The 287526-nt window shown below is 49.1% G+C and overlaps 1 protein-coding gene across 1 annotated transcript; it reads left to right on the top strand.

The window, feature by feature from the left end:
* The first annotated feature begins 53510 nt into the window (after positions 1 to 53510).
* On the top strand, positions 53511 to 260019 carry Pdzrn3 (PDZ domain containing ring finger 3). Its single transcript, XM_027931940.2, has 10 exons — positions 53511 to 54233; positions 69555 to 69641; positions 75826 to 75933; positions 245020 to 245267; positions 247047 to 247134; positions 253257 to 253355; positions 254346 to 254408; positions 255767 to 255868; positions 256972 to 257088; positions 257677 to 260019. The coding sequence occupies exons 1-10, from the start codon at positions 53511 to 53513 to the stop codon at positions 259156 to 259158; spliced, it is 3117 nt and encodes a 1038-aa protein (XP_027787741.2). The 3' UTR covers positions 259159 to 260019.
* The last annotated feature ends 27507 nt before the right edge of the window (positions 260020 to 287526 follow it).

Below are 287526 nucleotides of genomic sequence, written 5' to 3'. Positions count from 1 at the left end.
CACTGCAAGTAACCTGCCCCTAGGTAGGCAACTGAGTTACTTGGACCTGATTGGCAGCTGGGGATTGTGGCAAACACACTGACTTTACCTAGTGTGTTGACGTGGGGTGGCTCTGAGCATGGTAAAGGGGTGGTATACCCAGGTGCTACCCAGGCAGGAACGTGGACTGGTGTCTTTAGAAGCCTAAAGATAGCAAAGGGAACTGTCTTTGTAATTGTTTTCCATTAAACCTGAAACTACTTTAAAATGAACTTGACTTACAAAAAAAAATACATACATTTCTTAGGAAGGAAAATCGAGGGTAGCAAACAGTGGACAAATGGAGGGCAAGAAAGGAGGCTGGGAGTGGCAGCTCAAGATCCTGCTCTGTGTGGGGGCCCTTTGCTGATTGGTGCAATGACAACCTCTTAGCATCTCAGTTCTACATATTTATCATCATGCAGTTAGCATTTCAGTAAAATTCATGAGATTGAGAACCCGGACTGTCTTACGGCTGCATCTACCGAGTCAAGAGCAGTTGAAGCACATCATGAATATTCAGTAACTGCTGAGTGAATGGACGAGGATGGAGGCTTTCAGGCTTCAAATTTGGAGTTTGTGGCCCTCTGGGTAACACAGCCAGCAGCATAGGATCTACAGAGGACAGTTCTTTCCGTCTCACAGCTGGACTGCCACGGCTGAGAGAAGTTACATTTCTTGCCCATATGCAACCAGAAAGCAGCCCAAGCAAGGTTCAAACCAAACAGGGCCCAGAGCCCACATACCCATCCTGTGCCCCCAAGTGCCCCAAATCTCTGCAAAGAATTACAAAGTGGAGGGAATTTGCAGGTTCTCAAATATCCCACACAGCACTGCATCTGTGCTCTGTGGAGTCCCTTCTAAGGTGCCAGCGACTTACAGCAGATCTTCTCTGCCAAGATTCCCGAGTGCAGCTCCAGTTCTATGTGCCCCCACCCCAAACCACTTATCTCTGTCCTTACTTTGGTTAAAAGCACCTCATTTATAATTTGTCTTTCTCCAGATCCTGCAGGGGACACAAAGAGACAAAGATAAATGTGTGACCTCCGTGTGCATTTTTAGGCTAGTAGCGTCTTGTCCTGACGCACACAGGCCTGGAACTACTCAAATGGTTCAAGAGGACAGAGTGACAAGGTGGGGGAAGGGGACAGAGGGAGGAGAGAGGAGTGATATGCAAGAAAACAGAGACCTTTCCCTTTAAAACGCCCTGGAGATACAAAGCAGCTCAGTCCAGCATCCGAAAAGCCTAAGTGAGATCCCTGGGTTGCAGTTTCTGGACCTAGTTGCTGTTTTACCTCCAAGTTCAGACGTAATTGTAAGATAATGACTTTAGGGTAGCATAAAACTCAGGGAGAATAGTAGACTGCAGAGGAGAAAGCTTTTATTCAAATTAAACATCTTTGATGCTAAGGAAAAAAAATTCCATAGGGCAGATGTCAATTGCTATTTTACAGCAATCATCTAATTGCTAAATTCTTCCTTATGCACAGAGCAATTTTTTTTCCAAGAGACGAGAGCAAAAGCAAGCTCTCCGCAGCAACTCTAAGCCCAAGTAATCTCTCGCGTTTTGAAACAAGCCAACGTTTTAGTACAAAATTGGGCTTTAAATATGGTCCTCGAGATAAAAGCTCACGTTCTGTGCTGTGTACTCTGCAACTGCCATTTGAGTTTTTTTCTAATGCTTTTGCAATTTTTAGAGCCATTGTGAGCTCCATACATTTTTTTCCCCTAATAAAAGAGGGGGAGATGTTTGCAAGTCGGAATATTTCTATAAATGGCTCCAAATTTATGGTTGCATTATAAACTCTATGAGGAGATCCAAAAGCTAGCTTCTTTCACCCATGCTTTCCGAGTCTATAAATTAGAGAGTTCAGCCATGGTAAACAGTCAACGGACAGTCACGGAATTGCTTGGGACAAGATGCACACATGAACTCTCCAGAACAGCTCATGGCTCTTTGCTTCCAGGCATTTTAAAATAAATCATCGGTGGAAGAAAGTCAAGACCCTGCTGCTCAGAAGGCACCCGGCAGGCGAGTGGACTCTGATGCCACATTCCAAGCAAGTGACAAGGACAACAATGGAGACCCATGTGGTGGAGGAGGTTTGTCACGAGACAGCTGCATCGTCCCTAAGAGAGCACGCCTTTCCACAAGAACTCTTCATCCCGGACCCAAGGCCATCTCGTGGAAATAGCTGAACAGTTATAATAATATGTCGTTTCTGCTGTTATTGCTCTTAAGGGTCCAGAAACTGGGCTAAGTGTTGGAGGCCACCCTGAGCAGGAGCTGAGCATACCTCTTTAAGGCTGGAGTAAAGGGGTACTGGACTGGCCTTGCACCCTCTGCAATGCATGTGGACTTGCCCTGCTCGGCAAGAGAGGGGCAGCTCTGGAAGTGGGCGTTACCCAATGAGATGGACGTAGCCTTCCAAGATGTCAGTCAATCTGCTGACCACAACATCGCAAAGCTAGACTCAACTCCCCGGAACCTGACTCCCTTGCCTCATTGGGGTGGAACTTTCTCAAGTGTCTTCCCCTCAATAAAAAGGGGTTTCAGAATGTCCTCCCTCTCTTTTCTGCCTTCCTTGTGGGAGATGGAGCAGAGGGGCTGTCGCTGAAGAACCCCAAGAAAAAGGTATTTTCTCTGTCTCGGTGTGGTTATGTCATGCCAACCCAAGTTCACCTGGAGTGACCCTGAATGACTCAGTCGGATGTAAGCTAAACACTAAAGATACAACCTCCTCCTTTCACACAGCCCCGTGTGGGTCATTGCACGGGGAAACTGGGGCTCAGAAAGGTTAGTTTCTAGAATTACCTGGTCCCAGATAAAATAGCTTCTTTTTTCTGCACCCAAAGCCAAACCATTACCCACTTCAAAAAGTTTAATTTCTAGACAGAACATAACCCTCTGGACCTAAGCAGATAACAAAAGTTCTCAAATCACCATTATGCATTTTCTCACTGTGAATTCAGTTCAGCCAAAATCAGAGTGAACAGTAAGAATGAGAAAGAGCCGGAGGTGGAGCCGTCCGTTAATTGAATACTTACTATCTGCCAGACTCCGTGCTAAGGCACCATACACAGAAGTGTGCTTTCTTTTCCATGTGCTTTCTGTCCAACCCTCAGAGGTAGATCCCACCAGCCCTGCGTCTTGCAGATGGGAAATCTCATGATTAGGATGGAGACGATTTCCTGGATGTTGTGACCAATAGGTGGCAGGGCTGACTTGAGCCCACGTGAGACTGGCCATGAGACCCATTCCCTCTTGGTGGCATCAGGTTGGCAGAGCCAGCTTTACACATGACAGGATCAGGAGCTGAAAGCTTTCTCTGGTGAATTCTAAACCTAAGTTCTCCTTCAGCTCTTAAACATGCTGTGCATGGTATTGCAGGGCCAGGGAGCCCCGTGTTCTGGGCAAACCTTTGCCACCCTGGTGGACATTCCCGCTCCCCCAAACCATCAGGAGGATGATCCAAGTCCAAGTTTGGGGCAGATCTGCCCTTTTGTTCACTTAGAGCCCACTGCCTGGTTATTTGATTTTGTTTGTTGCTTTAAATGCAGATTGAAATCTCATCTTCTAAACAGCCTGTGATAAAAATGTCCCTTGCCCATTCTCTCTTGTCTTGCTGGGCACACATCTGTCACCTCTGCCTCTCCGTCATCCCTTCCCCCTAGTTCTGCAGAATAACCCTGGCCCACCTCTCAGTCCAGGTCTCAGGAAGCAAAAGAGATGTCTGACAGCTTCCTTCTAGAACGTGTAAGCCGCCTCGCTTGGAAAAAAAAAATTGCTTAACTTTGGTGCCAAGGGAGCCCATAAGCCCCCCTCTTTGGCTTGGGCCAGTGTGATTTGGGGTCTGCAGCATGGTCTCAAGGACTCTCCAGTCACGATTTCAACTGGAAGCTTGAAATAACTCTGTGTGTACCCACATCTTGTGAAAAGGGTCCTCTTCAGCACTTCTAAGCTGAAAGCACAAGAGTGACCGTGTTCCTCCAGGGGACTCCGTTCATTGAGTTTGGCAGACCTTCTGCAGGACCACGGCCACAGCTCACTCCACAACAGGCCCCCGGAGCCCCAATCACCCCCATTGATTTTCCACTTCCTAGTGGTGGGAACCGGCTCCTTTGGACCTGGAGGCACCTCCAACCCCGCTGTTGTTTTGAGGACTAAGGGTTGATGTGCAGAGCATGTTCATAACCCTGATTACCATCAGTGCTGTGCTCCAATGTTGGAAGGACTGCCGAGGAAGGGGGACGGGGCAGTAACTTCATGATGCAAGACAAAGACTAATAGAGGAAAGTCAGGAAACAGGTAGAACTGTCTCACAAAGGCAGCAGTTAGGTTTTAAATAGACTCCAGGTGATTTTGAAGTATAGAAAACCGTGCAATGCAGAAGACCCAAGAATGCCCTGTCTGAGGGAAGGACTCATGAGGAAACCTCATGCCTGAGTGAACGAATCAATGCTAAAGAATATTATGGAGCCCCACAGGGTGGTGCACACCTGTGACCCCAGGAAACTGGGAGGCTGAAGCAGGAGGATCGCAAGTTTGAGGCCAGTCTCAGCAACTTACTGAGGCCCTAAGCAATTTAGCAAGACCCTGTGTCAAGAGAAAAAAACTAAAAAGGGCTGGGACTGTAGCTGGGTGGTAGAGCACCCCTGGCTTCAGTCCCCAGTCAAAAATAAGAAAAGAAAAAAGAATATCACGGAAATCTGAACCATCTCCCCCGTGCTAATGCCTCCCAAGTCACATCACCAGGTCACAATTCTCCTGCTCCCAGTTGCCTAAATGACATTTGAAGAAGCATCAAACAGAAACCTTGGCAGTTTATTCACACCCCGTTGTCTTCCCCGAATGGCATAAAGATCACCGTTGTTCACTGGGTGCTTGGGCCCCAAACTTAAAGCCCAGGTATTTCACTCTGCCCCTTCCCTTACACCCGTAGGCCATCCTGCACCACGTTCTCCACCGTACCTCTCAAGTTTCTGCCTCGCCAGCCACTCCTCACCCTTTATTCCAGCTCCTCTAGTCCAAAACACCCTCCTGTCTCCATCTTCCCAAATATTCCCCTTCCATCTCCTGCCTCCTAAAATCCATCGTGCACCCAGAAAGCCAAGTTACCTGTGCAAAATGCCAACATGGTCATCTCTCTCAGGCTTGTAACTTTTCGTTGGCTTTCCATCACATGCCCAGAATGAAACCCAAAGGTCTTCACTTGGTCTGCGTAGACATAATGTGTCCTGCCTGCTTCTGTTCATCCTCATTCCAGAGAGAATCATTAGAGCTCAGCATTACAGGGGAGTGAGCGGGCCAAGCCCCTTCCCTGTAGGACCTCACGGATTCTCAGAAGCAGGCAGAGCAGGAGGGAATCCTCACGGTCCCCTGTTAGTGATGAGGAAACTTAAGATTCCAAAGGAGTGTCTGGTCCAAGGCCTAGGAGGTGAAGATCAGAAATGAGTCCCAGTGTCCTGGCCAAGCTGCCCGGCTGTCTTTCTTTGCTGTGCCTTGACCCTAATATGCTCACTAGGCTTTTCAAAGAAGAAAAAAAAAATAGACAACCAACCAAACCAAACGGGCCATCCCCCATTTCTTTGAAGCTCCCAACATGTTTTATTAGCTTGCCAATGAAGACATGCCAAAAGAGAGTGAGAAGATGGTGGGATATTTGACCTTAACTGTTAGCTCGAAGTTACCCGAGAAACCACAGGCAGCCTCAGAGTACGATTTACAAGGTGATAATAGGACCGTTAAAAATAAAGTGGGAATCAGCAACTGTTGGGAGGGAGGATCAGTTATGAGAACAAGAAGTGTCACCTTTTTTAATCACATGGCTTTTCAACCCTGGCTGGCCTCTTTCAGTGATCTGAGATGCCTGGCCACTGGAAAGTCTAGCCACACAGTCTTCCTGTCATCAGCACCTCAACTTGTGATAGTCCCTGACTGTGGGTCAATAAGAAGGCCAAGGCCATAATCTCATTCTTCTTTGTGGCTGGGAAAGGCTCCAGTGTGTATATCCACATTTTCTTTGTTCTCTCATCTGTTGAAGGGCCCCTGGGCTGGTTCCGTATCTTGGTTCCATATCTTGGCTACTGTGAATTGCGCGCTATAAACACTGGTGAACCTGCATCACCACAGCATGATGATTTTAGATCTTTGGGGTAAATATTCCAAGAGTGGGATAGCTGGGTCTTAGGGTGGTTCCATCCCTTGTTGTTTTGAGGAACTGGAGAGCAACCTACCATGTGAAATAAGGGAGACTCAGAAAACCACGGGCTGAACATTCTCTATCATATACAGAAGCTAGAGCAAAGTAAGGGGAGAGCCGAGGAGGACGTCAGATTTCATAAAGACAGAGGGAAGATCATCGGAGCAGACGGAGATTGACGGCGAGGGAGGAGAGATGGGAAAGGGGAGGAAAGCAGAGTAAATGTGACAGATTACTCCATGGGCATGGATAAATACACCCCAGAGAATTCTACCTTCGTCCATCTATAAGGTGCCAATTAATAATATGTGAATGAAAGGCAGGCAGACTACCCAGGCAGAAGAAGTGGAGAGGGGGCAGGGACGGGGAGGAGAGAGGAGGCAAACTGAGCACGGAAAAGGAGCAAATTACCTTTCGTGGATGTGTGATGGTATCAAATGAACCCACTATTATGTACCACTCGAATGCACCAACCAAAGCACAATAAAATAAGTCCATGGCACCTGAAATGGAACCAGAAGGCTCCAGACAGAACCGGCCACCCAGGTCAGAATCCCCTTCGGGCATCAGAGTACCTGCACAGAACAAATCTGGGGACAGACACCAGGACAAAGGGGTTCATTTTTCTGAGTTCACGCTTGTCAATCACGTAGCCAAGCCCCAGTGACCACAGCTGATTCAGACTTTGGCCGCACCCAAGCCTTCTGCACTGGGGAATTGCTAGGAGAACGAGGCTTTAAGGTTTTCCTTCAAGATGACTCATGACAATTCCTAGGAGTGTCCCTGTCAGACCACAGTGGGGCTCAGCCACTCTGGTTAAGGTGCTTTGATGTCCTTTAAGCTGTGGCGGTGCTTTTTTTTTTTTGATTTGCACATAGAGAAAGAAACCTCCTTTACTTCTTCCCAACAGTTGTTTGAGGGTGTAATTAAAATAATGGAGGTAAAGGTGTCTCCCGAGTGGTGAAGTGAGTCGAGAGTGTATGATTGGGGAGTGGGGCAGAGGGTTTGTTACAAGTGCCCTTCCTCTTCCTCCATTTCCTACTGCAGAACGATGCCTATTCAGACTACAGACAAACCCAAAGAATGGACATTCTTACCTCACCCACCACAGAAAAACAGATGCCAGATAAAATAATAAAATCGAAAAGTGTAGGCTCCTCTTAGTTGTGGCAGTGTAACCAGATGTTTGAAAGGCAAACTCTGAACTCCAAAGCATTTTGAAGTAGGGAAGTCCCTGCCCCCACCAAGTGAATCTAAAATTTTAATCAAGATGCCGCTTTCCATCAGAAGGTTACAGTAAAATAGAGGTTGTTTTCAGAATGCATTTGATAAAATGGTCATACTAATCAGGAGAAAAACTAAACAGCCAAGCAGAGCAGACACACGCTCTTACCCCAAGCGAGACCTGCCCATCAGCCAGCGTAGAGTCCCGCCAGCAAACCTGGTGTTATCTCCAGGGAAGTAAAAATGTCTTGAACCACGTTTGACTCTCCTCATGGAAGAAGAAAGAGCAGCAAGCAGGAAACGGATCGAATGCAAAGCTTTGGCCATCTGCTTGATTTGGGGGAATCTAACTGCTCTGCACTTGTGTGGAGACAATCACATTTTGGGTTGCTGTCACTTAGTATTTTCAATTAGTGGAAGAGTAGACAATTTCAGCTGCTTAGAGTTCTCTGCTCAATAAAAGCAATTCACAGTTACATTATTTTTTTAATTGATCTTCATTCATTAGTGCCAAACGAGAGAAATAATTGGGCTCTAATTACTCTGGCATCTGAGTAAGAAGTAGTATAATTTTCCATTTGGCTCCAAAGTAGTCTCAATAATTAAGTCACGTCTCTCCTGCTATCTAATTTCAGAACCTGAAAGAAATGAATGTGAATTTTTTTTTTTACAAAATCTTAATCACAAGCCTTATTGATATGCAACTGGTATCTGCAGTGTCATTTTTGGTTTACATCAGCACAGAGGCAGCTCCCCGAGTGCAGGGGAGCTGGGAGCAAAGAGCATCTCATACACAAAGAAGGCTCCTCTGTGGCTCCTCTGAGATGGAAATTCAAAGCTAGCAAGTGTTTGTTGCTAAGATGGACAGAAAAATAGATACCATCCCACGGCATGCCTGAGTGTTTTCATTTTGATTAATATCAATTTGATTGCAATCCAATCCCTTCAGCAACCTGGATGAAGATGTAACACAACTAATTACAATAGTTATTAACTTATATTTATATAACCCTTTCTAGTTGGCAAAACACTTTCATATACATTATCTCACAGGAGCCAGAGAAGAAGCCTAACTTGGTCTTGAGACGCCAGCCCTGGGGTCGGGCTGTCTGGGTTCTGAACAGGACACCACCATTTACTAGCTCAGTACAACTGTGGGAATGGGGTTCCCCTCTGCGGGGCTCATTTTCCTCTGTAAAATGGGTATGGCACCCGCACCTCCCTCATGGGGCATCTGCGAAGTTCTTCTTGCAGCAGCTAATGTGCATAACAATGTTCGGAGCATGGACTTAGAGTAAACTTGCCATAAGTGGCAGCCAATGACTAAGACTTTCAGAAAAATTATAAACCAAAAGTCAAATAATGTGGTATAGAACAAGGTTTGGCATACCACGGCCCAAGGGCCTGATTTGGCCCTCTGCCTATTTTCCTATGGCTCATGAGCTTAGAATGGGTTTACATTTGTTTAATGGCTGGAAAATCCAAAAGAATAAGAATAATCAGGGACATGTGAACGTTATGTAAAATTCAAATTTCTACATCCATAAATAAGATGCTGTTGGAACATCAGTGTGCCCAGCACTTATATATAAAGTTTAAGGCCACTTTCACGCCACAACGGGACAGCAAAAGAGTTGTGACAGAGACTGTATATCCTGAAAGGCCTAAAATATTCACTACCTGGCCCTTTAGAAGAAGGGCCTGACTAGTTCCTGGCACAGATGCCAAAGTCAGTTGTAAGAAGAGCACACCCAACATAGTGCATGTGAGAGACGCAGGTACCAAAGTCAATTCCCAGTCATTGAAAGGAGAAATCTTGCTGGGGAGCCAAACACATCTGCTTGGAATTCTGACTCCACACATATACAGTCCACACGAGTTTGGACAAGTTAATTAGACCTATGGGCCCCCAGCCTCTTTATCTAGAAGATAATAATAGCAAATCACAAGACTGCATTAAGGACTACACCAGATAACACACATAAAGCATGGAGTATTCAGTCACTGTTCACTATAGGGTGGTCTTACCAGGCTAAGGGCAGACATCCTGGACAGGATGACATACAACCAGGAAATAAAGACCAAGTTCACCACCAGGCACATTGGTGCATGCCTGTAATCCTAGTGGCTCGGGAGGCCAAGGCAGGAGGATCGTGAGTTCAAAGCCAGCTTCAGCAAAATCAAGGCACTAAGCAACTCAGCGAGACCCTGTCTCTAAATAAAATACAAAATAGGGCTGGGGATATGGCTCAGTGGTCGAGTGCCCCTGAGTCCAATCTCCAATATGAAGAAAAAAAAAAAAGACCAAGTTCAAGAACTTGGATCTCAGAACCAGAAAACCAAGTGAAAGTGAAGGAGAGAGAGAAGTCAGAGTTGGGAGGGACAGGAAGGGCCTGTTCTTGAAATCATAAAATGAGCTACATGAAGGACAGAGAGTACAAATTCACCTGGGTGTCCCCCGTGGTTTTTATAGGTGTATTATTGTTGTACATAATGGTGGGATTTTTGCTACATTCGTACATGCACCTGATGTAAAAATATAATCTGGCCAATTTCATCCGGCAATACATCCCTGTTTCTCTCCTCTCCTGATCTCTTTTTTTATTTTCATGAGATCTCCACCTTTCTTTCCCTTTTCTTCTCTAGTTTCTACCTATAAGAGAAAACATGCTAATCTTGACCTTCTGAGTTTGGCTTATTTTGCTTAAAGTAATGGTCCGATTTCCATCTCTTTTCCTGCAAATGCTATAATTTCATTCTTCTTTGTGACTAAATAGAACTCCATTGTGTCTCTCTACCACAATTTCTTTATCCCTTCATTCGTTGATAGACACCTAGGCTAGTTCCATAGTTTGGCTAAAGTGAATTGCGCTGCTGTAAACATGAGTATGCATGGATCACCGTGGTAGGATGACTTGAGTTCTTAGGATAAATACTGAGGCGTGGTCTAGCTGGGTCATAGGGTGGTTCCATGCCTAGTCTTCTGAGGAACCTCCATACTGATTTCCAAACAGGTTGTACTGATCTACCACATGGCCAGCAATGTAAAAGTGGCCCTTGTTCTCCACATTCACCTGCATGTTGTAGCACCGTGGTCCACTCCTAACCCTGCAGCTGTTTCCATGCCTGGTGTGACAGATGGGGTGCTGTCAGTGGTCTCTGTTACCGTGTTTGCCTCCCAGGGCGTAGTCAAGATGAGGAGCGAGGAGAGGGACACAGGAAGTTGACGTGTTCTCTTTGGGATCTGTTAGGCTTCAGGGCCCGGTGGGATGTTCAGGGGCAGGTACCAGAACTGAGGCATCGAGGCAGAGGTATAATCAAGATCACTGGGGAAGCCACAGCCAAGTCCTCCAAGATGAGATCAGAAGGAACAGAGAGGGACATGAAGAGGCAAGGTCAGAACTGGGACAGGCGTGGTGGCCGACAACACAGCCATTCCCAGCATCTTGTTTGTGGCTTCCCCACCATCAAGCCTGGGAAGACAGGTGATCACGGAGTGAAATTAGTCTCAGGACTCCAAGTTTTGGGGAGGCCTGAGTAACAGAAACCCACTGAAACTAGTTTCCTCTGTAAAAGAGGAATATATCATAAGGCACAGGGCCATTCCCAGAAACAGCCAGACCCAACTGGACACTCTGCTGAGACTCCGCACCCACTGAGAAATAAGGCCAGAGAGTTGGCAAATGGAAGATCAGCTACCAGCTCTTGTTCTCTCCTGCTCCTCTGAGCCCATTAGAGTATCTAGCTCTGGGTGAAATTCGGTACATATTCATTGAACTTGAATGAATACAATTTTTGCCATCCAAATGTAAATGAATAATGTCCAAAGGATTGAAATTTCAGAGCCAGTGACAAGTGAGAAGCCCAGTAAAGCCCACTGTCCAATCTACTGTTCTGTACTTCATAGTGTGTGTCACAGTTTTAATAACATCGTGGTCACTGGATGGATGTCTCTCACAAGATTCTGAACTTCACCAGGGTGTCTGTTTTGATTGTTATCAAGCCTGGGGTCGACACACTTTTCTTTAAAGGAAAACATGGTAAATACTTTCATCTTTGCAGGCTTTGGTGTCTCAGTTAATCAAGGTTGCTGTGGACCAAAACAGCCATAGATCATCCATAGTAAATGGATGTGGCTGTGTTCCAATAAAACTTTATTGACAAAGAAAGGAGGAGGGACGCGTCTTGTGCATGCAATGCAGTCCACTGGCCCCTGACACAGCATGCAATTGGAGGTCAATAGACACTACCTGGATGGGCATCCTGTATCAGCTTCACATCTACTCGGGAAGATCTTGCACAACCCCATCAGAGCAGCCTAGGTGGGGTCTCTTCCTTCTCCACTGCAAATTCCCTCCGAGCCTGGGGTCTATTACCAAATCTAGTAGTCAGTTAAGAGCCACTCAAAATGAGCAAGTGGGACAGACAAGATGAAAAAAACTATTTTATTCAAAAAGAAAGAAGTTGGAGGTTCAAGTTCTAGATCTAGATTGAAAATGAAAGTGACCCATCTGAATTTGTGCAGCTCTAGTCTGAGAAAGTGACTAAAGTGATTTCATGGGAAGGACACAGGACTTTGAGGTTTGCAGGCTTGAGTTGAAGTCCCTTAGTGTCACTTCCTAGCTCTGTGACTCAAGCAAGTGAGTTTACAGCTGAGCACTCTCCTTCTATGCAAAGTGCAGGTAATGAGCCCTCCTGGCAGGTGCCTGGGAGAAGGAGATAAGACTTGGAGATGCTTTACTCCTTCTTGAACTAAAGAAACCAGACTCAGCAATCTTATCTTCGTGGGTGCTTTTATGATTGTTGCTTTTATTCAGTTCTGAAACCCATTTTTTAAAAAATTGATTTGTTCTTCTTTCAAAAGATCTGTAAAATGCCATTTGGCCCCAACCAACTTTCATGAAAAATGCAAGACTTCTCTAGGCACACATTTCCTTTGCCGTCCCTACAATGCAGAACATGTGTGCAGTTACAAAGAAGAAAACAAAGCATTGTGGCATAAATTATTGATATGTTTTGGAGCATATGCAAAACGAGGCATGGGGGATTGAAACGAAGTGAATAAAGAGATGAATTTGGAAAAAAAAAAAACTCGATTTACAAGCACAATTAAATCCCTATGAACTGATCCTGGCCAAATAACAATAATTTAAACAGGCTGACTATAAATTAGGGAAAATTGAGTTCACTCAACTTGTTTATTGGCAGGGGTGGGTGGGGTGATTATTCCAGAGCCATAGACCTCATGTTCCCCTCAGCGAACAACTGGGCTTATCTTGAACATGAAAATTATGTTGATGTAATTCGGCGTATCTTATTGGAGAAGGGAAAGAATATTCGCCTTTGGGGTGATTTGTAGAAGCAAGCCAAGCTGCAAATTGTAAGAAAACAAGCCATCCTTTGGTGAGACGTCTCCCCATGCACACATGCACACATTTTATTGGTGTCACAAACAAGTGTTATTCTCAGTGTCTCTAGCTGTCAAGTTTCTCAGTTAACACTGGCGCTGGTGAAGCGGGTGGTGCGTGTCCTTCTCCGAGCTCAGTAGTCCCCAGCAAGCTCTCACTTCCCGGCCACGCGTACATGTCATCTGTCCTCGAAAACAAATTTCAAATAGGAGCCGTTGAAATTGCTTCTTCTCCCGAGACTGAGGCCTTTTTCCAAGTTCTGCACAGGTGAATTTCACCAGCACAGATGGGTCTTCTGATAAAATCCCAATTACCAGTCTTACAGAATTTGGACTCTCATTCATCTTCCTTTGCCTTTCAAGTTTGTTTGTTTATTTGTTTCTTCCCCAATTTCCTATCATGTTTAGAATCTGGGTGACAACAGGTGCCTGCTCCTATAATTATTTTAACCTGAAATTTTGAGAAACTAGTAAGAAGGAAGGAAAGCAGGTCCCTTTCTATTATAATTCAAACTGCCTAGAACTTGTGCCCAAGAGACAGTATCACAACCGTTTTGATACATGTTACGGTCTACGCTGACTTTTAAATAAAAATTTCTAAGACATTTTTAATCTGCAGTTTCTTCTTTTTCTTTTTGTTTTTTATGTTTTGGTACTGGGGATGGAACTCAGGGACACTTGACCACTAAGGCACATCCCCAGCCCTATTTTGTATTTTATTTAGAGACAGAGTCTCACTGATCTGCTTAGTGCCTCACTTTTGTGGAGGCTGGCTTTGAACTCGAGATCCTCTTGCCTCAGCCTCCTGAGCCGCTGGGATGACAGGCATGCGCCACCATACCCAGCCTCTGAAGAGTTTCTATGAACAGCGAATCCTTGACTCTAGAACTTGTCTTCTTCTGTCTTGGTGTTTGTTGAGGGACCATCCTGCTCATAGAAATAGGACCCCAGCTCTAAATGCCTGTGAGGGTCAGCAGCATACAGAGGCATGGATCAGGTCAGGTGTGTCCACACTCAACACAGAGAAGTTGTTTACCTGCATTGGAACATATTTTTCCCGCCTTGCCTGAGAGATATGGTCACCTGTGCTTTGGAGTCACACTTGTGAGTCATAGATTCAGAGAAATGTTTACTGACAAGTGGTGGCCATAGTGCGGCGTGGGAAAGGCAGTGGCCAGTGGGAAGCTGGGGTGAGGCCCGGAGGGCAGTGGCCTCACCCAGGGGAGATACTGGCCACCCAGCAACTGGCAAATCAGGAAACCGGGAGGTTTACGCAAGGGATGACAGATGGTTACCTAATTAGAGCGGTACCTGGCACCAAGAAGTGGCAAATATCAGCTGTCATTGTTATTGTGATTGTTGTCCTTGTCGTGGGTTTCGCAGGGGTGGGTTGGGAAGGAGAATCAGAGCCGAGTTAGGTGGAGACTGGGATGGATTTCCATCACGGAAATGGTTGGCTCACTATTTCCACTCACGCCCGCGTGTTTTGTCTCCACTCCTTTCCTGATTTTCTTTCTTGAGAATATTCCTCACCCCTCCACCCTGAGGTCCAGAGGCTGCACCCCAGGCTCACCTGGATCCCCAGGGCTTCCTTCCCAACACCCTTCTCAGCTCAGAACCCAAGTCCTGCGGCTCCCAGCCAGCAGTGAGCAGGCCCGTGCCAGCTCCAGAGGAGCAGCTGTTGAATTTCAAAGCCAGTTGTTAAATGCGCTATTAAAAGTCAAATTACATAAAGTTAGAATTCAATGACTTATATTAAAAAACAAAGACAAGAAAGCCCTTAGTTGTTTTGTACCATTTTACTACTTATCTATGTTCTCGAGATTATGAAGATGGACTCCACGTGTGGCATGGGGGGCCACCATGCATCTGTCTCAACACCGCCTGCCCTCCGTAATTTCAGATTGGCAGCTTCAGAGTAGTTGTGGTGGGCATATTTACAACAGGGAAATTATCAATCCCTACAAATCAGCTCAGAGCTGTGTGTTAAATATGGAGTTGACTCATATGGCTTTTAATCTTCATTTTTTCATAATTTTTATTCATTTTTTTCATTATCTTCATTTAATCATAATTTATTTATTTTTTTTATTTATTTATTTTTTATTTATTTATTTTTTTAAAGAGAGAGTTGCGTGTGTGAGAGAGAGAGAGAGGGAGGGAGAGAGAGAATTTTTAGTATTTATTTTTTTTAAGTTTTCGGCTGACACAACATCTTTGTTTGTATGTGGTGCTGAGAATTGAACCCGGGCTGCACGCATGCCAGGCGAGCGCACTACCGCTTGAGCCACATCCCCAGCCCGTAATCATAATTTTTTAAAAAATGTATACCTGTCTTAGGATACCATACACTCCTTTGTGCTACAGATCATGTGTGACACGTCACAAAATTTCTCTTATTGCCTTCAGGGTGGCCCCCAGGATCAGGCCCTCTGCACACCTGCAGGGCTGGCTTAGTCATGCCCAGTGTAAGTGGCATACAATAGGTGACAACTGTGTGCTGCTTGAGCTGAAATGGGGTGGACAGGGGTAGGCAGTCATTTCTTGAGCGCAGAGTGGATATCTGGTTCGTGTGTTTATTCTCCGTAGCACCTAGCACAGCATAATTCAATATTTACTCATCAGATAGAATCGATTAGACATTGTAGGTCGGTAAGTGGGCTAAAGCATCATGTTTTACTAAAATGCTCGGGGAAAACTTTTAATACTGAGCCATGTTTTAGAACAGACTTCCTGACATCAGGCACATAAAAGTAACAGGATCTGGGGGTGTGGTTCCAGGACCCCTCCTCAGATGCCAAAATCTGCAGCTACTCAAATCTCTTCTATAAAATGGTATAGTATTTGCATATAATCGATGCACATGTCTGGAAACTTTAAATAATCTCTGCATTACTTTTACCACCTCATTACAAGGTTAATGTAAGGCATGTAGTTGTACTATAGTATTTAGGAGATAATGACAAGGATAAAAAATACCTCTGAACATGGTCAGTGCAGACAAAATTTTCTAACCTAATGTTTTCCATCCACCGTTGATTGACTCTGCAGAGCCCACAGACCTGCAGCGCCAACTGTGCTGTCTCCTCTCCTGTGCATGGAGCAATCCAGAGAGGAGAGCTGCCTGCAGGGAGGCCAGCCAGAGGCATATTGCCAGAGAAGCAGTCTGTGCAGGAGGAGTGAAGCCAGAGGGTGGTGTGCTCTGCAGCCTTTATGAATGGAAAAATGGCAGAAGAGGGAGACCGAATTTGGACATAATTAGGTGAAGGAGCACTGATAAAACTGAAGTCTTTGTTTTCTTTTTCTTTTATGTGGGGATAAAGAATGCTCCTTCACAGAACGCTGGAGGTGTAGCTCAGTGGCAGGATGTGGACTGAGCATGCTCTTGGCCCCAGGCTCAGCATCACAGAAAGGGAAGGGCAGGGAAAATGAATCTTCCTTCACAAACCCCACTCTGTGCACCCTCAGAAGGTTCTAAACTTTTCAAATGATGCAGTCAAGGCAACGTGGGAATATGAGCCACAGTGGTTTCCTGTGCCCGTCTCTTGTATTCAGATGTCAACGAGTGCTCTCCTCCCTGCCTGCTTCTCCTTCTAAAGGAAGCACCCTGCATATACAACCACAGCTGCACAAGGCCATGACCTTGTTTCCATAGCTGATTGGCGCAGGGATGAATATCCCACCCAACAGGCTGGCCCACGACATGCCAATTGTGAAAAAACTGAGCTGACCCATCACTGCTCTTTGGAATTTCACCTGGGAAATCTGCAGAGCTTGAGCCAGTTGGAACTGACAGAAGGAGCCCAAGGGTGCCACAAAGAAGCTCACCTTAGAAACAGCACCACAGCAAACTGAGACCAGGTCATAAAGCAGCAGAATTTTTTGCAAAGGCAGAGAAGGCAAAGAGTGGATAAAGGAGTTTGCAGCACACAAAGACAGACTGTGAGATGGTTTGGGGAGCTGGGCCACGGAGCCGTCTCAGCTCCTCCGTTAGCAGTTATGTTACATAGCTTTAGACAAAGGGAACCTAAGTGGTTTACCCAGTGTCACATATGGTAAGCAGTTAGCTTTCTCAATCCCAGATGGGTGATTTTTCCAAAATAGATCCGCGGTATATCTGCTACCTCTCCCACTCCATACCCAAGATAGAGATGGCAAAGGAAACCAGGAACGTTTATCATGAAAGTTGAATTTAGCTTCTAAACTTCGCTCACACAGAGCTCCCAGACATAGAGCTCTCTGTGACACAGAGTTGAGAATGGTTGAGTTTGTTATGTTCAGATCACTCTGTCATGAAACCCCTTACAAAATATCGCCCAGTAACATTGGCAAATAAGTTTCCTTTCAGAACTCAAAAGGGAATCAGTGAATTTAGTCATCTAAATCCAAATTAAGCATCCCATAAACAAACTTGAATTTTTTTTTAAGATCTTGTAATTTTGGCCAGCTACCAACAGCTTGCATTCCAGCATTTTAAAATTAAAATAATTTTTTTTTAAGTTGGAGACGTGGTAAAGAAATGGAAATCCTTTCTGAAAATTGTGCTCAAAAATCACGGAAAAAAGACAAAATGTGGAAAAAAATGAAACTTTAATTAACCCTGCGATGGATTGCCCCATAGAATGCAGGACTTTTCTTACTGTATCAAATAATAAATGGTTCAAAAAATTGCAAATATTTTAGCTTTAAATGAATTGTATGTAATATATGCAATTAGTACTATATTTTGTCTTAAAGAACTTCTATTTTCATTAAACTTGTTAGATATCCTCAACTTTTTTTATCTGCCAAGGAAGAATTTCAGCTAGTTGTAAAACATTTATTTCTGTTATGATGGATGGTATTTATCAAAAATCCCAAGTTAATGCAACTGTAAAGCAAGATATAAATGATACCTTTATTATTCTGCTTTACCATAAAATTCATATTGAAAATATCTGTGATTAGGTTTTTCAAGCTGAGATAATGGAAAGTATCATGGGTGCAGTATATAAAAATCATTCAAGAGGGCGTAGGGGTGCCCTCTTGTAATCCCAGCACTTGGGAAGCTGAGGCAGGAGGATTGCAAGTTCAAAGTCAGCCTCAGCAATTTAGCAAGGCCCTAAGCAAGTTAGCGAAACCTATTTTCTGTTTTACACCAATATCATAGTATGTGTGAATAAACTAAATCTGGAGCTTTACAAAACTTACTTGTGACCTTAGTTGACAAGTATGAGAATTTATGTTAAAATGTAACTTATAGTACAAATCATTAATGATAATTTTCTAACATGAGTCAATATGCAGAAAATATTTAATTGTTATCATTAAATAAATTGGTTGTAGAAACTACAAGAAAAAATCGAGGAATACTTTGTTAATATTAGAAAACATTAGAGTTGCTTTTCAATATATGTTACACAATTTTAATTTCATTGTAACAATCCGGAATGGACCCAAGATTGATGAATTTATTTAATTTTGACCTTCATAGATATGAAACTGATAGGATTTGCTCCAAAGTCAAATCAATTCTCTTAAAAGAAATGAATCATTTTGTTAATATAGACACAAAGACTAAAGGGGATTGTTTTTCTTGTTATTTAAGTCAGTTATTAGAAAAAATTTAGGTACATTTAGAACAACTTGAGTATATGAATCTGCTTTCTCAACTATAAAATTTCAAGAAATCTAAATACATATAAAGAATTTCTATGTGGTTAGGGATATAGCTCAGTGGTAGAACACTTGCCTATCTACCATGTACAAGGCCCTGGGTTTCATCTCTGGCACTGCAAAATTTTAAAAAATTAAAAATTATATTAAAAAAAAGAATTTTCAAAAATTTGATATCAAATTGAAATGTGCTTTTAACAGTAAATACACACCAAATTTCAAAAAGTCTGAAACAATGAATATAAAATATCTAATTAATAATTTTGTATTGATTGTATATTAATATGATCGTAGTATAGATATGCATGATTAAACAACATGTATTACTAAAATTAATTTCACCTACTTCTTTCTGCTCTTTTAAACATGGCTCCTGGAAAGTTTAAAACTAAGTATATTACAGACACTGTATTTTTGAGACAGTGCTCCTCTAGAGAAACTACAGTTCTATGCCAAGATTTATTGTGGCTTAGACTTTCTCAGTTATTAAAATCCTCAAAATCTGTCCTGTGACTTCTACTTTGTGCTGAGAAGCTCTCTCACACGTCAACTTGAACATCTGCTATGTTAATTTTGCAATCTAACCAGTGAAATCAGCATTCTGACCTAACCATACAGGAATAGGCTATAGCAGAAAAATAAATGGGGGTGGGTGTCAGAATATTTAGAATATTTTTGTTTCCTTTTAATTGTTGAAAAATATACATAACCTAAAAAAGGCACCGCCTTAACCATTTTAAGTGTGTGTTTCCGTGGCATTAATTGCATTCATACTGTTGTGGCCCTACCACCACTATCCATCTCTGGAACTTTCTCATCTTCTAAAACTAAAATATTGACAACTTAAATACCAACTCCCCACTGTCCCCCACTCCAGCCCCTGACAACCACTCTTCCAATTTCTGTCTCCAGGGATTCACCACTCTTGGTATAAGAAGAATCATACAACAGGCGCCATTTTATCTTGAAAGCTCTGACTTGTGTTTCTGAGTCTGATCACAAATCCCATTTCCAATGGAACATTTTATATTCAGAAGAAAGGAGAAAACCATATGTGGGCAAATGCTTTGCAGTACTCAACTTCTATGAGGACTCTTTGGCCTTTTTAATTAAGGGAAAATTGAGTTTAAAGTCAGAAAAATGCTAGCAGCTCTGCAAGAATACCATAAGGTAGCATTAGAATAATCCGCATGGATCTCAGAATTGATCCTGAGATCTATGATAACTCTGTAAACTATGTACTCATCAGGTCCTTCATAATTGGGTCTTAATATTTGGAATGCGTATACCAAAAAGAGTAGCGTTACTTAGCGAAAACTGAAATTACATGGCAGCTCAATTCAAATAATTGTCAAAATGAGCAGTTATTGCCGTTACACCCCACGCATCCATGTTTTCTGTTAGGGAGAAACATGGGTGGATGAATATGAGGCTTAGATTTGACCTGTTTATATGTGTGTAGGTTGTAGGCTGTGTTCACATTTCTTTGCCTTTTTTCCGCCAAAGTCAAATATCTTTAAGAGTATCAACAACCAACTCGTCTGTGATTATATGTTTTCTTGACTCTACAATAATTGTTTATATAATCTGTGCCTGTAAACCCTTAAATACAAGTTTGTACGCTTATAAACAATCCGAAGACAGAAGGACAATGCACCAATGCGAGGAACATCAATAAACCTCTAATTAAATTCCTCTGGGTGAACATTTAGGTCTGCCTTGAAGGTTCACCAGAGGGCAAGAGAAAAAAAAAATGGGGAAGAAAGTGAGATGATTTGGGAAAAGTCCTGAACCGCATTTTAAGTTAGTCCACAAATCGTGTTAAGTCACTGAAAACATAAGGAAGGAAAGAAAATCAATGGTTCATGCAAGTGGCAAGTGACACAGTGACAAGAAACTTCTGCATCTGTCGGACTGACGTTCCAGAAATGCCACTGAGGCTGCGGAGCACTGTGAGGGTCATGGCGGGTGCTGGACCAGAGCCCCCATGCCAGGGCACTTGGACACTTGCTGGCCCACGTGGTATCCCGTCCACATTTGGACACGCGAAGCAAACAGAGCTGCCGTTTATTTTTCCCCCTTCATATATGCAGGAAGTATTTGCATTTCCAAGGAAAATATTTATCTATTTTTAAAGTGGATTCTAAGACCAATTAAATCCACAAATCGAAACAAATATATTTGCCTTCCTGAGGCTCCGGCTTTAATTGACACGGGAAAGCAGCCCAGAAGGTTTAATTCTGAAGAAACACAGTTTTATTTGAATGTTGTTATCTTCTTTTTTGAGGGACGCTGTGCTTTCTCTGGCTTTTGGTTGACCTCATCAACTGATGAGGCAAAACCCTGCCAAAGCACAAGACACTGGCAAACCTGAAAGTTGTGTTTCAGTTGTTTTTAAAGGAAAAGAGCTGGGTGGATGGTGAGCACCTCAGGATTCCATTTTCATTTCAACAGATTGCAGACTCCCAAACCCAAGGTGACAGTAGAGATTTGGAGAACCATTTCTCATTTCAGAATGGCCAGCGTAGCCTTTTCCATTTTAATGGACCCATTACAAAAGCCCATCACGGGGCCACTGCAGAAGCAGCTCCTTACGGCCATACCATGTGATACCCTCTGCCCTGTAACCAGAATCGTCTCAAGAAATTAAAGAAAAATAACAGCCCCTGCTTTACCTTATACGCGTGATTGAAGTAGGCGTGGGTGGGGATGAAACAGCTTGAGTCAGGTCTTTGCATCGGAATGTTGACTTCGTGGCTCTGAGAACTCAAAGCCCTGGTATCTTCCCCATAGTCACGTTGATGAATTGGCCAATGTAAATTCTGAGACAACTCATTAGTTAGATTAAAGAAATAGCAGTAGGTCATGTTCAGTTTAAAATTAATTACGGAACTTAATCTTCAGTAACAACCATGACGTTCATCTTTGTACTATTTTCCAAGGACCAAAAATAAATAAATGAATAAAATACAATAAACAAGAAACCATTATGAATATTTAAATGCTGCCCATCCTAATCTAGACAATAATAGCGTCTAAAAATAACTGCTGGGCTCATGTTTGAGCTATTTTCTTGTGCTGGTTTCTTTCAACCAGCCTGTATTCACAGTCTTACTCTATGTTGGCCTCTTTGCTCTGCAGATATTCATTATCATCTGGCTGCTTCCAAGTCAGGACAAAGGACGCCATCAATAATGGCTGTCCTTGGAGGCTTGGGGCCATAGCTGCTAGCTAGGCTCTTCCTCTGACCCCATGAACAAGGATGGCCTTGGTCAGTCTGAAAACTGGGCATGGCCATGAGACCCCAGGCCTGTAAGCTGCCAGGGTCAGGGCCAAGAACTTTACATACAACCTTCTGCTCCCAGCAGCATGGGTCCTGAACCATTCTGTGGCTTGACAAGAAGCCATCTTGCAGATGAAGAAGTTCGTGATATTGACACTGTCTTGTCACTGCTGTTAAATTTTGTCTTACTGTCTCTGCCTCCAAAATGATACCCAGTTCTCTTCTTTGTGGGGCCCAGAGTATTCCGTTGCCACAGGCTATCCCATTCTACCCCCATCTGTCACTCGGATACTAAAATGACCTCTTTTCTTTCATTCCATTTACCTGTAACTTATCCTCAACAAGCAGGGAATCTAACATATAAGTGAAAAGACCCTTCAGAGTATCCATCAGTGCAAATGTGTTTAAATCCCTCCCATGGCTTCTCTAGCCACCACGCATAATGTCCCACCTAACGCCTGCCCTTATTTATCCCCAGGACCAGTTCAAGAACCACAGGACCTGCTGCAAAATTAAACTGTTCAAAACCCATTACAACTGCCACCCCCTGTGGCGCATCCCTGTAATCCCGGTGGCTCAGGAGGCTCAGGAAGGAGGATTCTGAGTTCAAAGCCAGCCTCAGCAAAAGCGAGGCCCAAAGCAACTCAGTGAGACCCTGTCTCTAAATAAAATACAAAATAGGGCTGGGGATGGGGCTCAGTGGTCGAGTGTCCCTGAGTTCAACCAGTACCACACACACACACACACACACAAAAAAAATCATTACAAATCTTAAGATAGTGACAGGAGAATATTTTTAAAAGCATAGGCCCCTGCTAAGCATCCACAGCTCCATAGCACCCTTCTGCACCAGCACTTTGGGGTGTGGGATCTTGCTTTGGGAAATGGAGCCGTGCACGGACTATGTTCTGATCACTGGGGACCAGGAGGCTTCAGGGAACCTCCTCCTGGCATATCTCCTTCCTGCCAGGCCCACTGGGCTCCCACATCTGGTGCTCTCCTACCTCAGGCAGCAGCTTCCAGTGGTATTTCTGAAAGGAAGGTGCCTGGTGCACCTGCTTCCAAACCACCTGGGAGCTTGTTAAGAGCTCAGGAGCCTCGCCAGTGCCAGGAAGAACCAGATCTCCCCCAGGTTGGGGTCTAGGAGGCTGCGTGTGTGAACACACACGTATGTGCTCCAGCAATTCCAAGGTGAATCTTATGCAAAATTCATTGAAATGTCTCCTCCACGTATTCTCTCTCTTCACCCATCTGTTTTCTTGAGGAATCTTCCCCCGTGTCTGGTTCTTTCTGGAGGCATTTGAGTTCCTTTGTTGTGTTAGACAGCCTTCCGTTACTCTAACAATATAGCTGAGATAATCCGATTACGGAGAGAAAAGGGTTACTTGGGCTGCCAGTTGGGGAGGATTGGGTCCTGTTGTTGGGGCCCAGGGTGAGGCGGCACATTGCAGAGGGGGTGTGTGCAAGCTGCCCTGCTCATGGTGCCCTCTTCCAGGGTATAGTCCCCTTGGGGACATTGAAGATCTGCACTATAGTCCTTGCCCTTCCACCTTAGCTTAATGATGGGACACAACTTGGCGTGTACAGGGAGTTTCCAATGTCAGCAGATGTCCATCCAACCGGACACACAGGCCATGTTAACTAACCTCTCAGGATAGTACTCAGGCTGATCATTTGCCCACACCTGCTGTGAGAGGACGTGTGCCCAGCGAGGCCTCAACGCCATGTTAAGCACCTGCCTGCCCGCGTGGAAGGTCCTCTGTTAGAACACGTGTGACATTCCACAGCACAGGCTGAGACTTTGAGTAAACCAAGTGTTGATGCAAAATCAGCACCGAGATCAGAGCCACGTCAGAGCTCAGGGCTGCTCACCAGGTGCACCATCAGTTCTAAATTCCATCCGTCAGGCCAGGCTTACAGCATCCCAAGGTCCTGCCTCTGGCCACTGTGGAAGCCAGCCCACAGCAGAGGTCCCCCTCCGTCCCACTCAGACCTTGTCCTTAAATTCCAGTCCATGTGTGCTTTCCAAATACCACATCATGGTGCCGTGTTCTGGAAACCACACTGTATTGTAACCAATTACACTTCATGTGTATTTCACTGCCAAGGTCCACTTGGATCTTTCAGGGAAATGCACACAGGTTCTGATGGCCTCTCACCAGTAAAAAGTGAGAGGTGAGGGAGGCGCCAGCTCCCCAGAAGAATCATCTGCCCCATGAAGTCAGAAGGGAAAGAAGCATCAATGGAATCTGGCCCGGGATGTTTAAAATGTAGTACGGAGAGAAAATCAAAGCCTTGCCCAAATAAAGAGTCTGACACCAACATGAGGAGCGAACCTCGTGAGGTCAGATCTGCCCGAGACGGGAGAAAAGCGACCGAGCAGCTTAACATTTTGTACTAAACATTCAGGACAGAAAAGCTCTGGGAGGACATGGAATCATTTCCAGCCTGAGGAGGGGGCAGAGGTGGGATCATTGCATATCTCACCTCAGCACTCCTCAGCTCTCTGTCCTTCCTGGGTGTGGTGCTGGAGGACACAGTCTAAAACTACCTCTGGTCACAGCTGAGCATTTCTTATCTGAAGGGGAATTAAAACCACAGCATCCTTGAAGGGCCCAGGACTGTGTAAAAATGGGAGAACTTTCACTTGATCAGAACTCAGAAATGCAGAATTAATTCTCCAGGAGAAGAGGAATGTCTCTGCTCATGGTCAGCATCTGTGCACTCTCCCTCTCTCCCTCCCTCCCACTCCCCCTCTCTCTCTTACTCTCCTTCTGTCTCTCTCTCTCTCTCTTTCTGTGCTATGGTTGGAAGCCAGGGCTTCATGCTTTAAATTTTTATTTTGAGACAGGGTCATGCTAAGCTGCCCAGGCTGGCCTGGAACTTGCAACCCACGTTCAGCTACTCATCTCTGTCCCTTGCATTCAGCCATTTACTCTGCCTAGCTCTACTAAGTTCCATTGTGGCTATAATCATTTTCCTTTGAGGACCAAAGGGTAGCTTATGGAACCGTGGTCTTTGATGGCTTCTCAAAGGCTTCATTGCCTCCTCCAAGGACACCTGAGTTTGGTAACCCAAAAAATTAAAATCCCATGAGTTTGGTAGCCCCGGAGACAATTATTTCTTGAACAAGAAGGCATTTGCCTTCTTCAAATATAAAAATGTAATAAATGTCCATATGAACGATTAATGGGAACAATATGAGTATTTGCAGTGGCACAGGAAATACAAATATAAAAAGACACTGGCAGTATCAGGCTGTGCATTAGAGCCTGGGTTTCTCACTCACAGCTTATATGCAGATGTATGTCTTGGTATGCTTAGACATATATATTTCGCTTTAAAATAATGAAGTGAATCTAATTCAACTACAAAGACTGTCTTGTTAAGGAGCTTTGTTTGTGGCCTATGTAAATATGTAGAACGGTGAAGAACCTCCTCCCAGCGGCATTCATCCTCACCAGAGCCTTCCCCAAAAGTCAGTACTCCGAATGGTTTCTGCAGAAAATGCTGAATTATGTAAATACCAGTGTCCTAAATACCTTAGCAGAGCTGTTCACATAAATTCATTACTGCAGCTATCTCCACGAGCATGACCGTGTGGAATAGAGAGATATTGCATTGTTGACAATCAGATAATGTAAATTGCATTTGCTCTGAAATAGCACTGGTGGTTGCCTTTGAAGCCAGGCAAGGTCAAATTTGCAAAATGGAGACCATGTGCCCGTATGGCTTAAGCACTAGATGAATATCTCTTAAAACCTCAAAGCCTTGAAACTATCAAGAAGACTGATGATCATGGGAAAACCTCCATACTTTCAAAGTACTTAAGTTTGCCTGCTTTGGGAAGGAATACAACATTATCTTTCCCTAGTGAAGAGAAACTAGAAGAAGGCGGCTTTGGCACACGCCAGGAAAATGGACGCTGTGTTAAGACATTTCCATGTATCACTATTTGGATGATAACTAAAATACCTTTCGTTTTGTCATGTTTCCTAGCTGCAAGCACGCCCCTGAGCTTTCTTTGAAATCCAACTTAATCTGGGCATCACCTATGTGGGGGTGACACCATGCTACAAGTTTTTGTTAGAAGACAGAGTCCAGATTTCAGGCTCTGGCCAGTGACTGTAGGGTCACGTCAAACAAGATTCAGTGTGGTAGGGTGTGTGTAAGGACCCATGGATTGTGCCGGTGTGAGGAGGGGGTCCGGGAGCCAGCAGAAGCACCCTGGAAACAGCTCTCTTGGCTGACAAGAGAGTTCCATTCAAGTCCCTCACCGATACAGCTGGGGAAACTACGTCCTGCTTTAGGCTATTCCTTTGCCACACCCAGGGTGCTGACTTCCATCCTGGGGCCGCTGCTTGCTACAGACCTACTTTCTTGCTGTGCACAGGTACATGCTATACCCTTTACACATGACACCCCGCTCTAGTCTCAGACTACCAAGGAGGCAGTCACTACCATGACCCCACACACACAAGGAGCCCATGCACTGGGAATCTGCCCACCGCCCTGCCCAATACCCGCTCCACCTTTGTTTTTCTGGTAACTACGTCTCTACCATCATCAAGGTTGTACATCAGTCAAAGTCCAGACCAAAGGGTGGAAATGTGAGTTAAACCCAACCCAGAGCATTTCTCCCTCCAGAGATTTGCCTCGTCAATGGAAGGACATCCAAAAGTGGATGGAACTGTAACCCCAAGAGCGGCGCTCTGGAGAAATTGTCAATATATGGAATTTCCTAATATACAGAAATATTCCTGTATACTAGAAATATCTGGACTGGGAAAAACTCAGGTTAGAAACAGGAAGAGCTTGGGGACTAATGTGCAGGGCCATCTCTCTATAGCACAATGGCTGGGGTGTTACCAGCTCCATTATCTTCTTTATCAGAGCATTATAATCATACATAATATTGGGGTTCATTTTGATAAAATAATTGATGCAAAGAATTTCATTGCAATCCCCCTTCCTCGTCCTTTCTTCTTCCCTCCCATTTTTTCCTTCTTTACTCTGCTGATCTTCCTTTCACTCCTTTATTTATTTATTTTTGATTGGTATTTTTCTTCATATACATAAAAGTAAAATTCCCTTCGGCACATTGATATACGTATAGAACAAGTTTTTGTTGAATGCATTCCATGTTTCTTCTCCCTTTCCCTTCCTCCTTCTGTTTCTCCTCCTTTTATTCCAAGGATCTTCCCTACATCTTTGTGATATCTGATCCCCCACCTCAGCCTTCATTACCTTATTTCTCTCTAGCTTCCGTGCATGAGAGAAAACATTCAGCCCTTGATGCTCTAAGTCTGGCTTATTTCACTTCGCATGGTTTTCTCCATTTCCATCTATTTACTGGGAAATATCATTATGCAATTCTTTATAGCTGAGTAGAACCCCATTGTGTATATACACCACCATTTCTTGATCCATTCATCTGTTGATGAGCTTCTTGGTTGATTCCATAATTTGGCTATTGTAGATTGTGCTGCGATAAACATTGAGGTACATTGCTGTAGTATACTGGTTTGAGATCTTTTGGGTGAACACCAAGGAATGTGTTTTAGTCAGCTTTTTCATGGCTGTGACTCAAAGACCTGAAAAGAACAACTGGAGAGGAGGGAAAGTTTATTTGGGGGCTCACAGTTTCAGAGGTCTCAGTCCATGGAAACCAGCGTCCATTTCTTGGGCTCAAGGTGAGGCTGAATATCATGGTGGAAGAGTGTGGCAGAGGGAAGCAGCTCACGTGGTGATCAGAAAGCAGAGATACAAATAATATACCCCAAATTCATGCCCGCAATGACCCACCTCCTCCAGCCACACCCCACCTGCCTTCAGTCACCTCTCCATTAATCCCATCAGGGAACAAATTCACTGGTTGGGTTAAGACCCTCATTACTCAATCATTTCTCCTCTAAATTTTCTTGCATTGTCTCACACATGAGCTTTTGGGGGACACCTCACATCCAAACCATAACAGGGTGGGATAGTTGGATAGTATATGGTGGTTCCATCCCTAGGTTTTTGAGGAAATCTACACACTGTTTTCCAAAATGGTTGTATTAATTTGCAGTTCCACCAACAATGTGTGTGACTTTTTCCTCACATCCTCACCAGAATTTATTATTATTTGTCTTCTAGATAATTGCCATTATGGCTGGAGTGAGATGAAATCTTAGTATAGTTTTAATTTGCATTTCCCTGATTGCTAGAAATGTTGAACATTTTTTCATATATTTCTTGTTCATCACTATATCTTCGTGTGAGAAATTTCTGTCTAGTTCTTTTGCCCATTTATTGATTGTGTTGCTTTTTCACATTGAGATTTCTTTGAGATATTTATATTCATAATCCCCTGTCAGAGGAGTAGCTAGAAAAGATTTTTTTCTCCCATTCCATAGACTTTCTCTTCACTCCTTTAACCAGTGCCTCTTCTGTGCAGAGTTTTTTAATTTGATAGCAACCCACTTATTGATTGTTGGTGTTATTTCTTGAGCTTTAGGGATTTTGTTTAGGAAGATGATACCTGCACCTATGTGATGGAGTATTGACCCTATGTTTTCTTGTATCAGTTGCAAGGTTACTGGTCTAATACCTAGGTCTTTGATCCATTTTGATTTGATTTTTGTGCAACATGAAAGATAGGGATTAATTTCATTCCTCTTGGGTCCCCTTCTTCCTCCTGGAGAAGTCTTTTCTGCTGTCCTTTAATAAACTTCTAATTTTCCACTCTAAAAAAAAAAAAGAGAAAATATTTTCTCTTCATATCTTTATGTACCTGGAAGAAGGCAGGTTCACAATAAATATTTCGATAAGTATCTGGGTTGAAAATTGGTGTGAATTAAGTGATAAATATATCCAACAAGAGGGATAACTGGAAAGAAAGAAAACGAAGTTGTCAGACAACTCCAAGATACACTTGTTTCTGTTCTTTGGAATTCCGCGGTTAGTGGGGACAGTCTCGTGTGAGGATGCTAATCTTAGTATGTTTCACATTCTCTTAATGTCGCTTTAGTAATTCATGAGACAAGAGTACATCTTCATTTCTTCTCTAAATACCAACCTCAAGAATCCCAAATAATATGCTTGCTGCATGCAATTTAAAAAAAGATCCAAGACAACAATGGAAATGAAAAGTTGAAAACCATGCATGGAATAGATGACACAGTCCACTAAATCACTGAAAACTCAATACAGAAAATGGGACAGACTGCTTTCCCAGTTATGGATACTTGGCTTCATCTGAACAATTTTCACTTGGGTTTTTGTTTTTAATGAAAATTTTTCTGTGCTCTTGTTGGTTCAATCCCAAGCTTCCAATGTTTTTAAATATTATAAACCAGATGGAGGTTGTATGGTCAGAAAGGAACGAGTAAAGCAAGAAAAACAGATTATTAATGTTGAACGACGCCTTTGTCTTTGTTCCCCGGGGGGTATCCTGGTAAAGAGTCTCGCTCAGGGGTGGGAGACCCATTGGCCAGCCAAGCCCTGGCGCACTTCCCAGGGTCTTGGTCACAAACAGCAGAAACCTCATTGGTGAGGGGATTCAGAGAAGAAGTGTATTAGAAGGACACCCGGTAGCCCACAGAACCAAGGAAGACAGAGCTGCAGCTCAGCAGGACCCTGAAGAAGTCCTTGTACCCTGAGCTGCAGGAATGATCTACATAGAGAGCTTAGGGCCACAGTCACAGCCACTGCAGCACTCATCACTGATGGCTCCTCCACGCACCTGGCCCTCAGTACTGCTGCAGATCGTGTCCACCTGACGATGTGTCTTTGTGCCTCTCCCCAGAGCTTCAGCCTCCCCGATACTCTAGACCAAGATGTTGGGTCCTGGCTCTTGCTGCCAGGGAGCAGCAGGAGAGGGATGTGCCTCCTCCACTTAACTTTTGCAGTCAGAAGCAGGTCTTGCTTTGCTCTTTTCCTGGAGATTCTCCACAGTAGACTATCCAGGTGCCATGTCCGAGAATGTCAGAGGTGCCTTCTCTTGGGCCAGCAGGCTGGGTCCCCAAGATCATGTGGCAGAAGTTGAGCCACAGAAGCTTCTCCAGAAAGTGGGTTGGAGCAATGCTGACAGTAGCTATCAATGAAAGCAAAAGTGTCTTGTAGCCAAGATCACATAACCGAGAAGGTCAGCCAGATCAGTGGTCCAACAGTGACTGGGATGTTCTATAGGGCCCAAACGTAGAGGCAGGTAATTGGCGGTCATGCCTAGTGTTTGTCCCATACCCAGGCATTGGGGGTAGGTCCTCACTGGAGAGTAGAGACAAGCTACAGCCCATTGGCATCCTCAACCCTTCAACAACTGTCAGGACAGCACCTTCTCCCAGGTCGCCACGACTCCAGAGAATGGTTCACAAAGCGCAGTGTGATGAGTAGTGATTTGGGGATGATTACTGGGTAGAATTATTTTTTTCATAGCTGTGCAATTATTTTAATGGCATTCAGAACTGTTGTAATGGAAAGTAACTTATGCAGTGCCGGGCACCATGCCAAGTCTTCACATACATCCAGATTCATTTAAACCTCACAAAAGTCCAAAGAGGACATCGTTATTATTACTACCCACATTTTACAGACGATCAAACCAAGGCTTAGAGAGAAAAGTCACAGGCTCAAGGACCCAGGGTAGAGAGGGAGGGGACCAGGATTCACACATGAGAAATTCAGCCACAGACCCCTCACTCTTTTTTACACTATGGTGAGGGTCTTTGCTGGATATGAGCAGCTGCTGGAACATGATAAGCAAACACCATGATTTCACCTTTTTTTTCCCCTCTCTCTCTCTTTTTAATAAACATTCACAGACCACTTAATGCAGCCAGGGACTGTCCAAGTGTAATGAACTATTAACTCCAAGCAGAGCCTCCCTTAACCCCCGCCCCCAACCAAAATCTGAGCTTCTGAGAAATTGAGTTGCGCACCTAAAGTAACCCAGGTAGTAACAGCAGAGCCAGACCTGAATCTGGACCCCTGGCCCCAGGGTCTGTGTGCTTCCAGGTAGTATGTTGTCTCATTAAGCTGCCTTCCTGGGAAGGTGGGTACCACTATCACCCCATCTTACAGATAAGTTAAGAGAGGGGTGCATTGCCCTGGATCACGACTTAGTCTACTTCTCCTATAAAGGACAAAGAGGAAATATTTTTTGGCTATGTGGGCCTAAAGTCTCTGTCCAACTATGTCACTGTGCCGTGCCACACTAAAGTAGCCACAGACAAAACCCCTGCAACTTTTCCATGGGACAGGTTTCGATTCCGCCTTTGACTTCTTTGTAATCATTTAGACATGTGAAAATCTGCTCTCAGCTGAAGAGCGAAATGAGCAGGACTTGGCTCATTGTCCACAAGTCATTGTTTGCAGTCCCCTGAGCTGATTCAGGGGCTCTTTAACTTAGCCCTTGAGCTTCCACATGGAGAGGGAGAGACAAGCGGGGTAGCACGGTGACAGCTCCTCCTCGGGGACAGCTGTAGACACCACAGAGGTCAGAGCATTTGTGGATGGAAAGAAAAAGACACCAACTACCCCAGACCTGCCAGGAGCCCTAAAGTTTCCAGCTAGATAGAGCTGATCATGAAAAGCAACCCTCAAATTCCAAAAGTAAGTTTTATTTCTGGAGCAGGTTTTATAAATGTCCTCTCCCTCTCAGAAATACTGCCAGTGATTTTCAGAGTCGTGATGAAATGGATAATTTTAAACCGTGGCTTGCATTTTCCCCTTCACCCCAAAGAAAATCAAACTGTAAAAGCACAAATTTCCCCCGAGAGGGCTCTTTGCCCATTCAGCCATGTCTTCTAAGGAGCTTGACTTATTGAAAAATAGAAACCACTCGTGGTTGTAAAACCAGTGAACCCCTTTCCTTTGTTTAACCTATTGCCCTTGAAAACTTACTTTTTTATGGTTTGCACGTGGTACAGCCAGGCCTGTTCTCAGCTACCCTGATGCATGAGTTATAAATAGAAGCACTTCAAAGAGAAAGGAGAAATACTCCATGAACATAAGGTGAAAGTGTGCGCCAATCCAACCTTCACTCCTGACGTGAACTCCACAGCCAAGAACAATAGTCTGTTATTGAGACGGGAATTTCTTGGTGCATACTGGATCCATCTTTCCTCTTCCCTTAATCCCTTTTCCATATTTGTGCATGCTAATTCCTAGATTACCATCATGCCCAATGGCCAGACCTTGTAGCTGTTTAATGATGAGTGCCCTTGGCCGACTTGAGAGGGTTCTGCCTAAACTGCGGAAGAACTGGAGTAGAAATACCTGGGAGTCTAGGCACCCCAATCCCAAGACAGCTCTTTACCCATGGCTGGTAGGTCTGGGGCTCTGTCGACCCTGACTGGTATAGCCCTGAGACAGGCGGTAACATGTGTCTAGAGCCACACACCCCTTGGACTGAGCTGCCCTTGTAGGATGACACATAAACATGGACTCCTTGTTTGATGCCTAGTTTCAGGTCCCCACTCCATTGGTTTTTCCCTGGAACCCTTTCCAATAATTTGCTTTCACACAAATCGTCATAGAAAGTTCCAGTTCTGGAGATAAACCTGAGCCATGGGATTGCAACAAATATCTCAAAGTTCTGTCTTCTTTTTTTTTTTAATTTTTTTTTTTTTAAGAGAGAGGTGTGTGAGAGAGAGAGAGAGAGAAAAAAAAATTTTTGATATTTAATTTTCAGTTTTTGGCGGACACAACATCTTTTTTTTTTCTATGTGGTGCTGGGGATCAAACCCGGGCCGCACGCATGCCAGGCGAGCGCGCTACCGCTTGAGCCACATCCCCAGCCCAAGTTCTGTCTTCTAATATGCAGTATATTAAAACTAAAATCCAGAATTTTGCAGACTGTAATGCATTTTCCAAATGCTTCTAGTGCATGACCTATTTATCTTCCCAACTGATACTGTTATCTCCATAACAAAGGTGAGAAGCAGAGAGTAAAAGCCTTGCCCAAGAAGGTCACAATCCCAGGAAGCAACAGAGGTAGGGGGCCCTGGAAGCAGCGCAGGGGTGACACCACCAGGTGGTTACTGCTGGATCTATGACCACCATCCAAAATTCAGTTGTAATGGGTGAATTTCTCAGATAAAAAGACAGTTGCTCTTTTAAGGCAAAGGAAGAGGAATACTGTGTTAGAATCATTCATTCACGCCATAGTATTTCCTGAGTCCCTGCCACATTTCAGGGACTGAAAGAAATGGGCTGAAGGAAATGGATATGACCGTGAGCTCTCACAGATCGGAACTTCTAGCAGAAGGATGGACGAGGCAAAGGAACTCAATTGCAATGTCAGCAACGACTATAAAAGGAAGACACAAGCAAATGGAAAAAACCTGTCCTTAGATAGCCACTGCTTCTCCATATTTGTAATGATGGGGTCCTGACCCACATTTAAGAAAAAAAACAATAATTTTGAGGTACATTCAATTAATTGAGTTATATAAAACTCTTAACTTATTTTTAAAACTCATTTTTAATTCACTTTTCTTTTTATTTCATCTATAAATGTATAGAATATAAACATCTCTATGTAATATAAATATATATACATGCATTTATATTTAACATGTTTTGATTTCTTAACATGCTTTCTTATATATTTTTTATATATCATATATTTTTATATAACATAAAGCTTTCAAAATTCCCAGACATAAGTGTTTCACACCCAGTTACAAGTTAGTGTACTATTTCTCGACGTGTATAAGAAAAAAAGAAAGCAGGAAAAATAGAGCAAATGAGAGAAGGAAGGCAGGGAGGGAGAGAAAGAGAGACAAAGGAAGAAAAGAAAGTATATTATGAATTACAAGCCAGTCCTGAGGGTGGAGAGTGACAGGAAGAAACTGGATCCACCATGATCCCTTGGAACTGAGCAATGAGCCCTCCCTGGGATCCCACTTGCTCCTAATGCAGAGGTCCTCCTGGTAGGGAAGGGCGAGAGCAGCCATCATTTTCCCACAGGCCAGAGCACATCGGTGTCACCAGGAGACCCCAACACCAGATCTGATTCAGTTGATCCGGGTAAGGCCCGAGATCCTGAGTTCCTAACAAGCTCCCACGGGAAATGGAGGCTTCTCCTCAGGGGTCACCTTACAGGAGTGAGGTTGTGAGCCCATGTGGGCCCGGGCAAGGCCACGGGCATCCCAGATGACACTCTTGCTGCCTTGTGAGTTATGTTTTTTTCTGCCCAGAGTATCCCACTTTTCTTATTTAAAAAACAAATCACATTAATTTCTCCCAGAATCTACCTTTTGTTCATCATATCATTTTTCCAAGAATGTGGGTGTGGCCTTTTATTTCTGAATGAAGATGTGTTTCCAGTGTTTCTTCTACTTCGCCTCTGAGCTGTGGGGTCTTTGCATTGGTACCTGTACCCCTGGGCAGCCCAATATGCCTATTTCACATCTCCTCTGTTGTCTTCCATCTCTGTCACCTTTTCTGTGATGGTTCAATGCCATCACTGTCCTTCACTTCATTGTGCAAAATTTCTTCAAGCCCACCGTCGGCTGAGAGGGACCAATTTCTTGTTCCACCTGATACCGTTGATATTACTGTTTTTTTCATTTCTTTCCCCACATTTGCCAACTCATGTTTCATCTTCTTTAATTGTCCAATAGCCTCTTCATTGAATCTTTGACTCTTATTTGAGATATTTTCTTTAATAAGATCATGTTCTATATGATGCCTTTGAAATCGTTACATTTTGTGTATTCCTATTTTATCTCTATGTAAGCATATATACGATAGATAAGTCATATATATATAATTTTTCTCCCTTTACTTTTTTTATTTTTGCACTTGATGCGCACCAGCTCCATGTTGATTCATTTCTTAGTTTTCATCTTTGAAAAGACATACAACCTGCTAAAGGCGGTGAGGAGGGTTGGAAATGAAGTAGTGCCTCTGGGCTTTCTGATCTATTTGATTCTTTCTGACCAAATCTAGAACCTTTCATTTCCTTGAGACAATCACTTTTATATTTGACAACTTCAAAATTAGAATATCTCAGTAGGAAGGTCCTAATGAGAACCAAAGTTTACCATTAAAAAGGAGGAGGTGGTACTAGGGAGATCGGCTTGTACAAATTACTAGGGCCTGGTGGCAGGAAGTAAAAATGGGGAGAATCTCATATTTTAAAAATAAATTAAGAAGAAACCTCTGGACTGAAAAAATACGCAACACAAAAGCCAGCATAATTCACTAACATAGCAGATGAACTTGTGCTTGGTGCCCACACCAGCATCTGCGAACACTTGGCCGGGCCCACGTGTGAGCAGCACATGCTCTTTATTTGGTCTGGAGACGCAGCCTCGTCTGCAGCTGGGGTCCCAGATCTCCTCCTTCTTCAGTGGTGTTCACCAGGTGCTCCCCACATGCTCTCCTGCAGTTTGGTGGAGTGGTAAGACAGAGAGCAAATGGTGAGGCAATAAATAAGTCGTTCCAGGACGTAGAGGTATGTGAGGGAAATGGATGGGGTGTTGAGGGGAAGAATGGCCAGGTTCAGAGATGGCCTCGTATTCAAGCTGCATCTGAAGGACACATGGCAGACTTGTGAAGAGCTGGCAAGAGGGCTGAGCATGCTACGTGGAGGGACCGCCACCAGGAACTCCCCCGGAAGCAGCCTGCGTGTGACCTAGAAACAATCAAATGCAAAATCTCATGGGGTTGGGTTTATGGAAGACGGTTTGGTGCAAAATCACATTGGAGATGCAGGTAGGAGCGGGGGCAAACAGAGGCCCCTAGTCCCCGGGGATGGGTTGGTTCTACGCCCTGTGGGAAGCAGAGCGTTTCCTAGGCCGTAGTGCAGAGAATGGATTGAAAAGTCACTTTAAAGGATGAAGGGTTCCACTAAAGGTGGAGAGGGTGGGTGACCCTTAAATTGGGGTGAAGGCAGCAGTGATGTAGAGAAGTCTGCAGAGTTGAGACACATCCCAGAGGCCAAGCAGACAGGAAATTCTGATGGCTTGAGGGTGGGAGGTGGAGGAGAAGGAACAAGGAAAGCTGTCTCTCTAGTTTCTGGACTGAGCCATTGAAGAGGTGGCCATGGCCCCTCTCACATGACAGGGACCTAGGAAAGGATGTGTGTATGAAAGGGAGAAGTCAGGAGTCTGGTTTTGGAAATGGACGTTTGAGATGTTTCTGGGTACTGTGATGTGATGGTGACTTCTAGGTGTCCATGTGACTGGGTTAAGGCGGACCCAGATAGCTGGTAAACACTGTCTCGCTGCAGTGAGCCTAACAGTGTCTCTCCTGGGCCCAGGGTTGAAAATCATAGAAGAATCCATTGGACTTATTTTAACCAACTCACATTCACCCTTTTTTGAAATTCCACTTAAGTTACATAAAGCCAAAAAAGAAGAATTTTTTAAAAACCTGCACAGACTTACTGGTTCACACAAGGTTAATACCAAAAGTTCATACGCCTTCAGGTACAGATGGTTCCAGGATATTTTATATGTCACCACAACTCCATCATTCATCATTTCTTGGCTCTTTTTCTTTGCCTTGGCTTCATTTCAGGCAAGCTCACCCTCCTTGGTGCCCATTAGAGTCAGACTTACATTCTTCTATCAATCAACTCAGTGTTAACAAGAGTTCCTCCATTCCAATCGTTCTAGAAAATTTTGTGGACTTCTTCCGATTGCTCTCTCTTGTGTCATGTATCCAATCGTGTACTCATCCTGAGCCCAGACCCTGCTGATAGGCTAGGCCTGGGTCCCCTGCTGAAAACAGCCCATAATACCTCAAAGGAAGCATCAGAGTTCCTCTCAGAGGAGGTGAATATAGATGCCGGGGTAGAAAAAGCAATCGCCATGCAGAGAGGTCACTTTTGACTCTAAAATGGGGTAACTACATTTAAGCATCTGAAATTCCCGTTTGTTCTACCAGCCAAAGGGAAAGCGGCCTTCCCTTCAGGGGGAGGCTACTGTTGCCAAGCTCTGGACGTGGCCATGAGTAGGGGTGTGGATGGAGCTGCTGCAGGATGACCCCCAAATTAAGAATTCAACATCAAGAGGTCAAATATTCACTCTCAAAAAAGTGGGAAACCAGAGGTCAGATGCAGGGGAAAACAGAGAAACAGGTGGCTGTTCATGGAAAGAGCCGTTCTCAGGATCCAAAGAGCAAGCGGTGACACTGTGGTGACCTTGATGTCTAAGGGCCACCTGGACAGCATCTTCGTGCCCTAGGCCAACTGCAGAGGATTCTGTCAGGGTCACAGGCCTGGGCACTCACAAGACAACGTGGAAATAAGTCAACATCAATCTAACCGACGCACTTCTAAGTTTGGCAAGGAAGAAGGAACGCTAGGCGAAATATGTGTCGTTTTTACAAATGGAGCCTGGCCGACGGTTCTGCATGGGCAGGGTAGCTGCAAACCACAGATGTACAACCAGTCATGGCTGTCCCCGCTGCTCCGCACAGAAACTCCAAATCAAACCCAGGTCTAGACCGCAGCCTGCGGGTGGCACAGAGAATCAGGCTAACATCCCGGTCTCTGTTCTGAATCCACAGAAGCATAAAGCCAGGGGTCCAGGAGCTAGGACAGGGGCCATGCACTCTCCCTTCTCCTCCAACAGACAGAGCAGGAGGTGAGGGTCTATCTCTGATCCTCTGGGAATACACGTGGGCCCCAGTTGTAGTAAAGGTAATTCTTTAGTTTCATGCATTCGGAATTTAGCAGACTGAGTGTGAACTTCTAAACTTTTAAACGGTGAGGGTTCAGGAATGGTCAATAGGTAAATTGAGTTTAAAGTTCAAAGAGTTTCCAATGCTCATCCCCTAACAATTCTACCTCCCAGGTTTTGCTCCTGGGCAGGAGGGAGGCAGCTTCAGGGGAGAAAGGCTCAAGATGCACGGGAGGGAACCTGTGAGACGTGACGGCTTTAGTCACCCTACAAGTGCCACTTAGTGACTCTGGGTTTCCAAATACCTGGAAAAGCCGTAAATGTCAAGCTGGCCCCGAAAGCCAGACACTGAGCCAAATAAAATGTGGCTGAAGAAAATAAGAAGCGATTCTAGGCCAACGGAAAAAGAGATTCATGACTGTTTTTGAAAAGCACACGCTTTCTTCTCTCCTCCGATTATTAGTTTGGAATAGTGTAATAGGAACGTTTCACCATTGGAAATTCGCTGCTGTCTTTTTACATTTTCCCTGTCCAATACCCACTTTGCTTTATTTGAAGGAAAGGGGATAGGACACGAATGGTTTGAAATAATAGCCATGCCTAACAAGTCACATTTGAATTAATTCTGTCTCAGAATCATGGAGAAGTTTGTTTTAAGGAACTGTGGGATTCATTTTCCATTTATTGGGGCCGTCTGGGGACTTCTAGCCAGTTGGACCAGCCAGGGGGAGTTTTTTGTTCCTTAAAGCAAAGAAAGAACTGGCATTCGTTCAGATAGCTGAACCACTATAACACAGGGATGAAGATTAGGATGGCAAAATCACAAGAGAGCATTTCTTACCCTGGAGGGAATGTCACCAATCGGTCTTGCCAGGCTCCCTCCCTCTCTAGCTTTAGCCATCTTTACTGGGTGCATGTTTTGTGATTTGGTGGAAAAGGAAGAGGGACGCCCACCCTGGGAAAGATGGTCAGGCCTCCGCTGGCACACACACTTCTACTCAGTGAGGGTGAGTCACGCGGCACACCCTGACGCAGAGCATTGCAGGAGTGAGCCCCGGCTGGACGGCCAATCACAGCAGGAACGCCATGTGCTATGTGGGTAGAATGAGCTAGCACCCTCCAGGACATACCTCTTCAATCTCTGCACCGTGGGGGATTCTGGGGATCCACCCCATGCACGGGTGAGTGCGGTGTGACATCAGATGCACAAGTTTGAAATTCTGCTTGGTCACTCACAGGTCCCCAGGAAGTCTTGAGCATGCATGGGTCTTATTTCCCTCCTCTGTCAAATAGGGGTCATGCCATCTGTCCCTGGAGGGTCGTGAGGATGAAATGAAGAGATTTGCATTTTCTTTGCTAAGCATGTGATGGAAAGCAGACTGTGAATGGCAGGAATCATGATTGTTATGACCCAGCCGTGGGCAGAGTGCGTGGATGCTTATTTCCGTTCGGCTGGAGATTTGTGGACAACCCCTCTCAGTCCAGTCTTTCCAGCCCCGCAATCTATCCGTGCCCTCTCCTTCTTCCTCCGTCTTCTAAGGCTTCATTAAGCCGTTAGTGCACTTTCATCCATGACTCTAAACAACATTAGCAGGGGCTGGGCATGGAGGAGGCACAGCTGTGGAGCTGGGCAATTGTCTGTAGTTTCTGTTGCAAAATCAACAGAACTTATCACAGTGCTTTCCATGGAAAACTCAGAAGGAAAAAATGTCTTAAAGAGGGTACAAAGGTTCTGCGTGTGCGTGCGTGTGATTTTCTGTGCTTACATGCATTGGGCTCAAGCTTCTATGCATGTGCTCCTGGATCCACACATATGTTCGGGAAAGCTCAGTGGAAGCGCTAGTGTCAAGATGCAAAGCTGGCCAGGCTTGGTGTTACACACCTGTAATTCCAGTATCTCGAGAGGCTGAGGCAGGAGGATCGTGAGTTCAAAGCCAGCCTCAACAAAAGTGAGGCCCTAAGCACTTCAGTGAGACCCCCCTATCTCTAAATAAAATACAAAATAAGGCTGAGGATGTGACTCAGTGGTCGGGTGCCCCTGAATTCAATCCCTAATACAAAAAAAAAAAAAAAAAAAACAACCAAGATGCAGAGCCACTCACCTTGCATGCTCCTAAAATTCGAGCCAGAAAGATACTCAGTCCCTTGCAATGCCTTCCAGGGGCTGTCACAAGCAATGGGTGGAGATAAGGTGGCAAAGCCCCATTAGGTCCAGTTAACAGAGCATAGCCACTGTGTACCCCTTGGACCAGTTGATCATCTCAAGAATGTCTGTGACCTGGCTCAGGTCCGAGGAAAGGCTGGGTGACTAGATCAGAGGGATACTAGTATTCACCAAGTGCATAATGTGTGCATGGAACTGTGTGATTCAATCCACATGGCATCTTGGCGCCCCTTTTCAAATAAACTAAGGCTCAGAGAGTTTCTGTAACTTCTTACAGTTACCTAGTATCCTAATAAGTAGTGAAAAAAAGCTTTAAAAATAGATCTGATTCCCAAATACATGCTCTTGGTATGTTGGTGAAACATTTTCTGCAACCACTTAGCATGCATACACAAATGTGGGCTCACACCCAAGCACACCTAGGGTGTGTTCTGTTGAGGGTGGGCCAGGAAAAGAGCCCGTTTGTCCCAAACAGTATGAGGGTTCACTTGGAGGATTCTGAGAAAAACGTTTTGTTTTACATGTCCAGAAATTGGAAGGGAGGGATGGAGACAGAAGTCAAAAATCTAATTGGCTGGAGAGAAAGAAATATGCAGGATTAAGTAAAGGCCCATGGCTCCTTCCTGCCTTGTGCTACAGAAGCCTAGAGACCTCTCTATTCAGCGTCTTACCACTGATAATGGGGGAGTTGGAGCAGGCAGAAGACATAATTATCTGCCTATGACCTTAAATATGGTCACAGATGCCTAGAATCCCAGCAACTTAGGAGGCTGAGGCAGGAGGATCACAAATTCCAGATCAGCCTGCACAACTTAACAAGGTACTCTCTCAGAATACAAAATAGGACGTGCTGGGGAGGTAGCTCAGCAGCAGAGCACCCCTGGGTTCAATCCCCAGTGCCACCAAATAACTGAATGAAGAATGAATGGACTGTGGCCATGGGAACTGGTTTTAATTTGACTGAGAAGAGGGCATACTGCATTCGTAAATCACATCTTGCACAACTCAGTCTGAAAAGCACAGGGTTAAAAACCAAACACCCTTGAAACCGAAGGCAAAGTACAAATCCATATGTTCCCCGAAATACAGAGAGGCACCGGTGTTAGCAGATGTCTGGCTGCTGAGGAGGGAAGAGGTCCCTTGGTTTGTAGGAAGTCTGAGGAGAGGAAACCCACTTCTCCCTCTTGCTTCCACTCTGATCCACCCCACTGTCTGGACCACAGTAAGACCGTGTTTGTTTTCTGTGCAATCACTAGTTGTAGTTTAGACATGGGATGTCCCCAGTGCAGCAGTGGTCACAGGTGAGGCTTTGAGGAAGTGACTGGATTTTGAAGGCTGTAACCTCATCAGTGGATTAATCCATTGATGAATTCATGATTGAATAGACTCCTGGGACAGGATGGAAACCGCGGCAGGTGGCACCAAGTTGAAGGAGTAGGTCATTGGGGCATGTCCTTGGGAACTATGTCCTGTCCTCAGCTCCCCACCCATCCCCCCACCCCCCTCAGCCACCACAAGGTGAGCAATTCTGTTCCACCCTATGCCCCCATCATGATGTTCTGCCTGTCCAAAGGTCCACAGCAATGGGGCCAAGTGGCCATGAACTGAAAGAAACCTTTGAAACTGTGGGCCAAATGAAACCTTTCCTATTTCAAGTTTATTTTCCTCAGGTATTTTGTCACAGCAGTACCACACTGCTAAGGCAGTCGTTGATTATTTACTAAGTGACTTTGTGTGCCTATGAATGGTGTACAATATGACCACGATCATGTTATTGCTACTTGGAAAAAAAAACTGCAGCTACCATCCGAGTGTGTGTTTAGCCAGAGGACTCTGTGGAGGATCCCCGAGGGGGTGTGGAGCTGACCCAGGAACTCTGAGGAGGAGAAGCCAAGTGAGGGGGGGCCATGGGCAGCCCTAAAGAAGGGCCAGTGATGGGGGAGCCCTGGTGGCGGTTCTGGCTCAAGGAGAGAGGGGAGGTTGGCACAGCTGGCCACAGTGCTGACACAGACGACGTTGCCCCCGGGGAATGCTCGGCCATGTCTGGGGTATTTCTGGATGGTACAGCTGGAGAGGGATTCCATTGGCACCGAGGGATTCCACTGGCACATGCCAGGGATGCTGCAGTGCTCTGAATGCCCCGTAAAACAAGAGTGAATGGGTCCCACAGCCCAGCGATGCCAAAGTCACGGAACCCTGCAACCGAAGCCCACGCAGAGAGGCTTCAGCCCTGTTGAAGGTGGGCTGGTTTCTCGTGTGTGCCCCCTCCTGGGCTGCTTTGGCTGAGGAGACCCACCCTGTAGTGCCCTAAGCCCCCCGGTGCTTCTCTGTGTCTCCTAGGACAGGGGCTGGACTTTCCACAGAGGGCAGACTGGGAGCCTTGGCTTCGTAGGTCCCAGGACTCTGCTACCACCTCTCTGATCTAACATGTTGCTGCGTGAAAGCAGCGTGGACAGTGCCTAAGTGGACCCACAGGGCTGTGTCTCAATAAAACTTTATTTACCTAAACAGGTGGTGGTCTGGGCCTGGCCTGGGGCTACAGTTGGACCCCGCCTGGTCACAGCCCTTGGTGTGCATGTTAGCCAGTGAGAGAGGGAAGACAGGGAGAGGAGGCAGCCAGCCCTGTTTCCTTTGAAGGGACAGCGTGGCAGGTGCATGTGTCACGTCTGCGTATGTCCTATTGGCCAGAACTCAAAGGGCTAGAAATTTGGGGATGGGCACCATGAGCCCAGGGGAAACTCAGTTGTTTTTTGTTTGTTTGTTTGTTTGTATTTTTAATCCAAACAAGAAGAGCACATGTGGCAATCGGCCGTGTGGTCAGTCACTGGAGGGCAGAGGAGGAGGAAGGATGGGTGAGGGGGGCAGAGGGAAGCAGGCCCACCTGGGAGGTGACAGGTAGGGTTAGGGGTCTTCTCTGAAGGGCCATGGGAAGCTGTTAGACCGTTTGGAGCAGGGGTGGTTGGGGACCCTTTTCCATTCCAGAAAGCCTGTCTGGCAGCAGTGTGTAGAACCCGAGGGAAAGCCATGCTGGGATGTGGGTGGGGACGAACTTGGAAAAGACTGGCATCCTCAGAGCACCGTAGGGGGTGACTGTGGTTTGGGTGAGCCTGGTGGCAAAGATGTGCAGTGGGCAGGAGAGAGACACAGAAGGCAGAGGGTACAGCTCCCTGTGGGTCCAACGCCCTTTCCAAGAATTTAGAAAAAGCAGCTTTAATTAATAATAATTCTTTAAATAGAGAGAGAAACTGGGCCTCCCTTGCCCTCTCCATTGCCCATGCTGGGGCTTGGATGATGGCCCAGCTGTGTCCTTGTGCTCTCCCTCGCGCATGGAGTGCCCATAGCTCGGCCTCATCTGGGAGGAATATCAATGCTGGTCCTCCTGAGTGTGGTGCCGAGGGCCTGCGTGACCGAGGACGTGGGGTCAGAGTTCACAAGTCCCGCATGCAGGGGGCGGGCAACCCCGGTGCTCCGCAAGCCAAGTGAGGAAGGGGCATGCGTGTGCAGACTGACTGGCACCGCGGAGACAGCAGCCTGCGGTGTAATTAGGCCAGGCTTACATCATGATGCAATCGCTACCGTCTCCAGGATGCCCCGTGGTGCCGTGGGAGGGCTTCAATAATAAAACGCTGCCGAGCTCTGTCGGTGCCACCAGGAGCCTGAGAAAACTGAGGCACAACACTGTCACGGGCTGTTCTGAGCATCTGCTGGGTACCTGGGACCACACTCGAGGGCCGGGCTGCAGAGGTGAATAAGACTGAACTTGGACTTTCTCAGACCATCCTTTCCAGCTGCCTCCCCAGGTCCCTGTGAAATATAGCTTCAAAACGGTCTCCCTGGTTGGTTAAAAATGAATGTCCGGTAATGGGGGCATCTCCACCAGCAGTCTCAGGGCTTCTGCAGGCTTCTTTGGCTTTAATATTTGCCAGGGTGGATTTTTTCGTTTGTTTGTTTTGGTACCAGGGATTGCACTCAGGGGCACTTGGCCCCAAGCCACATCCCCAGCCCTATTTTCTATTTTATTTAGAGACAGGGTCTCACTAAGTTGCTTACGGCCTTGCTTTTGCTGAGGCTGGCTCTGAACTTGCGATCCTCCTGCCTTAGGCTCCAGGCCGCTGGGATTACAGGTGTGCACCACTTCATTCACTGGGCTATGGTGGATGTTTTTTGACCTTGAAATCTGGCAATCCGCTTGCAGGGAGGAGTACGAAAGACCGTGGGCATGGCTGTTTCCTGAAGAGTCAACCTCACATTCTTTATGTCTTCCTGTTTCATGTGTTGTCCAAATTGTTACAGTGACTGACTGATGAATTCACAGAATAATAAATGATGCAGGTGACTCACACGTAGTAGCTCACACTGTGAGCACACACACCACGCTTGGATTCCCCGATCCCAGGGCCAAGGACCAGCGTAGGCCTGTGGGCGGCGTAGGTCATGCTGGTCACTGTGCAACTTCAGCTCTTTGTGGCCATTTGCTCAGTCCCAGCGTGTCTGGCTCAGTGGCAGTGCTACGACAAGCACCTCCCCGGCCTCCTAATTTAAATGTTACTGCAGTTAATCTGCGTCTAGTCCACAAGGCGGGTACTAACAACGTCTCCCTTTCAAAGAAAGTAAAACTTTAGCACAAAGGCAAACTTGGAATAGGCTGTGCACCCAATATATGATGATTTGGTCAGAGGTTCTTCCAACCCCCATGACCATAATACTCTTCCCTGGAACCGTCACTTCTTGAGCATCTATTTAATAGAAAGCCTGTTATTGCTCTATGTCACTGTGAAGGCCTCCATGATCTCCAGTTTGGCTCCCTTCATCTTGCCAAAAAAGGCTGTGCGTTCTCAGCTAGCAGCTTTTGGCAACCTGGGGCCGGTGGCCAGATACAGCTCTTCTGAAAATAAAGTTTTATTGGGACGCAGTCGGACATTCATTTATATTCCGTCTCTGGCTGCTTCTGTGCTGCAGTCAGAGCTGAGCTCCGTGACCAGAGACCGTGTGGCCCTCGGGGACGGAAATATTTACTCTCTGGCTCTGTACAGACCAAGTGTGCTGGCCCCTGCTTTGGAGCACAATCCTGTGCATTGTTTCTTCTGTGAAGTTCTTTCTAAAGAGTACACTGGTGCCATTCAGTGACGCAGGTCCGTTTAACTCTAAAACGAATATGTACATATTATGACTTCAACACATTTTTTTCAAATGCCAAAAAAGCCATGTCAGGAGTCCATCCACGGGTTGACTTTTGCACAGAGATGCCCGAAACGTGAAACTTCTTTCAACTCATCCTGTTCACAGGTTTCTGTCAGTGGGGTGCGACTCCCAGGCCACGACCCCCACACCCGCCTCGTCCCCCATTCCGTTGACGGACCTGACATGGCCTGCCAGTGACTTCCCTTCCAGGAAAAAAACAAACAGACACACATTTTACAAATCAGAAATATACTTTCACTCTCTCCCCTAGTTTAAAGAACAATCAGAAACTTTGTAAAAGTTATGGGCTAGAGAGAGCCAGGGTGAGCTCTTTGGTTTATCTTCATCTTGAAACTTACACAACCCGCAAATAAATTATAAGTTACTCCAAAGATTCCCACCAATGACAAACTGACTCACTGTCCTCCGAGCCCTTTCATCTTTCTGGACTCCACTTCTAAGGCTCTTTCTCTTCTGTGGAGACAGGAGCATGCGACTTGCCAACATCAGAGCCAGTGTGCCAGCGTCTGGACACGGTTTCCATTTCACCTGTGGAGAAAAATATGACCACCGCTCCAGGTTTTTCCACGATTGCTTCTTTGCCCCCATGCAAGGGAGTTCACGGCCAGCCCTGCGAAGCCCTTTGTGTCTGTTCTTGTGCAGCAAAGAAAATAGACTAAGAGGTTGAAGCGGCTCTTGTTCATTAAAATATAACAAACGATTATCCCAGAGACACCAGGCCATTCATTGTAGGAAGGGTTTGGTGAATGTTTTGTTTTAGCTTTTGCATTGCCAAGCGCCTTGCTGATCTGGAGACCAAAACCACAGTTTCGGGACAAGATTTCAAAGAATAAACCATGTCACATTTCTCCTGGTTGGCTGACATTTCAAAAAATCTTCTGCCTGCAGCCCTCCCGGGAGAAGAGAAGCTATTCTTTTATTGTAATAATTTTAAAAAAAAAGATAGAAATGGCAAGAAATAAAACAAAAAGCAAGTCTCTTTCTTGGTACAACCAAATGCCATTTGGATGAAAGCAGTTGTGTGTTATTAGACTCAGGGTGGGATGCTTTCTGAAGTCACTGATTTGGAGAATTGTGACTCTAAATCTTTGATGCTAACACTAAAGCAGTGTGTATTTTGCTATAAAGAGACCCCCATGGATGAAACACTGACCCCCCCCCCCCCGTTATTCTAGGCTCTGGGTATCAAGAGAAAGTGCCACCATCCTGCAGGTGCTGGCTTGTCAAATCCATCAGCCCCCGGCTGACAGACAGAACTGGTTCAGGATTGCCTGTTCCCATAGAGAGAGCCACACGGCAGAGACGCCCGTCACCCTGAAAACAGAAAGTCGGGCTCTCCACCACCATCGCATAATACTGCCATTACACTACTGAGCCCTGCTGTAATAACTTCACAGGTTTCTACATATAAAAATTAGTTAATTAGCAATTATTACCGCACACTAAGTAACCATGGATTATTATTATCATAATTTTACAGACCGGGTAAATGAGAGTGGAGGAGAAGGTGCCAGGAGAAAAAATTAAAATTAATAAGTTCCTAGATCACAGGCTTGAGAGGCAGGGAAGTTTAAGGGCTTGTTTATGTTAAAGTGCATGCCGGAGCAGTGATCCTTGAATATTGGAAAAGTCAATTTTTGCAAAATTAAATTTCTCTTATTAAATCGGTGCTGGGATTCTGTCCTTTTGGTGCATTTTCTTTTTTAAATGACTTTATACCATCCCCTGCATCTGCAATGACTGAGTCATTGGATTTGTTGAACGGGAACCCTTGTAAGCATAGACCTCACTCTTTAAATCTCATTCCTTGTTTTTTTGTTTTTTTTTTCCCCACTTACGGAATGTTCTAGTGTCTGTGAGTGTTAAAAGCCTGAAAGCTGGGTTTGGATCAGTATTTAGGTAACTGCACAGCACGTCTGGGTGTGTCTACTGAGCACCCAGTGTGCGCTAGACACCATCCAGGCCCTGGGGGCAGCACTGTGGAAGGACGCTGACACCTTGACCTGGTCGGAATTATAGCTTCTACCAGGAGGAGGTCTGTCACAGTGTGAGAGTCGCACTTGAGGTCTGTACTAGAGGGATATTGCAGGGTCTCACTTGGTGCAATGTTTCCCTCGCACCTATTCCTGCTTCGAGTCGAGTGTAGCTGGTGATGGTTCAGGGGCCTGAGTGTGCTTTTCAGATTCATTCCAAGATGGTGGGTACACCTGTGTGTGACAGGTGAGGCCCTGTCCCTCGTTAGGATTCATGATGAATTCTGCAATACTACTGTAGTGGGTGTGGGTCTTTCACCTCTCCAGCATCTCGGGGGAACCTCTCTCTGCTCCCCTCCATTCCTTGAAATCTGAGTGTGACAGTCCTCAGCATGTGGTCCAGGAATGGGCTGATGACCTGAGACTGGCCAGGACTCATGCCTGGAACATTTGTTGGTGCTCTTAGGAATATGATGCCCTTCAAGCTGGGGTCAATATGCGTGAAAGATGGAAGCAGGGACTGGAGGGGCTGTCTGTGTAACCCTGAGGCCTGAAACTAACAGAGGGGAAAGCAGAGCAGATCTCTGTGTATTCATGTGAGCACCTGGATTCAGCCATGCCTGAAGTCTTTTTACCTCCTGGACTTTTCAATGTTGTCAAATATACTTTTCTTTAAAAAAAAAAAAAAAAGTATGACTCACACTGAATTGAGTTTCAGAATCTTGCAGGCAAAGAGATTCCCATATGCACTTCAATTCAGTCATCTTTCAAAATATAGCCTTTAGCGTGAACAGGAAAATAAAACAAGTTTAATTAGACACAATTTAAGATGTAGCTTATGCATGATGAAGACTTCTGCAGAGTGATACTTGTATCTACCATTCCCTTCTTCCTAGTAACAAAACCCTAATAATACTGGGGTTGTTGTTTGTTTTTGTTTGCTACCAGGGATTGAAGCCAGGGGCACTTAACCACTGAGCCACATCCCAAGCCCTTTTTATTTTTCATTTTGAGATAGGGTCTCACTAAGTTTCTGAGGCTGGCTTTGAACTTTTGATCCTCCTGCCTCAGCCTCCTGAGCTGCTGGGATTATAGGCATGTGCCACCATACCCAGGAATACTGTTTTGTAGTAGCTATATTGAGATGTAATTCACATATGATAAAATTCACCCTTTTTCAGAGAACAACTCAGTGGGGTTTTGTATATTGAAAGCACAATTCCTTTCAAAACATTTTTATCACCTACAAAAAGAAACCCCTACCCATTAGCAGTCCCCATTTGACCCTTCTGTCACCTTCATCAATGTCTCTGTTTATTCCCTACAAATGGAATCATACACTCTCTGGTGTTTGGCTCCTTTACTTGCAATACCATTTGCAGTGTATATCCATGCATTTCATTTCTTATTATGGCAAACGATATCGTTACCTGAGTACACTGCATTTCTTTGACAATTTCATCAGTTGATACATATTTGGATTGGTTCTACTTTGGGGCTATTAAGAACAATACTGTCATGAACCCTCATGTACAACATATTGAGTAGGCATGTTTTTGGTGCCCTTATGTGCATGCCTAGGAGTAGAATTCCTGCGTCACAGGGTCAATATTTAACTTTCTGAGGAGTTGCCAAATAGTTTTCCAAAGTGCCTGTCTCATTTTATAGTCCCATGAGTGACATTGGACAGGTCCAATTTCACCACAAACTTGTCAACATTTGTTACTGTCTTTTTGATTTTAGCCATCCTTGGAGGTATGAAATGGTGTGCTTTGGTAGAATGCCATTAATATGTGCCCTTATAGAAGATTTCATAGATTCTCTTCTGAGTATTTAGGGTTTGCTGTTGAGATATAAGAGAGCTTCCAGGAAAGCTTGTTAAAGAAAGTTAGGGGAATTCATTAGGGGCCTTTCTTTCTTTCTTTCCTTTTTTCTCCACCTGGAATGGTTGGCTCTGTGGCAGTCCATGAAGTGAGAATAGAGACCAGGCCCTTTCAAAGACTAGAAGAGCAGGAAGAAAGTCTGAGGCTCTTGGGACTTGGAAGCCATTATGGCATGCAGATTCTAGTTTTCTCATTTGACAGAGACATTCCTACCTTAGTTTTTCCATGATTATTTGGATGTGCTGTTCTGTTGAGTAAACTTAATTTTTTCCCCTGTATGAATGTGTGTGTGTGTGTGTATGTGTGTGTTGGTGGTGTAAGTTAAAATGTGCATGTGTGTGTACACAGGTTATGCCCATGCTCCTAGCCCCATGACCTTTTGTGTAGCATTGCATTAGGGAACTACTCGCATTTCATAATCATCTCATAGTGTTTATTGACATTTGCCCATTTACTCTGGATTGAGGGCTTGCTGGGACATCTTGTTCACCCAGCACAAAAGATAGCCCCTAGCTGTCTTCCCAGCCCAGGAAGCTACTAAATAGTGATACATGAAGACCTTTGGGTGTGATCATTGTTACACTGAGTGTGTGCTTGGGACCCTGGGAGCTGGTCTCCTCTGGAAGGGGAGGAAAGGAGGCCTTGCCAAGGTACAGAAGCACAATGTGGAAGAAGCATTTTCCAGTTCTTTATGTTCTCCTGTGCATCACCCCTGTTGTGGTCTTGGCTGATTCACCCATGTTGAGAAGTCTCCAGGATTGACATTGCCTTCCCCTGTCCCCATCCTCCAATCCAAGGCCAAACGAATATCCCCAACACCCAGCTTGGCCACCATGGGCTAGATTCAGGGTCAAACCCCCTGATGGAAGTGGCCCACACCAGTCGGTGGATGACTGCTGTAATTTACTCCTCTCTGGTGGTTCTTCCATTTGGTAAAAAGACTTCTAATTGTATAGCACTATTTTAGTTAATGAAGCATCAATGTTAGGCCTGGTAAAGGCCACCAAAGAATCCAAACATCCCTGGCTTTTTTGTTTCATCTAATCAGGTAGACTTCCTCAAGTTAGGTAGACTTAGCAGCAACTGAAGTTGACACAGAGATTGTTGAGAACTTGACAAGTGAGACTGACACAGGGAATACAGGTAGACAAAGATGGCGGTGTGTCTGGGTGCGGACGCACACTCCTGTAATCCCAGCAGCTCGGGAGGCTGAGGCAGGGGGATCACAAGTTCAAAGTCAGACTTAGCAATGGCGAGGTGCTTAGCAATCAGTGAGACCCTGTCTCTAAATAAAATACAAAAAAGGGGAGGGGGCTGGGGATGTGGCTCAGTGGTTAAGTGTCCCTGGGTTCTATCTCCAGTGCCAAAAAGGAAAGATGACAGTGTGTGGTGACCACCTGCTTGGCTGTAAGGCAGCGCTTCCCACATAGGCCTTTGGAGCAGGAAGCATACTGTTCCACGTGGTTGAGTGAGGACTCTGGGATTCTCTAGATCTCTGCTTGCCACTGAGGCAACCTGTCTCACCCATGTGAACTCGGTTTCTTTCTCTGTAGAATGGGCTAAGAACATAGCTACCTCTGGATGTGAGGGATAAAGGATGGGATTAGGGAGAGAATGAAAAGCCAAGAGCTGAACAGTGCTCAGCCCCGAGGATGAGCTCAACAGTTCGTAGGTAGTATAATCACCCCCTGCTTGAGCATGCTCACGGAAAGGGCAGTGAGAACAGGGTTTATCATCAGAGGGCTTAGGGGTGAAGACAGATAGAGCTTCTATTAGGGTCAGGCTCTCTAAAATTTTGATTAGAAAGTGCAGATCAGATCATAAAAGGAAGGGCCGAGTTCAGAGGTGCTCATTCAGCGAGGGACCAGTGCAGCGGTCTGCAAGGAACTCAGCCTCCTTCAAACACTTCAGAGCTTCCGAGATGGCTGAGGAAGCCTCTAGAAAAGGTAGCTCTTCCTGCAGGAGGCCGGCCAGGCCAATCCCCGCCCAAGGCCTCCACCTTTCCATGATACATCCTTCTGTCGGTGCTCACCTGGTGATTCTGCAGCAAGCAAACTTCCTTTACCAGACAACAAAACGTTGCCCTAGAAACCGTGGTTCTCCGTCGGGAACAATTTTTGCCCCCAGTAGACACTGCAGTGTCTGGATGTCACACTGGGGGTTGGAGTATGTATGGGGGTTGCTACTACACCCAGTGGGTAGTGACCAGAGAGGCTTCTAAACCTCCTACAGCGTACAGAACAAATGTGCACAGCAAAGGATTACTGGACTTAAGTGCCAAAATTAAGAAATGTCCAGTTTGGGCTCCCAGTTCCCCTGCCTGTGCATTAAGTTTGGTGATAGATATGTGCACAGTCAACCCCTATCCCAGCTTTGACATTCTAGAAGTTTACTCTTTCTCTTTTTTTGTCTTGTTTTTGCTGACCTCTGTGAATTTCATACTATAACTAATGAGGAGTGGCTGAGAAGACTCCTCTTGCCTAAAGAGGCCAATTGACAACAGGCTGTGGCTGCTAGGTGGCCTCCGCGGTAGATGTCATCAACAACCTCTCAGTCTCTCATCTGGGGGTCCTGAGAGGGGCATCGGGGCAGCTCTGGAGTATGCACCCCACATGTAAGCACTGGTTCCTATTCATGGTGTGTTACAGAGCTCTCTCTGTTGCTCAAAACCAGTTTGGTTTGAAGATTATCACCCTGTTGACACTAGCCCACTCTGTGAAACTGACGAGCCCACACACCTTTGTTGAGAGTCTGCTCCTCACCCATTACCTGAGAACCTGCGAGGAGTTTGATAAATAGACAGATGGAGGGAAGATTCTCTGGCACAGGCTTATCTTAGCCAAGGCCAGTAATATTCCCCCCCACACATGGAATTCTCTCAAAGAAATGCATTAGTTGATTAAAGCAATTAAAAGAAAGTCTCTAGCGGGAGCAGACCACAAATGCTACCAACTCGGATTAAAGAGCACTCTCCTGAGATCTAACCATGCACTGGAAAACCTAGTGACAACTTTTCAAAGGTTAGTTCAAAACAAGTAATCCTCATGCACATCAACGCAATTCTTTCACTCCAGTGAAGCGGTTCAATAGTGAAGGTCATGGGTCTTTAGCAAGCACAGAGACAAGTAAAAGCAATTAGGCAAAATGGAAGCTGGGATTCCAGGGCTCCAGAGCCCGGCTAAACAGAGAGATCCCAACTTGCAGCTTTGCTGCTGAGAATCTGGCAACAGATTCCAAACAAGGATTCCGTAACCCGATTTCGCCCTCACCCACGCTGACTGCCTGTTTCTTAGGAATGTCTACAGCCTTAGGAGGTTTAAAAAAAAAAAAAAAATCACCCAAAGCACAGAAGATGTTACAAACTTTCCACTGGGGTTGGAATCCTGAAAGTATTGTTTCAACAGTCCAGAGTGACACAGAAGCCAGCACAGTCAGTACTGCTTGAATAGCCAACAGAGTAGAAGGAAAAAGCCCAGATGATCAGGGTTTCCCAATCTAGTGAGAATCCACAAACCGGCACGGGCAAGCACCATCAGCATCCCAGGGGGGCTCCTTCCAGGGTCCTCAGGCTCTGCCCCAGACCCACTGGGTCAGAATCTGCAACCACATTAAAATCAGAGAAACATCCACGAAGGGACAACATCTTGTTCTTTTTTTCTTAAAGAGAATTTTTTAATATTTATTTTTTAGTTCTGGGCGGACACAACATCTTTGTTTGTATGCGGTGCTGAGGATCGAACCTGGGCCGCACGCATGCCAGGCGAGCACGCTACTGCTTGAGCCACATCCCCAGCCCCTTGTTCTTTTTCTTTTCTTTTTCCTTCTCATGATCTGAGTTTCCCCAATGGGAAGATGGAGTTCAACAAAGTGCACACAATGGAAAAAACGAAAATCCAAACAGAACCGAAGAAATGCAGACCATCATGGGGCTGGGGTTGGGATAAGGCCTTCCCGTCTGCACTTCGCAGTTCTCTTTGTAAGGCTAGAGTCACTTGTTTTGTCACGGGGACGGGGACTGGGGGGGGGGGGCGTTTCAAGGGGAGCTGATGCTCTTGGAACAGCAAGCACAATGACGGTTTTTGAGGGACCAAAAAACGTTGGCCACTCTAGTGTGGGCTCCGCGGGGGTGTGGGGAGTGGGCTCAGGAAGCACGCCCCCCCCACACACACACACGCGAGGGAACTGGAGAGCAGCACTGGTCCCCACGAGGTTGCCCTGTAAATCCGCCCCGGGTCCTGGAAGCCTCCGCTTGCTAAAAACCCTGGGGTTCTCAGAACCTCCGGTTGATCTGAAGTTTGAGCTGCAACTTTCCCTGGAATGAAATAAATAAATAAAGGAGACCGTAAGTGCTGAGATAGCGGCCCCGCCGTAGTTTTCGCCCTCTGCAATCAGCGGAGAGGGGAAGAGGTGTGAACGCCCGGGGTCGGCTCCGGAAGGGGCTCTAGGAGCAGTGTGGCTGGGGCGAAAGTTGCCGCCTCTGCTCCAAACTCAGCGAGAGGTTCTCTGCTGGAGTTTGGGCCCCTAGAGCGAAACCTCAGAGAGGGCGGCGACGCGCCCCGAGAGGGTTCTGGCTGGCGCCCGGGGCGGATCAGCCCTGCCCCGAGAGCCTCAGGGTGTCCCCAGCGTCCTCTCCCCCGCCGCCTACTCCTGTCGCAGGGGGCGCACGGTAGGCCGCGGAGGCGGGATGTGCGTGCGCTCTCGCTCTGGCAAATACGGCCGGAGGAGTCCTGTTCCTCGGGCATTTTCCGAGGAAGTCTGGAGCAATTAGGCTCAGTCCGGGGAGAGCTAGCGAGCGGCGCGGCCGGCGTGTCTGGGCCGCCTCGCTGGGAGGGAGGGGCGGCCGGCCGCCCGGCGGCGACCCCGGGCCCGGCCGCCACCATGGGTTTCGAGCTGGACCGCTTCGATGGCGACGTGGACCCGGACCTGAAGTGCGCGCTGTGTCACAAAGTCCTGGAGGACCCTCTGACCACGCCGTGCGGCCACGTCTTCTGCGCCGGCTGCGTGCTGCCCTGGGTGGTGCAGGAGGGCAGCTGTCCGGCGCGCTGCCGCGGCCGCCTGTCGGCCAAGGAGCTCAACCACGTCCTGCCGCTCAAGCGCCTCATCCTCAAGCTGGACATTAAGTGCGCCCACGCAGCGCGCGGCTGCGGCCGAGTGGTGAAGCTACAGGCACTGCCCGAGCATCTGGAGCGCTGCGACTTTGCGCCCGCGCGCTGTCGCCACGCGGGCTGCGGCCAGCTGCTGCTGCGGCGGGACGTGGAGGCTCATATGCGCGACGCGTGCGACGCGCGGCCGGTGGGCCGCTGCCAGGAGGGCTGCGGGCTGCCCCTGACCCACGGCGAGCAGAGCGCGGGAGGCCACTGCTGCGCCCGGGCACTGCGGGCGCACAACAGCGCGCTGCAGGCCCGTCTGGGCGCGCTGCACAAGGCGCTCAAGAAGGAGGCGCTGCGCGCAGGCAAGCGGGAGAAGTCGCTGGTGGCGCAGCTGGCCGCCGCGCAGCTCGAGCTGCAGATGACCGCGCTGCGCTACCAGAAGAAGTTCACCGAGTATAGCGCGCGCCTCGACTCGCTCAGCCGCTGCGTGGCCGCGCCGCCAGGCGGCAAGGTAGGAGTCCGCGGCCCACCGCTCTCCTTCCTCCCCTTCGCCGGACCCGGGGTTAGCGGGGGCTCCGCCCCTCTCCTCCTCAGGAGTACCGGGATGCAGGAGCTGCCTAGAAGCATCCCTGCCTCACTCTTCTTCTAGTGCTCCACAGCTGTCTATCAGCGGGTTCAAGTCGCTTACCTGTCTAAGCTCAGAGGCCCAGGGCCACGGTCCCTGCAAGCTGGCCGGTCGCACAGGGCCAAGTATAGGCACAGCTGCAGAGGATCTGGAAAGGTTTAAAGGAACCCCCATCCAAGTGTAGGGCGTGAGTGGGGAATGGACTCTAGCCAGAGTTTTGCCGCTCACCACAGCTGGGCAGGGAGGTCGCCTAGCCTCCCTTAAGGTCGGGAGTCATGGGTCTTACATCGGTGACCCACAGAAGAAGTATGATACACAGGGCAAACTGTGCCCTGATCCCACCGGGATTCCAGAAAAAAACAAAGGGAGCCGGGCACGGTGGCGCACGCCTGTGTTTCCAGGGCCTAGGAAGGTGAGGCAGGAGGATCCCAAGTTCAAAGCCAGCCTCAGCAGTTTAGTGAGGCCCTAAGCAACTCAGACCCTGCCCAAAATATTTAAAAAATGGGCTGGTGATGTGACTTAGTGGTTTATCGTCCCTGGGTTCAGTCCCTGGTACCAAAACAGAAAAACAAAGGGAACCCAGAGTCAGCTTAGAGTAGGTTGAGATGGTTGCCAGGGAGAGGCCTCTGGGCACCTGTGGGCTCTGCGGCCACCTCCGCGTTGGTCTTGAGCGAAGTGGTGACCTCTCCAGAGTTGGAAGCCGGCTCCTGGAGAGGTACTTTTGAGGGATGCATCCGGGCATTTCAGGAAGAATCACAGAGCCCCTCCCCAGCCAGCGAGAAGGGTGGGTCTTGTGGACCTGAGACTCCTTTTAAACTCTGGCTTTTTGCTTGCCAGCTGAGTGGCCTTCACAGGTGTTTCAGTTTCTGTGAATGAGGAAGGTGGGCGTTCTCCGTGGGGCGAGATCACGTGGGAAGGCCTGGCCCGTGGCTGGCCCGTGCCTGGCAGAGTAAATGCGCAACACCTGCCACCTGCAGTTATTTTCAGCCTCTCCCCAGCCCACCTCCCCGGCTGATGGGCTTGTAAGAGCAGCCAGAGCGAGGGCCCGCTGTGCTCCAGACTGGGTGCTTGCGGTTAAGTCGTTCCTCCTGGATGAGGTGGGTGTTGTGCTTCCCATTTTGTAAAAGAAGACACTGAGGTTCAGGTCGGTGGGTGGGTCTTGTCCTGGGCAGCAGCTCTTAGGAGCCAGGGCTGTGTTGAGACCCCCATGTGTCTGACTCTCTTAGCTGAAGCTCTTAACCAGTGTTGTGTTGTCTCTCAATAGAGCCACAAGTACCACTCCTTGTCAAGTGCCAGCAACTGTGGGAAGCACTTTACGTGCATTAGCCATTTAATCCTTCGGGATGAGGAAACTGACTCAGAGAGGTTATGTAACTTGTCCAAACTCAAACAGTGACTCAGGGGAAGGAGCTGGATTCAGTTTCTTCGTCCGAGTTCTCAGTCTCAGAGTCTGGGGGCTGGAGCACTTTGTCATGGGGGGCTGTCCCAGGCACTGGGGACCGGACTGGACGTTTAGCCGCTTTCCTGGCTGGTAGTCGATGCCAGTCGATAGACCTTTCTTCCCAGTCGCAACTGTCAAAAATGCCTTTAAATATTGTCAGATGTCCTCTGAGCCATGTTTTCACCAGCTGGGTGCTTTTGCTTTCCTGGGGAGGGGCATGGGCTGCCACTCTGGCTGCCTCCTCCAGATGGCCCAGTAGAGAGGGGGACAGATTTGTCCAAGGAGGCCCCAGGGCCCGTGTCTGCTTCGCCTCCCTTTGACCTCCCCCAGCCTGCCTCCTGCCTCTTCTACACATCCAGGCCAGGCGTGCAAATTTTCCAGTCCCCTCCCCCTTCCTGTCTCCCCCCCCCCCCCCCCCCCCCCCCCCCCCCGCCTGTCTGTCAGCTGCAGCCTCAGCAGCTGGCTAGCTCAGGAGAAGGGCAAATATTTACAGCTCCGTGGCTCACCCAGGACCCCACAGGCTATCAAGAACTGGTGTGAGCCTGTGAGTCACTCAGACCGAGGGCACAGCTTGGTTTCCATTCAGGAGCCAGGTCCAGGGCGAAGGAGTCTCTGAGTTTCTCCTGTCTGTGTTGCCATGTAGACTTCCTGCGTCATTTTAAAGTGACACTTATTTATAAATAAGCCATTCACTCCCACACAGCGTATACTTCGTTCATTGTTGAGATAGTTTATTATTTCTTTTTGCCTTTCTGTTTTCTTTCTGGAGTGTTTGGACAAACCCTCTCAGAATTAAAAATATGATACTTGAATCAAAACTGTAGATGCTTTTGAGGCTCCGCTGGGTTGGGAGAGGAAATCGAGGGTACTAAGTTGGGGGACAAGATGATGGTTTTGAGCACACAGCAGGGCCTTGTTCTGGAGTGAAAACCTGCTTGGCATGTCATGGATCTCAGTGCCAGCCATGGGGACCATCAGTGGTCTGCTTGGAGAGCTGCCCTAGACGGTTTTCCTGGCCCCAGACCCTGATGGGACACCGTGGCCCACCTCAGCTGAGGTCTTAGGGAAGCTTGTTCCTCTAGTCCCGGAGTTAACCCTGAGTGGCCCTTGACCAGAGCTTCCCCTCCTCCTGCATCAGCCATAGAAGTCTTCCCTCTTGAAAGTGGCAAGGACTCGTGTATTTCCTCGGGCCCACTCTGTGTCTTGCTGGGCACTGTTTCTTCACCTCCTAAAGGCAAAAGTTTTGACATTGCCTGGAACCTCTCATGTAAGCACTTAAATTTCTTTTTTCTCCCTCCCTCCCTCTTTTTCTCTCTTTGTTGTTAACAGATCCTAATGTTTGCTTCTCTGTTACAAGCTGAAATAGATAAGAAACACTCAGAGCCTAAAACCCATTCCATAAGTGATCTGGCTAGCTCTGGGTGATCTTAGATTAGATTGAAGTGATCTTAGATTTCAATTTTTGGATGCTTGCTAAGTGCTTGGAGTTCGGCAGTGCTGTAACCCACACAGACGCTGTTTCCTGTTCCTGATGTGAGTTAGGTTAGTGCTTCTCAAACTTAGCCTGGCAGGAATCACTAAACCTACCTGAGTCCCATCCCTAGAGATTCTGATCCCTGGTAGGGCGGGCCTGGGGCCTGAGGCTCTGCCTTTCTAATGAGCTCCCTGGGGATGCTGGTCCTTGGAAGGGCTGTTGAGTGAGTAGAGCAACATGGGCTGTTCTTCTCTGTATCTCCATGGTTTTACTGATGTAGTGGGTTAGTTACTTGGCAGTGCTGGGGGTCTAACTTGGGCCCTTGCACGTGCATTACAAGGCCCTTGGCATGAACTTCGTCCCAGCCCTCTGATCATTGCCTGAAGTCCCCTCCCTGATCATTTTAGAACCAGGATGATGTTTTAAAACCCACATCACCAGCAGTTAATTGCTAGGTCGCCATGGTCTAGAAAGACATGCTAACATGTCAGAGTCTAGGCCGCCGCAGACCTGGTGACGGCACGGTTTTGCTTCCGGCCTGTTTCCCATCCTAACACACCTGACCGTAAGAGGAAATCCACTTTAGAACACACAAGTTTCTTCGGCTTTCTACAAAAGGGAATATCCTGGGTAAAGTTTCTTTGGGATTATGAGACGTTTGAGGCTGATCCTTACACCTCCTGCTCATGGATACCCTTATCCCGTCTTTCATTACATGCTGTGGATCTTACCTCCTAATATGCCGTGAGCCTCTTCGCTATTCTCCAGCTCATTCAAGTGATCCCTCTGTCTAAGCCAAGGTTTCTCCTCACCTGCCCTTTAACACCTTGGATTGGGTGATTCCTGGTGGGGTGTGCATTCACGGTGGTGATTCAGAGAGGTGGTTTGTACATCAGAGAATGTCCAGCCCCATCCGTGGCATCTGCCTATCCTGGGGAGTTGAAGGTATCTCCAGACCTGGCCAAATGGGGGAGCAGATTGGCCTTGGCCTCCACCATCACTGACTCCTGCCTCTGCTTCATTCGTTGCCTGGTGCCAGGAATCTTCTCTTGGAGATGTAAATGTGGCCTCACTCTTCCTTCCTAAGTTTTCTGCCTTCCTGTTTCCTGTGCGTGGCCCTAAGGTCCAGCCTGCTCTAGAGCCTGCTGGCCACCTGCCCTCCATGTTCCTTTTCCAGCTTCATTGGTCTCTGAGGGTCCAGGATGTGCCCCCAAGCTCCCCATGCCTCTGAGCCCGTGTGCCTGCTCTTGTCTGCACCTGGGACCGTCTTCCCAAGTTCACTCACTGCATCATCTGCCAGTTTTCCAACCTCTCTCCTCCCCCCAGCCCTTTGGCCACCACTGAGGATTTGCTCCTATGTAGGTGACCCTGCGTATCAGCTCCAGCACCCCTGCCTGCGGAAGGACAGACTTCTCTGACCCGCAGCGTCTGGTGCCCACACCTCTCCCTGTGGCACTCCTCCTTCATGACCTTTATCATAGCTGTAACTGAATAACTGACAGGATCTGTGTTATTCAGGGCCATGTCCTCTGCACGGGATCCTTTACCATGTACACGGTAAGCTCTTGGTGTATCCCTTTGGTGGACACCTTCAAGACCAAAAGGGCTGTCCTGCCAGCCATCAGAACTTGGCAGGTTGCTAACCCCACATGGGTTGGCACTAAACAAGAATGGGATTGTTCTGTGACCTGCTCCCTGCTGGGGAAAAATTGTTTCCAGGTCTTTGGGCGGCATACTTTGTCTACCATTGGATACACCCAGATCAAGTTGTATCAAGCCCCAAATCTCAGAAACTTTTTTTTTTTCCATTTCAGAACTGGAGATAAGTGACTCTAATAAACAATTGTGTCAAGATGTTCCAGATGTCGGGACACTTTGAAACCTATCTAGGAGCGTGTGCCACCCACTATCTTGTCTCCGGCACCTTCCTGTAGCACATCTAACCAATCAATCGACTTGAGCTAGATAAGAATCGAAGGCTTTTGCTTCTGTCCCATTCCGGTGGTTTATAAAGAAAGTTAGGATTCAGTTTATAAATGTATCCCCAACCACACTGGGTTAAATGAGCTTTACCTGAGTGATGCAAATGTCAAGGTTCATGTACTAGTGGTTCTTTGTTCAGAAACGATGCCTGCCTCTCCATAAAGAGTACTTGAGTAAGTATCTTTCTAAAGCATCTGTGCACTGGACTGTTGACCAAGAAGCTTAAAGTGAAATGAACGTGTTTGTTGGGTCTCATTGGGTGCCATACTTTCAGAGATGAGAGCATATGCACACACGGTCTTCATCTTCTCTTTGCTTTTTGCTATTCACTCTTTTTAGGAGAGAGAGACAGTAGAATATTGTGAAGCAGATTGGTTAAAGTCTAAGTGTGAACCCAAAGTTCAAGTCAGAGATCATGCACCCAAATCAGCAAAGTGTTCATTCCTGTAGCAAAACCCCCTCAGCACTCGCACAGGCTTCCTGAGGACTGTGGCTCCGTGCCAGGCTCCTCATGGGTTGAGCTGTGCATATGTTCCTCTATTTAATGCTCAGATCCTGTAGACTTGTCTCTTACCCTGACTGTTACCTTGCACATGGCCGAAGGGAACAGAGAAGTCCATAAGTTTAGGTAGCATGCACAGCATGTTCCCCAGGCTCTTTTGTCGGCTTCCAGTCTATGGTGACAAAATGTGCTCGTCCCTTGCCACATGTCCTGTTTTCAAAGGTCTAGTAGAGAATGTGTGGCATGGAAGACAGATCCTAGCTATAAAAGAGATTTCAACTAAATAAGAAGGAACACAGAGATGGTATCCTGGATGGATAGTACCTCATATCTTTACATTTTATCTTGGTTGTTTTAAGGGTGGTTAATGGTAGGAATCACATGAAATCCTTCCAGACATCTGTTGTTATGGTTGGTCACTTTATGTCCCGAGTCCCTGGCTTCCTATGTCCTGTGGTGGCTCCTTGGGATACAAAAGTGAAATTGAGGAACTTTAATTCATGGGACCAGACACCACTTGTGCCTCTGAAAATACAACCCAAGTCTTGCTGTTCTTTGCTCACCCAAGCTTTTTGAGCTGTGAGATAGTCACTGCCTCCCCGTGAGTAATGGTGTCCTAATAAGCCGGTTCCAATAAGAAGGGGAAGTGGTGTAACATAATCATTACTCTTGTAAAGAAAATGACTACCAGATGGAGCCGGGCAGCCATCTTTCTCACCCGCTCCATGTGCATAATTACAGGGCACACACACCCTTCAGGAGAGCAGCCCTGTAGCACCCGGACCCCGGGAGGGGACGTGTGTGCAGCCAGGAGTCCTGGGCAGAGAGGTTACCCTGGAATTTCATTCACATCCGCTTTTAGGTGTCCTGTGCATTTTGCTATGGGGGGATCAAAGAGGGACAAAGTCCCATCAGCCTGCTGTCAAGGTTGGGTGTGGGCTGTGGGTGCAGCAGCAGGCTCCAGGTGTCCTGAGCTGAGCTAGTGTGTGGGGTTGTCATCCAGACCCTGGAATTGGGGGTACCAAGCCCTTAGGGAACATGTGCCATGTGTTTGACACCATAGGTGGGTATTTAAAAAAAAAAATGGCTGAAGAAATGTTAGAAAACTGGATTGTTCTAGAGAGGAATGGAGGAGCATTCAGTTTGACCATGAGCCTCCCATTGGCCTGAGCAGCCCAGAATTTGGATTTCTCTTCTCTGTTTTCTCATGGCAGGAAGCAGGTGGAAGAGGGGCCTCCAGCCCAGTTCCACTGCCTCAGGGTGGCAGCTTAGGCCTACCAGGTCCCGGGGAGCCGACAGTGCAGGAATGGCACACCTGCAGGGCTGGGGCATGTATTCATATCTGTCCCATGCAAATTAAAGCCCGGATAACTCCCTCCTCCTCATAAGTGAGAACTGATCATTTCATAGCCTTCGCTTTCTTTGTAATTTGGGGAAGAAAATCGGGTTGGGTAATTGAATGTTTAAATTTCAACATCTCCCATCACCCTGTCTGTTGGGACTGCTGTAACTAAAATACCCCCAAACTGGCCCACTTATAAGCAACAGAAATTTATGTCTCAGAGTTCTGGAGGCTGGGAAGCCCAAGGTCAAGGTGCAGGCAGATTCAGTGTTGGGTGAGGAGCTTCTTGTTCACAGGTGGTATCTTTCCTCAAAGGGGAAGGGTCAGGGGTCTCTCCAGGGCCCCTTTTTATAAAGGACACTAATTTCTGATCACAGCTCAAGGGCCCCATCTGTGAATACCGCTGCCTTGGGGGTAGGATCTCAACATGTGAATTTCGGGGGATGCAGATATTCATACCATAGCACCCCCCTTAGTCCATCCAGTGGGCATGTTAAGGTCCTGCAGCACTTTAAAAAAGGCCTGTGGAGGTAATGTTGCTGGTGGAGTCCATGTTTTGAGTAGTTTTGGTGAATATCCACCCAGAAAGCAGATGCATCGATGACAAAAATATGCAAGGTACTAGAAATAGAAAATCACACCTTTAGGGGTTTCTCTGTTTTTCTCTCGGAAAGCATTGGGCAATTTTTATTTATTTCTCTTACATTATTTTCCAAAACTCTCATGTTTGGCTTGTTCATATTCATTCACCATCTTGCAGATATTGTGACTCTGGCTAAGCTATTTTTGTTTGCTTGCTCCTGTACCCGCTTCCCCGTGCCCTTTGTCTCATGGCAGCCAGTTTGGGTGAGGGATACAGCCTGCTAAGCCTCCCCTTGACCGTCTCCTCCCTTCCAAGTTCAGCCTCAGGCGTGAGCTGCTTCCTCTTGATTCTTCTTCCAAAAGGCATGCTTTAGGCCTGGAGATTGAATTACAGGGAGGACTTTGCTCTGCTTCATTCAAAATTACACAGTTTGCATTATGAAGGGAACAGAAGCATGTGTGGCAAGGGAGACACCCAGCTCCTCAGTGCAGACCCCGGGGCAGCCCGCTCTCCCTCCTGGCCCCCCAGCCCCGCCTCTGCACCTTTTTGACTGGAGGCTGCTGCTAAATATGCAGCCCTTTCTTGTCACCAGTCAGGAGGCAGAGCTGAGCTGTGTGCCTCTCAGGGAGCTTTGCATAATCTGGGACTAAGAGGAACCCTGTCACCCCAGACACAGGCCAGCGGTCACTGGGAGGTTTTCCTCTGAACCCGCTGGGCAGCTTTCCAGCTGAGCCCACTCTGCACCGTGAGTCTGCAGCAATGGCCGGGAAACACCCGTCACTGTGCAAGAAGGGATTTCAGGAAAAGTCCACAGTGACAGTGGCCTGGATGGACTCCATGAGCCACCACGCTGATTAGGAGATGGCACGCACCCAGGTTGCTGAGGCCGGGTTGTCTGGAGGAGGTGACAGAGTGACACTGAAATGAAAAGGGGCTTTGCTGGTGGAAGACAGTTCACATTCTCAGATGCTTCAAAAGAAAAGGCGTCTTCGTGACCATCATGAGGCGTCTTTGTGACCATTTGAGAACAGTCTGTCACTTAACAACTTATGTGCATTCGGAGAGCTGCCTCCTCCGGTGACTTTGTCACAGGGCAAACACTGGAAAGTGTGTTTATACAGATTTAGGTGCCACCGATGACGCGGGGCTGTGCAGTCTTGAGGGGAATGGCCCTGGTGTGTGTTGATTGCAGTGTATGACTGAACAGTCGTTCTTTGACATTTCGTTGAGATGTCTCTCCCCGACCCCCCAGATTCTGAAACCGTCAGACCCTAAGTCGAAAGCTGGCCAGTTTGTTTTAGGTAACTTTAACATCCATCCAGGTGTCGCGTGTTGGTATATGATCGCAAAGCTTATTTTAAGCATCGTTGGCTGCAGGTCCTAAGATGTGAGCTTTTATCTCTGCTTGTGACTTGCTGGCCTAGGTGATTTGGGACTTTATGTCACAGTTCAGGTCTTGATATAGCTCCTTTTCCAAAATCTTGCTCTTTGTTTTGGTCAGCTTTTTCACTCCTATGACAGACTTGACAAGAACAAATTTAGAGAAGTTGATCTGGGGACTCATGGTCTCAGGAGTCTCAGTACATAGATGGCCGGCTTCATTCCTGGGGGCCTGGGATGAGGCAGAACATCGGGGAGGAAGGATGTGGTGGAGGAAGGCAGCAGGGCATAGTACCAGGAGGATGAGGGAGAGCTTCATGCAACAAGGACAGAACATGAACCCCACAGGCACACCCCCGGGGTCCCACCTCCCCCAGCCACATACTCCCTGCCTAAGGCTACCTCCCAGTCAACCCCTCTGAGGGATTAAGGCCCTGATTACTTAAGGCTCTCAACCCTCTAATCCTTCTTGCATGGTCTCACACATGAGCTCAGGGGGTCGCCTCTACCTAAACTGTGGTGCCCTGTGTCAATCCTAGATCCCTAAGACACACCTGAGGAGACCTGCATTCCCCTAGGGCCCAGCTGCCCCCTCAAATTGGGTTCAGGGTGGAATCTGGGGTGCCAAGGGGCTTTTGGACTTCCTCCCAGGTGCAAGGAGATAGTGATGTCCCTGGACACCAGGATAGGACTTCCCTTCCTCCTGGCACCCTCACCCCTGGCTCCTGGGTGGGAGCTCCCCATCTTCTGGGTCCTAGCTGTTAGGGAAGTGGGGCCTGCCGCAGGGAGCAGGGGCAGCTCTGGGCAAAGCTACCGAGGAGGTGGCCCCTCACTTCTCCTTGGTGCTGCCGTTTCTTCTCTGTTCTTTGCCTGTTTTCTTCCCAGCCCATCCAGACATGCTGATCTGGTAGAATTTGGAGCTGACCAGAGTGTCGGGCAGTGCCCAGGACCCTGTGCTCCCAAACTTACTGTCCTCTGCCTCCGCTGGTCAGATACACGTCCACAGTTTTTCATTTTTTTGTACTGGAGATTGAACCCAGGGACACCTAACCACTGAGCCATATCTCCAGTCCTTTTTTATATTTTATTTAGAGACAGGGCCTCACTGAGTTGCCTAGGGCCTCATTAAGTTGCTGAGGCTGGCTTTGAATTTGTAATCCTCCTGCCTCAGCCTCTGGAGCTGCTGGGAATACAGGCATGCCCCATGCGCCCAGACCACAGTTTCGTGAACTTTGTTTCTCTGACCTGTTGTGTGCCATCATCTGTCAGCCATCCTGGGCTCCCAGGCCCACATGCTTGCCGGCCTTGCCTGTGGTCTGTCCAGCTGACCCTGTGCTGGCCGGCAGCCCACTTGGTGAGCAACACCTGCAGGTCCAGGCTGAGCTGCTCCCTGGTTGGTCTTTTCATTGTGTCTTCTCCACCTCCAGAATAAAAACTGTCCTCCAGGCTCGACTCCAGCTGGATCCTGGGGTGGAAGGCCAAAGAGAGACGTAAGAAGAACACAGAAGAGCTTGTCTTCTCTTCTCTTCAGACCTCAGGTCTCCCAGGCTTGTGTTGGACAGATTGAGCTCATTTAGGATCAGCCAATGTCCATTGCTTAGATTTTGTAGAAGGGTGAAGAGCATGTGGCTTGGGGGCTGAGATGAGCCCAACCCTGTGCATTGATTGTGTTCTGAGGACTTGCTGTCATTCCGCATATGGAGCATTTATGTACTTAGGAATTTTAAGCTGTCTGATTCTCTATCCATATGCATTCTACAGATGAAAAAACTGTGGTCCTGACTCCACAGTCTGCAATCTTAACCAGTATGCAGACCATCGTACCATCAGGGTGCTCTTGGGACTATCAGAGACTCTTCATCTTTGCACCTATTGTTGTATGATCCAATATGCATGTGTGAACTCCTAATTACACAGCTGTTCTACTGGCTAATCCTTCCTGCCAGGATCATTCTTTGGAGGCTGATAAGACAGGATGTAGACATTTACCATCATTGTGCAGACAGCAGGGACCTGGATTCCAATCCTGGACCTCCCACTTTGCCACTATGTGAGACTGAGTCTGTGAGCCTCCTGAGTCTTGGTTTCTCCAGGCGTGGCAAGTTGATATGATGCCTGTCTCAAAAGGCAGCTGGGTTGCTTCATCTGTTGCCCCCCTGAAGGAGGGCTCTTACTCCTCTTTGTTTTATTGTGTTGGGTCACGGAGAAAATTGCAAAGATGGGTTATGATCAAGTACCCAAACATACCAACATTGGGTCAGCTTTCCTTTAAATAAAGGACACCCGTAATCAATACAGTAGGGACAGCAGGAAGGGCAGCACCTGGACCCCCTTGGCCCTCACCCCATTTATGCATCTCTTCAGTTGGTAGAATACGATTGACCCAGGGGTCATTTTTAATATTAATATACTCTATCCTGAAGCACTTGGAGCCCAGAAACAGGTTACATGGTTAATCAAAGATTTATGTTAGCATGTGAATGTGTTGTGTGAGATTCAGTGCTTATAACATCTATTAATAATTCTTCTGACAATTAAACATCGTTAGTATTGTTATTGGGAGGGGGACTAGAAAGGAGAAACCAGAATCAAGGTTGTGAGGTGAGAATAGAATAGATCTGGTAATCAGATGGAGAGATGAAGAGAATCAGCCCAACTGAGCTTTCAGTGGATCTTCCATGTGAATCTCCTGCATGTTGATTTGCTACTGTTACTCCTGAAATAGAAGCTGCAACCTAAAGCCAGCTTCTCTAAACCTCCTGGACAGCAGAGGAGTTCAAGGTGCTTGTAGAAAATAAGAGGACCCTTCTTTCTTCCCAGAAATTGCACCTCGCAAGCCACTGTCCGTCAACTGGATGGTTTGCATGCAGCTGTTTGAAGAACGCATTTTGGCCTTTGTCCATGTGTTCTAGAGGTCCCTGAGGCAAGGGCCACGTTCAGGTGTCTTGGGCACCTCGGATTGCATCTATTGCATATAAAGCATTTCACAAAAATGGCTTGTAGTTTTGTCCCACCACAGGTCTCTTGTGGTAGCCCTCCTATACATGAGTTCCTATTTTGCAGCCTCCACAGCTGAACCATCTGGGGGAGGACATAAGGTGATGTTGACCTACATGGAGTCGTTGTCTGCCTTCCACCCTAAAACTGGGTCGTGCAGAGGAGTGAGGAAGGTCTCGATTGTTAAGTGCCAGCTTGACACCTAACTGGTTCCATAATATGGGACAACATCCCCCCCCCCCAGGCTTTGTCTTCCACTTTGTGACATGAGGATGGTAACACTGTCACTCTCTAAGACGGGGCCCATGAGGAAATGTAGTAAAGCATTTAGGTGTTCAATAGAGTTTCTGGCACATGCCGGTAGCCAATCAATGTCAGCTGTTACCAAGGGCAACACGGTTTAATACAATAATCCTTCCCTGGCCCCCAGTGTGCTTGCTTTCAAGTGGTTATCACACAGTAGATTTTAAACTAATCTGCATCGTCATCTGATTGTGAGTTGTTCTTTGTACCTCCTTTGAGGTTGCCAGACTAAAGCCATCTGCCTCGGATTAGTGGGGAGCTGCAGTATCTATCATTGATTAGTTTTGAAACCCAGGCATGTCAGATATGAGATAACTTGCTTGAGTTCACGGTTGTTTCTGACTACTACTCTCCTCTAAGAGGACAAGCAAGAAATGGACTCGGGAAGAGTTTTTTGTGTCCAAGGCAGAAAAACAGCTTGGACCTGGGGGTCGTGTTTACATCTCAGAAGCGTTAGGTGGACGCTGAAGTCCTGCTCTGTTAGAGCAGCGAAAGATGTTGCCTTTGTATCTGCTCAGATGAGTTCCAGAGATGGCTGGCGTGGCTGGCATGGTGAGGGACTGTGGATGCTACTGCTGTTGGTTGGGTTTCTTTCAAATGCAATGAAATATGCTCTTACTAAGAAGATTCAGCTGGTTTTCGTTAGTGACCATGGCTTGATGGAGACTAACTTCTCTTTTATATCAAAATTCTCTTAACTATGTCAAGGAAGCCATCCTTCCAAAATGAATGTTATGTTGTTCTTATGGAACACCCAGTTCTTAGACCAGAAAGGGATTTTTGCTGTTGTCGTTGTTTTTCTAATGATAAATGGATAAATGGTCATTTTTTATTTTAGAGGATTTTTGTAATTAATGGTTAGGCTCTCGTGAAATTTTTTTGGGAAGGGTACTGGCGATTGAACTCGGAGGCACTCAACCTCTGAGGCACATCCTCAGCCCTATTTTGTATTTTATTTAGAGTCAGAGTCTTGCTGAGTTGCTTAGCACCTCACTTTTGCTGAGGCTGGCTTCGAAATCCTGATCCTCCTGCCTCAACCTCCTGAGTTACTGGGATTATAGGCGTGCATCATGCACCCGGCTTCACATGAAATTTTTAAACAGGTTTTATTCTTCTGTGTATGAACTAGTCATAAGGACATGATGACCTGTGATTACTAAGAACTATAGTCAGTAATAGTAATAATGTTTTATAATTTCAGAGGGGGTTATAGGGATTGATCCTAAAGGTACCTTACTACTGAACCATATCCCCAGCGTGCTCTCCCCCCTTTCCTTCCTTCCTTCCTTCTCTCCCTCCCTCCCTCCCTTCCTCCCCTCACTAAGTTGCTGAGACTGGCTTTGAACTTGCGATCCTCCTGCCTCTGCCTCCGGAGTCACTGGGATTACAGGCTGTGACACCCTCCCCTGCTTTAATAATCTTGTAGAGAGGAGGAGGGTTCTTTTGCAACACGTGGAAACTTAGTTGCATGTTGAGGCCTAAGGCAATACATGACCCCTTCTTCAGAAAACCCCTGGGGCACTGCAGGGGGAGACACCAGGTTCCTTTGCCTGCTATTGTGGGGGACTCCCATAGTTGTCCCACGCCATTCAAAAGTTACCCATGTTGTCCCAAAAAAGGTGGAAGAGAAAAGCTTCATTAGGAAGCAGTAAATATCCAAATAAAATCTTTTGTTGTAAGCTTCAGTTATTTTTAACCAGCTTATGACAAAATACTTCGTATTTTTATTACTGCTGTTGACCGGTGACGAGTCCTTGCTTCCCCCATGTTGAAGTATAACACCAGAGAAGCACGCCGAGGCAAGTTTAGAGTGGAAAATAAAAGTTTATTAAAGGACAGCAGAAAAGACTTCTCCCGGAGGAAGAAGGGGACCCAAGAGGTGGAAATCCGTGGAAGTGCGGTTGTCTCTCCATTTTAGTTTTTGGTGAGGGAATGTAGGTGGGAATGCCTGAAGGGTTGGGAGATAGGTGGGCCAAAGAAGTAATCTGGCAGGAAGGACTTCATTAACACTTCTTTGGGATGGGCTGTCTTTAAATCTGCTGGGGCTGTTCATTAACATTTATTTGGGATGGACTTTGGGCCTTGGGCTTTTCTCCGGACCTCATTAACATTTCAAGAGTTGGTCAACTTTTTCGGGAATTTATTCTCATGGCCTCCATTTTAGATCTCACTCAATATTAGACCCGATTTACCTAACTACACTGACCACCTAACTTTAAATCTGGTTTCATTTTGATAAGTGTTTAATACCTTGCTTAATCAGAAAACATTAGTGAAGCAAAGGCAGCTGGTATTCAGTTCTCTCGAGGTTTCATGTCCCCTCCATGTAGCTGGAGATATTTCACAGGTGTATTAGTTCCCTGCTGCTCTCAAAGGCTGTAGAGCAACAGGTGGTACGAAAGGTTCACTCTGCTTTAAAAAAAGAAATTTTGTTTTATTGATTTATTTTTCATGTGGTGCTGAGGATCGAACCTAGTGCCTCACAAGTGCTAGGCAAGCTCTCTGCCACTGAGCCCCAGCCCCACTCTGCTTTTATTTCTCTGTTGCTTTTTTGACTGTTGGAGCTTGTGCCAAGTCAACCTCTGCTAGTTTGATTTAAAGGGTATCGCGCTGCCCAGTCTTCAGCACACTGTTTTGTGTTAAAAAGCTCTTTATTGCAGACCTAGTGGACAGGAATGACTTTGTGAAAATGTCTCCTCCCCCTTTTCCATAAGATTCAGGATTTTCTGTGCCATCCCTGCCCCCCCCCCCCAGGACTTCCAACAGAGATGACCATTGATGGGCCACGCATGAGCTCCAACTTCTGCAGGGGGCTGCCTCTTGAACCTTTCAGGTCTCAACATGAATGCCACCATTGAGAAGGGCTGAGGAACAGAGTCACCATCTAGATGGCCAGTGTCCAGTGGGCAGGTCAATAGAAGGGGGCATTGCAGACAGCAGGGCAGTCTTGTTAGGAGATGTTCGCTGGGCATTTTTATGTGGTCATTCCAGGGCCAGGAGGTATCTGGACATGGTTGGAATCTTCAAAAGACAGGCAAGAGTTTGAGGTTGGGTTTCAGGAATTTCATTGGTTAAACTTCCTAAGAGATAAAGGATTTCTTAAATGATTAGCTCTGGCTGTCCCAAGTCCACTTCTAAAGAAAATACCTATCTTCAGTTTCCTGTTTGTAAATAACCACATGGACTCATTTGTCCCCTGTAGGGTGAAGAAACCAGAAGTCTCAGTCTTGTCTTGCACCGGGACTCGGGCTCCCTGGGATTCAATATCATCGGTGGCCGGCCCTGTGTGGTATGTTAATTACTAAATGTGTTTTCCCTTCCCCCGGGTAGCTGGAGGAGAGGCCAGGGTTTGAGGGATGTGTGTGTGGTGGGGTAAGGATTGGAAGCCCTGGTCACTTCTCTCTGCTCTCTGTGATTAGAGTTCACTGTATGTCACCGTCTTCACACAGGGTTTTTTCTTTTGCTCTAGACTTCTGCAAGATGGCAGCTCATTCTTCGTTTCTCATTTGGGGTGCATTTTGGTTGAGCTGGATGAAGGTGTGCAAGGGGGTGCAGATGGAACTGAATAACCCAGCCACCCCCTGTCACCAAGCTGGACGGGGGCTGCCACTCTGTCTGTTCCTCCTAGGTCAGGGATGGTCCCCACCCATGGGTCTTCGCCTCCCTTGACCTGTTCTGCCCATTCATCCTCAGCCTCTGCCCTAGAAAGAAGAGGCCAGGGGCTGGGGCTATAGCTCAGTTGGTAGAGTGCTTGCCTTGCATGCACAAGACCCTGGGTTCAAACCCTAGCACCCCCCTCCCCACAAAAAAAAGGCCAAAGTCACCTCTGTCACTTTAACCTGCAGGAAAACGGCTGCAGAGAGGGCCCCCAGGGAGCAGCAAGGGACGTGTTTCAGGGTATCGCCTGACGAGGGGGATTGTCTTGACAGTGAACCATCTCTTGCTCTTCTGTGCCCGTTTGCTCATTTGTCAACTCGAATTAATTGAAAGAAAGGAAAAGAAAAATGAAGTTTGTTGGCCGGGCGTGGTGGTGCACACCTGTAATTCCAGCAGCTCGGGAAGCCGAGGCAGGAGGACCATGAGTTCAAAGCCAGCCTCAGCAACTGTGAGGCGCTAAGCACTTCAATGAGACCCTGTCTCTAAGTAAAATACAAAATGGGACTGGGGATGGGGCTCAGGGGTCGAGTGCCCCTGAGTTCAATCCCTGGTACCACTGCCCATTAAAAAAAAAAAAAAGATTGTTTGCTTGTTCAATAACAAGCAAATAACAGGAAACAAATATTGAGCACAGGTTGTGTGCTAGGACTGGAGGTCCAGCAACACCAGGGAGCAGGGGTCCCTGTGGGCATGCAAGAAGCAAGTCAGTGCAGACAGTCTTTCCAGAGAAGGGTAAGGAGGGCTGGGAGAGTGGCGTGCGGTAGGTTTCTGGAAGCAGTGGGCACCATCAGCTAGGTTAGGAAAGATCGTGAGCAGAAACCTAAAGGATGAGAAGATGCTAGCCATGTGGCCATGGGGAGCGGTCCCCTGCTTTCACAGAACTCTCATCTAGATGGGGACTCACATCCTCGGTGGGGCAGAAGGAGACTTCCCTGTCCTTGCTGTAGGATCTGTGCTGGAACTAACTAGGCAAACCTGGGGCCACTTATCCCCAGAGGAGGAGGTGTCCTGGGGAGGATCCATTGCAGCTGAGTTTTGAAGGATGAGTAGGAGTTCACTGGGTCAGAAGACCATATTCTTTGGTACAACTGAGCCCTGTGAACTATAAAATAAATCAATTATATTGAGTTAGTTAGAAAATGTATCTATACTATTGAACCAGTGTGTTAGGTTCCTCTACGGATTGCAGGCACAAGGGAGGATTCTAAACAACAAGATCAAATGTGACTCTGAAGTCACATCCCCAGCCCTTTTCATTTTTTTATTTAGGGACAGGGTCTCACTGAGTTGCTTAGGGCCTCACTAAATTGCTGAGGCCGGCTTTGAACTCGTGATTCTCCTTCCCAGCCTCCTGAGCCCCTGGGCTTGCAGGGGTGTGCCTCCACGAGTGCCTCACCTACCCATTTTTGAAGACCACTGACTTGAAAATGGCCAACGGCCTTGCTGTGGGTGCTTGGCACCTCACGTGAGGTCCAGAGCAGGGACAGTACTGCGAGTTAGGGAGTTGGGGGCAGTGGGTGAGGCTGGGCAGGGAAGCGTCAGAAAGAGGCCTGGAGAAGGAAACTGGCCCGATCCCCAAAGGCCTGGTAAGTCCCGTGGTCTGGGGCTTGAATTGGCTAAGGCAGCGGGTGTCCAAACCGTCCAAACCGCAGTCGCAATCCAGGGAGTGACATGAAGAGATTTATGCTTAAATAGACTTAGCTTTTGGCCAAAGCCATAGTTTCAAAAGACAAAAAAGGTTTTATTATTAAAAAATGGCAGTTTAGTTGGAAGTGATGTGCTCATTAAAATGATGAACATTAGCTGTCGTAGACACAGCGTTAGTACTGAGGGTGCGTTAGAGGTAGGAAGGTGAGCAGGAGCAGAGGGCCTTCCCCTTGCGAAGCCCCAGGGACGTGTAGACAGGTTCTGTGTTCCCCTCTTATCTCTGTGGTACTCTTAAGAAACTGCAGAGTACCAGGTATGGTGTCATCCCAATAGCTCGGGAGGCTGAGGCAGGAGGATCATGAGTTCAAAGCCAGCCTCAGCAAAAGCGAGGCCCTAAGCAACTCAGTGAGACCCTGTCTCTAAATAAAACAGGAAATAGGTCTGGAGATGTGACTCAGTGGTCGAGTGCCCCTGAGCTCAATCCCCCTCCCCCCAAAAAAAGAAGAAGAAAAAAAAGAAATCGTAGAATCATGCAGCTTGGCATATTCTTCTTTTGACTCTTTACAATTGGCTAAACTCCAGGCTGCGTGTCCTTGTGCAATCTGGTCTAGTCCTTGCAGCCAGGGATCAGCCCTCCCGAGCTTTGGGAGGCCAGGAAGCACACTGGGTCCGTGTGTCCAAGCAGGTGGCCCCAGGAAACCAGACAGGGGTCTTGGATCCACATTCTTCAGGTTACAGAAAGCTTGCAGGCCACCGAGCAGGGACCGCAGTCGACTCTTCCAAAAGCACCTTTGCCACCCTTTGTCCTCCTTCCTTTGTGCGTCCATCATTACCAGTTTTAAGAGACAATGTCAATAAACTGAGTCACTTCACTTGTTAGATGTGTAAGTCTTTTGCAGCTAAAAGAGCCCAGTGAGGAGGACCATTTTCTGCCTCGGCTCTAGCCACATCAGAGCGGTGTCTGCAGGTCGCAGAGGTCAGAGTGTCCAGGGTTAGCTGCTGTTGGGAAACCTGATGGGCTTACTGATGCCACCCAGCAGGGTGGCTGGTTTCTGAGCCTGGTCCAGTGACAAGCCCCTTCTCACCAAGAATACTTTTCTTCCTTGTACCTAACAAAGGGCATATTTCACATTCTTTTCTTTTTCCTATAAAAAGGTGACATAAGGATAAGCCAGTCCTGATTTCATAGATTGCCTGAATGTTCTCCACTTATGTACTCCACTTACGCAAGAACTCCGTGTCTATCCTCCAGGGGAGAGTTTGCCGTGGTGGTTTTAAGAGCTTGTCCTGATTCGCAGAAACGGCATACTGAACTCTAAATGTATTCCATGCTGGTGCCTGGAGAATCCGGCAGGCCATTGGGTGCCTAGTAAGGAGCCGAGATGAGCCATGATGCCCACGTGTGGCTGGGAACGGAAGCAGAGGGCAGTTCAGACACAGAGGTGTCCCAAGCACTTCTGCTAGGGGTGCTAGTCCTAGACTCTCACAGCCCCTCACCGTGGCAGCAGCCTGGGGGAATCCGACCCCTCGCACAAGCCTTGGGCAGGTGTTCTATGTCCAGTACCTGGGGTGAGAGCAGTCCCGTTCATCTTTATTTTACCCAGGCCAGCAAAACAGATCCCCAGTCCTGTTAGTTCAACTTGATAAATAGCTCTGACTTAAATGTGTTAGGCAAGGAGCCAAACAAACTAAAAATAAAGGGATGGCCTTTGAAGAGAAAAATCTATCAAAAATGGACCTGATCAGGTTTTCTTCGATTCTGTGCCTTTTATATCTAGTCTTCACCAGCTCCTCTCCTCCCCCGCGGGCTTCGTGGAGCCTCGGTTCTGGTGCTTGGTTTTGCTTGCTCCTCTCTGATTTTGGTTGGGTCTTTCTAGTCTCTCTTAGAATAATTGTGTGCAGCGTGGCATTTTGTAAAACAAACCAAAGCCAAATTTTCATTCCCCTGTCTGCTGTTCTTCTCCAGCCAAGAAATGTAAAGTGGTTCCATCAAAGGAAACAAAACACTCCTTTTCATATGATGTATCCATATCAGCTTTTAGGGAACACAGCCATCTTCGTAAATCCTTGGTGGTCCAATAGGCTGTTCAGGTTCCTGTATCGGGATATTGCACACGCTGCAGTGTTGGAATTCTGAAGCCTTGTGTATTTTGAGTTTTCTCAGTCTGGCATGTGCAAGAGAATTATTCTAGCCTCAGTATAAAACCAAGCTATGCTGTTCTATAGTTGTGTGTCCTTGGATACGTAACTTGGCCTCTCTGAGTCTCGAGTTTTTCAACTGTGGAGTGGATGTACTGGTATTTACCGCCTGTGGTTATTGGGAAGACTTAATGACACCCATAGACACTGCATATCTGGTGCCTAGTGTTTCTCAGTAAATAGAAGTTGCTGTGCAGCTCTGTCTCACATTTAAGATGTGCATATAAGGCAACCCAGATGCATTGGGACCAGTGTAGTAGTTAGGCTGCCATGGGAGGGAGAGGCGGTAGATATTCAGATGGTAGAGGGTTAGCACTCGGGGCCGTGCAGAGCGCTGTGCAGCTTGAAGAATGCCTTCCAGGATAGCTGATCCAACACAGCACCCACAGTAATCCTGTGGCCCTTCTCTTGAAAGAATGTTGATGGAATCCAGATGGCAGTTAGAAATGTATCTTTGTCATGTGGGATGAATGTTGGGAAGAGCACTTAATGCTCATTTTAGGTTGCGATTTGGGTTTTTTCTGATGAATCATAACATTTGAGAGAGAGAAAACACATATACTTGTGTGCATGAGTTGCAGGGGGTTTGGGGGCACTGAGGAAGGTATTTTCCCAGCCTTGATTATTGCTGTTGGATTTGAAGGGTAGATTTAACCACATAATCATCTCTTCCCCTCTTTAGAATATAGTTTTTTTTCCCTGTTTAAAAAGGAAAATGTTGTATTTTCATCGTTATTTTTTGGACCATGGCATTTTTATGTATTTATATGCAGAGTTACTATTATAAAATCGATCTTCTTAGGCTGTTGTGAGAAGGAACGTGCGGTGATGAGAGACGCTGGAGTTTCTGCAGAGCATCCTGAGCTTGCTTTTCAAATGATCTCGTTTGGAAACGATACATGCTTCTACCATTTAATTGATAAATCCATCTGTTAATCACTAGAAATGTAATCCACACACTTGGAGGGAATTCATTGCGGTGCTGTTTGGAAGGGGGTTGGAGAACGAGTTGGGAGGGTTTTAAAAGCATGTTGGAGCCACTTGACTGTAAGCAGAAGGGGGATTCTGAGCGGTGAGGTGTCGTCTTTCCCAGAAGGCCCCAGTCCTGAGGTTTCACTCAAAGGTCTAAAGGGATTCGAGGAAGCTGCAGCTGAGAACCGCCCAGGATTGGGCAGCATGGTGGTGGAGTAATCTGATGCACATCAGCATGAAGCCCAGATACCTGTCTTCTCAATTAGGTTATTAGATCTCGACAAGCTCAGGGATACTCGGTACTGGTGAGGATGTGGAAAAATAGTAATAACTTATGCCTCCTTTTAAATTACCACTCTCTGGAGGGCAGCTCAGCCATGTCACTCAACTGCACACATTCAACCAACAATTTTCATTGCTAGGTTTGTGTTAGCAACGATGTTTGGCACTAGATTTTAGAATCTAGGTTGGCACTCTCACTGTCGCTCCTAACAACTGGATCGCTCAGGATTCTGGGGCACCTTGCAGCTGCTTCAACGAGCAGAGTGGGGATGGGGCTGTGTGTGTAGCTCAACTCAATTCCGGTGCCACCAAAAAAAAAAAAAAGAAAAATGGGGCAGACAAGGACGGGTGATTGATGGTGGAAGAGCTCCAAGATTCTAGAATTAAGTGAGAGAAGGGCATAAGAATTGAAATTGCATAATCCTAGTTGCATGCATGACAAACAAGTATTTAAGAAGGTGGTGCATTAAAATATTTTGGAAAACATGCATAAAATGAAGGAGACACTCCATGGGGAAGTAGGACTTTGGTTTGGAAGTGGCAGGATTTTTGCTGTGACTTGAGATGGCTCACCGTGGGTGTGGGCATATTTTAGTCTAAGACCAATTAGGGGAAACCAGCAGCTTTTACCCGATTGCCACTTTGATGAGCGAGGGGTGTGCGGTATTTTTTACCCCCCATCCTCACATTCATATCTTTGTTTTCTTAACCCAAAGGACAATCAAGATGGCTCATCCAGCGAGGGAATCTTTGTGTCCAGAATAGTGGAGAGCGGACCGGCGGCCAAGGAAGGAGGCCTGCAGATTCACGACAGGATTATCGAGGTAAGTGATGCTGGCCAGCGTCTTTGAACAGGCTGAACGTCCTTGCCTTCTGCATCTGGCTCGCAGCGCGATGCTTGGTCGTGGAGGGAGGCCTCAGGCCGGACGGACGGCTGGGCAGGAGGTGTGCTTCTCCTGAGGGTCGTGCCGGAGCAGGGGGCGCGTTGAGTGCTGTGGTGTGAAGTTGTTGCATATAGAGAAGCAGATGGTGAGTGTGTGTTCACGGCCCGCTCCTTCCCTGCGCACCTGCATCTGATTTGGATGCTCAGTTTGGGCTCTGTGCAGAACTGTGGGAGAGCTGGATGTTGGTTGGGACCAGATAGGCGGTCCCCGCTGCACCCGCCCTTGTGGCCGTGCGCAGATTGGTCACTGGGATGTGATGATGTCGGCTCTGGAGCTGGAGCCCACAGGGTACTGTGGCTTTTGTACCCTCGTTGCTGTCCTCTTTGCTGTTTGCCTGTTGTCACTGGTCACCCAGGGGTGAGCGGTAAGGGTAGGGTCCCCTCACATCCTCGCCAGATTTCCCTTCATTTGCACTTCAGACTTTGGCACACAGGCTTGGGTCTGCGCTGGGGAAGGTGGCTCTCTGGGCCTTCCCGTGCCATCCTTTGGAATAGACGTGGGCAGTGTCCCAGGGTGCTCTGGGTTGCTGAAGGAAGAACATCCCTCGTTGCATCGTTTGGCCTCCATTTGCAAAACTTGATGTACGTGGCTACATTTTTTTGCTGTTTGTTGTTGTTTGGCTTCATTTTGATTTCTCTTTTAATGGGTACACCCACGGCTAAATATGTTGGGCCTTCTATTAGGGAGAAAGCAAATAAGAGTGTCCAAGATGATACCCTGGATCCCACAAGAAACTCGCCCACGGGCCGTGGTCATGATACAGTGCATCAAACAGGAAACCAGGAGAACAGCCCCGAGACGGTGGGCGTCTGTTGTTCCAGACACATTTGTGGAGTGTCTGCATTTCCTCAGTGCTTTTGTGGCTCCTTCCAAAATGTGGGGTTGGACCGAGTGGGAGCTTGACCATGAGCTAAGCCATAAGTGGGGTTGCGTCACCCTGGCGTGTGGCCATGAGCTTCTCTGGGGAAAGGAACTTCCAGAAGACGGAACACTCTGGACCCGTTCTGCCAAGTGCAGTGCAGGGAGTGGAGGTGATTCATACCTTCAGCACAACACAGGGAAAGGACCTGGATGATGGAGGCTCAAGGGTCTCTTCTGCCAGTGGGAGGCTGCAGGCTGTCCCTTAGGAATTCAAAGGGTACTTGATTTTGTCTTGAGGACAGTGTGAATATTGTTGCATGCCCTTTGACTGTCACTGAAGTCCTTAAACTTGGAACTGTTCTTGCCTCGAGTTTGAGGGTTACTCTTTGTCCTTCCCAGGTCAGGGGAATGGATTTTCCCTAACAGGAATTTGCTTGGGCAAGAGCCCGTTTCTAAAGAGCTCAGATGCATCAAATGACTCTTTCGGAGACCGAACGCATTTTCTGAGACTCTGGTTCAGAAAGATAAGTGCAACCTCCGTTGCCAAGGGTCTGCTGGAACAGCCGGTCTCTCTGAGTAATGGAATGTCATTGCTCTTGTGTTTTGCAAATGAGAAAACTACAGCTGGGCAGGATTTTCTTTTGGCAAAGGGATGATCTGTATTTGAAATGTTCAGTACGGTTTCTGGTAAGTCACACTCCCCTCTTGGACGGTATGTAAAATATTAATCATGTTCCAGTGTTGAGATGGGAAGGGGGGTGCTCACAATAGAGAGACGATCTCTGCGTAATTGCAATTGACACACCGTGCCCTTCCCAGGCAAGTTCTAATCTCTTTTGACATGATACAGTGATTCCCATGACTGAAAATATGTTCTTTGGTTCACCTCATCTGTGTCTGAGTGTATTGCCAGGGGCCATGAATTCGATTATTTTACGTGTGTGTTGGTATGTGTGTGTAGTGGGTGTGGGAAGTGTGGGTGAGTGGGTGGGGGGGCTCAGCATTGACAAGAGTCGGAGGTGCTCTTGTTTTCTACCACATACTTCAGGGGAGCCGCCAGATCTCCACCGTGAGAATGTGAATTCTTGCAAGATCCTGCTTATATTAACTCCAGAGAGGCAGATGGGTGGCGTCCTATGCTCTGATGGGGCTCTGTCTCCTGAACAGAACACGGGGCCTCAGCCACATCAAAGCCAGTCCCACCACCCACCCCCACCCCAGTTTTTGTAGAACAAATATTTTAAAATGCCACTAAAGCCATTATGAAAAAACATTCACAAGTAACACACACACACACACACACACACACACACACAGAATTGTAAAAATGTCGACTGCCAAGTAGTAGAAAAATAAAAGGAGATGGCTTCTGATAGTGGGTCAGTGTGGCAGCACTGGGCACCATGGCTTGGGAAGACGGGACCCTGACAGCCGCTGTGTCTCTGTGTGGGGACAAGGAGGGGTGCCAGCTGCAGGGTGCGGGAGGGCGGTGCTAGCAGCTCGGGTGCCCCGAGTGGCCACCCAGGTCACAGGTTTCCGCAGTGGTGAACTGGTCACGGTGGAGTTCTGGCCCAACCAAGTACAGTTTTCCTTTGATTTATAGGGAAACCACATTTCTAGAACTAACTAACTCTCTCTCTCTCTCTCTCTCTCTCTCTCTCTCTCTGTATCTATGATAAAATATACATAATATGCAGTTGGCTGTTCTAACCATTTTTTTTAAAGAGAGAGAGAGAGAGAGAATTTCAATATTTATTTTTCAGTTTTCGGTGGACACAACATCTTTGTTTGTATGTGGTGCTGAGGATCGAACCCGGGCCGCACGCATGCCAGGCGAGCACGCTATCACTTAAGCCACATCCCCAGCCCCAATATTCTAACCATTTTTAAGTGACAGTTTCTTGGCATTAAGTTCTTTCAGATGTGGTGTAACCAACGTTACCATCCACGTCCAGAGCACTTCCATCTTCCCCAGTTGAAACAATGCACCCAGGAAGTATTAACTTGGCCCCCCCCCCGCCCCCCCGCCAGCTCCTGGCGACCTGTCCCCATCAATTTGACGGGTACCTGGAACCGGGCCACATTGGCAGTTTTGGGTCTGGCTCATTTCACTGTGCGGTGTCCTCCAAGTTCCTCTGTGGTGTGTGTCTCAGGCTTTCCTTTTCTTTAAGGCTGAGTAATGAATGTTCCCGTGTCTGGATATATATTGCTTATCAGTTCGTTCATGGATGGGCACTTGGGGTGATTCCACTTTTGACTGTTGTGGGAAAATTGGCTTTGAACATGAGCGTACGATCTATGTGTATTTAAACTGGGAAAAAGCCCTTTATGCTGTTGTGTGAGACAGACCCTGAGCCGGGTCTGTCTCCCAGGATTTGAAATCTGTGCTGAACACGGAGCCATTCCTTATAGCAGGGGTCTGTGTGCATGTGAGGACTTCTGTCACCTCTGGTGCATGCACCACCCATCACTGTGATGGTGAAAAGCCCCTCTCCCCCAGATTTTCAAAGCTTCCACTGACAGGGCTCCGAGGAACCAGGGGTACACTTTGTCTAGCTCCAAACCTCAAGGCAGCAGCCAGGACAGAGCTGTCCCCTTCCTGTCTTCTGAGACTGCATGATGGCCGACTACTGGGCCCCTTCCTGGGAGGGAGCCCTGAGCTGGCCTGTGCTAGATCTGGGGAAGGGCGTGTCAGGCCCCTTTGGATCAAGTGCCCTCTAGGCCACATGGCGCAGAGAGGCTGAGCTGGCCACTGGCACTTTGTGTCCCATCTGCCCTGGTCCTGTGGGCAGCCTGCCTCAGAGCTGGCTCTTGACAAACGGCAAGTTCCCACCTACTGTCTGCTTTGGGGCTCTGTTCTGGGTCTTCTCTGGCCCCCCATACCTCTTAGCTGCCCCTGGCCTTTTTCACAGCTTCTGACCCTGCTTCAGATTGCAGGTACTCAGTGGCTATTTGGAAACTTAGTTTCTCTACAGTATCTTTTATTTGTTTATTTTACTTTTTTGCAATACTAAAGATTGAACCCAGGGGTGGTTTACCACTGAGTTACACCACAGCACCTCCCCACTACACACCTTTTTTTTTTTTTTTTTAAAACTGTGAGACAGGCTGTCACTAAGCTGCCCAGGTTGGCTTTGAACTTTCGGAGGCTGGCCTTGAGCTTGGCCATCCTCCTGCTTCTGCCTCTGGCGTCCCTGGGATGACAGGTGTTCACCCCGGTATCTGGCTCCACAATGTCCTTTAGACCCCATGGGAAATGGTAACTGCCCCAGTGGTTTTTCGGCTTCTGAGCCTGCTTTCTGAACTATCTGTTAAAGATCTCAGTGCCCCGCAGAGTAGTTAAAGGAGTGGGCTTCTATTCTTTCAAGAAGTTTGAGACCTTTGCTTTGGAGGAATCGTCCCAGTGCCCAACGTGTGACTATTCCATCCAAGCAGATTTCCTCACCAGTGTGACGCCTTTCCCTGGGGCACGGCTGTCCACTCTAGCCAGTCATGTTCCACTGTCAGTACTACCCTGGGAAATCCCTTGGGGAGGTGGCACGTCGGGAACATGGCATCTCACAGCCAGTCCAGCCGGCTGGTCCAGCACTTGCTCAGTGGCTGCCTCCGCAGTTGACTTCCACGGGGAGCTGTGAGTGTCGTGACCACCTCACTTGGCAACATCCTAGGAAAGCCAAGACTTTCCAAGAGACCAGAAACCTCACCTGGAGGCACATGATGCTCGCTGTGTCGCTCTCGGCTCTCTCTCCACACAGTCTTCGCTGGCGTGGCCTGCCCGGAAGTCCACGCCCTTGCACTCCCTCTCTGTTGGGATTCTGAAGGATGCAGAGCTGCCATCCACAACTGCATTTTCTGCTGTTCTTCAGGCTGTTGTGAGGGGGAGAAGGGAGCTGTCCCTGTGTTGGGCTCCTTGCCCTTGGTGTTAAATGACGCCCATTAGCAGATGTATTGTTCTGCTTCGAGGCAGAGAACTGGATTCTCTGGGTGCAATGAAAGTGAGATGTAAGCCCCCTGGCCCCCGCTTCCCCAGTTCCCAGTAACTGTTCCCCTACCAGCTTCTGTAAATGCACATTCATCTCCAAAGCACTGTGATTCACAAACCCAAGGATCTGGTCACCAAAGCCCTGGCACCTCCGAGGCTGGGCTATCAACAGTCATTCTCTTCTGCATGCTCTTTGTTGAGCTGGTCTTGAGCTCCTCTGTCATTGCTACCAAGGTCCCCTGCCCAGGAGAAAGGATTACTGTCTCCTCCCTCCCAGAGCCAGGCTCCCTTTAGCAGACTGAGCCCCCTGCAGCCCTCCTCTTGTTATTGTTAGGTGGGAGGGTAATGTCCTGAGCCCAGGTCTGCTGCAGAGTGGCATGTGAGGGAACCCGGCGGGCCTTTTATTTAAAGATGGAAGGGCCACGCTTTTTCCTTTAATTTTATTTTGACATAACTTCCCACAGGCATGGATGCTGGTCCACTCTTGACCCAGATATTAGCATCTACTCTGTTCATCCTTCTCTATCTACTCCCCCTCCATTTTTTTTTTTTTTTAAAGAAACAGAGCGTTATCCTGCATAAGCACAGGATAGTTATCTAAGCCAGGAAATTAACAGTGCTTAATTAGCACTGTTACCTAATCTACAGAATATATTCATAATTCACCAGTAGTCCCCATAATGTCCTTTAGGGCAAAAGAAAATCCACTGTCGTGACTTTTATTCATCTTTCATGTTTCTTTGGTCTTTTCCTTAGAACGACTCTCAGTTTCGTCTTCTGTGCCTCTGATTATTTTATTTACTCAGCAGTGCTGGGGATTGAACCCAGGGTGCTTTACCCCTGAGCTCCGCCTCAGCCCATGCTGTCCTTTATGTTGAGTCAGGGTCTCACCGAGTTGCCCAGGTTGGCCTTGAACTTGGGGTCCTCCTGCCCCAGCCTCCCTAAGCAGCTGGGATCACAGGCCTGTGTCACGGTGCCTCTGGTGTTTTTAGACTGCAGCCAGGTCTTTTGGAGAATGTCCCTGTGATTGAGTTTGTCAGAGGTTTTTTTCCTGCCCCTGTTCTGCAGTAAGCCTATTTTCCAGGGAGCTGCAGCTCACGGCCCAGGCACTGGTGCAGAAGTGTCTGGGCGTCTGTCTTTTATGAGATGCTGCATCCAGAGCCTCTCTCCAGCAGAGCACCTCCCATTCCTGCCCCCTGGAGTTTCCATGGTGTCCACACAGGGTGCTTCAGCAGGAGCGCTGACCACAGAGAAGTGTCACATGTACCCTTGTGACCGTTCATTCACACGAGTTCAGTAAGAAAGCATTTTAAAATCGAGACTACCTCAGAAGTGACTTGTGTCTCGTTGAGTTTCTTGAGTGGTGCTTTAAGACAGAGCCAGGTGCCTTTTATCACATTTGGAAGGTGTGTTTGGGGTGGCCTGACTTCACTGATGCTGTGAAGTGCTGGTCAAGTCAGTTTTCGTGGGAGAGGGCTGGGGAGCCTTGCGCACGGTGCATTTTAGATGAGAATGCTGTGAGGGGAGAGGGCAGGGAGTGCTGGCAGTCAGAATTGGGGCTGGGAATTGCAGAGGGGAAGGCTCAAGGGCAGAGGAGCCGCCAAAAGCTCTGATTGGCAGTGATGCCACTTTCCCTGGGAGCTCAGAGCATGTGCCCCGGGCTGGGTAGCTGCAGCCCTAGGATGGCCTCTAATGAGGGTTAAACATCCTCTCTCAGCCACAGAACAGGCGGCTGGTGTGGTTTAGTGCCAGGACAAGGGCAGCCCTCTCCGTGGAGACCTCCGACTTCTTCCGGCTTGTGTCTTCCTGGCAGTACATGGAACAGCGTGGAGTCTGGGTCCCACCTGCACCCCGCTGCCCGCTGCCTGCTGCCACTCTGGATTCTCTTCATTTCTTTCACTGCCTCTGCTGGTGCTGATGGGTATTTGACAGCTCGAAGGAATCAGGAGGACCAAACCCCTCAAGGAGTTTCCTTTTGTGACCGCACCTCTGCCCTCCAAAGGAAAAATTCCAGTCAATTTTTAAAATAAGCTAAATATTTTCTTTTTTTTAATTTTAATATTTGGCAGAATGCTGTTATGGGAAAAATTGATGATATTGATTGTTAATCAGAAGATAGTGTTTTTGCTCTTTTATTTTTAATTTTATAATTTTTTGGGGGGCGTACCAGGGATTGAACTCGGGGGCACTCTACCCGCGAGCCACCTCCCCAGCCCTGTTTTGTCTTTTATTTAGAGACAGGGTCTCACTGAGTTGCTTTGGGCCTCACTTTTGCTGAGGCTGGCTTTGAACTCACAATCCTCCTGTCTCATAGAACAATCTTTGCTACGAAATGTATTTTCAGACATGTTGATGTGAGAACTCATTAGCCAGGTACACGCAACCTGTGTGTCCCCAAAATGATTAGGCATTGATTTAAAAATACAAAGAAATGAATTATTTAGAGCTATCCCTTGTCATAACTTGTTGTAAAATCTTCATGATTCCCGAGTTCTTAGGATAACAGTGGAAAAAACAACCAAGAGCAAGTGCACACCACGTTTGGGATGTGCATTGACTTCTCCCTCCAGCCAAAGGAGATGACTGATACCAGGTTAATTCGCGGGGCACTTGGCATCTCCAGTGGTTAAGCCGCCTGGACTCTGGAATAGACGGCTTTAGAAACCTGCGTCTGACGTTGCTGGCTCCGTGACCTTGGGAAAGCTTCTCCTCTGAGTGTTGCTTTCTTCTGCAAACCTGGGCCGTATTGTCTGTCCCACAGAGTTGCCATCATGAAATGTTGCAAGCCTCTGGACACTGTAAATTTGGCCCCCAAAAAACATTGCCCACAGGGGAGGAGCTGTGTCCCTTGTTCCTGCAGGTCTCTGGGGGCGGGGTCCTGGAGGTCTTCCAGGGAGTCCTCACTTAGATTCTCACGTGGTGGCGTGGTTCCATAAAACTGAAATTACAGTTGCGAACAGACCATTTTAATTTGTTTTGAGGCTTCTTTTTGAAATTAGTGACCCTTTGAATCTGGACCGGGTGAGGGCTGCCGCTTCCTGAGGCCATATAAATCATGATAATTGATCAATCAGGAGTAATTCTGAATTTACGTCCTGGTGTGAACAGCATGGTAATTGATCGCATGTGTGCTGACTTAAGCCTTCTAAAAATAAAGCCCAACAAGTGTGTGTTCAATATCAGCTATTTTTAAAGTGCCAGAACAGATTAGGGTTCCCCTTGTCACATGGACTCCAAGGAATATTGAGATGTTCTTCACATTGTGAAGAACTGGTGTTCCTTGAAAAAAGTCATTCCTTAAGGTTGCGAGTTTCATTGAATTTCCTTTTAGGGTAACACTTTCATACGTTTGCAATGATGTAATTACAGCAACGTAGAAAAATTGAAAACTACGATAAAGAGGCAAATAGAAGCACTTCTACTGAGCATTATCTTGACAAAAATTATCAGTTAGATCATTTAGCAATGGACACAGCGGCCTCCATGTTGGAGTACGGTGGGGCATGGAAACTGCATGTGGAACACATATTCCCATTACTTCTTTGAAACTTTAGCCTAAATGACTTGGGAGTACCTCAGGATTAAGCAAGATTTTATTGCAGGATTATTATTAGATTTCTGATGCTTTGTGTCATTTTTCGAAATATCTGAGTCCTATATGCTTATAAGATATATACATAACGTAGGCACTGGGACTAGAATCTGAGGTTCAAAGAAATGCAGAAGGGAAGAAATGGAGCAAAGAATTTTTTTCCTTATTTTTATTGAAATCTTGAAATTTCTTAATATTCTCAGTGGAGCAACATCTTAATTTTTGGTTGTTGTATAAAGATAAGTTGGAGAACTAGAATAAAAAGTCTTGCTTTTCCCTTTCCTTTTTTTGGGGGGGTGGTACTGGGGATTGAACCCAGGGGCACTTAATCACTGAGCCACACTCCCAGCCTTTTTTATGTTTTTGACACAGAATCTTGCTATGTTGCTGACTCTGAACTTGCAATCCTCCTGCCTCAGCCTCCTGAGCTGCTGAGATGACAGGCTTGCGCTACTGTGTCTGGCTTCCCCTTCCTTTTCAAGGACTAATGATAATGGTAACAACGTTGTATAGGTTACAGTGTCTCCACTCAAATGCCCTAGCCCCAGTCTTGGTGCCTGGAGGACCTGTCCCCTTTGTGTTAAATTGTAGAGAGATCTGATCGCAGAGAGCAAGGATGCTGGATTCTGAGCTTGATGAAGCTACATTCAGAGAAACCTCATCTTGACCTTCACATCCACGTCAGTCCTGCTGCTCCTTAGTATTCATTGGCCAGTCTTAACGGACTGTGTTTTGACAAAAATGATTTCTCCAATTACTTTGAGTTAAAGGGCTTGTCCCGATGTACATGTATGAAGGGATCTGTATAGAATCTGGAGGGACTTGTGTGCCTGGGCATGTAAGCACAGCAGGTCAGCTTGTGCCATTTTACCTTTGTTATGCATGAGACCCAGACAAATTACTGGAGCCCCAGACAAATTGTATGAAGTTTTAAGCTGCTTTGAACATGGTCTACTGTTTATAAAAAATGAAAGAAGAGTCTTTGGGGCAGGTAGTACAACCTAAGGAGGCGGCAAGGGAGTCTCTTTTTTTTTTTTTTTTGACATCGAGGTTTAGTTACCTGGGATGCACATCCTAGGTAAGCTCAGGTTCATTTGCCTGGTACATGAAGCCACTCAAGTGAGATGCAGAAGGTCTCCTCCATTGGATTATGAGCTTAGCACAATATACAGGGAATTACCCTGATGGAGGGAGAAGAGGATGGAAGGAGGTTGTGTTTGGTTACACAATTACAATTTTAAGGCATTCAATTATTTGAGCTGTTTGTGACCTTTATTATAAAAGGATCCCAGATCTCAGAGAGCTTTTAGAACTTGGCAGAGATTCAACAGGAGAGAGACATCAGGTGTGCCTCCTTTCATTCTGAATTGTCTCTTTCCAGGCTTGATGAGCGTAATGCATGTAAGAAATACAAGCCAGAAGTATATGAAAATACCGTCACACGGTCTCCTGAGAGAACCGACCGTTATGCTGCCAAAGATTGCACAGGAGGGTCGCTCATGCAGCTCAGCCATAGAGAGTACTTGCCTAGCTGGTGGGAGGCCCTGGGCTTGATCCAAGCACAGGGGGGAAAAATTATGCAAGAGAGAAAATTAGTCCTTCTGTGTCATGGGGCAAGGGGACAAAAAACAACCCTTTCATCCAGGGAGTATTCCCAGATTGAGAGGTAGCCAGTCAAGCTAGCTAGCATTTCCTATGGAACAGTAATCCTTCATCACCTGGTCATTTTTTGCCATACATGCACCACCTGTTTAGCTAAACACTTAACATTTTCCTTTAAGCAATGTTAACTTAAATTTATTTTAAAGGGTTAGTGGAAATGGAATTTGTCAGTGTAGGTGGGAAGCCATTTGCACCTGCTGTTAATAGAGGATAATAGTAAAAATAGTTACAAGGAAAACAGTAGATTTCTTTTTTTTTTTTTAAAGAGAGAGAGAATTTTTTTTTAATATTTATTTTTTAGTTTTTCGGTGGACACAACATCTTTGTTTGTATGTGGTGCTGAGGATCGAACCTGGGCCGCACGCATGGCAGGTGAGCGCGCTACCGCTTGAGCCACATCCCCAGCCCAAAACAGTAGATTTCAATTCGATGCTTTGCTTGCCGAGAACTGTGATCCTTGAGCTCTGCTTTCTATTAAGAGCAGAAATTATTCCGTGGTGTTTAGAAGTTGGGATGGTGACTGGGAGTAGCCCAGGGCAGCGTTTGGGATGAGGGTCCAATTCTGTTTTCCATCTGGGAAAAGGTTTGAGTGTGTTCCACTGTGGAAAGCCATGGCAATGTCCATTGGGGTTGTGTTTTCTGCAGGTGTGTTACACTTAAACTTCAATTCTTAAAAATGGTGCTGTGAGCACTTAGCCTCACATGGAATCCGTTCAGCAGATATAGCCAGCTGGTTTGACGGACAGTGAAATGACCTGCTCATCATGGCTCCCAAGGGTCCTCACAGCCCAGCCCAGAGCCACACTTGAACCCAGGGGCACTTAATCACTGATCCACACTCATCTCCCAGTGATGTCCCTGGGAGACACCTAGAGTAATGCAACTGCTCCCAAAAAGGTGCTCCCCAACTCCAGCCTGGTTGTCACTCCATGCTCTGGTCTGAGCTAAATGGTTTGCTTGGTGTAGGAACCAGGAACATTTGGAAATAGGAATCCACTGCAGAGAGAAAGAATCCTATCACTGTCCAAGGATTTCAGAGGCCAGAAGCTAAATGTCAGTGTCAAGGCCACAAATGGGGAAATTCCTCTTTCATCAACAATGTTTTGTTTTTAATGGCTTTTGGGAAAACTAGACCATCTGTCTGCGTTCCTGTTGTAGGTATGGACCACGTACATTCTCTAGTGGACACAGCCCAAAGCCAGGACAGGCTTCTCAGGCTAGACTGCTCTCCAGGAGAGCGTTTTGCAGACTTTGGGGTGTGGACCGGCAGCAGGAAATACGTTTTTTACGTGACCCAATGTGGCACTCACAGATGGGTCTTTTGTACGTGTATAAAAATGGGAAAAAGTTTCATGAGAGATTTATCCTTACTCCTTTCAGTGCAATCTGATAGTGCTCTTTTATCCTGTTTCTTTTAACGTTCTTGGCCACCTACTAAGTTGACTTCAATGGCCCACGGTTTGAAAACGTTCTGCTTTGGAACCCAGAGCTACAGTCCAGGGCACCAGCCCATGCCTTTTTCTGATGCTGTACCCTGGAGTCTGTCCCATCTGCTTATAGCAACTTGGAGTCTCAGCCCGTTGCCAAGAGAATGTCGTCAGATTGGATATTAGGATCTATGACTGTGTTTGCCAAAAACAAGCTCCCCTACCTGTCAGCCTTGGACTCGAGCACTTCCTGCCAAAGGCCAAGTTCATGGGTACTCCGTGCCTCCAATGGATGATGGTGTCGGACATTGCGCAGTGGCATCATGGCGTCCTTACCACAGAGGGACCCATGCCCAGCCTTGGGAAGCCCAGGTGGTTTGAGTGTGGAGGTTTTGGGGATTTTTTTTTTTTGGGGGGGGGGGCGAGGAGAACCAGGGATTGAACTCCAGGACACTCGACCACTAAACCACATCCACAGCCCTGTTTTGTATTTTATTTAGAGACAGTGTCTCACTGAGTTAGTTAGCACCTAACTTTTGCTGAGGCTGGCCTTGAACTCGTGATCCTCCTGCCTCAGCTTCCCGAGCCTCTGGGGTTACAGGAGTGTGCCCCTGCGCCTGGTGCATGTGGATCTTTGGCGTGCAACGTAGCATCCACCCTCCTTGAGGAGATCTGGACCAGCCTGAGGTTTGATGTGGGTGCTTTCCGTGGCACATGCTGTGAGCGTGTTCCAGGTGCTGTCCAGAAGTTTGCGAGTTACACACAGACCTCTGAGTCCACCATCAGTTGGACTCTCCAGTGAGGTCACTCACAAGTATGCAGTTTGGTAGGGAAGGACCAAAACAGAGCCTGCCTGGGTGTGTATTGCAGGCAGCAGGACGCAGCAGCTGAGCTCGGTGCATCCCCAGTCCCCCCAGCCTAGCAATGTGCCTGGTGCAGGGTCCCATTGGTAGAGTCGCTGCCTGACCCCAGAATAGATTTCTAAGTCACATGATCAACTTCTGAGGGTAAAACAGCAGGCAGGCTAACATTAGAAGCTTTCAAGGCAAGTGACACTGTGTCATGAGGTCTGGGGGACATCCGATACATTGACAACACCTCCCGCAGACAGGTGGAATCTGCCAGCTGTCCGTACAGGAATAGCAGCAGGTTAAAATAGCTTTCTTGCCAGCGCCAGGAGGAATTCAGGAACAGAGAGTGCCTTTATTTGGAAACACGGGAGAGAACGGCCTTGCCAGAGAAAGCCCTGATTTTGCTTTAAAAATAAAAAAGATAAATGGCATCGCAAGAAAATCAGAAGTTCATTTTCGGGGACTTATAAACTAAATTTTTACAAGAAAGCCTGCCGCATTTATGAATTCCAGTCTTTATCTTTTAAGCAAACATTTTTCTTAGTCCTGTCCAGCCATAGGTTTTGGGAAATTGTGTTATTTCTGGTTCACTTGCTCGTTGAGAGATGAGAGTGTGGGTTTCCTTTGGCACTTGGGCTTGGTGCCCACGGAGCTGGGAGCTTTGCCACCATATTTGGAAAATATTTAACGTTGGCCACCTTGGTCCCCTTCTTCCTCACTGACCTTTGTCTTGCCTGTGTAAGGACAGTTGTAAGGACATAGACTCAATCCTGGAGGGCGCCAGTGCCCATCTCTGTGGCAGCACCCAGATTTCTTCCATGGACATTCAGCCACTCTTGTCGTGATGGGATTTTCGTACATGTTCCAGGAAATGATTCCTTTGCCACCGTCGCTTCATTAAACCGAGTTCTCAGGGAAGCCATAAACCACACGGATCATTCAGAGGGCTCCTGTAGGGGGAAATGCAAAGAATAGAGTTAATCAAAGGCCTCAGGAAGGGTCTTTGGGGCCTCCTGTTCCTAGACGGCACCCGGAGAGACTGGATGATGGAGATCATGGCCAAGGCCTGCTGTGTATCTGCCAAGGGGTTGGAGATACGTGTCCTCCGCTGAGAGTGGATGGAGGTCCCCATGGAGAGGACGGTGAGCTGAGCACAATGTAAATCTTCATATAACCGAAAGACCCAAGAGAAGGACTTCAGTAGAAATTTCCCGACATGTTTTCTAATAGCCTTGGCTGATGGAAACTTTAAAACCAGAATCCCTAAGCTCAGGATGGTTGGCCTCACGGAGCTTCATTTTCTTCCCAAACTCTCCGTGGAGTCCTGGAGGGGCCCCTCCTGTGGGATTCTGTGTGGGCAGCTCACAGCTAGAGGGCTCCCTGGACTTGCATGAAAATGGCTTATTTTGAAGGGTGATAAAAAGGATTTTTCAGAAGGGAAACGATAAATAAATACAGTGCTGGTTTCTCTATCTCTTGGGGTATGGGCTGTGAGTGACCCTTTAGTCACTAAGGTTGCAGGGAGAGGTAAGCGCTCTACAGCGTCAGCGGCTCTTGTTAACACTTGCGGGGATTTTGAGGGCATTTGATATAGCATTTTTGCTTAGGTCCTAACAGGGATGAGCATATCCATGACAGAACACAGTTCTTCCTCCCTCCCTCCATCCCTGAAGTTTGGCAGTGATCATGGAAGACGCTGGTGGCACAAGGCTGCCAGGCTCCACTCGTGAAGAGTTCAGAAGCAAAACCAGAGCATTACAAGTGGACACTTCCCCCGCCTCCCCCCACCATGCACCTCACCAGACAGCGGGAATGCCCTGGCCTTATCAAAGGAATAAAAGGGCAGTGGGCTGGATGTGAAAGCGCAGGGTGATTGTTGGTGGTTTCCCGTTGGCGACCACCTGCGCAGCAGAGCCCCAGCTTGAGATCTCTGGGAGTTTTAAGGGAACTGGACTGGCATCGTGGCCTAGAGGACTGGAGGGGTGGTGCCCGTGTTGCTAACCGTCTCTGGTTTCTGGAGATTGGTGAGTGACTGTTCTGTGACCACAGGTAGCCTGTGTGCTCAGTAAGCTGGTCATGGGTTCCCACGACTGGAGCCCAATGTGGGTTCCTTCACTCTGTCCTTGGTAAACAAGAGGCTGTCTGTCATGCACGGTTCCTTGGGGCTCATACTCCTGCCATGACCTAGTAGGGAGGAGGTCCTAGACGGGTGCAGGCTGGGACGTTTCCCCGTCCTGTTGGTCTGGTGGAGGGCCGTCCCTTCCTGTGTATAGGCTTGGTTTGGGTACTGGAGGGACTCACGGGGCTGGGAGGAGACGCGCTCCTGCTGCCGAGTCCCCTTGACCGAGTGTGATTTGATGGGCCTACAGGGGGAGGTAGAGAGTCTGGAACGTCACCTGTGGACTGGGTTGGGGCCCATGCATATGTTCCCCTTGGAAAGTCTGGAGACCGGTGCTGAGAATAGGGACTCCTACGGGAGGCTCTTGTGGCCAGTGTGGTCACTCGGTGACAGGTTCCCCAGAGATGCTGAGGTGGAAGAACTTCTTCCTTGGGTTCCTTCCCTGTGGACAGTGTGGTGTCCAAGGCCAGCCAGCCGCTGGGTTCAGCTCCAGCTCACCTGTGCTTCACATGTGCAGCCGCCGGCAGGTGCTCCTCTAGACTTCCGTCCTAATGTCGAGAAGATGAGAAGGGCAGCCCCAGGGTCACCAGGGAGGGGTGCTGATGAAATAAGTTACTATGGGGCAAGATTTCAGTGGCTCGTGGAGGAGTTCTGAGACCCAGCAAGCGCTCGACATTGTGATTGTCCCATCTCCGTTGGTGAGCCTCCAAAGGGAGCTTGGCAGTCCTCTTGGTGCCTTGTGTCCCCCTCCCCCAGGCAGTCTGTCCTCATTTCACAAGGGACACCACAGAGACTCCGGTTAAGTGCCTTTTCGTGTCACCTGCCTGGTTGTTGTTGGTACAGATACACATCTGGCTGTGTCCTTTCTTTTATGTCCCAGGCTTAGTACAGACTGTGCACACACAGTGGTCATTAGAAAGACAGAGACCACCAATTATCACAGCAAACAACCAGCTATTTATGAAATAAGAGTTTAGTTTTAGAAAGTTGGCGTAGGGTTAGGAGATAATGAGAATTTGTATACAGCAAGTCATGGCAGTGGAAGGAGTGGATTCTGAGGTCTCTTTATTATAGTCTCAGTTCTTCTGAGTGCCCCCCTGCCCCCCAGAACTATGAAGTGGCGTGGACTGTCTGCGATCCCAGAACCCGTAGAAGTTTTAAAGTGAGTCAGACGCATCTCTGGGCTCTCCTGTCCTCTTTGCCGCTCTCTGAGGCCGGTGCCGCCCAGCCCTCCAGACGCTTCTCCTTGACCCACAAAGACAAGACGTGCGTGTTCACAGGGGACAGCGGCCCCTCCTTGGTCACCTCTACACGCGTGTGATCCTACTGTCCTCGTTTTTGCCGGGCTTTCCTCTTAGCGTGTCACACAGGCGTGGCTCGTTGGCTTTGATAAGTACACGTGATTACATCACGCGGATGTGATACGGACTTATCCAGTGGTCACCCGCTGACATCCCACATCCCCCCGTTATTCTGCATTTGGGGGACCTGGAAGCCGTACTGTTTCAGCATCCTTATAGGTATTTTCTGTACCCCTGAGACTTGGCTCCAAGGGGTTAAACATATAATGGACATTCATATGAGTTTAAAAGAAGCATCCACAATAAGTAGATGTCTTCATAATCAGAAAAATAAGATACAGTGAGTTAGATAACTGGAAGAGTTACTGACCTACCACAGATATCCCAGGAGTGGCCTCTCGGGTGAACTGGCCATGGGGGAGGCCCTGCTGTCCCTGGAGGAAGCAGATCTTTGGATGGAGTCCAACCCAGTCCTCTCCTCTGTATGTCCAGTTGTCCTCTGGGGGGACATCGCAAGGTCCTTGGAGTGAGGCACAGGCACAGAGGGCTGGGCAGCCCTGCAGCCTCGTCACGGGAGGAAGAGCAGGACGCCAGGGGCTGAGCCACCTCCTGCCTGGGCTGGCACACTGTGGCGCCAGGGGCCCTGCATCAGGGCTGCGTCATCTGTCAAGTTAGAGGTTCTTGGTAACACAGGCACCTGTAAGGACCGGATGAGAGCTCTGGATCTTCTTGCCAAAGATCTCTCTGGCCACAGTGTCTCCTCTGCCCTCTTGTCCCGCCCGTGGCTTCCACGGACTCACCGAGGCCTCCTGTTAGTTCTTCAGCTGTTTGTAGGGACCTAGACCAGGCTTTGAACATCCGTCCCCTCCCTCAGTCCAGACCAACTATGTCCTCACCTGGGCTGGGTTAACGAGCCCCCATAGGGGCCCTTCACAGAATAGAAGAGTCAAAGTTATGAGGTACCCAAGGACATGGTGGGTGGGGACCTAGGGACATGGAAAGGGCTTTCCTGTCACGGGGGTCACTGCTGCTTTGCCAGATTGGAACATAACTTTTCTTGTATCAGAAGGCGTGTAGCGTAACTATTAGACGTCCCTGTGGCCACACGCACGTGCTCTGTGGCTACTGGGAGCGGTCCATGAGTAGACAGCCTGTCCATTTAGGGCTGGGCCTGCATTCATGGCTCTAAACTGCTGGGAGGTCCGAGAACAGTGGCTCAGTGTTCCTGAAATGACCCTGAGTCGCACGTTATTATAGGTCCTCGGTGGCGGGCCTGCTCCTTGTCTAGCAGTGAGGGCCGCTCCTGCCCAGGGGCGTTTTCAGTGCCCACATTAGGAAAAGCTCGTTGAAGGGTCAGCTCTTGTCAGTTACACACTGGGGCTAATTGTAAACACTTACTCACTTCCAAGTTTTCATCCAAAAAAAATGGAAATCATTACTAGTACTTACAGCGAGTTTGTTGGAATCTGCAAGTTAAAAAAAAAAACTTAAAACAAATTTTTGTTCGTACTGGCCTTGGCACACCTAATGGTCTAAACAACTGATACCTTGAATTAATTCCTATTCGTTAGCTATTTTTTATATTTTATAACTCACAGGATAAGACTTAGTTCATTTGTGCTGCTATAACAAAATCCCCCCTACTAGGTGATTAATAAACAACAGGGATTTCCTGCTCACAGTCTGGGAGCGGGAAGAGTCAGTGTCTAGTGAGACTGACACTCTGCTTGAAAGGTGGTTCATGTTGCTGTGTCCCCACATGGTGCAGGGGCAAGGGAGCCCCTTTCCTCAGGGCACTAGTCCCATTTGTGAGAGTGGAACCTTGACCTCACTTCTTAGCACCGTGCCATTAGATGTTTCGGTCCAGCGTCTGCATTTGAAGGGAACACTTTATTTGCCAGTTTTGGATCACCATGAAAATACCTGAGAAAAACAGCTGAGAGAAGGAAAGAATTATTTTGACTCAAAGTTTTGTAGTCTCCCGACCCAACACTGTGGGTCGGGGTGAGAAAGAACGGCGTGGAGGAGTCAGTGGGGTTCAGGGGAGATAACAGGTCCAAAAGCTCGGACAATGGCCGGGGGCAAAGTCCCTCTGCGTTCTAGGTGAGATGTTTGTTCAGTTTGCAGTCTCTCCTTCCTGGATGCAAGTCTAATCTTCCCTGGTTAATGACATTTCTCTACAAAGATGAAAGGCAATGGGGTTCCGTTTTGGTGGGTGGAGCCTCAGGTAGATAAGGAACTTGAGGAAAACCCTTCTCTGGATCCAGGATGGGGCAGGGGGCTGGGGAGGCCGGGGTGGCCCTGAGGCTGCAGTTTGGCACATGTGGCCTGTCACGGCACCATGCTCGGGGGTATCATTTTCTGCGCCCCAGCACTGGCCATTAAATTGAGACTTGCCGTCCCTCATGGATGTGGGCAGTGTTACAGGACAATGGGCCACCAGAGGTGGCTTTTTCAGGCTCCACATCCCTTTGAGCTCTGCAAACGGGGAGTCATCTGTGAGCTGTCTCGAGGACCAGCCGTGGGGTCACAGACCCCAGCTCAGCTCACCAAAGGGCAGGGCTCGGATGGCTCTGTTCTGAGGTGTGGCTCAACAGAACCTCGAGACGTTTCATTTTGTTTAAGAAATAGGTAATAGGTTCATATGGCAGAGAATCTCTACGCTCAGAGGGTTTCATCTTTTTCATAACAGCAGTGAGTGTCAACAGCGTGTGGAACCCTGTCTTTTGTAACTGGTGTCTCTTGGGCCAAGTCAATGCCAGTTGGTGCCTTTCGGCTGTTTGCAGCGATGTGTTGATTCGGCTGGACTCCTCAGGGTCACTTCTGGTTTTTCAAGGGACCCGGAAGGCTGGGAGGCACTTCTGGGCCACCCTCTGCATTCACTCAACCCCCGAGTGTGGTCATGTGCTCCACGCGCCATGCGAAGCTTTGTACGGGCTTAGCCAGAGGCATGTCTGTCCTGGAGCGGGCTCTCCTGGTGGCAGGAGATTAGCAGTCAAGAGGCTCAGAGAGAGGGGTCAGAGTGCGCTGGCAGGGCAGCCTGTCTCCCAGAAGGTAATTAACGTCCCACAGTGTCTCCGTCACAGGCTGCATGTCAAGTACCGGGCAGGGCTGGAGCAGGCCCTTGATCCCGACAACTGCAGGATCTCTGGGGTGCCAGGTGGAGGGGACTTGCCCCTTCATCACCGGCCTTCCTGTCTCCTGCAGAGCATGCTTGGCAGAGGGTGTGCCGGGCACAGGACCTGCCCTTCCCCAGGTCCAGCGCTGGCAGCTGGGCAGGCAGAGCGGAGGCCTGTCTTGAGGAGGGTGGAAACACCCTTCTGATTTGTAGTGAAATTTTTAAAGTGTTCCAGCGTGGTTCCTGCTTAGAGCTGAGGGTGGTCACCCTGCAGGGAGGCCAGTCACATATTCATGCGCACACACGTATGTGCTTATATGTTAAAGCCTTAGAAAGTGTTTCTGGAGGGCTGGTATCAGTTTAGAAGATGAAAAGTCCTCTGTGACATGGACTTTCGCCATTGATGTGTACCCAGAGAAAGGGGCTGTCAAGCTTTTCCTGTAAAAGGCCCGTGGTCAATGCTGGCTCTGGGGCCACGAGGTCCCTGTTGCGGTGTCCTGCCTCTGCTACCGTGGTGTAGAAACAAACCCAGACAGTGTGTAAACCCATGAGCTCAGATGTGTTCTAATAAAACTTTATTTAAAGAAATGGTGGTGGGCCAAAGTGGTCTGTAGGTGGAAGTTTGCTGACTTCTGCTGGAAAGTTTTGCTTCTGAAATGCAGCCCTGGCTCTGCGGCTGCGGCTGCATCTCCTCTTAGAGGACAGTTCTCCCTAGGTTTTGTTTCTGGTCCTCTTAACATACCTGCGTTTTACCTTGTCACACGCTGCTCCTCCCAAAAAAGCACATCCTGGAGTTTTCCCTTTTTTTTTTTTTTTTCTGGAACCAGGGATTGCACTCCGGAGCGCTTAACCTCAGAGCCACCTCCCCAGCCCTTTTTATATTTTATTTAGAGACAGGGTCTCATCGAGTTGCTTAGCGCCTCACTAAGTTGCTGAGGCTGGCTTTGAACTCGTGATCCTCCTGCCTCAGCCTCCCGAGCCCCTGGGAACGCAGGCGAGCGCCACCACTCCTGGAGATCCTGGGGTTTGCTGTATACTCGCTCGTCTTCCCTGGCAACAGAGGGCCTGCAGCTCCTGCCTGGCTGTCGATCTGCGGGGGCGGTTCTGTCCTGCCAGAGTCACCTTAGGACCTCAAAGAGGCCTGCCTTTGGGACAGGGAAGAATGACCCGTGCCTTTGTGAGCCCCACTGGTTTCCCGCCGACTAGCCACAGCCAACCTCCCGTCTTGCTGTGGGCTCAGAGGGGCCCGGGGCGGGGACACACTGTGGGATCCTGGCGAGCTGGACCCTGCCTGTGCTGATGAGCCCTGTGGTCCTTTCCTACTTCTTCTCCCATCTCCAGCCCTTAAGCTCTGGGGACCACCTTTTCAAAACTGCAGGAGTTTGTCCAGGTGTCCCATGAAGCTGTTGAGATCCAGATGATAAGCAGGCAGTGTTTTCAAACGTGGGCCCGACTGGTTTTTGTTAGAGTTGGGGTGGGGATGGAACACGAAGCTGCTTTGCTGTTAATCTAATTATTGCCATTTGTACCCGTTAGTTGCTGTTTGGGGACAGCACTCCTTGGGGGGAACTGCTGTCTTGCTGTTGGCAGTGACTCGACTGTTCTAAGATCCAGGATGCCACCAACAGAGGTTGATTTATCTACACTTTGACAGGCAGAGTGCGCAGTGTGATTTATGTGAGTCGTTGGTGGAGATCACCAGGTAGCTTGGTTCCCTGGTGTCCACAGGTGGTTTTGTTTGTTTGTTTTTAGTCATATATAACAGTGTTTTTTGACACTGTACATACATGGAGTGCAACTTCCCATGCTTGTGGTGGTACATGATGTGGGGTTTCACTGGTCGTATATTCATATATGAACATAGGAAAGGGATGTCCAATTCATTCCACTGTCTTTCCTGTTCCCGTCCCTCTCCCTTCCCTTCATCACCTGTGTCTAGTCCAGTGAACTTCTAGTCTTCTGCTACCCTTCTTATTGTGTGTCAGCATCCATATATTAGAACTTTTGGCCTTTGGCTTTTAGGGACTGGCTTATTTCACTTAGCGTGATAGTCTCCAATTCTAGCCATTCACTGGCAAATGCCATAATTTCATTCTTCTTTATGACTGAGTAATGTTTCTTGGTGTATATAGACATTTTCTTTATCCAGTTATCTGTTGAAGGACATCCATTGTTTATGGCAGCTCAGTTCACAGGTTTTGAGGCCTTGGGAGATGAATGTATTCCAAGAAATGAGTTGCCTTTTGTCTCTTCTGTAAGTCAACTTGAATCTACTGGAGAAGAGCTTGGGATTGGATTTCCGCCCAGCTGGGTTATCAGCTAGCAATTTAACCACAAGAATTTTGATCATTTGAAAGTGCTTTTAAAAATCTTTGAAACAGGGATAAGAGAGATCAATCAGTGTGGCCACACATTACTAGATCAATCCTGGTAAACGTGATAGCTGTGAACAGATTGTGTTATCGAGTTTGAAGAGAGGGTGATCATGAACCCCCAAATCCTAGCTGTTCACTGCAGCCTGCTTATCTGTTGCAGAAGCCAGGTGCCAAATGGAGTAGCTTTTAAGATCCTCTGGCCCCAAACTTAATATTCTGTAAGCCATGTTGTCACTTGCCTGTGACACAGCACAAAATGGCCCACGATGGTTCTGCCAAACCTAGCAGGCTTCTTCCATTCCTTACCCTGCCTGTCCTGTCCCAGCCTGAGACTCTGAAAGGAGCGGACCTAGCTGTGTGTAGGCAGGACCCGGGACACACTGTTGACACCACTTCCTGCCCTGAGCTGCTGTGTTCTGAGCAGCTGCTCAGAGGTCAACTCTCAGGGCGAGGCCACCTGCTCAGGACAGATCAGGTGGAGGGAGCCCTGGGGCGCTTCTCTCCAGGCAGGGGCTCTGGTCTGCAGCTGTGGCTTTGATTGAAAAGGTATGTGGCCCTCCAGAGTTGACTCCCACCAAATGGCACTGGTCTTTGAAAAATGTCCTTCAGCATGGCCCCTGGGGAACATGTTGACTTAAGGATTGTGCCCTTGCTTAGAAGCAGGATGGTGACCACAGCAGAATTGCCCCTCACCCAAGGCATTTGCTATGAAAGTGTCTTCTGTTAATATGTTTAAGGATTTATAACGAAAACAGAGCCGTTCTAAAATAAAAGGTCATTGACACGAGCAGCAGCGGTGGACGATGCTATCTGTTCTCTCAGATAAGGGCGTTGTCGCAAAGGTACGATTTATGGTAGTAATACTGAGTAGCAGGACCCCGGCAGGTGATAAATCACCTTTGTCAACAGTAGAGATTGAGGAAGGAAAAAAAAAAAAGATACCAAGTCCTTTTACAAACAGGAAAGTAGGGTCACTCTGGAGCATTTAGTTTGTGGGAAATATAGTACAGGACATTGCCGAAGGCCTGAGACCGTGTGTGCTGTTGAATGTGACATTTTCATCTCATTTTGGGGCGAATCATGGTTAAGACTTGACTTTCATCAAAACGAATAGTGGAAAACTTAGTCCAGGTGTTACACAGCCCATCATAATGCCTTCCAAGGTAGACTTGCCGTGCATGTTAAATGTGTAGCTATGATGACAGTGAACGTCAGCGTCTCAGGGGCTGGGGATATAGCCCAGTTGGTAGAGCGCTTGCCTCACATGCACAAGGCCCTGGGTTCAATCCCCAGTTCTGCCCACAGCCAGGAAGATGAGCAAACACAAGCAACTGGAGTTCAGCCACAGGGTGAGAACAAAGCTTGCACTGTAGGAGGCTTCTCGGGGGCCTCCAGGGAGGCACAGGGAGCCCAGGCCCCCCTCCCAGGTGCCTTCCTCTTCCTGGTGGAAATTGGATGCAGTGGCCACGTGGCTGGACACTCTCAGGGCTGCCTCTGTACTCCTTGGAGATGGGAAGGCTCCAGCCCACATCAGTCAAAGGCTATCTTTCCAGGAAAGCTGGTCACTTAGAGAGATGGGTTTTCTTTCTTCTCTGGGGGACTCTTGGCACATGGCTATATCAGTGAACCTCCTCGGACTGGCTGTCACATCATGAGAGTCTGCAGCCACACCAGGTGCCTGGGAGGCCCCCCAGCGTGAGGTCCCATCCGTTTATTTTCAAGAATCTTCCTCATGACCAGCACAGAATGACCTATTCCCGTGACCAGGAAGAGAACAGGAAGCTCTGCTCTCCGGGGTCCATCCAGCCCTGGTGCTCCATGAGTGGGGTTCATTGGCTTAGTCGTTGTCGAGCTGTTCCTTTGCTCATTCGTCCACGTGGAGAGCACTCGAGACTTTCTGTGCCAGCCGCTGCCCTCAATCTGCGGGTGCAGCAGAGAGGACGCTGGCCCACGTCTCAGGGGTAGAGCTCGGCAGCAGGCCAACCAAGTGTGAAGAAGAATGGTGTTGAGGAAGGGGACGGACGGTGGGAGGTCCAGGTGACAGCATTTTCTCAGCCACTCTGAAGTATCCTTGTCCCTAGCCCTTCTCCAGTTCCTGTCCTTTATCTTCAGAATAGCTCTGAGTGGGTGCCCAGGACTGCCACCTCCTTCTGACAGACGAGGAATCAAGGCCTGGTGTTGTAGGGACTCAACAGGCAGATGGTGGGTCAGAGCTCCTGCCCTGAGCACAGATCCCTTCCCTTCACGGTGGCCTCCCCAGCCTAGCGTCCCCCTGTCTAGGCCAGCTCCTTGGCTGGAGGAGACTCAGAGTGTCAGCAGTCCCTTAGGACTGGAAGCACCCAGCTGATAAGCACCAGGGGGAGGGGAGCTCAGCCTCAGGGGCTGCAGGAGAAGCCCCAGACCTGGGGACAGGTGGCTGGGAGCACAGGTCTGGGAGCAGTAGGTCGCAGTGCTGAGGGCATGGCGCCCTGGAACTCCTGGGTGGCCTTGGCATCTATCCACAGGCTGAGTGTGAATTCCTGCCCAGGCAAGGGGCTCCCAGAGCCCTCACCCAGGAGCAGCTGGGCTGGGTTGTGGGAAGATAGAGAAGGCTTTGGGCAGGGCAGCTTGTTCCTGCAGAGGCCTGGACTCCTCAAAGAAGGCGATGACCAGAGGCAGGAAATCCATACTGTCCTACAGGGACGCAGTGGGTAGAGGGCCCTGCTCCACCCCCTTCCTAAAGGTCATTAACTTGCCCACTCTCCTGTCACCTGGGGGTTTGAGAAGCTGGTTCTCCATGGCACGTGTCAATCTTCAGTTTCTTCTTGTTCCCTTCTAGGGACTGAAATTGTTTTTTAAAATCATTTATTTATTTTAATGAGGGCAGTAGGATAGCAGAATGAATTTTGATTCATGTACCAGATGGCAGCACAACTTTTTTCATTTCTGATTGTGCACGTTATAGCGTCACACCCTATGTGCAGTCACACGTATGCCAAGGTTCATGATGTCTAGGGACTGAAATTTTTACGCAGGACTTTCCAAAACCTGATTCCCCCTGATAAATTAAAAAAAAAAAAAAAGAATTGAACACGACTAACTAGGGGGCCGCAGTGTGACAAAGAGATGCCTGTGATGGGGAACCAGGGGACTTGGATCAAGCTTTTAGCAGTAGCATGTCATTTGGGCACTTGTTTTCCTTTCAAGGACTTAAGTTAATTTTTGTTTTCTTCACCTGGAAGTGAGGCTAATGGTATCTACAGACAGGGAGATCAGGGACTGGCACTTCAGTTACCTTTCCCCTGTTGGAGTGCCAGTCTCTTAAAAACTGCAGAGGCTGCTAATTTGGGGCTTGCTCCAAAATATGCTTGTCATTGGTTTTCGCCATCACGGGACTCTAGCTGTTGCTCGGTGCCGTGGTTGAGTGTTTCATTTGCTGTCATGGCGCAGCAATGAGCTTAGGAGCTCCTGTTATTGAGAGAGAGTGACACGGATGGGGCTTGGTTGGCAGCCAGCAGTTTCTGACCCGCCCTTCCTGCCCCGTACAGTGGCCCTGGACTCCGAAGCTTGCCACTGTCCCATCTCACTTGGGGACTGTTCAGAAGGTCGTTTGGGATCCTTTTAATAGTGGCACGTGTTTGCCAGAATTCTGCTGGGGAGTGATTCTCTGCCTGGGATTTGCAGAGATAACCCACCCGTCTGACCCCCAGGTAGCTCAGAGACTCTGAAACTCCTCTAGTCAAAACTGGCCGGTGTTTCCTGCTTCCAAGATGAAGAAGGAAGGGCAGGCCAGCAATGAGTGTCCATTTGTGGAACAACTATGGCCTCTTGATTTTCCCAGAGAAGACTAACGATAAAGGCACTAAGGGCTCTATAGGGCTTTGACCTTGAATTTAAAAAAGACGGCACCTCTCTTGTGGGTGATCATACTGTGCTTCCTGGAGGTGGGCAGGTATGTGGGGGAACTGCACCTGTTACAGGTGAGATCACCGTGGTGGTGTGTGGCTGTGGTTTCCGCAGCCATTTCTTCTTGCCCCTGGCCTCCCGTGGCTCTTTGCTGGGCTGGCTCCTTCTTATCCTGAAGATCTCACAGCTTGTACATGAGCTGGCAGAGGGGCCTGCTGCCTCCCCTGTTGAACGGCCTTGCTCACCTGCGGTTTTCCCAGTGCCTCTCCCTTCCTTCCTTAGGTTACTCCTCACTTTATTTCTTTTTGAGTATCAGGTTTCTGGGTTGGTCGTGGATATTGAAATGGATCGATTGCTCGGTCCCCACCATTCAGGCATGTGTTAGTTGGTTTCTCTGTTGACAGTAACACAGCACCACAGCCTGGGTCAGTTTATAAAGTTGTGAGGTTTGTATTGCTTTAGAAATTCAGGGTCCAGGGGCCATGTCTGATGGTGGCCTTCTTGCTGGCACAGTCCTGTGGTGACCCAGGACGCATGGCAAGAGACGCATGGCAAGAGACGCGTGGCAAGAGACGGGGTGTGTTTGTGTTATTCTGGTGTCTCTCCCTCTTATAAAGCCACTAGTAATTCAGTCATGGGGGCTGCACCCTGGTGGCTTGTTGGACACTAAGCACTTGCCCAAGACCTCGCCTCTAAGCATCACAGTCGGGTAAACTTGTGGCATCTTGATCACGGTGGGGGTGACATTTCAACATGTGAACACGTGGTATGGGGGGGTTCTGCTCCAGCCCATACAAACTGTGTGGACCATGAGCACCCCCCCGCCCCGGGCAGGGCCCAGTCTTTGCCTTTCTGGTGCAGAGCCCGGTGCAGCACAGCCCTATGCTCATATCTTAGGAAGGAAGATAGGAGCTGAGTGTTACAGACGACGCTGCTTGGGTTGAAAGGCAGGGAACAGAGTGCAGGAGAACTTGGAGAAGTGAGGGTTGTACAGCACACTCTCACGTGAGTCTGGCGCTTGCTGGCTACGTATAGAATTCTGAGTGCTGTTGGCCCCTCCATAGGACTCTGGGGCATTCCCTCCCCCAGTGACTCTGAATGAGAAGGAATTTCCCTGCTTGTTCTGCTTGAGCTGAATTGATAAAAATCTATTAATCATCAGTTTTACTTTAAACCCCAGAGAAATTTTTAGACTTTACAAACGCAGCCCATGAAGTTGAACTTGTATTTCTAATGATCATACCCGGCATTTGTGTGCAGATTTTGTAGTTACTCATTTTTAAAATCCTTACACTGTATCCATCTGCAGTTTGAAAGACATGTGGCTCAATCCCATCTTGTGCACTGCGGAGCCTGGTGCCTGGGGGTGATGTAGACATTGTCTGCCTCGAGTGGATGTACCCAGGTGCATTCTGCAAAGATCCCCCTTCAGTGACAGATGTCCGAATTGTTCAAACTACCAGATTCTTAAAACGTGTTCCCTCCTTGCCTTGCCCCGTGGGTGGGCCTGAGCATTGTGGTTCCACATGACCTTTATGTCAGGCATGCCTAACCGACAACTACAGTTCTCTCTTCTGTTTCTCCACCAGTCCAGCTCTTTAGGTATTTCGACTTAGAAGTAATAGAAATTTTAAACCTCAGCAGCTTAAACACGTTGCCTGTGTGTTACCTTAGGTACAAGGATTGGTAGAGTGGATCAAGGTCTTTGTGGCCATCCTTAGCACGGCAATGTGGTTTTCTCACCGTCAAAGCATGGCTGCCATAGGTCAAGGCATTGCATCTAGACACCACCGTCTCCAGAGACACCACCAGCAAGATAGCATATCCTTGTCTCTACATCTGCAAAGGAATCCTCCAGTTGGGATTTATTTACTTTTCTGCCATCAAAGTAAAGGAACAAAAGAGAAGAGTATGGAATTAAGTAGTCATTGCCTTGTCAAGTTCACCCTGTTGGAGTCCCCTTCACAGGTGTGACTAGTTTTGATTTTACTTGTTTTTATTTTCAGATAATGAGCTTCATCCATAATCAGAACAAAGTGATGGTTCTTTTTTTTTTTTTGGACATACAGTTGTTTATTACACGCTATCAATTGAATAACACAGGTTGCACATGTGCAAATATTTCTGTATACATATATATGCATATGCATACGTATTTATACTCACATACTGGAAGGGTTCAAACTAAAGTGCTAACTATAATTTTTAATTTAAAAATTATAATACAAATGTTCATAGTATATTTCTTTTAAATTGAGCAAGTGTTATTTTTTAATTTTTTCTATGTTTGATATCCAAGATTGAATGACACTCTAGATTCTGATTCTGTTTCAAATATGTTGGCTTTTAGACCAATTGTCAAGCAGAAGAATTTTGAGGGGGTGAAACCACATCTGGACTCTGGGGGATCTTATGTTCTCCTTCTGAGTGGTCCCCCCCCCACCCCCCCGAGAATTTTATGGGTACAGCTGCTCTGTAAGTATTCATGGTAAACGTCCCACTCACAGGCTGTGTGAGTGCTCATAGGATTTGGGGGGTGGGTAATCAGGGATTGAACTCGGGGGCACCCATGGAGCCACCTCCCCAGCCCTATTTTGTGTTTTATTTAGAGACAGGCTCTCACTGAGTTGCTTAGGGCCTCACTTTTGCTGAGGCTGGCTCTGAACTCGTGGTCCTCCTGCCTCAGCCTCTAGAGCCACTGGGATTACAGGGGTGTGGCACTGCACCCTGCTGGATAGAATTTTCAAATTGCATTTTAATCCAGAGATTTGTGAGCCTGACTGGTGGTTGGCTGAGGTTCTCTGTATTCCTTGTTCTTGAAGAGGCGTCGTTTTGTGGAAACCAGGGAAGGGACTTGGTTTGCCGAGCCTAATTGTGAAGCTGCATAATTCACCTCGCCTTCCCCCTCCCCCTCCCCCACCTCCCCTCTTCCCTCCCTCTGTACAAACACTGGACCTTGCTGGGATCTCTGACAGCTCTTCCTGTCCTGCATGGAGACCTCAGCCGCACACTCCTGGCCTTTTCTCCTAATGGCGTCATCCTGGATTCTTGGGACTTCAGATGTTTGATTTTTCTGGAGTTGAGAAGAGGACGGAGTTTATTTGTACTTCCCTTTAGATGTCACTCATTTCTTTGACGTAGAAATCTTTATCTCCCAGGTTAAGCCTCAGAGCAGGGTCTGAGGAATAAAGACAAACCTGGCTTTTATTGGAACAAGTTTTTTTTTTTTTTTAAAGCAAACATGGTTTCAGCACGGAGTCGGTTTGGAAGCCTGCGGCCCCGCCCATCTGCCCAGGAGCTGGCTCAAGTTTAAAACAGCCTCCGGTTTTCCCACCTGCTCTTGAGGACAGCCTGCAGAGGCATTAGCTGGGGGCTCATCCCCTTACCCCTTTACATGGGAAGCAAAGGTCTGCAGGGGAAGGGACTGGTTGACTTCTGCTTCTGTCTGGTGGATGTGGCATTTCCCAACAGCCCTAGGGGCAGGTGCTGTATACAGTGGTGCATAGTGCTGTCTGATACTGCACCTACATGGGTAACTTTGATATTGTCAAGCCATCGGCTGTGGCAGTAACGATTGTGACAAAGAGGGTGATGATCAACTTGCCAAGACGTTTATTGAGCACTTATTGTATGCACGGCAGCCAGCTGACAGTTGTACTGGCAATAGTAATTTTTGCATTGTCCCATTTTGCAGATGGGGTGCCTAAAGGTGGACTCCCCTGCTCACGTGCTGATGGGCGGGCAGCAGGGGAGGCGTCCTGCCCGCTTGCTGGCTTTCATACCTGGGTTCCCTCCACAGCGCCTTCCCAGGCTGTGGCACATAGAGAGGGGACGTGACCCAGAAGAGAGAAGCCACAGGGGTCTGGACCCTCCGGTGGGCTGAGGGCCTTGTCCAGAGCAGGTAAAAAGAATTCCTCCTCCATCCACCAGAGAGAGGGTGGCGGGGAGCTGGAGAGCCAGGACCAGGGCAGAGCAGCGAGGCCGGGGAGGCACAGACTCCAGACCACTAGACACACTTGAGGTTGACAAAAGGCTAGGGGAGAAGGGGCGTGTCCAGGTCGCAGCGCATCGATGGACAGAATTGCAGTGACTCCTTGTGGTTGTGAGCCTGGGCTCTGGAGCCAGCCTGCCTGGGTCCTCGCTCCGCCTCTCTTTGCTGCGTGACTTCAAGCAGATTGCTTTCCTTCTCTGGGTCTCAGTTACCTCCTTGTAAAATTGGGATAGTGATTACACCTTATGTTATTAGAGCTCAGTAAGCCTTTAGAGCAGGGCTCAGAAGCCATGTCTCTTGAGGGCCTGAGTGATGATAAAGACTATTACGTGTGTGGTCATGCCCTCTCTGTCCTGACTGCCCAACATCCGCTGGACATTGATGGAGTAGTTGGGACTTTGAAAAAATCTCTTATCTGTGCTGGGAAGTGTGAAGAAACCCATTGTAGGCAAATGTGGCTTGGTTTATAAGTGAAATTGTGTAAAACGGCAGCCACAGAGTTAGGTAGAGTTAGACTTCAGACTCTAAATAGCCAGCGACCATCAGACACAGAAAACAGGTACTTCTTTAATATCAACATGAGGTTTTTGGTCTGTGAATATGACATAGAGGTGTGTCGTTTCTGAAGACTGCTTACATTTCCCCAGATGCTGCTTTTGATTTATCCAGTTCATCCACCTTTGTTTTTGGCTTTTTAAAGTGTGTGTGTGTGTGTGTGTGTGTGTGTGTGTGTGTACACGTGTGTCTGTGAGCACGTGCAGCCCTGGGGACTCCAGGACCTTATACAAGCTAGGCAAGTGCTCTACCACTGAGCTACATCCCCATCCCTTTTCCCTTTTTATTTTGAGACAAGGCATTGCTAAATTGCTGCAGGCTGGCCTCCAACTTGTGATACTCCCACCTGGACCTCCCTAGTTGCTGAGATTATGTTGTGCACCACAGCACCCAGCTCATCCACGTTTTTTTTAAATAGAAAATACAGTGTAGCAAGTTGTATCCTGTGGTTAAATAAGTACCACCAGAAAGTCTGAAAGCATCACTTCCTTTGTAGGAAAAGGGTGAAGGTGAACTGCAAGTGTGTATTGATGTTGTGCTTTGAAGAAGGTAGGATTCTCCCTAGGGTGAGCCGTGACCGAGAGCAGGCTGTGACCCCGAGGTGCAGTCCCATTGAAGGAAGACCAGGAGGAAGGGGCCATGGACTGCACCTGGCTGACCTTGGCAAATACGGTCTGCAGGTGGGAGGAGGGTGTCCCACAGTTTCCCTGAGAGGACAATTTGGTTTCTCTGTGATGACACTTGTACCAAATTGTAATTATTTAACATCACAGTAAGCAATGAGGAGAAAGAGGTTGGTTTGTTTTGTTTTGTTTTGTTTTGGTACTGGAGGGGTGCTTCACCACGGAACCACATCCCCAGCCCTTTTTTTATTTTTCATTTTGAGGGTCTTGCTAAGTTGCTGAGACTGACCTCAAACTTGCAATCCTCCTGCCTCAGCCTCCTGAGCCTCTGGGATGACAGGTGTGCACCAGTGCACCCCACCCTCTGATGTTCGTCAGTTTTCTTCCCTGAGTAGACACAGGTGGGCAGGAGCTCCGGCCCATGTGCCCACACACCTGCCTCAGTTGCAGAGCACCTCCCTGTGAAGATCGAGTGCGGCTTCTTCTCCTGCCTTCAGCCTGTGACGGGCATTGTGTTTCAACCTTGATTCAGTGTTTCTCAGAAAATGTCAACTTCTTTGCAAAAGAATGGACTAGAGGCTCCAATGTTGGGAACTAAGGAGAGCTTCCACACTCAGGCGCCTCTGCATAAAGATGCACTGGAGCTGTTTCCGTGAGCGCAGAGAAACCCCGTCCCTCGCCAGGGCAGCTCTGGTGCTGGGAGCCATTAGCCAAGTAGGTATGACAATTTCCTTGCCAGCGTACCCCATGTTGCTGACATGTTGCAGCGACATTGAATGTAGGTGACCTTGCTCAAGGACCAAGGCAGATTAGGGTGTTCCCGGTTTTATGATAATCGTGTTTAGGGCGTTCCCAGTTTAGGTTCCAGGTTTAAGGTTTAAGATTATTCCTCCTGGGAATAGGGCGTATCCTGCTGCCTGAGTTCCCCTTGAGTTCTCACGGGATTCAGACAGTATTCTTTGGGAGATAGAAGCCCAGTGGAGGTGAATTTGGGCAGAGAACGTGAATTTGGGCAGAGAACGTGGATTTGGGCAGAGAACGTGATTGTAGACGGCTGGTGTGAGTTCGGGAATAAAGAGTTGCTGTTTGAATCTACAAGCGGTGTGGTGGCTCGTGATTGTGTGCCCAGCCAGACTGCGGCATTTGTGCCCAGCCAGACTGCGGCACTCTGGAGCTTGGCGCCCCTGGCTGGGCCTAGAGAGGGTAGCAGCCCTTTCCCTTCTCGGGATGCTGAGCACTGGTTGCTGCAAAACTCCTTCCGCCATTGCCACTGGACAAGATGTCCCTGTCCCCGTCCTCATCAGTGCGCAGGATGGACTGGGTGCCAGGTGCAGGAGCTTCTCTGGCAGGGGCGAGTCTCACTGGTTGAGCGGCATGAAGCCTCCAGAAGGTTTGCACCGCTCTTAAAAGAAGCTGCACCAAACCAACTTGGTGAACACAAAGACGATGACGCGCTTGCAGGATGCAGGATTTTAACTCAGTCAAATCTCATAGAAAATATGTATTTCTTTCTACCATATGGTAGACCCGTGAGAAGGGAAGGGTCCCAACTGGAGGGGAGAAAGTCCTTCTGTAGAGTTTAGCATCTGGATCCTCTTACATGGTTGCTAATGGACACACTAACTTAATTTTCAGTTTTCACAGTTATTGTGTAGTCTCTTTCATGTTCTTGTCTTCTTGAGATGGTCTCACAAACAACCTAGATTAAGCAAAGAGATTTGAAACTGCTAACCCCACTTCATGTGCAAGGGTCCTGAGGTGGATCTGTATTAAGGAATCTTAATAATGGAGCCCATGACCTTCAGAGCATGACTGAGACTCAGCAGGACCCACACAGAAGCATCTCTCTTCCAAAGCCGCCATCTCTGCAAAGTTAATCTGTTGCTGATGCACAGAGATCTAGCTGCCCAAGGCCATGTCACCCCAAATTGGGGGAAAGGCGCAGACACAGGGGACAGAATCCACAAGGTGCCCTTCAACTCCATGGGATGAGTAGGTCCGGTATTTCTGGTTGTAGAGCAAATAAATCTTGTGGGCTCGCGATGGTGCAGGTGTGTGTACGTGCTTCCCAGTTCTTTTTTTTTTTTTTTTTTAATACTTTTTAGTTGTACATGATATCTTTATTTTCTTTGCTTTTATGTGGTGCTGATGATTGAACCCAGGGCCTCACTAAGCGAGCGCTGTCGCCGAGCCACAATCCCAGTCCTGGTTCCCAGTTCTTGCCACGTGGGCCGTGGGGCAGGATTCCCTCTGTAGTGTTCCGTTTCTCCCATCTGTCTGTCAAAATCGACTCCAGAGAGCTTGACCCAGACCCACCCCGCCCCCAGCTTGATCAGGCTCCCTCTCAGCCTCTGTCTCTCCATCCGTGACCTGGTGACACTGTCTGTACCGGATGACGAGCTTCTTATGCTGATCCCATGGGGAGGAAGAGTGCATCTTGGCCAGCCGGTGAAGCGGCCTGCAGGGTGTTTTCTTTTGAGGTTTAAAGGGACGCGTTTGGGGAAGGTTCTGACCCTCATGGGATTTCAGTCCCACTCATTCCGACAGGTTGTTGTTACCGCGAGGTGTGGGCACAGACTCGGGGGACATGTCCCTGCAGAGACATTTGTTTTAACGTTACCCTGTTCATTAAATGACACTAAGGACAGTGGGTGAGGGCGAAAGCACGTGCTTCGTCGTGGTAACTGCTGATGGCAAGGGAGAGCTGTGACGACGTGGTGGTGAGGTCGTCACTTGTTGGTTGGGTTTGTCTGGTTTTGATGCAGTTGCAGGCTTGTTGAAAATGCATCCAGTCCCGGCCAGACTCCGCTCAGTGGATACCGCCACCGCTTCTTCTGTCCATATTATAATCTGATATTTTTACTTAAATATTCTTTAAATGCAAGTGCATTTTAATTTTTTTTATTATATCCTATTTGGCATTATTGGGGATTGAACCCAGCATGCTCTACCACTGAGCGACATCCCCAGTCCTTTTTACTATTGATTTTGAGGCAGGGTCTTGCTCAGTTGCTCAGGGTGGTCTCCAGTTTGTGATCCTCCTGCCTCAGCCTCCAGAGCTGCTGGGATTATAAGCATGCACCACTGCACCCGGCTATATGCAAATATATTTTTAAAACAATCTCTTCTGTAAATAAGTGGTTAACAAGTGTGAGGGGCGCTAGTGAGAATGTCCTTTCATGGGTGCTGATAGCAGAGGGTCTTTGGACCAGTGGAAGGATCCAGCTCTGTGGCCTTTAATGTTTTAAGACTCAGACTTATGGAATTGAATGCTTCGAAATGATGTTTTAAAATCTTGCCAAATTGCATGACTTTTGGAGTCACTGTGACCTTGTCTCCCGTATCTTTAAACATCCCATAAATGAAATGCTGGCCATTAGACATGAGCTATGATTTTAAGTGTGAACTCAAGAAAATGGTCATTGAGCTTAGTTGGTTAAAAAGGGCGAAGTACCTTCTAGATTTGCAGTTCCTGTCGTTATCACAACACACAAACTGTGCAGCCACAGTGTGATTCACCCTTTCTAACACAAGGCCTTTGATTTAAAATGTATCACCATTAACCTAAATTGGGAGTAAAGAATATCCGCACCGTCAATTTTATTACTGCCACAGAAGGACAGATAATAATCCCATGATGGGAAAGTCACCAAGACCCAGCTCCCCCACTTAAAAATGGTGACCGGAGTCCAAGTAGGGATCGTTCAGATTTTATTAACTTGAAGCAGCTGTTGTGTCTAGGACACTGTGTCCCCGGACATGGAGAAGGTCTTAGAAGATACTTATGTGGTTTTCAGGCAGCTGGCTTCCCAGCGCGGGGCTGTTCCTGGACACAGGAGTGGGTGCTCCAGGGCTTCCCTGTGAAGGAGAGGCTGAGGGTCCAGATGGACACTTCCCCGGAGGAAGGAGGGGGCAGCATGACTGAGGCCAGCTTCTCTGCAGGGCCCAGCTGCAGGTGTGGGTCAGACCCTCCCTCCATCTGCACCAGCCCTGCTGCAGGGAGTCCCGCTGTCCTGAACCCTTGGGCACAGGAGGCAAGGGGCAGAGGACAGACCCAGAGGCTCTTGGAGCAGAGGGAGGAGGCACCAGGGCAGGAAAGACTGATACTCCTAGCCCAGAGAAGTCCAGGCGAGGGTGCCGTCTCTGCGTTCTGGAAAGGTGCACTTGGGGAAGACCCTGCCTGCAGATGCCAACTCACTGTGGGGTCTTGGTGCCCCTGGGAGAGCTGCTCAGATTTCATCCCTGGGGCTGCCTTTGATGCTTGGTATGAAGTCATCACCAACCACTGGGTAATTGTCCTGATCACAGTGTCTGGTTGCGTGTTCGTACAGTAGTCCCTTATCTGAGGTTTCACTTTTTGCTCTTTCAGTTACCTATGGTCAATTGGAGTCTAAAAATATTGCGTGGAAGTTTTCAGAAATAATTTGTAAGTTTGAAAATGGGTGCCTTTCTACTCCACCCTGCCTTAGATATGAATCATTGCTTTGTGCAGTGTGTCCACACTGCATTGCTACCCTCTCATTAGTCACTGGCCATCTTGGCAATCAGATTGACTGTCCAGTATTGCAGTGCTTGTGTTAAAGTAGCCCTTACCTAGTTGCTCAGTTCTGCATCAGTTTCTTGCCTTTGTTCTCCCTTCATCCCCTCGTGTTGGCCTGATGTCTCTTTGTAGTTTGCCCTTCTCCTGCCAGGTGATTCACAGCATACCTTCCTGCTGGTGTGAGACTTTGGAGGATCCTGTACCTCAGACTCAGGCCATGCAGTTGAGGTGGTGATACTGGAGCAAGTCGGAAGCCTGTGATTGTCATAGGAAGGGCTGTGCCGGGGAGCCCCACACTTTTAAGAACACGTCAGTGGGCACGTTGGGATTGCTCTAGGCAGTTGAACTCTTTCTAAACATCCTGGACTGCAGGAGTCTCTGCGAACTCGGGGTCTCCCTGAGGGTGAGTGGATTCCGAGTCTGGCTCTCGTCTTGGTGACCACAGCAGCTCTTCTGTTGTGTAGTCTGCTCCGAGGACAAAGGTGTTCCTCGGAGAGCTTCCCCAGGGCTGCCTCCTCAGGAGGGGTGGTGTAGGGGAGGAAAGTGGTGGCTCCAGAATGTTCCTGAAAGCTGTCAGCAGTTATGGTGTAATCATCTTCTCTGGAAGAAAATCGTAATTACTGACTCTGACTCCAGAAATAGTAACACTTGAGCTATAAATTCATAATTGCCTCTGAAACGCAGAAGCAGACACGTTTGATTTTTCTCTCCCCTCTGCAACCTGTCCTCTTGGTCTGGTGATTCAGATAGGCGACAGCCAGTCAAGGCTGTTGGAATCTGATCTTTTCCTGCTGCTGGGGGCTTTGGCTCAGACCTTGCTCGGCCATGCTGGACACTTGGGCTTAGTACACTGCTTTCCCTACCAGGTAGGAGCTTGCAGAGACTAATACTATTAAGTTTCTAAGACTTTGAAAATGTTTATATGAAACACATTCTGGCTGCTGCCTTGTTATGGTTTTGGGGTATGGATGGGAGTTCTAGACTTCTAGACTGCTAGAAGGCGTTTTCCAGGTTGAGCTATGTAGCAAGTTTTCTGTTGCTACAATGAAGTGCTTGAGGTTGGGTATTTTATAAAGAAAAGGGGTTTGTTTTGCTCGCCACATTGGAGAAAGAAAATCTAAACAGCATGGTGCTGGTTTGGCAAGGGCCCTTGGGCTGCCTCATGGCAGAGACATCCTGGTGGGCATGCCCACAGGAGGAAGGGATCACAAGGAGGACAGGACTCCAAACTGCAGGGAGGTCTAGGCTTGTCTGTCTGTCTTTCTTTAATTTATATATGACAGTGGAATGCACTATAATTCTTATTACACATATAGAGCATAGTTTTTCATATCTCTGGTTGTGTACACAGTATATTCACAGCAATTCATACATGTACTTCATAAATGTACTTTGGATAATACTGACCATCACATTCCACCATCATTTCTAACCCCTTGCCCCTCCCTTCCCCTCCCACCCCTCTGCCTATCTAGAGTTCATCTATTCCTCCCATGCTCCCTCTCCCTACCCCACTATGAATCAGCCTCCTTATATCAGAGAAAACATTTAGCATTTTTTTGGGGGGATTGGCTAATTTCACTTAGCATTATCTTCTCCAACGCCATCCATTTACCTGCAAATGCCATGACTTCATTCTCTTTTATTGCTGAGTAATATTCCATTGTGTAGATATGCCACATTTTTTTTTTATCCATTCATCTACTGAAGGGCATCTAGGTTGGCCATAGATGGTGGTAACTCTCCTTTGGCTACTGTGTTCTCCTTCTTCCCCGCCCTGGTTCTCTCTCTGCTTCTGCCCTCTGTGATGCTATTTGACAGGTTAGTTTCACCTCTTTAAGTCACTAGGCCGGGATTGCCAGATACTTGCCTACCCAGAAGGGAACCAAGCCGATGTGGCTGGCACACAGTGGGTCTTGCTTATTTCTCTGTGGTTCCAGTAGGATGCATGAATCATCCCCAACTCCGAGGCCGCTGTTAACCTAAACTCTTAGAAGAACATGACCCTGGACATGAAGATCTGTCCTCGGCGTCCTCAGTTGACTGTGCGGATTTCTGAACAGTTGACTCCTGTGCGACTTCCAGACAGTAGCGCCCTCTATCTTCCTGGGCAAATAATCTGCACAGGGTCATTAGGTGGAGCCAGTTCCAACTCACAGAAACAGCAATGTCACCGCAGCCGTCTGACGTTCGTCGTCTTGTTTTCTTCGGAATCTAGTTGATGAGAGGGAGTGGAGCTTTGGAAGCCATTGTGGACACAGATGGAGACACGCCCCTATTTTCTATTTTTCCCAGGAAAGAAAATACTCTGATTTTATAAGATCATGGGGGGTGGCGGATGAGACAGTTGTGCAGACGTCTTAGTGCCTCTGCTGCCTAGAATCAATTATCATCCAGTTAAAGTTGGTCATTAGGACGCATCATGAGGAGGGGAGTTTTAAGTGGTGAGGAAATGAGGAGGGTGGAGAAGCCGTAGTGATTATTTATGTACCTCTCGCTGCGCAGCTGGCCCTGAGCTGTGCAGGTGTGTGGGTCCAGCCACAGCTCACCCCTTTAGTTCCCCTGAAACCAAGAGGCGAGCTTCTTGGGAAATGCGGTAGGGCCTCAGGAGATGAGGAGCTGTGAGATAGAGGAAGCTATCGGGAGGTGAGAGGGTGAAGGTGGCGAGTGCTGCCCACGCAGAGCAGAGCGGGGAGGACCCCATGCAGGCCGGAGAGGCAGGCTGGAGAGGCAGGCCGAGCTCTGGGAGGTCACTGGCTCCTGGGTGGGTGTCGCTCATTGGCTTCCTGGCTGTGTGACCTTAAGAGTTACCCATCTCTGGGCCTCAGGTTCCTCCTGGGTTCATCAGAAGGAAGATGGCCCTGTGTGCTGTGGAGCCCTGCTGCTCAAGGAGGGCTCCACATAACAGCCCCTACGTAATGACTGAAGTTCCAGGTGCAGCCCAGGGGACACGTTGCAGGAGCAGGTGCAGGCGCAGCCGGCCAAGGCCACGGTGTTGGCTATGGCCTCTGCCCCTCCCTCTCCTCTTTCCATACTGAAGTATTTCCAGGTCCATCCAAGGCAGTCTGTAGTGGTACCCCCACTCAGTGTCCATCTCTAAGAAATGCCAGCGCTTTCTTCATTAGCTACAACAGAGGTGGCAAAATTAAACCTAAACTGGAAATCAGTGGGGACCTCCTTTGGGAAAATGATTCCTCAGTGTCTGTAGAATTTATGATTTTGTGTTGATTTTTTTTTTTTTTTGCAAAAGTGGTAGATAAAGTAACCCAAAGGCCGTGTGTCTGCTGTTTGTGTCATTGTGCTTTTCCTTGGGTTCATTTCATTTTTCATCAGATGTTTAAAATATCATCAAGTTCAGGAATAGTGATTGAAAAGGAAAGGTGGGCGTGTTCTACCTGGTGTGGACATTTCACCATGATGACATAGGTGTTTTTAAGAGCCAGGCGCAGAGGTGCATGCCTATCATTCCAGTGGCTCGGGAGGCTGATGCAGGAGGATTGCAAATTCAAAGCCAGCCTCAGCAAAAAAGCAAAGCACTAAGCAACTCAGTGAGACCCTGTCTCTAAATAAAATACACAATAGGGCTGGGGATGTGGCTCAGTGGTCGAGTGCCCCAGAGTTTAATTCCCAGTCCCAAAAAAGAGAAAACTGGAGAGGAAAGAGGCCTTGCATTTCCAGCTGTGGTCCATCCTCTTCCCTCAGCTTCCCTCCCCAGAGGTCTAAGGACCCCTCTAAAGTTGTTGCATGAACTTCCTCCTTGTGCATTATTTAATCTATTTATTTTGCAGTACTAATGACTGAACTCAAGGTTGCTCTACCGCTGAGGTACATCCCCATCCCTTTTTATTTTCTTTTGAGACAGGGTCTCACCAAGTTGCCTCAGCCTCCCAAGTCAGTGGGGTAACAAGCATCAGCCGTTATGCCTGGTCTTCTGTGCATTCTTGAAGACTGTTCCTGGAGTTAAGATCGATTTTGTGTTGAGTCAGATATGAAATCCAGTATTCTTTTGTTTCTTACAATAACCCCCAACTGGGTTGCCACTGTCTCCGTTTTCTAGAAGCAAAAACTACAGTGTTCAAAAGTCCACGTGGCCTTCCTGAGGTCATATCACTGGTAGGTGGAGCAGCCAGCTGTGCGGCCCTGCTGCTCTGACCTCGAGGCCCCTGCTCCCTGTCCAGTCCTGTTTTCTTTCTCTGCCTCGTGAACTATGAGGTTAAGATGAAAACAAGCCATTCTTTGTATTAAAAGGAGCTGATCTGGTCACAGCTTGACCCACAGCAGAGAACTTTAATAGAGAGCAGGGATTCAGAGCCCAGGCTCGAGAACCAAAGAGCAGATTGTCCACTGGTGAGCGCTCTAGGGCCTAGAGAGCAGAGAGCAAGCTCTGAAACTTCTTATTTTAAAACAAACACAGGCCTTTGCTCTGAAGGGCTTTCAAGTGGCACAGGATTGGGTCTGTGGCAAGCAAGGCAGAACCTCCCTGAGAACCTCCTGTGGCTCGTGGGCACTCTGCCATCTGTGGAGTGGCACTTCCAAGCCAGCGCTGAGGGCCTTGGTGAAGAGCTACTCCACAGGCAAGGAGTGCAGAGGGGCCCCTTTGGCCTCTTTAGTGAAAACCCAAGAGAACAACTTGGCCGTGGGGCTCCTGAGCACCAACTCTTTTAAGCTGAATTTGAAATGGGGTGGATGTCCCAGGTCACAGATGCAGAGGCAGAGCCAACCCAGGGTGTGCCGGTGCCCCATGGTGACAGGCAGTCCCGTGGGTGTTGCTTTGCTCAGCTGGGAATGGTGCTCTCTGTGTGGCTGGCATGCAGGAAGTGGGGGGTCTGTCCACTCTCAGGTGCCCGGGGCTCTGCCGGCCAGGGCCACGCTCCCACAGGGCAGCAGCCAGGTGGAACCCTGCCCACGGCTGCCACACAACCATTTCACTTGCATTTAGATGAAGGCCATGGTTCTTGGCACTGTGTCGGTTCCTCCAGAGTAGCCAGGGCCCTGGCTGCACCCATCAGTTTACAATCAGTCGTTTTCCTTCTGACCATCTTGTTATAAACATAAAAATAGACATTCAGCATCTGCATGACAGAGAGCCGGAAGGGCTCTGTCATCCGCGTGACCCTTATCCCAGCAAGTGTGCAGATTTCTGAGGCAGACCCCAAATCTGGCCCTCCTTCTCCTCCTCCTCCTCTTCCTCCTCTTCCTCCTCTTCCTCCTCTTCCTCCTCCTCCTCCTCTTCTCCCCCTCCTCCTCCTCCTCCTCTTCCCCTTCCTTCCCCTCCTCCCCCTCTTCCTCCTCTTCCCCTCCCCCACCCCTGCCTAAACATTCGTGCATTTATTCTTTTCTAGCCCTAATCTTTGGTTTTGCTATTTCTTGATAATTCCCAACCTAATATAAGACCAGGTCACCTTTGGGTAGAAGCCATCGTACCTGGGAAGTCCTCCTTTTTGGAAAGTGGCATTTAATTTACAGTAATGAAGTTGCTTTGGGGTCACGGTTTGCTTGCAGACATTGCAAACGTCTACTGTGAGGTTGGGTTTGAAGCCTCATAGGAGGGGTGTGTTTACCAACAATGGCATCCCAGGAAAATCGGCTGGGGGACTTTTAAAGGAAGGTTGAAGCCCAGGCCCCACATTTAGAGACAGGGAGTTTTGTTGGTTTGAGGAGGGACCAAGTCTTGGTTCTTTTTCAGCTCCACAGTGTTTGTTTTATGCAGGTCAGACTGAGAACCAGTCCCCCAGAGCAGTTGTCCTTGAGGCTGGTCCTGTCCAAGAGTCACCTATGAAGATATGGGGCGCCAGGTGGGCCCCTGGAGCAGGGGGCTGGGACGCCTCATTTCTAATGAGAACACAGCTGCCAGTTCCAGAACCCTCTTGGAGAACCACTGGCTTAGAGGGACCTTTGCAGTAGGTGTGTGATTTTATAACAAGAAATTTAAAAAAAGAAAAAGAAATGACGTCGTCAGTAAAACACCCGATGTTGCTGTTAGTAAACAAGAGCTGTAGGCCCTGAAGTTCAAACACGATGCTGCCCATCTCCCATGTTACTTGGCCTTTTTCTGTAAGGTGACACCTTCACTAACTAGCAGGCAGAGGGGACCAGGATGGCAGACAGTGGATTAGAGGTGAGTGGGGCTTTGTGGTTGTTTAAGCTGGATCTTACCCAAAAGGCCCAGAGTCACTGCTGCTAATAGGAAAAGCAAGAGGGGTCCACAGACCTGTCACTCAGGCCAGAAAATGACCTGTGTGTTGGGCAGCTTTACCGAGACGCGCAGCTTGGGGCTTGGTGGATGGCAGCATGTCGTGCTTCAGGCAGCTTTGGTATGGTGCCGAATTGCTAAGGTGATAGGTGACTCAAACATGGTCCTTGCCCCCTGGAGACGGCATCCCAGGGGCAGAACATACAGCCTGTGGCTAGACATACCTACTTTGTATTTAAAAGGACATTTGAATGTCTCTGTGTGCAGTGCTGGGAGTTTCTAGGTGCATGTCCCTCCCTCAGTCTTTAAAGGGACAGCTCACTAGGCAGCATCTGGAGCTGTAGGTACCCTCTCTGCCGAGTGCCAGGCGAGGACTTGCTGCGTGGCTCACCTGTCCTCACCTGGCCATGGTGAACCTGTAGAAGGGGCCATTTGGCGTCCAGAGGCCTGGGCTTCCATCTTGCCAATAGGACTTTGAGCCCCAGGCAGCAAGGTGACCTCCTGATGCCGCCTTCCTGCCACCGGGCTGCGCTCAGCTTCTCTCACGGGGAAGAGCCCATTCTGTGCCTATGACAGGCCCCTAATTAACAGCGATCGTGGAAACTGACGTGGGCTGCCTCTGCGAGCACCCTTGTCACAGGAGCCGCCCCGGGCGTCCCAGACAGGGCACCGCTTCCTGTGCAATTAGATGAAAAATAAGGGCATGACTTTCCGTTTGAGGAAGGAAGCATTCAAGGGCGACCTCCATGTAATTAGGCTTAACATCGTTATCAGCAGAAAGTGACTGTAGACGTATGCAGCATGAGAAGAGATGCCACCAGCCATTGGGCTTGTCAAAAGAAACGGCTCCTGTGGTGTCTGACGCCCCAACAGCAGGCAGCAGGTGTCGCTTACCAGAACATTTTCTGCCTTTCTGGCTCTTCCAAAGTTCCTCCTCCTCTGTACAAGTGACTCCTGTTTTGAAGGGTCTCCTTGTTCTCTGTTTCTCCTTGTGTCCGCCTCACCAAAAAGCTTTCCTGCTTTTTGAGTTTTGATTTCTTTCTTTCTTTTTTCTTCTTCTTTGGGAGGAATCTCTTTTCTTGACTTGGACACACTGGCTCTTTGACCTTGAAATTCAAACAGTCCATTTAATTTTCTGCCAAAACAGGTGTTGAATGATTGACCCCATCAAGAAACTCCTTCTAGGAACCTCATTTGCTCCTGGCTTCTTTACTGCCCCCTTATAATTATTAGCTTAATAAAACTCTTGTGTGAAAGGACAGAGGCCAAGGTCCCCTGCGTACCTGTGGCTGTCTGCCTACTCCTTCCCCAGGCCGCATCCCAGGGATTTGAGTGACACTGAGCTCCCTGGGGCTCCAGGATAAGAAGCTCTGGGTCCTCAGATAAGCGCATGTTCAAAAGCAGGACTGCTGCTTTGCTTCGGCTTATCTTTGGTGTTGGCAAACCTTTTGGGGGAGACACCACCTACGTTTCTTTTAGTGGCATCTTGGGGACTTAAAATGTTTGTACATTCTGCTTCATGATTCCCACCAGCCAGCATAGTACCCATTATTAGGTTCCAGATAACTTCCAAGTCCTCTGGCTTCGTTAGAGGAAGCTACCATGGTCAAGGTCAAGGGGTGGCCAGGGTGGGTATGTACCAGGGCTTTCTCGTTCTCCCTGGCCCTGCAGGTTGGCTGGGCAGTGGGAAATGCCTCTAGAGAATCCCCGCCAGGCTAGCGGCCTAGTTACTTAGTCTTCCTTTTGGGTTAGCAAATGTCTGAAGCTGCCCCAGCCCCTCCCCAGAGCCCGGGTTCATCTCCGCAGGCCCCCCCACCTCCGTGTGCTGAAACCCCTGTGCGTTATGGAGGAAATGAAGTCCATATGTTTCTGATTCATTTACATGTAGCTCATCAAAATGTAGTTTTGTAAGAGTTCTTCAGTGTCCAAAAAGCCTTCGGAGCCCCTTTTATGAGACTTTTAACCTTCCCCTCCCCCCAAGCTCCCCTTAGAAGCAGGAAGTTGGGACCTGCCAAAAGTAAATAAAAGCAAGCTTTGGGCTGCCTCTGGCTCCGTCTGGCCACCTCTGGTCTGCATGCAGTGACAACAGGAAAAGTCCCTCTCCTTTTTCCCTGGTGCCTGGGAGCAGACGCTGGGCCCCTTAGAGTCCTCATGGTGGAGAGATTGTGTTACTGCTACTGATGAGTCCTTGCTTCCCCAATGTTGAAGAATAACACCAGAGAAGCACGCCGAGGCAAGGTCAGAGTGGAAAGTAGAAGTTTATTAAAGGACAGCAGAAAACACTTCTCCCGGAGGAAGAAGGGGACCCAAGAGGTGGAATCCGTGGAAGTGCGGTTGTTTCCCCTTTTTATAGTTCTTTCAGTGATGGAATGTAGGTGGGAAGGCCCGAGGGGTGGGGCACAGGTGGGCCAAAGAAGTAGTCTGGGCAGGAAGGACTTCTTCAAGTTTGCTGTTCATTAACACTTCTGTGGGATGGGCTATCTTCAAATCTGCTGGGGCTGTTCATTAACATTTCTTTGGGATGGGCTATCTTCAGATCTGCTGGGGGCTGTTTCCTGGACTTCATTAATATTTCAAGAGTTGCTCAACTTTTCCCGGGAATTCATTCTCAGCATGGCCTCCATTTTAGATTTCACTCGATATTAGACCCGATTTACCTAACTACACTGACTACCTAACTTTAAATCTGGCTTCAGTTGCTCTGGTCTCAGCCTCACGGAGGAGGCAGTGCCCCCAACTCGGTGTCCTCAGCTGAGCCTCTTCCCTCTGGCCTGAGAGCAGAGAGCAGCCAGGGCCTGGAACAGCCACTCACAGGAGGCATCCTTGAAGTGCCCTGTCCCCACCCTACGGGCCCTGTGGGCACCTCAAGACTTTAGGTCATAGATTCCTACCAGGGGCTTTCCTTTGTCCCAGTGACTTCTGATTTTTTTTTTTTTTAATTGGGACAGTGACAGGGACACCCCCAACTATAACCCGACTTCAGGGTGGTATTGTTGGCACTGCCGTCACTTAATGACGTTTTCTTGTGTGCAGTTTCTTCGTCAGGAAAGGCTTAAGAGCTTTAAGGAAAAAAAAACTACCTACTTCCATTAAGACTCGGGAGATCTCACTCTGCAAAACCACAGACATCCAGTGAGTCAGCCGGCTTCCCGAGTTGGGTGAAGGAGCGGCTGCCGGGTGTTTTTCTCCTCTCTCCTGGCATGATGAGTTATGGAAAGCCATCCGGGTCTTAGGATTCCTCACTTGTGCCATTGTCTGGAGCGAGCAGAAGGAATTCTGCCCTCCTTTTCACACACACTGGCTTGCTTCCTGGATTGGGGATGGTGCTGAGCCTCCCAGAGGCCCAGACCTGGGTGTATGAAATACCTGGGCCTGTTGTGGGGAGCAAAGCCAGACCAGGGAGCACCCACCCCATCCTCCAGCTGCTGAACCGAGCTCTTTCAGATAGGTATATTTCTTCGTGTGGATGCACGCCACGGATTAAAACAGCTGCCCATTCATTCTTAATTTATATCAACCCCAGTATGCACGCGTCATCTCCTAGGATGCACAAGCAGATACCCTGGCTGCTTAGCTTTGACGTGGCAATGCTACGTGAATGTGTCAGCTGAGCACAGATTGTGGTAGGTGTAGAGGTAGGTGGGGGAATGCAGAAAGCCTCCTCAGCAGGTTAAAAAAAGTATCAGCTAGAAAAGTATCCTGGAAAGGTTTGGAAGCTGTCCAAATTCACATCTTGTGAAACCTCGACCTCTGAACTCCACCTGCAATCTCACGGCAGAAAGAAACGTCACCAAAGAGCTTGTGTTGAGGCCGATTTCTTCTCCCTGGTGACTCAGTGTGTCACACAGGCACTGCATTGACTTGGTTCCAGTTATTTCTCAAAGTAAGCTAGCCCTTGACAATCTGAGGACTCGGAGCTGTTGGCCCATCAACAGAGTACCTTGTGAGAGCTTGGTATCTGCTTCGCTGTCCTCGAGCGTCACTAGAGACGATGATGCTTGGTGGACTTTTCTTGATTTTGTGCTGTGTTCAGTTGCCCCCAACTCTCCAGTCATTTGGGTTTATGGATGATACAGCTCTACGCGCATAGTCCACTGAGTTCTGGGTCTTCTTGCCCTGCCCAGTGGACAGATAAAAAGCAAAGGTTCATCCCATGCATATTGCCCAGTGGTGTTCATTCATCAACATGCTCATGTATTCAGTGGGTCTGGAGGGCCTTCCCTGTGCTGGGTCTTATTTGAGGTGCTTGGAGATACTATGTATGATATTCTAGTGGGCGAGGGAGTAGTTCAGCCAAGTGAACCTGGGCCTCTACTCTTGTGTTAGCTTTTCATTACTGTAACAAAATACCTGAAATAATTGACCTGAAAAGAAAAGAAGTTTATTTTGGCTCATGGCTTCACATGTTTCAATGGTTGTTAGACCTCATTACTTTTGGGCCTGTGGCAAGGCAGCGCATCCCTGTGAGAGTGTGTGGTGGAGCAAGATGCTTGATTCACAATGGCCAAGAAGCAGAGAGAGAAAGGGGCAGGGATGCACTCCCACGACCTAACTTCCCCCCACTAGGCCCCGCCTCCTGAGGGTTCCACCACCTCCCAGCGGCCCTGCAGGCTGGGAGCCAAACCTTTGCACCCAGCCTTGGAGGGTACTTAGGCAGAGCAGAGCAAGGCTTGTTCAGAAGGTCTTGCTTTTCCTTCTCCTTTAACAACAGACCTCCTACCACAGGTGGAAGAGACTCCATGTAGAACCCTCACAGGAAAAGCTCACCTTGAGAGCTGTGCTCTCTTCAGAATGCTGTGGTGGCCCAGAGGTCAGAGGACATGGGGTTTTCCCTATGTTTCCCAGCTGGTGGCATCTCAGCACTAGACCTTGAGTGCACGTTACCAACTGGCCTTCTCTTCATGGGTCAGAATAATAGTGTTGCCCGTTCCTGGTGGTGAAGACTGATCCTCTTTCTTGCTCTTTGTATCTGATACGAAGTAAGTGCTTAATAAATGGATGCAGAATTTCTGAGTGTGTCCCAGGTACTTGGTGGTTTCCAAGCAGTCCAAGTCATCTTCTGTCCCTCTGCATTTTTCCTTTGACAGCCGAGGTTGCGGAACCCTGGGAGTAAAACTCGGTTCCCACAACTTCTCCGCCAGGAGCTATTACGAGATTGCTCACAGCGTGATCTCTTCCTGGAGGGGATGCTTCAGCCCACTGCTGCTCCAGTTGTGACCTTGAGAAAGAAGTTGACTTGTCATCTCTGGAGGCTGAAGGAGCAGGAGACAGCACAGTTGGGCCCCCTGTCTTGCTGGGGGCTCAGGGCCCCCTCCCAGGCCTGCCCCAGGGAGCCCCCTCAGCAGAGGCTAGCAATTATGTCAGTCGGTGCTGCTGAAGCCAGTGTAGGTAGGCAGGCTGGGCAGTTAGCGGGCTTTTTATTTTAATTATTGTTTTGCTTTTATTTCTTCCCTTGCAAATTGCTTCTGTGGCTGTGGTTATCTATATGTCATCTGTATGTCCCTGTGCAATGTTGGGGGGGGGTGAACCGGGAAGACTCTGAGGGGGTGGGACGGGGGGTACAGTATTGGGTTTAGTGTTCGCATCAGACTCACACACAGTCTGGAATCCGTGAAGTGTCCCTCAGGTGAAGCCTGGCCCTTCTCGAGCTGAGAAAGTGCTGTTATAACTCCAACAGATAGCCCTTCCCTCTCAAAAGAAGTACCTGAGTTCACAGCCTTTTTTTTTTTACACTCTTTAAAATGCTGAGGCCTCTCGTGAACACAGTGTTTTCAGTTAGAGCCATAAAATTAAACAATAACGAGATACGGTAGTGGACAATCAAGGTAGTCTGGAAAACTTCCAAAACACTGAGTACGTTGGCACTGAGCTGAGGAGCCAGGGTGTCCCGGCACTGATAGGATTCAGTTGTACAGAACACCGCCACCAAAAAGAGATTAGGGCTTAGGGGAGCCACTGAGCAGAAAAGCATTGTCTGGCATGAGCTAAGGCCTGGGTCCATCCCCAGCGTCTCAAAAGAAAGGAAAGAAGACTGAGAATATTAGCCTGGTGAGGCAATGGGTATGTTCATTTGCTGTGTGGTGATTTCACATTTTATATCCACACTATATCAGGTTGCAGATGTTAAGTATATACAGTTCCCGTTTGTCATTTATAGGGTTGCAGGATCCATGCACAGAGACACAGGGCACCTGCAGTGTTTATTTGTGTTAGCACAGGCTCAGCAGATTATCATCCCAAGGCTGAACCTGCATTGCGGTGGGGTTCCACCCTATCCTATCCAGCCCTTGCTAGTCCTCTCTCTCCCCGCACCTCGTTACATATTAGCCCCCTGTCTCTCCTATGTGGAAGAATGCATTTGCCTGGGTATTCTAGACTGTAAAATCATAAGGAAGTTAGGACAGCTGCACAAGTGCGCTGTGGGGTCAGCTAGGTTGCTCATACACCCTGAGTATGCACCTTGGTCTGGGGAACACATGGGTATGTGGTTACTGAGGGCACCGTGTTGTCCGACAGCATCATGCACACACAGACCCTGGTCGTGCTGCGCTAGCCTGCCTTTGTATTTGGAGAGGGGTCCTACTACCATACCTTCTTAAATTGAGGAAAAAATGCAGTCTTTAAAGGTTACTAGGAACCCCCTCCCCATGCACACCAAAAAAAACATAGCAGTTCAAAAATACATGAAGTGAAAGAGCAAATTTTAAAATACGACACGAATTATGGCCTTGTCTGTGTAAAGTAATCAAAACACACAGGGTGTAGGTAGTACGTAGACCATCAATAAAACGACCCAAGTGTCTCGCAGTCCCCAGGGTTGCCTTGTGGAGCCCATTCCTGCAGCGTGCTCAGTTTCTAAGTTGAACAGTTGGCCCAGTTTTGTAAAACATCAGGTGCCACCCATGGATGCCAGAGTGAGTTTAGAAATGTCCCTGGCAGTGGCCTGTGGGAACCATGACAGGCTGGAGGGAAATACTGAATCCTGTGTCTGTTAGAAATGCCAGTTAGGACTGAAACATATAGACATGCAGAGCTGATTTCTCCTAGACAATGCCACCTCTGGGGACAGGCTGCTACCTGTGTACCCACACCTAGGCTCTGGATTTGCTACCCTGATGGAATTGGATCCTTTGTCCCATCTCTGCTCTGGATGCTGTTTATCTTAACATCCAAGAGATGCTGGGAAATCAAAAGAAGTGTGAGACCTTGGGAGTTTCCTCTGGACCTTCTTGGGTCATGAATATGTGTTCCATATATTTGCATTGGTCCAGGTAAAATTTGAATCCCGAGATTGAGGCTGGAGTCTGCAAAAGTGCCAGTCATTTGCGGTGCACACAAGAACGTGTCGTTGCTTTGGTACACTGCTTCTGGAAGTGCCCAAATGCTTGAGGTCACCAAGCACCAATTTTGACATTTCACATAAGTACATAAAAGTGTGTGTTTCATACACTGATCTTCTGCCAAGAGTCTTAGGATGCCTTTTTACATGACTTGTTTCATATGAGAGATTCATTTACATCTAACTATGAATCTCCTCAAACGGTCCTTTACAGGAGATCCACTGAGATGAGGGGTTGGGCCTGCATTGACACCCTGGAAGTGATGGCAAGTCTGTTGCTTATAGCAACCATATAAACACACATGCTCTGTGTGCTCTTGCCCACCTCCTGGGACCTGCTGCTCTCTGGTCATCTGGAGACACCTGTTAACTATCTGTCATTCTTCATTTTATATTACTCTGCAGTAATTGCCTCATATTGTCAATGTGAGAATAGTCAGTTTTTTTCTCAGATCATTTATAAAACTGTGAAGACCTGTCCTAACCTTGATCCCACCTCCAGATATTCTCATCTTGTGTTTTCCTCTGTAACTGTGGTTTCTGGTGACATCTCTCCAATTGGTAACTTAGTGTGTAAAATATTTCCAAAGACTGTTTGAAAATTAGTTACTTAAGCCCTACCTTTGAGCTTACCACTTCTCTCAAAAGTCTGTTAAGCACTCAAATGCTTCTGTCATCTACAAAAATGACAATGGGATCATGTCGCAGTGGACAAAGGTGTGACATATGCAGTCAGTGCAGTCGGGGGAGAAATAAAGAATGTCCCCTTGCTTCTGCCCTTTCTAATGCTTTATTCACTCAAATCACTCAATACAGTTTCACTCTACAGGTTCTTAATCAAGAAAATGACAATCCTTAATGCTGGGCACTGCCATAGACAGAATCAATTCTCAGCAAACGATTCTAGGTTAATCCTAAGCTGCAAACACTCTTAATCATGACAGGCATTCCCTCTCATGCTCAGCTCAAGTGCCCATCTAAAGTCTCCAGCCTTAGGCCTTAAGTCCAGTGGATGCACACTCCGGGAGACCGCGGTGGTCAAGTCAGGAACTGAAGGAGGCTTCTCCCCGCCCTCACCAGGGTCCAGATGTGGCTGTGGAGTTTGAGAGCAGGGAGGACAATGCAGAGGACCAGGCAGATGCTGAGAGGAGTTGGGGTGTCACTCCAGTTCCTCCTCAGGCTCTCTGGCATGTGGGTGTCACTGTCGGCTGACTCAATGTCTGCTAGTTTGCTCCATCATTTGTGCTAAATTCGGGGGCTTCTGCCTGCCCTTTCAATCCCTGTCAGTTGTCATTGGGTTTCTTAGTGACGTCTTTCCTTCTGAGGTCAGGACATCTGGTCTGGTGGTTTTGCCCTGATCTCTCGCCCTTTTGTCCCTATTGGGGCGTGGGCAAACAACAGAGACTTCACTCTGGGTTTTATCAGGGTTGTGGAAAGTGACTTATTTAAAATCAGGCTATGCCTGATGACTATATTGGAGGGCTCTGCAGGTGTACCTGATGGGGACTGCAGTTTATTTCAAAATGGAGTTACTTATGCTAAGGCCCTTCTTGAGTTAAGGCTGTCCTTACAGGTCAGGAAGCTGGGAGATGAAAACAAATTCAGATGTGTCCCGTGCACTCAGCAACCTGTGACACACATCAAGCTTATCCCACAGTGTACATGTGGGAATTGCTACATGAGGCCCTTAGAAATCTGTGGATTTGGAGACACCCAGAAAGACTTTGGGGCAAAGGTGAGATTTGGGGATCTGGTTATTAGATCTCTTTGAAATGCTGCAGTGGGAGTCCAACATGTGCACATCATTGATAATGTGGAGAAACCAGCGGATGGAAGGGAGCAGCGGAGGGCCAGCCACGTGGCCATAGGACACACAGTGACTCGGCGCTTGCCGTCTGAAGCTAGGAAGGCTGGTTCTTCCCTTTTAGATGTTGGACCACGGAACTAAGAGTTACCTAACCCCTCTCTGCCTCAGCTTCCTCATATGTGAGCAGGCGATGGCTGTGGTGCATAAATCTTGGGCCTAGGGGAGAAATGAACAAATCTGTGTAAAGAATTGAGATGGTTGTTTGACCTCTTCTGTGACCGTTTGCTTCATGGAACGTATTTAAATGGTGAGATTAGGGGGGATTATATTTTCTTCACAGGCTTAAGTTTTCTGTAATTTCTGCAATGAACATGTTGATTTCGATAGAAGGGGAAAAAGTTTTCCAAGTCAGGTTTTCAAAATACATACACCCTACATGAGTCATGCTTAGATGACTGAAAAGCCATGTAGCGCATATTTTCATCAAGTTAGGCAACGTTCTCTGTTCACGTTGGGCTCCCCTTCCTTGTCAACCTCCATAAATGGAGCTAAGAGGTCCCCGCAAGATCCCTGAGCTCCAAAGGTTTTCGCGTGCATTGGACGATTGCATTCCCTCCATCTCTGGTGCAGTCAGATATATTTTGGGAATTGGATAAATAGCCATCTCCATAGGTAACTTAATTAGCTGAATTTATTTTTGGAAAATAAAAGTGTTTATACATCCTCGGTAGCTTTATGCCAAATGGCAATTCCTAATCCTCTAGTATCATTTCAGGTTTTATCATCTGTAAAATACCACCTGTGCCTAGATACAGGGGCTATTCTCTTACTTCTCTGAAAGAAGATTCAAAAACAAGTTCTGGGGTTGGTTGGCTCTTTTTGAAGGGGGGAAATCTGAATATATGAACTATTGCCATTGCAGATGAGATGATCAAATGTCAATTCATAAAAGTTTTCAGATACACACACACACCAACCCATATATTTATTATTCAGATATATATGTGTATATATTTAGGACTGCAGAGAAACCACATATAAAATAATATGCCAAATTAGAAATATGGCCCCTTAGGCATATTTCATAAAGTAGGTTTATTAGAACTTCTATGTGTTGAACAGAGTGCCCTCGCCAGCCCACGAGGGCTGCTTTTCTCATCTCAATGGCTCTTGGGAGAACCTTGAGCTCACTTTCAGCTGCGTTACTTAAAGCGTGGTGATTCGTGAATCATACATGTCACGGGAAGTGTACCCTGATCCATGAACCCTCTGCCAGGCACGGAGATTTCAACAGTGTTTCCATTCATCCTGGGACTCTCTCTGGGCTCCCGCTCCACTAGCCCCTCACTGACTTGCTTTTGAAATCCATCTTTAGAAGACTCATTTGCAGTGATCTCTGACTCATGGGATTGCATAGATATTCTTATCAGGAATAATTCTGTGTCCATTTTCACCCCTAACCCCTGTTTGTCTGTTTTGCTGTGCGCCAACTTTGTCACTTGAAACATTGGCGATGTGCAGGGTACGATGGCACACACCTGTAATATCCAGTGATTCAGGAGGCGGAGGTGGGAGGATCACAAGTTTAAGGCCAGCCTCAGCAACTTAGGGAGACCCTGTCTCAAAAATGAAAATGGCTGGGGATGCAGCTCAGTGGTAGAGCACCCAGTACTGCAGAAACAAACAAATGCAACCTCTGTGATTTTTTTTTTTCTTTCTTTTTCTCATGAACCTATAGGTTAACTAGGCTGTTTCTCTGCTGGTCTAGCTTGGACTCGTCCTGGGACTTCTGGGGCTGGGTCATCCACAGTGGCTCTAATTACATGTCCACCAGGGTTCTGGTGTCGAGGCTGCAGAGGGCCTCTGCGTGGCATCCGGTATGCCCAAAGAGGTTCCACTGCCTTCTTGATAAAACAGTTTCAGAGCCTCAAAAGGGCACCCGTAGGAGCAGAAGGTTCTTGAGGCCTTACTCTGAGGCCACCCTGTCATATCTCTACCATTCTGCAGGCCACTGTTAGTTAGGGGACTGGCCCAGATTTACAGCCAGGAAACACATTCCATGTCTCCATGATGAGAACAGCAGGGAGCCTGTGTCTATTTCTAGTCCCCAGCAAACTCATTTTCAGCGGATTCTCTAGGGACTCTAAGCCTCTAACACGTCCCTGGATTGATAATGCTTTAAGTTGAGATGTTTTCCCTCAATACTACTTTGTGATTCAAAACTAAGTCGGGTACAAGGCCCTGGGTTCAATCCCCGTGCATCTCTCTCTCTCTCTCTCTCTCTCTCTCTCACACACACACACACACACACACACACACACTCCTAATAGGGTGCTGCTTACACCATGAGGACCCAGTTAAGGACTCCAACCTGGCCTGATATTTTAGTAAGTGCGGTGAGTCTGGGAGAGCTGACCCATGGAGAAGTAGATCTGTTGTCTGTCTTGCTGGACGAGGACAAATTTTACGGTGTCCCCAGTTGAGGGGCAACAGCGCCATATACTGTTACTGTCAAAACCCACTGGGCTGTTTTGTGACGTTAAGGTTGCTGTTGGGATGCATACTTGGTTACCGGCAGTCGTTCTGTCGATGTGACTCTTTTTATTCAGCTAGAGGAAGGCACGAAAGAGACACCTTAAGGACAGCCACCCTTCTGAGAAGGAGCCGCCTCACATCTCTCTAATTAGCAAACATCTCGTGCGTCTGTCGCGCTGCCATGAGGGCCTAATTACCAGGCCTTGGAGTTCGCCGGTACCTACATGGTTGTGTAAAATTGAAACCAGATGAAAAATCAAATGTTCCATGCAGGAGAAAAATGGATGCCGAACAAGGCCTGCAGAATTCTTAAGTGCTCCAGATTGCCCAGGGTTCACTGCGTTGCCTCTCATAAGGAAAGGCCCGGAAATGACTCTGAATGAGGAGTCGCTCCAAGAAACCACAAAAGAAAGAACTCAGCATAATAAATACATTTTTTTAAAATACATTGTACACAGCATAAAAGGCTGCACGCAATTTGCGAATTAGGTACCCTACCAGACGGCGGCAGGTAAATAGGTGTAATGGAAGTCCCTGGTGCTCTGATCAAGCTCGGTGCTCCAGCCTTCAGGAAATGACATTGCCTTTTTAAGGAGTATTATTTTGATTTAAAAAGGCTCTGTTTGCCAACGAGAGCGGCGGGGGGTGGGGGGGGCAAGTTCAGTATTTACAGAAAATGAAAAGACCACATTATCCCCGAGTGTGTGGAGAGTGTGCGCATTCTGTGCGAGAAAATTAAAAGTCTCTGCTTTCCATTCAGAAGCAATTAGAGCATGTCTTTCATGGTGGCTAGAAAACAGATGCAGGACTCGTAGAAGTCCAAAGTGTAAAACAAAGGTGGAGACGAGAGGAAAACGCATCTCTAAGTGTCTTGAGTCTTCAAGTAGCTAGCGCCCAGGCCTGGGACAGTGGACACATGTGCCTTTCCAGCTCTGAGTGTGCTCTGGGAATTCCGCAGCCAGGCCCACTTGAGATCTGATCGAACTCTGAAGAGTCTTTTTGGTCCAGAAATCTCCCTTAGAACAGTAGAAAGGGTGCTAACGGCGACTGGCTCATCCCTGGGGGAGGGGCAGGAATGGGAAGGCCTCACTGGCATTTGTGAACCGGCACCTCCCACAGATGCAGAGCCCTCCTAGAAGCTGGTAAGTGGAGGCCACTGCCCGGGTTTCTTGATGCCGAGGATCAACACATTTCCAAATATTAGACAGTCCCATCTCACAGGTGTGAGCCATCTGGTTGAGCAAAGCAAATACATCCATGTATTAGAGTGAGCTAAATGTTTTTGCAAACAACCCTAAAACTTCAGAGGCTTAATATAATATATGTTTATGACTTTTTGAAGTCAAGGACCAAGTGTGTTTCAGCCGGGCTGTGGGCCATGTTCTGTGCACCTGTTCAGGGACCTGGGCTTCTCCCAAATATTGCTGGGACCTCTTCATCTCTCCACTTGGATGGAAAATGAGGATTGGAGCAGGTGGTGGATGGGGGCTGACCCAGGTTCAGTAGAGGGTCCACTTTACTTGTGAGCACCTTCTGTTGGCCAGAACTCTTACATCAAACCACTAACAGGAAGAGGCTGAGGAGCAGGCAAGCTCAGAGCCACCTTAGTGAGCGGTGGCCATCTCTGCCTGTCCTATTCTGCTGAGGACAGGGAAAGGTGATCTTGGCTGGACAGGGAGGTGGTCATCAAGCTGAGCCCTACTAAGGAGTCCTCTATGGTGGCCCTAAGTAGCCTCCAGTGGAAGTGACTCTTGCCACACAGGAGAGGTTCTCAGCAAACAGAACATCCTCTGGAGTAACCAGAGCCCTCCTCTGCCACCTGTGCCACCTTGCAGAGGAAGAGTGCTGGGCCATCCTCGCTGGCTGTTCCTGTCTCCCTTCTCATCTCTGGTGCGCTGGTTCTTGCATATGGAAAACCTGTTCCCCTTGTGTTGGGACCTGCCGCTGTGGGACACTGAAGGACAGGGACAGCTGAAGAACATGTGTGGCATCCTAGACAGGGGCCCTCCTTCCAGTCTGTAAATTATGGATATTGGTTTGGAGAAGTCTTTGTCTCTTAAAATAAGTTCTCAATGCTCAGGATTAGAAGCAGCTGGGATCCCTGCAGCGGGCAGAGCCCTCAGATGTGTGTCTGCGTGTTTTTTCAGTAGGCACGACAGATGCTCTGGAATGACACGCATACCTGTCATGCCAGCAAAGCCACATCCTCGGGCTGTCTGCCCGTCACCGGGCGGGCCCTGACCGCCACAAGGTGTACTGTCAAGGAGTCCCTGATGGGGACCCTCCTGCATTTCCACCCTGGCTCTTCTGCTTGCAGGGAAGCCACGAGAACCCAGGAGAATGGGAAATAGAGCAACAGAATCCAAAGTCTTGTTCTTGATTTTTTTTTTTTTTTTTTTGCTTCAATTAAGTGAAACTTTGCACCTCTCTAGGATGCAGAGTTGGCAATGTGGAGTGGAGTGGCATAGACATTTGTGTTCGTTACCATAGCAGCAAGTTGTGAGCCCCCCGAAAAGAAATTAGTTATATTTGCAGGACTATTGTTGTTTCTCTCTCTTAATAAATGTGATAGAGAGAAAGTGTGTGTGTGTGTGTGTGTGTGTGTGTGTTTTCAGGGACCTGGAGTTACATAATATGGAATTATAGAGAATTACCCTTGTAAACTCGCCCTATCTCTGCAGTGAACTTAACCTGGGCTCCTCGGGGCACAGATGCTGTCTGCTTTGCCTGTTGGTACACATGCTGTTTGTATGTGCACCCTAAATACTAGGATCACTTGCAAGGTGTGCAACCTGTGCAACAGCATGTGTGACCACAGAGGCTGGTGAGTGGCCTCTGGGGAAATGCATAGTGTGGGCCACGCATTCCTTCTAGTTAATTATGGACCTCTGTGGAACGGGCTGTTGACTCTCTGCCCACGTGAATCCTCAGGTGAAACTGTCGCAAGGTGTTCTCGCCCTCCGAAACCAGCTGTGCAGATAGGGTTTTGTCATTCCCAGGGCCTTTGCTTTCACTTTGGACTCAAGTGAAGCTTTGGGAGCGGGTCCAGGGGTACCCAGAGTTCAGGACTTGATTGAGATCGATTGGCCTTGGATGGGACTGGGCGTTTGGATCACTGATGCTCCATTGGGTCTCCATTCCTTCAAGAGAGAGGGAACCTTGGTCATTGCAGCCCAAGTCCTTGTTTTCATGTCCTGACCCAGGTTTGGATGTGTGTCCAACATAGGAACCTTGATACAGCATGGACCTTGAGTTAGGAAATAAATGAGGAGCAAAACAAACATCAGTGTGCCTGTCTCCCAGCCCCCCTCCTGCTGCCACCCACCACTGTGCAAGCCTCAGCACTTGCTACCTTCTCTTATTTCTTGCTCCTCTATTTCCCTTTTGGATTGGCAGCGCCTCTATTCTGCATCAGCCTCCCAGAACCCAGGCCGAAGGAGCTGCCTGTCCCCTGGGACCTGGCGGTCTCTAAGCAGAGGAAGAGACACCTGGAGGTGCTGCTTCTTGACCTTGTGCTCAGAGGGGCTCACCTCCCCCAGGAACACTTCTTTGGCAAGTTCAGGCTCATTCTGGGAGACACTGTCTTCCTACCCAAAGGGGAAGCAAAGATCCTGAATTATACTATGCTCAGCTCTGACTCTGCCGCCGTCCCCTGGGAACCGGCAGTAGTTGGCTCTGGCCGTTGGCAGCCGAGTGGAGTGCCATTAGACAGAAATGGCAGGTTCCCTGCTTTCTGGTCCCATCTGCCATCCAGGAGGTTCCTCCGAGATACAAAGGGAAAAGGAAGCTAATGGGAAGCGCAGCAAAGAATGAAGCTACAGGACCTGGGGCTCCTGCTTCTGTGTTTCCTCCCAGCAAATCGGCTGCTCCTTTCACCAGAACTCCAAGAGTTAAGATGAGAACCTCATCTCTTACCAGTTGATTAACTAGCTTCAAAGACATGGGGGTGTCCCCCACCCCAAACACAGAGAGACAGAATCTAACTTCTACTGGAACCTTGTTAAAAACGTTCTATTAACAGATTATAATTGCACACATTTGTGGGCTAGAGTGCGATGTTTTGATGTTTGTTTACAATGTGACATGATTAAGTCAACTAATTAACAGAGCCATCGACTTCCTTCCCTGGGAGACGTTTTGACACTCTCTAAGTTGTTGTGAAATAGATACCACATTATTAGTGACTGCCTTCACCCTTCTTAAAACTTTTTCCCCCTGTCTACCTGAAACTTCATGCTCTTTGATCCCTCCCTCCCCGCCCATTTCCTGTCCCCTGGTCACAGCTGTGGCCCCCTTCTCCCATGCTTCCCACTGTTAGATCCCACGTGTAAGTGAGATAAAGCAATATTTATCTTTTGTGCCTGGCTTATTTCACTTGGCATAATGTCCTCCAGTTTGATCCAGGTTGTCACCGCCTTTTCAGGCTGGATAGTTTTCCGTTGTGGATAGATCTCCACTTCACTAACATGGCTTTAAGCCAGAGGGTGTCACTCATGCACCCAGTGGCTCAGTCACCCGTTGCTGTATGTCAGGTGTCATTACAGTCCCAGGGTCTGCTGGGGAGACCAGGACAAGCAGTAGCTCTGCTTTTGATGCATTTATATTCAAATGGGGACAGAGTTGACACTCGGTCATCTTTTCCCTTGTCTGTTAGGCCCATTTTAAGACATTTCTTGATGAATTATTACATGCTGGAGACCCAGCAGTAAGCAGAGGCTGTGGACTCGGGCTTCACGGACGTGCTATTTTGGGGGATGGAAATAGAACATACGCAGAGAAAATCCATCCCTAATCTGTCGGGTGGTGCTGGGCACCGTGAGAAAAAGTAAAGGTGGGGTAGAGCTTGGGTGGGTGGCGAGGTTAGCACCATTGACACAGAAGGAGGGAGGGTGATACTGGGCAGAGGTTTTTGAAGGAGGAAGGAACTAGAAATCCACAGCTGACTTGTTGTTTACCCTCCTCAGAAGAGGCAGCTAACGGCTTAGCTTAAAGGTGCTGGTGACTGTGGGCACTGGGAGAATGTTCTGTCTGCTGTGTGGGACATTCACCTGGACGCTCTGGAAGGCCTCTGGAGCTCAGAAGGCAGTGGATGGGGATCCACCCCCATGGAATTCCTTGCTGTTGGTTTGGGGGTTTTTTTAAATATAATTTAAATTTGTAATATACGAGGGGCAGATGTTTTCTGAATTTAGTTACTGCACTTGGAGCTGACAATAAGGAATAAGTTGAGACACAATGTAAAACTTCTGTGGTTCTTCAGCTCTATAAATAAATGGTTTGTCTTTGAAAAGATTGGAACAAGAGGGTGGAGGCGGAAGTTGCATGAAGAAGCCGAGTGCTGCACAGTGGCGCCATTGTCTAGTGAAATGAAGGCAAGTGAAATTTTCAGTTGGCCTCTGTGCTGATTTTGGATTCAGTTCCTTTTGCTTTTTTTTTTTTTTTTTTAATTCCTCCCAGAAAAAAAAGACAGTAAGGAATATGGAAACTTGATTAAGTTAACTTAATTGCGAGAGATTATGATGGGGTCATAAAACTTTTTTTGTCAAATATTTCATTTCTGATCCATTTGATGTTGAACCTTTTTTTTTCCCTCTTTGAAGTTGGAACAATCCGACTAATTCAATTTGTTCTGTGTGAGACCTATGGACAGAAGAAAGATCCACTCAGTTAAAAGCCTCTAAGAGCTTCCGCTTTGGCTTTGTAAAATTAGTAAGCTTTTTAAGAGCAGTTTTGCTTACAAAGGCAGTGAGTGGCCAGATTTCTAGATTCTTCTTGGCATTTGAGCTGTGGTCAAACGTAGTATTTTTCCGTACTTCTTAAATTTCTACCTGGAACCGTCAACCTTCAGAACAACTGGTATGGCGGTGTAGACGCCAGCACAGAATCTTGTTTCTTCCCAGAGACCTAACAGGCCCTCCTTAGAGGTCTGCTCTAGTCCCCCTTACTGCTGGACACTAGTCCTGAGATTCAGTGGAAAGTGGGTAGAATTGAGAGTCGCACAGACCCAAGTTCAAGTCCTGCTAAGGCCCAGCTGTGAAAACTTCCTCAAGTTCTTTGTAAGTGCTTCCTCCATCTGTTCACCAGGGTAACAGTCTCCTAGTAAGAAGATGATTCACAGTTAGCACAGCGCCTGGCGTGTGGTGGATACCATTATCTCTCGTGCCTTTACAAATCTTTTGTGCTAGGAATCGTTACTCAGGCTTCCTTGACCTTTCTGGGGAGCCATCTCCACAGCTGGCAGCCTGAGGGCTGGCTGTGGCCAAGAGAAGCATTTGGTTGAATGAACTCTGGGCTTAAAAATGTTTGGAATTCGTTGCAAGCACTCAAAAATCAGATTTTTATAGGAGAGTCTGGATTTCTGGCTTGATTTGAAAATCGAGACTGTCTGCCAGTACCACACCTCCCCCTCTGTCCCCACGGGGCCAGCAGGCAGCAGAGGCTGAAAAGTGGCTGCTTCCCTTAGGTGCAGATGGGTCCCTAGGCTCCCTTCCCACCTCTCTGTTCCTGCCTGGACCCTCAGGGCACCTAAAGTCCTTAGAGTGGACGCCTGAGTAAACATATGGTGCTGGGAATGTCAAGGCTGCCTACAGGCCTGGAGACATGTTCAGCTCTGACCCCGGAGGGCAGTCCCTTTGTACCTTTGAGTGACCAACAGGTGTCTGCTTGAAGGAAGGCTATCTCTCTGATTAAGAATGCAGCTTTGGCAGCAACTCCTCAAAGTGCCATCTGGGCTGGGAGTCGGGACACTAGGTCAGGCAGGAAGATCAGCCCCCCCGCCACCTCATAGGGTAATGGACGCACATTTAAATCACCCTCAAGTGCGACATAGGCAAGCACATTAATGGCTGAGGGTGTCAATGGGGGCAAGTTAGAGCAGAAGCATCAAGAGAGTTGGTTGACCATGAGGAAGCCCAAGAAAGGACAGGGTTTGCTGCATCCAAGGCCAGCAAGATGGTTCATTACCAGACATCTTTGGGGAAAGAATTAGCACCCTTGGTCAAGTTAAGGGACATAAAGATGAAGTCCAGCAATAGCCATTACCCTGGCTTTCTCGTCTTCAGAGCTTTCTCTATTCCCAGGTCTTCATCGTACCTGTTAAACTTGTCTCCACAGCGACAGGAGAATTACCAATGGATACGCTGGACTATCCAGTGAATGAGTGATATCTCTTCCTTAAAATGCAAGGGTCTTGTTGATTATATTTTGAGATACTTAAGGAAATGGATGTAACTGATTTCCCAGATTTTCATTCTAAGAAATACGTTCAAGACTTCTGGTTTAAATTCACTCAAGAAAGCAAAAAAAAAAAGAATAACATTTGATCTGTATTGTTCTCACCACAATTTAAGACTCTCTATTCAGCTACGAATGACATTTTACAATTTTATAGGCCATTTGGTTCTTTTATTTGACCCAGATTTAGCTTAACCAGGTACATCAGGACTTTTTACAGGATCACGCTAGTGGTTACTTTGATTTTTTTTTTTTTTTTTTCCCTCAAGGCATCAAGTTTTGTCTTGGTTTTCATAAAAACCGTGAGCGCGTCGGTCGATGGTGATGTGGAGGCTGCACATTCAAAACCAGTTCTCAGCCAACCTCTGTCCCGCGCTGGGTCTGGTTGCGAACCGTACATAATCATGGCCTTGTCGCGGGGTAGCAGTCTTATGCAACCACTTAATTTTTACTGCAGGAGTGTTAAGTCATAAAAAGTGTCTACTTTTTACCATGCTCTGTAAAAGAACCAGCTCTCTCTAGACGTTTCTGTGGCCATCGCTGCCGCAGGCCAGAGGTGACTTCAGGCTGAGAGGAGACTCGGTTGCAGGGAGCCACATGGCCAGGATAAAACTGGACCAGCAGAGTAGGAAGGGACTGTGCTTTCACGGCCTTTGCATGAGATTTTTGCGGTGGCTGTCACCAGATTAAGGATGTACAGTGGGTCAGAGGTGAGAGCTGCTGATGGTGGTGTGACAGCCAACGTTTATGGTGTTTCCTGGGCCAGGCGTCGTCCCAGGGTGTAGGCTGTGCCTAGCAATCCAGAGAGGGAGGTGCTGTGCCCCCCTGGTTTACAGAGGAGGTGTTTGAGGCCCGGGGAGATCAATGGCAGCCTCAATTTCGTGCATTCAGATGACTCACCCCATCCTGGTGGATAGTCTGCACCCGGTATCTCCAGGGCTTTTTTGTTTGTATGTTTGCTGTTTGGGGTTTTTTTTGGTGGAGCTGGAGACAGAACCCAGGGACTTATGCATGCCCGGCAAGTGCTCTACCACTGAGCCATATCCCCAGTGCTCCGTATTCGCTTTTAAGAACACATAGAAAAAGCGACAGTACAGACACAGTCCTTTATTTCCACCCATTGGTTCCCCCAGCCAGTGGCCCGCAGGACTCGGAGAGGGGGGCAGCAATTTGGGGGAAATGGATTGAAACGTCATCTTGTAATTGAATAGTCCTGGTTTTATGAGAGAACTTGCTAAATGTCTTATGCTTTCCTCTTGTTCTGAAGAATGTATTATTTAGTTAGTGATTCATTCATTCTCTTGGAAGAATGAACTCAGGGGCACTCTTCCATGGAGACCTTTTCATTTTATTTTGAGACAGGATCTCACTAAGTGGCTGAGGCTGGCCTTGAACTCGAGATCCTCCTGCCTCAGCTTTCCAAGTCGCTGAGACGATAGGCATGTGCCACCGTGCCCAGCAATGATTTTTAGCATCTTCAGGCTGTGTTGCAGCCTCCAGGAAGGACAGCAGCTGTCCTAGTCTTCCAAAGGAGTTACTGGATCAGATCTCTTTCACCCTCTGTATAGAGCCTGGAACTATCATTGGGGTTCACAGATCTAGAGTTTGTGTTTTGGATGTTTTTCTAGTCTCCTACCTGCTGATGGACCATTAGCCACTGTTGATTCTTGGGGCAGCTCCCCTTCCCTTGTCTTTCCTCCGATGCTTGGACCTTGGTACCCATGGTTTCACATCAGTGGATTCCACCAACCGATGGTGGAATTTATTCAGAACAGAGATGTAATGCTGCTAATATATCAGACCTGCGTGGCTGCTGGTCACCTGTACTGATCCTGCTCAGTCTTCTCATTACTCCCTGAACTGCTCCACATAACAGTGGTTTACAGGGAACTGATATTGCACAAGGTATTCGGGCGTCATCAGTGACCCGGACATGGTGTGTGTAGGTCATATGTAAATGAGGGTCTTGGACATCCTTGAGTTTGGGGATTTGGCCAGGATTCTGGAACCAGTCCTCTGGGGACACTGAGGGATTTCTGACTTCTGATTTGTGACCCGTTGTGACACAGGGATGCAGATGACCTGGCTTGCTGGAGGAACGAAGGGAGACAGAAAACCAAGAGCCTGGGTCCCCAAAAGGAAAGATGAAGCCAGGGCTCGTGCATGTCATCGCCCGTGCTGTGCCTTCTACTCCCCCCGCCCACCAGCTTCTGCTTTGGTTTTTCTTTTTGAGGGAATGAATGACAAATCTGTCAAGGTGATGCCGTTGGCCTCAGGCTTTTTTGAAAAACACCTTGTTTCCTGTCCTTCGGGGCCACCCCCTTGAGGACAAGCTCTGTCTTCTGTTTCTGCAACTTTCTGTCCCCTTTCCCCACCCTGAGGCCCTTTCCTTCATGGACCACTTTCCAGATGACAGAGAATCACCTGGGTGGGTTGGATCGAGTGGGTTCTCTGTGCAGTCTTGGGGTGCAGTGCGGCAGAGGAGCCCCAGAGATGGTGGTGCACGTATTCTAGTGTGTGTGTTGGGGGGACAGGGAGGGGGCAAAGCAGCCCTGGGGCCCCCTGCTGGCAGCCCTGGGGACAGACAGGTCTTGGCCCTGATCTGGGTTCCATGTTGTCTCATGTCTTCCCTGAGCACATGGGCATGCTGGTGCTGGTGGCAGAGCCATAAGTGAACCCCTTCCAGAGTCTCTGCCCTCCAGGTACTGACAGGAAGCCCAGCCTCCCAGCTCAGGAGGTGTCTTTGTGTTTAGAAGCTTAATGGAGGAAACCAGCTTAGGTAGCAAGGTGCTTAACCTTTGCTTGCTCCCATGGACTCAATTCAGCATCCTTCCTCCACACCCCACGCCATGGAGACAGAACACAAAGGGAAATATTAAATATTCATATTGAATTAAATAGTCACAAAGACCTAGGAATCTTATCAGAGCCTTCAGTGGAACATCCGCTGGGCAGCAAGTTCTATCTCCCTGTGTGAGGCATTTCTTGCAGTGTTTAAAGCAAATTCACAGTAAATGCTGTCCTTTCTTCTTCCAAAAAGATTCTCAGGCCTCTCTTTTTTTCTCCTGGTTTCTGTTTTTCTCCCTACTGCAAAAGGCATCAATACTAGACCTTGGTGCCAGATTCTGTGCAAGAGATGCAGTTCTTTACCAAGAACACCAGGTTCTAGCTGGCTTGTTTCACAGTCTCTGAAAATGGTTCATTTTAATGTCTGCTTCTTTCCTTTCCAAATCTACAAACATTATTAAGAATGTAGCCAGAGATAGAACCCAGATGGTATGGAATGTTGAAGTTACCAGAATTTTTTTCTTTTCTTTTTTTTAATGCTATTAGAGATTAAACCCAGGAGCACCTAACCCCTGAGCCACATCCCCAGGCCTTTTTTTGTATATTATTTTAGAGACAGGGTCTCGCTGAGTTGCTTAGGGCCTCACTAAGTTGCTAAGTCTGGCTTTGAACTCATGATCCTCCTGTCTCAGCCTCCCAAGCCGCTGGGACTACAGGCATGGGCCACTGCGCCGGGCTGAAGTCAGCAGAATTTGAAATCATCCCTAATACTTTATAATCACATGGGAAGTAAGTAGGGTCCAAAAGCTGAGTAATCCTGAGTCATTTACTGGGTCTCCACTGCTTTCCCCAGGAGACTGTGTTCTTCCTTGGGCAGAAACTGGGTCACGATATCTTTTCTAGCCCTGATCTACTTTTCATAGAGCGCTGCTGTACACTTCATGCTTTGTCTAATCCTGGGGCGATAGCTTCCTACCCCACCACCCCTGTGGCCATTGTTCCTGTGGAAAGGTTTTCTCTACTGTGTAATCTCTAGACTCCACAGGAGGCTCCCCTCCCCTTGAGAAGGGAAACCAGAGCAGTGGATGAAAGCCGGATGGGGGGTGTTGGAAGGATTAGGCAGCAGGGGCCTTAACCCAGGTGCTCTGTCTGCAGGTCTAAGCCAGGAGGAAGCCCCGGTGGCCCCATCAGTAATCTGCAGTAATCTTGCCTTTAGCCTCCTTACTCTCTGCTGGTCAACCCTTGGCCTCCAGCCTGCTGCCCTTTGACCTTGACCTCTACAAGGGCGATTTGTCTGGGTTGATTGTGTGTGGACCTAAGGGGGGGGGGCTTTTGCTGAGCCTGCAAAAAGACCCCCTGAATGGAACTCTGCACGTCTGCTCTCTGTGGGAGAAGAGTTCTTTGTTGATCGTATGTTTTGGCTGATCTGAGTAAATGGGACTTTGTTTCTGTCATAGAGTTTTTAGGTCAAACGGTCTCTCTGGGTGGCCTGGGACCTGACACAGGGAAGTGGTACTGCAGAATTCCTCAAGTCCTTCTGAGGCCCTTTAACTGGAGTTTGGGCAGATAGATCTGTATTTTCCCTGTGTCCTAGATGCAGGAATCGGAAGTGGCCAGGCTGATGCTGATTCTAATGCAGACAGAACGTCTGGTTCCTGGTGTTGTGTCAGAAGAGAGTTTGGAAACTCTTTGGAAGAATTGCTGATGTGGCATCCACTGCGGCTTCACGGACCTCCACGCTTCAGCCGCCCGGAGCTCTGAAACCAAAATAGCTGTTCCAGTGGGTTCTCCCTATGGATTGATGAGGTCCAGGAGGGAGGTGTCCCTGGGGGCCATCAAACCCATTAACTAACTGTTCCTGTCTTCTGGGGTGTATGAGAAAGTGATCTGGGGAAGCCAGATACCTGGTCTTCATGCCCACCCTGGGGGGCTTTTCTTCCCTCTTCTCAGGGCTCCAGGTGGGTTCTATTATCCCCATTGCACAGAAGGTGAAAACTGAGGCAGGACTGGAGGCCGTGTGTGCACATCGTCCTCAGCTCATCATCCGAGGCACAGCGTCTTGTGGCCAGGGTTGGTTTCCGTAGGTACCCTGGTGCCCTATTCCTGACAGCTCGTGGCTCCAGCAAGGCGATGTGGAAATGGGACAGGAGATGGCGAGGGCAATAGCGCGCTCGGTGACACTGGTGGGAACAGGGCTCAGGAAGCTGAGGTTTCCCTTTTGCCTTAAAACTCAGAGAAGAGTGTTGATAACTGTCCCACTTCCTTATCTGTGAAATGGGCCTAGGGATGCTTTCTGAGTTCCTGTGAAACCCTGGTTCGAGGACATTGATTTCACAGGAAGTCGTTCATCAGCTTTTTGGCTGTGCCTGGCATGAGAGGCACCGTGAACAACAGTGCTCAGTTCTAAAGTTCAGGTTGTCTGCGGGGTTCATGTCAAGTGCTGTGCCTGGCTTCCTTCATCGTATTTGATTTTTCAACCTAGGAGAACATGAGCTAGGTACTGTCAACCTGCCTCCACAGGAGATAAAACGTTGCCCAGAGAGGTTTAGTCACTTACTGAGGTCACACGGCCAACACATGGCGGAGCCAGCATGGAGGCCCAGCGGTCCTTCTCTAACCCTCCATTTTCACCATGATATCATGAGATCCATTGCCCTCCTGCCTCACCTGCTCTCCAAATCTCTCAGTCCAGTGGGGACAGGACAGAAGTCAAGCCAACCCAGTGCCCATACTGAGCACTGCGAAGGAAAGAGACACATGAGCTTTGCCTGTGGAGTCTGGGAAGGAAAACCCCTGCAAGGGCAGGAGATCCAGAAAACACAGCCACAGGACAAGTGGGTAGCAGCCTGCTCCAACACAGGGGACCCCGTGGGTCGGCCTATAAGCCTGCGGCTCTCGCAGGTGAACGTGCTCAGTGGCGAAGAGTGCTTCAAGCTTAAAGAACATTCACGGCCCATCAAACAATGAATCTGCAGTTGCCCCTGCGGAGTTAGTGTCTTCTGTGTTTTATTGGAGAGGTTCACGTTGGCAAGCATGACAGAGACTCATGTCATGGGTGCTTCAACAGACACACTTCACAAGACCTTCCCTGCTTCCAAATCGGGGAAAACACAGGAAGGGGAATTTTTGAAGTCCTGCCTCCGTAGTTCCTTGGTGATCTTTTATAGGGCTTGATTCCTTAGAACCTCAGGTATGCGCAAAAAACAGGGTCCTCTGCCTTTCTCTATTAAAAAAATAAAATAAAAAGAGAGACTTTATTCAAACTCTGAGCAAAGATGCCTTCAAAGAACCTAACCGTGACACACGCCAAACACGCGAGGCATCAAATTGATGAATGCTAATTTATTTTGCTCTGTTTCTATCAGAGCGAGATCTTGCAGCCCTCCACAAGGGTTCCATGATTTTTAATTCTACCATATGAGATGTTATTAAAAAAAAACTATAAAAATAATTGCTCTTAGATTATTGAAATACTACCTCCTGCCCCTCGTTGGTTCATTTCACCTCCAGAGAGAGACTGGCTGTTTTCCCAAAATGTGAATCAGGATTCTGCCTGGTTAGCAATGTCACTTACCTTTTGCTGTTTCTTTGTAAGTGGAAATTAATTAAAGTGGAGCTTGCCAGCGAAAACATACACTTCTAAATATAGATTTCTGTTCTGTAGCCCTGTCTAGGAAAAAAGAAAAAAACCCTTTTATTAGACATTGCTGATCTCACATCAAAGCCGAAGGAGAAGGCCAAGTTCTCTTTCATTTTTCATAACGCGGCTTTCTGATCTCAGGGGCTGCACACCTGACTGTGTTGCTTGCCGGGCCGCACATGCAGCCCGTGAGGGGTGGCCGCAGGGGTCAAAGCCTGCTTTCAAGGTCACTGCGTTTTCTGAACTCGATCTGTTTAGAGGGGGCTAAATTGTTAATCACAGGGAATGCAAAATCTCTCTGTTTTCCTCCGATGGCTGGTAGGAATTTGCATCACTACTTCTTAAGCTTTTTAAAAGACTGCTTTCTAATACTGTCAGGAGAGAGGAGTTTTGTATTTCCTGCTTAAACTAAACCAGCAGAATTCTAGGCTCTAAAATTCATTGACACTTAATAACATGGACTATTAAAAATAAAAAAAGATGGTGATGTCTTGCCCCTGTCTTTTTTGCAATGTTATTTATCAAAGTAAAAGCCCTTCCGTTCCAGATATTTCCCCCACACCCAGAATATAAGCACCTGGTGAAAGGAGCGGTCCCAGGAAGGAGAAGCAAGCCCTGTGCTATCTGTTGGTAGGAAATAGTTCACAGTATTAGAACTCTCCACTAGCAATTCATAGATTCTGTAAATGAACTCCCAGGCTTTGGACTCCTCTTACAGAACACCCAAGGTCCCCTGCCAGGTCTTGGGGAATGCGTTCCCTCCTTGTTCATTTCCTGCTGTTTTTCTAAAAGCCTCTGTTTTTTACTTCCACTTGCATCTGTTTGCTCCTAAATGAAAGCAGCTTCCAGAAAGCACTGGCCAGCAACATCTGAGCAACGGGAGGGTGGGCTTCATCCTGCCATGCTATGTGCAGACGGAGGTCTGCTCCAAGCCCTTCCATCAACACAAATCCACCACATTGAGCTTTGTGTTGCTGGAGTCCTAGAAAAAGAGGGACGTGACTTGAGGGAGTCCTGACAAACCAGGCCTCACCACTTGCCCCAAAGATAACACACAGAAAAATAATAGTTAAGAAATGAATTTAATATTGAGCATGGCCACACTGGGAAGGCGTGTGGGCACCAAGCATCCTCAGCCCTGTCTTCAGGGGGCTGATGTGGGCTTCAGATATAAGTAGCGGGGGAACCAGGCCATGCACAGTGCAGACTGTGGCCTGGTCAACAGACATGCCTTACGTTATCATCAGGCCTGCGTGCAAAGCTGAGAGGAATTGGACCCAAAGTTTAAAGGAGCAAAGGGAGACAGAAGTAAAATGCAGTGGGGAAACCAAGTTTGTCCTGGTTTTAATTAGCCGTTGAGTATCTGTAGGCCCAAGTGAAGAGTTAACCTCTCTAAGTCCCTATTATAATTGGATCTTTAACCCACTCTTTGTTTTTTTTTTTTTTGGTGATATTTTGAAGAGTTATGATCCATATTCTTTCATAACATTCCTGTGTTCCTCAGAAGAACATTCTTTTTTCTTTTTCCTTCAGAGAATCACTACATATTTAAATTGCTGGTATGCGTGTATAAATGTATATTTTCACATGTATATGTGCACAGACATCTAGCTATTGTAATTGATAACTATGTAAGTATGTAGTTTTATTGTTTATGCTAAGCTTTTTTTGAGGTAACCCATCATGTCATCTCATTATGAAAATTGTCTCTTTCCAATATCTGTGCCCTTTACTATTTTTTTTCTTGTCATATTTCATGGGCTGGAACAGCTAGCTCTATCATAAGCATCTAACTGTTCATTTAGGCGCAGATAATTGAGGTCTGGATGAACTCAGTTTATAATTATGTCCTATAGTAGTAATTATTACACATATAAACTGCAACCTGATATAAATAATTCATTTTAGATGCAAATTCCAAAGAGCACAAAAAAATTCCACAAAGTGATGCCTCATTCCTCCAAAAACAGGTCAGTTGTTATAGTTCCATTTATCAAATGTCACTAGATATCAGAAACCAGGCAAAGAGGTAAAAATTCTCTATATTCTATGATTTCCACAACTGTTCTCCGAGAGTAAGTCATATCATTGTGTCCATTTTACTGCTGGGGAGGCGGAGTCTTAGCATATGAGCAACCTATCAGACGTTCTCATTGGCTGGCCATGAGTGCAGGCTTTGTACCCTGGACTATGGAACTTGTTCCCTTATATCTCCACAAAGTTTCCACATCTGTGTCCCGTGCTAAGTCAAAAGCTCTCTTGTTTTCATGTCAGCAGCTGGATTGTGAAAGTGTCTCTGCTCGTGAGAAAGGTAATTCTCTGTTGCATGGCCCCGTGTAGCTCCTCACTTAATCTGGCCAGAGAATAAATATTCGAGGCTTGGTGGGATATGCTACTTTTGTCACAATTTCTCAGTTCTATTGCCACACAAAACCCGGCATTGCCAATAGGAAAGTGAGTGGGTGTGGCTTTGTGCCAGTAAAAGCCTTATTTATGGACACCGAAATGTGAATTTCATAGGATTTTCATACGTCCCAAAGCATTACTATGATTTCAGTGATTTAGAAGCTCATGAGGCTGACAAAGATAGCCTGCGGTCCAGATTGGGCTCCCTGGCCATGGTTTGTCAAGCACGGGGTCGGAGAACTCTGGGAAATCATGGAGGGGTGCGTTGGACCTGCAGCTCTGCAAGCTGTGCTTGCCATGATGAAACTTTCCAAGAACCAGCTCTTGCCCAGCCTCCCCCCCTTGGACAGGAAGGATCCAGAGGTGCACAAGACAGCCTAGTTTCCAGAATTCCCAGTCTAGCTGGAGAGGAGTACCGGGGAGGAAGTGGCAGAAATCTTCAGTGTCACCCAGGGTGTGCACCAGTCTTCAGCCAGCTGAGTCTCACATCCTCAGGGCCTGCCTGGCTCTTTTCCCCAGGTCTTGCAGAGGCCCTGAGGGTTTTCTGAGCGACTCCTAAGCCTCTAGGTCAGATGACAGAGTTCCTGGTTCCACACTGCTGTGCTGGAGGCCTTTCAGAGACCACAGAGGAGCAGGAAGCCCAGCATCTTTTTAATCCGGCGCCATCTGCCCGCCCACCCCTCCCCGTGCACATTTTGATCCTCTGGAGCTTGGCTAAGCTCTCCTCAGCTGATCTCAGTCCCTCAAAAATGAGAATTACCAGGAACTGAGGGGCCTGCACACTGATCCCAGAAGCAGGAAGGGCCCTGGGGGCTGAGCACTCAGAAGCCCCTGGAGCTGGTGCAGCCAGATCCTCCCAAGGGAGCAGACGCTGTTTCTTCTCGTGCACACATCTAGCTGTCAGCTTGGCCCTGCCAAGGGCTCTCTGGTTGTGTTCTGAGCCTCTTTCCAGCTCCCTGGCCTCTGAGCCAGGTGCAACACACGCCTTTCCTGGCCTGTTCTTCAGAACTCCTCCAGGGCTCTGTCCCCAGCCCACTGGGTTTTCCACTGTTTTCGAGCACAGCCCAGTGATTCTCTTTGCTTATAGTTCCATTACCATCTGGGTGCTGGTGGCCTTGGAATCAACGTCCCCAGCCAGACCTGCCCTGTGGCTCCAGGCTTCTTCCTCCCACTGCCCCACTGGGAGCTCATCTCCTCTCTACCAAGACCTCCTCGTTCCGCGCTCTCCCTGGGTGTGTGCACACATGTGTGAGCACGTGTGTGGGTGCTGAGTTAGAACCGGGGAGTCCTTTGTGGTCTTCCTTTTCCTTCCTCACCCACCCCCAACTCAGATCCACGTGTCTGGATCCAGGATTTGGCCATAAAGACAGCCTGGATCCCATTCAAGGCTGCTTTTACTCGGGCTCCCTATCGACGCAGTTCATTAGAGTCCTGAGGGGGGACAGGAGGCAAAGTGACTGCATGTGGTTCCCCATTGCCTCTCTCCCGGCTGAGCCGGGTGCCACTGGTGCCCTCCCATGTCATTGCTCAGCCTCGAGGCCCTTCTGTACATTTCCCACTTGAGGACAGCCAGGTGCTGGATGTAGGGTGTGCACTGCACGACTCTTCAGAACACACTTTGAGAACCACAGGTCCAGAGAGGTTCACGTACCTTCGCTCTCACTAGGGCAGCTCTTGACTTAGGGCTTCTGTGGAAGGACGTGCCTGGGCACTGGCTACCTAATCCTATTTTGCAAAATGCACAGGTATCTCCATTTTATCAAAGCAAACACATTTGCTGTTTTCCTCATTTCCCATACTGAAGTGTACACGGAGCCCATTCGTCTTGGGAAACGTTGAGACGCTATGGTGCAGTCCTGTTCCTTCATGCTGATGCTCTTACCGTGGGTACAGAGCCCCTGTTAGCATGCTACTTCACTGGTAGGAAGTGTGCTCTTGGCAGGTACCCGCCTTCTCTGACCGTGAATCCCTGTGTGCTGGGCTCTCTGCCCCCGGCTGTGTCTGCTGTCCCTCACGCTCCCCCGGTTGCCACCTTGCAAGTCAACCCGATTGCTCTTGGAGATGTCTATTCCCTGATGGGAATCCTGCTACATAGATGGCTGGGTTAAAATATGTGTGTCCCCACAACGTTGGTGTGTTGAGACCTAAACCCTGTGCCCATGCTGAGGAGGATGTGGGGCCTTCTGGAGGAGTCCGGGTCATGAGGATGGAGCCTTCAGGAGTGACATTATTGTCGTTATGAAAGAGGTTCCCTCTGTGCTTTCTACCACGGGAGGCCAGAGATGAGGCTCCTTCTTCAACCAGGAAGCTGCCCTCCCAAGGCACCCAGCCTGCGGGCACCTTGATCTCAAACCTTTCTGCTTTCCAGACCTGAGAAACAAATGTCTGTTGTTTATAAGCTGCCCACACTCTGGCAATTTGTTATAGTACCCATAGTGGACTGAGAGAATAGGTATGCTTCACTCTTTTTTTTGGGGGGGGGGGGGTTAAAATTGTGGAACATATCCATGACATCAAAAGACCCTCTTGACCATCTTTTAAGCATACAACTCGGTGACATTTAATCCTTGTGCAGCTATCATCAGTGCCCATTTCTGGAACATTCCATCACCTCACACTGACACACTGTGCTTGTTAAATGACAGTTCCCTATTCTGACCTTCCTCCGCCCCTGGCAAGCCTATCCATTTCTCTCTCTCTGAATGTGACCCTCCAGCTCCCTCTAAAGTGGCCTCACAGTGACTGCCCTTTGGTGACTGGCTTATTCTCTGAGCATGATGTCCTCTAGGCTCACCTAGGTGGTGCTCTGGGTTAGAGTCCCCTTCTTAAGACTGAATTGTATCCAAATGTATGATGGGTCACATTCTGTTGATGCATTTGTCCCCAGTGGGCATTTGGGTTGTTTCTACCTGTTAACAGTGGTGATCTGAGCTTCTCTGAATAGGCACACACAAATCTCTCTTGGACCCTACTTTTAATTTGAGGGGTGTATGTCCAGAAGTGCAGGAGATTGGAACGATCATATGGAAATACTATATTTAATCTTTCCAGGATATGATATAATCTTTTCACCCCCTGATATTTGTGTGTTGTTTGTCTTGAACAAAAAGACTCATGCTTGTGGTTCCTCTATCTACATGGATTCCTACATCTGAGAAATGTATTTTAGTCATACGTGTGAGGTCAGCTGGTTTTGTCTGAACTCATTTATAATTTTAACCTTGGCAAACACATCAGTCCACAAACAGCATGAGCCAAGTGCATTGCAGAAGCTCGACATCATCTAGCTTGTGAAAGCTGAAGCCACTTTCAAAGCAGATGTGTCAAGTACAGATGTGGATCCAATTAAATGGCACACTGAATATTATGATTGCCATAGCGACCGGTTCTGCAAATAGCCTTTGGTTTCCTCACTGATATTTTAGGGGTAACCTCTTGGTATTCCTCGATTGTCTCGTTTCTCAGGCTCGTATTGTGTCTAAACCATGGTGTGACATTGGGTCTGGTGGTTTTGGGCTTGCTTATCTAACACCCATTCTTCTACAAGAGAATTGATAATTGAGCATGTTACATATGCAGAGGCCAAGCTGAGAGTCCTTTCCATGTAAGACCTGTTTGGGGAATCCTTGGTAAAACCAGGACTATAAATTTATAAAAAACTATAATTGATTTGGAATTGTAATAGAACTTTCTCCAAATTTACACATTTTTTTTAATGATTTTCATAGCCATGAGAACTGCCATTTATTAAGTACTTGGTATAGCCCAAGTGCTTAGCTCTTAGATCTACCTGCCTGATTTTACGGTTACCTTCGTAGCCCTAAAAGAGGATAGAATGACAGTCTTCAGTTACCAGGTAAGGAAATTGAGATTTCAGAGAGGTTAACTAAGCTCACCAAAGTCACAGGGCTGGGAAATGGCGTCTTCCTATGTGGCCGCCATGATAGGATAACCCACCCCCCCCCCCCACACACACACACACACTCCCCTCCCTCCAGATGTTTGGACTGCTTCAACATGTCCTTGGTGCTAGCCAATAAATGGTCCCCTCAGATATGAAATAAAGGAAGTGCTGACTGTTCGCCTGGGGAGAGGATCCAGGATGGGTGGCGGAGCCACGGCAGCTTCAGCAGGGTGTTGGGGACAGTTGAGCACAGCACCTTGAACTTGGCCTTCTATTGTTTGTAGCTTTTGCTTTGACTTGAAAGAAACCTCACAGCCGGGATCTGTAGGGGAATGAGCACAGCCCGTACCAGGCACCAGATCAAGACCATACATGGATTTGTAAAATTCGGCTCTGGGAGTTTGGGCAGGTGTCCAGAACGCTTTGTCCTGTAGTAAGTGGGACCTTTCCTGAAGGCCTTGTTTAAATGTCAGAACTTGAGGGTAATTTTGGCCAGAGTTGGTTTCACATTTTTCATGGGTACCTATTTATAGATTTGAATCTGAATCCTTTTTTTTTAATCCAGCCAACCTGCAGCCCACTTAGAGATAAAGATTGATCATTTGACTCCCCAAAATTTAAAACCTCCATGTGGCCAAAAAAAAAAAAAAAAAAAAAAACCTAATAAAAAGTACAGAAAAAACAAACCAGCAGAACCCAGGAAGGGCTGGTTCTCTGTTTTCTTAACGTGCTTCCACATGTCAGGGAGAAAGATCAACTTCCCAATGCGCCAAGAGTATGATCAATAAGCTTATGGAAAGGTGCTTAGCTTCGTTAATAATTAAGAACGCGCAGAATGAAATGATGTTTGCGAAGATGTCATCGTCCGCAGCGTGAATGAGTGTGTTGATAGAAGCATCTCATAAACCGTTGGTGGGAGTTTCAACTGGTGCAGGTTTTGGCAATATCTGTTGAAACTAAAATGTGCATTTGGCCCGGCTCATAAATTCCATAATCTGCATTGTGGATATAATCACACGAGAGTGTGCCAAGATGCGTACATACACACTCACGCACATGCACACAGGCAAGCATGCTGCTTATACCCTTACGCAATGGAAAAACACCACCCTGCCGTGTCCTTCCTCCCAAAGTAGAACAAGCTAAATGATAAATCAGCGACAGCAATTTACACAGCGAGAAGACTCATTAAAAAACGCAAAGCAGATTTGCAAGGGCTCAGTTGGAGAGAGCTTCCGGCTTTGCTGCAAGTATTTGTATCAGTCATTTCCTAACATGAAATCCACATACAAGTATATGCTTTTAATTTTTGGTTTAGTTTGTTTTTTTTTTTTTTTTAAGTGCTGGGGATTAAACCATAAGCCTCATGCATGCCACGCAAATGCTCTACCTCTGTGCCACATCCTCAGTCCTGGATATGCATTTATCTAGATAGATGCATGAGCCCTTCATTGTGATTAAAGGGGTATACATAGGCTGGGGGTGTATTTCATTTTATACTTCATTAGAAAAATGTTTTCCCTCTGCCTTCTATTTAAGAAAACTTGATTGAAATCCGTATGACAATTATTCTAACCTTTACACATAACTAAATTTAACTTGGCTTGACCTAAGGCATACAATTGCTCAAAGCTATGCTCTTGACCCATGGATAAGTCCTAGGCTGATCTGGATAAGTCCTAGGCTCCGAGTTTCTGTGGAAACTCATCTCTTAGAGGTCTGGGGTGGAATGACATTTCAAACAGAAATTCGGTAATATAGGTGAGGTCATTTCCATATAAGCACACTTTGGCCACGGAGACAGGGACATTTATTTCTAGGTGTGCACGCAGGTTTACGTATTATTCTTTTTTCCTTTTGCAGTACTGGGCATTGAACTTACATCCCCAGCCCTTTTATTTTTTATTTTGAAACAGGATCTCACTCGATTGCTCAGGAATTTGAGATCTTCCTGCCTCCACTGCCTCCATTGTTCAGATCACAGGCTTCTGCCATCGCATCTTGCATGCTGGGCTGAATTTTGGTGAAAAAAAGGAGTTTCTCTCAAATACCTGGTCAGAACAGGACATCCAGGCTTTTGTAGCCTTGGAACCCTGAATGTATCGTGGAGTAAACTCTTCCCTAAGGGCTTGGTTACTAATGATGGAGCAGAGTGGGGATAGGGACCTTCTGCTTTGCAATCAGATGTACTGTATTTATATATTTTCCATTGTTTTCTCACTTTCAATCTAGCCAGGCTGGATTCTGCATCTGTGAAATGGGTTTATGAATAAGGTTTCCTTTGCAGAGTTAAGGGTTGGACGAGATCATGCAGGTGACATGCTCCCCTTTGTACCTGAAGCATACAAGCCTTGTCGGTACTTGTCCTTAGAGAACTGCAGCTGTACCATCTTAGCTTCAGAGCATGTTCATTTCTGCCAGCTTGAACCCAACAAGCTCAGTTTCCCTGTACTTGAGAGCCTGATAGTAAGTTGCCAAGGTTACGGGCCCAGGAAAGCAGGTCCAACACCTGTTGGCTAGGTCCCTGAGGTCAAGTGCAAAATACAGAAGAGTCACACCTGCGGGTTGAAAAGTTTTAGGTCAGCTGTTTCCTGAAGATATAGGACCTTAAGTGTATTTGTGTATTTGTGGTCATGATGGCCCAAATCAAGACCAGAGATTCCATCTAGACAGGGCCCTAGCAAACCCTAAGTACCACCCCCACTTGGCCACTGTCCCCAACTTGGCCCTGTTGATTTTCCCTTTTTTTTTTTTAACCCCAATTCTTACAGAACCATGTTCATTGTCTCACATTTGCCTGAATTACACGTTATAGTTCATTTTCCTACTTTGACCATTAGCCTCAAGCCTACCCCCAACAAAAGAGTAATCGGGGGTCATCCCAAACATTTACAGGCATTAATTCCAACTGCAGCTAAGCAGAGCAAACAGCCCAGGCCTCCTACCATGGCGACCCAGCTTTTCAATCTTTCTTTCAATCTGCCTTTCAAGGTGATCAAAGCAACCTTCCCTAATCCTGAAGGCAACACAAGTACTTCTAAGAAGGCTTTGTTTGTCCAGCTTATCCCAGCCAAAGGTGACTTTTCATCTGCATCACTAATCACCCTCTTCTAATGCATGCTTCCTAAAAGTAGATTAAATGTCCCTAAATGGCTCTTTCATGTTTGGCAGGGGTAGCCTGACCCTAAGCTATCTGGTTTGGCCTGCCTGCCTGTGTATAAACTGGAAGGTTGTAGAAGGTTTGTCTATAGAAACACAAAGACTTCATCTCTTGGGTCCTATCTTTTAAATGTAATCTCATCAATATGCCTAAATTCGTGTCTCTTTTCAAGAGCAGCACAAATTCTTTCAAGAACAGCTTTTACCAAGGACCCTTCAAGTGTGGGTCAACCTGTTTGGTCCGGTGGGGAGCGATACTACTTTGTTTCTCTCAAGATTGAGAATCCTAGCAAATGGCACAAGCTCAGACTGAGAGCTGAGTTCAGGATCTGCCTGTTGAGTGCCCTGGCCCCAAGCACAGCAGGGTAAGAACTGGTGTGTAGTTCAGCTCCTGAGGTTGCAGGAGAGACGGCGACATTTGGGGATGTCGTGGAGGGCAACAGGTTCTCTTCTCGGGAGGCCTGGTTAAACAGCTTCTCAGCTGGCCAGAGTCCAGCGTGTTAATCGTTAACCTAGGGCTGAGCATCTGCTGCCTACTTTCAGAATTAGTTTATCATTACCTCCAACTCTTGCCTTTTATGGTCCCGGAAAGCTTGTACGAAATCCCTTATTGCCTCCACGCTTCATCCCCATGAACTGGGGGCAGTGCGCTGGTAGTTCTTAGTTGGACCAGAACAAGTCCTTTCTAGGCAATGGAAGAATTTTTAATTGCACCAGTTTTAAAAAAGAAAGAAGAAAACAGCAGGCCACTCAGTGCTCCTGGACGGTGCTTGGAGTTTTCCTTCTCCTGCCCACCTTGCCGTGGAGCTCTTGGCCACCCCAAGTCACACGTTTCCTGTGTGGTGTTAGAGGTCCCTGGGTAGAGTCAGGGTCCCTGGCAGGCTGGCTGTGTGGGAGGCTCCGGCCAGTGCCGCCTCGTGCCCTCTCCATGCCCCGGAGCCGACCATGGCAATTTTTGGAAATGCCTTCAGGGACCCCAGTTCCTCCCCGCCTCTGGGTAACTGTTCAAACAATTACAAACCCCATCTTTTTTTCCCCTCTGCTCCCTTTCCCTTGTTTGTATGTGTAGACAACGGGTTGTTTTTCTGCTTATCAAAGTTTACATCCACATAAATGAAAGGAACACACCCCCCTGAACATAGTAGAAAATCCGGATGATGGGAGACTAGGGAGAGAGTAGCTTTTAAGATTTTCACGTTCAACATATAAACTGAGCTAATTTTCATTGTAGCATCTAAAAATAGCTTTCAGGAACAGCTTAATGGGCTCAGTCTGTTCAGAGCTGCGGGGGCTACACGGCCACAAGACCCTCAGTGCGACCCCCTCCTGTAGCCGTAGGGTTAATAATCCATTACAATAAAATTTTTCAAGGCCTCCAGGAGATTTCACTGAATCTTTTGGACTGTAATAGGCAAGTTAGGGAAACTTGAATTTCATTTATATTTAAATTTTTTAAGATAATAAGTATGATTTGGACTTTATTTATGGAAGGAGAAAGTCACCCCCCCTCCCAAAAAAACAACCCTGTATTTCCCTTTTGACACTACTAAATGCCTACCTTGGGGTTTTGTGTTTCCAGGATATCATGCACATAAATACACGCAACGTTAAAAGAATGTGGACGACTGTAGCGTGGATGATTTAGCCTTCTGAACCGAGGGTTTATGGAACTGGTCAAAAAGTGTTTTATTGAAACAAGGCAAATATTTATGAACAATTCAGAATCATCTGTTTTGAAATGTAAAGTGTGTTCTGAGTGGAGCTCTGAGCTCCAGGTGTTTCCTGTCTGCATTTGGAATGGTTCTCTGCTGCTGTCCTAAGAAAGAGGCTAAGAATCATGCATTTTGCCTGCTCATGCCCAAGGGTGGCCCCCGGGAGAACCTAGATTCAAGGAGGAGACCTGACCTGTATGTGTGTATTCTGATGTTTTGCATTTGTCACTTGATACAAACACACACACAGCTCATTCACAGGGCCGGGGGTGTGTGTGAACTGCACCTAGCACACATGCTCTGGATTCCTGAGCAAGTTCCTGCTGATCAGAGGTTTGCTTTCTCGAGTCCCAGCTTCTGTCTTGTCACCATCCCTGATTCCTGGGAGAGAACTCTTCTGCGTGCACCCAAGCGGTTGGACTCTTCTGGTAAATAGGGGCCACCGTGCTGTAACGGTCCGCTCCCACAGGACTCCCTTGGAGTGGAGCACAGTGAGGTGTCTGTTTCTGTGCAGCCACAAGCCGAGGTCCAAGTGCTCAGGCTCGTTTTCCAGCACAACTGGTTTCCAGGACGCCCGCTCTGTTCGCTGCTGCGCCTGGAGGGCCCTTCAGGGCAGGGAGACATGTGGCTCTTTCCTCCTTCCATCCCTTCATCTTCCCGGGGCCCCCTGTCCCGAGGAGGGACCTCTGGAGGGGATGCGCAGCAGAATCAGTAATCCCTGGAACAAGTGGAAATTAGAAGGGGGCAGGGGGCCCACAGAGAGGGCCCAGTGCAGGAGCAAGGCCACGTGCTGCAGCCACCAGGGTACCCCACCCAGGGTTCTGCCCTGGGACTGAGTCTCTGGGTCCCCTGCCTGTGGAAAGTGGACCTGCGGGTCTCCAGAGCTGGGGTGGGGCGGTTTGACGGGCGGTCCATCTGTCTAGCATGGTCGGGCCTGGCCTGGGGGAGGAGTCCCTGTTTGCTGCTCGATTCCTTCTTTTTCTGGGTTCGTTAGAGGTTTTACTCAGTAGACCTCATTCTCCCAAATGGTGGGGTCCAGACCACACAGAGGAAGGCGTCCTTGTTGACTTTTTATTGGGCATAGGGCAGGGGCTTAAAATAGAAGAAAGTACATGGGAGAAACCGAGTGACCCCTGCTGCTATCAACACCGGTGACATTTGGCTACCCCTACCTTCTGGACTTGGCTTCCCCTGTCCCTACTCTTTACCTTGAAAAGTGAGGTGGGAATGCATTTTTGTATTTCCATGTTAAAACTTCAGTTGATACACATGTAATTAAAACCTTCCACAGGGCTGGGCGTGGTAGTGCTCACCTGTAATCCCAGCAACTCAGGAGGCTGAGGCAGGAGATTTGAGATTTCAAGACCAGCCTCAGCAATTTAGCAAGGCTCTAAGCAGCTCAGCGATACCCTGTCTCTAAATAAAATACAGAAAAGAAGGCTGGGGATGTGACTCAGTGGTAGAGTGCCCCTGGGCTAAATCCCCAATAGCCCCCGACACACACACACACACAAAAAAAAAAAACCTCTGTGAATCTATCCAGTGAACTACACTCTACTCCAATGCAAAGCTGAATCCCTACTGAATTTGATATATGTTATTTCTATCAGTACTTTTATACTTAACATGATCTTAATTTCCTTCTGGTTTAGGTATCTTTACTACCACAGAGAACAATCTGTTTATTTGTTTTGCAGTCCTGGGGACTGAACCCAGGGCACTCTACCACCATGTTCCATTCCTAAACCTTTACATTTTTTATTTTGAGACAGATCTCCCTAAGTTGCTGAGGCTGGCCTCCAACCTCTATCCTCCTGCCTCAGCCTCCTGAGTTGCTGGGATTGTAGGTATGGGCCACTGTGCCTAGCTCTCAATGTAGTTTTCATCTGCATCTCCCAGATTGCTAAGGATGTTGAACTTTTTTATATATTTGTGGGCTACTTGTATTTCTGCTTTTGAAAAATGTCTCTCTCCATCTTTCACTCATTTATTGAGTGGGGTCTTTCTGGGTTTTTTTTTTTTTTGGGGGGGGGGGTTTGGTGTTAAGTTTTTTAAGTTCTTCACAAATTCTGGTTATTAATCCCCTGTCAGAATAGCTGGCAAAGATTTTCTTCCAATTCTCAGGTTCTTTCTTCACACTCTTAATTATTCCCTTTTCTGTTCAGAAGATGTCTAGTTTAATAGTATTCCACTCATTAATTCCTGCTTTTATTTCTGGGGCTTTTAGGAGCCTTGTTAAGGAAGTTGGTGGCCACACCCGTGGGTTGGAGTGTGGAGCCTGTGTTACCTTCTAGCAACTGCAAAGTCTCTGGGGTGATTCCTAGGACATCGATCCTCTTGGAGTTGATTTTTGTGCAGGGCGAGATTATGGATCCAGTTTTGTTCTTCCACATATAGAAATTCTGTTTTTTTCTAGCACCACTTGTTACAAAGAACATCTTTTCTTCAGTTTGTATGTTGGACACTTTGACTTTGGTCAAGGATCAGATGACGGTGCTTATGTGGGTTTTTGTCTCGGTGTCTTCTAGTCTATTCCAATGGTCGTCCTGTCTGTTTTTATGCCAGTACCACGCTGCCGCTGTCACCAGAGCTCTGGAGTGTAATTTGAGATCAGGGACTGTGGTGCCTCCAGCCAAATTCTTCTTGCTCAGGATTGCTTTGGCTATTCTGTGTCTCTTAACTCTTCCATAGAAATTTAAGCAATTAAATCATTTTTAAAAATTTTTTTCCTAGTTCTATGAAGAATGTCATTGGTAATCTGATGGGAATCGCATTGAATCCGTAGATTGCGTTTGGTAATATGAACATTTGGATGATAAGAGCACAATTTTATGTATGTATGTATGTATGTACGTTTTTATTTGCTCCTGGAGATTGAACCCAGGGGTGCTCTATCACTGAGCCACATTCCAGGCCTTTTTATTTGAAATAGGGTCTCACTAAGTTTCTGAGGATGGCCTGGAAGATGAGATCCTCCTTCCTTAGCCTCCCAAGTGGTTGGGATGGAAGGCGTGTGCCACCACTCCCAGACAGGACAGTGTCATCTGAGAGGGCGTGTGCACTGAACCTGTTCCAGACAGAGAGCTTGGACTGGAGTTGCTGGACTCTGGGGAAGGTCACCCTTTAATCTTCATGTGCAAGGGACACTAGCTGTAATCACCCACGAGCTATCTTTATACCACCCTTGTGGTCACCAGGAGAAAGGACAGAGTTCACAGCAGGGGACAGGAGGAGTCTAGTGGGGGGTCCCTGCCTACCAAGCTGGTGGCAGATCAGAGTACTTTCCTGATTATCAAACTACAAGCTTTTGATAGGAAACATTTGCTCCTGGGCCTTCCCCAGCCCAGCCCCCAGTGTCCAACAAATGAAATCCGTCATGGTAGAAGAAACAAATGGCTTTCTGTTGTTGCTCCTTCTTTCAAGATAATCTGTTGTTTTCCAAACATTTGCTACTATTGCTTTCAAGGAAAGGGTGGCAGGAGGCCCTGGCCCGATTCCCCAGGTGGAAACCTTTACAGAGACATCCCAGAGCTGCCCCGCGCCTGGATTCCAAGCCAAAGTTGTCTGTTTGGTCTTTACTTAGATGTGTTTGGCAAGAATTAGTTCAAGCAAAGCCAAAAGACGCTGCCTGGAGTTGCTTTGGTGATAAGGGAAGAGGCCTTTTCCATCTGAGGGCTGAGGTGTCTTGGATGGGACCCTTCTGCCCACCCAGGCTCAGCGTTCGCAGTAAGTCGGGAAATGCTGACCCTGCCCTCATAAACTGTAGCACCCTGGGACCCAGGGGCCCACTGGCTGCCAAGTTCAGGGCCTTGGTTTCCACAGACGGGGAAACTGAGGCAGGTGGCATGCAATGATGGACTTAGGTCACACCGGTCAGAGAAATTAGGGGGAAATGACTGCAGAGGGCCAGGTCACCCATCCAGCAGGGGTGGACACACGTGGGCCTGTGAGCTGCCGGATTGAGGCCCAGATCCATACCAGGGCCTGTCAGGAGCAAAGCGCTCCTTGGAGGTGCTGTCCTGAGGCCACACCAGCATAGGGCAGCTGGTGTCCAGCCAGGGCCAGGTCACTTCCTCCATAGGGCTCCAAAAATAAGGAAGTCTGAGAACAAGAAACGTCAGTGGAGTAAGCCTGTGTTTCCAAAAGTATCATTTATGCCTTGCTCCTTCTGCAAGGATTTTAGCCACACGCCACCCCCAGTGCCACGGCCAGTCAGTGAGGACCGAATGCCACCCAAGGTTTCTATACAGCCCGTGCTGAGAGGCCCAGGGGGCGAGATTGCTTTTGCTGATGTCGAAAGTCCCTAGGTTTGCCGGTGTAACCACAGTCATAACCTGGAACTGGGACCTCAGAGGGACACTAGGGACTCGGTTGCAGAGGTTTATCTATTTATTCCTTATTTTGGAGGAGGAGACCTTGGTTCTGGAGGGGGAAGTGGCCAAGGGAGAGAAAAAGTATTTGTTTTCCAACTTATCAATTATGTGCCGTCCCCTTCTCCATTTTCACAAATCTCCCTATGCTGCCGTGTCCAGAGAAAAACAGGAAGACCCTGTTCAGGTTGATCATTAGGATGGAGAGCCTCTGGAGCAAGGGCCCTACCCTTGGGCAGGCCTGCAGCATGGAAATCCGCCTGCTCCTCGGTCGCCCCCTAGTGGTCACGATCGGCTCCTGCAAGGGGAACTGCAGAATTGGTCCCTCTGGGAAGGACACCTCAGCCTGTGGCACTGCTCCAGGTGACACTGATGGGATTCTGCACCGGGAAGCTCTCAGTGGCTTTTTTTTTTTTTTTTTTTTCATTCGCTTGGTTCCATTACTTCTGTGTGGCTCTCCCCAGATTTCTGGGAAGCGATTGGGACTGACAGGGCACAGGGGAAACGGGGAGGGACATTTCTCTGTCCAGCCCTGGTCATTGTTCAAGGAAGCATGATGGAGGGGTTTTTTGGTGGTGGCTGCAGCAGAGTAGCAGTGTCCAGCGTATGGGGGGAGGAGGGATACTTTTTTAAAGCATTTTTTTTTTGTACCAGGGATTAAACTCAGGGGCACTCGGCCACTGAGCCACCTCCCCAGCCCTATTTTGTATTTTATTTAGAGACTAGAGACAGGGTCTTGCTGAGTTGCTTAGCAACTCACTAATTTGCTGAGGCTGGCTTTGAACTCATGATCCTCCTGCCTCCGCCTCCCGAGATGCTGGGATTACAGGCTTGTACCACTGCACCCGGTCTAAAGCATCTATTCACTAAATCTAGTCACTAGCCAAGGCTCTCATGAAGAATGAGGCACAGGGCTGGCCGCAGGGCATCTTGGTTGCAGATTTTTTGTTAGAGAGCATGGCTCACGTCCCTGATGACTGAGGCATCCCTTCCACGTGCTCAGAGGTTGGCCAAGGGTCCATTCAAGTCCGCTTTCCTTTGCCAAGTGTCCAGCCACGAATAGTGATTTCTCAGATGGCTGATTCTAATTAAGCCTGAGATGATCAGACTCCATAACTTCTCCAAGTTACTGAAGCATCAGAATCCTCTGACAAGCCCAGAGCAAAGAGAAGTCACCTGTCCTCTTCTGATGCAGGAAGTGAACTCATTACTCGTTGGCGTGGGCCTTATGTGTGTATTGTGGGGTACGTGTGTGTGTGTATGTGTGTGTTTGTGTGAAGGTGCATGCTCACACACACATTGGGAAAGAGGATCATCTTCCTGGTGTCGCAGCCTGGGATACTTAGTGGCTTCCCGGGAGTTCTTTTGGGTCTGTGGTTTGAATGCTGTACAGTAGTCACCGTAGGCCCCTCCTGCGCCTTACCCATGGCTGTTGGAACCTTACTGTTATGAGAGTCTTTGACACAGCGCTGTTCATATGTAAACCCCCCTGCCCCCGTGAGCATTTTCCTTAAGAAACCTTTCTAGAAGTGGAGAGTTTGTGCTCTGGTGAGATATCACCCCTGGAAAGCTGTGTCTCATCCCCCCCACACACCCCCCACACCCCCCCCCCCGACATCTGATGGGTCTTCTCCCTGTACCTTCGCTGAGGAAGGGTGGTTTTCTTATTTTAAGCCTTTGCCAGGTTGTTGCGTTAAATGACGCCTTATCATTCTAGGGCACCTGGTGTCCTTTTCCACCAGCCGGTTACTTTTCTCTGTTACAGCCCGGGGTACCTTCCCTGTGGTCGGGTAGGTATCTTCGTTACTTTTCCTTAGGTGGTGAAGCCGATGGAGATAGCTCCCTTTGGTCTTTGGTGAGAACACTCAGGCCCAGTGTGCAGTGGCTTTCCCTGGGAGGGGAGGAGTGAGGGTCATACATTATACCATCCGACAGTGGCCAGGCTTCCCTGCCCCCTGGGCCTGCACCTCAGAGACAGATGGCGCAGGTGTGGCCTGAGCAGCCCTGGACCCAGTGGCCTCTAGGTACCATCTGCAGCACTCGGTCATTGCTGTGGCTTGAATGTGACCGCTCCAAAATTCAAGGGTTGCCACCCGGGTGGTATCAAGAGGCAGGGCCTTTCAGAGGGCTCAGCTGCTCCTCTCTTGGGAAGGGGCAGGGGTCTATGAAGGAGGCTCCGGGGAGCATGAGGCTGGCTCCCTCTTGCGGGCACTGGAGGAAGCCTTTGCCAAAACCAATGCTGGCACCTTCCTGGCCCTGCCAGTTTTCAGTCCCGTGAGAAGTAGCTTCCTCTTCTTTATAAACCGCCCAGTCCCGACCGTGTTCCTGTTTGGCTTTATAACCGTCCTGATGTCCTCTTGTGGTTTGACCTCAGCGGAGGGACAGTGGATAGGCTGTGGACAGGCACCACATGGACGCCATTGCTGTTTCTTCTCCTTCCTTTGCTCTGCCTGCTTGCGCCTGGCTTCCGGGGTTCACGGCTGTGTCAGTTCATGGTGCAGATGGCCACCTGTCGCTCATGAACGAATTCGTGGGCCATGCGGAAGTTGGTTGCTCAAGCTGGACAGACAGACGAGAGCTTCTCTCAGGGAGCCTGGGTCAGAAAGTCTCCTGGGGATGGGCAGGTCTTGTAAGCCAATGAAACTATTTTTCTTGGGGTGGGTCAGGTCACCAGGGATTGAATTCAGGGACATTTGACCACTGAGCCACATCCCAGCCCTGTTTTGTATTTTGATATGTCTCACTGAGTTGCTTAGTGCCTTGCCTTTGGTGAGGCTGGCCTTGAACTCATGATCTCCTTCCTCAGACTCCCAAGCCGCTCGGATGGATTACAGGCATGTGCCACCACACCCAGCTGAAACTATGCCTCAAATTCTTAAATAGAATTCATTTTTCTGTACCCTGACTTTACTGTCTGTTTGGGGGGAAAAAAAAGACATATAATATAAAACCACACATAAGCTTATGCACTACAAAAAACTATGCCCTTTCTGATACCCAACAAACTTCTGAAAATGAAAATAATCCTTTTAATAAGCAAATTGCTTAGTATTCATACTGCATAAATAATGTAAGGTTTCAAACTTCAAAGAATAAGTTCAATTGAATGTCTTTCACAAGATGGGTAATTTGAAAATCATGATTTGGGGGGTGAGGGGTCTATTGGTTTGTCCAGTAGAGTGTTTTTTTCCTAACTGGATTCACGAGCGTTCTGCAATTTGGGGGAGAGTATCTTTTTTTTTTTTAATTGCTTTCCTTACTCCACGTCTTTTAAGTTGGTTCTGTTAAAATAGCAACAAAATGACCCAGTACAGAAAGTTGCATAAATTAAATTCTGTGACTTTTCATTCTGAGCCAAAATCTGTGCCTTGAATGATGAATCAAAGTCTGTCACTTTAAAGGACTTGGGTTTGTTTGAAGGATTCTGTCAGAGGGGCACTTCATATCAAAAGTGCCCCAGATGACTATTCGTGGGAAACCAGTCTCATAAAATGGTATGCATGTGTAGAAATATAGCTTATTTCTTAATTAAAAGAACAAAAATCTTTGCCTTTAGCGCCGTAATCTTATACTCTCAAATTCCTAACCGCCTCCCTGGGGTGCCATGCTATCTTAGAACAGGAGTGGGATTTGGCTATAAATCAAAAAAGAAAACCCTTGATAGAATATCATTTCCAAAGAGCCAAGAGCACTTGCTCTCCTTGCTGGAAAAACTATCTTTTTCACATTACATGCACGTTCGCATGGGGACAGGGTTGTTCTGGTCTTTCCCCCATATCAGTCAGCCATTATTAGTAATTAAAAGCATGCCTGTGATTTAATTTTTATTTTAAGTGATTCTGAAATAGTTATCAGCTTTTTCTGTGAAATCTAGTGATGTAAGTGGGTGTAAGACCTGCTCAATAAAAGGTGGCGGAGGCCTGGGATGTGGCTTAGCTGGTAGGGTGCTTGCCTGGCAGACACGAGGCCCTGGGTTCAATCCCCAGCACTGCAAAGAAAAAAAAAAGAACTAGTGGATGGGAAAGTGGTTTATAGTTGCAGGGAGTCATGGAGCCAGAGCCTTACTTCATTTCTTAAGAATGCAGCACCCAGAAGATGGCGTCATCGCCAACTACATCAGGTCCGTGGTCACCAGCCAATAGTGACTTGGCAGAAGCAGCCCTGGTTCCTAACGTCTGTCCAAGACTTGGCTGGTCACGTGCTCGTGAGTCCAGTGCTGTGGCCGAGATGTTGACTCCACAAACATAACATCCTCTGTTGGGAACCGGGCAGGTTGCCATGGCGACGGGAAATCTTCCCAGTGCCATGAAAACCCCGCTTGTCATGGACCTCGGCCTCCTGTTTGCACAGGTGGCTCTCCTTCCCGGGAAGGGCTCCGGGAAAACAAACCTATTCTTCCTGAATGGCGCCTTTATGTGTCCCAGAGAATACGTTTCCTTTCTTGGACTCCTCCATGAGTGAGGCTAATTATCGGCTAATTAAATCACATGTAAGTTTTATGTGAGTTCATGGGGTAGAGCACACTTGTTACCTGACCCCGTGTCCCGCGTGTTCGCCATGTAATGGTTTCAATTGTGAGAACGAGGTACGTTGGGTGGTCATCTGGGGAGAGTAATGAGGTACCCGTGGGACAGACACACACAGACAGCCAGCAGTGTGACATGAATTTCCATTTCGTAAAAGAAGGCAGAAGTATGACCCGCTGAATGTCCGGCTCGTTCTGTGACTTCAGGGTACCCTGTGCACATCTGTATTCTCCACGGAAAAGCCGTCACATGCTGGGATTTCTGTTTCACGGAGTCTGGTTTCAGATGCAAAGGTCACCTACGTAATACAAAAACACATCTGTCCACACTCTCCCCCGCCCCTCCTGCCTTCTTGCCTCTATGGCAGCTCCGAACTTGATCCGTGTATAAATTTGGTATAAAAGCTTTAACGGTAGGGTTTTTATTTCAGCCTGTGATGCCTTTCTGCTCTCAAGAAGTTCAAAGCTTTTACCAAGTTTCTTGAGCCATGCTCACGGTTGCAGAGAGACTTGAATTCACACACAATACACACTGTGTCTTATTTTTGGAAACGTGCTTATATTCTGTCATTCAAAACTTTGCACAGTGCGCAGGGGAGAGCCTGAGATGATGTCCTCCATAATCAAAAGCTACCACACTAAGCCAAAGAAAGCTTTCTCGAGGTCATTGGATCAGGCCGAGTACAGAGCAGTGGGAATTAAATTTTTTTGAATAAAGCATTATGGATAAAGGATTGGTTAAAAATCAAGAAATGGCTTTTTTTTTTTTTTTTTTTGAAGCCTGTTACTTAAAGAATGAAATCACACTTCCTTGAGGTTTAAAAATAAAGAATTGTTTGTGTGTGATGTTAGACTCTGGTTGTACGTTCCTGCTGGCTAAGCCACTTGTCACTTGTAAACGGCGCTCACAACAGATTTATGACCTCTGTGGGTCTTCAGGTAAATAAAGGGACACTCGCACGTTGGCTTGTAAAGATAGTACCTAGTAGAAGGAAACTTGAAGGAACCATTAAAATAAGCTCAGATTTAGCTTATAGGAAACACAGGTGACAACAACAACTGCTAAAACTAGTTAGTTTCTTTGTAAAAGATTAGGTTAGCGTGACTTCTTGTTGTTTGTGTATGTATCTGTGGTCCTTGGGATTGAACCCAGGAGTGTAATTCCTCTGAGCTACATCCCTAGCCTATTTTAAAACTTTTTTTTTTTTTTAATTTTGAGACAGGGACTCACTGAATTGCCCAGGCTGGCCTTGAACTTAACGATCCTCCTGCCTCAGTCTCCTGAGTAGCTGGGATCACAGGTGTGCACTGCTGTGCCCAACCAGAGTTCTCCACGATGACATTTTATGTTTATAATAACATGTTAAAGTTTTTAAGTTGAAATCAAGAAACCACTCAGGTGAAATGGCTTATTTCAAACAGCAACACTACCGGCTGTGTTAGTATAGAATTCCCCGGCCAGCTGTGATCCTGTACCCAGCCCCCATTATACAAAGCACAACTGGGCTGGTGCACCTGCCTCTTTGCACATAAAAAGATTGCTGATTTTTCTTAGTTCTTTAAACGGCATCAGAATTATCATGCTGAAGAACGTGTTGTATGCTGAACGTTGGCACAGCTGGGCCAGAAGGTGGCGCTCCAATACCGCATGTGTTCCCATTCTTGGGGCAGCAACCTCACTCTGTCACAAGGTAGGATGTCACAGAGCTGATCATCAGAAGCGCCCAGCCTCCAGAGGGCTTTGCTTCCCTCTGAGCATTTCCCAGCTGTACAGCAGCTCAGTGGAAATTTGTCACTTCTTGCAGTTGCCTGACTCTGGGACACCGGTTCTAGAACCCAATCTCCCACCCAACAGAAACGCCCTTAATGCAGCCTTCCTTATAGGGAGTGCTACGGTCAATGAAAACTCAGAAAGATGCTATTAAATACAATTAATGAAGATGGAAGAAAATAATTTTAGTTGTCAGTGGCCTTAACTTTTGCAGAATAAATGTCTTTTCTCAGATCTACTTGCTAAGTCCCTTCTTATGGGAAGCCATTTACTTAAGACACCAAGCAATCTTTATCTTTTTTTGTTTGTTTTAACCCATCATTTTGGCTACAACCAAGTTATTATTTTGACTGGAAGCATCATAACTATCTCAGACAAAGGGCTTTGCACTTGATTCTTTGCCATGGCTCTGCATCAGGACTCTGAACCCGATTCTCCACCAGACCAAAAAAAAAAAACCAAGATGGCGTGAGTAGCACCTCATGTTCTTGTGCTGCCCACCGTGTGTCTTACTGCTTCAAGGGAGAGGTTGTATGCCATCTGCAAGCTGGAGACAGTTCAGGGGCTTGGTTTTATGATGGGTAACATTGCCACCCACCTTGTTCTTGACACCCAGGAGCCTGAGGGCCAACCCCAATGGGGCTACCCTCAGACGCCCCGAGCACCCAGCCTTCCATTCACTTCTTCCAACATTGTTTCTGCTCTTTACACCAGTGGCACACGGTGGGCATGCGTCCCATGAACCTTGCTAGATTAACAGCGGGAGAGCCTGGAGACAGAGGGGCTGCGGGGCCCTTGCTGTCCCTGGTCTCTCTGTTCTCTGATTCAACCAACTGTGGTGGAGAAATATTCACCAGAGGAGTTGTCTGTGGCTGAGCAGGTACAGACCTCTTGTCCTGCCATTATTCCTTAACCATTAAATCCCAAGTTTTTAATTCTGTGAACATTTCAAGGAACTTGACAGGGGCCAGATAAGTTGGAAATAATAATCTACAGTTTATATCCCCTACCTGTATACATATTTATACACATATTGGTTCATATGTATAGTACTTATATTTACAATATATCGACATATTTATATCATTTCAAATATATAAATGTATGTCTGTATATATTTCCAAATATATATATTCCAAATTTTTTTTCAAATACTCTAATCATTCACCTACTGCTTTTCTGGAAAAAAAAAAAACAGAACTCTAAAATAGAATGTTTATTCTCAGAAATCACGAGAAGGATACTTGCGGCTGATTGTCAGGGTTTGTGTGCCGTGGGGGGTGGGGGCTGGGACTCGGTGGTCCACACACAGTGTGGAGCCCTTGCTGTACTGTTCCGTCATGTTCGTAGGAGGGGTGTGGAGGGGTGGCTCTGGGCTGATGCTATGTCGTCTCACATGAAGGACGTGAGCATCCCTGGATTTGGGGGTCTGGAAGCAGTCCCCGAGGACACCGAGGCACATCTGGAGTCGGGAGTTTTCTGGGATATCCGGAGCGAGTGATAGTTGTGCTCTGTGTAGAGGAATAGTGGGAAGTCGGAGGCAGGACGGGTGTGCCCCGTTGGGGTGCAGAGTCCACGGAACTTGAACAAAGGGCGGAACCTGATGGGACCCTGAGGAAGCCTCTGCCCCACTTGGCAGTGGAGAGGTGTTAGACACCTTCAGCCAGGGAAGGGCATTGGAACCATCCCAATGAGACACGAGTCCAGAGGCCAGCGGGAAGCTGGGACGTTGTCAAGAGCCCCACGGTGAACCCAGACAGCTGGGTTTTTCTACTGAGATTTTGCGACTTTATGAAGCCATCGCCATATTTCAACAGCAGTATGTGACGCTAAGCCGCCCAAAGAGTTCCAAAGATCACGAGTCTTTCTGAACTGCCCACCTGGACTTCAGTAGGAAAGTGGAAAAGGGGATTATAAAAAGAACATGTGACCCTGACCTTGCTCTTGAGAAATTTAGGGTCTGCCTTGGGAGAACAGACTTGCACTTATAAAAGGCAAAACTCAAACTGAAAAAGAAAAAGAAAATGGTTTAGCTCCGAAGCAACCAAGCTGGTGGGTATATTCACAGGGCTACAGTGGGGAGGTCAGGCTTCCAGAAGGAATCAGTGTTGAGAATGTAGAGAAAGGGGTATCTTTAGGGGGCATGGCCGTGGGAGGTCAAGAAGTGGCCTGGGACATGTCCAGAGGTGGTGTCAAGGGGGTCCCCCAGCTGGGTGGAGGTGACGGGGCAGGTGCTGGGCCAGATGGGAAGGGTGCCAGCTTTGAGGGGAGAGGAGCTTGCCCGTCACCCGGTCTACAGCGGAGCCGTGGTTGGGTGGGGAGGAGCAGGTGAAGGCTGTGTTTGGGGGGATCACTGGGTGATGACAGGGATACACACACGGGGGCCACAGCGATCAACTTCTGCAGTCTCAGTAGCTCTGTGTGGAGGCCCAGGGCCCGGCTCCCATGGAAAGGAGACGGGTGGGATGTGAGAAAGACGGTTAAAAGCTCACCTTCTGTCTTCACAGTAGGCACCTGGGGAGAAAGGTGCCTTCCCCAGCTTCTTTATGACCCCCGTTCCTCTGTTCCTCTGATGACTGTGCTTTCTAGACGGTGAAGAACATTACCCTTAATAACCACCACCACAGCAGCACTGGCCAGTGTCCTCTGGGCTTCCTGTGCACCTGCTCTGGTCTGGGCACAGTGTGAATGAACTCACTGGTCGTCACAGCTCCTCACAGAGGTGGCCACTGTCACTGCCACCGTCTCACAGGCAAGCAGCTTGCCCTGTGGAGGGCTCCTGTAACTGTGCTGGGCGTTCTAGAGGACACCATCTGAGCGCCATCATGGCGACTCGTCTGCAGTTTCTTAACCTCTGGGGAGTGACTGGGTAGTTTCCGAATGAGGATATTTGCAGAAAATTCAGAACTTGTGCTTATTTATGTCTAGAGTCTGCCCTGGAGCCTGCCCTGGCAGTCACTGGTGTTCCTGTAGTATGTCAGGTGACAAGCTGGTGTTGGGACTCCCAGGGAGGTGAGTGGCTGGGTCAGGGCTCAGAGCCTGGGAGCTCGGCGGCTGGGAGTTAGATATGGTTAATAGTGACCCGTTCATTGTTTGGGAGGAGCCGGTGTTCTAACTCGTCAGGGCGGCTGCGGTCCTGTGTTCTCTTAACACGTGGATTGCAGCAGGACTCTGGGTGCCACCGGCTGCCCCCACAAGGCTGGGCTCCTGCTGAGAGTTCCTGCTCTCCCAGCTCTGGAGACGAGGGCCTTGTCCACTTACTCGGGGTGCAAAGTGTCCATGGATGGAACCTAAACAGAGAGTGGTGTCTGGAGGCTGGGGAGGGGGGGGACGAGGCTAGGGGTACCCTGCAGTGAATCGATTGGGCTTGGTGATTCACCACACCTGGAACAGGGAGGCTGCAGGTGACAGAAGTGATCTCCCTTCCCTGTGGCCTTGCCTTCTAACTTCAGGAACAGCTGACCCCAGCCTGGATAAGGGGAAGGGGAGACCCCAGCCTGGATAAGGGGAAGGGGAGACCCCACCGTGGGTAAGGGGAAGGGGGAGACCCCAGAGTGGGTAAGGGGAAGGGGGAGACCCCAGAGTGGGTAAGGGGAATGGGGAGACCCCAGAGTGGATAAGGGGAAGGGGGAGACCCCAGAGTGGGTAAGGGGAAGGGGGAGACCCCAGAGTGGGTAAGGGGAAGGGGGAGACCCCAGCGTGGGTAAGGGGAAGGGGGAGACCCCAGCCTGGGTAAGGGGAAGGGGGAGACCCCAGAGTGGGTAAGGGGAAGGGGGAGACCCCAGAGTGGGTAAGGGGAAGGGGGAGACCCCAGAGTGGGTAAGGGGAAGGGGGAGACCCCAGAGTGGGTAAGGGGAAGGGGGAGACCCCAGAGTGGGTAAGGGGAAGGGGGAGACCCCAGCCTGGGTACGGGGAAGGGGGAGACCCCAGCCTGGGTACGGGGAAGGGGGAGACCCCAGCCTGGGTAAGGGGAAGGGGAGACCCCAGCGTGGATAAGGGGAAAGGGGACCTTGCAGGCTCTGCTAGTGTCACTCAGCCTCTCTGCAGACCCCTTCCCTTGGGGTCTCATTCCCCCACATCTGGGAGCTGGGGAAGGGAGGGGGCTGTTGTGACCGTGGTTCATGGTGCAGTGGACAGACTGTGAGCCAGGCCTGCACTCAGCCTGGGCAGCCAGGAGGGGCCTTCCCAAGGTGTCCTGGAAAGGTCTTGTTGAAGCCAGATTAGCAACAAGCTGGGGCCTGTTGACTGACCAGGTGGTGGCAGGGGGGTCTACTTACACTATCTCCTTTACTTCCATGTCTGTTTTAGATATCCCATAATTAACACATACCCTTTAACTCTTGAGAAGACTCTTGGAGATTTCCTAAAATCCGGATGCACTTATGATCTCAGCACTGATAATGAGGGATGTGCCTTAAAAAAAGGCAGCTAAGTTCAGAAAAACCTGATCATTCGGCATAAAAATGAATTTTTGTATTTCCTTGCAATTAATCAATATCCTAACAAAGCAGGACCGAACCTACAGAAGCCTAATATTTACCTGGCCGTCTCCCTGTCAAGTACACGTGGGGACCGCTGCTCTTATAAACATGCTTTTTATTTTTTATCCCTGAGTATCCGGTGCAAACAGAGCAGGAAAGTAAACGGTTCTAAATGGCTGTATTTAAAATAATCATATGCTTCCTCAAAGGGAGCCCAAGCAACCAGCTCCAGGTACTCTGTTGTGTTTACGCAATCATTTTTAAGCTTGGAAAATAATGTCCAAAGTGTCTATTAGTCACGCTGTGACATGGCAGTCATATAATTTAGTTCATTTGTTCCCTGCATCAATATGTTGGTGACTCTTAAAACCCTGCCAGGGGCTGTGCCTGGCTGCTAATGAGTCTGTGGTCACTGTGATGAATGGGGGCGGGGGTCCTCCACTGGCTTCCTCCTGTGCAGCCAGGAATATCCAGGGAGCCGTGGGTGCCCGGGGAGACTGCACTGGCATGCTCATTGAGGGAAAGCTTGGCTGCTAGGTACTTTACTTAAAAGTAAAATATTTAAAATATAGTGTGAAAGATTTTTTTTTCCTCCTATTCTAGTATAAGTCTTTTGCTTTTTAAATAACTGTAAAAGGACTTTTGTGTGCATGCAGGAAATTTGAATGTGGGTGGATGTTAGGTAAAATTAAGGGGTTACTAGGAGCCGTATGGTATACTGGCATGGTAGTTATGTCCTCTGTACTTAGAGACGGTGATGCCATCTGTGAGACTGGCCTTAAAATACTTAGGGAATGAATGAATGAATGCAGGGTGGATGGAAAAGATTGACACAATGATACTCCAAGGTTGGAGCTGTGTGGGGCAGGTACCTGACAGTCGTTAAGGTATTCTCTTTCCTTTTGTGTATGAAAATTTCCATAATAAGATGTTAACTTTGAAAAATCAAAGGAAAAATGAACATAAAGATCAGAATAGTATTTATCCCTATGAAGGAGGAGGTTGGGCAACTGGCCCCCCAGGCCCCAGCAACTGGCAGGGACAGGCTGTTGACTCTCCTCTGCACACATATGCCGCCGCTTGCGTGCATTATTTTGTATGTAGTCTGTGATTCTTTTTTAAAATGAAGCTGATCCGTATTGGAGTACTCTTGTTTTTTCAAATACATATCTTGACTTTGAATGTGGTAAAAGTCTGCAAGACTATACTTTGATATAAATGCTCCTTCAGTTAATACATCAGTTAAATGCAAATTTACAGGTGCTGAAATTCTTGGCAGGGGGTTTGGAGGGATGGGCAAAGGTGGGGCATTAGGTCAAGTGAAAGATCTCTGAGTGCCAGCTATGGTTGTGACATTAATTAAGCAGCTTCCTTGAAGATGCAGCCATTCTTGCCAAGAGGGAAAAGTGACCAGGCCTTAAAAGTGGAGAAGGAAGCAATTCTACCTCATCTCACTTTCTTTGGGGCTCTGCCTTGTTTTGTGGCTGTGTGCCTCAAAAAGCCAGCATTGCAGGGTGTAGTGGGGCACACACCTGTAATCCCAGCCGCTTATGGAGCTGAGGCAGGAGAATTGCAAGTTTGAGGTCAGCCTTGGCAACTTAGCAAGGCCCTAAGCAGCATAATGAGACCCTGTCTCAAAAAAAAAAAAAAAAAAGGGCTAGGGAGTGTGGCTCAGTGGGCAAGCTCCTCTAGGTTCAGTCCCCAGTACCTCCCCCTCCAAAGTACAGCATAACAAGGAAAAAGAGAATCTGAGGGTTCTAAGTGTCCATAGACTGTCTGAATAATGTATGAACCTAAAAATACCAAGACAAATATATGTGTGCTAACAAGGAAAGAGCTGTGACCCACTTGTTTAGAGAAAAAAAGAAGGAAGTGACAATAATACATCATGTTGGGTAGCATTTATGGAAACATCCATACATACCCAATGGTTCAGGTGAAGGAGTTAGAAGGTCTATGTGGACACGCCCCAGACAGGGACAGGTTCCCTTTAGGGAGGGCAGATGATGGGAGGAATGTGAGCATGTTTTTACCTTTTTTTTTTTTTAGTATGCAAAATAGGTTCCTGTATCATTTCTATAATTAAAATGTATCTTAAAAGACCAGCCATGTGCTAAGTGGTTCTTGTGTGGGAAGGAGTTATTCAGTCAGTCATTTCTTAAGGTCATTGTTTTATAATTTACTGTTTTTTTTTTTAAAAAATAAAATACTAGACGTATAAGGTCATTGTTTTTTAATTTACTTTTTTTTAAAATAAAATACTAGACCTATATCTATTTCATTTTGAAAAGTAAACTAGATGGTCTGTGTTGTGAGAAATTAGGGAGCCAGAAATCTTATTTTGCACTCTTAAAAAATGGGGTGTGCTCTTTAGATGTCATCTCTGGACCCTGAAGAGTGCATGGAGCTAAATAAACGAGTCTGCGAAAGTGTCTGTCAAATGATGCGGAAGAGAAATAGACTATAGACAGCAGAAACTAGTTTGCAAATTAAGCTTCTTCAAGAAGCCAAGGAATCCTATCCCAAACCAACAACTCTTAAGTATAAGAAAATGAAAACATACAAATACAATATTTATTATTATAAATATGTAATAAATATTAGCTGTAATTCAACAAAAGCAATTCAGAGTTGCCATGAAGCTGCTGTTGTTGTAAATACTATTCCGTAAGCAGAAGCAGTTTGGTGAATGTCGTGGGAGGTGTTTGGGTTCCTTGCTGCTTTGAGTAACAGCTCATGACCTCAAATAGATGTGATCTCATCTGCACACCTTCTCAGGAGTCGCTGTAGTAAACCTGTCAGGACTGCCCTGGTTTGAGCTTCACGATTAGCCAGGGAAAGGGTTGTTTTAGGGAATGGTTAGATGGGGACTTCAGGTCACAGTTCATTTGCTACCAAGTAGGACTGAAGATGTGTAATGGCTAAGACAGCAGTAATGAAAATAGCCTTTTATTTTTTAATGGGCTGAGGTACGATCTTCCTGGTTTTGTAGAGAAAAGCTGTAGTGTGAACAATGGGGACCTTTGATGAATATTGGCTTGGAACGCATGTGTCAAAACCCCAGCCCAAATTGGCCTCGGCTGAAGACAGAAATGCAGCACAAATGGTCATTTATCAGTTCAAGCGATGGAAAACCTCAAGCCCATCTAGCACTGGGCTCAGCCAGATCCAGGCCTTCCAATCTCATCATTTGACTACGGTCTCCTTCCATTTCTCAACTCTGCTTAACTCCGAGGGCTTGGTTCTGGGGGTGTGTTCCTTCCACAAGGTGCTAAGGGTGGCCCCCAACACCTCTAAGATGGGTCCCATCCACCCAGCAACCCCAGTGGTAAAAGCAAGTTTTACTCTTGCTAATTCCAGCAGAATTTTTATGGAAGTCATCCATTGGCCCAGTCGAGGTCACACCCATCTCCTTCACCAATCACTACCCCCAGAGGTGGGCAGCAATCTGAGTGGCCAGGCCTGAGGCACAAGTTTGTCCCACAACCTGGTCCTGTGGGCTCAAGTTCATCTCACCTATGAGAAGGAGGAGGGATGGTTGTCCAGAGGAAATGAGGGGCCGTTACCAAGACTGGCTATGGGCCCAACAGAGCGCATGACCTTGGCCAGGTGTTCAGGTCTGCTGTGGTCCACCTGGGTTTCCTGGGTGCTCGTCTTCTTGATGGGGGTCTGTACACCTTTGAATACTCACCCACTTCCTCCTCTTCCTCCCCACCTTCTAGGGTGCAAGATCACCCAGGTGCGAAGCCCCTTCTGGAATGATGCTTATAACCTTCCACATTAGTGTCAGGGTCACGTGCTGCAGTAGGTGAGGTGGGACCATCAGTGTCTCTCCTCCCAGTTCTTTCCCCAGTTAGATACTCGGCCTGTGCCTCCATCGGGCTTTCTGAAAGTCATGGAAAATAGGCCTCAGGCACCCCAGGCTGTGGAGCCTCCTCTGGGAACTCTAGAGAGCCTGGAGCTCCTACTGGGGCCCTCTGAGGCCTAGAAGACACATACCTCTCCCACCCCATCAGATTTCATTCAGTCTAACATTTTCCATGAGAAATGACTCTGTAAGGTTCAAGGAAAGAAAGAAAGAAGGGCCCTGCAAGTGAGTGCCCATTTTTAAATGGAAGGCCAGTGGCTGTTCAGCACTGACTTATGGATGCCTGGGCATCATGCTGCCGCCGAGTTCCTCTCCTAGTGCACCTCACCTGCATCTTGCTCTGAGCCCCTGTGCAGAGGGGTGTTCAGCTCAGACACCTCTGTAGCCCAGGTCCCTGAGCACAGCAAAATCCCCCAGGGCTTCAAGGACTAGCCTTGCTTGTGCTTTGAGTAGCAGGCAGATCTGAGGTTTTCCAGATCGGAGCTGGAGCAAGGGTCATAGCCTGTGAAGTGGCTGCAAAAGGCAAGACAGAAATCTGGGCTTTGCTGTGAAATACTCTGGACACTTATGTCAGAACCCAGTTTAGAAGTTTCAGAGGTCTCTTGAAATCCACGTGGGGCCTGATTCAGCCCAAGTAGGGGCTTGATTCCAGAGCAGAGAATACATAAGAAACCCAGAGAGAAAGTTACTCGCTCCCAGCTATCGGGTCTTTTTCGATTGCTTTTTTGAATGGTTTGCTTTTAAGCACACATGTCCCCAGATTTATTTGCTGCGAGACTGCAGAGCATCTTGAGTGACAGTGTATGCACACTGGGTCTGCAGCCCAACCAGGCCCCTTCCAGCCGGCTCCTTTTAGCAACTGGAAAGCCTCTTGACCTGAATTAACAAGTTCTCTCCTCCATGACCTCATGCTCACAGCTTAAAATCTGCAACCGCACAAGAGGTGCAGACCAGCCAGCGGCCTGCATCTGCGCTCTCTCAAATGGCTCCAAGAAGCCAGTGTGTGGCCAGGGTCCAAAAGAGCCGCAGAAAGCATCCAGACACCTAGATTCCCCTCCTGGGCACATGCTCCACCGGGGAGGCTGTAAAGGGGGCCCCTGGTGAACCATTGAGTCATTTATAGGCTAATCTCGGTGCAGTCCCCGAAGGAAGGCATAGCGTGGGCTGCGAGAATTCCTCCTAAGCACCCCAGAGAGAATTGCCACCATTTAAAATATGAGTTTCTGTAACCCGAGCAGGAGCCCGTGTGGTGCGGGCGCTCCAGCAGCCTGCCGGGAGGCCAGGGGGTCACGCTCCGGAGCAGGGCCAATGAGGCTGCTGGCAATCCCAGCCGCCTCCCCAGCTTTCCTGGAGCGAGCTGAACCGACCCTGAACTTGGAGAGTTTGCTGGTAGGTTTTGGCTGGTTGCTGCTGCTGTGGCTTCAGCCAGAGAGGCAGGAAGGAGAGGCCCCAGGACTGAAGGACACTGTGCCCGCACTTACCTCTGCCCAGGGAGGCCTGGGAGGCCGTGTGCCTGGCAGCCAAGCGGGCTGAGTTGCTCAATTCCTCTGAGGTTCAGGGGTCTGGGGCGCAGTAGCCCCTACCCACATTCCTCACTGCAGAGGCAGGCATGGGCGTCGGGTCCTTTGCCTGCCAAGATCCAGGCCTCGGGTCATTCCCCTAAGTGGTGTGTCGTGCTGACTCGGCAGGAAGGCCCGGGAGGCCCACACGCTCCGTTTTTGTTGACTGGGTCAGGTTTACGTTGATGGCTGGAGAATTGGTGAGGAGAGAGCCTCCATGAGGTCTTTGTACCAACACAGCAGGGAGGATTTTGCCCACAGTGGACACTGACCAGGTGTCCGTGCAGAAGAAAGCCCGAGCTGCCCGGTGTGGAGAGGGCCAGGAGCCCGTGTCCGCCAGCAGAGCTTGGCTCCGAAGCCGTCAGGGGGCCGGTTGTGTGGAAATGGCAAGATTGCATCAGGAATCCAGTGGCTCTTCCCTGTGGCGGCCCCACATTCACAGTGGCAGTCGGTCATGATAGGATGGTCAGCACGGCTCCAGCCCTGCAGAGTGTCCAGTATGCGGCTGTCCCTTAAAGCCCCAGGAGAGCAGGATCTGCTGCGAGGGCCACCCACCAGGGCTGCCAGTGCACCAGGGTCTGAGGCTGAAATTACGTTTGGAAAAAAATGTCTTCAAGGTTCAGGAGGCGGAGGGTGCCAATTAAAATCAGTTTATCAGGATTTCTAGTCCATTTCCACATGTAAAGAGATGCGACTGCATGTGGCTGATTCCATGAGCTACTCATGAAATTTAACCTTTGTCCTAGGGTCATGTTTAGGGGCCTGAGGAGTTTTCTGAACTATCACTGCCTTGGGTGCCTGCAGGGATACTGGAGGCTTACCCTCAGTCCAGCTACGACAGCCTCCTTAGCGTATTGAGGCTTCCAGAAAGTTCCCCCTCTAACTCCTCCTTCCTCATTGCCTTGCAGTATTTCTGACAGGCAACTGGGACAAGAGGGTTTCCGTCATCAGAGTTTGAGTATCTGAACCAGACGGGGTGCCAAGATGCAGTGCGGAACAAGTGCAGAAAGAAAACATCAGGCCCCATTGCGCAAAAAAAACCAGGAAAAAGAATTCCTAAAGGTGCTAAAATACAAACTTCTTTCTTTCCTTGCGCAGCTGCGCTGCCTCCCTCCCTCATGAGGCTTCTGCCATTCTGTGTTGCACTTCTTGGGCTGGAGGTGCTCACAGGATGGCAGGGGCTCCACCCTGAGGCTCAGGGCCTGCACAGCCCCCTGCTGGGGGTGGGGGATGGCGAGCCAGGGGTCTCCCATCCCGAGGGTCTCAGACCTGATGCTGAGCTGGCGGGTGATCTCCGAGGTTGTTGAACCGTGTGCCAGGTTGTAGAAGGCACAAGGAACACTGTGACACTGCCATGACCCACACCAGGTGCCTCTGCCACACACTCCTGATTCCAGCCTCACCCCTGCCCCACCCCCACCACGCATGGAGGTCAGCTGGGAGCGAGGAGGCCAAGCAGGGCCCCGGGCGACCAAACCCAGGTGGATGCTCTGTGGTGCCACGACGTTTCAGTCACAGAACACAGAGCCAAGGATGACAGCTCTAAGAATTTCAAGGCAGTGACCACAGAGCATTAAACCCTAAGCCCAGGGTCCTTCTGAGTGCATAAGCCAGTTCTGCTGGCACAAAAGAGGGGAGACACCCCCATTCTGTGAACAAAAGATGTTCTGATACTGAGTTCTAGATATGAAATAAACAAGGAGGGAAGGGACAGAACAAGGAAGTGAGAGACAGCCAGCTTTTGAATGACAAAAGTCCTTTAGGGCCCCAGCTATGAGAGTTTTAAAGGAATTGGAAGAAGGGTGTTGGAGGCAAAGAGAACAGGCTGTGCAAAGGCCCTGAGGTAGCAAGAGCTTGGTTCACTGGAGGAACTGAAAGGAAATATGAGGTTGCGGCTTGGGGACTTGAGGAGGTGAATGGCATGAAGAAGGGGGGAACTTGGTATAAGGCAGACAGATGCTTGGAGACAGGTAAGTCTCATTCACCACAGCTCTTGGTTTTCCACAATGTTACCTGTATCTTTCTAGCTAGCCCTTTCCTGTTAGGGTTAGTTCCTTCCTGAAAGGCACAACTTTCCATCACAAAGAAACCTTTAATGGAAATTTTTAGATTTTATTCATTTGTTTCCTTCTCGGATGGCTTCCTCTGGCAATGGGGGGACCCACCCAAGCATGTCTCTTGGCAGTTAATCTAAAGCCCAAACATGCTCCGTGCCTTCCCTTGGCCTCCTTGAAAAATAAAAGCCTACTGAGATCAGCCCGCAGTAGCCACCTGATACTGGGCTGGCATTTTCCTCTCCCCACCACCCTGCCGGGAGATAAGAAGGCCCTTCCTAGGCACCTCCGTAGGTGACTTGTTAGGCCCAGTAAAGAAAGGTCCCATCTCTGGCTTTCAGAGAGATCACTGGGGACATTGTGAGCCAGAGTTTGCCTGCCCTTGATGACCTTGGGGGCCCCAAAGTGACTCAGCCTGTGTGCAAGAGCTGCTTTTTAGGTGGTTGGAGAAAATAAACTTTGGGCTGGTTTTGGTTCTTAAATGGAGTTTATTTGTTCTGGATTTGAAGGGAGGGGGGCGAGGTGGGGGGAATATTCAGCCAGGGGAAAAAAAAAAAACACTTGGTATCACAGAACCACAGAGCTCAGAAAAGTCCCCGCAGTCACTGCAGTAATTAGCCCAGATCAAGTAATTGTGACATCTTCATCTTACCGCCGAAACGAGCTGACTAGCGCGCTTCTCAGAAAACGGAAAGAAAGGCCACCTTCTCCTGGGACATGTAAAGAGGGAACGTACCAATTGGCCGTGGAGATCCCTCTGCACCAGTTTACTGTTTAAGTGCCGCTTGTACAGACAGACGGCTCTTCTTCAGCTGAGAGGAGTCCTTTGTCTTCCTGTTTCAGAAGGGCATGACCCTCAAATAAGACAGAATTAGATGCTATTTAAATTCGGCTAGAAAAAAAAATTAGTGAAATCCTCTTGAATTTTGGAAATTGCCCTGTTCTTTAGGAAATATCTCTCTAATTCTAGAAATACTATTTTTTAAAAAATAGAGAAGCTGATGTTTAGGTCCCCCTATCAGAATTCAGTAAATATTGTGGGATTTTACCTTTAATCATATTCATTATGAAAACGCAAATGAGTTCCCTGTTGATGGGGGAAACTTGAACATTTGTTAGCTCTTGCCAATTTCTTAGAAGGACTTGCTACGGCTCCGGCTTTGGGGCAGAAGACATTTTAACTGGATGAAGGAGATTTAGCCCCTCTTCAGCCCTTTCTTTAAGGCTATTTCTTAGATTGATTTCTTCATGTCTTTCCAATCCCTTCAACATGATGAGTCTTCCTGCCCTTGGATAAGACACCTGACCTGTGGCATGCCTGATGGTGGCGTGTGGATGTTGTCTGGTGGTGGCTTCAGAAGCCATCAAAGCACCCCCAGCTCTGCCTCCCAACTAAACCAGGGCTACACTGAGACACTCATGGATATGACAAGTTAAATGCATGGCTTTTTCTTTTCCCCCAACAGTGATAAAATGTAGCTCCCACTTGCCACCCCGGCCCTGGCGAAGCCTATCCTTCCTCCGCATACCTTACAGTCACAGCGGTGTGTCACCATCTCCATTGTCTCCTTCCTCCGCTTCTCTGTAACCCCAGAGGCAGCTCCATAAGCACTGGGCAAGTACTTGGGTTGCCCTTGGTGGCTCAGTGGGGCTGGCTTTTTTCTAAAAGTCATATTGTAGGTGGCATGGCGCGCTCCTCTCGATTCTCTGCAGTCCTGAGTGCCCTCCAGCTCCAGTGCCTAGTAATTTCCCAGCTGTACGCGTGTGCCAGGATCGGAACCCCACCCTCCCACGGTGGGCTCTTACACTGCAGTTGGAGTCCAGCAGTGATCGAAAAGCAAGCAGTTCCTAGACGCAGGCACCTCCTGGCCTGCCTGCTGGTGGGCTTATTATTTCTCGGTTTCCCTCGCCACAGGGTCCCTCCGTGTCGTGGGCCGGCTCCCAGCTTCCTGTGTGCTGTGTCCACGTAGGGAACCCTGGTGAGGATGCGGTATTTGTGCGTAGGAGCTGTTCGGCCGCACCCCACGCTGTGCACCGGCCAGGGCAGCCGTAACGGCTCTAAAATTCACTTAGAGAAACTGGAACAGCGAGTCACAGTGATGGTTGTCAGACGCGTTGTCAGTTAGTTACTTGATAGAGTTGAGCGTGGACGGACTGCCTGCCTTTGGTGGTAATTAGAGGTTTTCATTATCCTTGCCTTGTCTAGCAGTTTGTCCACATTTCTCTCTGAGTGTTACCTCTGGAGTTGGATAAGCCGATTTCCCCTACCTTGACTTCATGATTGTAAGGTTTTACATGCCGCCTACAATTCTTTGTCTGCATTAAATAAATAATAAGTGCCACCTGTCTTAAGAGGTGACAGTCTGGGGTCCTTAGTGGGGCTTTGAGTTCTCTCCTTCCTAGGACCCCTTCCTCCCCTTAGAGGTACTGTGGCATCTCTCTCTGTCCCTCACCACTGGCCAGCTGTGGAGAGCAGTCTGCCCCTCCTGCCTTGGTTTTCTGTGCTTCCTCTCCCAGCTTCCTGTGAAGCTGGGGGGACCATATGTGACAGGTAGGACCTTTCTGCTGCCATGTCCAGCATGTACCCTCAGCCTTGGGGGCATTTGACCAACTGTCCCCCTTCAGGGGACAATAAGTCTTCTGGCCTCACACTCCTGAGTGCTCTGGGTAATCTTCCAGTGTCATCAACTCCCAGCTCAGCCATGCCCCTGCTCCAGAACCCACACGTGTATTTCCGCCTGCATCTGGGATGTCTCTGCTCTAGCGTGAACCTACCTTGAAGCTCAGGTATACAAGCCCAGCCTCCTGCTGCTCTCCCCCTCCCCGTTGCTACATTCCTGGTCTCCTCTAAAGTAAGACGCGTTGGAGATGTTCTAGATTCTTCTCCTCGTCCACCTGACAACTCCTGTCCATTCCGACTTCACGCTCTCCTGTCATCCTCTGCTCTGCCAATCCAGCCGGCACCCTCTCCTCTCCAGGACCACTGCCCCACCTTCCTGTACCTACCTCCCCTCCTTCTCTCTCCTCCCTCCAACTCTTGCTTTGCAACCCTGCAAAGCCTTAAAAGTTTTCCAGATCTGATTTTGGGTCTTTTCCTTGGAAGGAGAAGTTCTGACGGCTCCCTGTTAGAGAACACGATTCCAGTGACTTCCTGCGACCTCCATCCACGTCCCCCACCCCTCACTTGCGGCTCTAGTCTACGCTGGACTCAGGCCTTAGAAACCAGCCCCTCGGTCCCTCGGGTGCACAGAATGGGCTGCCTCTGAGCCTTGGCTTCCACTCTGTCCTCATGCGGCTGCCCTTCCTGTCCTGTCAATCAAGCCCAACCCATGCTTGCACTGATTAGTTTGCAAGTCTCCTTTCTAGAAAAGGGACTAAGAGAATTGACTTTCTGTCTGTCCCCCCAAAAGAAATCAGAAGCAGAGTGTCAGCCGCCAACTCTGCAGCGTAGGTGGGTTGTGCATGAGTCACAGATACCGTTAGCGGCCACCCTTTCCATGGTTCCACACGGATGGTGGGCACAGGCATGTTGGGCAGGATCCTGAATCCTTGCACATGGTTCCTCTGCGGGTCCCTGTGCAGCGAGTCAGGTGACCAGCCAGGTTGTTTATCTGACTTACATCACACGCGACTGTTTGACGCAACCTCTCCTTTGCATTTGCCTAACGACATGACAGCCACTTCCCTCCAACAAGAGGGCCGGCAGGACACTTGAGATGGCATTATGATGGCAGGGATGATGCCCCTGTAGAAGGCACAGCTTTCTTCCTCCTCCTGTGTAGACACTAGAGCCTTTGTGAGCCCAGGCTCATCTCTTCCCTAGGACAGCCAGCAGTGCCGTGAAGATGCGGCTGGCAGAGGCTTCTGCTGGCACTTGGCCAGTCTGAGGTGTGCTACGTTAACAGGTCCCGCTCACATCCACATTCCTCAGGCTTTACAAACGCGAGAAAAGCAAGTTGGAGGAGAGGGACGTCTGTGTGGGTCCTTATGGACGCTCCAACACGTAGCTCTTGCTGGGTCCTGGTCGATTCCTCTTGGTGACACTCTCCCCTCTGAGAGCTTTGATCAGCACTGGGATCCTGGCGTCTGTGCGAAGTCCCAGTTATCTTCCCTTCTCTAATTGACCTCCTCTGAAGTACAGAGGAAGTTTCCTCTTCTCTAGTGTGGAAGCCGAGGCCCGGCCGGCTCGCCAGTGTACCAAGTGCAATTGACTGTAAAGTGAGTTCCTGTGGTGCCCAAAGGAAAATCACACGTGTCTAAGGACAAAAATTGCAAAGCAGCACTTACTTTGAATTGACCTCCAGCACGTAGGTAGCTTTCTGGACCCGGCCTGGGGAAGGTCAATGTGTGGCCCCTGCTCTGAAGCACAGAAGTTCAGGTTTCCATAGAGCTGTTCCTAGGACCGGCATCCACAGCAACCCAGGGAGGCCCTAACTCTTGCTTTTGAAGAGCCCCCCGCAGCAACCCTGCACCCCGCTCTATGGGGTGTGTTTCAGTGTTTAATTGAGCTTGCCCAGGGGAATTCTAAGATAGGAGAGCTTTCTCTGAGTACATCCCCTGGGTGCTGAATTCCCACCTGGGGTACATGATGCTTTAAAACATGGAATTGAAGACTGTCCAAGGTTTATTTAAAAAAAAAAATTCAAATATCATAAACCAGACAGTCGGTGGGTGATCTGTTCCTTTTACATCTGGTGGCCCCAGTGAATGACAGTGACTGTGGAGGAATGGGAGTTCTCACTAACTTTTTCTAAAGGAAGAGTTAAGACTCTCTAGTGGGCTTGTTTTCGTTGAGCTCCAGCTGTGTATCTCTTTTTTCCCTCTGTTTATCCTCTAGGATGAAGAGAGGGTTCTGGAATCCTGTGTTACACATCAAAGTGTGTTTTCTTAGGTTGTTACAGCCCTGTTTCTAACGAGCCAGACTTGAGGTGGTGCTAATATACGTGCCATTGAGAAAAATGAAGGATTCAGGTAAACAGACTTAGCCCCGCAGTGGAGACACGTGCTCTCTGCCCCCATTCCCGTACCTGCTCCATCACCCAGCTCATCCTCAGAGCTCACTCATGGCTGCACAGTCTTCTCCATGGGTCACTCTGGGCAGCCACTGGGAGACACTCAGAGGTGTCCTCAATACTGAAAACCCCTGGGCATCATCGCATCGAGGAGAAAACACTGGCTGCCAATCTGGGCACTTTTACTTAGTCCCGACACGCCCACCCGCTGTCTCCTCTGGGTGTGTTTCGGGGTGAGGCGTTGTGGGTGTTTGGTCTTTGTCACTCTTCTGGTCCTTTTCATTCTCCTCTGTAACATGATGGCGTCATCGCTGGTGTCCCCTGTACTTCTGAGAGTATACTCTGAGTTTTATGGACACCTGTTCACACAGTTGAATGTTGGGTTCCGGGTGTTCAGGGTAAGACAGGAGCGGGCTCCTGTGACCAGCCTGGATGTCCCTATGTCTGGCTCTTTGTCCTGTGTCCCCAGAGCTTTTTATTAAGATTCTAATTGTGTTCTCCTGTTCTGTGTCATTCTGAAGTGAGAAGGGAGGATGGCCCTGTGGAAGGGCATCCCGCGTGGGCTCTGAGGCTGTACCCTCAGCTCCAGTCCCTGCATCCTCAGGGGCTGGGGGTCGGAGCCAGGCATCCGGGTGCAGGGTGGTGAGGGGCAGGTTCCAGTTCTGCTGCTTAGGAGACTGCCACGACCTTGGGCAAGTCACTCCACGCCGGCCCTGGTTTCCTGAAAGGAAATTAGGAAACCCGTGAGCATCTCATTCCTGGGCAGAGAGAGCATGTGGATGGGTCATTGTGACCCAAGGAAGGGCAGGACAGAAGGGCGAGGGGCTGGAGGCAGTTCCCGAGTCCCAGGCATCCTCTGGTTACCGAGGTTCTATCCACAGGGGACAGGGTCAGCTAGGGGAAACTCCTCCTCTCCATGGTGGGGGAGAGAGGAGGAAGGTCCACTCGGCCAGCTTTGGTGATCACCCGTAGCCACAGACTCAGCAAGGACTGCAGGACAACAGGGAGGGAGGAGGGAACTTTCCACATGAAATGCCCCGGGGAGGGCAGCCAGGGGAGAGCAGGGCATTTGCGTGTGGTGTGGTTTGGAAGAGAGCTAGACTGTCCCTAGGGAGGCTTTCCACGCAGAGACGGCCACATGCTGAGGACTGAAGGCCCAAGGCTTTGAGGCTTCGTGCCTGGATGTGGACAGATGCCCTTTCAACAGAGGCAACATGTGGAGGAGGGTCAGGTGGGTGGTCACTCCCAGACCACCAGGGTGGATTCTGACCTCTGCAGGGTTGACCCTTCCTGGCCCTGAGAGCCTGTAGGACAGTTTTGATGACAGTGGCTTCAGCCAGGGCAGCCCTCACGCCCCACTGGCTCGAGGATGGGGGCGCCCTCTGACAGGCACAGAGTCTGGTGAGTGAGGATTATTAGTACAGTTATTAACAGTGAGACCCTGGCCTCGGGCCCTACCCTGAGGATGGTGGCTTGAACCTCTCCATAATTGGGTTGCCCCAGTAAGATCGCATTACAAACGAGAGGGTTTATTGGAACACCTGGTGCCCGCCTCCATATGGGAATCTATTCTAGTGCACCCCCGTCCCTCGCACCCAACTCGGTTTCCTTCCCTTCCTCCCATGGGCTCCCCTCCTGCTCAGCTGTGCCTCCAGTTTTGCCAGATAATAACACCGACAGCCATGAACAGTCGATTGATACGTGAGACACCCCCAACATGCCTTTGTGGAGACTGACCTGAGCCTCCCCCACATTCCCATGGGGAGCATGGGCCAGGGGTGGGGAGTACTGGGGATTGAACTCAGGGGCACTCGACTCCTGAGCCACCTCCCCAGCCCTGTTTTGTATTTTACTAGCGACAGGGCCTCACTGAGTTGCTTAGCACCTCACTAAGTTGCTGAGGTTGGCTTTGAACTCGTGGTCCTCCTGTCTCAGCCTCCTGGGATGACAGGCGCATGCCACCGTGCCTGGCGACCTCTCTTATTGTTGCTCCATCCGTCTGGTTGTGACCCTTGAGGAAGCTGATGCTAAGGGAGATGGGGAAGGCTAGGACCAGTTGGTCAAAGTGCTCATAACTGAGAACATGGAAGCCTTTGCTAATGGACCACAGAGTGCCATCCACTTGTCAGGGGGAGCCGACGGGAGATCTCGGGTTTTGTCATTTCCAGGGGAAGTGGTCTGGGCCACGGTGGGCAGGAGGATGCCTCCTCCCAGGTGCTTTGGAGAGCTGCCTGAAGGTGGTGAGTGGCGGAACAGCAATGGGTTCCCACGCGTGGCCAAGTGGGGAGATGCATGGGCTGGCTGGAGGGAGAGAGCCAGGTGGTCAGCTCTCGCCAAATGCTGCCTCCACAGCCCAAACAGCTGATAACAGAAGGAATTCCCCTTTTCCTCCTTGGTAGCCAGAAGTGTGTATCCTCGGAGTGTCCGTTTTGTTTGGAGTTGCAGTGGGTTATATTCTGATATTACAAAAGTATAATAAAAATAATAGGTCTTTTAAAAAGCCAGGGTCTTCTTAAAGCTGCCTAAACTCAAAGGAGCAGAGAACTCTTAAGAGTAGAGTCGGATTGAGGCCACGTTCTGTCTCAGCCCACAGATGCTCACGTGAGTCTCCACGGTGAGCAGAAGCTCTAACAGGGGTAAGTTACCTGGAACTCAGCTTCTGCTTTGAGGATCGCAGCTGGGGGTGGATTAATCAGTTCTCTACGACTTGGCTACAATGTGTTTTGTTGTTGCTGTTTTTTCAAACATCAATGTGCAGCTTCTGCAGACTTTAGGGGTTTGTAACCCACCTAGGTTGGACTAAAGGAAAAGGTCAAAGAACTGGGCCTTTTTTTTGGTTGATTAAAATCCCACAACTGCTTCTGAATTCACTAATACAAACTCTCGAGTCTGTTTCTGTGCAAGTTCAGGATTTGGCCAGAATTCTGCACATTCACCCTTCAGGGCCATTGTTCCCTCTCAAAGACAGTCCTGATTTAGGACCTCATGGCGGATGTAGCCAGTTGCATGCTCTGTCATTGATGTTCAATGCATTTTTACACCAGATACAACTCTTGACCTGTTCTGGTGGTTGGTTGGGTGGGTTTTTGTTGTTTTGTTTTGCTAGTGAGCCATTGCCTGCATTATTTTTGAATGTTGGAGATTGCTTTTTGACATTAGGAAGTACCACTAGCTCAGCGTATAGCCCACACCAAGAAGATTTTAATATTTCATCTAAGACTACGGTCGATGTTACAGTGCAGGAATATTTGCCTGTGCTTTGAGTGTGCAATTTTGTTTGCTTATTGAAGACTTTACTGTCAGAGAATGCATCCTGGTTTAGGAACACAGACCCCAAAATCGAGAGGCCTGGAATCTATATTTCTGGCGCTCTGACTGCGTAGCCTAGAGGTGGGCGATTCTGTTGCTGAGCCTTGGTTCCTTCTTCTGCCCCTGGGGGCAACGGTGGTCTTGATAGCTAACAGTGGCGAGGGCTCACTTGGTGCCAGGCACTGCTCTAAATGCTGTGCATGTCACTTAATCCTGGTTACATCCCCCTGAGGTGTGTTACAATAACAATCAGGTTGGCATGTGACAGGGTGATGACAGTTCACGTGCTACCTGGTGTATTATCTAGAGCCACATATGTGGTGTTAACTGTTGGTCGGGAGAATCTTCCAGCTATGTAACTTTTACCCCAAAATTTGTGCTCTAAAAAATGTTGATAATCTCACACACCTCCTGAGGTTCAGAAATCTGGGGGCAGCTTACAGGTGAATAGGGACTCTCATGAGGCTGCATTCAAGTTGTCATCAGGACTGGTCGTCAGAAAGTGCAGCCCATGCCGGCTCGTGTACAGGAGTATAGTCAGAGCCTCGGGTCTCTGCGGGTCTCGGCAGGAGGCCTCAGTTCCTCACCACATGCATCTGTCCAAAGTGCTGCTGGGGCTCAGCCCCCTGGCCTCCCTCACAGCACTGGATCACAGAGGAGGCTCACAGGGGAAGACAGGCCGCAGTCTTCTCACACCTAACTTGGAAATGGCATATCTGCCCCATTCTCTTGGTTGCACAGAGTAACCTTGCGACCAGACAGGAGATGACACTCCACAAGCCACAAAAGCCCAGAGGCTTGGTCATCAGAGGCCACCTTGGTGACTGACTGCCTCCGAGGTCTTTGTGTATTATATTCTGAAAATCACGTGTGAAAACGTGAAAGTGAGAAGCTGACCAAAGACCTTAGTTCCCCGAAATGAAGGAATCTCTATCAGAAGCCGCGGGGCCTCAGCAGTCGGCATTGGTATGTTTTGCAGGTCAAGTACAACCACCGAGCTGGCCAGAAGGGTGTCCTCTGTGGCTTTGCTTGCATATTCAGAGAAGGTGCCAGGCCTCTGCTGTTGGCCCAACTTTTATTTGAATATTCTGATACATATTTTTCGATTTTTTTGTTTTGTTTTGTTTCCTCTACTATGGACACAAGTCTTCTTATAGTTGGTTTTAAAAGCATATAGTAACCCCTGGCTGAAGGTTCATTTCATTACAAATTGGCTGAAGGCAGTGGATTTATATTCAATCATCAGTCTGAGTGTTCTCCTACCTGCTCCCCCCCAATTTTCTGGGGATGGACTCACTGCAATACTCCCTTAAATGGCTTCTTTGGCCTTTCTCTCGGGCCTGCATTTGACATTTTCTCAAGAATGTTTATTTTTTAATTTACAACTTGGAGAGGTTTGTTTTATGAGATGGGTTTTTTATGCAACAAAATATAATAGGTTCAGCGTTCGGGGGGTCAGGGGGAGCCCTGTGAATTTGAAATTGACTGCTATGAGGAGGAATTTACTCATTTCATTTGCGGGAGAAAAAAAATGACAGGCAGCATGAAAGTAGAAAGGTTTCAGGTCTCAATGCACGGATGGCGCACATCGCCTCTCTCCAGTCAGCGGGCTCGGTGTTCCGTATTTGCCGTCAATATCTATTTGTGAGGCTTCTGGAAGGAGGTGATGGGGTCTGATCTTGCTGGAGGATTTTACAGGGTGCAATCGGTGAATGAGGCCTTTCAAACTAAAAGAAAATGAAGACCGCGCCTCATCTGAACCTCAGAGCTGGAATGCGATGGGCAGATGGGCACGTCTTCCTTCCCTTCCTCTTTTGACGCCTGGTGATCCCTTTCATTATTGCCAAAGGAAGTCACTTGCACACTGGATGCCTTGGCTTGCTCGTGCTGATCGTATAATGGTGGGATATTAACTTATCAACGTGTCGGGAGCTTTAATAACCATGCTGCCTGACTCTTGGAGCAGAAAGGTCTGTGGCGGAGCCCCTGTGCCCCCTCTTCCACCCTGACACACTACACCAGTCCATTAATTTCCAGGCATGGCCCGTCATTAGCGGCCCTGGGCTGAAGGACAGCATTAAGAGGCTGCAGGGTCACGAACCCACCCTCTACCCCCTGGTTCATTTCACAGCGTGCGCCTTTCTTAATACCTTACTGCTCATTTGCTGCCTCCAGTTGGTAAAAGGGACCTGGGACCGATGGGCTTCCTGTCGTCCCTCCCTGTTCTCCAGGACAGAAAGTGTATACCGTCGCCATGACGGGAGCCCTTGCCATAATGGAGTTTGGATTGCAAGGCAGTGACGGGCCTGCGGTGTCTTCAGACAGGCCTCTTCCTTACCAAGTTGCTTTTTAATGAAGGTGAACCCAGGAGACGATCTTATTATTGAGCAAATTTACTCTAATATATGAACCCCACGGTGGAAGATGGTATTTGGCGAACTGAATCTGCTCCACCTTTTTTAATACGTAAGGTCATTACGAGATGTGATTATATTTTATATTTGCTCATTGAACACCGTGGAGAGCAGTTTGCTTTGGAAACACGGTGTGTAGGAAACAAACTTCCTCCGCTGATAGCCCGGAAGGGCGCATCTGCCAAGCGCTGGGACTTCTCCCATCTGTCTGGCCCGCGAGCCGTGCTACCGCTGACATTTTTCTCTGGTGATTGACAGGCTGGCGAGGAACAGAGCTACTTCTGGAAGGGCCTCTCAGGTGGGAGTGGGAGCAGGATTAAACTTTGCTTGCCCTTAAAATGGGGGTGCTCGGTACATATGGGAGGATTTGGAAACACCCAGGAGGCCGAGCAGTATGGGGGGTACCATCGTGGCTTCTAAAGCCAGTCAGGTGGACTTGAGTCCAGGTTCTACTGGTCAGGGGATATGAAACCAGGACATTAGTGATCTGTTACTGCCCTGTGGCCTCAAAGGACAACTATTTCTTCTGTCACACAGTTGCTGGACATTGGGCCTCAGGTGGGGATCTGCTTGCTTCTGTTAGCATCTCTGACGAGGCTGCCTTCCCAGCCGGTGCTGGCTGGGACAGTGGTCATCTGTGTCTTGGCAGGGGCCCAAGGATCCATCTTTAGGTTCAGTCCCAGGGCTGCTGGCAGGAGGAGGTCTCAGTCCCTCACCACATGGGCGGGCTCTTGACACGACAGAGCAGTTGCCTAGTACGTCTGTCAGCTTTTGTCACTGGGACTGAGATACCTGACAGGTACAACCTAGTGGAGAAAAGGAAGTTTACTTGGGGCTCCTGGTTCAGACGAGGCAGGACATCCTGGCTCAGGGGCTGGGGAGCACTTTTCTACTCAGGGCTTCTAGGAAGCGGAGAGGGAGGGGGAAGGGGCCGCAGAACAGATGCACCAGCAACCCCCCTCCTCCAGCCTCACCCCAGCTGCCTCTGTGACCACTCAAACTGTGAGGGACTGATCAGGTTACAGCTTTCCCCTCTGGATGTTCCTGTGTTTACTCGGGAGCTTCTGAGGGCACCTTGTACCCCACTGTAACACCCGGCTTCCATGGGCCTCCATTTCTCCACCTGCAAAGTATGGAAATAATAAGTCTTCAAAGGGTTCCAGGGAAGACTGCGCTTCAGTGGGAGTGCTTAGCACATCCTCTGACCCACAATAAGCACTGTCACTCACCGTCTTTATCACCAACCTTATCATCCCCCTCGTGACTCCTCCAGGGCTTCAAGGAGCTCACACATCTCCAATTTCTGTGTGTGTTTTTTTTCTCCTTCTCTTTGCCACCAGCCATTCTCCCATTCCCTTGAGTTCTACACTCTTGTGATGGCTTATAAGTAGCACCATCAAACTGCCCGTACCCAAAGGCAGGTGGGGAGGAAACCCTCAGGTCTCTGTCAAGGATATGGTGAACTATAGAACTTGCAGACAAGCTGCACAGAATATGGGCTAAGTCATTAAAGTAATGAGAAAGAATATTTATCCCTACCAAGTGAATTTTTGGTCAAAGAACTAATATTGGAGTTTGAGAAAGAGACAAGGCTCATGGGCAAAAGGGGCAGGGGAACAGGATGCCAGTCTTATCTAGTAGAGAGCCCCAGCTATTGCTTGGGGTCTGTGGGGTCTTCTGGCTCCCGTCTTGCAGAACTGGTTCATGGGCACACATCCAGATGTGCCCAGGGTTTGGAGAACTCCTCATGTCCCACGCATCCCCTCCAAGTTATTCAACACCATCAATGGGAACGGAGCTAGAATTCAGTAAAGGCCAACATAGTAGGTCAAGTTTCGGTGCACATTTTTATTTGGGAGTGAATAAACCATTTGGTTTTCCTTTGCACATCTCAGACAATCAGTTACACACCCGCATGTCTTAAACTTCTGGTGCTTATGACAATGTCCTCGCTATTCCAGCTTTCTGAACACTACCAGGTACCCATAATTTGTTTTTCTCAGCCATGATGTAATCATTAGGTTGCTGTAATGAAGATTGAAGGTTTAATAATGGAAAGTGTTACAAATTTCAATTTAATCATTCCTAAATTGATTAGCGACTTTCCCCAAATGCCTGGCCATGGAAAAACAGAGGGCTAAGAGAGACAAAGTACTGCGTCCGAGTTTGATAAATGGTGCTTTGGTGGAGCTGTAATTGAGTTATTGAATTTACTCATCTTCCAAATGATGTTTGCATTGCCTTGGCCATATGTGTTGAGGGCCAGAGAAAGGTCATTAGAAGCTTCAGACCGAGGGCATGTGTGGGTTACACGGGTTTTAAACAGTGACATCGAGGTTAGTCAATTAAAAGAAACACCCAACAAAGTACAGGGATCCTCTCACTGCAGAATGGCCTGTGGCGAAATCCCAAAGGCCTATTTAAAGGAGTCTGAAGATTCTGTAAGTAAATGTCTACCGTTGGCCTCAGGCTATTTAGCCCCTGACAAATGACAGGCGGGAGCCCCTGTAGGCAGATTGGAAGGAAAGGACACCTATAAACAAACCCAGCCTGGCAGCTCGAACCAAGCCAGGATTGAAATAATTAAATCAGGGCAGGGTCTCACTCCTTGCATTAACGATGCCACGTGTGATATTTTCCACTTCTCACTTAGATTGTCCTCCAGAGCAGGACCTTAAAGCATGGCTCTCCAATTGGGAAAATGTCGAGATAAATGTTTATTATTTTTTGTTTGTTTGTTTGCAGTCCCTGCCTTTCCCCCACCGTGTCCCAGGCTGCAGGGCAGGGCAGACAGTGATGCCACAGGATGACAATGCTTTGTGATTCATCTTCCTTTGTTTTCCAAATTCTATTTATATGAGTGATAAAGTTTTAATATGTGATTGCAACAAATCCATCAGAATAAGACGAGTGAACATTCTAAACCTAAGGAACTAAAGCCAGGAGGCCCTTAGGCCTCTGACCTAGAAAGGATTCTCTTGGAGGATGTGGACAGAAGCGGCCAAGCAGCAGGGAGAGGACAGTGACAGACAGCAAGGGAGTCCCAGCCCTCCTGGAGGAAGGCCGATGGTGCCCAGCTGCCAGTTGGCGTGGGCAAGGTCCAGGGGCTGCACGGCTGTGTGCCAAAGCATGCGTATGGCGGGCACAGCTTCTTGAGAAAGCTCAGTGTGTTTGACACTCAAACACACACACACAGTAGCCTCCCTTACCCTTAAGACCTCCAGTGGATCTGAAGCCACAGATCGTGTCGACCCCAGGATGCCCGCCATGGTTTTTTCCTGTATGTGCACACGCAGATCCCAAGCCTTTTCCATCTGAGCTGAGCACTTCCAAGCCACCGCTTTTGCAGTTTGAGGTGTGACAGCAACAGTCACAGGAATGTCTTCTTCCTCCTTCACAGTTTCACAGATCTTTTTCCATAGATCTTAGCAACCTCTACATTGAAATTTTCCCCCCATAAGTCGGGAGCTTCCACCCTTTCACCCAAAGGGAGCATTTGACAGATTTTCTTGGGGCTCTCTGAATCGCCAGCACCAATCCTCTTGTACTTTGGGGCCACTGTTAAGTAAAGTGGGGTCCTCAATCCCAAGCCCCGTGGCTCTGTAGCAGTAGGTCTGATAACCTAGAAGGCTACAAAAATGTAGCGAGGATGGCTGTGTAGGAGGGACAGTTAACACCCTGCGGGGATAGAGTGGGGTAGATGCTAGGAGTCCATCCTGCTCCTCAGAATGGGGCACAACTTAAAATATTCAGCATTTTTTGGATGACGTTTGATCATAGATAACAAACTGGGAAGCAAAATCGGGAGTTGACGGGGGAACCCTACTGTAGAAACACCTGGGACAAACGTTTCACAGATGAGATGGTCAAGACTGCAGTACCTAATGGCACAATCTGAGTAGCTGGAAAAGGTGGCACTTATTGTCTCAGGTTCTGAAGGCTAGAAATCCAAAATCAAGGTGATGTGGGAACCGTGGTCCCTCTGAAACCCGCAGGGAGCCTCCTTGCCTCTTCCTGGTCACTGGTAGTCTGCTGGTCACCTTTGGCCTTCCAGAGCTCAAAGGTGTATCACGCCAGCCTTCTCCACATGACGTTCTCCACAGGTCTCTGCCCATCATCCTCCCTGTGTGTCTGTGTGTCCAAAAGTCCCCTTTTATAAGGACAACAGACTGGATTAGGACCACCCTGCTTGACCTCATTTTCACTTGATCCCTTCGTGAAGACCCTCTTTCCAATTAAGGTCTCACTGTAGCAATTTAGACATTCACAAATTTTTTTGGTGCAAGAGAAACACATTGCAGGTACTAAAGTTTAAAAATAGCAAAACAGAATCTGAATTTTTTTTTCTTGCTATCTAGGTCAGTTTGGAATATGGTTCTCCAAGATGTTTCCCTGAGAACTTAGTTTTCTAGATATTTATAGGAGGAAAAAAGAATAGCAAATAGTAATGCTGGATCCCAGGTCATCGGTTTATGTCTTAGACAGCTTTTCTTTTTTTTTTTTTCTTTTAACTGCTGTGACTGAAAGACCCGGCTAGAACAACTGTATAGGAGGAAAGGTTCATCTAGGGGCTAGAGGTATTGGTCCATAAGAGGCAGGCTTCATTTCTTAGGGCTCAAAGTGAGGCAGAGCATCATGGTGGAAGAGAGTGGTGGAAGAAAGCAGCTCACATGAAGATCAGGAAGCAGAGAGAGACTACAAAATATACACCCAGAACCACGCCCCCAATGCCCACCTCCTCCAGCCACTCCCCACCCACCCATCAGGTGATTAATTTACAGATGGGGTTAAGGCTCTCCTAACCCAATCATTTCTTCTCTGCACCTTTGTGTGTGTCAGAGAGGTGAGCTTTTGGGGGACACGTCACATCCAAACTATAATACTTTGTGACCTGTCGGTTTGGCTGATTGGTTCGGTGGACCTTTGGGTCCTGAATGTTGGCTTGAGTTACCCATTTCAGGTAGCTTCAGCTCAGACTGTAGCAGTCACAGCACCCTGGCTGGGCTCTCTCCATCTATGCACATTATTTCCGTGGCATACGGTGGTCGTGGATGGGATGGGAGAGTGCAGACTTTGGAGAGTCATAGCCCTGCCTTCAGATCCTGCCATCCCCTCAGCCGCTGAGTGACTTGGTCGTGTTGCTGCTGAGTAGCGGATCACAGTGCTTGCCTTCCCTGAGCCTCTGCTTGTCCTCCATAAAGTGGAAAAGGAAGCCCCAAGGAGGTGGTGGGAGCCAAGTACTTAGCACATAACACAGGCTTAATAAAAAGTGGATTCCTCCAGCAACCCGCCCTTTACCCGGTCCCAGAGCACGCCAGGCTCGTTTCAGCACTCATTACCACCAGACTTTATAGTTTACAAAGCAGTTTCACTTATTAGTACATTTAATTTATATTTATTGATTGAGGGACACTATTAAAAATATAAAAATGCTCCTTTTAAATTATTCACAACTGGTGGCCATAACTATGAATCTTCCTGTGTTCAATCTTTTAATTATTTTTTTTAGCCAACAGTCACAGTGAGTAATCTCAGAGCTGACATCAGAACCCTGTGCTGTAGTGATCATCTGGAGGGGATTTTACTGTAGAGGATATTTGGCAAGAGCTGAAGATATTTTGGGTGGTCACAGCTGGAGTGGGGGTGCTCCTGAGCCAGGCCAGGGAGGCTGCTAATTGTCCCACCAAGCAGGGCACAGATACCACTTCCAACTAGAACAACCTGGCCCAGGATGTCAGCAGAGCTGAAATGGAGAAAGCCTGACTTCAGGACCAAGTGCCCACCCTCCCTCCATGCAACTGATCAGAAAAAGAACGCCTTATAAAAGGCCTATGCTTTGTATTTCCTTTCTCCTGAGAAAACTATTTAAATCAGAAGTAATGTTTTCTAATGTTGTAAAAGAAAAAAAACACTCTCAGCTTAAGTCAATAAGCATTTGAAGATACACACCCCTGGGGTATTGTTCTGCTGGTCAGTGACAGCTGAGGACAGACCTGGCTCTCCTGATGGGCTTTAAATATGGAAAGGCTAAAGCTCTTGGGTTGGTCCTACATGCACATCATGCAGAGGGAGCCCAGAGCATTGTGAGGGCCCCTGGTGCCCACCGAGGGGTAGAACCATCCCCAGAGGGCACCTACCCCAGCTCTGTGGAAGACTCAGGTCACCAAGGCTCACAAGATGCTGCCTTCAAAACGCTGGTGACCGGAGTCCCTCAGATCTCATTTATATGAACAAGATGGACCCATTGTTGGGAAAACAGATTTGTGGTATCTAGCAGCATTAGAACACCGCACGGGTGCCAGGCCTGCGGCACAAGCTGACACACATTTAATTCTCAGAGTGGCTCTTGAGGAAGCTGTTGACCTCTCCATTTCACAGATGCAGAAGCTGAGGCTCCGAGATTAGGTGACAAGCCTGGTGCATTCATGGGCTAAGTGGCAGAGCCAGGGTTAAGCCCAGGTGGCTGCCTCCAGGTCCTAAGTGAACTTCTCCCGTGCACCTGCACTAGCCTGGGCACCAAGAGGGCCGGTGGGCCGTTTCTAAAAGCTGAGGAATGGCGAGTTTGGGTGACGCGTGTTGAACGCCTGCTCTCAGCCTGTCTGCGCGTCACGGTGCCTCTTGTGAACACATGGGACACTCGCTTTACCTCTAGGGGCCTGGCAGACTGCCCGAGTGTTTGCCGAACGTCCACACCTCTGTAGCTTCCCCACAGACATGTTCCTGCCTCCAGGCCAGCTCTTCCAAAGATGCTTTCACTGACTGAAGGAAAGATGGAGTGACAATATTTGATGGGGAAGGGGACAGGGGTCAAAGGTACTTCACACAAATTGTTTTCTATTCGTTCCAGAAGCCAAGTCAGGTTGTGTTCCCTGGCTAATGGCAATGTCAGGAGCTGTGTTCTTTGTTGGAGCTTTTAGGGGAAAGTCTCTCTCCTCGTCTTTTCCAGCTGTTAGATTCTGTCCTCGTTCCATGGCTCGTCCCCACCCGAGTCTCTGGAGCCAGCAGTTTGGCTCCCTCTGCCCCTGCTGCTGCTGCTGCTGCTGCTTGGCTGCCATTTCTCATTTCTGCCCTCCTCCCTTCACTTTGGTAAAATGTGATTAAAAATTCCCATCCTGGGGTTGGGCATTGAGCTCCGTGGCAGAGCGTTTACCTAGCACGCTCAAGGCCCTGAGTTCAGTCCTGGGTCCTGGGGGAGAAAAAATATTCCCATCTTATCCCTTTTGAAGTGTGCAGTTTAATCGTGATGAATGCACTTACGTTGTTGGGCAGCTGAACTCCAGGACTCTCTCATCATGAGAAAGAAAATAAAATGTCACACCCAATAACCACCAATTCCCAATCCCTCTCCTCCCCCAGCCCACGGCAGCCTGCACTCTGCTTTCTGTCTCCGTGAACTTGACGACTCCAGGGATCTCGCCAAAGTGGCGTTGTAGGGAACTTGTGTTTGTGTGACTGGCTTCCGTCCCTTAACTTGGGTGACTGTATTTTCAACAATAACACTCGCTCACTTCTGGAAGTGGGAAGTCAGGAATGCGTGTTCTCCAGAGAGGAAATCACTATAAAAATGCGGTCGATGACAACGGCCCAGCACTAGGTACTAGTGGTCGCCATCAGATGCTGCTGTCCTGGCATCCTGTCTTCCTGTGGGATTGGCAGGATTTTGCAAGGCACGGAGTAGGTCTCTCTGCCTGAGTCTCCTCCGTGATCTGGGGACAGCAGGACACTGGAGAAAGCAGAACTCTCTAGCAGCACACTTCCAGGTTCATTCTGACCTGTCTGTCCCCGGGGTACTCCCAAGGAGCCCGGGAGTGGGTAGAACTTGCCCTGCCGAGCATGTAGGTAGGACAGAAGGCAGGCCCAGAAAGACCTCAGTATTGTCCTCTGTGTGTCCATGTTTTTCATGGAGCGTTGGAACAAACAAATAAAAGCGGCTCTGCCATCCTTCCTGTACCTGGGCAGATTCCAGTTGATTGTCAATTATCTGTCACCAGGTGGTACCTAAAGGCAGTTTAATTCCCCATGAAAATCAGGACTTAACCTGACTCTGTGCCTTTATTGCCAATACCTGGTGCTTAGAAGCTGCTCATTAATCTCTCCATACAATGCTCTTGAGATCACCAGCCTTAACGTGCATCTCCATTTCCGGCCCCGTCTCGGCAGCAGGGGTCAGACGGACCATCAGATGGGGCCCAGCAGAAATCCCTGGGTGGTGACTTGAGGCCATAAATGGTGGGTATCTTAGCAGCGGATCCAGGAAAAAACTCCTGGGGACCCATTTTTGTCCTCCTTTAGAATCTACCTAAATGGCCTTCCAAGGAAGAATGAAATCGCGCGTCACTTACTGCCCTCAAGAGGAGAAGGGACAACAGTTATTGTTCTTTTTGTCCTGGAAAATTTACAATCCTTCCTGCCTGGTATTTTATGTGCCAAAAAATCCTCTCCTCCATTTCTTTGCTAGTTAAAACAGAATCCAGGGACCTCGTTGGGGTGTGGGGGTTGTTGTAAGCAAGAATTATGGTGAAGTAGCCCCTCTTAGACTCGCAGCAAGGCAATTTGATACCCCTTAAATGATCCTTCTAGAGTTTCTGTGTGTATCGGAAGGTGGTAAAGACAAACCCAGGCCTATTTCTCCATCCTGCAGTCCCTCATGATCCCATCTTGAGCTCCGTCTGTGCACCAGCCCCACCCTAATTCTGTGCTGGGTCTGAGTCCCACTTTCCGGAAGCCCTAGGCATGATCCACTGACATTCACAGAGTTCTAGGTGAGGTCTGCAGGTCTGTGTTATCCCGTTGCCACCAACTCTCAGAGACACATCCGTCCCCGGGGCTTCATTTTGTTGCTATTAATTGCCTTTTCGTGAGGACCACAGACTTAAGATTGCCTAAGAGAACTCCCGGGGCCTCTGGCTCCTCTTCGGGCTCTCTTTAGCCTTGCTCAGTGACAACTGTGTTTTCTTGAGGGAGAGGAAGAACTTTTGTTGGACACTGCAGACAGGATGTAGGATACCATATGTCACATTTGTAAAATCTTGTTAACACTGTGTTTTCCGCCCTGGAGAGTTGTCCTGTACTAGGGGAAATGGAGCTGCCAATTACAGGAGGCCCCCGCTGTGGAGGGCTGGTGGGATCCTCCCAGGCCCCGGGCGCGTGAGCCTCAACTGCCTTTTGCTCCCTTGTCAGATGGGCAAAGCTTTCTAGTGAAGCATAATTAGCTTGACTGACAATCAGGAAAATAAGGTCTTCAGTTATCTCTCTTTATTTGAAGGTCTTCCTGTTGGGGAGACATATTCCAAACCCAGCCGGCATTTCAACCTCACCGTGGAGAATTCGATCCATTGAAGACATTTGATCAAATTTTGCTTAAAACTGTCATTGTGTGTTTCAAAAGAAAGAAAAATGAATCTACCGAGTGGCCAAAGAAACTTACGGTCTATCAGTCAGTAACTATTAAAAAGAAAACCATAAATCGTCGTGACAGTAGAGCTAATACATTCTTTTAAGCTGGGTCCTCTGGGGAGAGTTTGGATCCTGCACTAAGTTCTTAATTTTATGGGGGCAGAGATATTGCAAAAAGAAAATTGTTTCCTCAGCACTGAACACAAATAACGTAGGACAATAATCCTGATCCCCAGTAGCCGTTTCCGGATGCTCAGACAGGGTTCGTGTTGTGATTATGCCATGGCGGGAGTTTTGCTCCTCAACTCCTGTCCCTTCTCAGTTTCCCTTAGCAAAGGAGAAACGGTGTGTGTGTGTGTGTTGTCGGGGGGGGGGGGGGGGTTGTATTATTGTTGTGTTTTGTTTTTTTCTACCTGGGGATTAATTTTCCAGATCCCCTCCTTGAACCCTGCAGCCTGCGGACGGGTGGACAGGTGATGGGGTGGGTACTCAGACCACAGCCTCTCCCACTGCCCTGTCTAAGGAACATACTTAGTTTTACAGAGAAGAAGGTTGATGTGAGGGAAAGATACGGAAAAAGAAGAGAGTCAGGTTCAGAATGCAAAAAGCAGAAACTACAAAAGGAGGTGCCATCCATCCCTCACTCACTGACTTGGGTGGGGACCTATCATGCGCCTGGCTCCTGGATGGGTCTGGGGGGTCAGGGGGTAAATGTTACACCAACCCCACATGTGGGGAAACCGGACACATGCTGTATTCAGGGTGACTCGGACTGGTTGTGTGGGTCCTCCCAGAGGAACTGGAGATTCGGATGATCCAGGATATCCAGAAATTTAGCAGAGCAGAATCCGGGTTCCCCATGGAACAGGGGGAATGATGAGGATCATCTGTGATAAATGGTGGCATGTATATGGTATGACTTTAGGTGCTCTTAGTCCCTGGGGACAAAGACCTCTTGATACCCAGGAACCAGACAGCTCCTAAAGGCAAGTGGGTACAACAGCCTCCACCCTCTGCGAGTGCACTCCCGTGTTCCATTCCACACTGTCCTAGCTTTTCCCTCCCCACGTGTGCCGTGTAGGGTGACCCGCTTGAACTCGCGATGCAGCACGCCCGCAGACAGGCCTAGTTCCACTGTTCCTCCCCCAGAGAAGACCCCGTGCCTTTGAGGGCTCTCACACGCGGGCCAGCCTTGTGTGCACATGTCTCTTTGAGTTCTCATAGCAGTGGTCCCAATGGCAAGTAGGCACAGAACAAGCAGAGAAATGCATTGCAGAGTAAGTACCTTTTTTGTCACAAACATAAGCTTGGAGGTGAAGCTGGCCTGCTATGCATCCTGACCTTAGGCATGATGGTCCCACTAAGTCTCTTTACTCCTTTGTAAAGATGTGGCCAAGGTCATGGCCAATGGTTGTGCAAAACGTCAAATGGGATAGCAGGTGCCCATATGTCTGCAGACGGCCTTGGCAGCCATGACTGAGAGATGGGGACCACCACCTCCCAGCCCACTCATAACCATGCTGAGCCAAACAGAAGGCTGGGCTTTCTCTTGACTTACGTATTTCAGACTGCATGAAGAAAACTTGCTGACCTTCAGTGCAATCAAGAGCTTCTCCAAAGGTTCACTGACAGTGTAACCCCCTTAGTTTCCCAATGAGGATCCCTGGTTCTGAGCTGATGGCCCCTGCCTCCTATGGCGATCCTCCACCATGACAAGTCTGAGCCTAGAAAGGAGCTTGGTTGCAGACACAGGCTATTTGACATCTTGCTCTTTATGTAATTGAAAGAGTTCAAGATGCCAATGTTACACTCAGGCAAACATGATAGACGGTATCGATGAGGAACATGAACGCTGATCTTGAATATTTTTCCTGTTAATGAATATTGAGCAAATGTAGCATTTTGAGATGGAAGGATGTATGAGACCCCATGTATTTATTTTCTTCATTAGTCTATCCACAATGTCACCCAGGAGTGTGTGAGATGACAACCGGACCATTAAAGGCAGCCAGGCCCTGGCCCTGCCAGAGTGAATCATGGCCCTTTCTCAGGCCGCCCCATGGCTGAACCCCTGTCCTTGGGGAACCTCGGGCCGTGGATGAGTTGGCATTTGCTGTGACGTGCTTTTTCACGGACGTGTCACGTCTGTGATATGCTACATCTGCCGTCCCCAGAACCACCCAAATGGTTTTTGTTGTCTCTAGCTCGTTTTAAAAGATGAAATCAATAATCTACATGAACGGTTTTTACACTTCATGTCTAGATGCTGTTCTGTGGGAGGGGCAGGTGGGGAGGAGGCATCTCTAAGTAACCAAAGGAATGAAGCAGAGCCACCATTTCCACCAGGAGGGCATTTGTGGAGTCGGATGCCTGGTGTATTTGTGAGGCGGTTCCACCAGTGCCATCTTTCTGGTATTTACCTATGTGGGAGAAGTCTCCAGATGATTCCTTTGAAGATTTCTGAGGCCTCCAAATCAGTGATACCTCTCCTGGGTTTAAATAGCTCCCTGAATTCTCTGCAAAATTGACTAAGAATATCCGTGACATGCTAAAGATCAAAACATGTACATGAGCCCAACTACAGGTGCCCTTTCAAGCCTGGCTGTTTTCACTGAAATAAAGGAAAGGTTTTAGGTTTTCAGCCAGTTCCAAGCGCGGTAGGCTGAGGAGGCCTGGTGCCCGTCTCTGTTGATTCTTTCATTCCGAGACCACTGACACATGCTGTAATGAGGAACAGCAAAAATAAAACGAATCTTTGTGTTCCCTAAACAAGGCCGTGTTAAATTCATTTACCAGATGAAAATGAGGGCTGTTAATTTGTTTCCTCATTCTTGATCAATTTCTTATTAAATAAAATGGTTGGGCTACATTTGCCAGATATCCAATATGCTCCCTGTGGAGAATTTTTTTAAAAATTCTTAAGCCATAGAACTCTGTAGTTTCCAGAGGATGATTGAAATGAGTCAGGGTTCAGGGCCTCGCTCGGGTGGTTGGTCCCATTTATTTAGGTCTTAATGAACTCTGGTAGTCGGGGGCTGGTTGGCTTACTGCTTGGCCCCATCGTGACCTCTGGCCATCACGGTGGATCAGTGTGCGACGCCACCCCTGTGCCAGTGCTCAGGGGCCTTATGCAAAAGGGCAGGGTGAATTGTTACCTGTCCGGCCGCTGTTCTCTCCCTGTGGATGATTTTTTTCAGAGTCAGAATTCTTTTGCTCAGAATTTCTCCTTGGGTGTTAGGTCTCACATCCAATAAACTTGTAATTACATAAAACAAGAAAAATGCCCGCACCACGTATACAGCAGATTTCTAACATCAGTGTGTTCTAGCACCTTCCAGAAATACCATCCGTCTTTTCACTTGAAAGGGGATGTGCAGTGAGCTGTAGCAGAAGGACCTAAGTGGGCCTCCATAGACAGGCCGCTGACTGGGGCTCCTCCCAGGCCCTCAAGGTGACCTTGGCCTTGCTGCTCTGAGTCTTGGGTTTAGCTTCTATTAAGTGGAAACTTAAAAAGAGCACTGGACTCACAAGGTGGCTTTGAGATCTAGGAGGTCGTGTAGGCAAGGCTAGCATTGTGTCTAGGATACGGGAGGTCTTCAGTATACACTGATTTTCCTTTGAAAGTTCAAATAAAGCACAGAAGTTGGAGAAATTTTTCTTTAAATGAAAAAAAAAATATTTGTCCTTAGGCATAGGACCCATCACAGGGAGCTACATGATAAACTGACTTGGCATTTCTCAAAGCAGTCAAAGAAACCAGTTCTTAGAGATGGCCCATTGGGAAGAGAAGTGCTGGCATCAGATTTGGGAGCCATCAGGTCACAACTGTCGTGGGCACCTGCTGGGCGCCAGAGCAGAATCCACCCCAAGAGGATGCTGCAGGTGTCTCCTGTCTGCAAAGCTGCCCAAGGCAAACTGTCAGTGATGGAAGAGGGCCATAGTTAAAGGGTCCACTGCAATCAGAATCCTTCCTAGGAAAAAGAAGGATAGAAACCAAGAACAGACCACATTTTCCACCACTGGTAACCAGAGCCTGGGTCCTGGACGAAAGGCGCTTTTCCAGTTTCCAGGGGTAGTTCTGCAATTAAACAGCTGCCTTCGTCCACTTGGGCTGCTACAACAAAATACCTGAGCCTGGTAGCTGGTGACAAGCAAAAATTGATTTCTCACTGTCAGGCAGGCCAGGAAGCTCAAGATGAAGGTCCTCGCAGATTTTGGCATCTGGCATGGGCCCATCTCCTGGTTCCTGCATCCTTACCGCAGTCCGGCTGCAGCAAAATAACCGGGGGGTGACGAACAACTTGTGTACATTGATACAGCAGGAGTGGAAGCCGTTTATTGCAGGACAGGAGCAGTATTTATACATTCCACACAGCTTATCTAATTAGCATAAACTAGATACAGCAGTCAACCAATCAGGAATCTCCACACTTAACGGCTCCCTTTTGTTATTTCTCAAACCACTCCCTCTGGCATTTTGCCAGGCACCATCCAGACTTGTTTACGAACTTTAACATTCCCCTGGCAAAATGCCAGGTGTTATTTTGACTTGTTTACAGACTCTAACACATCCTTACAGAATGGAAGGTGTGAGGGAGCTTTCTGGGGCCTTTTTTTTTTTTTTTTTTAATCATTCCATCCCAAAGGGCCTACCTCCTAACATTGGTGACTAGGTCACAAAGTATGAATGTTGTGGGGACATAGACATTGAGACAACAGTGACATCCCTCAGTTGGCAGGCTCTGGTAGAAGAATGAGGATAGAGACATCTCCCTAGGACAGAGCTTCAGTGTGGAAGGGGTCAGCCGGAGCCCACAGAGCACATGGGAACATCACTCCCTCCAGCAAGATGGCATCCCCAACAAGTTCTGCCTCCCTTGAGTTGGTTCCCTCTAGTATCAGCCAGATAAGTTCTTCACTCAACACATACCATTTCTCCACTCCTGAGCCTTGATGGTTCTTGTAAGGTGAGCTAAAGCAATTTCCCCACTGTCTTGGGCCCACACTCATTGATTTTTCAAAGCAAACATTTTGTTGTAACATGCACACGTGAGGAGACGGCCTCTGAGGGTCCCCAGGAGAAATGCATAGTCTAGAAATCAAGTCCTTCATGACGTTATTTATTGCTCTGGCTAAACTTCTATCACGTGGGGCACTACTGACACCATTTCTATGATTATAGCTGCCTTTTAGGCAGTTGGCCTCACCTTGACTGTTTGACCCCAGGGTATTGCCTAACCTTCCAGTGGACAGAGACATGATGGCCCTCACCTTAACTTCCATTTGTACTTGACAGTTTATTTTGGTGGGAAACATGGATCTATGTAGCATTCTGTCATAGAAACGTGAATATCATCTGGCTTCAGATTCAAAAATGGCAACCATTTATTTAAAATGTTAGCAGACTTAAGGCAGATAGCTTGTTTTCTTTTTTGTGCCAACAGATATTATTTTACTTTATTTTTCAGTCAGCTTTTCATCATTGTAGCTAAGAGACCTTACAAGAACCTTAAAGAAGGGAAAGTTTACCTTGCCTCCAGGTTTCAGAGGTTTTAGTCCATGGTCAGCTGACTTCCCTGCTCTGGGCCCAAGGTGAGGTGGAACATCATGGCAGGAGGGTGGAGGAAAGCTGCTCAGCTCGTGGTGACTGGGAAGCAGAGAGAGTGACCTCAATGACCTCCTTCCTCCAACCATACCCCACCTGCCAACCGGTACCACCCAGTAATCCATCCAGAGGGTGAACCTGTCGGATGGATTAACCCACGGATTAGATCACAGCTCTCATGGTGTAGTCAGTTCACTTCCTGTCTTAGCACGGGAGCTTTTGCTGGACCTCATATCTAAACCATGATACTTCTGTCAAATACTTTTTGACCATGATGTAAATCTGGACAGCATCTCGGAAGAATAAGGTCAGCTTGCTTGAGACTTTGCTTAGCACGAGCAAGGCTCAGGTGACAGCGACTCTGATTTCAGGGTCATGGGGGTTTGCCAACTTGAGGACAGTCTCACCGTCTGACCTTAATTACTCCACCAATGGGGAGAGGATCACAGTGACAACGAGGAATCACGTGCACACCCCGCAGCTTTCTTCCTCAAGAATGTCCAAGAAGTCAACATTCAGACTGGGGCTGCAGGGGTAAACGTGGATTTCTACCATGACACCATCCTGAGAAAGCAAGGACTTTTTCCTGGGGCCCGTCATTGCCTTACCATCATTCCCACTGTGTTCAAGACTCTCAGAAGAGGTGGTGATTATTTATTCAGGGTTTGTGCTCCCTCTGCTGGCTTTGTGATTAACTAATAGGTCTAATTCCCCTAACTACGCTGATGCCATAGACTATTTTGGGGTGCATAGTCATGGATTTACCCAAATCAGCCTGTTCTGTTCAAACATCATCAGGACAATTAGCAAGGGCTCAGAGGAGGACACTTAGCCCCAGAGAAAGTGGAGAAAATACACCTTCTGACTTGTCCAAATCTGTGTTTTGTTTTGTTTTTTTTAAGAGAAAGACAGAATTTTTTTAATATTTATTTTTTATTTTTCGGCAGACACAACATCTTTGTTTGTATGTGGTGCTGAGGATTGAACCCGGGCCACACACATGCCAGGCGAGCACGCTACTGCTTGAGCCACATCCCCAGCCCCCCGAATCTGTGTTGTAAAAAGTTAAAACAGTTTTAGATTTTTATTTTCTGGATGCAAGAGATGAACAATCTGTCATTGTTGGAGTTGGGAAGGTCCATCCCACGGCCTCCTTAGCTTGTGGTATCACTGTAAGGACTAAGTGAAGTAGCTCACTTAGAGCAGCTCCAGGCTCGTGGTGTGAAAGTAGTTTCCATTCATTCTTTTTCCAATGTGAAAACCACTCCTTTTTGAAATAATACAGACCTCAACTCCCTGTGAAAAGCAGGAGAGCAGATCCCAAAGCAGAGGGTTCAGAAGCCCCAGGAAAGCATGTGACGACCTGCCAGGAGAGATGCAGGCCAGGAGAATCCAGGAGAAGTCGGCTACGAGAGCACAGAAACCCAAGACACATCTCCAAGAGATGAAAAGGCAAATATCAAAGCAAAACTCACATCTTAACTACTGTAGCGGAGAGACTTCAAGTGGGTCAACATCCCGAGAAGCTAGAGATGAGATTTCAGTGACCACATCGAGGTATCATGCATGGTCTGATTCATGCCTTTTGAAAGTTGTCTTTAGTTGTTTGTAAAATAATGCCGGGCTTCTCAAGCTGGTTCTGGAACCTTCTTTCTGACGGTCAGCAGCCGCTCTGGCCATCTTTCCACAGTAGTCAATGTGGATGGTCAGGATTAGGGTGATATTGTGCTTGGCCTGCGTGGAACATTTCTCTGAGCATGAGCAGATTCTACTCCACCCGGCTGGAACACTCTGTTCCTAGACTCTGCACTTTAATTTCAGTAACAGCTTAGCAAAGCCAAGAGAAGACGTGAGCTGGAAATCGGCAGAGTCCACACACCATTCTTCTGAAAGCCAGTTATCAGTAACTGTGGCACAGCCGCCCTCAGCTGCCTTCCCATTCCCTCCCTTACATGGTCCCCCTGCTGATGGGCTTTGGGGAGAGGGCTGTCACTTCTCCCCCTGCTCAGAGTTTCTCCCTAGTTCCCTGGCTCTTGCCGCCTTCGTGAGACTCTGGGTTTACATACGTGGTGGTCATTTCAGTCATGTGTAAGGAACTCTGGTGAAGCAGGCACACCGTGGTGCCAGGACCAGGCTTCCCCTCCTGCCCACGGGCCGCTTCTTCCATCTGTTTTCTGGCTGGTTTTAAATGGGAGCCTCTGCTGGAATCACTTTCCGTCAGCTGATTTTTTTTACTATAATTTTTACCTGTACCTCACACAGGCCTTGCCTGCCCTCTGCCATCAAAATATTTGGAATTTATACTTGAAACAGTGTAGGCCACTTGGGTTGTTGATTTTAAAACATGCTAGAGGTTTTATAATGGTTATTTATATTGGCCAACGCTGACCCCTCTGCGAATGACCTGTTGATGTTGGACGAGGATAAGAGGCCCTGAACACAATGCAGGAAATGGAAGGAGATCAAAAAGAATGAGCATGTTAGCTTAGTGACCGCGCTTCCTGGCTTTCCACGGAGATCAGCCGTGTGCACAGGAGGTTTTCACAGTTGCGTTCTTTGGCCCACTTACAGGACTCGGGCCTTCTCTTCAGGGAAACCGAAGAGTTTTCCATCTCTGTTTTGCATTACAATACATCAACATTCTGATGCTCTAAGGTCACTGTGGATTATATAAAACTGTATGTGGATTTATACATACTTGAAGCAGGAAGGAGCAATTGTGTTTTGTTTTGTTTTTTTAATAAAGGAAAGCGCCATAGCCGTAGTGAGAAGCCTGTTTCTGTGAAGTACGTTCACGTCTAAGGACTTTTCCAGAATGACCAGTGAGTTCACTCCTGGGCCTGCCCGCTGGGAGAGGGCAGTGGCCTGTGCTCTCGAGGCCCCCTCCCCGCTCGGGCTCTTTGTCTTTCATTTATTCGACAGCACAGTGCCGGTTTGTTCATAGCCCATTTCTGTGTCATGTATTAGCAGCCACATGTCAGCTATGAGACGGGAGGACGCACGTGTCTGACAGCTGACCAGTAAATCATGCAGAAGGACAAGTTCAGGACAACTGCAGTGGACCCTGGGAAACACAGATCTGTGGTTGGTTCAAGAACTTCCTCAAAGCTTAACACAGTCATTACCCCGTGAAAATCTTTGTAAAACACAGCTCTTTAACCATCTCCATTTAGTATAAAGTAGCAGTGTGGTTTGGGGGGATAGCATCAGAGTAACTCAAAAATTGGAACCAAGCAAAACTTGGTGCTCCTCAAACAGAGCAGAAAGGAAGTGAAGTGCTTTGGAATCCCAAGTATTGAGTCAGTGCATGAATAACAGCACCTGTTGATGGGGGTGGGTGTGATCCCAGGAGCCAGGCCCAGCTGGATCTGACGTGGCCATACGTGTTGTTCTTTGTGACCACAGAGTTCCCAGCCCGTGCCTCTGCTTCTGGTGAAATTACAGAGAGGCAGATTTAAAATAGAACTATCTTTGCAAAGTTAAAGTACATATTCCCATATCCATTCATTTTACACAGCTCTATGAAGTGGCTGTTCTGTAGTTTCTTGGAGCAAATAGCAAATGACTGTCGTCATGCTGGTGGTAGAGAAAAGAAATGTGTTTGAGGCTCCAGTTGAAGTTCACACACAATGACCATCTGCATCTGTGGATTCAACCCACCAGTGAATAAAATGTTTGTTTTAATGCATCTAGGGCTGGGGGTAGGGCTCAGTGGTGGAGCATTTGCCTAGCGTGTGCAGTGCCCTGGATTCCACCCCAGCTACACACACACACACACACACACACACACACACACACACATACACACATACTCTCTGTGCACCCGTACTGAACATCTACAGATTTTTTTCATCATTATTCCCTAAATAATACCATATAACAATTCTCTACACAGCATTTACACCATGGGAGGTATCATAAGTCATCTCGAGATAAAGTTCACTGGACAATGTGTGTAGATCAGATGCAGCTACGAAATTATGGAAATTATACCAGTTTACTAAACAGCCTTGAGCATCCGTATATTCTGGCATACATTGGGGGCCTTAGAACCAAGACCCCTCAAGTATCAAGGGAAGACCATATTTGTGGGATAATGGCTGGAGGTAAAGGATTTATTCTAGAGCCATGAAATCTTCGATCCTCTTCAAATGGGAGTGAGACCCATCCCTGTGGTTGGCTCATTTCTGAGGCCAGGCGGCCTGGTAAGAAGCGTGGCAGGTCATTTGGTGAATAGCTGGTGAGGGTCTGCATCTCTCTGGCTTTCACAGTTTTCTGTGTGTACTGTTCATACCAGTGCTGGATTCCTGCTACTTAAGAGAATGGGCTTCCCAGGAAACAACAGGAGCACCTTTACCTTTAAATCTACATTCTCAGGGCTGTGTGCAATGAGAAGCCTGAGCATCTCTGGGATTCAGCTTGGAGGAGGCTGAGGAGCAAATACATACCGTGATTACGGGGTGAGGGAGGGGCCTGGCATCAGCACGCAGGTAGTTCAAGAGGAGGGGGTCCGTGTTTGGGCACCAGCGGGCAGAGATGCTAGGGAAGGGGAGACTTCTCCCTGAGCACGCAGCACTTAGACAGATGGGGAGGCTCAGCCCCCTCTCTGAAACCAATTTCTCTTTGCTGCTTTTCTTCCCCGTATTTCCTGCCTTCAGTAACCCTGTTTGGAGCATCTCTGCACCATGACCAAAGTGACAGGCGAGAGTCTCTGTTGGATTAATCAGTGTGCTCTTTGATCCATAGCGTGTTCCCCCTGGACCTTGAGCGTCGACACATTTGGTGTTGTGGTCTGCGGCTCAGAGTTGTTAACTGGGCTGATGGACTGGTTTGGGAATCTGCATCCCTCTCGCCCGTCCGTCCACACATCCACTCCCAACAACACAAATATTGACTGTCCCAATCGTTCATTAGCAGTAAAAATTTGAGAGCAATTATTTTTTTACTGCGCTTGCCCTGAAAGACACCATTAATTACTTTATTGCCTGTGGATTTGAGCCAGTTTCGGTGTCCCGGGAGCCTGATCCCCACCCCAAGAAGTATTTGCAGCTTCGAGGAACCAAAGCCCAGGATATCATCTGGCAAGCAGGGTGCTGACCTGGTCCTCTGAAGTGAGATGTCAGGGTCCTCTGCCTCTGTGTTGGATTCCTTCTGGATCAGAGGCTTTGAGTTTTGATTGGCAGCCACGGTAGGTACCCTCAGGCCTCCCCTCTACACAGAGACCCGTGTCTGTGACATTTAGAATGGGTCAACTTTTAAATTTTCTTGAATCTTTTTTTTACCCCCACAAAAGCATAAGAAATGCTGCAAATCATCCTAGAAGTCATTACCAGGCAGAGGAACCTCTTTGACTATCGATTTTGGTGTTCTCATCCTGGGGGAGGAAGGATGGAAGGGGCGAGGGCTCTGAGAGGGTAGCACCTGCCCGTCTGTCCTCTACTGATATCCATTCTGATCAGGTGGGCGTGACCCACAGAAGAATCCGGGTGCCTCTGGCTGCTCTTCCTCCTCTTCCTCTGGTTAACAGAAATGCATGAAAGTCTTTTGGGGATTTGAACTTGCGTCTGAACCAGCCTGACCATGAGATTCTGCTCAATCTAGAAGTCCCTACCCACTGTGGAGAATGGTGTGGGTGTGTATTAGAATCACACTATTTCTTTACTTTTAAAAAGACAAAGGATTGCCTGTGTGCACACCTCCTCACAGAAAATGAACTGTGGCTCAGTGATGTGTCTGTCGCTTGCCTTGATCGTCTCAGATCCCCACCATTTGTATGTGGGGCTTGTGTGAACGTGATCCCAGCCTGTGTGTTCCTTGACTGTGTCGCCCTGTTTTAAATGTAAGTGGAGGTCGTGTGAGAGTGAGTTTAACAAAGCTGGAGACGGTGATGTGCTCTAGTTCTACTGAGAAGGTCATCATAGGGCAGAGTCCTGGGACGTTAACTTAAGCCTTGAGAGTCACGGCTGCCCAGGGCAGGCAGGTGGCGTAGGAAGGCGATTCTGACTCTGTCTAGGGAGTTGGTTTGGGTTTTATTGGTCCTTTATCAGCCAATTGCCTTTCCTACAAAAAGCTCGCTGCTCCTGGTCTTTCCTACACCCTGGGCTAAAGCATTGTGTAGTTAGTATTAAGAGGGGCCATTTTGTTCGGTGGCCTGTGTCATAGGAATAAAAGTCCAGGTTGCCTCTTGCTGCACATTAACTAAATGGTCAATCCGACACTGTTTTGATTAAATTTACCTATTCAGTTACTTGTGTGTGAGATCAAAAGCTTGATTATATTACCGAATGCTGTGTGATTTTACACGCCATTCCCTTATTTAACAATGAGACACAGAGTGTGATTCACAATGAGACTGCCGGAAGAAAGAGGCGAAATAATTATTTTTTCAATATACAAGTCCTCATCATGATTCACAAATCAATGTGCATCTGGGGAGGGTTTGCCCTGGCTGTGGATCAGGGACTTCCTGGTGGCCTCCTCTCATTTGCCTATGAATGCGAAACCTGGACACTCGGTTTGCCAGACAGGTTTCTCTCTCTTTCTCTTTTTCTAAAGAATGATGTTTAACTACAGCCACTGGGACCTAAATCAGCATCCAGTGCCCAAAGATGAATATTAATCAGATGCCAGGCCAGGAGTCCCTCGCCGGGTTTGACAGTTTAAAGGATCAGTTAGTTAATTAGAAGATGACATGGCACGCCGGGTCCCCAGGCTCCGTCCTGCCTTCTGTCTCCTCTTTTCATTTTCCTCTTTGACAAGCTGGATTACATCATTACTTGGAGTTTCACTTGTTAGTCCCGCCATGAAATGAGAGTATGTTGAGCTTTAATTATCTGCGGTTTCTTCCTGCATCTCTGCAAAGACCAGCCTTAAAATGAAACTCAAAGAAACACACAGGAAGCGGCGGCTCAAAGGCCCGCGCACACCAGCCCTAGGAGTCCCGCACGCCATGCAGCTGGCCAGAGTCAGGGCTCTTTGTAGCCTTGGGAATTGGGCTGCGCTAGTCCTGGCAGCTGCTGGTCAACAGGACGGTGCCCACGGTGGCTTGTCCTCAGGTGTGGGTGTCATGTCAGGGTTCCCAAGGCTTCTCAGGCTTGAGGTGACAGATACCGTGAATGACATCTTTATGGGTGGCCACCAATTATGTTGTCCTGTGTCTCCTGCCCACCGCTGGCAGCCAAATGCACCCGAAAGTCTGGATCATTCTGCTCTAAATGTTTTTTTCTTATTATGATATTGTGCTTTTAGAATTTCTTTTTGACATGAAGTAGACCTGTGGTCCAAAGAGGAGTTGCAATCCCAGGGGAAGTAAGGTTCTCATTGGTATTTGGCTCTTCATTTTTTGCCAGGGCTTTGTGCATGCAAGGCAGGCACTCTGCCATCTGAGCTATACCCCCAGCCCACTTCTTTATCATTCATCTGTTGAAGGGCACCTAGGTTGGTTCCACAGTTTAGCTATTGTGGATTGAGCTGCTATAAACATCGATGAGGCTGTGTCCCTGTAGTGAGCTGTTTTTAAGTCCTTTCGGTACAGACCTAGGAGTGGGATAGCTGGGTCCCATGGTGTTCCATTCCCAGTTTTCTGAGGAATATCCGTTGTGCTCTCCAGAGTGGTTGCACCAGTTTGCAGTCCCGGCAGCAGTGTAAGAGTGAACCTTTCCCCCACATCCTCACATTTGGCTCTTTAACGAAGCTCTTCCTGAAGCCCTCGTTGGACTGAAGTCTCCCTCCTCTCTCCCTGTCCACTGCGTACATCTGCCGAGGCACGTTTGAAGCCCATGTCGCCATATAGTTCACGTGTCCGTGAGCCTCCAAGACCCCGTGGCTCCAGGGAAGGGCTTAGCACCCTCCCTCGCGCACACGGATAATGAAAACTTTTAAAAAGGGAAGAAACTGAACTCCACAGAGCAGGCCTCAGTGTTGTGAGCCAGCCCCTGTCCCGGGGAGCTCGGTCCGGAGTGTCTCATCTGTCTTCATGACACTCCTGTGTGGTTAGATGCGGAAACGGAGCCTGAGGGAGAAACTCGGCAATGTTACCGTGTCCTGTGCTGAAGAGGCTGAGCTGGCATCACAGTGAGGTCCCCCCTGGCTGAACCTCAGTGGCAATACTTACATGGGGTGGTGGCACAGTGGGGTGTCGTCGGGTGTCAGGGGCATTTCCACCACACCTGCCCCGTCGTCAGTGTGTAGAGAGGTGGCAAGGGGACAGCTGATGGCTGTGCTAGTGACTGTGCTGACTGCCTAAAAAGCAGTGGCATTTGGTGCATCCACATGTGTTCAACAGAGAGGAAAGGAGCTGGCACGGGCTCCGTGGAGAAGGGGAGCGGACCGTGTCAGGACGACACAGAGGAGCTGGGGCACGAGGTTGGGTGTCATGGGGAGTCGAGGCAGGTGTGATGCCAAAGAGAAAGGCCATTAGCATGGTAGCCAAGAAGCTGGGCCATACCTCAGCCATGCCACCAAGCCACAGGGCCGCCCGCCGAGGACACAAGTCCCTCATCTTCTTGGACTAGGAGTTAATTAGGTCTAAATGGGTGGAGCTGGCGTTGCCTGTGGCCCTCTCTGTCCTCGTTGAAACTTGCTCCTGGTCACGCCCGAGAGCTCGTCACGCCCCTAGACTGGGTACAGTAGGAGGAAGGGTCTGAGGGCAAACCAACCCCTTGGGTGGAGGGGACAGACAGGGGAGGTGCCGCAGAGCCTGGAGAAAGGTGGCAGTGGACGGAAGGGACAGAGGAGGATGGGCCAGGGAGGATTCGAGAGTGTTTGGGACAGTTTTGGAAACCTCCTCGGGCCTGCCCAGGGGGAGACAGGATGGAGGACCGCCTAGGAGCATTCACCTGCAAGGCCAAAGGACCCCGGTTCAGCGGCCAGAGAGGCCCCTTTCCTGTGTGACCAGGGAGAACAGGGGAGGGGAGACAGCCTCACCTGCATGAGTAGGAAGGGCCATGGACTTGGTCTCTGACCCCAGGAAATTGGCACACGGAAAGGACGTGGATGCGTCTAGTACCCCAAAAATCATGTTTTTTAGAGGTGGGCAAGAGGCAGAGAGATTCAGCCCAGGTCTGTGAATCAGCCAGGAATCTGTCCATGCTGCGTCCTGTCACCAGAGAAGTGGGTGGAGTGGCCTGGAGAAGGAAGGAGCTGGGGTCAGCTCCTGGCTGCCCGATGGGAAGCTCAGGAGGCCAAGGACAGAGAGAGCCGAGGCACACTATGTTCAAGGAACTGAGCCAGAGGCACTTGTCCTCCCTCCTTCCATGAGCCTGGCCGCCCCTCCCTCCTCAGGTAGGACAAGCAGACGGTTTCGTACCTTCCCCTCCAGCCTCCCAGGGCCACATGCCTATCAGAGGGCCAGGCTGGTACAGGGTACCCTGACAACCTCCTTTCTGTGTCCCCCTGCCATGAATGCAGGGGCATTCACCTGTAAGGGTGAACCCACGCACACTTAGGTGGACAGCAGGTGCTCACTTAATAAGCATTTAGCAAATACAGTTTGTTCTGTTTCAACAATCCTTAGATTATGCTGAGTAGTTTTTCTCAGTTTTTTTCCCCCCAATGAAGGTAGTAACCGGTGAATTTTTTAGGTCTTATCAGCTAAAATGTGCATTTGTCCATTCTGATGGCCTCAGAAGTTTGTCATCTCACCAACCCAGGGAATCCAAACAATGGAGCGCCCTCAGTCCGTAGAGCACAAGGTCCTGGTAACAATGACCAAGGGCTACTGTGCTGATGTGTTGGGGCAAGGCTTTGAAGGAACAGCAACTGTCCCCCTGAGTATGTGTGTGTTCCTTTAATAAAACGCTTCTCCCCCATGGTGGGTCATGGCAGGTGGACACAGAAAGCAGGTGGCTGTTGGGGCACCCTGCCTTGAAGTGCATGAAGTCAGCTGTTAACGTTGCTCACCTTGTTGTTTAAATATGGTGGTTCCCGAGCTCCCAGGCATCTGCCCTGTGGGCCCACCTGAAAATGGAGGGGTCAGGCCCCCACACATAGGGATGCACATGAATGGCTTTATATCTTGGGGTGTGTGTGATATCTCTTCCCCTCTGGCAAGCCCCACTAACCGTCAGATATAGCCTGTCAGGGACTATTTTAAATGACTGCCATTTCCCCTGGGCTCTGGCGTAAGACCAGAATCCCAAGCTGGCCGCTCCTGTGATATAGTGCTCCCCCATTTATAGTAGAGGGGACTTTATTAGCTTCTGGACACACATATATCCGTTTTCAAGATTAAGTACACTGCCAATAGTTCTTACCCAGCTCTCAAGTTCACTAACTTGTTATGTTTTCCCAGAGAATGTTAAAAAATCAGTACTGACGTTTGTGGGGGCATTTTTCTCTTAAAGCCAACCATTGGTCGTCATGTGTTTACTTACCTGGTCTCTGAAGTGCTGTTTTATGTACCAAGTAAATCCAGGGTGAAGCTTGGTAAGTAATTGCAGACTCGAGGCCCATGAACCTATAGGTCCAGGTGAATCAGGAAGCCTCCGTTTGTGAGGGTTGTTTTTTTTTTTTTTCCTTCAAGGAAGTCTTTTCCTTGCGACTTGTTTATCTTCTGAGTGATTTTAAAATATTGGACTAGCTTCTCTTTGCTGCCCAAGTGGTCCATCCAGTACAAGCCTCTCCTGTCCCCCTAATTCCTTTGGCTGTGCATGGCTAGGTCACCTATGGCTTGATCACAGCTGTTCAGGAGGATGATCTACAACGGGGCTGTGTCCTGAACCCTGGGGTCTGACCCAGGATGAAAACGAAAAGCAGACAGAAGATGCACTTGGGGTCCTGGTTTGAACTTGAGATCCTCCACAGTAACTACGAAGCAATTGGCCACTTGGGACCCTGAGCTCTGAATTCAGAGCTGGACCCTCCCTGCCTCTTCTCCTGGGCGGACCCCTCACCACTTCACACCCCCGATGCGCATGTCAATCACAGCCTCTCCACCATCCCTAATGCCTCCAAGGCCCCCACTCTTGTGGACCTGCCTTTCCTGGTCACATGGCCCAGGCTCGCAGGCTCGCAGCCTCCCAGGTGGCTCAGGCCTGGACTGTTTCTCTCTGTCAAATTCTCTCCATCTTGCACTGCCAGCTCACTCTGCGCCTGCACCAAGACGCAGCGGTAACCACAGCAGACCAAACGGCCCCGGGAGCTCCACTATGGTTTTCTGGGAGGGGCAGCCAGGAGAGGTGTCCCTCACTCCTCTGTCCCCCTCAGTCGACCCCTTGTTGCCTGGGGAAGGTCGTAAGCTCCTTTTTTTTTTTTAGAGTGAGAGAATTTTTTAGTATTTTTTTTTTTAGTTCTGGGCGGACACAACATCTTTGTTTGTATGTGGTGCTGAGGATCGAACCTGGGCCGCACGCATACCAGGCGAGCACGCTACCTCTTGAGCCACATCCCCAGCCCCCAGGTCGTAAGCTCCTTGAGCGCAGAGATGCGCCGTAGCATGTTGCCTGCGTTTCTCGGTGGTGTTTTAATACAGATGCTCAGTAAGTACTGGCTGGTTGGTGAATCGCTGTAACGGAAGTATTCATTGGTCATAAACTCTGACAGCTGGTCCAGGTCACCATTCTATCTCAGATCCTTAGTATAACATTGGCCTGCTTGAATGAAATGATCAGGAGGACAGGTGGACATGTTCCCGAGGGCCTAGTGCAGGGCAGGCAGCAGAGCACCTGGGAGCTGGAGATGGATTTGATGGGAGCAGGGGTTTGGCTTTCAGGTGCTTGGGTGCAGTCAACATCTGAGCAGGCAATGGGTGACGTGTACGGATTCCAGTCAGGGCTCACGGGGTCCATAGAGCATAATGGAGTAAAAGGACTGGGGACATCCATCAGAAAGCAGAGCCAGGCAAGGGATCCAGACAGGGAAGGCTGTCAGTACAGGTGTGGGGAAGGCCACGGTGAGGCTGAAACTCGGTGCAGGTGGACGCTCCTTCCAGCCTGGTCAACGAGTGGCATCTCTGACTTAGTGGCATAGTGGAGTCTTTTTTTTATTTTGAAATTCATGATTTCCGTAATTTTTCATACACAATAGTGATAGCAACTTTCCATTTGTAGCAGGGATTCAATTTGATTTCAAGGATTCATTTAAGTAAGAACAAGTGAGGAGTTTTAAAGGAAAATATTCTGAACACAGCAGCAGAGCCATTGGTGAGATGGTGGCTGTGGCCTAGGGCTAGAAGTTTGGAAGACCCCACGTGGACAGTTGCTGCAGAACCTGCCCTGGTCAGGGCTAAGAGACTGTTGGAGTTTGGCAGCTGGAGGCCACAGGGGAACTTGGAGCTGAGCTGGTGTCCCCAGTGGCCTCAAGCAAGGTGGCTACTCCATGAGGGCAGGATCACCGTCCCATGCTCTCTAGACCTGTGTGTGGCTCACAGTAGGTGACCAGGGTGGAGATGGAAGCAACTGACAGAAGATCCAAGGCAAAGTGGTGGTTCCTGCCCATGCCACAGACAGCCGCCACACTGACCTCCCACCACCTGGCCCGTGTGGGGAGAGGCTGGGAACAGCCAGGTTCCCACACCCCCTCATGGAGTGAGCTCACCCGAGACAGTCTCCCTTCAGGGGAAGGAGGAGGTGGCCACGAGCAGCTGTCTGCACCTGTGGTCCTTTCCTGAGGCCCTCCCTTTTAGATTCTGATCTGTCACCAGCACCGCAGGCCCGGCAGCTGGGCAGCCTGAGAGATGCTGAGCAGTGGGGACCACGCAGCCCTTCTCCAGGGGACAGGTTTACCCTCTCTGGCTCACTTTTGTCATGTGGGAATGCAAAGTCCTGGGTGGCAGGCAGATCTTAGAAATCTATCAGACGATGTCAAAAGTTTTTTTTCAAAAACAGACTTTAGGGGGCAGGTGCGCATTCTGAAACGTTCCTGATTTTTTGAATTACCATCTAATTTAAAATCTTGACAATCCCATAACTGGTCCAGCCTCCAGTTTAAAACCTGTAACCAGCTTCTTCTTTTTCTTTTTAACTGAATGACTTGAGGTCACATCTCCTCTGCTCCCTGTCAATGGTTGTGACTTTGGGTGTCCCGTGACACTTTTTCAGGCTTGGTGTTCTCTGAATCTTACGCTAACAGAGGGTGTCCCCGAGCTTCTGATCCAGATTCGCCCCTTGCCTCCTGCCTGGGTCCTCTGTCCCTGCAGCTCAGCCTGGTTTGTCCCCGGTCACGAGGGTGTCTGGCACTGCCCTGCCTCTCTTCTCCTCTTTCTCCACTCTTCCCTCCTCTCCTTCTCTGCCGGCTCTCCTGCCAGTGTCCACGCTCAAATCTCCTTTCTCTCTGCCCACTGGACCCCCACATCCAAGGGTTGGAGAGGACCCCAAGGTTCCCACAGACCTGTAATAGCCATCCGCACAGCTGGGAGCCTGTCCAGGGTCACGGAGCCACTGTCTGCCGCGCACACAGTTCAGAAACCTTTGAAGCGTCTGTCAAATTCACATGGGCACAGAAACTTCAGGAAGATGTGAGACGCTGCATAGTGGTCAGGCTGCTTGGTGGCTGGGAAGGTCAGAAGGGAGGATCCTGTCCCGAATGAGAGAGGGACTCCGTGGTTCCAGCCAGCCTTGCCCCGTCCTGTCGGGCAGGTCCCGTGTGGTGTTTACAGATTGTGCGTGTTGGCGAGGACCATCGTAGTTTGCTGTTTGCTAAATTGCTTTCTTGGCTGGCTCCTGCCATTTCAAAGTGTGCTCCTAGGCATCCACATCACTAATGAGGACATGAGGTCACACCCGCTTTGGGGTTACGCCAGCCAAATCCTGAGCTCATCTCTGGCAGTTGTGCACTGTGTGCTCTTGGGCAAATCACTTGGCCTCCCTGAGCTTCAGTTCCCTCTGGGTAAAATGAGGAGAAAAGGAGTCACTACCCCATCATGCTGTGAGTGTCAGAGAATTTTTGCTCAGTGTATGATAGTCTTGTGGGCAAATGATGGTCCAGAAGGTGAATCTAGTTAGTACAAGTCCATCTTCGCTGGGCTTGTAAACAATGCATGCAATATACCTATTATATGTGTGTATTTATATATATGAATTTCTTTTTTGGTACCATGCATAGACCCTAGGGGTGCTTACTTAACCCCTGAGCCACATCCTCACTCCATTTGTGTGTGTGTGTGTGTGTAATATATATATATATATATATATATATATATATATATATATATACACATTAGAATTTTTTGAGACAAGATTTAAATTGCTTAGGGCCTTGCTAAGTTGCTGAGACTGGCTTTGAACTTTATCCTCCTGCCTGAGCCTCTGCAGACACTGGGGTTACAGGCGTGCACTACTGTGCTTGGCTATATTTTTAAATGATTGTCATACACGTACCTACTTCATAGACTTGATTTTCCTTTTTGGCTTCTTTATAAAACATGCAGTGCTTACTCTCTGGCCCCTTGTGAGCCAGGCTGCTGACCCTGGCACTGGAACTTGCCGGAAGGTTTTTCTTTGTGGACCCCTGGAGACTGTTCTGAGCATCTCATGGGTTCTAGCTCATCCAACAAGCTCTTACCCGACAGGCCTGGGCAGTGTCTCCCCACTGTGAGGTGGAGCCACTTCCCTGGAGGCCTCGAGTTGCCCCCACTCTCTGCCCTTTCCACCCCCGAGGGGCCTGCGCTACAGCCGCTGCCCCTGGCCTCCCAGGCGCTCACCCTTGCTGATGGCAGCCTTGAGGCCTCCTGGGCTGGGGCTTGTTCTGCAGATGGTGTATCAGAAGCCCTTTCCCTGGGAGTCCGCATCTGTTGGGGAAATGGACACACCTCTATGTCCCCCATGCCCGGGAGAAGCACGGGCACCATCCATGTGCCACGGGACCTCAGAGGGGCGTCCCTGAGGCCTCAGGCCCATTAGAAAACTAGGGCTTTCTTCAGAGACTGGGTGGTTGGAGCTGCTTCCTGCCACTGCCAAGGACAGGCACCTGGGCCCTGGAGTCCCATTACAGGTCGCTGTGGCTCAGGCTGCATTCCTGACCAGCAGCTGGTCAGATCTTAGAGACACGCTTGCCCACCTGCATGACGTTCATGGGCAGCTGGGGTAGGCACCCTGCCCTCACCTGCTTCCTCAACACATGTGCCACCTCCCCAAGGCTCTTCAGGTAGAAACAGCGAGGCCCGGGTCTCGGGGTATCCATCAGGTGCCTTCAACCCAGGGAAACAGCCTTTGGGAAAGTGAACGGTGAGGTTCCAGCCACCTCCTGAGCTCAGGCTGGCCAGAGCCAAAGCCAAATCCACTGCAGCTGCCAGGTGTTGTTTCATTTTTTAAGTCATTTGGCTTCTCTATGCCTTCTGACATCCTCAAAGCTGGTTTTCTGCTTGCTTTGATGGCAGGTTCTCATTCACGCTTGGATTTCTAACAGTCTCTTGCTCCTTGTTCCACAACCATGGCCACTCGCTAACTGGGGTTCAGACAAGCCGTTGAAGAGTCACCTTGACTTGGGAGTGTTAACTAGAAGTCACTGAACCATCCCTTGACTGATTCTGAATCTCTGCCTATGACTAGTTTTAAAACACGGAGGACTGATTGTCCTATCAGCAAAGGGAAAAATGCTTTGTGAGGGTGTATGGCCTGGACCTTCTCGTGGGAGTGGACTTCTCTGTCCGTGTTGGACACTGTGTTGTATCCTCAGAGCCCAAAACAGCCCCCGGTGCCGCACAGGACGTTGATGAGCATCTGACGCTGAATTTAGTCAGAAGCTATTTACCAAGCACCCTCCCAGGAAGGAGCTGGGACCCTGGCCTTGTACTGAAAGAGCCGTGTCCAGGGAGGAAGAGAGTGAGGCAAACCCAAGATGACCCCTGCATGTCAGTCACCTGTGGGAGGTGCACAGGCTGTGCAGGGGCACACCAGGTCACACGTGTGCAGAAGTGGAGGTGTGAGGTTAAGCGCTAGGACACCAGTGTGCAGGTCCAGAGGGGGACACAGACAAGGCCCTGCAGAGTAGGAGGGGCCACACATGTGGGAGCTGCAGTTGTGTCCTGAGGAGGTGGACAGGTCAGCTCTGCGTGTGTACACACGTGTATGTATGTGTGTGTGTGTGTGTATGCGTGCACACAGGATTCCTCTAGCCACAGTGCACAGTCCAAACTGAAGCAAGAAGGAGTTGGAAGTAGAAGGACTAGTTAGCAAATCAGGGTGACCCAGAAGGAAGCCGGGAAGAGCCCGAGGAGAGGCGGGCGAGCCAGCACTCTCTTACCAGGTACCTGGCAGATAAGGGGCAGGAGGAATCCATCCCATGACGAGCTGGTGGCCCCAAGGGTGGCATTGCACTTGCCATTGCTCCAGGGGGACTCATTTGCCTCCTTAGCTTTTCACACAGCTCCTCCCAGAATCCCACGAGGCTCGGCTGAGGTTTGCAGTTTGACAAGACCATGCTCCTCCTCCACTGGGGAACCAGGGGTCACCTTTCAGATGTCAGTAGGTAGCCCCGTCACCTGCTGCACACCCTGCGCTTGAACTGGGTAGCTTACTCAGCCAGGACGCCCAGGTGAGCTCCCGTGGCCACCTCTGGCTCAGCAGCGTCCTGGTGACTTCATCAGGGAAGAATGGAGATGAAGGCTGTTCCCGGCACCCTCGGCCTCTTCTCTCTACATGTCGCACTGTGGGTTTCATGGGGTTTTTTGTTTTGTTTTTTGGTGACCGTGTTTTGCACTTTATTCTTAACTTACACGAAGGCAGGACGAGGTAGGCGTCTGCTCCCACAGAGCCCAGGGACCATACCCTGTGCCCTGGAGAGCTTTTCAGGGCGATTATAACAGGAAAAGCCGTTCCGCATCTTCGTCCAACAATGTGTGCCTTTGTGCTGCCGGTAGTTTCTCATTTTTCCTGGGACAGCTGTTCCCTCCGGCCCAGTTCCATTACAAACAACTTCCTGTGGCCAGCAGACCCTCCGGGCCCGACGCTGCCCCTCGCACCAGTGTTACTAAATACCCGTGGGTCAGCCTTCCTTCTTGCATTTTTTTCTTACCCTGTCCAAGCAACATTTTGAAAATGCAGCAGTGTTCAGAATGTGCTAGATGGTGAGGCCCAGTAAAGGGTGCTCTGCGTGCAGACAACCACTTCGACCATCTTGATTCAGGCACAGTGGGTGTGCACGTGGTGTGCATCGTTGGTGCCAAGTGTCATATGAACTGACAGGTGGCCTCTGTCTCCATCCTCTCCGTCCCCTCCCCCACCCATTCCAGCAGGAGGCCTTTAGCATCCTTCTAAGATATTTTTAAAGTGTGGCCAGGAGTCCTTGGAGGTTCTGGACCCTTGTTTCCGGGGATCTAAAAGATCAAAGCCATTTCAACCAAGGTACCAAGACGTCCTTCCCCCCTCACTCTTTAAGAGTGTGCAGTGCAGGAGAGTCTTCCTGAGACTGTGGCAAGGTCACAGGCATCCGAATGCAGAAGCAAGGGGGAAAATCCAGATGTCTTCAGATCTGTTAGGCCTCAAAGAGCTAGTGGGAGATAGAAAGCACTGCCCTTTCCCTCAAATTAAATTCCATTTTGGAAAATGCAGCGATACTATATACATTACTATGGGATGGGTTTGTATTGCTATTTAACGTGAGTGAACAAATGCTTTTAAGCTTGATTGTCTCTACTGTGAGAAATATTGGTAGATATAATCCATAAAAAAATAGTCGTTTTTTGAGGTTCTCAACTGTAAGTCTAGAAAGGTTCCTGAGTTCAAAAAGTCTGAGTAGAAGGAGGTCTTTAGGTTCTCCCACCACTTAGCTTGGGCTCAGTTTGACACTTCTTGGGGGGTGTGCAGAAATTAAAAAACTGCGCGAAGCCACGCCCCTTGTGCAAAGGTATTCAAAGGCCTGCCACGTAAAGATAAGGGAGCCAGCAATGATTGGAAGTCTCCCCCTCCCGGGGACACCTGCAACTTGGCTTTCCTCTTCTTCTGGGTTCCGTTGGCCTGTTTGGCTGTCACTTATGGGTCCATGAGATAGCCAGGCCACCCTCAGTGACTCGGCCAGTCAGCGTGTCCCTGAACATGTCTGCAGAGCCCGGTGGTGGGAATTCAGACACAGTCCCTGCCCACAGGAGGCTGTGATGCTGGCACAAGGAGAGCCAGGGACCACAGAGACACAAGTGGACAGGGTCGTTGCTGACTCGGAAAGGGCTGCCCAGGGAATGTGCGGCATGAGAGGGCCGGCCACAGAGACCGGAGGGAGTCGGGCACGAAACCCAGCAAGGGCTTTGCTCAGGAAGCTTGCTTTGAGCTGAGCCTGGGGATTTGGGGTTGGTGAGGAAGAGGATGGAAGGCCATCCCTTCAGAGGGGCCCTGAGGCTGGCTTTGAACTCCAAACCTGCTGGAGACGCTGGTAGGTAAAGCTCGAGCTCGCAGGGCCTGGGTCTGGGGCTTTAATCCAGGTGTAAGGGGAGCCTCTGGAGGGTTTTTAAGCAAGTGGCAAAATGATCCTGTTGCTCTCTAAAGGGCAGCCTGGTGGCTGTGGAGAATGAGTGGACGGAGGAGACGGTGGAGGTGAGGTAGGAGAAGGAGTCTCTCTGTTTTGGGTTTTTTTTTTTTTTTTTTTGGTACTGAGAATTGAACCCAGGAGCACTTAACCACTGAGCCACCTCCCCAGCCTTTTTTTATGTCTTATTTAGAGATAAGGTCTTGCTGAGTTGCTAAGTGCCTTGCTAAGTTGCTGAGGCTGGCTTTGAACTCACAAACCTCCTGCCTCAGACTCCCAAGCCACTGGAATTACAGATATGGCCACCACGCCCAGCCAGGAGGGGTCTCTTGTCATCATCCACATGACAGCAGGTGGTGATGCCATGTGGGGCCACAGGCAGAAGCGGAGGGTCTTGAGATCTAGCTTGGGATGGAACAAGCCAGACCTGCTGAGGGTCTGGGTATGGGGACATGGGAGGGGACAGGCAGCTTTTGTTTCCTTGAGTCCTGGCTGCAGACCTCTGCAGGAGAGTTGGTTGCATCCCTGTGGTTGGGCCACTAGGACCCTGGTGCCAACAACCTGCTCACATATCAGAGCAAGCCAGCTGCCGACCCGCCTGTGGCTCCCTTTCCTGGCGGTGACACCAGATGATGGTCTGCACTACACACTCCCTCTCTCGAACGTCGGGGCTGTGAGCTGGTCCCAGCAAGTCAGGGCGCCTCATCATCTGTGTCTGAGAAATGGGACCAGATGCATCTGCTGGCCATCAGCCCAAGCAGGATTTTATTGGGCCGGGTTTGCTCACGTCTCAGGTGTGTCTCAGCTCCCAGAAAAAGGAGCATTATTCTTCAGGCCCTGTGATGCCCCTCGACGGGACGTGGGAGTCCTCCTCAGACAGTTCAGCCTTTATCAGATGAAGGGGGTGGTGAAGGCTCGAGAAGCAGCTGGTGAGAATTTCAACCAGCAGCCAGTTTGGTTGAGAAAAGGTACCTGCGTGTGTCATTCCAGCAGTAGAGCAATCATTAATAAAACCAAAGCTCTGTTAAGGGCTGTCAGCCTCAGGGTTAGGGATCTAGCTCAGTTGGTCGAGTGCTTGCGTCGCATGCACAAGGCCCTGGGTTCAATGCCCAGCACCACAAAAAATACATAAATAAATAAATAAATAAATAAAGTTGTCAGTCTTGAAGGGCATAGTAGCGCCCACCTGTAATCCCAGTAGCTCAGGAGGCTGAGGAAGGAGGATCGCGAGTTCAGAACCAGCCTCAGCAACAAGTAAGGTGCTAAGCAACTCAGGGAGACCCTGTCTCTAAATAAAATACAAAATAGGGATGGGGATGTGGCTCCGTGGTCAAGCGCCCCTGATCAATCCCTGGTACCCCCCAACCCCCCCCCCCCCAAAAAAGAAAGCTGTCAGTCTTACTCGACACCATGATGCAGTTCAGCCAGGTTCAGACTTCACTGATGTCTTTGTTCACCTTCTCTGTATCCATTTCCTTGACACATGTCTCAGGGTGGAGGTGTGGAAGTTTAGGCAGGTGTGGAAATCAGCCCCATGTCTGCAGTGACCAGTGCCCCTCAGCTCAGCAGTGTGAGCGCTGAATTGTCTTCAGCATCTGTATGCCCATGTGATGCACACAACTAGCTCCTTCTGTGCCTTCCACAAATAACTTTGTGCCCCTTGGAATTGAGGACGCCTTTTGGTAATGATGATCTGCTTGCTCACCTGTAAGGCAGCCTCTGTCCTTACACCCCCACCCCCACCCCAGCTGCTTTGCATATTCATGGATCTATCTTGTGATTTAAATTTTTATATTTCATTCCTACACAGAGTATTTTCCCCACAACTTTGCATGGTGCTAAATATTATAGGAACATTATTCCAAACATGTCCTTTCCATAAAACCTGTTTATATGCTATCATTATCTGCCGCATTAAATACATTTTATATCATCAGACATTTTATGATATATTTAAAAATGAATTCATACGTAGCAGAAACGCATTAGGGATTATCCTAAGAGACCTTGCTCGAAATGCAGACATGTTTGTTTGTAACTGCCAGAAAATGGCTTGCAGAATTGTTAAAGTGTCTTTTATTATTCCCTACCACCGGAGCACTTGCTTGTTAATTAGAGAAATTTCAACTGTCATAGTTGGCAATTATAGCTTCTGTATCATTGTCTGTTATGAATAGTCAATGAGAGCTGATTAATATGCATGAGCAGCAGTATATATAGCGTGCACATTGGGCCAGAATCCAGCTGCCAGAGTCACTCGGAGGAGGGATCGGGAGTGTGTGTGTATGTGTGTGTCTGCCTGTGTGTGTGCGTGCTTGCAGCCAGGGAAGACAGGCAGGCGTGCAGGGGGCCGAGTGGTTTTCCCGCGAGGGAGAGGGACACCAGCGTGAAGGCTGCAGCCGCCGGCTCACCTGAGGCTCTTGCAGACAGCATCAATGCCTGCGCGCTGAGGGAGCTGCCTTTCCCGGTGCTGGCGGGACTAACCTTGCTCTGCCGTTTCTCTAAACATGGGATGCAGTTTGTGCAGCCTGCAAAAGCAAGAGGAGCAGTACAAATTACTCTATGAAGTTTGTCAGGTAACGCGTGGCGTTTTGTTCCAGAGACGGGCGCAGGCACGCATCTGGCCGGGCGTCAGTCACTGCCAGGGAAGGAATTGGGGATCTGGGTGTATGTTTTGTGTTCCAAAGGAGCCAGCCTTTCTGACCTGCTCTGCATCTTTTTCTATTAAATCTCCGAGGAAATTTCCCTGCCAGAGGCACTTCAGTGCCCAGATTTGAGAATCTGAATAGATGTTGATGGTCGTGAAACAGGTTTCCAGCCATCCTGTCACAGAACGCGTTTAGCGGCTGATCTCTCTGCAGAGCGTCCAGCTGGAAGGGTCAAAGAGTGGTCACGCACCCTTTGAACAAGTTGGGGGAGACGGGACGATGAGGCACGCCTGCAGGGTCTTGTCTCTGTTTACAAGTGGTCCCGAGGCAGAGAGTCCTGCTCCCTTCTCTCAGCAACTTCTCTGCACAGGACATGGGGGGCAGATCTGTGCTTCACCTTTGCCATTTCTGTACCTCTCTCTCAGAAAATTTTAACTTCAGGATCCGGTGACTTGATCCTAGGTCCCTGCAGCCATGGCAAAGGACTCTTAGAGATGAAGTTGGATATTGACAGAACAGTCCAGATAGCTCACATCTATGTGGAGTATTCCCTTCCTAAATATTCAAGTCGTGTCCTGCACTCAGAGATATTTTGGGTACTCTAGCTTGACTGCTGAGGACTTTTCTCTTTAAATCACCCTCGAAGTTTTTCCTCAGTATTCAGAAAACCAGAATCCTACACAAGTGTTTTTAAAACCAGAACATTATAAGAAGGTTGCTATGGCAAGCAAGAAACAAAGGGTGCAGGTTCCTGGATTTATAACAATAAAGGTCATACGAATACATTTTTTTAAACCAGCCAGACTTAAAAAAAGAATTTGATGAGCTGTCAATCGGGTGTCATTTTGCATTGACCACCAGAGGGCGCTGACCATCAAAGAGACAGATGCAGCTAAGCCTTGGCTGCCTCTCTAGACAGAATGATGCAGTGACCCTGGCTGCATACAAGGTGTTTGTCCGTGTGTCTGTCTGCCTTCTGTAGTGAGGCATAGGAAAGATCAAAGCAACCATTTTGAGGTTTGATCCCCCCATGTGCAAAAAAATCAAGCATCTTAGACAAGTCTTAGGAATATGCTGGAAACTTCACATTCAGGACTTTGCTGGACACACTTCCTTTTGGGAACAGTCCAGGGGTGTGTAGGCGGGCTTGGGCCAAAGTGACGCCACCACTGGCGATCTGGCTCCTATCCCTGCGTGATCCTGTGTGGGGGTGTAATCCTCCCCGTTCCCGGGGATCCTGTGCAATCTCCGGGGCTTCTCCAGGAGTCCGGCACTAGACACAAACCCTGCAGAGTAACAGACACTTCCGTAGAGCCATGCGTTGCACTAGCCCTTAGCTGCTGCGAATGAAATAGCTAAACACGGAGAGTTAAATGGGAGTTTTGAAAGCTCCCTTCTTTGCTCTTTATCCATCAATGCATAAAAAAGCCCAGCTTAGCCGCGAGAGCTACAGATGTGCACCAGGGGCACTCTAAAGAGGGTAACTGCCTTGACTCCAGAGGTCTGTGTGCACGCGTCCTTTCTTCACCTGTACTTTGGGTGCTCCTCACTTCCCGATGATGGCCCCCCAAGGAGGGAGCCTGGATTCTGTTTGTTTTTTTACTAGGTGAATTTACGTGGAAATCTTTCTGGCTGAAGCATTTTATAGTAAATAGCTGATAAATGACTTCCATGTGGAATACACTTTGTCAGCAATTTAGGAAGCCATGCAGATTTATTTTCAGGGAACTCAGGCTCCTTTTCGAACCCATTACCCTTGTGCCAACTAAGTAAAATCTGCCTTCCTCCTATTCTTTGGGAGTCCTGAACCATGGCATAAAGGAATTTGCAAAACACTTGCAGGAATTAATAATTGCATTCTCTCGCTTATTATGCAAAGCCTTATTAGAGCAGAGGAATTAAGGTTTCCATAAATTATGGTTCCAGAAGGTCCGGTACGTCTGGCTTCAGTAAGCCCTTGTAACAGCAGCACAAAGAGGATCAAATATTCCAGGGCTCAGGCTTCATCCTTTCCTTGTCCAGAGATAATTCAAAGAGTTGCTCTTCATTAGTGCCGTTGGCAAGCTGCCTGCAGTTTCTTTTGGGGTCTGCTGTGAGCCTAATGATGCAGAACAATGGTGTTGCCTCTTGTTGCACACAGACCTCACTGTAGCTTTAATCACATTAGAAAACAACAACAGCCCAGGAACTTGCCTGGTCATTAAAGGGCGTTGCAAAGAGGGCGGACACCTTCGTGGTCGGCGCCATGCATTAACAGGTGCGCCAGGATCTTTGGAGCCACTGAGTACTTCTGAGGAGAAGACTGGACAAGCCTTCTGCCTACAGGAGGGTTGAGAGCCAGTCTTTATGCTTTTATAATAACGGCCTTGTCCTGGGTGGAGGTATCGAGGCAGCCCTGCCTGCTGGAAACTTGAATTTTAAGTTAGCAGTTGCTTCTTGCTTCAGAAAACTTTAGCCATTGTCAGGTGACTGTGAGTGCTTGGTGAAGGGGAAGAAGGAAAGGAGGGGGCATGAAGGTTGCAGGGGGTGCAGTCTGCTACTTGCATAGATAAGTGGCACGGGAGAGCTCATGCTCTGGAGGAAATGGGATGGCGAGCCTCACAGCTCTGCAGCTGGGTGTGGAAATACTAAGGGTGGTGATCAGCTTAGGGGGACTACAGGATTGGAAGATCTGGCTGTTGGCTTGATGTCAGTGACTCTACACCAAATGATACCCTGCACCTACCCACCCACCTCTCGTAACACCCATCAGGGACTCCTGATACCATGGTGGCCTTTGCATAGGCAATAGGGAAATAATTCAGGTTGGAACTTGGGCGTCAAACTGGACATTGTAGCCAATACATCCCCTGATGCAGTATTAATTGTGACATCTTCCACATGGTGTGCCTTGCACTTAGGATGCACCAGTACTGTAGAAGTTTTTCTGTCACAGCCACGTGAAGAGATAGGTGACGCTATTATCTCTAGTTCAGAGATGAAGAAACTTAACAAACCCAGGAATTGTGGGTGGGCTGGGATGGCATCTTCTCTGTGACTCCTGGGTCGGTGAATCTTTTCTTGGACAAACCTTTTGCAGCATTGTTCAAGAATAGAGGAGCAACCTCATAGGGAACGCTTGGTAGGTCTTGTTGAAAGTGCTCTTTCCTTTTGGGGGCTATAGAGCCAGTATTCTCCCCACGGGGCCTGTCACCTCTTGAAGAGAGTTTCTGTGCAGCTTCTGGTCCACCACATCATGAGGAGAGCATGGTGGGCAAAGGGTAGCACCAAGTTCCCATTAACTTCCTCGTGGCTTTTAGGACAGATGATTCAGAAAGCTCTGGCCCTTTGCAATAACAGGAAATATATAATAGGTGGATTTGTGGCTTCTGAGCTACTTGAAAGTTGTTAGGTCTCAAAGTTTTTGCTTTATGAAACTGTGTCATGGTGGAAAACAGAAGACATACACATTGATGCTTCTGTTCTAAGTCAACCCATGAACTGGTTGGCCAGAAAAACCCAGATGTCGATAGTAAATAGTAGTCAGGATCAGCAAGTTTGTGGAGCAGCCTGGAAACTCGACTGTACCCAATCCTGCGTTCATATTTAATTAGCAACATGTACTGCTCAATTAGATGGGTTTGCTGCCGGAGAGTGGAGCCCCGCGAGTCTGCTGAGAATCGGCCGGGTTGTGATATGATTGAGCACGGCCAGAGTCAATGGCAGCTAATTGGATGAACATAAACTTGACCCCACACAGCCGGCTGAACCTGGCAAAGTGCTCCTGCAGGAAGGTCTGTGTGTGCGCCTCAGCAACCTGCCAATTCCAAAAGCCTTATTTCTGAAGCTGTTCTACATTCTGAATCCACGTAAGCAAAGCAGGGTTGAAAAAAGAAGGTCCACCTCTTCCCACCTTGACACACCACACAGGGGCCCTTGACTGAGGACAGGACGGGTCGGTGGCTGAGTCAGGTCACTTCTTAAACGTGGCATTTATTGGTCACCCACTGGTGTTTTCTTGCCAGTCAACAGTGGATCATAAAGCACTTTTATGGAGACCAAGAAATGCAAAGGGATGGCCTTGCCAGGGCTCCTGTCTGTGCACCTGTCTCCAGGTGGAAACTCTGACGGGTCAGAGAGGAGCTCCCTGCTTTTGCTGAGGGCTGAGGCCTACTTGCCACCACCCCAACTTAGGTGCGTCTCTCTGTGTCCCTCTGTGTGGAGCCTCCGTACTGGCTTCTGTAAGCTGTGGGGAAGGGACAAGAAACCTGCAGGACATGGTCAGGACCTAGGAGTCGCCGCTGCTGGCCTGAGGAGTGTGGTTTGGACCAGGGTGGGGTGCCAAGGGGATCCTAGACGTTTCTCTTACTCCTTGTGCAGCACACACAGCCCTGTCTGGGGACCCCAGCCCTCCCTGCTGCTCACTGGCCCGCTTACCTGGCCCACAAGACTCTCCCCATTGCCCTCTCGGGCCACTCCTGGCCTGTTCCTGCAGGCTCCTGCCCTGGTGCACACCCAGCTCCCCCTCGCTCTCAGCACCTGGACCTGGCTCTTCCCGTCCACCCACCGTAGGCTTCACGGATCCGTCCTTGAGGACTTGGAAATCCCCCGCCCCTCCCTGTGTGTCCCACACCCTTCCTCCTTAGCCTCCTTATCACCTGTATCCAACCCCTGTCCCCCAGGAAATAGCCCAGGAAGGAGGGGACTTTGCCCGGTTCTCTTTGGTACCCCAGTCCTGGCACCTGACCAGTGATTCCTGAGGACCTGGTGACAGGTTATACACTAACTTCTGGATGCGGACTGTACCAGGTGGTCCCAGTCTGGTCTAGAGGGGTCTTAGCAATGACGAATGAGTCCACAGCCAGGTCGCCAATGTCTTCCCTACACACAGCTCCACATGCCATGAGGCAGGTGGTGCAGGGTCACAGGGGAGAGGACAGCCCCTCTCCGTGTCCCTGTCACCCGCCTGCCACGGCAAGCACAAAGAAACATATGGAAAAATGCAGCTTTAATAAATGACTTCTCTTTGCTCATTAATAATGCAGGAGAGGTCACGGTTAAATGGCAGAGAGGGGTGCGCAGAAGAATACTGTCAGCAGCTCCGTGTAATGGCACGACAGAGCCGAGCTCCCTGGCTGCTGTAGGACTGAGCCGTAGGGGCAGGAGCCCCTCTCTAGCACATCCCCTGTGCCCAGATGCCCGTTGTCATATATTGGGTAAATGCAGTCAGGCTGTGCCGCTGAACCTCAAGTCTGCCCTGAGAAATGTCAGGTGCGAGCCCTTCCCACTTGGAGGGACCTGCCCAGCTTCATTCACAAGGGCACATTGAATGGTACCTCCATTGGGGAACTTTGGGAGAAAGGTCCCTTTTCCCCCCGACCGGTCGCCTGCCTAGCAGGATCGATTTTATTCAAATACATCTGCTCCTCAGCGTATGATCAGGAATAAGCTGAGACAGTGTGGAATTGAGAGAAAAATGGCTAGAATCAGTGCAGAACTGGGCTTGCACACTGGTCTTTTATTTGACGTTTTGTCAGGACACACAAGGAAGGCCTGGCTGGGTGTCGGAAGAGTCTCCAGCTGTTAGCTGACTCACTGGCTCTCCATGTCCTCGGCCCACGGGTCCTCTCCTAAGTTTTCTGTCACTACTGGGTCATCACGTCGGGTGGGCCGACCCATCTAAGTTCTGTGCATCCTCCAGGGAACTTCTGTTCTCAGTTGAACCAAAAGTCCCTGGACTTGAAAGGGCTCCTGAAGTTTCCTGGCAGAATTTCTTTGTTGGGCGAGTCAGTAGCAGAGAAGTCACACCCCAACTCCTAGATGTAGATCAGAAGTGCAACTAACGGTTGATTAACACCAAAAAAGTTACTGTGGGTGAGGACGTTGTTCAAGTCTGTTGTTCTGTAATAGCTAGTTGATCAAAGGGAAACGGAAAGTCACGGCTGTCTGTAAAAGTTCGCTGGGGACATATATGGACATGTTGCTCACTGTTTCCAAAACACCCGGTGCCCTCCTGACTCTCCCAGCCGCCACCTCCTGACCAAACTCCTCTCCATGGAGTACACAGGAAACCATCTCAGGGAAGAGAATTCCAGTGGTGTGCGCGAGGCTGGGCACAAGTCTCCCTCCAGGGGGGAGTGGAAGCGTAGGAGGGTCCTTGTGATATGAGCAAATCCTAATTAGCAGAATTCTGGGGGAGACAGATCGCTGTGCGAATGTCTTTCTGATCAGGAGATGGATAGCGGCCACCATGTGGGACATTGTGATTTATGGAGCCTACATCTGGGGGGCTCTCAGGACCTGCCCGGGTCTGTCCATGATACATCATCAGTGGTCCATCTTCAGTGATTCTTGGTGGATGTGTTTGGAAATCTGTCGTGTGGTCACCTTCTTTGCTGCTGTGACCAGCGGAGCTGACAAGAACAAAGTAAACAAGCAGCTTCCTTTGGGGCTCACGGTTTCAGAGGTCTCAGTCCACAGTTGGCCAACCGCATCCTCTGGGGCCTGAGGGGAGGCAGAACATCATGGCGGGACAGTGTGGCGGAGGAAAGCGCTCAGGATAGGGCACCAGGAAGCAGGGAGAGACTGACTACCATCAGCTCACAAAATACAAACCCCAGGGACCCACCTCTTGCAGCCACACCCCCCCTGCCTGGAGTCACCACCCAGTTATTCCCTGTCAGGGACTGATGCACTGGTTAGGTTGAGACTCTCCAAGCCCAATCATCTCACTCTGAACCATCTCGCCCTGTCACATGAGCGTTGGGGGACACCTCCTGCAGAATTCCTATCAGGCATGTTTAGAAGGTATAGCTGAGTGACCCCCAGTGTCTTTGCCCCCTTAGTATCCACCCCAGCTCTCTCTCACTTTTTCCCTATTTGACATTCAGCTTGTCACGGTAAGAGAATGCAGAGAATAGGAAGCTCCTTCTTTCCTAGATGGGTCTCCCGTACAGAACCTCCTCCTTCAAGAATTCTCACACTCACCCTGAGGGCTGCTTTCCACTCCCACAGTGTGGGTACTGCTGGGCTGGGGACCTCCATAGATAGGACATTGGAGTTACTCTGTAGGACCCACTCGTCCACGTTGGTCTCATCTGTGCAAAACTCATGTAAATGAATATAAACAGGATGCACATAAGTATGAGATTCTGAAAATATGTGTGTGAGAACATCATTAGGTATGAAATCAATATTGACAAGTTGAGGGAAAAGACGCATTAGGTATGAAGGGACCTAATGAGGGGGAGACTAGACTATGGTACTTGAGATTAAACCCAGAAGTACTTTACTATGAGCAACATCCACGGCCCTTTTTACTTCACCAGAATCTCACTAACTTGCTGAGGCTTGCAATCCCCCCGACTCAGCCTCCTGAGCCCCTGAGATTACAAGCACCCTTGTTCCTAAACCCAGCATCTCATATATTCTGAGAGCCCATTTGCCTAAATTTTAGTTCTATGTACTGTTATAAATTAGGCACGACTAATAAAACAATCATAAATGTAGAGTACACATTGAATTCAGTGGTCTCAGGCATTTATTGGGGGTTCTTGGAACACACTTCCTGCATAAAATGGGGCTACTGTTCACTTCTCAACTTTCAGGGTAGAGAAGCTGTCGGTGCTTCACATCCCTGCCTGCATTTGGAATCTGTTAATTTCTTAATTCTGTCATGGTGGTTGAAATTGGCTTTATTCTGATCATTAATAAGGAGCTTATTTATTTTTCTCTATATATGGGCCCTCTTTACGTGCGCCGTGCCTGTTCCCACTCTCGCCCATTTCTCTACTGGACTTTTTCATCCTTCGCTGTTGGTTTGTAGGATTTAAAGCTGGGGTCTGGATGCCAACGCCTTCCCTCAGGTAGCAGCTGGTCTTTGCGTGAACCTCATCCCTTCACTTAACGTAGTCACAAGGAACAACTTCAAGAGAGACGGAAAACCATGTGTCTTTTTGTGGGAAGGTGTGTTTTCTCTACCTCCTCTCCTGTACTTTCTTCCCAGAGTATTTTATACAAGATCCTAGATGATGGTTTCTCCAGTGGCTCTCTGTGGGGGGTGCTGTTGGAGTCCAACCTTCTGATTTACATAAAGGGCTTTTCTAGTGGCACTTGTAGAAAAGCCCATCACCTCTTCCCCGTAAGGGAACGTGCCAGTTTGACCTTGTGGATGGGGTTGTGGTTGCTTCCGTGCCTGGCTGTCCTTGGCGCCCTGTTCATCTGGTGTTCCGTTGTGATGCAAAGAACACTGGGTGGCATTGCCATAAGGCCGTGCCCCTCTTCTCAAAGGTGTGGTGGGCTAGCTGTAGCATTCTCTGTTATGCATCTTTTCCCTCAACTTGTCAATATTGATTTCAAAATATTGAAAGTGTCCTTCTACCTGGAATTCTTAAGGAAATCACCAACGGCAATCGGGGGAGAAGGAATTGGTGGGTTGTAGGGACCTTTAAAAAGGACAAAATGTGGCTTTATTTTTCTTAGTACAAAGCGTTCTGTATTGTACAAGAAGAGACATCTGTGTGGTTCCAGTTGAAGGTAGTATTTTTACATTAGCAGTTGCATGTTCCAAGCTAAGGAAGTCGGAGGCAAACAGGCAACCCAAGTAACAAAGCCGCACGGTTCACAGCATTCAGCCACTGGACACAGAGTTAATTTGTCAGCCGTCCCGGGGAATGACAGTTTTCTCCCTGTGCGCAGGCGGTTTACCACAACAGAGACAGGGTCCATGGGGCGAGACATGACAGTTAGTTGTTCCCGTCTTCCACCCCCAGTGTCCATAGTGGTGTGGCACATGACGTTCAGAGTGACGTGCATTTTAATCAAAGAAAGCTCTAAAGAATAGCAAGCAATCTTACTTTGTCAAGCAGCTGTTTTCTAGTAGAGAGAATCACTGACCTCCATGGCAATACTTGGGCACACCTGCTTCTGCTCTTTTCTTGGTGCCAGAGTCACAGCAGTACCTTACATCTGCATGAGGCTCCCTTTTACCTGGTTGTGAGTGGCCTGTCACCAACAACTTACAAGCCACCGCTGCACACTTCGCCTTGGGCTCCCGGCTGCGTCTGAAGGCCGCTCCAGTGTTCCTAGGATCATTCCTTCTTTCGGCTTGCAGTTTTTTCTTTCCTTGGCAACTTTCTAAATCTAAGATTGGTAGTCCTGGGGGAGGTGTCTGGGGCTCAACCAGCCACCGTCCCCACGCCCCCAGAGGAGAAGGGAAAGTTCCAGTGGTCCGTTCTTGGTGTTGGAACTACACCACGCTCACACCAGGAATGGCTGTAGAGTGCAGTGAACACGCGGGGCCTCGTGCACAGAACCTCAGAAGTATAGGTCCTGTTGTTGTTTCCATGGCAACCAAGGGCTAGAGGAGTTGAGTAACTTGTCTGGGGTCACACAGCTGCGTGAGTCAGGGTCTGGCCTCCCAGGGATTCTTCAGCAGCCAGCGTCTCCCTCCAAGGTTCCCAGCAAGGTGAGCTCCTGTCCTCCTGCATTCTGGAGAGAAGGGGTCACAAATTAGATACGATCCTAGAGTAGAGGCTCCAGCGATAGGTGGCTGAACAGCCAACGCATAACAGAAAGACCTGAATGAGAGAGAGACTGCTTAACACCACCTCCCTTCTGGAGGAGAAGCCAAGTGAGGTGTCAGTGCTGAGTAGGAGAGGGATTCTGTTTGCAGGTCAGCCCAGTTGTCCCAGGCACAGCATTCATGGACGAGCAAAGGAGACCCCCTTTCCCACCGCCCCCTCTTTCTGAAAGGGGTAGAAGTGGGTTGTTCTCATAGTGAGGTCTCTGAGCATCTTTGACAATGCCTCTGAAGCACAGGTACACGAGGCCTGCTTGTAATTCTAGGACACGAGGTGCCAGGGCATTCCTCGTACCTGAGGAGGGTCTGAGTGAGCTCTGTGCTTGGGAGCAGCTCCGAACACTGACCGGTGGTGTTGAACCTGCTGAGCAAGGCTGCGGAGAACCGGAGGGGGAAAGCCAGCAGTTCTAGAGTAGATAAGGGTGGGCCCAGAAAGGCCACCATGTATGGACATCCTTGGGTAGCACTGGAGAACAGGGCTTCCAGAAGTAATAAGGTCAAGGCAGGTTTACAATATGGAGAAGATACCCCTATTCAGGCATCTGTTCACCAGGTGATTGAATACCTCCAATGTGCCCAGCAGGAACCCCTTGACTTTACTGCCGTGATCACTGAACAAGGGGATGGTTCCTAAGGTGCTTAGGCTGCCAAGCAGGAGCTGGAACCCAGTTGTGGCAGCCATGCTGGGCTTCCCAACCCATCAGAGCCACGTGGCAACACAAGGAGAGACATGTCACACCCTCTCCTATGACATCTTGTAAGCGGAGAGCACTTAGTTTCTGGGTGAGCCCAAGCTTGTCAGGTGCAGCTAGAGGACCCGACAGCACCTCTAACAGTGCTGTGTAGGTGGCGGAGTGTCACTCTTTAAGTATACTTAAAGAAAGAAGTGCGTAGGAACGCAATCAAAATACGAAGCCCATATAGTCCCGACGGAAAAACCCCAATGGAGGAAACACGTGTTTTCCAATGATGAATTTAAAATGCACGTGTATTTAGACGTACATATTTCTGTAAACAAGAGAGCCATGTCACACCCTGACCCATTTGTACTCAGTCAGGACGACTACAGGGCCAGAAATGGCCCTTGTGCCCATTGACCTCACTGCAAAGTGAGACCAGTGGTACCCAAGAAAAGCCGAGAGAGCGCTAGCTTCAGATGATGCTTTCAAATTCAACTAGGAAAAGCCCCAGAGCCACACTCCAGCAGGAGAAATGTGACTATTGCCTAAAGCAACCGCAGAGGCCTGTGCCACAGGATCCTTGCTTTGGCCACCAGCGATCCCGATGCTGCTTCTCCAACCCACATGACACTTGGTGGAGAGCCACGTGCATCTCCACCCATGCTAACCACACTGAAGCATCAGAACTATAACTGCCACCCATCATATGGCTCTGTCCTATGATAACTCTGCTCTTTTAAAAAAAGAGCTATATTCTTTTTTGTGAGCATCAGGTTTGGCATCTTCAAAATCATGGGCGCGTAACTCCCCCTCCCCAGTCTCCCACCCTCTAATTGCATTATCAAGTGTTCTATTTGGTTCATTAATTCCTTCCCAGATGATTTCCTCCTGGTAGGTTTCTAGCAAATTCTGCCCGTGTCTCATAAATCATCTTAGAAAATGCTGCAGGTCTTGCCGTCACAGGGATTGAGCCCACCCGCTAATTCCTGGGCCCAGTTGCATTCTCCTTTCCCAAAAGCCACCCTTGTAGGTTCGTTATTAAAACTCAGACCACAGAGGAGAATGTTCAGGATGGGGCTTCCCCTGGGCCACACCCCCCCCCCAGAGCTACTCCAAATAACCTCTGGGAAGGTGTCTGTCTCTTCTTTGGCCCCTGAGATCCAGGGAGGTGGCCTGAAGGACCCCTGGCCTTGCTACCTTGTAATAAAAGTGGGACTCAGAAGATGGAGTCTCCCTGAGGCTTCAGGGTCCCATGTCCAGAGCGTGACAGTGGAAATGTACTTTAAAAGGCAGGACGGCACTCAGGTGAGGGGTAACCTGAGGAGTCCAGGAGGGTGGTAGGGGTGCCAGCCACCCTCTCTGTGGTCATCGAGAGGAATGCCCTGATTGACAGGTGAGGAGACAAAAGCCCAGCAGTGGGCCGCGGGTTCCTTGGCAGGGTGTTTGCCCCCTGTTACTGGCGGGAGGCATCCAGCGCGTCTCACCTGATGCACATGGGCAGGAGTCTGGTTTTGACCCAGGCCTTCCAAACGTGTCTTTCATTTACTTCTGCTTAGTAACATCTGTGTTGTGGGACTTGTGCGTACGTGCCAACTGTTCTCTGCAGCTAAAATATGGAATCATTCCACCATACTTATTTTCCAGAATTTAATCATAAAAAGGCGAGGATCAATTATTGTAATGCAGTCATACTTTAAGAACCCTTCAGTGCCTGGGAAATCAAGAGGGCGAGTCATTTCGTTTCCTATTTTATAGGTGATAAATATCCTAGAATGTCACCATTATTCTTTCTGTGCCATTTGTAAACTACATTTATAAATCTTGGAGGAAGAAGTACAAACTTAACTTTTGATTCATAAGGTTCTAAATCTCCCACCATAGCGCTCTCTCTCCAGTGTCAGCTGTTCCTATTCTTTTCCTGGATCCTTAAGAAAGCCAGTGGTTTCCAGAATTGTGCAGCCATTTCTCAGAGTGGCCATTAGGTGACTGTCCAGTTCAGTGTAGACAGCTTGGAATTTACATATTGCACTGGTAAAAGTTGCCTCTGGTTTGCAAGGAAGGGTCTCGGCAAACAGAATGTTCCAGCAATTCTGAATTGTCTAGAGACATCTGGGACTGCTACTAAATGTAAGCCGTCCTCAAGGGACACTCAGCTGTACTGCAGGTGAAGCTTGGCCTGAAGTGTTATTCCTAGTTAGAAATAGATTTCAATGCAGCGGAGAGATGAATATTTTCTCCTGTAGCCTTAACTTCCCAAGTTGAGCAACTGTTTCCAATACTGCATTTTGTCAAGGTTCAGGACAACCACAAAAGTGAGTGTGTGTGCTTTAATTTTGTGTGTCAACAAGATAAGGAAAGAAATGGTATCTCCACCAGCATCACTCTCCAAAATGATGGTATGACTCCAACTCAGTAGCATAATATGTGCATCAGTCGCCACAAGAAAGTCTGAGTCATGAGGGGTCATCCTGTAACCTTGTTCTTCTTGGAGACAGGTAACAGGGCTTGGGAGAACATGTTGCAAATGTTGACCATTACTACCTCACCGCGCACTGTCCACATCCATTAAAGGTCAAACCTAGGAAGTTTGCAACAGGCATGGTTTGGACTTTTTTCCGCAGTATGACTCTGATTCTAACACAGTCATGTGAAGAACTGAGCACTTTAGGATGAGTGGGTGGCGTTTCCCCAGTAGGTGTGGGGAGTATGTGTCCTGTTTTTGCAAAAGGTGTTGAGATACAAGATTCTGTGATTTTTCTAACCAGGCAGCAGAATCTACCAGTGTTTTTATCCTCCTCAGGGGCAGAGGTGTGTGATTCAGAGACTTATTAGGAAGCCCAGAATCCCAGAATAATAGTGAGTGGGGGATGTGCCTGAGAAGCTGGGACCACAGCAGACAGCCTGCAATCGCAGAGCATGGTGGGAGCAGGGGACATTCCTGGGCAGCCTGGGACCGATGTCGGTCCTCCTCGTCCCAGTCTTTGAAACCTAGCATTCGGGATTCAATACCTCCCCTGGTATTTCAGCCTAAAAAGCTGAATTTGGATGAAGAAACTAAGTTCAAGCTCTATAGACGACTGTTAAATTGTTAATAATCCTGAAGCAAGGACCTTGCCCTCCAAGTCTCAGCCTCCCCATTGAAAACCGAGTATCTCGGATCTGAGGCTCCAATTCCTCCACCTCTCGCACCCCTGTGGGTCCACAACAGGGGATCCCCCTGTCCTCCGGTCTATTCCTCACACAGAGGCCAGCGTCATGTGGCTAAAACCGTACAGACCTGCAGATGTGTGCTGGGTCCTGCCAGTCATCCCCTAGCCTCATAAATCATCCCAGAGTCATTGTGAGGGGTGTGTGCGTGCTGAAAACCTAAAAGCTACTCTCTTGGCCAATTTCTAACATGGAATATAATTCTATTCACTGCAGATGAAGTTTGGGGGGGGGGAAAAGGGAAGGTAACCCTCTGAGATGCTGATTATGCTAATTTTCTTGACTGTACTAATCGGGCTGCTCAGCACACAGTCGTCCTCAACAATTATTCAGTAATTAAATGAATGAGTAACTGTGTGTATGTAAGTGGGGTGCTTAATGCTTAGAAAATGCTTGGAAGTGTTTGCCAACATGATTCATTCAAAACAGCAAAATGTAGGATTCTTGATAATCCAGTCCCTTCTGGTGGCTAGGAAAGTTTCAAATTCTAGCCCTGCTTTTTTAGTTTACGGCTGTCATGGAACTTTTTCAAATGCTGTTTAAGAAACTGGAGATGGGCCTGGCCCATGGTGGCAAACGCTCGTCATCCCAGCAGCTCAGGAGGCTGAGGCAGGAGGATCCCAAGTTCAAAGCCAGCCTCCTCAAAAGTGAGGCCCCGTCTCTAAGTAAGCCCCCCAAAAAGAAATTGGAGATGTTAGAGAAGATCTATCATAATTCATTTAGAATGTTGATTACAGACAAGCCAACCAACGATGACTGTTAAAGGGAAAAAAAAAAAGCTTGTTCTTTTAGACTGAGCTGGTTTGCAAGTGAATGCTGAGACCCTGGTGTAAGACTTCCACTCTTTAGTTCAAGGGTGCCCGTGGCTCTAATGTGAGTGGTACTGCTTGGCCTGCCTGACATGAGTTCCGACCTGGGTGATCCATATCATCGTTTTGTTTCTTTGGATAAAAAATTAAAAAGATGTAAAACCTCCATGGAGAATACACAAAAATTTTGAGGTGCAGATCCCTAAAAGTCAGCAAGTTTCACTTGCTGTGAAATAGCTTGGACCTGGGGTGTAAGTTGCTCTTTGTCTTAACAAGATAATGACAGTTCCTAAGACAGCGCATCCAGTAAGCATTTTTCACAAGTTGCTTTTGTCCCAATGGTACTCTTGTCAGGGGTGTCCCCCAGCATCAGCAGGATGTTTGCAAGACGCAGCAGTTGGAGGAGCAGATACTTTGCTAGCTGAGGTCTTGGTCAGTTTCTTGCTGTCTATTCCCCTTCAAGGTGCTGGGGCAGGAAGGGCTGGTTCTCTGCTCTTCCTTTTGAAGGGGATGCTGCTGTCACAGCGAGGACTAGAAAGGGTTCCAGGCTGGGCCAACCAGGTGTCTGGCAAAGCCCCCGCGTCCACACCCGGGCATGTGCAAGCAGTGCCTGCTACTGCTAGAGATTCCTGTCCCCAGAGCATCTGTGCTTCCCCTGGCCCCACCTCTCCCTATTGCTCGTCGTGGTGCCCTGTGGACACCTCCCGCTGTTTGGGGATCAGGGCAGGTAGCTCAGTGGTTGGAACCTGTACTCTGCAGTGGAATAGCCCTGGGCCCAAACCATCTCAACTTTCAGACTGTATGACTTTTGGGGTCTTAGAAGCAGAGGCAAAACCGCCGAGCACCGACACCCAGCAAGTGGAGTTGAGAACATCACCTCCCAAGGTGGGCCCCAGGAGAGGCCTTCTCCCTTACACAGATGTGATCATCTGTTTCTATGGGGGCTCTGATGTGGTTTATCTGGAATGTGATTTTTAGGAGCTCAATAGAGGGTAATAATTCCTATAAGTGACATTGTACAGGGAATGAACTCGGGGTCACTGAGGCTGGCTTTGAACTCATGATCCTCCCAAGCTGCTGGGATTACAGGTGTGCACCACCATGCCCGGCTGTCCTGGTTTCTTTACAGGGACTATTGCTCACCCTGTCTTCAGATGAGGTACATCAGAGGCTGAGTACCTCATCCAAGTGTTAAGTCCCACAGCTGGCGGTGGGCACTTTGATTATATCACTGAGTTGTTACCTAGAGGTACAGACTTGAGTGACCATGTTCGGTAGCGGTCATTGAGGCACACAGAGCAAATTATGCAAATGGCACAGCAAAAACTCAACCCCCTGCCTAAGCCCCAAGTCACTAGCTTCTGTTACCACGGCCAGGTACTGAGGGCATGACAAGTACTAGCATTGACCCTAGCAATCTGTCACAGGCACTGCTCCGGGACATGGGCAGAGCCCCGTTAATTCCATCTCAACCTGGGGAGTTGGTTTGTGCCATTACCCACTCGACAGATCAGTAAGCTGTGGTCCCAGGGGTGAGCCCTCTGCTCAGGACATGAAATATACAGTTCCTGAGTGATTAAGCAGCCACATAAGCCCAGGCCAGCAGACCCCAGAGCCACAGCTGTCCACCTTGAGAGTGAGCCTTGTCGGTGGGCAGCACGTGCTCCTGGGCATTCTCATCCCTGAGGACCCTCCCCTGATTTTGAAACTGAAATCAGTGTGGTGACACAAAATGTAAGTCATGAACCACCCTTGACGTTCTTCAAACTGCATGACCACACTGCTGTGGCTGGAGCGTCTTCCTCCACGTCTTTCCCTCTAATGATCAGAGGCTGAGGGGGTGGATTTCATTTTAGATTTATCCCAGATCTGTGACCCATAGGAAATGACAGGTAAACAGTTCCTGCGTCAGCTGTGACACACACACCTCATCACCTCTCCCTCCGCGTGTGGCTGCAGGCGACACTGCCCGTGTTTCTCTTTCTGTCTCTACAATGGGACAGATCTTGCACCTGCTCCGTGGGGACTGAGTCAACATGGGCACAGTGCGTGGAAGAGAGTCAGGCTCAGGGGGAGCCAGCCGCAGTACTGCTGCCCTCTGGCTACACCAGGTGAGCAGTGGCCCCGCTACCTATCATTCTGGGCTCCCCTTTCACAGGTGACGCCAACAGTGGGGCCCTGGGCACTTTGCTTGATGCCCAGTCTGCACCTCCCTAAGCAGTTGGGGGCCTGTCTCTCTCCTGGGACATCAGGGGAGGTTTCTTCACCTGAAGCAGACCACCTTGTCACCTGTGGGACAGAACCCAGGGACCGGGCAGAGCACCTTGCTCTTTGCACATGTTCCAAAACCTTTCTGGATCTCATTTTTCCTTCTTTCTACAAAGCAAACCTTAGTGAGAAATGGATCTGTCTAAAGCTAAGATCAACGCTGCCTCTCATTAAGTATATTTCTTATCGGCGCAGATAGTCAAGTCCCAGAGAAGAACAGGGAGGGGGATCTGATGGTACCTTGTTGCCACGGTCGCAGTGCTGGGTTTCCTAGAATGGGTCCAGTTGCTGCTTTAAAGTATCCGGACAGTGTAAAGCCTTGTGTCTTTATTTTAAGCGTCCCAGTGCAAACAGACTAGTGGACACGTGAGTGCCGTCACTTAAGATGAGACTTGGGGTGTGGATATGAGAGAGGTGCTGACTGAGGTGGGAGACTCATACTTGTCTTGAAAAATTAAGCATATATATGCGGGGGGTGTTTTAGTCTGTTTCTTTAAGGCTCATCATTTATTTCTTTACCACCTTCTAAATACAGGCTGTACATCCTATGAACCTCTTAGTAAAGGTTTTTAAAATGTGAGACACAAGGAAGACCCATCTAAGATGAAAATTACTAAGGGACAACTTCATCTGTACAGGATTCTGGGAACGGATTCAGGAGGGATTGTGTACTCATGGAAACGCACCAGGTGCATTTAGAAGTTCCCATAGACTCCACAGAGATCCCTACTAGGGCCCAAAGCTACCCATACAGATCCAAGTTTTCACTACAGAGGACTTGAGATCTGTGACACTGTGGGCTATTCACAAAGGGAAGTACTGTCCACAGGCACACCGTATTGGAATCACGTTTGTCAAGACATATTCTCCAACTGCCATGATGCCTAGATTAGCGATAAGCTGCCTTCCCTCCATCGGGCTCTATAAAGCAGCCCATAAAATTGAAATAAATTAAACAGAAGTTTCCGGGATCAAAAAAGCACTTTTTTATCCCACCTAAATCACAGCTTGAAACTGTAGTTTATGATAATAGATTCTATACTGGAAACAATAGACCATTGTGTAAGTTTTAATTAGTTTGAAAATATAGGTGTGATGTTTTATAGGATGAAACCACTGCCCCTGTATTTAATTAAATGATCCCTATAAAAGTAGGGTTTCTAGCCCAGGGCACGATTTACAGTGGGCCGAATTGAGAACTGCATTAGCATTTTACACTGGGTCATTTGAACATGTTGTAGCACTAGAGGGGATGGCGATGTGCTGATCCACTGAAGAGCTAACATCTATAAAGAGCTGTGTGTTTTCTAAGCTGAAGACAGGATGGTTTAAAATACCCCAAACTGCTTACAATGAAGTCATACAGAATATTGGGCCCCGGGGTGTTGAAAGGTGTCACTGCCTTAGAGTAGCAATCAGTGATATTTCAGGGGGACCGTGAACCTCTTTCTGGGCCATTGGACCAGCAAGTCTCCCTGCAGGTGCCGTCTCAGAGCAGCCTGGCCACCTCAGCTAAGTCAAATTCCTCCTCCTGCATTCTTCTGACCATTTCTTAAGTGGCACCCCCCGGGAACACCTGCCAAGCGTTTCCTGCAAAGAGCAGTGGCCCCAGGAAGGAACCAGACCCTCTGCTACTGTCTTGTCCCAGGAGTGCTCACACCAGGCCCCTCCTGAAGACTCCTTAGTGTCAGGTTCCATTTGCAACAGTGTAGCTTTGAGACTCACTGATTAGATTCACACCATAATTGCACCTCCGTCCTGGGGGGATGAGCCATAGGTGAATAACTTAGACATTTAATTTATAATAAAGTTTGCAATCAGCATTTCTTGTTCCCAAACATTCCATTTACTTGGTTTTAGAGCGGCATAAACGGTTTTAAAGGCAATCTGCTCAATTGGGCGAGTTAATGATATTTAATTTGACCGGGGCCAAACGTCACCGTTCGCACCCCCGTCTCTAACTGCAGCCATCATCAGCGCTGCCGTTCCGTGTAATGTAGATGCGATGCTAATCCGGAGAATAAAGGCTGTCATTCTCGGTTGACTGCAGCACGCACTGGAGCCATCACCTTGCCGAGTCTCGTGGTGATGGGATTTCCAGGATGACAGTGTAATAAGTGTTATGTGCACAAGGTAATTCAAAACAAATTTGGCTGCAAAAATGGATCGGCTAGGGTAGTAAACGCCCGCCTCGTCACATCGTCTTAAGAGAATGTAATGATCCCTAAAATACCTTGTCAAGAATCCTGCCTGGCAGGGGTCAAGTCCTGTAAAATTTATCTGTTGCGAGCCCCACTCCTCATCCCCGAGAATCCCAAGTCTAGGTCAGAAATATTCACATCTATGGGAAGCCCAGGAACATAGGAGGGCGAAGCCTCACAGCACATGCGAGACTCTTCACCCCCCCTGAACAGGCTCAAATGTGCGGCTTTCTTTTTGGAAGGTACAGGCACTCCCTTAGCACTGAGAATGCATTTTTATTATTGCCACATTAGGCAATCTGAGTCAATCATCTATTTTGCATCTGAGGAAACAGTAAAATTGCGCTGAGCTCTTTAAGAAAGGAGCACCTCTGAATGATGGAAAACTAACACTAGACTGCTAGAATTATTCCCTAGGGGTTCTGACAGTCTTGCCCTTCCAGTGGACCCAGCCATAAGCAATGGTGACATTCTGCCCCAATAATGATGCCAAAAGGTCCACGAAAGCACATTTTTAGGTCTCCCCAAAGTTCCAGATCACCCTCTGGGGCTGCAACAGGTATTCTTCCACATCCAGGTGCAGACATGCCCCCGGGTCCTTGCCCCCATGTCTTTAAACACCACCTAAGGGCAGACAGGAGGAGCCTTCAGTGACTGGGTAAACAGACACCTGGTCTCCTCCCGATGCCATTTAAATAGCCCCTCAGTGTGGTAGCACAGGGTTATGAAGTTCACTTAATAAACTCTAGTTGCCAAAGTTAGAGCCACTGGTTCAATTGGCTCATAATGAGAAAAGCCGTCTCCCTAGAGTAGAGTATTTTTCAATTGGCCCTAAAGACATACTCATGCCTCATCTTACACTGTCCCTCTGTGATGGTGTTTTGGACTGTGGGTCGTTCAAATCCCAGTCACGTGGCTTGAAACGTGTGCACGGCCGGGTCCAGTGTGATGAGTGTGTAAGACAGAAGCTTCAAGCGCACACAGCGGTATTGCCAGAGCCCCGAATCTCAGAGTATCAGCATGGCCTCTGACGCTGTTCCCAAGGTGCTGCACAAGTCTAAGGAACACATGCAGACCTATAGTCCAGAGAGAGGCCACCCCATTCCAATGTAACCACTGGAAAAAACCTCAAGCTCCCTAGCATCTGCCCTTCTCCTCTCAGCCCATTACTTTACAAGCTCATATCTAAGTCCATCATTAGGCAGAAGGTGACTCTCTTGGCAAAAAACACGGAGGGAAGGTTGTGTGCAGACCATGCAGCTGACCGGCATCTGTCATAATCAGGCGGGTCAGAGGGCGACTCCCAGGTCCAACTGCCCTCCTGTATCTTAGCTCTGGCTTTCTTGAGAACGGGAAGTTGAGGAAGATAATCTCAGATCTGGGCAAAAGGCCGGGTGGTCCTGTGTAAATAGGGAATGGACAGGTTCTACACTCAGAAATCTTAATGTCCAACGTGACCACAAGTAAACACCTTGGGTAGGAGGGTGGTGCATTGGACACGTCTCCTACTTGTGCCATTAACTTGCAACTGCTTTTAGAATATTGTACTCTAATTCTGAAATCCAAAACATTCGAGTCATAGTGCTCGAAAAGCCTGGGATCTGAGAGCAGTTTGGAGGTTGGGTCACTTTCATGGGGGATGCTCCGCCAGGGAAGGGTTAAGCAACTACTGCAAAATCCAGAAAAATACTCCAAACCCTTATGCATTTCTGGTCCTGGTATCTTGATAAAGGATACTCAGGTTGTACTTGACTCTTACCATCACACATCAGTGGCAGGATCATCAAGCTGGCCGCTCCGGTCCTGCCCAGTTTTTAAGTGGGATGGTGCAGCCCCTGCTTTATTTACCGGGACTGTTGACTCCTAGATTTGTCCTTCTGCATAAATAGACTGGGTCCCAGCCATTCCCAACCTCCATGGGCGTAATTCATTCCGGGCAACAAATCAGACATCTCTTCCTCCACTCAGTAGTTTTTACAAAGCGCCCCAGGAGTTGTTCCATAGTGTCAGAGCAAAAGGGTTTAGAAGACGCAGCAGCCCCCAACCCGTGCCCGCCCCAGAGCTGACAGCGACAAGCCCAGGGGGCCATCGTCCTTTGGCCATTCGTAAAGAATGAGCTGTTAACCTAAGAGTCCAACTCAGGAAAGCCCATGAAAAGCAGTAGAACAAGTCAGCATCCTTCTCCAGAGGGTCTCAGGTACCTGTGAGCTGCCATTTGTACACACTTTATCCTTAATTTTACACAAAGCCAATCAGCTGACTGAAAAATATTTTGGGCCTCATGTTTCCCATAATCCAATCATAAGGGGTCACCAGATTACCTGCACAAAATGTTACAACCAGAACACGAGTCCTTGGTTTTATGGGGAAGAGAGAGGAGGAATTAAAGAGGGGGACTTTGTGGTGCTTGGAATGACTTCATTTCTAGAAATAAAATTCTGCTTCCATCTTGCATGAGCTGCTCTACGGGTACCACTGCGTTGACTCCGTATTGATTGTAGCTTGGGGAACATCCTGAGCGCATCTGGCCCACCTTGCCCTAGTCACTTACTGGGGAGAAGGAGGTGAATGCTAGGTACTACCAGTCTCGTGGGACAGTGAGAAGTGTTGAGGCTCATCAGTAGACAGTAGGCGCTCAGTAAGTACAGGCACTGGGCCACAGCATTGGTGAAGGTGGGAGACAAAGCAACACCTCCTGCCGTGGTGCATGTGTGGCTCCCCTCCGTGGTCAGTTGCTGTGCCCACTGATGGCCGGTGCTGTCCTTCATTCAATGTTTTCAGGGGGCTTTTGAAGGAAAGCGAAGGACTGAAAGGTACAGGGCAGCGCGCAGTCACGTCCTTCAGAGGAAGCTCTCATCCTCCAACACAACTAGACACATGCCCGGCGCCGAAGCCTTGCGTCGTAATTAATTTCTAGTTAGCTATTATTGCCTGATAAAGTCTGGGAGCCTCGGGCTGGTCTTTTCTTTGCCAGGCAAGATTAGCAAGCGATGAAATTGCATTAAAAGCCATTCCAGGGGGAAGCCGGGACTCCCCTGCTGTGAGATTTATTATTTAGTGCCAGATCTGTAGACCTCTGCTGTCACCCCTTCCCACCAGACATTCTTTGGGAGTGCTCTGACCCCTACCACGTGGCCCTCCTGTTGGGCTACTCACACCCAAAAGCACTCGGGCCAGGGACTCATCTTTCCGGTTTCTGCTCGATTCTAACCCTGCTCCACCCTAAACCTTTCTCAACAGGTCAACGGCAAAGATTTATCCAGAGCAACTCATGACCAGGCGGTGGAGGCCTTTAAGACAGCCAAAGAGCCCATCGTGGTCCAGGTATTGAGAAGGACGCCCCGGACCAAGATGTTCACTCCTCCAGCAGAGGCCCAGCTGGTGGACGCTGGCACGCAGACCGACATCACCTTCGAGCACATCATGGCCTTGACGAAGATGTCCTCGCCCAGCCCACCCGGCCTGGACCCCTACCTTCTGCCAGAGGAGTAAGTAACCCTACTGTGACCAACTTGTCCCATAAAGAAAGGGAAGGTGAGAATGCTCCTCCTGGGTGCTCACATGTAACTATCGTCTATAGAGGCCGTAAATCGAATCCTGCTCAAAACCGCTCTGACGTATTAATGACTTTATTATAAGCCCGGAGTGGAGTTGTTCAAATTACATTCCAAGAATGACATTACTTACCAAGGTTGTAAAAGTTGTTTTGGGAGTAAAACTTGATTTTGTAGTCGCTACTGCGGGGAACGTTCAGTAGACGAGTCCTGGGGTGATGCCGTCTGCACCCGTGGCCCCCCTCAGGCAGCCGGGACTCTCCCCTCAGTGAGCAGAGTTCAGAACCTTAGCATCAGATAAACCCGATGCTCAGACTAGTGCCTGACCCTGGACCTCATCTTGCCTGTACTGACAGGGGGGAGGAAAACAGTGTCAATCCCTAACTAACCAGGGGAGGCCCTGGCGTAGGGGCCGCTCAGGAAAGGGTGGCAGTAATCGTGCCCGCAGGAAGGACGTCAAACATTCAGGAAAAGGTGAGGAGCAAGAAATTCCCTCAGTCCCACCCGTGACTGTGAAGGGAGCAGCCCCAGCTCAGTCCTCCCTGACTCAACAACAGCTTGGTGCGTTTTTTTGAGAGGTCTGTTCTCCTCTGCGGGGAAACCTGGGTACCTCCTGGTGGGCATCTGCAGCACCACCAAAGTACCTTCCCCTGCAGCTGATAGCACGAGACAGGGCCTGGTGACCTCCTTCCTTTCCCACCACAGTCCCTGCTACACAGGCAGGGCCAGTGAGCCCCAGCCCATTGTGGATATTACAGAGCACAACGGTGCCACTCCCGACTCTGGGATAGTGAACTGCCACAGGGACGGGCGGGCCTTTTAGAAGCCAAACCCCTAATTTCCTCTGAAGCCTAGTTAACAAGACAGGAATTATCCCCCGGGGCGACTTGAGAAATGTCGGAAGAGTCCAGAGGTCAGGCCTCCTCAGTTCTGGCTGGGAGGCAGGAGCATGCATGGGGAACAAGCAGGGAGCGGTTAAGTTGGTCAGAAAGCCCAGCCCCTCCAGCAGCGTCCCTGGGACCTAAAAGCCTCTTAAGTGCAGGCCATGTATTTGTCTGATGGGCCCAGGACTCTGAAAGGCAGCCCTTATTGCAATGACCACTCAAGCCTGAGCTGTTATTTCCAAGTTAAGTGCCACAGCCCACTGAAGGCTCTGACCTCTGAGGAGGTGAGGGCTGGGGTCACCAGCCAAGGCTTTCCGGAGCCACTGACAGAGCACGTTATAATTCCCACTGCCTTCACCCTAGAGGTTCCATTAAAGATGTTTCCAGAAAGGGGTGGGCTCTGTGTCACAGGTATTGTCCTAGAGAAATACGAGTGCGGGTCCACTTATCTGAATGGCACATGCAGGTCTGCAGGTGCACACACGGCCCAGAGTTGTGTGGTCAAGTGCATTTCTGGGTAAGATCTGAAAAGACAGTGTCCTAGGTGACAGTGGAACAGCTTCAGTCGGGTCCTGGCACGCATCTTGAAATGCTGCCCAAGTCCAGCCTATTTCTCCCCAGAGATAACAAACCCAGCCCCTGCCCAGAGGCCAGGGTAGAGCTCAGTTACCTTGAACCCCATGATGTGGGCTGGGGCATGAGTCCAGAAACCAAGCCCACCCTACTTGAGCTTTGTATCTCAACTTCTTCCAGAAAGTGGACAGTGAGGAGAGTGGTGGAAGGGCCTCACCCTGGAACCTGGCCTTACCCATCTCTCGTCTCCTTGCAGGCACCCCTCGGCCCACGAGTACTACGATCCCAATGACTACATGGGGGACATGCACCAGGACATGGACAGGGAGGAGCTGGAGCTGGAGGTACGGAGCCCTTGTGTCAAGCACAGAATGCTGCTTGGTGCCAAGGGAAACTGTCAGAAGTCCCTTCCGTCATGAAGGGCACTTCTCCGCCCCTTCATATCAGGACAGAGCTCAGCAAGTCCTCAACCTGGGCTCCCTGTCATCTGCACACTCCTCCCCACTAGTAACCCCTCACCTCTATGTCATGGCCACCTGTCTCTCCAAGTGAGGGCTCAACAGCAGGGGAAAAGATGCTGTTCCACTGCTTCTTGTGCTCCAAGCTTGCTAACGAGAATCTTGAAGAAATTAAGCAAAGGCCAGAGAGGACTCTGGGTGGGGTTTTCTGGTGTTTGCTAAGTTCTACTTGTTGTTGTCCCTTTGGTAAGGGTAATAGGAAAAAAAGGACACCCAATTCCAGGGCTTGGTCGGCTGTGTCATATTTCAGTGTGTTTTCCCAGTCCACAAGTGTTTCTGGGAAGGTCATAGGCACCTTTTAAAGAGATCCCTGATGTTGACAGGGGAGCCGTTGGCCCCAAGAGAACGTCGACCAGGGAAATCCCGCTGACACTGATCCAGTCTGAGGCCCAACCCCTTTGGGACCTGGGCCGCCCACTGAGCTCAAGGAGGTGTTTAGCCGCAGCAGGTTCCCAGCCAGTGACAGGCATCACTGAAAAGTTTTTAAAAAGCATGTATTCCTCAAGCATCCCTTTCACGGCACCCAGACTTCTCCTTTCAAATTAGAGGATAAGATCAGTAACGATGGGCAGTCGCAACTAGAGCCAGCTGGTGTCAACAAGCCAGGTGACACTCTATTTGAGAATTTCACACCGTGCGTCTGGTCTACCCAGGAAAGGTAGCTGTGCTGTTTTTCTAAAGATAATAAGGATTCTGCCCCTGGCTTGCAGTGTCCTATCGGACCAGAAGCAGCTGAGGACTCCTAAACACGTGTCCTTTAAGTTGTTGACAAACCTTCTTCCCAAAGAGAGTTCCCACCATCAAATCAATTTGGGAAATGCCAGGTTGGACAAAACAAGATTTTTTTTTTTTATTTTTATGTGGTGCCAAGGATCGAACCTAGGGCCACAAGCATGCTACCGCTTGAGCCACATCCCCAAGACAGATTTTTAAGCGGAGTCCAGAACTCCTGACTCTTAAAATTATATGGGAACCTCCCTGGGGAAGAGAGGTGGACACAGTAGGCAGATTTCCCAAACCCCTCTCACCCAGTTAACATGCCTGTTTACATTTCCTCATTCTGTCTCTGGAACACTCTTGGAAGGGCTGATGATCTTGCCTTTATTTACGTACATATGTATGAGTGTCAGGGATTGAATCCAGATGTCCTTAACCATTGGGCCACCTCTCCAGCCATTGCCGAGACCGGCTTTGAACTCATGATCCTCAGCTGCTGGGATTACAGGTGTGCACCACCACACCCAGCTGACTCTGCTTTTTGATGATCATCCTAACTGACAAAACCGAGCTTCTCAAAGTTCTCAAATACCTCAGGAGCTAGATTTACAGACTTTCAACATCGAGTGCCTAAGCTTGCCTTTATTTTCACTTTCTCATACCTGTGAGGCTGTCATGGAAGCCAGCTGTCCCAGGACAAGTCCCATCCAGAAGCGATTGCACATGGTTTCACTGTTCCTCAAGTCCCCACGGTATCTGCCTTACAGGTTTTTAAGTTGGTGTCACCCAGAACTGTTATCTAAACCAAGGTAGTTCCTATACCACTGTCTCAAGCACAAGTCAGCATCAACCACCATAAATAACAAGTTTATACAGTGTTCAAGCCTGGTACTAAGCGCTGGTGCCTACCAGGGGCCTGCAACCCAGGCCACCACGTGCCGCTCTTCCGTTTCTCTGCGGGGGCTAGCTGGTGTGAAAGAAGAGTTCACAGAGTCAGCCTAAGGAAGTAGGCTCTCCGATGTGAACCCCGAGAGCCTCTGGAGTTCGATGGGAATCTGTCCCCTAGGACCTGGCCACCCTGGGCACACTGAGGTCAGAGGACCCCTGGCTGACCCTCCTCGTCTCCAGCATTACTTAGGGGGCCTTAGGGATGCATTTTCCCCCTGCAGGACCAATGTCATCCAAACTGCCCCGTGGCAGAGCCAGTTCACCATGGCCTAGAAGGGACCGAGCCCCTCGTGGACCTGAGAAGGCTCTTCTCATGAATAGAAGCAGGACCCAGAATCCAAGGGTTCAGAAAACTCATGAGGCATTTTAAGTTTTAGACCTTTGATACCCCGAGACTTTATATCTGTTCTTGACACCAAGTCCACTGTTTGGCCTTTAGAAACGAAGCAGCAGGAAGTCACCACCCGACTGCCCTTGAGGGGCTCATCAGCCATGAGGACCACTCACATTAGCTTTTAACCTCCTAGCATCTGGACATCGCTGGCTCCTGGGCACGATGCTTACCACTGAGCAGCACCTACCCCCACCTCTGTCTGTCATCCGTGGCAACCTATGGTGGATTATTATAAATGACGCCTCCGAGTCTTGGCCTCTTTCCTCCCGTCTTGCCATACGCCCAGCTGTGAGGTCACCTACCAGGTCATGGGGTAGCTAGAACATAGTCCACCAGGGCCAAGCAGACGCCAGCCACTTACATCTCCAAAAGCATGAGCTAAATCCACCTCCTTTCTGTAGAAAATATCTAGCTTCCAGTATTTTGTTACAGTAACACAGAGTCTCCCTGCCGCCACCCACCCCCAGGGCACCTCCATCAGAATCCCCAGGGCACCTGCAAGGCCCTCCACAGATGTCATCTGGCCTGTTTAAGAAAAGTGATACCTCACCCCTCTGCCAAGACCCCAGGTTCTTCCAGTGGACCCCGTTTTCAGGGTCACTATTACCAAGCTGCCATCCCTACTTCTCACAGGATTTCTTAGCTGCCTTCCATCCCATTTTGTTCCAGCTGCTGAATTTCAGAAGAATCAGGCCTATTTTCGGGGGGAGGGGGCAGCTCAGCAAAATATCTCAGACTTTTGAAAAAGCCAGCGGGTCCACAGGGGCCAGATGAGGAGAATACGTGCGTGGGGTAGGGTGTTATCAAAGCCAGTGTGCGGAGAAAAACAGATGTTCTTGCCTCTAAAGCCCACAAAGTGATCCTGTTTAGGTACGTGTCAGATCCCTGTCATGGTGACACTGCTCAGAGTTGACAGGATTTTTCCCAAGTACACCCCAGGGCTCAGCCGCCAAATAATTACCCATAAATTTCCAGGTACTGAACACCTGGTCCAGGTCTTCTTGTCGGCAATTAAGAAGGAAAATAGATGTCTGAGGAAGGCTTTCCTGAATCTACTGTTTTAATTTCCCCAGTGACCCTGCTGCAGCGTCCTGTACGGGCTGGGAGCTGCTGTCACCTGTGGTAGCGCCTTCATTTCTGATGATGTCATTGTGAGACCTGTCTAGAAAGGGAAGCTACAGTTTCCACAGGGGGCTAAGGAGGTCTCCAATTCCAGTGTCCTAGAGTGACAGGAGTAGATCAGATGGGAATCTGATGGTGGTCTGGAAGCACTTCAGCCAATCTGGAAATTTCCCCTGAGGGAAACCACCTGGTCTACCCTGAGCACATCCATCTACCACCTCTGGCTCTGCCTGCAGAATCAGGATCTTCCCCTTCCTGCTCTGCCCCCTGCAAAACAGGCCCTTCATGCACAGCTCCCCCACACAGAATCAGATGCCCTCACTGGAGTACATGCGCCCCCAGAGCTTGGCCTTTCCATTCCTCCTGCCCAGTGTCTGGCATGGACAGTTAAATATCTGAAGGAAGACGTCGATGCTGTCACCCATCTCCCAGGGAAACAGCCATGTCGCTAGACCCGTTCCTACATCCCACAGGGCGCCGTCCACAGACAGACACGCTGGGAACGCGCACACCATTCCTGGACCCGTAAGGTCAAGGGCTGCTTGCAATATTAACATCAGCATTTGGTGTCCCCTAGGATTACAGTGACCAGAGCTAAAACAGAGCAGTTGAATCACCCTGGGGCGACGCCACCTCCATCCCCTAATTGGAATATGGTGTCGGTTTTATCTGAAACAGGCTCAGCTCTTTATCCAACAGTCCATCTAGCCCAGGGAGGAACAGGACATGGGAGGGGGTGGTGATCCAGATCACACTTGATACATAATGCATACCACTTTGATTAATGGGCATCTCTGAAATCTTATCACGGACAGATAAGTATTGATAACCTCAGCTTTCACCGAGCCACTCCGAGGCAGAAACAAAGGTGGAGAATTTACAAGCCACCCAAGCAGTTGGGGAAGTTTAACATGAGTCCCCAAATGCAGTTTCTCATTTTGAAACCGTGGAATGGCGGAGGTCGTTGGGCGGCTTGCCCAGTGAACTCTCACTGCTCCAGAACAAGCTCGAGGAACACTCCAACCCAGAAAGCCCCCTCTGTGGCCCCCATCTAGATGAAGCGCAGCCTCTGCTACTCAGGGAGGTTTGCTAGGCCACTAGTGATAGGAAAATGGGTTACTCCAGAGGATTGGGAAGGAGCTGGCCCTCGTGGTCAGCTGCGGCCCTTCAACCCACACTTAAAAATCTTCCTCCCATTGGTAACCGTACTATCTAATGCAGCTAAATTATGAGAAGTTAATAGGGTTTCATTTAATGAGAGTTTGCCCTGTTGCGAGAGCTTAATTAGGAAGTCGTTGGGTCAACATATCAATGATCAGGAGATAAACTCAAGGTGTCCTGTGGAGGGGCACTGAACTCCGCCCTCCCTGCTCCCACGATGCTAACCCCAGGCGAGCACACCTGCGCCTGTTATTAAACAGCCACCTGCTGAGGGCTCCGAGGGCCTCACCTCTGACTCTTCACTTTGTAGCAAGGAAGCAGAGGCTCATGGGGGATAACAAGCTGGTGAGGAAGCTTCTAGAAAGAGGTGATTGGGCTTTGCAGACCAGTCTGCCCGTCCTCACCGTCCTGATCCCTCACCATGTTGAACTCTATAAATCATCCAGAGACCACTAACAGCCAATTGGATCACGGCAGTCCTCACTTGCCACTGTGGGCCGGGTCCCCAGGACGCTGGAATAAGATCTGCATTCCTCATTCTAGCCTGCAGAGCCTCCTCTGTTGTGACCCGTCCCCTGGCCACACTCAGCCCGCCTCTCTCCCTTTGCAGAGAGCACTCTGACCACACCGGCCCGGGGCCTTTGCATTTGCTATCTTATGCCAGGAAGGTGTCCCTGTCTTTCACAAGGGACGGCTGCAGGGGTGACTGCCCAGTGGCCCTTTTGAGCTTCTCCACCCTCCTCACCCTCTAAGAAGGGCCACGAGAGAAGCCACTTGGAAACAATCCTTAGGGACACAGGCATAAAAAATGCTGAGAACCCGTCCCGTCTCCTAGCTGGCAAGCAGGTGACACTAAAATTCAGATCAAAGGATCCACTCACTGGAACTCAATTGGCCCTTCCCATGGTCCTGTGGCTATAAACACTTCCCATGTCCTTGGCAGAGTGGGCGGCGAGTGACCTGGCCTGTTTACGTTCTCAGAAACCCCAGAGCAGCCTCCCAGAGCCGTCTCAATCTTCAGAGTTCTGAATTCACCCTGAAGGGCACACAGAACAGGCACATCCAGTGACATTCCTGTCGTGTGCTCCTCATTGGCTCCCTCTGCTTTCATTTCATTTAATTTGCAGATGAAACTATTTTGCAACCAGAAACACTAGAGCATTGGATGCGTGGGATCCTGTCCCCCTCTTTTCTGGGACATGTGAAGGGAAAGCAGCACCTAACCAAATCCACTGGAAGCCTTGGTACCACACTGGCTGGCCGGCCCGGGGTCTGGAAACACTCTTGTTTGTGGCTGACATTGAGGGAATGTTTTTTAAAAGCCCCACCCCTGAGGTCTTGACACTGAGTGAAATATGGGTAATTTTTCTTTGGGAGGATCAATAAAATAACTATTTTCAAAATGACTTTATATTGACTGAAGGGTCAGAAATGCCCAGGGCATTGATCCCGTGTCCATAATCACTTTTTGTTTAGTAAGTTAAACCAGCTCTACATAGTTGGATGCAAAGAAATCCCGTTCATCATTTAAACAAAATATTTTCCAAGCGTCTGACACGCTCGGGCTGCCTGCAGGCGCCTGACGGGGGTGCCTCTCTTTGTCTAGGAGGTGGACCTGTACAGAATCAACAGCCAGGACAAGCTGGGCCTCACCGTGTGCTATCGCACGGATGACGAGGACGACATCGGCATCTACATCAGTGAGGTACGTGCTCCTCAGTCCAAACTCTGGTTTCCAGGCCCTTGAACGAGACCCTCTCATGTTTGCCAGCCCTAGTCTGGTTCCTCCTTGGGCCTCTGCAAAGACGCAGACCACCTACTCAGTCTCCCTCGGAGTCGAGGGCCTGCGTCTTTGCAGGGGAGGGGAGTAGGCTCTCCCGTCAGCATCCAAGGCAGAATCGCCCTTCCCAAGCCGCAAACCAGCCGTAAAATGGAGTCGTTTACATGGATTCGTGTGTTCAGCCCCGAGGGAATGGCAGATTGCCATTTCCTACTCAAGTTCACGCTTTTTAAAAACCGGCCTCCCCCTCTCCCTCTTCATGGGTCTCTATCGCCGAGTTCATCTGTTGGGACGTAATGTAGATGAAGCTATCTAAGTTCATAGATGGCAGCCGTGCAAGTGAGCCCATCTCAACACGGATCCAACCGTGCGCCCCCACCCTAGCCGGCCCAGAAGCCCTGCCTCTCTGCAATGATCCAAGAGAACCATTTTCTGGGTTTTTTGATTATCCAGTTGAATATCCACCCCTCCCCAATTCTGCATCAGTGTTTTAGGGCATCCCTCCCACCCCGAGTCCTGTTTCTGTCAGTTACCTTCCATTTTTAAAGTTACTTCCCCCAAGTTTAATATAAGCATTCAGTGAAAATGATCAAGGTATGGTTGCTGATCAACATAGTGACACGGGTACCGTGAACCTGTTCTCCGTGATTTGATTTTAATTACTGTGTGAGCTCCCCCAGTGAGCTGTGCTGCCTTATGCCCCTCAGGTCTCAAGAGCTTGTGGACGATGCTAGGTTCAAAGGCGGCCAGGCAGGGATCTAAGACCAACTCTGGAAAGGGCTCAGGCAGATGGGCCCATGCTCCTGTGTGTTAGTGTTGCCCAAAGTCTTGCTCCTATCTGTGCAAGACAGGAGTAACCATCCCGGGGTTAGAGGTGACCCCTGGGTTGGTGCTGAGAAGTCTGCTCTCTTTCAGATCGATCCCAACAGCATCGCGGCCAAAGACGGTCGCATCCGCGAAGGGGACCGCATCATTCAGGTAGGTGTGCTTCTAACAGGTGGCCTCAGTGTGTGCCTGTCACCAAAGAACAAACTCACTTCAAGGCTGAAATGCATGAGAGGAGAAGAACTGGGTCCAGAAACCTGGCCTGGCGAGGGCCCTGGGGGACAAGCCAGCACACCTCATTGCATGCATCTGTCAGGGCCAAGGACCTGGCACCACTGACATGAGGGACACAGTCTGTGCGCGCGCCAGGGGAAATCGCTCTAGTTTTGGATGAAGCACCTAAAATTCCATCTCGTCATTAAAATGGGGGCCTCACTGGCAAGTCTTAGATTTCCTGGCTCCATGTTTAGCCATCCTGTGGAACCGTGGCCTTGAGTGCTGCTGTTCCTCCAGGCCACTGAGGCCATTCGGGTCTCTTCTGGCCATAACCTTTTTAATCTCAGGTTGAGACTCTTGACTTCATTTTGTCCCACAGGCTTAGCTTGCTACCTCTTCCCTTCTACTCCACGGTGTCTATTTCTCTCATTATATAATTCTGGTTTCCTTCTTCCCTGGCTGAGCCTCCATCTTCCACCAGAACCCCAGCCGCTGGAGGCTCCTCCCCTGGAAAACTGACCTTCACCTTCACTGCCTAAGGCTAGAACGCTCAGCAGAGCACCCTTTCTGGTCACTGCAGTTTTCCATTGAGCTTTATGATTAAGCAAAGAGGCCCCCAGCATGCCCCAAGGGCCTCCTGGAATTCCAGACCTGGTCTTCTCTGCCTGCACCATGTCTCAGCAGCCCTTCTGCCCCTGGGCCATTAGGACTGGTCACAGCAACCAGTGGTCTCTCCTTTTGCTGCCTGTTGGTCTCCTGTTGTAAGGTGGCAAAGTCAGCCTAGAAGTGAAACTTCCAACTCAGGGACATGTCCTAGAGGAGCCACACCCCTGCAACTAAGACCTGCAGAGTCTCTGGGACAGGTGAACCAGCCCTGTGCAAGAAGGTTATCAGGTGTGAAGGTGACAGTCACTCCAACTCCAAAGAAGTTAGTGTTAAGCTGGGGCACAAACACCCCATGTCACTCCATCCCCCTCTCTACTTTCCACCTCCCTAAACGTCTCATCAAACTCATTGCCACCTTTTCTCCCTATTATCCAAAAATATCATCTTCCATTTCTGCCTGGACCTGGTGCCCTCTGCAACAGGAGGACTTTCCCAGCCCTCCACAGGAGTCCCAATGTCCACCCACAGGGATCCTTCTTGGACCAGGTCTTCCTTTTCTATAAGCAGCAACTTGAGATACACGAAAGTTCCATGTTCCAGCTTGAGAGGGGGACAGTGCAGGCCTGAGCAGGATAAAGTAGATTTGCACCAGCTCATCATGCAACTATCCACTGTTTTTGCTTTTTCAGATCAATGGGATAGAGGTACAGAACCGCGAAGAGGCTGTGGCTCTTCTGACCAGTGAAGAAAATAAGAACTTTTCTTTGCTCATTGCAAGACCAGAACTCCAGGTAAGTCGGCTTCCCCACAAGAAACTGGCTTTGCGATACTACATTCCCAGCCCCGCAATGACAAGTATGTGAAAGCATAACTAAACTTGCTGTGACTTGGAGTCCACTGTATCGAGGAACCACTTAGGATGACGCCAGCAGCCCCAGCCCCTACACTGCAGGTGGGAAGGGATGTTAACAAGGCAAACATAGCAAAATGGAAAATGAGGACAGGAGCAAGCAGATGCTCGACTTCCTGAGGGGACAGCTGTCCTGCCTAGAATGCTAGGCACAGCCTCTGTTTACCACAGCAGAGCACAGGGACACAAACATCGATAAATACTAACCAACCCTCAGTGACCATCTAAGAAACAAGGGACCCCTGTGCAGAGCACCTTACATACCCGTCGGCCTTCCTGGGAGACTGACGTTCCCAGAGCCCAGGACACAGGGTGGTGGAGCGCAGAGGGACTCTGCCCTAAGCAATTGGATCAGAAACCGCTGTGCTGCACTCATCCTCCGGGGGCAGGGACCATGAACTTGTGCAGATGCCTCTAGCTCTGAGTCAGGGCAGCAGATCTATTTTGGTCAGAAACCTCAATGGAAAATACTCCAGGGGCAGCAAAATAAAGAGTAGCCGAGTCAGGATGCTGGAGGAAGGCTGGGTAGCCACCTCACCTGGGGTCAGCCCAGCTGTTCTAAATGACCATGGCTGTGTTCTGATAAACTCCGAAGGCAAGCCCATGCGGTACAGCCTTTGAAAGGCAAAGGCCTGGTGACAGTCACGTCCTGGCCCACAGGTACATCATAGACCTACTTTTAGCAGAAAGAACTTTCTGCATTAACGATGATTCTCTTTGGGGCCTGAAACACATACCAGGGTCAGCAAGGACATGGAGCTAGATCTGCCTGTGGCCTGTTCCCCAATAGAGACTCCCCTCATGGACATAGGGTCACACCCTTCACCATGAGGAGGGGCAAGTCTCTGACCTATAGCACACTGGGAACACTGCGTTATGACGACTCCTGGAGGGAGCCCTAGAAGTATTGTCCCCAAGGTAATGTCCACTGTTAGTAAAAAAGGGAAAGCACAAGGAAACTTGTAATCACTGCCGCTTCCCCAGCTGGACGAGGGCTGGATGGACGACGACAGGAACGACTTCCTGGATGACCTGCACATGGACATGCTGGAGGAGCAGCACCACCAGGCCATGCAGTTCACAGCCAGTGTCCTCCAGCAGGTAACCTGGGGGCCGGCCCACATCCCGCAGCGCTGCAGGCACATGCCCTCCCCTCCCTCCCTCCCTGCTGCTCAGGAGCATCCAAAATGCACCCGCCTGGAAGATAGAAAGCACTTAGGCCATTTCCCGTGTCTGTCTGAGCGAGAGAAATGCAAGTCCAACGCTCCCTGGCCGAGCTGTCAAGGCTGAGCAGTCACCCTGGGCTTAGCTCCCTTCTGATATCTGTTGGTGCCAGCATTCCCGTAGACTCCGGGAAAGCAAGCAAGCCGTGTATTTGAAACTGAGCAATTCCCTCTGTTGAACCTGAGCTTGGGGGAGCCTAGTAGCTACCTCCTGTGCCCCTCCCCTGGTCAGGGTCACAGTCCCACTTACTGAGTCCCTATGAGCACTTCGTGCATCCTGGGACCCCTGCACTGCTCTACTGGTGAAACTCACTCATTGAAATAACTATTATTATTCCCACTGGAAACAATGGTAAGTTGCCCAGATAGACAGGGCTGTCCAGTGCCCCACCCTTGACCCCACCCTACTGTCAGCCTCCTCCGGAAACACTTGTCCTACAAGGGTGTTCTTGTTTTCTCCGTGCAGAAGAAGCACGAGGAAGACGGTGGGACCACGGACACGGCCACCATCCTGTCCAACCAGCACGAGAAGGACAGCGGCGTGGGGCGGACAGACGAGAGCACGCGCAACGACGAGAGCTCAGAGCAGGAGAACAACGGTGACGACGCCATGGCGTCCTCCAACCCGCTGGCGGGCCAGAGGAAGCTCACGTGCAGCCAGGACACGCTGGGCAGCGGCGACCTGCCCTTCAGCAACGAGTCCTTCGTGTCGGCCGACTGCACGGACGTGGACTACCTGGGCATCCCGGTGGACGAGTGCGAGCGCTTCCGCGAGCTGCTGGAGCTCAAGTGCCAGGTGCAGAGCGGTGGCCCCTACGGCCTGTGCGACGCGGCCAAGAGCGAGCCCGAGAGCGTGGACAAGGAGCTGGAGCTGCTCAACGAGGAGCTGCGCAGCATCGAGCTCGAGTGCCTGAGCATCGTGCGCGCGCACCGGCTGCAGCAGCTGCGGGAGCAGGCACGGGAGCCCTGGCTGCTGGCGCCCGGCGCCTTCCGCAGCTACGCGGCCAGCGTGGACGGGCGCCGGCGCGAGCTGGCCGACATCACCGAGCTGCCCGAGAAGTCCGACAAGGACAGCTCGAGCGCCTACAACACGGGCGAGAGCTGCCGCAGCACCCCGCTCGCCCTGGAGCTGTCCCCCGACAACTCCCTGCGGAGGGCGGCCGAGGGCGGCACCGAGGCCCACCTCCTGGCCATCACCGAAGACCCCGAGGTCGGCGCCCCACTCTACAGCCCTTCGGCCAAAGAGCCTGAGCTCGGGCCGGCCCTGGAGGGCTCGGAGCGCAGGGCCGAGGGCAGCAGGAGCCCGCCGCTGCGCGCCGCCTGCCGGTCCTCAGCCCCGCACTCGCCCTACAAGCACGCGCACATCCCCGCGCACGCGCAGCACTACCAGAGCTACATGCAGCTCATCCAGCAGAAGTCGGCCGTGGAGTATGCGCAGAGCCAGATGAGCCTGGTGAGCATGTGCAAGGACCTCACCTCCGCCACCTCCTCCGAGCCGCGCATGGAGTGGAAGGTGAAGATCCGCAGCGACGGCACGCGCTACATCACCAAGCGGCCCGTGCGCGACCGCCTGCTGCGGGAGCGTGCGCTCAAGATCCGCGAGGAGCGCAGCGGCATGACCACGGACGACGACAACCTGAGCGAGATGAAGATGGGCCGCTACTGGAGCAAGGAGGAGCGCAAGCAGCACCTGGTGAAGGCCAAGGAGCAGCGGCGCAGGCGCGAGTTCATGATGCAGAGCAGGTTGGACTGTCTGAGGGAGCAGCAGGGGGCCGAGGAGAGGAAGGAGGTGAGCATCCTGGAACTGAGCCACAAGAAGATGATGAAGAAGAGGAACAAGAAGATCTTCGACAACTGGATGACCATCCAGGAACTCCTGACGCACGGCACCAAGTCCCCCGATGGCACCAGAGTGTACAATTCCTTCCTCTCCGTGACTACTGTATAATGCCCGCCTCCGCGCGCTGTTCATAGGAGTGACCACCACCGCGGGGTGGAGATTCCTGCCTCGTTCAATGCGGCACATTGTTGTATATAAGACAGTCATCCTGTTTACGGTCTCAGTCTGCCACACCTGCGACTGGGCTGTCACCGCTGTTTTCAGTGCAGGTAAAATTACACCCTTTACCGTCGTTGAAGGCAATACTAACAGCTTTTTTCAAATAGCAATTGTACTTTTTTACTTGTTATACCTTTTACATAAAGTGTTTAAATTTCAAAAAGATCTTTTATTACGCATACTTTCACAGAATAAGTTGTTGAAACTATATTCATATTAAAAAAAAAAGTTAAACACGCTTTTTTTTCCTGCCTAAAATACAAATACAACTGCCGGTATGTATTTTTAATGGAATCCTATTTTATAACCTTACTTTGCTGAATGTGTTTCATACGGATGACCATTAATATATATGTAGGTCAAGGTTTCAACTCAAAACCACCAACTTCTGTGGTTAAGGATTTAATAACAATAATCAAACCAGCACTACTTAGACTTGGAATGATACATTGACACAGTTTTCTGGTGAAGGTTCCTAAGAGAGTGTAAAGGTCTTAGCAGAAAGCAAAATATCCTGCAGCTTTATGGAAGTTTAAAGCATGTTTGCAAATATTGCAGCCTATTGGAAGATTTGCATGTACAGGAAAGTTGTCGATGGAGATGGTTTGTGAAATTTTAAGTGTTCATTGTAGTCAGCCTTTGCTTTGTAGATCAGAAGGTACAGACTTATACAAGCAAGTTCATGAAATCACCATTAGTTACAAACACTAAGTAAAATGAAGTTAAAATAAATTATTATTTTCTATTTGATATGTTTTGATGTGATTCCTCATTTTGCAGTGGTGCCTACAAAATAAAAGCCTTTTGCAGTGTCTATTTTTTTCCCTTGGTTGTACGACCTGCTACCTTGGAAGAATTCAGCTCTTTCAGCCTAGAAGCCAATGACATAAGTAAATCAGGAAATAACAGCACTGAATAAGGCCACAAATACACCATCCATAGAGTCCTGCATTGTGACAGCTTGACTGACAGCAAGCTTCACCCTGGCCCAATGTCCTATCAATATGAATGGTTATGAACAAGTTTAGCAGTTGGGGCCATGTAAACTGATATTTCTTTGGTTTACACCAATCATTACTGCCTGTGAGTTTGTCCAACTTTCCATTTCTATGGTAAATCTGCAAATTGGGCAGTATTTTCATACATTAAAAGGGGTCACCAAAGTGGGTGGGCTTCAAAAGTGACCTCTTTCAGACCACAATCACCGCCAAGAGCCTATGTAATAAATCTGCTACCAATTGTTCCCTTTACACTAATTGCCACTATAATACCTACTGAAAAATAAAGATTAGCAAGAGTATGCATGATACCAGATATCTGCTTTACTCACATTAAAATTTGGATTGAAACAGCAAGGCATTTTAGATATCTAAGACATCAATTTCTTTCCAAAGACCCATTAAAACCCCCATCCTTCCTTTGGGGCCGGAATCTTAAAACCCATTGGTAGTTACACTTGTAATAAAATAACTTCATGAAAATGAGATACTGAAATATTTATCACCACTAAAATTACTAAGGTAATGACATGATTTCTTTTAACCTAGAGGTGCTTAATCACTGAGCCACATCCCCAGCCCTTTATATTTTAACACAGGGCCTTGACAAGTTTCTGAGGCTGGCTTTGAACTAGTGATCCTCCTGCCTCAGCCTCCCAAGCTGCTGGGATGTCAGGTGTACACTACCATACCCGGTGGTAATTACATAATTTACATACTAATCCCGCTACACAATTCTAATGAGCATCTGTTTGGCGGGAGGGGCGAATAGCTTCCCTCTCCTGGGTGTTGTCACTAAAGCCCACCAGAGCAAAATATCCAAGAGTCATGGGGTATGAGAATCAAGCAGAAGGGTTTCTGATCAGGGCTTCCCACGTACCTCTGGAATTAGGGACCAGCCCATGTGCTTAGGGAAAAGTACAGGGAAATAATGAAGCCAGAGGCATTCAAATCCCAATCTAGATACTTGGGTTCCAACTTCTGTCTCAAATCACTCAATCAGCTAGATACACCTGCTCACAACTTGAAATGCAAACTGAGGTCTCAATTTAATTCAGATCCAGTCCTTAAAAAGTTGAGACACCCCTTAGAAATAATCACTCTGCCAACGAGAACTGGAGGAGGCAAGGAAACTCAGTGAGGCTCATTAATAACCAAACTGGGACTGGAATTCAGCCCCCAGCCCCATGTCTCTGATTGCACAGAGGATGCTCCTGGGTGTGGGGCTATTTCAATACATTCCATCCCATACCCTCAATCACAAATGGCTGCCCCAGGGTGAGCACGAGCCCGCAAACATGAACCTGCCACTTCTTCAATCAACCTGAGCTCCCCAATGCCTCCCTGTGCAAGCCTCACTGAGCTGGTGGCGAGTCAAGGGATTTTCCTGGGTAATAGCGAGGAGACAATTTACCCTTCCATGGTCACTGATGTGCAACCCTCCATCCTGTGTAAACAGCGACCACTGTGAGCAACAGGTCTTTCTACCAGCCCTGCTGCCTGTACCATAGTTCCTGGGCTCATTAAGAATTGGATAGAAGCTATGGATTCCCTCTGCAGGAGAAAAAAAAAAATGTACTTAAAGCAAATAATACATCATTGATGGCATTTAATATCAGACACTTGACATAACCCTGGAACCTACTCATGGACTCTGACGGGTATGAGGACCCCAAGTTTTGGCCAACTAAATTTAATAGCACTATGGATTTATTTTTCAAGCTTCATTTGCTTGTATTTTGCAGAATTAGTTGATGTGAATGCCTGCTTTTAGTATCAAGGAATACATTTTTTTTCCTTATCAGAACCATATTGCTTAAGGCTATGAAAACATGATTGACCACTAGGACATCGTCAGTTGTGCTAAGGTTTTTCTCACAGCTAAATACATTTAGGAACTGTGAGAGCAGATTCCCGATTCTCCATAGCAGCTACCCCCATCTGCCTCAAGACTCTTAAACTTTTTCTAGAAGACAAAGAGAAGGAAACGAGGACTTATCAACCCTGTAGAGCTACAATGTCCTATTCAGAAGCCACAAGCCACATTTTAAAATGTGGTGGACCCAATGCCAGCACTCCTGGGTCCAATCCCTGTTCTTTGAGGCAGGTGACTTTATCAACAATTAGACTCCAGGGAAGACCTCCGCCTGGTGAGTAGAGAGATGTTATTTGAATGTGCATCACCAGACGCAAGACCCTTTCCCCGTCACCACTGTCACCCCATCTGCCTCTCAAGAAGCAATCCAAAGTAGGCTCGGGTTGTGTTAATATCTGTGACACATTTACAATTATAATAAAATAAATTGCATCCAAGTGACAGACATTTCCCTCAGTTCCTTTTAAGTACTAAATTACAGACTCTCCTCTCTTGCCAAGAATACAGGACAACGCATTAAAAAATGTAGAAGCGTGAGGTACAAATTAAGCTTGTCATCTCTCGTGTGGCAACAGGAAATCCCGAAAATCAAGACTCACAAACACCAAGTGCGGGATTGCCCATCGCCTTGGGAATCCTCGTGGAGGATGAATTAGGAGACTCCATAGCTCCGCGAAGAGGAACCCAATAACTACCCACACGCAGCCCTGGGCGGTAGGTTGCAGGTGACTAGTCACAACTCTGCCCCAAACTGAGGGGAGAGAATTCGCCATAGCAAGTGGCAACCACTCCCACCTTCATTTCTGTGTCCCCATTGTCTTAGCATCTCTTGGATTTCCGTGTGCACCCGCTAATTTAAAAGAAATCACCAAAACCAGAGAAGTTGCAAGAATTCTCTTGGCAAATGCTGTGGTCTTTGATTTGGATGAAGCCAGCGGTTACGGAAGCCAGCGTAGCTCTTCGGGTTTTGTTCAGATGGGTTTTTTTGTTTGTTTGTTTTTTTAATCATTTTTTTCTTTAGCTTCCAGTTGCACCTAATCCTGGAAGGTCGGGGGCAGCAGGGGCACGCAATGGGTTTTCCTTTATCAGTGGCAGGAGCCTGACCCCATCACACCAGGATGTGTTCTCCAGTGAAAACCTGGAGGACTAACGGCCCTTCCTTCCCCGGGGCGACTGTGAGTTTCCACTTGCTCACCACGTTAGTGAGTCTTGCTGAGATCCTCCAAAGCCAAATAAAAGTGCCTGGTCCTCATCACAGTCCCCCCAAATATGCAATGTTTAAACTGAATTGTGCGTTTAGTTCTCCTCTCTAGATGCCACCCCAGGTGGGATGGCCTTGATTAGCAGCCTCAGCTCTGAGGAATGGTGACCGCCCCCCATGGCTACCAGGAGCGTGGCAGAGGCCAGCCCAGGCGGTGGTGTCTGTGTGCACGCTTGGTTTGGGGGCAATGACAAGTTCTCCCAGAGCTTACAGTCCACTGGGAAGGAAAATAGTGCTCTGACCATCACCCGAGTACTTCTAAAATGTTCCAGTGGGGGAGAGAAGCAAATGCCACAGATTTCAGAGAAAGTCTCCTGACAAATCCAAAGTGCCACCGAAATGAATGTCAACTAGCTAGGGAAAGACAGTGCAGGCGGAGAAGCAGGACATGTAAAGGCCCTGAGGTGGGAAAGGCGTGGCTTCTTTGAAACAAATTTAAAAGAATACAGTGTGGTTTGAGCTCAGAAGGCAGCAGCAGAAAGAATACAATGGGGTATGAAAAATGTGAGGGCAAGAGTGTGGAAGGAGCCACGTTTCCTACTTGACCACAAATACCTATTCAACATAGCCAACATTTACTGAGCACCTGATGTGTTCAGGAAGCTATGCTTAATGCCTAACCAGTGCTGAATTTCCTGACCACAAAGAATCCAAGACAAGTGGGATTGGGATCCTTACCCTGCAGATAAGGAAGCTGGCACAGGCTGCGGGAAAGTGACACCATCTCCTGACTGCTTCCCTGCCACTGTCCCAGGAAGCACCCCTGAGACAGGAGGCTCACGGACTGCCACCTGCGGAAAGCTGTATTTCTCTATTATCAGGGTACCCAGCGGGGACACTCATGCTCTGCCATATCCCAGCTTGGGGCTAAATCCTCTTCCGACTCTGCGACTTCCCGTGTCTCAGCCGCAGTGGGTGAGAAACTCGGCAGGCAGAGTGGACTCTATGAAGGCCAGCCAGGGGGCCTGGGAAGGAGCACGCTTCCCCGCCATGTCCGCCACACATCACCCACCCTCGAAGGCAGGCCGGGAGCTCAGGGGCTCTTCCCTCCTCACCAGCTGCCAGCGTCCACCGCCCCAGGGGGGTGCCTGGGTTGCCCTGTCGCATACACAATGAAGAGGGCGGAGGATGTGGTTCAGGGCCACGCAGCCACTCTGATGACCTGCCCCCAGGACACTTCTTGTAGATGGCACTTTGCTGTTCCAGGGCTGCGGGTGACTCCACGCTGGAGAGGCCGCTGTGCGACCCTGGCTGCCACCCATCAGACCTTCCTGCCCTGAGCCATCTCCAAAGCCCCCTGAGCAGAGGCCACAGGCTGCGCAGGCACTGAAGGGCCACCCCGCAGGCACTCAAGGGCCACCCCCAGCACTGGTCTCTCACATAGTAAACCAGGAGCATCACGGGGCAAGGCCGACGCCTAATCAGTTACAATTCAAGCTTCTCCATTTTCTGAGAAGTGGGGGTTGAAGACACGGAGGTGGGCTTTGCAGATACCTCCCGGCTCCCCAGACACAGGAGCAGAGCCCTGGGACCAAGGGCACTGGGTTCTGATGGGAGCCCCTTCCCTGTGGCTGTGGCTTTGGAAGTTGCCAGTTTCAACTGGGACTTGGTGACCTTAAAAGCATGGGAGGCTCACTGTGGAGTCTAAGCCGCAGATATCCGCCACCATCCTGTTAGGAGAGGACTTCAGTTGGGCCAACTGTTTGGATCAACTGCTAAGTCTTCAGGCTCCTTTGGGACCTAGCCTTTCCACAGAGGTCCACCCACTGCCCACCTGCTCCCTCCTTAAGGCCGATCTGACGTCCCGTGCCCCATCGCCCTCCTGAACGAGGCCTGGCTGACCCGTCACCTCACATCAGCCTGATCCTGCAGGATGCGACTGCATTTCGCATTCAGGACTCACAGCTGAGCCCTCAGAGCCCAGCCAGGCTCAGCCCTCGGGGAGACATGGACCTCGGGGGCTGAGGACTCGGCCGCCAAACTTTCCCCAGTGGCTCATGCCCCCTGCGTAAGGAGCCAGGCCAGGCGCCCCTGGGAAGGCCCCCAAGGTCAGCAGGCAGAGCCCCTCAGCCACCCTCCTGGGCTTCTCCCTATACCCAAATGCTTCTCAGGTGTCATTTTGTCACAGAGACCCCTTTGAAGCTCCAGAGAGGGCACAGCCTCGTAGGAACGCAGGGATTCATAGACCCCATGCTGTAGGCGTGACAAAGGACACCTGGACCTCCCAGGCCAGCAGCCTCATGCCATCTTTGTGACCTTGAAGACGACCTCCTTGACCTTGGCAGTAGATGCTCTGAGAGGTCACCAAGAGGCATGAGCGAAAAAGAGACAGAATGGATCAACTGGACTTAATTGTTGGTGGAAGGCTATGAAGTGACCAGGTCATCTGCATCTGAGGGAACAAGCAAGCCACCCGTCGGGAAGGCTCCGGGATCGAGGAGGCGCCGAGAGCCCCAGCCCCAGGGAAGAGGGCCCACTTTCCCCAACCAAATAGACCCACTCAAAGACGGGTGACGGAGGTCAGCAGACCTGTCTCCAAAGATGGAAATCCAATGGCCAGCAAGCCCTTCAACACATGCTCTAGTCATCACCGACTCTCAGGTGGCCACCAGAGACGGCTGGCCACACCCCCAGGAGGCGCCTCTGGAAATACAGAAGTGGTTTCTCAGAAATGTCCTAGAATTGCCACAGGCTTCCGCACTGTGACTTCTGAGTACAGAAGCAAATGACCAGAAGGCAGAGGCTAAACAGACATCTGTGTATGAGTGGTCACTGCCACGTGACTCATGCCAGCCACCAGGTGGAAACCTACATGCACCCATAATGGATAAACAGAGTGGGGTGTGTGTGTGTATGTGTGTGTGTGTGTGTGCAATGGAATATTATTTGGCCATGAAAGGGAATGGATTCTGATAGATGTCACAACCCAGATGAACCTTGAATTAATTGCTAAGTGAATTAAGCCAGAGATAAAGGCATAAGTACTATATAATTCTAGATTTATGAAATAGTTACAAAAATTCATAAAGCAATAAATTAAAAGCGATTTTCAGTTCTGAGGGAAAGAGTTGTTGTTTAGCAAAAACTAATGCAATAACAGATGCAGAGCAGAGCCCCTCAGCCATCCTCCTGGGCTTCTCCCTATACCCAAATGCTTCTCGGGTGTCATTTTGTCACAGAGACCCCTTTGAAGCTCCAGAGAGGGCTCCCAGGTGCACCAGGCGGAGCGAGTCTCCCTTCAAGGAGGCTCCAGCTGCGGGGGGGGGGGGGGGGGGGGGGGGGAGGGGCGAGGCGGAGGAGACACAAGGAACAAGACCCAAGGTCAGAACTCAGACGCGAGCAGCCAAGATCCACAGCCGAATGCTCCCCATGGGGACCTGGGCGGCAGCACCAGCCCTCGGAACACTGCTGGAACACGGGTCTCAAGCCCAACCCGACCTCCCCTTCAGACGTTGTCACCAGGGCCACGCAGTGTGTGCGCCAGGCCCCCAGATGGCGGGACACTAGTCAAAGTCTGAATGAGCCTGCAGACAAGCAGGGATTCCTGCCTCCCTCCCCTACTTCTGGTCCCTGTATCCTCTGGTCTTGGAACTATTCCTCGACACAGCAGGCATCTTACAATTTAAGCTGAGCAAAGGAGCGATTGATTGACGTGAAACCAGGTACTCCAAGTTGGGTTATCAAAGGTGGCCTCACTCAATATTTAAGCCGAGACCAAAAGTTTGGGCAAGAGCCTTTGTCAAGTCCAGGTCGATTGAAACAGCGGGTGCCAAGGCCCTGGGTTAGAGAAGCATGAGGAGCCACCCTCTGCAAGTCCCATCTGGAGTCTACACTGTGGAGGAACACAAGGGCAGGCCAGCGCTGGGCTCCACGGCCTCCGGTTAAAGCCTCCCTCCTTCCTGGGCACAGCTCCCCTTCCTGGTTGGCTCTGCAGATAAGCCCATGGCGGGGTGTGGGGGACACCAAGCCCTCCTTCAGGGCTGTGGGCTCTAGTCAGAACCACCTCTCCATGACCTTGCACCCAGGGCCCCCTGTCTCCCTCTGAGCAAGGGGGGAGAACCAAGGCATCAGCAGGGGTCTGACGCTAGCCCAGGCCACGGTCCATGGCAATAAACACGGCCCCTCTGAGATGAGCTCAGGACGGCCTCATAAAAGCAGAGCAGGGCCATGGAGGAGACAGGGCGAGGGAGGCAGCCGAGTGGTTCCAGCCCCCTGGACCCGGGCCCATGGACCACCTACAGGTTAGGGCCACACTCAACACTCAACACCGGGCGGGCACGCGGCTGCAGGCCAGCCAGGGAAACGAAGAAGAGCCCCGGGGGTCACCGTTCTCCCTGAGCCAGGGGCCAGCTTTGTGCTGAATTACCCCCGCCCCCCGGAACTTTCCCCCATCTCATTTTTTTAACGTAACAGAATACCTGCAGAGTATCAATAGAGAAGGGTTTGTAAGTTATAAAGGGCAAAGTATCTATTACACACACACACTCAGGGCTGTTGAGGTCCTTGTAACAGCCGTGACATTTTCACTCACAGCAGAAGACTAGAATTTAGCCGAGGGGTCAGTGACCTTGTTCTGTAAAGGACCATGGGTGACATCGGCGGATGCCAGGGCCAGAGACAAATGCGAGGACCAGCGCCGGGTTCTTGGGGTCAAAGAGAAAACACATCTCCATGTTTTTATCGGTGGATTACAAAGCACCCGAGCAGGGTTTTGAGTCACGCAGGTTCAGTGATAAGAACAGAATCTGTCAGGGAGGGGGCCGTTTTACTGAGTGTTCACTCAGTGCCCCCCACACCCCGTCATTAAGTTGGTTGCAAATATACCCTGGTAAGACCCCTTTTAGCACCTGGGCCAAAGAAAACAGGGCGCTGGCTGGCTTGGGCTGGGGGTACACAGTCCACTGACTCCTGGGTTAGAACATGTATTACAGCATGTGTGTGTGTGTGTGTGTGTGCATGTGGGTGTGCCTGTGGGTGGGCCTGTGTACACACAAACACACATAAAGATCCAGCTGCAAGTGGACGGACGGAGGGAGATGCATCTACCATGAGGAATGGGCTCCCAAGACTGTGGAGGGGGAGGGCCCTCATCTGCGGGTTCAGTCTGCAAGCCTAGGACTCAGAGCTGGCAGCATAGTTGCAGTCCCAAAACTGACACATTCAAGGTCCCCAAGGAGCTGTTTCATTTGAACCCAAAGAGAAGACAGCTGCTGTGCAAAGATCCTGGGGCATGAAAACTGTCATGCAGCGAGGGGCCGCTGTCTCCTTGCAGATGGGCCTTCGGTTGGGTTTGATGGCCTTGCTGCTGAGTGGGAGAGTCCCCCACAACAGCTGCCAGGGTGACACATGCCTTGCTTCTGCTGCTGTGCAGACACCACCGTGCCCCATGTCAAGGTGACACCCCAGCCCCCTCCCCCTGGCTTTCCTGGCCTGCTGTGGTACTGTGGCCATCCTGGTGCCCCCTAAAACTGTACATCACGGTTGAATTATGCACCCCCCAACTTCACATGTTGGCGTCCTAACCCCCTGTGGCTCAGAATGGGGCCTTACATGGAAACCGTGTGATCAGGATGATATGGGGTCACTGGACAGCTCCAGCCCAGGATGACTGACATCTCACAGAAGGGGGACATCAGAGACACAGGCACCTGGCGGAGGGCGGCCTGGGAAGTGAGGGCCACACAGAGGGGCCACTTCACTACGCCAGGAACGCCGAGGTCGCCCCCGCCCCTCCAGGAGCAAGGAGAGAGGCGGGAGCCCAGGAGCCCTCAGCCCTGCCCGCCCCATCCCAGGCGTCCAGCCTGCAGAACTGTGGGACAGTAGATGCCTGTGGAAGCCACGTTTGTTGCTACTTAGGTCCAGCATAGAACAAGGCGTCACCTGGGCCCTGCCTGCCACTGTCCTTGGCTTCTCCTGTACAGAATTGCTGCCCAATTCAAGGGGACTCCTAGTTTTTAAAATAAAATAAAATCAGAGGTTACTTCACAGAACCAGGTCTGGGCAGCACCTGGGGGCCAGCGTGCGGGTCAGGAGGCCGGACCTGATGCAGCAGGCCAGGGCAAGTCCCCGAGGGCAGCAGGGACCACGTTCCCAAGGTCAGCATCTGCAGGGTTCCCAGTGGCTGCTTGGCCATCGGCCTGGCTGGCAACGGCTGGATGGGCACGAGGAGGTTCCGTTGGCCTGGCCCGGCCACCTGGGAAGGCACACAGCTGGCGGGGAAGGTGGGAGTGTCGGAGAGCTTGGCTGGGGGTCCCAGGCTGCCCCAAGCACCACCCCCCACCCCGTGCACGGGTCTCCTCAACAGAAGCCACCTGGAGGCTGGAGGGACGACAGCCCAACTAGAGCATGTTGAAAACGTGTGTCCACCAGGTGCCGTGAAGCCCGACTCACGAGAGGACCATGTCCTGAGAATAAGAGGCCCTGGGTCAGCTACGGAGGACGCTGCCCCCCTGGCGTTCCAGGGGGTCTCGACGTAGGTGCCGAGGAGCCCGGCCCCTTCCGTCTCACCGTCCACTGGCTTTGGGCTTCCTTTGTCCACACCCAGCACATCCCTGTGCGACTCGAAGAGCAATTAACTAAGGAACAGCTGAGAACAGCCGATGGAAACGGTTCAGAGAGACAGAGAAGAGAAGGCGTGGTCATCCAGCCACCAGAGCCAGGCCCGCAGCACCCTGCACAGAAGGGACACCTGGCCCTGCTACCCTTCATCTAGTAGGTCCCTCCCCGGGGCTGAGCTGTCTGGACTATTCCAGGACCATCTTCCGGTTCACCCACACCAGAGAATCCCACCACCACTTAGAGATGTGTTAGGCAGTAAAAGCCAGCGATGACTGCCAGCAGGAAGACTCGGAGAGCTTAAAATGTGATTAGCTTTGCTGATAAAAGCATGGCATTAGGTGACCATAAATTGTTGATAACGGCCTTCTGCAGGACGGCCAGCTGGCGCAACGGGATCAGGAAGTCAAGAGAGAAGAAAGATCCCTTCCACCCAGGGCACCCAGATAAGGAGCTTGCATCTGGAAGCCAGCACCCCGGAGTCACAGGGGTGTTATCTGGTCCTTGCACCATATAGCCATCGACTCGGGGGCAGGGAGCCATCTCGGCCAAATCTTCTCCCTTTTAAGCCCAAGAGACTCGGCTCGGGAGGCTGGTGGTGCCCCAGTTCCCATGAGGAGAAACCCGGGGGCAGAGCTGTCTTCTCTACCCCATCCTCCTTCCAGGGTGGCCCCCAAAGCCTGTAACAGCCCAGCACAGCCAGGGGACCTCTCAGGGCCCTGGGATGGGGCAGCGTTGAGAGGCAGCAGCAACCATCTCTCTGCCTTGAATGAGCACCTACTGTGTACCTGTCCCTGAGCAAAGCTAGTGAATCCAGCAGGTGCTTAGGAAGCCCCCGAGGCTGCGAGCGTTTGCAGGAGTGAGGATGTCACACGTCTGTGAGGCTGAATGACAAGTTCAAAGTCCCTCGCTCAGCAAGCCGCAGGGCTGGACGCTTATCAGGACCAGTCGGCGCCCTGAGCCACCCTCCCGGTGGCCAGCTGAGGACTTGCTAATGGAGGCCACTGCTTTCCATGAACCAGCGAACGTTTTCAGGATTCCCTCAGCAAACAGTCCTGGGACTAATGGTACGAGGGAGTGACCTCCTGAGGTCACTAGGCCTCTGTCCTGTGTCCCTGCAGGCGGCCAGCAAAACATGCTCTTTTTCACCTGGTCCCCTCCGCTTCAGCAAGAGCGACCGACAGACGTCTCTTACCAAGAAAATCCTCCCCAAAGCATTTCCGGGTTTCCCTGGAAGCCGGGGCACACCCTGTTGTCGATTCACAGAAACGGGGTCATCCCATCTGTGATGGTCTTTTTCCCCTAAAGAATGTGCCACAGGCAGTTTCCCACACGAACGCACAAGTGGCCACGTCATTTTCCACAAATGCAGGGTGCCCTGCACACGGAGGCACTGTGCATCACCGTGCCACGGGGAAGCCATCGAGTCACCGCCAGCGTCTGCCCATCACCCCCAGCACTGCGCTGCAGTCCCACCACCCCCGCCTCAGCTCAGCAGGGGAGGGTGCATTTCACACCCCGAGAGACCCCCACCCCAGGAAAGCTGCGCCAACCAGCACCGTGCCCAGCTGCACACGAGGTGTCGGGAGATGACCTCCCTGACCCTGGTAGGACACCACCAGCGGAACCTATTCCCTTCCCTCCAGACCCTTCTTTGCCCCTCGGGGGTCTTTGCAGACTCTGTCCCCTCTTCTGGACTCCCCATCTGTCCTGCTCCCCGGTGACTTCTCCTGCTGTCCCAGGTGAAGGGAGCCCCCTTAGAGACGCGGGAAAGTGGGCACAGCCTCAATGCCAAGATCCCCTGTTTGCACAGCACCTCAGGATTCTTCCCTGGTGTTTATTGAGTGGAACCGATTTGCTTCGTGTCCGTCCCGGTGATAGACTCGGAACTCCACGAGGACCTGGCACGGGGCTCGCCTGCTGGCTCCGCAGAGCTAACACCCAGCACAGCACCCAGTGGAGGGCAAGGAGGGCGGGGGAAGAGCAGGAGGAGGAGAGGGAGGGAGAGGGGACGACTCAGAAGGACGGCTAGATGGACAGGCAGTGCCAGGAAGTCCACAGAGCAAGGACGTTCCTGAAGAGCCACCCCGGACCTGGCACTCCAGACAGGGGCCCCGCCGAGCAGACAGCAAGCACGTGAGGCAGGAGCCCCAGGTGGACAGGACAGAGGAGGGGACGGGAGGAGGGGGGTGTGGGGCACGCTGGGAACGAGACCCACCAAAGGGCACCAGGGCCACACGTGAATAAGCCACAGTGAATCTACTCATGTCAACATAAGGCACCAACTAAATAGTGAGGATGATAGGAGGGAGATCAGCAGAGCCCTGCAAGCAGGCGGGGAGGGAAGAGAAGGTCCTGGGAATCAGGTGGATCACATCCCGCTCTGCGCATGTGCGAGATGGCACCCAGACACTGTTGCGTGCGGTCACAATGCACCAGAAAGGTAATAAAAGAGGGTCAGTGTGCCCTAGAGCCCACAGAAACCTCCCAACAGGCTGAGATGCCATCGTAGAGGTCACCTCCTTCACAGTCGGGTCGGGGCCCCAGGGCAGCCCCACCAGCAAACCGGAGCTGTTCTACAGGCAGAAATGCAGATCCAAGGTGTGAGCAGGGCCATGCTCCTCTCCAGGGCCCCCAGCCTCCCTCCTGGCTTCTGAAAGCCTGTGATGCTCCTTGGCTGGTTTGGTCCCATCCCAGCCACCCAGCAAGCTCCACACGGCCTTGCTCCTGTGCCTGTGTCCCAGTGTCCCCAGCTATACGGTCCCCAGTCATGTACAGCTCAACCTTGAGCTCATCCTACCTTGAACACTGCCCTAAAGGCCTCGTCCCCAAACACAGTCAAATACTGTGCACAAGGTTAGAACTTGAGCACATGAACCCGGGAGACACAGTAAAACCAGGACACTGCACTGCCCGAGACCAAGACAGCCCTGCGATGTATGGGGACAGTCAGGTACAGCTTTGGCATCGTTAAGGATACGAACCTACCACACAGAAAAGCCAGTGTGATTTTACGTGCAGAAGTCTGCAAGTTCAAATATCTTCAGGGTCAGAGAAACAGTCCAGGACAGACTGGGTGGCTCTGCAGGACCCGTGGCTGAGTCTTGGCGACCTTGGTGCCCACAGACCATCACACAGAGCTGTTCTGCCTAGGTCTCAGGTGGAACCTAATCTGCACTCCAGGGGACACCTCTGGTCAACGGGAGATACTGAGAGCCTGAGAAAAGAAGCTCAAACACTGGAAAAGGTAGCCTTCAAGTCTGTGTCTTGACATCTCTTCCCTAGATAAGCATCTTTTCAATGAGGATTTAGCCTTGAGCAGTGGAGCCCACCTGCCATCCCAGCAACTCAGGAGGCTGAGGCAGGAGGATCATGGGTTCAAGGCCAGCCTCAGCAACTTAGCAGGACCCTGTCTAAAACAAAAAATTAAAAAGAGGTGGGATGAAGCTCAGAGGTAAAGCACCCTTGAGTTCAATTCTCAGTTTCAATGAAATAAAAAATAAGAATTTAAAATTAAATAAAGTGATGCTTATGTACAACAAAACCAGGTGATATTTTTGCACATTTCTTAGAGTCAATTGTTCAGAGAGAATCTAGCTGATGGAGTTAATCCATCACCTTCATCAATTCCCGTTCTAAATGTTCACTTGAGTAACTAATTTAGGTCTGCAATGCTTAAGCTGCAATCTATTTAAAAACAATATCACAGCCTTTAAGAGACCTTAATTCTCACCGGATTGACACAGTTTAATTTATTAGAGTTATAAGAATTACCAAAGTACGTGGCAAGTTTTGGAAACTCATATAAGAAAACCGAAGTTCCTGAGAAGAAAATTGAATATGGGCAACTAATAAATGCAGTATCAAATATTTAAAATGGCTTAATTAACTAAGTTTAATAAATAAGCTCACGGAGTAAACAAAGCCTCTTTTAATGAGGTTTGGTTAAAAGTGAGATTTGCAAATAGGATAATGAGATTTATAAATTGGAATTAAAAGTTGAAGGGAAAAAAAAAAAGAGTGTAACTTTAATAAGTTTAATAGCTTAAAAAACACCCACGGAGGGGTTCCTACACCCCCCAGGAGGTCACACACTCACATTAACCCCTCACACCAAACAGTGTGTAGATGGAAAGGATCAAACAATGCTTGGTCAGAATCTCCTTGTGAGGACACTACGGTGGCTGCAGGGAGTGTGGGGGCCAGTGTGGGCGACGTCTTCGCCATTTCTCTGAGTCGTCTGTAAACCTTACACCAGTCTGCACCGTGAAGGACGCCATCACCAAAATCCTCTGCAGAGTGACAACGTCTTCGAGCCCAAGTCAGGGCTTCTGGTGTGGGCTGGGACAGCGCCCACCACCTCCCCGGCTCCCGGCCCTCCAGGCAGGAGGCCCCCAACTGATGTCCGTGACACGGCACCCCCTGTTCTCCCTCCCTGGGCTCACGGCCCAGGCCTGTTGGGTGGCCAGGTTCGGATCACAGTGACCACTGTCGGTAAATCCAAGAAAAAGCACAAGGAGCCAGTGACTTGCATGGCCCAGATGAAGCCCCAGGGCCAGAGCAGTGACAAGTTCAAGGTGAGCCCTGTCACACCTGCCTTAGAGAGATGTCTGAGGGTCCTCGTCTGCTGCAGCATGTGAGAGTTGTCAGGGGGACAGGAAAGCAGGTCCGCTCTGAGCCTCGAGCAGAGAGGGTGGTGCCATCCACCGGGACCCTGGAGGATGACAGGCGCAGGGCCTCCTAGGGCAGGGGGACCTGTGGTAATCGCTCCTCCAAGGGTTGTGATCACCCTGCCGCCGTCTGAGCCCAGCCAGCAACAGCGAAAATGGATGAAAAGTATATGTTTATGTCTCTGCCATTAAATCCAAAGCCATAACCGCAGAGGGCACTAAAGCTGATAGCCGTGCTGACAAATGCCCGCTCTTGACGAGCAGAGGGGACGTTAGAACAACAAAGACCGCCCGGCCCTCCCCGCCTGCCTTTCCCCTGTGTTTAGCTCCATCTTAAAAATGCACTCAGAGGCTGGAAGGAGAGTGCGTGGAGCTAGATTTTTCTTCTGGGACGGGAGCTTAGCCTGAAGGTGACCTTGGAGCTGCTCCTCAAACCTCTGGTGGCACACAAACATCCCCAATTCATATTCTGCAACTTCCCTGGCCCCGAGGAGCCCCGAGGAGCCCCGAGGAGCCCCGAGGAGCCCCGAGGAGCCCCGAGGAGCCCCGAGGAGCCCCGAGGAGCCCCGAGGAGCCCCGAGGAGCCCCGAGGAGCCCCGAGGAGCCCCGAGGAGCCCCGAGGAGCCCCGAGGAGCCCCGAGGAGCCCCGAGGAGCCCCGAGGAGCCCCGAGGAGCCCCGAGGAGCCCCGAGGAGCCCCGAGGAGCCCCGAGGAGCCCCGAGGAGCCCCGAGGAGCCCCGAGGAGCCCCGAGGAGCCCCGAGGAGCCCCGAGGAGCCCCGAGGAGCCCCGAGGAGCCCCGAGGTCAGTGTTTGGCTCTGAACTTCTCTGACATTCTTAGAGAAAGCAAGTATAGGACTGGGAACAGCGCAGTGGTCAGACGGGCATTAACCTGGGCTGTCAAATTCGGCGGGAGGGAGGGAGAGAAAAAACAGGGGTGGCTGAATAATAAGGAGAAACATTGTTTTATGCAATCATGTTTTTTGTGTGGAGCTGGGGTCGGATCCCAGGGCGTCGTGCATGCAAGGCAAGGACTCTAATCTGAGCTATAGCCCCCGTCCTCAATGCAGAGATTTTTTTTTAATATTTTTTTTTTAGTTATACATGGACACAATATCTTTATTTTGTTTATTTATTTTTATATGGTGCTGAGGATCGAACCCAGGGTCTCACACATGCGAGGCGAGCGATCTACCGCTGAGCGGCAGCCCCAGCCCAAGAATCTATTAATATTCTGTTAAAATTCATATTTACTCACTTAACTTACATTTTTGTCAACATTCATATTTACTCATTCAATTCCCCATCTTGTGTGTGAACTGAGGAACAGAGAAGTCAAGCAACCTGCCCAAGTCATGCAGTAGGGAAAAGGGCTGGGGACCGGCCCCCAGGCTGGCGGTGCAGGTGGGCTCAGTCGCCTCTGTGTTCCCCGACGCTTTTTCTCCCCTCTTCCCGTTTTAAACTCATTCCGTCCACTTTCTCAGCACACGGTGATTTCTTAATCCAATTTACCCAGCTTTTATGCTGATAAGTTATTTCTACCGTCAGACACAGACGGCTTTAGAGGAGACCAGCCCGCTAAGTGCACCTCCTGAGAAGGCAATAAAACTTGCTTTTCTAAACAGCTAGATTGGTTGACGTGGCGAGATAAACATTGAGGGAACACCAGTGCCCAGTGCACCTCGAGAAGGAGCCGTGGCCCCCACCGTGGCCATTCACGGAAGGCTCAGCTCCCCTTTCCCTGCCACTCTGGAGATGTGGCCTGCGGTAGGGGCCCCTCCGTGGTGTCCACCCCTGCTATCCTCCTGGCCAGATTGAACCTGCTGCTCAAGGCACCCCAGGTGTCCACCATCTCCTGGAGCGGTGGCCACAGCACTGGATGAGGAAGGTCAGAGGCGATTAGCTTGGCCCAGAACTTGCTAGGGGAGCCTCGGGGACAAGTCCTGAAACAGCAATGTCACCCTTGACACTGGGCTCACCGAGGGCGTGGGAGGTAGCTAAGCAGGTTCTCCCTCTGTCCACCCCCCAGGGCTCTGCATGCACCACCCAACTCCACCGTCTCCCAAGAGGCACTGCTCAAGCGCAGCCGCAGGCATCCAGGGACGCGGGCAGAGAGCCAGCCCCACCTGGGACGCCGCAGCCTTCACGGGCACAGGGTCCTTGTGTGCATGTCGGCTGGATGACACCAACTTGGCTGCCTGGATATTTAAAAGTGGAAATCGGCGTCAGAGAGGCAAGGTGACTTGTGCAAGGTCACGTCTTGTGCCTCGTGTAGACCTGCTTGACTCTGAAAGCCAAGCTCATAAAGCTCTCACTCCACCCAGATTAGGGTTTCATTTCTGCTTCGTCAGACTCCTGGCAGGTTCAGCTCCCCTGTCTCCAACTATTTTTCCAGTTCTGTGGGAGCTGCCCTAAATAAATCCTTGTCCAGGTGACTGGCCGTCTTCTGTCCCTAAAAGAGCAGAACAAGCACTTGGGGGACAGGTGGTTGGTTAGGGAGGCAAACCCAGGAGAGAGAGGAGGAAGAAGAGGGAGAGAAAGAGCCCACCTCCCAGAGCACCAGGGACTCCGTCCCCAGTACCTCGTCAGGAGAGGACTCTCCCAGAGCTGGGCAGGGAGGTGGGAGGGCTGGGGCATTCCAGCTGCTGGACACCTGGGGTTGAAGATTAGACTTGGGGGTGTACACACACACACACACACACACACACAGGGCCCTGCTTGTGCCAGCGAGTGCAATGCCCCTAGGGCAGAATTCAGAGACAGGTGGAGGCAAGGAGGGACGCAGCAGGCTCCAGGTGCATCAGAGCTGTGTGCAGCCCTGGGAGGGTCAGGAGAGAGGACCTGGGTACCAGAGTCACCTGCAACCCTGCAGAGTGAAGCCCCTTACTGTGCCCGTCAGTCAAGACGATGACAGCGAGTTAGGGTTACTAAAGTAACGCATCCGGGAGTCGGATGAGTCTGGCAAACCCAGCCATCGGGACAGCAAGGACAGCAAAGATGACCACCGGGGGCAGCTGGACCTAGAGCGTGGCTTCTGCTCCCCGCACCCGTTTTTTGTGCTGGGAATCAAGAGCGGCACTTCTCAGATTAAAAGCTGGGAACACCAGACCCCAGGAGGACACCCGCCCTCCCCTGCGCATGCCCTCTGCCTGCCCACGCTGGGGGCAGCAGCTCCGCAGGGCAGAGGGCGCTGCTTGGAGATGGGGTGGGCCCACTCCACCAATGGCAAGCTCTGGGGAGCGCCTCCCTCCTGGCAGGGTTCTGCTGGACCGAGAGATGCCCTTTACATGTGATCCTTCACCCTGTCCTGTGCTGGCACCCAAGCATTTGAAGGTGGCGGGAAGTGACCACATCTGTGCCGACGGGTCCCATTTGAAATTCACGTGCAAATCTCGAGGGGTCTCCAGGAACATCCAAGGCCAAGGCGTCTCCTTGGCCTGACCACTCCCCAGTTCCTCCAGTACCCCCTCCTCTGTCCTGCCAGCCAAAGCCCATCCCAGTATTTCAGGAAGAAAATACCACATGTGAACCCTAGCCACCATGCCCGTGGGCGGCCTGCAGGAGACCCACCCTCAGAGGATCAAAGGCAAGTTCTCCTTCCTTAAAAGGGTCCTCTGGGCCTCTCCCCTTCCCTAGGCTCACTCCCCCCACCCCCGTGACCTTTCTGGGTCATTCCCAGGAGCACACCAACTTGTATGGGAATCTCACTCCTTTAAATCACACCCCATCCTAATGAGGACCCCACGACCCTCCAGACACCCAGCACCTCCATGCTCCCTTCTGGGTCCATCGGGGTCATCTTGCCCCTGCCACTCCCTCACCTCCCACTTCCTTGTCCTCGATGCCAGATGCACATCTCTCCCTCCCACAGTGAAACCCCTACTCGGTGTCACCAGGGTCCCCTTTGCTGCCCAGGCAGGAGGATACCTCTCTGGCCTCATTTTTAATCTCTCAGCAGCTTGAAGGGCCCCCGAGCATCTCCCTCCTCCAAGCACAAGCCTTCCTCGTCCCTCCTGCCGCAGGGTCTGCTTCCTCTTCTAATCTAACTGCCCCTGGTGCAGATCCCGGCCAGGGTCCACACCACCCGCCCGTGGTGCAGCGGGCAGAGCCTTCCAGGCTCCGGCTTCATCTCTTCCTAGTGAACTCCATCTATCCCGGGGCTTTAAATCTCATGACTTGATTTTCCAAATGGTCCCCAAACGTCTGCCTGCACCCTGACCTCCGACAGGGACCTACTATCCCCACCTGGGCATCCAAGAGACCTGCCCAAGCCACGCCCCTGCTGGGCAGGCCCCGCCCCCCTGCCATGCCTGTGGCCATGCGCTGACCTGGTTAAGCTTCACCTCCACAGGGGCTGGTGCCTTTCTGTCCCTAGTTTATACTTTAATAAAAAGGTTTAGTTTCTAAAATTCGCATGGCGGAGTAGTGCTGCCGGTTGTTTTTTGGTAAAGTCTGATTCTCCAAAGAAACCCCAAGCCCCAGCAGTACCCTGGATCCTTCTCTCACATCTAAGACAAGTGCCTTCTCAGGTACCTGTCAAATCCCACCCTGTCCCCCTCCTGCCATCAGCACCTCCCAGTTCCTGAAATGGTTTCCGACAGGCCACGTGGATTCCATCCCAGTCCGTTACGCACTGAATCGTCTCCCCAAAATTCACAGGGTGACGCTGTCAGCCCACTCAGGGTTTTAAAGAGGTAATGAAAGCCACCGGAGGTCATAGGGGTAGAGTCGTGACCCAGTAGGACTGGTGCCTTTGCAAGAGGAGGAAGAGACACCAGGGGAGGAGAAAGCCCCTGAGGATACTACAGTGGGCAAGAGACCCCTGCACACTGGGAGCTTTCGCACCCGCTGCCCCTAATGTGTCCTGTCCCTAGGACTTGCCAGAGCTGGCCTCTTCCACTGACTTCACATCCACCTACACGTGCAAACGTCCCCTTTCCAGGGAGGCCTGCCCTGACACCCTCGTAGGTCTCCATACAGCCCTGAAAACTGCCCACCACCCTTGGCTCTGTGTGTGGGTCACAGCTTCTCTGCTCCCACCACCTCAAATTCCCCCCAGAGCAGAGAGGCTGCCTGTTGTCCTCCGTCCCCAGCCCTGGAAACACCGCCCACCCAGGGTAGGAGCTCCGCAGACAGGAGGGAGTGCAGGCAGCCCTACCCGGTGCATGGAACCTCGCCAAAGCACAAAACATCACCCCCATTTTCTATCACCCTCCTATTACAGACATGGGGACCAGAGGATGTGTCTAAAAGAGTAATCAAGACTTCTGGAAGGCACAGATTGAACGCGAACGGTTATTCCTGCTTCCTGCCACGATTCCATTAAAATGTCGACACAAGATAAAAAGTTACCAGGGCAAAGAAAACGGGAGATAAGAGACCAACGGCTGGAAGACCGCAGGGAACTTTTTCTGGACTCAGAATACAGAGACCTCAATGTACTGGGTGGTAGGGGACCCAACAAGGACACCAGTTTGTGCAGCTGAACCCCCAAAGAATTCAGGAGCTGGACCAAAGCAGGGTCCAAGGCTCACAGAGGAGAATCGGTTCACGGTGCGTGAAAGGAACTGTGGACCACCAGTGGCACCCCCGCACACCCAGCTGGTTGGGGCTTGTTATGGTTTAGATGTGAGGTGTCCCCCAAAAGCTCATGTGAGACAGTGCAAGAAGGTTCCAAGGAGAAATCACAGGGTTACGAGGGCATTACCTAATTGGTGGATTAACCCACTCATGCGGTGACGGTGGGCAGGTGGGATGGGTCACTGGGGGCGTGCCTTGGGGTTTAGATTCTGTCCCTCTCTGCTTCCTGGGGCCCTGTCCTGAGCGGCTGTCCTCCTCCACGCCCTTCTGCCATGATGTTCTGCCTCCCCTTGGGCCACAGGCATGAGTCAGCCGTCTATGAACTCAGACCTTGGAAACCATGAGTCAAAATAAACGCCCTCCTCCAAGCTGTTCTTGTCACCACTGTTGGTCACAGGGATCACGACACCGACTGCAGCAGGGCTCATTCTGACCTCACACGCTAATGGGGCTTTTATGTCTCGAGATTTCAAACCAGACTTTTTTTCTTCTCCAAACATGGAAACTCAAAGCCCATCCAAGATCTGGGCAAGTCCTCCACCAGGAAATGGAAACACAGTGAAAGTCTGCCCTCCATGTGACAAGACCGCCTGTCCCTCGTGCCCACCACGCCCCCTTGGAATCATCCGGGGACCTGCTTCTACTTCCTGAGACAGCAGAGGAAAAGATTCCTAGACTGAGAAAACGGCTGATCCAAGAGAGAACCTCCCCAGATGCTGAGATTGGGGGAGGATTTCAACAACGAGGCTGAAATGTACCCACTCGCCTTACACGGAAGCCACCATCTCTCCTGCACCCCTCTGACTCACACGCACCCCAAGTCCACAGAGGCCAAATGTGCACATACACCCCAAAGACTACATGCATGTGCCATACATGTCCCCCAAAACCACGTCCCAAACCAAGCACCATACACGCCTCCCACAAACGTGCACTCCAAACTGCCCCAAATACACTGGCTCAGCTGCCAGGATGCTTCCCCTGTTCCTTAAAATATAAAGGGGCCATCAGTCCCGCGCAGGAGTGCATCCAAAATGAAAGACCAAAGCCACCCAGACGGTGGTCAGTTAGTTTGGAGGGGTGGGCTCAGAAGGAACAACGCGCAGGACACAGAATAAAATCTCCAAAGGCCCTTTCCATAATGAAAGATAAAAAAGGCATCGCACCCCTGAGACAATAGGATTGATAAAGGGGAAAACTGTGAGAACAGAGAGCGTTGGGGAGCTTAAAGGCGTAGGAAAGAGTCAGTATAAGGCATGTTAAAAATGGTTGAGAAACCTCTCTCTCCAAGTATCACAGAAAGACAAAATATGTAGGAACTATAATGGAATAAAGAGAATTAGAGGCTCAATCCTGAGAGTCCAAAAGGGGAGGCTCAGGAGCAAGCAGAGACAATAAAGGACAGGAAGCCATGAGCAGAATAGGAATCCCCAGAGTGAAGCGGCCTCTGGATGAGCAGCGAGAGGGACTAACACCGAGTCAGCTCCCAGGCGTGTGGCTGAAGAACCCCAGCAACAGAGAGAGTGTCAGCCAAGAGCTTCCTGAGCAGCAGCTATGCATGACACCTCGCCCACGAAGATCATGACTTCTCCAGAGAAAACCAAAAATCAGGAGGCAGGAAGAGTAGAGCCTTCAATATTCTGGCAAGTCATTCCAGCCCAGAATTACACACCCCAATAAATTATTGATCAAACACAATAATAAATTGTCTCTACATTCTCAGATACATAAAGTCTTAACATTTTTGCATTCCATGAAATCATTTTTCACCAAGTTCCTGGATGAGGTCTGCTGCTAAAACAAGTAAGCCAAGAGTAATTACCAAGAGATCTGGAAGAAAGAACCACCACGACAGAGGAAAAGAAAACTTCTCTTATAATGATTAAGGAAACTTGTTGAAAAATAATTGTGCAGGCCTATAGTTCACCAGTTCAGTCTGATATAGAGGGAACACCACTCCAAGGCTAAAACACCATTTAAAAGACATCTTACCTGCTCTGTTGACCAATGTCAAAAGCAGTCCAATAGTTTTAGGAGTGTTTAAGAAAGATTAATGACTAAGAAGCAGGAAATTAAGCAAATTAAAATAAATAATTGAAGCAATTACTAACTCCAGGAAAAACACAAAGCTATATTGGACATAGTATGTTCCCTGGCTGTCAGCGGTAATCAATATTTACATGATAAAAGCAACATAAATGTAGAATAGTATTTTGACCAAAAATTATAGTAATAATGGAAGACTGTGGAATGTAGAAGCTTTATAGTAAGGTTTGTGTCCAATTAAAAGGGTATATAAGAAAGCAATCTATCATCTTTTGTTTTCAGTAACCAGTAAGAGTCTAAAATAAGTAAATAAATAGCAATGTAAGTCCAGTGTCTCTGGGTAGCCACAGGAGATGGGTTTCAGGGCCTTTGCAGACACCAAGATTCATGAATGCTCAAGCCCCCAGAGAAAATGCTGTAGAATTTCCAGATAACCTATCCATGAAGTTTCAATCAACTCTACATTACTTACAATATCTGATATAAATAACAACTGTTTCATAGTGCTTCTCGTATCATTTGCAGAACAATGACATGAAAAGGTTTGTATGTGTTCAGTACAGATGTCACTTTCTTCCCCCTGAATGTTTTTGATCAGCAGTCGGTTGAAACTGGATGCAGAACCCCCAGATACAAAGGGCTAACTGTGCACTTCTTTAAAATACAGAATTCAACATCCCACGAGAAATTGAAAAAAATCCAATGAAAGCGGTTCTCCTTTGAAGAGGAAGACCCGGGAAGAGGAAAGTGACTTTTGCATACATTAATTTTTAATCTGACTCCAGTAATAAATAAAGTAAAAATAGAACCTAATGAAACATAAAGGAGTTGCCTAACGTGAATCTGTGTCATCCTGGATGGGTAGGAAGCTGGAGATTCGCTTCCCTGTGAAGAGGCTGAGCATGAACAACCATCAGTGCGACACACAGGTTCAGGGGCATGGCGCTCAGCACCCTTGCTCCTCACAGGTGCCCCTCCCCAAAGCATCAGAACGTCAGTGTAGCGGCTGACACTGATAGACGGCTCAGGGTGGACGACTACGGGCAAGCCGCTTCCTCACAGGAGCCCACTCTTTGCAGGCAGGAGGGAGAACAAGATTCTATATCATTTTGCCCGTTTTTAAATGGGTGAACCAAGGCTCAGAAAAGATAAATAACTGATCCAAGGGAAGCACAGTTCTCTCTTGTCCTTGAAGAGGGAAATGAGAAATAGAAGCTATTTGTACCTGTGCCTTTTTTTTTTCTTCTTTTCTGAAGAACAAATGGGCAAAGGCGTGTACAGCATTGGGAGAACTTGGTAGGAGGCTCAGCTGGCGCAGTCTGGAGACGGGGAGGTCGGCAGATGCACGACGGCCGCCGTGAGAAGCCGAATGCTTAAAGGCACAAATCTGTCCCTTCGTGAAGGGGGGACTTTCCAAGCCGGAAGCATTTATAAATCACCCCAAACTAGTCAGCCATTTAAGGACAATCCCATAAAAAAAGTAAAGGTGGCCTCAGCAGGCTGAGCCTCAGAGACAAACGGTTCTCTGGGGCACGTGAGTCTGAGGAGGGCAGCGGGCATTTTCTGAGTGACCACTTGGTTGATTTGGGTGGGGACAGCTTTCTGCAAAACAGCTGTGGAATCCAGGCAGAGCCTCGAGGGGAGCTACGTGGTGGAATAAGGCTCAGTATGCGTCCTGTGCACAGTACCTAGTACTTAGGTGGGCTGGGGATGTGGCTCAGTGGTGGAGCACTTGCCTGGAGGTACCCAGTACTTGAGTGCTCTGTGCCTGCTGCACTTCAGAACACACTCCTACCTATAGTTGGCTGTGTCACAGCCTTGGGCCGCGAGGGGAGATGGCTTGGGTGAAGGCAGCTTATGAAGATAAAAGGAAAATACCTGTGTACGTGGCTAAGTGCTACGATCAAAGGGTCAAAAAGTCACGTGACAAAAAGCTTAGACAAGAAAAAGTCTGCAGCAAGCCAGGGTTGATCTGTCACTGAAGGAGTTTTTAATGAACGTCGCTCAGCTGTGATGCGCAGCATTTTGAAGCCCACAGTGGCGGACGTCCTGGGCCCTCAAGTCCCCTCACCTCTCAGACCCCCTGAGCCAAGGCCACCCTGCAGGCTCTGCTCCCAGTGAGGGCCTTGGACAGGGGGACCATTTCATCCTTTATGTCCTACTTTCACCGAGGTGCATCTAGGTTCACCAACACGGAAGGCTGTGCTCCAGTTGCCTACTGTATGCAAAACCACCGCCGGTTTACAGGTTGTTAGCCTGAGAGGAATAAGCCGGCCCACCCAGCCTGGGTGTGCGAGGCCGGCCCACCCAGCTTTGTGCCAGGACACCGTACGACGCTCACACGGGAGGGAACTCTTCAGTGTGCGTGAGTGAACCTAAGGCGTACGATGTGACACTTTGGTTTACGTTGCAGAGTGATCAGAATGAGCAAGCCATTACCATACCCGTCACCCCACAGCATTTCTTTTCTTTGGGGTGAGAAAGTATCTTAGTTTGCCCTCCGTTATCATCAACTGTAGATTTCACTTACTTGTGCCATCTTTAAAAAGTTGGACTCGTAGGAACAGTAAGAGGGGCGACACCGAGCTGGGGTGGGGGCAGTGGGTGCTGCTGACCGCAAGGTACAAGCACTCAGTGAGAAGACTACACAGATCTGGAGCCCTGCTGCACCTCGTGGTCACCTCATTATTAATGCGCTTTGAACAGTGTTCTAAGGAGGACCCTGAATTCTCATCCGATGGCTAACGGGGTCCAAGAAACAGTCCTGGCCCCCCGTAACCCAAAGGGCAAGTTCCTCGACTCCAGAGCAACGTCCAGGTGTCCCTCTCCTCAGAACCCCTCGCACCCAGCACGTAACAGATGCTCAGGAAACAGAGCCTGGCCAAATGCCCATGAGACCTCCCCGGACAAGGCACAATGAGGTTGGTGCCAAGGAAACCAGTATCAGGGACAGTGTGTGAGAGCAGACGGTCTACCTGGGGTTTCTCAGCCATTTCTGTACTTGAGGGAAAAACCCACCACTCTTCTCCCCTCACCCGCCCAGTCTTGTGGCTCTCTGCCCTCAGTGCCCAGTCAGGTGGTATCCGCTCTCTCGCCAACAAGACCCACTTTGGGCTGTGCCATCTTTGCTAGAGATGGATAATTGGACCCCTTTCCATGACCTAGGCCAGCAACTCCACCCGGGAGCTGTGGGTGACATTGACAAATGGCCCTGGCTAGTGCCCTCTGGACAGCAAGGGAGTCCCACTGTCCCCACAGCTGCCCTGTGCAGAAGCCCTCACCCTCCCGGCAGGCTCCACTTAACCTGGGGCTGCCCTGATATTCAGCTCCCAGTTTTCTCCGGGGACAACCGCGGCCCAGACACCCTAGTCTTAGAGCACCCTAAGGGCGCCCGGGTGCCCAGGCTGGACTGCCGAGGGGAGCGTCAGCAATGGGTCCTTTCTCCTGCCGTGGAGGCCAGCAGAGCTTGGGGGCCGTTTTGCTGCCCTGCCACTGGTGGCCGGGAAGGCCTTGGGTAGAACATGCTCCGGGTCCGTCCCCTCTGAGGGACACCTTACTCAGCTGCTGAGGTGTCAGAAACGGGAGCCTCATTAATGTGACTCATAACCCCAGCTGGGCTCGCCTCTCCACGGGCTTTGCCGTCCCCACCAAAAATACAGGCTTTCTCCACAATAAACACTTCATAATACCAACAAGACCCCCCCCCCCCAGGGAGGGCCATCGCCACGGAATGATGACAGCCCGTGGGATGAGCCTGGCCCTGTCCCACCTGGTGATGCCGTCGGTGGGGAGGGAGGCTGGGAAGGGCAGAATTAAGGGGCTATTCTCCCAAAATAACAACACCCCCCCCCAAACAAAGTGCCCTTTGCTTAAAGCTGCAGATCCCTCGACCGAGAGCATGTGCCCGGGGACAGCACCGGGCTGGGCAGGTGGGACTGTCTGACACTCCACCATCTGCAGTCATACATATTTAATGGGCCGTTTGGGGGCTGGCAACCCGCAAACCAAACCCAGGCTGGGGTTAGGATTTTGGTCCACAGAAAGGGTCGGTCCCACTCCACGGGTTTACTTCTCCAGCAAGAATTACAGACAAGTGGCAATTAAAACCAGAAACAGAACATGGCATCTCACACCTCACATTCACTGAAGTGGCCCTGGCCAGCGGTGGATGGGAACGTCCCCGGGGCTTGTGACTCAGCCCCTGGGACTTGATCACATGCAAATTCCCCCTGACTGCTCATGTGTGATTCTTGGATACCGTGGCAAGTTAATTGGGTTTACCTGGTGGAGAGCCACACGGGTGGTTCCTGTTAGTCCATAGTAATGCAAAATGACAGCCCAGAGCAGACTCCTGTGAGAGCCACCGTGGGGACAGGAGCAGGCCACGGGCATGCATAACGTAGGCTCTGCTCACTGAAGGAGAGCAAATTTTGGCCAAAAGGACTCCCGGACTCACGTCGGCCCTCTCGCAGGAGGTTTGGCGAGCGCAGTAAGGGACTCCACATTCCCTTCCAGAAACATCATCATGGAACGTTCTTTTGGAATCAAAGGTATGTTTTCAAAAGTGCCTTGATTTTTAAATAGACCCAAGTTTTGCTTTTTTCATACAGCCGTACTACCACATGGTTAAAAAGGTCAAATGGGGCCTGGGGGTGCAGCTCAGGGGTGGGGTGCTCACCTTGTGGGCACAAGGCCCTGGGTTCCATCAGCAGTACCAGGAAAAATAAAAATAAAAAAAAATAAAGGCTGGGGTTGTGGCTCCGCGGTGGAGCGCTTGCCTTGCGTGCATGAGGCCCTGGGTTCCATCCTCAGCACCACATAAAAATAAATAAAGATATTGTGTCCATCTACAACTAAAAAATATGAAAAAATAAAATAAAACCAAGAGGTTAGATGGACAGTTTGCTCACGGGGTATTCACTCTTCAGTGTGTTACCAGGAACGGTAAATACGGGTTGGGTGATCATGTCCATCTCTCTTCCTGCTCAAAAGAAACCATATGAAAAAACCTCAAAGAAATAAAAAACAATATTTCTTGGGGCGATTTTGTTCTTTCTGGATCCTTTAACATTCATTCAAAAGGATACCTGGCCCCTGAAGGCGATTCCTACTGTAAGATCAAAGAAGCACGAGTTCAACTGGAAATTCTATTTTAAGAATATGTTCACACTCAGCCGACAGGGAAAGAATGTCGCCGAATGCAACCCCAAATCTCCATCTAAAACCCAGGCAAGTTTTTCTCTTTTCATAAGAATGATGCCCCCTAAGCCGGGC

Source organism: Marmota flaviventris, chromosome 20 (genome assembly GCF_047511675.1).
Source record: "Marmota flaviventris isolate mMarFla1 chromosome 20, mMarFla1.hap1, whole genome shotgun sequence".
NCBI classification, from domain to species: Eukaryota; Metazoa; Chordata; class Mammalia; order Rodentia; family Sciuridae; genus Marmota; species Marmota flaviventris.
This window is presented reverse-complemented; position numbering and strand designations above follow the sequence as displayed.

What these genes read in the sequence shown, in the direction of transcription:
- Pdzrn3 (XM_027931940.2), top strand. Translation starts at nt 53,511, where the DNA reads ATGGGTTTCGAGCTGGACCGCTTCGATGGCGACGTGGACCCGGACCTG. An exon ending in CCGCGCCGCCAGGCGGCAAG is followed by an intron (nt 54,234 to 69,554) that starts GTAGGAGTCCGC and finishes TGTCCCCTGTAG; the next exon opens with GGTGAAGAAACCAGAAGTCT. An exon ending in CAGCCAGTGTCCTCCAGCAG is followed by an intron (nt 257,089 to 257,676) that starts GTAACCTGGGGG and finishes TTCTCCGTGCAG; the next exon opens with AAGAAGCACGAGGAAGACGG.